The following is a 288358-nucleotide window of genomic DNA, read 5'->3' as shown; positions in this document are numbered from 1 at the left end:
AAAAAAAACAAAAAAAAAAAACCCTGTGCATAAATCAGCTTCATCTAAAAGAGAGAATACCCTTAAGAGACGGTGATGTGATTTCCTCTCCGCTCATGAATTTATAAACACACAGTGAAGGGAGACAAAAGGGGAAATGCTGACTGGTATAAATGAAGATTATCAGCAGATGTGATTAAAGTCCGAGCCCAGGTTGACTGTCCTTTTTTTAATGGAGGGGCTAACATAGTCTCGGACGCCATTGTATATCACAAAAGGCTTGTAAATTAAGATATGAATGATAGATAAGTGGATGAGAAGTGGGAGGAATAACAATATGAACGGGAGCGGTGCCCTGTTGCTTACTTTAGGGGGAGTTAAACTATTAAGACCACAGTGCTGCCTCCTCGTGTGGCAGACAAGCTGTCCGCTCAGTTACAATTACTATCTGGCCGTTTAGCTGATGCCGTTACCCAGAGTGACTCTGAGCAAAAGGGTGAGCAGGAAGCGGTTTAGTGTCCGGCTCAAGGACATGCAGCTGTTAACGGCCACGCTTGCCTGTCATGGGGATCGGACCTGTGTGACCTTTCGCCAATGTAGAAACCGCTGTCTCTAACAAGCTGTTAAATGTGTTGCAATAACATTTCAGTACCGGTTGGTATTTAATGGAAGGCTGCCATGTGTTTTATAACGACTGTCGAGGTGTAAAAAAAATGTTGTGGAAGGAAGAGCAACTTCACAATTTGCAAAGGGAGATATTATTCATCGCTCCTCTCAAAATGGTCAATAAATCCAGAGGAAGTAGTCAATAAGAAAGCAGCTCAGTCTCACTTGACTTCATTTTTCAGCCTCCATATGCCTCCATGATGAAGGCATGATAGAAGTCGTAAAACAGCCGCGATGGCCTCTGCCTGTCGGCTGATCCACAGCTGCTAAATCTGCGACCAAATCCATTCATGCCTGCGAAAATTTGCATGATTGCAATTATGTTTAGTCGTCATTACACAGTTGGGTGAAAAGTGCAGCCACACCGCTTAGAAAACCAATACTTTGACTCTTCAATAATGGCGATTCATGACATGAGCAGTAAATGGCTTCATACTGTAGCAGTGAAAGCCACGTGGTTCCTCTGAGGAAGGATTAGCGCTAATTGGCCCAGCTGGATAAACAAAACTGGTGGTGTTAGCACGCTTTCGAATGGCAGAGCAAACACGCCAACCTTTTCCTACCTTTATAAATTTCTGCATAAGTATTATCTCTCACAGCCCAGGCATTATTACATCTCGGAAGATAAAAATGTTCCCTTGACATTTAGTTCCACCCCGCACATCTCCTGCTCCTGTTTTTTTCTCTCCTCATCTTGTCACTCTGCCTCCTCATCTCATTTTTTTTTTCTTTTTTTGCGCTGTCCCTCCCTATCTCCCCCTTACCCCTCATCTCTTTTGGTCCCTGGCCCCATCTCAGGCTCCTGATTCACTGCTCTGTCAGTAGATCAATAGAAAGGCTCTCTGTCAGGAGGAGCCACTGTGTGCCTCACCCCCTCACACACCTCCCCCGCCCCCCCTCCATGTCTCCCAAGACTGCAGACACACAGCCTGCTGGGAAGCTGGCTTTCTACATCCCATACTGGAGAGCATCTTCTCCACTCCCCCCCTCCACCACCACCTTTTTCCTTGTTTCCGTATTGCTTTCCATCTCTGCACCTCGAACTCGATGGAGGGGAGGAACAAAAAAACCAAACAAAATAATGTACGGCACCCTAATGGGCCCCTCAAAGAAGAAGGAAACCAGGATATTTTTTTTTTCCTGGGAGCTAAAAAAGAAACAGCCAGAGAAAATAGGATATCAGCACAAGACACAATGTGAGAAGAAGAGAGGGATGTGAAGAGTTGGGGGGGGAAACAGGGTAAGGGAGAGAAGTTGTGCATTCAGCTAAGCTGCAAAAGGCTGGCTCGTCCTCCCTCCCTCCCTCCCTCACTCCCTGCCTTTCCCCACCCCCTGGAAAAGTCACTCTCTCTCTCTCTCTCTCTCTCTCTCTCTTCGTACCTCTTTTCTCTCTCCCTGGCTCTGCAGCTGTGGTCTGCTGAGCGTCACCTCCACACAGCAAGTGCCTTTACTTGAGCTGAAGAGGGAGAAGGGAGAGGAGGGTGTCTGCGAGAGAGAGAGAGAGAGAGAGAGAGAGAAGAAGAAGAAGAAATCTCAGGAGTGTCTGAACGCATCTCTCAGACTTTCACACAGAGGACTCAGAAGTGCACAGAGACAGACGAGCAGAGGCAAACGGCGTCGGAGTATCACAGCGCTGGTGGTGCTGGCAGGGCACGCTGAGTGGAGGCAGGGAAATCCACTGGCGTTGTTGATCCTGGTGTCCCTGGCAAAAAAAAAAAGCTGCTCGGGCAGGAGAGAGACAAAACGGCGCGACAGCCAGGATCTCGCCAGGGGGACAGCATTTCACAGCGACAACGAAGCGTGGAGACAGCTGAAAACTGCACACGCACACACGCACACAGCTGAGCGGGGAAGGACACTTAGTCGCACGTTGCATTTAAAAGATTCACTCCAGCCTTTTCTTCTCCTCCTGAAACTTACAAAGGAAGACAGATTGTAAATGTCACCTTTACTCGTCCATGGATGCCGGATGACCAAGAGGAAAACTTCCGGAGAGGAGATTCTTTTTTAAGCAGGACTTACTGCAGAGATTTTTTCCACTGAGAATAACTTTCTTTTTTTTGGGGGGGGGGGGGGAGTTGGGAGGTTTAAACCCTCTATCTAAGCACACCACAGAGAATAACCTCTATTCTTAGTTGCAGGAACTGAGAGCGTTCTTCGGGACCATTAAGATGCCTCCTCCAGATTCAGTCTGAGCAGTAAGTGGATTATCACGGCAATATTTTGGGATTTCTTTTTCGCCTGAGAAAAAAAAGAAGAAGAAGACGAAGAAGAGAGAAATATATCCATGACTGGTGGATTTACGTCTGTCAGAGAAGGAAAGGATCCCGTACGTTTTCTCCTCTCCCCCCTGTGGATTACAGATGGGCTTTGTGATCTCCCAGTGCAGTCTCATGGATGATCGCTCGCTGCCAGTCATTAGGATAAAGTACAAAGAGGGACACAAGTGAGTATTCAGCTGGATTTTTATCTCCCAAGGCTTAAGCTTGTATGAAAACAAGGGTGTCGGAAGTGAATCTGTGATGAGAACACATCGCCGCAGCTTTTTCTTTTTTCTCTCTTTTAGTAACAGTGAAAATGTAACTCACTGATTTTCCTGCTGTGTTTAATGAATGATCATCAGGGTGTGAACGTAAGACACGCATCCTGAGATTTTTCTAATTCTGGCAATAGTGAACCTGTATGTTTACAAACCATTTGCCAATGAACATAATTTACTAAATGAGGAGTACTGTCTACCCGGCAGGTGGCTTGGGCACGAGCGGAGATTGATTGAAGTGATCTGTGTGAATCCTATTAATGCATCTTGGATTCTGGCCAAGGCAAAAGCAATGGAGGGGAACACTGCTGTCTAGCAGCACTATCTGATCTGCCTCCTCACTGGACAAACTGAGCACCCTCTGCACTCCCTCTTCAACAACAGTCCTCCTCCTCCTCCTCCTCCTCCTCCTCCTCCTCTCGCCTAGGCAAGGATGGTACCTCCACCTCCCACCAACAAGCCCCACGTGTGCCTTTCCACCATCCTGATTATGAGCAGCATGGCGCTGATTGATGCCTACCTGGTGGAGCAGAACCATGGACCACGCAAGATCGGCATCTGCATCATGGTGATGGTGGGAGACATCTGCTTCCTGATAGTCTTGCGTTACGTTGCGGTGTGGGTGGGCGCCGAGGTACGCACAGCCAAGAGGGGCTACGCCATGATCCTCTGGTTCCTTTACATCTTTGTGCTGGAGATCAAGGTCTACTTTGTGTATCAAAACTACAAGGCGGACAGGAAGAGCTTGGACGCCCTGGCGAGGAAAGCATTGACGTTGCTGCTGTCCATTTGCATCCCAGTGCTGTTTGTGGTGCTGGTCGCGATCGATCACATGGAGTACGTTCGGGCCTTCAAGAAGCGCGAGGAGATCCGTAATCGTCTCTTCTGGGTGGTGGTGGACTTGCTGGACATACTGGACATCCAAGCCAACCTGTGGGAGCCCCAAAAGAAGGGGCTTCCGTTGTGGGCGGAGGGCCTGATGTTCTTTTACTGCTACATCCTGCTGCTGGTGCTGCCCTGCGTGTCCTTGAGCGAGATCAGCATGCAGGGCATCAACATCGTGCCCCACAAGATGCTCCTGTACCCCATCCTCAGCTTGGTCACTATCAACATCATCACGCTCTTCATCCGCGGGGGAAACATGATCCTGTACAGGGACGCCAGGGTATCGGGGATCCTGATAGGAAAGAACATCTTGGCTATCATCCTAAAGACCTGCAGCTTCGTGCAGTACAGGAGACAGTTGCAGAACGCCTCTCCTGCCTTCGGGGTCGAGCTGCAGAAAAACTCGGTGGCCCACGCTCGCCCCGCCCCCACCCCTCCTCAAGTGGTCATGCAGGACCAGACGCCCCTCCCTGAGGTGACCACGTGCGAGCACACATGACAGAATGGCGGGGTGAATCCTGGAGTTGTCCATGTGAATATACATGACCCTCAGGACGCTGGCAGGGCACAAAGAACACACCTGATCTCCACTGGCACATAAGACACTGCACACGCTTATAGCGAGCATAGAGCAGTGCTGTATCCAAAGCTGTCATGGTGCAAAGTACAGTCTCACTTGTGACTTTGGTAAAGCATTTCCTCCTCGATGAATTAAGTTTACTGTGTATTTTTTCTAATTGTACAAAAGAAAAAAAAAAAAAAAGGCTGTTACTGCAAGATTAGAGGATATATTTTTGAACTGTGTGTTGCATTCTAATCTTAAACTTAAGGGTCCGTGTGCTGTGGTGTGTATTTCTGTTGCTCGGATGTTTGTAGTAGTGGGGGGCTTTATCACGAGCAACCAGTGAGAGAATCCAAGTTAATGAGAATGAAAAATAAGAGTTAAAGCTTTCTCTTGAAAGAAGTGTGTTTTTATATGTGATTCTTTGATAAAGTATTGTGTACAAGATAAAGGCCTCCCTGCTCTTTCATAAAGTTCTTGGACCCTCTGAGTATGTTTCACATTTCAATTCAAATTCATCACGTGTTGTCTCATTGACCTGGGTTAAAAGGGAAAAGAAAAGAAAAGAAAAGCTCTGGTTCAATCTATAATTAGAGACTACTTAATTGCAGAAGTGGTGCCTTTGCAATGTCATTCATCTTGAGCGTGATCGTTAAAATCGAGGCCTCTTATTTTTTGGAGCAAGGAAATAAATTCTCTCTGCGGTTATGAGCAGTTTGATCACTGCAAAGCGGTGCCTACGGTGCCGTAGTCACAGGACAGAATACACAGCCAAAGGGCAACGCTGCGGATGGATAAATGATTCCCAAATAAGGAAAACCTGTTTAATATCCTCCTCAGGCGCTCGGTGCCTATCTGTGCTTGTGCTGAGAGGCAAATCTTTGTAAGCACTGTCATTTTGTTCTTCACACACAAAAGGACAAAATGGATACTCTGGTCCAGTGATGTGAATCCAAACAACAGCCAAGAAAACATCACGTCTTCTAATATGACAAATCTCTCCCTGTCTCGAGCAATCTTTTCCCTCTCTGTCACCACCAGTTGAGTCAGAGCCGGAGTTTCTTTTCTCTTTTGCTTTTCAGTAACAGACGTTTCAGTATCTACTGAAAAACTAAAAAACCAAACAAAAATTGAGAGTAAATGTCAAAAGCAGGAAAAAGGGCACTGAGAATTATGTTTGCTCGAAGGATGATTTTTGGGTGGGTCACTGGTAACACAGAGATGCAAAGACTGAACAATGAGGTCTCACAGTATGATTACCTGGCACAGTTTCCAAAACACAATTACTACATTTTTTACAATAGGTCCACTCTCTTGTACTCGGGTTACTTCCCTTTGCATAATGTCTCTCTCGCCACTGACTGCATAATGTAGGCCGATTGGCTGTCCAGGTTTGTTAAAACCCTGAGAGTGCAGAAGCTGGTCCAACATTTTCATCCGGCACAATTACAGGAAGGTGGCAACTTAGTGTGGCACAAACCTTCACACTGAGACTGCTGTAGCTAGCGTTATTTTTCAGTGCTGATGGCTTTTAAAGTTACACCATCAGCAATTTAGACACAGTTGGATTGTATTGTTTTTACAGAACAGTGGCAATAAAAAAGAACATCTGTCCCTTCAAGTTATACTGAATTCAGTTAATGTGATGAACAATGAGGGACACAATGTAAAAACTACTGTAAGCACAGCTTCGTTCTCATGCATTCTACCAACAGTCTTGACTCTGTTAATGGTGTGAAAGCATTAAGGCCATTCTCCTTTTACTTAAAAAAAAAAAAAGACTTCCCTTTAAGAAGAAGGGAGAGCATACAGTACAGGAGAGTAGACTGTATCGACTGGAGCTGTTGGTGAAGCAGAAAATGTGAGTATGAAAATTCAACCAGCAGCACTCTGTTTATAAGAGGAACACATCTGTTGCACTTATAGATACAAAGATTCCCTTCAGGGTCGAAAAAGGGCTCGCATACATCTGTCCCAGCATGCAATGCATGGAGGGCTGAGAAACCCCCTGAATAGGTCAGCGGGCAACTGCAGAGCTAACAAACAGAGAAGTACACTCTTTCTGATTGACTGATTAATTGATTTTGTTTTGGTGATTAAAAATAAATCGATGAAAGGAAGAAAGGAAGAAAGAAAGAAAGAAAGAAAGAAAGAAGAAAGAAAGCATGTTATAAATACATATACATGCATAACCAAATCTGATTTACATCTACTGCAAATATACATAATGTATGTCCTCATCCATAATGTCTATTACATATAGTGTACACAAATGCATAAACAAGTACAAAAGAACAAAGATGACTGAGGAGGTGTAAACTGAAGCTTACAGCTCAACGGTTATGACTCCTCACGACATCTGAGTGTCTGTCGTTCATGAGATCCATGTATTCTGACTGTGTGAGGAAAAAATAGCGTTCATGGGAAAACACAGTGGGGAGAACATTATGCACACCTATGTTCAGATTCAACCATAGGTCTCTGTTGCTACGTGACAACTGAGATATCCTGCAAATGCACATTCTCATCCATCCCAACTCTCGTGTGCACTTTAAAGAGAGACACAACAGGTGAAAACACCATTGTATCATGTACTTGTAAATTGTGAGATATGGGGCTGTATTCCTTCCATCACATGGCACCAGCAAAGTGTCTTAAAATATACATTTAGGTGTTCATCTAACATCAGATTTTTCTCCTGGAAATGTATGCAAATTAGCTACTTTTTAATTTGATAACGCATCATTTAGATATTCAAACCAAAAATTTCAGGAAACAAATAACTATCTTAAAGCAACATTATGAAGAAACTGGCATTTTGTGCAATTTGGTGTCCCCCATCTTCTGAGTGCAACACCACTGTCATGAGTACAAAGGTCCCAGGTCTGTAGCTATAATAGTATAGTAATAATATAATAATAGTAATGTAGGAGCTAACTATAAACAAAACACATTACATCATAACAGTGTTATGTGTTGAAAACCCCATTCACGCTGTTACAAGACACTGTGCCATCAACATGATTCTGAAGCTGTTATTTTATGGTTTAAAAAAAAGTTAAATATTGTTGCTTTAAGGTATAGGTGATCAATGTAGGAAGTGTCATGGTGATCTATATTAGCTGAAATGTCAAACCAATCCGCTGTCGTGTCCTTAAAGGTTAATTCCACCAATTTTAAACATTGATGTCTGTTTATTAGTCTTGACTAAGTTTGACTGCATATGTAGAAAGAGTAGTGTAACGCCTTTTGTGGCTCCAGAGGAAGCCGCATGTGATCAAGTGAATTGCATCCAGTGATGTCACTCATTTGCTAAGTTGCATCGTCTGTAATTTTTGTGCCAGGTTTTGAAAAGGACAAATAAAATGGAATAAAAGGCGCTGTGGTGATTTCGATCTTTTTGCAATTAGCCACTAAGTGGCATCACTGGAGACAATTTATCGGATTCCTCTGGAGCCACAAAAGGCTTTCTACTGCTTTTTTCACTCCCCAAGACCTGTAAAAATGTATGGAATTAACCTTTTAATGTTGGACATGTAACATGCGTGCATATGTTAATACAGACATAAACGAATGAACTCATTCTTGCTTCACTCACTGTGCAGTATGTAGGTTCTTTAGCCTGTTAAGTCAAACATGAGTAGAATATCAGTATACCTGTGTGTGTGTGTGTGTGTGTGTGTGTGTGTGTGTGTGTGTGTACCTGATGTTAAGATGTCTGGCAACATTTATAAATGTTGTCCCTGTTCATCAACATTTGTTTAAACAACATCTGTTTTTAGTATCTACACTGAATATGCACTGGTCATATCATTATGTTTCCATCATATACAAATGGGTTAAAGAACAAAGATCCACTCCTCTGGAAGCCACAAGTGTGCCTTCGGGCAGTCACCCAAACCAATCTACCACGCAGCCTCCCACCCCACCGCACATCACCCTTACCGCACTGCCAGATCCTGAATGAATGTTGCATTCATCCAGATGACCATGTTTTTATTTATTTATTTATTTATTTTTTGCTTTGCACTCTCAAAATGTTAATAAACTGGGGAGGCTGCTGGATGCACCTCCACACTTACCACATTAACACTGACAAAGCGATCGGTGCCAAGCGAGCAAGACGAACGGCTGCAGTAAATTCACAGCCCGACCTTCGGCAGTCTTGGATGGCAACAGAGCCGGGAAACAAATGTTTTTTTCATGGGAGGCATGTTGGAGCGTGAGGAGAAACAAACCAGTACGGAAAATTAATGCTCATCAAGTATTGATTGTCTTGTCTGGAGGGTAACTGATTTTAGAGGTAAAAAAAAGAGCCCTCTCTAAAAACAAACAGGGTTTTTTTCCTCTTTTTTAGAGGAAGCATCACAGAGAAGCATGCAGTGCTGCTGTACTGAGTGTAGTTAATGCCTCTCTGTGATGCTGTAAGTTAAAGCTCTGTGCATCTTTCAAACAGTGAAGCGGTCAGATCACATGCTAATGAATGCTTTAATCTAACATTTGGATGCTGTGCACATGGGCAAAGCACAAAAAGGTTGGAAAGTTATTCCGCAGAGTCTCAAACTTATCTAATTCTCTTAAACCTGCCATACACATTTTCCAAGCACGTGCACATTAGCTCTGGGCAACATTTAACATCCTTGAACAATTTTGCTGAACACTCACAATTATCTCTTCCCGAGTCCAAACACTTGCACTCAATCACCGAATTACAGCCAGTGTAATTACAACAACAGTCCCCTCACATATACCCTTAGACACGCGTGTTTGCACTTTACGAGAGGAGATCTGCATGCAGAGACGCTATTAGATCGAACAGGGATGGTCTCACTATCTCGCTCACGCACGGCTCGTTGAGGATTGGCAACAGCCGTAAAGTGGGAACTCGACGGAGGATCAAACATGTGACTCACAGCTACAGTATGATCTTCCTAATAATCAGGTCACTCAGCTGGACTGCCAGCTACTTTCCGTCGAGCCGACGGGGAGCCCAGGTGTAGGAGATGAGAGCCAGTCGCTCCGAGCGCTGTGAAGTGCTGAATGTAAATGTGAATTATGGAGAGGTGTTTCAATATTTAAACTTGCTGGCAGTTTCTGGAGATTTAGCATTTAAATCCGAGCAGTTCTGCAAGTTTTCGAACAGGCGTTGTTGACCTATAAAAGATTCAGATGGTTTACGAGTCTCTCGGTTGCTTACAGGGCTTTTTCTCAAGCACCCATTTATATGTAAAGGATTTTGTCAAGTCCCTAAAGACCTAAAAAAAACATTTGCTGTGTGTAATACCTATCGCTGGGGGAACATATTGATCACTACATGTCTGTGACTGTTTTCATTTATTTGGTGAAGCACTTGAATTCACTCAGCCTGCGAGCGAATGTAAAAAGACGATTAACAGAGAGGGTTTTTTTTCATTCCATGTTCACGTTGGGCCTTTGTTAAAGCTACCCGTTGAAATCATTTCACCTTGTGGCAGGAGGCGTACTGGTCGCCTGCAGTCGGTGAAGTGTGCTCTATAACACCTGTCACTCATTTTGACGAGCCCTTGTAACAGCATCTAACCCAAGGCTGAGGGAAGTGCCACTGAAAAAAGCCACCGTGGGCGTTAAAGAAACAGATGGTGTGTGCAGGCAGATTTTAAGAGAAACAGCAGTGATTTCTTACCGCTGTCCACTATTGTTGCCATGACCTGCCTGTGCTACATGCCCACAGAACAGCCCACGGCAAATGGACTCCAGCCCAAAGTGTCCAGGATTTCATTGAGAAACAAGTCCGTAATGCTATTTTTATATTGGCGTGGGCCAGAGTTAGAGTTACTGTCCAATTTTTCATTCTAATGAGCTAAATCTGGCATTGTAATTCTTCCACAGCATGCTGCTGGCGTGACGGTGGCTACAGCCAAATTATGACTGAACATTCATTGTTGGTTGGAGGTGGTTCTCAGCTGGGTTCTGAAAGATTAAATGGGGCCTCACAGAGGAGAAGGGGTATCCCACACAATGAGTACTGGAGCAACCCTGTGTAAAAGACACTGTGCTCTGAAATAGTTAGTATTTAGCTAAAAATGTGAATTGACTTTCATGTAGGGTGTCCAGTACAGTTGACAGATATTTGGAGACCATTTTGTAAACATGTTCCAATGATCAGGTGTTCGATCTCCAAGGCCCTGTCCACAGTTTCTGTTGATTTTTGTCTCTGTTTCTCGTTGTCATTGACATAGTGCACCATTAAAAATAAAGTTTAGGTCTCTTCAAATTTTTTAGTAAGTACCTGTTACAACGGTTTATTTCTGGGGGAGGTTTTCCTTACTTCGGGGGTTAGTGGTTTGAAGATGTTGTGCACTGTACAGATTGTAAAGCCTGCGGAAACTTTTATTCTCATAATAAGGGTGAGGGTTAGGGTTAAACCAAATGAGGTGTCAGAAAAAACATTATCCAGATTTTTAAATCCCTTATTTACACTTGAATAGTTTTGTTCAACAACAATATTAAACACTCTTTGGGTTTTGTCTAGAGTTTAGACCAAAGATCACAGAAAAAAAAGATGCTCAAGAAAAATATCCATGGTATCTAGTGAAAAGAATTTCATAAAAAAGATACTTTTTATTTGTGCAGTTTTCTGAGAATTAAAGGGATGAACAGTCCCTCCTGGATGGTATCCACTGGATTATGTACGTCCTTCAAAATAATGGGGATGAAAATCAACTATCTTTCTCCAAGATGTTACATGTTATTGCTTCAAGTAGAACGCAATATGAGATTGTCCATGCCAGATGCATTTTTTTGGAGACAGGCAATGAAACAGTAAATACACTGCGGCACAACTGAGTCTCTTGCTGTTCCTTTCATTGGCTGACACTTTTTACCGACAGACGTTCGCACATCTTGTCATCTTTCGCTGGCGTCTTCCCATAAATGACCCTTCTTCATCACCTTCGGATGTTTGTAGAAATGTCCTCAATCAGACATCACAGGGACTGTGTACAAGGGAGCTGGCAGGTAAGGTCCATTTAGTGTCTGCTCCAACTGAAAGTTGCATTTGTCCATATGATCTGTAGACTGAGCATGAATTTTAGCAGATGTCAAACATCTAAACTGTTCCGTCGAGACAGAAAAGAAAAAAACCTAATTACACATGTTAACCCACTGAATGAATGTGATAAACATGCTGTTGTTAACAAATGTCAGCAGATATTTTGCTGACGGGCATGTTTGTCATTCCAAATGCACGGTCTGTAACTGTGTCTCAATATGAGCGCGTTGTGCATTGGAATTTTATTGATGTCATTACTGATTCTCCAGAGAAATACCACCGGCCTTCTTAATAAGTTGTCTGATGACACTGTAAAAAGCCAAAAGATGCACTGACAAGAACGAGCAACACATTTCGCCACCGTATGCCTTTTCTTCACACATCAAAACATGCACACTAAGTTAATTCTCCAGTCGGTGAAGGCAAGGCACTGGCTCACATCTAGAGTTGGTCCCCTGGCAACTGCTCCCTCTGGATGGTTAAATGCAGAGGAAAAGTTTCACTATGTTGTGCTTTGTATGGCATGTGAGCAAATAAACTTTCTTCATTCTTCTTCACTCCTCTTCCTTCACTAACATTTTGCCAAGTCACAGCAGGGTAAGCGCAGGTGTAAATAATAAAATGAAGGACGCCTGAATTCCATTTCCTTGCTTCAGTTTTCGGGGTCATGGTATTGTGCATGCCGCCTCACAGAAATGTCTCACAGGGACATGCAGAACAGAGCCTTTGTTTGTTTGTTTAGCAACATCTGTGCTTTTTCATGCTATGATCTCTGCTGTACATAAAAACTTTTGTGTTATCTATGTAGTATCACCCAGAACATTCCCATTGAACGTGTCTCCAATATGTTCTCTGTCATTTTCTAATTAGTAAAAAAACAAAATCATTCATTTGAACAATCTCATGAAGCTAACGTTAGCTTTAGAAACGGAGGGCGTGACTTTGTCGGCCCCTGTTAAAGCGGAAATGTTCAACTTTTCAAATTTCCTCCATTTCCCTGTGTAAGGCAAAACACAACTGTAAGAGTCGCAATCTGAGCTTGAAAACCTAATCACAGTCCTATTAAAAGACAGAATAAAACACCCGGTTGTATTAAAAGGTAGGCAGGTTTTGCAACTTACTAATGCGGTAGCAAGAATGTAGTTTTTGAACTCTCTCTGGTCCCAGTGGTAAGGCTTGACAAACTTGGGCACAACACCGGAGCTCTCCATTGAGTGAACGCCCGTCCATTCACCCTCGTATTGCCTCGGTTTCTGTCCCTCTCCCTCTCACAATGCCTCTCACAATGCCTCTCATGATTTGGTCGAGAAATGACAGAGGTGTTTCCATTGTGCCGTAATGTCCTTCATTTTTCTGGAAAAAATTGAGACAGAATTAAATTAAGCCCCACCCACTTAATGTTTAAATCACGGATCACATCTCAGAGTACATATGCGGATACAGATTATGGTGTACTCTGGTGTACTCGTCCCCACTTCAAACCTCAAAATATACTTTTGCTTGCATCTTCATGTATCCTGCAAGTAAAGCGCGGGACCTTATGTGACTAGTATGAACAGCTGGCTTGATTCAAATTAAAATGCTGCTGAAACGCTGTATGGTGTTACACTACTGTGTAGTGACACGTTTTAATGATGACACGTGAAGATACACTATATTGCCAAAAGTATTCACTCGTCCATCCAAATAATTGAAATCAGGTTTTCCAATCACTTCCATGGCCACAGGTGTATGAGAGCAAGCACCTAGGCATGCAGACTGTTTCTACAAACATTTGTGAAAGAATGGGTCGCTCTCACGAGCTCAGTGAATTCCAGCGTGGTACTGTGATAGGATGCCTCCTGTGCAACAAGTCCAGTCGTGAAATTTCCTCGTTCCTAAATATTCCACAGTGAACTGTCAGTGGTATTATGACAAAGTGGAAGCGATTGGGAATGACAGCAACTCAGCCAGGAAGTGGTAGGCCACGTAAGATGACAGAGCGGGGTCAGCGGATGCTGAGGCACATAGTGTGCAGAGGTCACCAACTTTTTGCAGAGTCAATCGCTACAGACGTCCAAACTTCATGTGACCTTCAGATTAGCTCAAGAATAGTGTGTAGAGAGCTTTAATGGAATGGGATTCCACAGCCGAGCAGCTGCATCCAAGTCATACATCAGCAAGTGCAATGCAAAACGTTGGATGCAGTGGTGTAAAGCACGCCACCACTGGACTCTAGATCAGTGGAGACGCGTTCTCTGGAGTGACGAATCGTGCTTCTCCATCTGGCAATCTGATGGACGAGTCTGGGTTTGGCGAGAAAGCAGAACGGTACTTGTCTCTCTGCATTGTGCCAAGTGTAAAGTTTGGTGGAGGGGCGATTATGATATGGGGTTGTTTTTCAGGAGCTGGGCTTGGCCCCTTAGTTCCAGTGAAAGGAACTCTGAATGCTTCAGCATACCAAGAGATGTTGGACAATTTGATGCTCCCAACTTTGTGGGAACAGTTTGGGGATGGCCCCTTCCTGTTCCAACATGACTGTGCACCAGTGCACAAAGCAAGGTCCATAAAGACGTGGATGAGAGAGTTTGGTGTGGATGAACTTGACTGGCCTGCACAGGGTTCTGACCTCAACCCGATAGAACACCTATGGGATGAATTAGAGCGGAGACTGAGTGACAGGCCTTCCCATCCAACATCAGTGTGTGACCTCACAAATGCGCTTCTGGAAGAATGGTCAAAAATTCCCATAAACACACTCCTTAACCTTGTGGAAAGCCTTCCCAGAAGAGTTGAAGCTGTTATAGCTGCAAAAGGTGGACCAACGTCATATTAAACCCCATGGATTAAGTTTATATGCGAGTCAAGGCAGGTGAGCGAATACTTTAGGCAATATAGCGCATATGCTGCTCATGTTGCAGCACAGTTTTTGGACAATATCAGGTTGTTCCTTTCATTTTTTTTTGCCTCCACATAGACTCAATTATTGGATCTAATTAAACTCTACCAACTGTTTCCACAAACACGCAAAGCCAGCCACTTGGCAAGTGAAAAAAACAGCTGGAGCAAACTGTGAAGAAACTTGTGAAGAAAGTCCGCCATCTAAAGACCCAGATATTTTTCTCAGGGTGAAGACAAAAAAAAACATGTAAAAGGTCAGTGAATATTGGACTGCACCTCAGCCTCCTTGCCCTTAATTTCCACTGCACCATATGAACTATAAAAAGACCATTTCTCATTTTTAAAGTCTGCGGGATTTTTCTTTTACAATGGGTCGGTAAGCCACATGGAATTATGGAATTAGAAAGAATGAGAATGAGTCACAAGTCAATAGAGGGGCAGTTTGAGACTGGTGCTTCTGTTCAATCAATCATTGTTCAAAACTGAATCCAGACTCTCCAGGCTTCCCCACCAATTAATCCGCAATTATGTAGTGATGGTTGTTCCAGCCAGGAGCCTGTGATTTGTGGGGAGGTTTAAGAAATAAAAAGAGCAAATGAGAATGAGTGTATTGTTGGATTTTATTAAAGCCCCTGTGAGGGTTTGTGAACACTTCATCCTCAAATTAATTTTAATAGCATATAGTGGCCGTAGTATAACAAGAGGACAATCACTGTGAGAATTGGTTTACCCTTCTTGCTCTGAATGTGTTTATTCCCTCTGTCTGCGGGTAGAATCTGTTGTGAAATGTAAAGTTCTTACTTAAAGCTCAAAGACAGAACATCACCCAATCAAAGGATTGACTCACTCAGTGTGGTCCAGCTGTTCATCAGTCCTACAGCTGCTGCCTATTAACAAACAGGATAACCACGTCACTCTGCTGTCGTCTAAAAATTGATGGACCCAATCTGCCAGGCAGTATATGTCTTTCTGTGTTTCAGTGCACTGCATTCAAAGCTGGGAAAACTGCTGTGAAAGGATAAGTTGACCTCAAAATTAAAACCGAGTCATTATCTACTCACCCTCATGTCAAAACAGCTTTGCAGTATTCTCCTTAACAACTGAAGTATCCGGGACCTGTTTTAGAACATAGAAAAACAACAAAAAAATAAAAAGGCTCCATAAAGTTCATCTGTGGTATAAATGAAGTCTCCTGAATACCCGAGATCCCAAATTGATTTGAAAAGTTGATTTTTACAGTCTTTTTAAAGCCGAAATCTTTAATGTAGCTGACAAGCTAAAAGCTTTAACGCACCCTTTGAGGTTGATAGACAAGGGAGTAAACATTGCATATTTTCAAATAAATTTTGGAATCTCTGGGCTCCAGGAGACTTGGATTATGCTGGACAAGCTGTACGAGGCAATTTTTTGTTTTTTGCAACACCGTTTCGCCATGAAGCTCCAGAAATGTTTTGTGGCGTACAAAATTTCACCTGACTTTCCATCAGCATGAGGGTGAGTAGATAATGACTGAATATTCATTTTTGAGTGAACTTATCCTTCAAGTGTTAACACATTTCTGTACAAGCAGCTCAGTGCCAGAATTGCAAAAGATCAACATAATGTAGTTTTAAACTGTTGTCAGTGTCAGCAGGATGACTCGATATAGACTGAAATAATGACTGGATGGGCTGGGCCAATGAAGCTGATGCAGTGCAGGTTTGGAGGGAAGAACAGGCTTGTGGAGGACAACTGGAAAGCAAGAAGACAGGAAGGAAACAGAGCAAAAGATAACACAAAACTGAGAAAACATGTAAACCATAAATATAGGAGACAGAAATGACAGGACCAGGACAGAATGCATGGCATCGCGTTAGCTGGAATGTCATTGGTTCTCTGTTTGTCTCAGAGAGACTACTCGAAAAAGCCAAATGTCTTTTGCTAAGCAGGCTATCAACAGAGGAAAAGGGCACCAATAATGTCAGTTTGCTGGCTACCTGGTTAGTATCCAAGTGAGCAACGAACGTGTCAACGTCAGCCTTTTTCTTCACTAGCTCTGCTCACAAAACTTCTGTCTTTGACTTTTGAGCAACAGTTAAAGCAAAGTTTGTTTTCTTTGACTCAGCTCCCACACATGCCCTCTCAGAAACTTGAGAGAAAAGAATACGTGTTGCATGCCGGTACCCAGGTTGACTTTTCTTCACTCCAATATACAACAATATACAACAATATATTTCTGACAGCGAAAAGAGAAGACTGCATATGATTTGATTTCAGTTGGACTTTAGAAAAAGTGGAACTTGACAAAAACAGCAGAAATCACTCTGTTAACTAAAATATTTCCTGAAGCGTTCTCATCATGAAATATTACCCGCCGCCGGTGCAAAGCTTGGGGACACCGCATCACTCACTCTACCGGATGAAAGCCACGTTTGACGGATGAACTGACTGACCTTGGCTACTGATGAGTCTTGTAATGTGAAAAACTTGTTATTCATGCTACATTATTCAACTTTTATTATTGCTGTATCACACCTTGTCTTTCTTCTTTTTTTTGTCTTTTTCTTTTACTTCTTATCTGGTGTGTAAAAGTTAGTCTGGACCCAATTGCTTTGTACTATCTTTCGTTCATTGCAAAGTGTAGTCAGCAGTGTCTTTTTTTTTGGTTAAACAGATTGTATTTCATGTTTTCAAAATGTTTCTTTAAAAAAAATAAATAGCTGAAGACAGAACAGAACAGAATAAAAACACTTCAGGACAGGAACAAGGACCACTTACAGTGTTGGAGATCTCGATTTCTCTGAAGTGACCCTTGAAGCGAACTTCAATACAACAACTACACAGCACGTAATCTGAACTTGAAGTTGTTTACAATCGTGCAAACATCTGTAAACTTTCGGCAGACATGGAAGACGAGGCCTTCTGATGATGCAGACAGTTTTGGACCCTGATTAAAAGGATGTTTGGCTGCTGATCGTTGGAGCAACTTTATTAATGTGGAGAGAAAGGTCAGAGGTGTATCAGCTGGTTGTAAATGGCTATAATATATACTGCCAGACTGCCCGGGTGGTATAGATAAAGTGCCCTCTGGAGAGAGCTTCGAAAGCCTGGGGAGAGATAGATAAAGATGGAGCGGCCTGTGGCCCGGTGAGGGATGTGTGGAGGAGACGGAATAAAGGGGGTTGCTGATGTTCACAGAAGGCAGACCAAAGAATTTATATAGATGGAAGCAGTGAGCTGAGCTTTAAGTGTGGCCGCTGCGATGGCGGGAACAGAAGGAGGATGACTCACAAGCTCACCGAACAGGAATGACCCCGCTCTCAGAAATGTCTCCTGGGAAATTGTTTAGCCAAGATAGTGAAAGGGGGGCAGGAGCCATTTAGCTGCCGTCACCGAACCTGCCTCCGTATCGATGGTGGCTTTGTGACATTCTCTGACCTTCTATGTATCTGTGGACACAAGGGGGATTATTTATAAGCTTATTAAACCATAAATTCTGAAACAGTGTTGGACAATGAGTAGGAGGCATATATTAAGCTGCCAAGTTGCCGGGCTGATAAAATAGTGTAGATGAAAGGAGGCAATCATGCACCTCGTGCTTTGATGAGCAGTAGATATATTCCAGATCACAGCAGGGTGTGCGGGCGAAATCTAAACACTCAGTCTAATGTAAACTTTTTGCCCACATACCATTCACCTCCAGCTCTGACACCAACACGACCTTGTAGGATTTAATCGTTCCGTTTGACAGTTCCTCCATGAACCCGCACTCGTGTAACCTAATTAGCAAGGGGAAAGTAGGAAATCAAGATGGAGCAGGGTGGATGACGGGTGGGGAGGGGTGAATGTGACAGAGATAAGGTCAGAAACCAGAACCTCAGAGCTGATATGTAAAGCAGAAGAGACGCATGAGCACTGATAGTAAATTAGGAGATTTTATGCAGATGACTTCTGAATTTCCATTAATGATCTTTCTCATTCTGGCAGAGGAGTGTTTATTGGTTAATCTTGTGTTAAAATGTAATGTGATGTGATGTGAGGCAGCGCTCACATACTTATAATCAGGTTGGAGGTTATCAGACATGGTGTTTAAAGGGATAGTTAAACATTTTTAGTCTCCTGTTAGCTTAGCTTCACATAAAGACTGGAAGTGTCATCCATAGTACGCAACTCAGCGTACCAGCAGACCTACCATGTTGTTTGTGTCATCAGCACAAAAAATGATGCGTTAAACAAGCCACTTTGCCATTCATGTGCCAAATTATTCCTTTCTGGCTATAGTTTTATGTTTCACACTGGACATGAGAGTGATATCAGTTTCTCATTAGACTCTTTGTTGGAAGGCAAATGAACATAATGTTGAAATGTTCTTTGTTTGTAGTGAACAAGTTTAGATGCTGAAAAACATTATGTGTGTCCATATCCGTGGAATGGGTGGGACGAATCAGAAGGTATTAATTTTAGCCTGAAATTGATATAGGGTGATCATGATGTGCTTTATTAAGTCTGTCTTTTAATCTTGGGACAGGAAACTAGTGAGATCACATCACTGTCTTGTTCTCAAGAAAATTAATTTGTCAAAGGACACATTTGCATTTTCATTTTTTCCTTTCCTTCAGTGTGTTATATTTGTTCTAGTGTATGTAAAAGCTCTAGACATCTAAAATGGACGAAGTTGAGACCAACAGAAGCTCCTCTCCACCACAGAAAACACTGGTCCTGAAGCCCTCCTTGGTCCAGAAGTGAAAACACTACAGAATGCTAACGCAGGAATACAGTGCTGCAGCACATGACAGTGTGATAAAACTAATTTATTTGACATCTGGAGCATCCAGCGGGAAATGTAAGGTGCCTGAACATAAAACCTGCTTTGGACAAACAGCTTTTTCTGTTTGGAGGATCAACCAAAAAAATAATAATAATAAAAAAAAAAATCATAAATGACCAGGTGCTTCTTGGTTTATGGTGTTTTATTGTATTGTTTTACAGTCTGTGTCATATTTTTTGTCACATATATTTTTGCCATTATTTAAATAAGTATTTATTGCTGTTGGGTTTGTGTTTGTGTTCTCTTGAGTGTATTTGTTGCTGAAGGCCCATCCAGGGACGGGCATTGCAAATTAGCTTAGCCTATAAATGCTGTGATGTATTCTTGTCCCTATACAAATAAACATTAAATATGAATAAATATTTATGAGAAAACTATTTACAGAACTTCAGATCAATGGTTTTAATCATGAGAGAGAGAGAGAATTATTTCCAGAACAAAATGGATATTGACCCATTTTATTTGGATTACACTGAAAATCCATTATCTGTACTTGAGACCTGTTTCAGCCGGGTGCTTGCTCGGACTGAAACAGTAAAAATAGAAAGATATATTTAAAGAATCTTTCACCTGTATAACCCTGATGAGGATTTGCTCATAAATACCCTGAGTGTGAAATCTGCAGTACTCACGCAGCTACCTGACACTGTAAGAAAATCTATTAAGCTTTCTACTGTCACTCACCAGTGATACAGAATTATTGAGGAAACATATAGTAGCCTCGAGAAAAAGGGTTTTGCACTAATGAGATTAAGCAGAGAGTAGTCCCCAGGAGCAGCCTCAGTTCGGCTGCCAGCAGGTACTTCATGCCAACCGTGTCGCACATAAGGTAATAAGACACCATGACGCTAAGCCTGAATTAAAAAAAACGGTTGGCTGCAATGTTCCAGATATGAGAAATGAGCCTTGATGTGACAGATCATTGTCCAGATTGAGATTGGTGTCGACTATAATGTTTCAGTGCATGTCAAAGGGCAGAAATACTTTCGATAATCTACTGAATGTTTACGCCGACAGGAGGGAAGCAGCGCTATGTTTGGATGCAAATGTCGCCCCCAGCAGGGAACTTATTTCCCGCTTGGTGCACCGCGCTCAGCTGGTGATTATGCGTTTAACGTCAGCGGTGAGTGATCCCAATATGGTATCTGGTAAATAAGGGGCCCTTTTTTCACGACTGTGTAATGTCGAAGGCAGGGTTTGTTGTTACAGTGATGACGGCCTTGATGAGCAATGCTGGCACGAAAAACAAGCGTGTATTGCTGACGGGAATTTCAACGCGAGGTTGAGCTCCTTTTTCTGCCTGATTCTACCCTATGGATGACCTATTTCTCCGTGAGTTGCAATACTTGATCACACAACATGTTTTAATGATGAAATCAGGATTCAACATTCGAGAGGGGCAGAATGGTTAGACGTGCTGACAACAGCTATTTACATAAAACTAAAGTCAGATAGAGATACAAGTAAGACAAATTGTGTCGAAAGATAATTAAAGCAAAGTGATGACAGACTGAATTTATTAAGTGTAATTGAACAGCTGGAAAAGATGAATATTGAAATGTGTGATTATCGTTTTCCATTTTAAACACTTTCTGTTCCATTAAAAAAATGTGCAGCAGCAACGGCACGATGATTAAAGGACAATAATTGAACTGTTAAAAAAAAAAAAAACAGGCTACGTCGCACAGCACTCAGATTAAATACTGTGCAAATTCTGCTAATGCAACTTAACAATTTTGTAATGAAGACTTGATGATGATCGTGACTGTAATGGTCCATTTTATGTGCAACGGCCAAGAAAGTCGTTCACTCACTGCCACTCCTAAAACGGCGCTTCTGACGGCAAGATAAGTCCTGATGAACTCGATCTGAAAAAAAAAAATCTGAAACAGTCCCCACTTCTTCCTGCTGCATCCGGGCTCGAGAAAACCAGTTGTGAAGTAAGTGTTTTGGCATGAACATGTAACAGGTTTCCCCCAATTTGAATAATATACAAAATAATTAAAAAGCTAATCTTGTGTTATTTGGCGGTGTGCACAGTGGAATTAATGGGTCGTGCGCTCTATGCCAAATTGCAATTTAATGAGTTGAGTCACCCTGACTGTTTTGTGTATACAAGTCATTATCACTGACGTTGATGTGCTTGTTAACTACTCCGGCATTGTCTCACACAGAGTCCTGATTGTTTTAAGTGTCACTAAAGCCTCACGCTGGCGTCTCCAATGCTTCGTCCTGGCTTGGTGTGAACAACTTATAGAACAATCTGAATAAAATGAAAGATTCAACAATGCCCCCCCCCCCCCCTTCCAACAATTTTTTTAAAATGATTGTCTTCATAATTTTCTGTGAAAACCTGCCGTTTTTGAAGTTGTCTGCAGGGACCGTCTCCATCCTCCCTCCAAACAAACACATGCACACGCAGACACAAAGAGCAGGTTCATTCAAACAAATAATTGTTTTCTCACACTGAAAGAAAAGCATCCATATTCCTTGGAGGGACGACACTGCAGAGTCTTTGTGCTTTCAGTCATGGATATTCATCCAACCCACCACAAACAATGGCCACCTCTCCGTCAGGTCCTTCTGAACCTCTCTCTTTTCTGTGTCACCAATTCTCCCTCTCTTTCTGAGGTTTGGCCCGATATCCTCTCGAGCAATCCTGGGATTGAAATCATTTACTGGCAGTTGTTCCACAGCATCCGACATTGTCAACAGCAGGATGGGGCTGGGGCTGTGTGTTATAGCTGCCATAAGGTTCTGAATCTGGACCAGCTTCTGCATGGAGATAGATCTGTGTCTGAGGTGGGCTGGTGGGCAGCGCCAGCAGCCAGCTGTCTGTGTGATTTAACAGTGTGTGTAAATCAAGAGCGAGTCTCTGCTCGACCAGCCAGCCTCATTTCAATCTCTCTACAAATCACACCACGCAGGCGGTGCGAAGGGGGAAAGCTATAAAGGCGCCCCAAAATAATCATCCTCCGCAACTCTCTTTCTTATGCTTTCATTTATTAAGTAGATGAGCATAAATCTGACATCCATCATAAGAGACAGTGGTAATATGGTTTGGTCTAGCCAGATAACATTAAGGTTTCGCTTGGTTAGTCATCTGTGGTTTTGTTTATGCAGGGTGTCACACACTGTCCTTCACATCCAGCACAGGGAGGCAATATTTGAGGCAGATGTTGGCGAAATCTCACAAAACAGCAGCAAAGTATCCACGGACCCGGGCTTGGAAGAGGCTTTACTTATGATGTGTGAAAATGGGTATTGAATTAGCATATCTCTCGCCGTCAGCGTACCTATGTTGAACTAGGCAAGATATTTGAGTAAACTAATGCCAGAGAGCGGGCAACATGATGATTCACTACCAGCAGATTAATTCACTGCTCCAGTGAGGGAGCCACATAAACACCCAGGGGAGGAAACAGACTATGAAGGCCACATACACTTCTGACAGCTCTCACAGAGGTATAAAAGAGACTCACAAACAATTAACTCCACTAGAACCGCAACACAGCACTAGCACTGGTGGTCAATACCAACATTGTCAGCTTTAAAAAATAATGCTGGTAGTATTTTAAAAAGCTCCTCATGTCCCTCCTGTCTCACATCACTGGTTAATAAGTTCCACAACAATGAATGATGTTTCACCAAACAAAACAAGCACATGATTAAAGAAAAATAAGAGAAAGGTACATTTATAAGAGATGAATGCATTTTCAGCGAGCTGTTGGTGATAAATTCTAATAATTCTAACATAAAATCTAACTGTGGTATCAGTGACCATGGGCAAAGTCCAGACATTAAGTCAGAGTTCATCAGTATTCTTAAGGACGAGCCCCTGGCATTAATGAATTCAGGCAAGCATCCACTTTGTCAAATGGCTTTAATAGAGGGCTTCCCATTTTCATGAATGGTCTGTTATAGATTTATTCAGATGGGGTTGAGATGGAGTTACAACGGCACTGCAAATCATCTGCACTGAGATGCTAAGATTGCTCTCTGCTTGTCTTCCAAATTGTTTTTGGGGGGCACTTAAGCCGTGCCTGATGTGATGGTACTTCTCTGAGATCGTAGGATCATGTCCACCAATGGTATCATTCAACAGAACAAGTGTGTAAAGCAATTAAATCTATGTAGAAAATCAAATCCACTTCCCAAGTGGATTAAAGTGGTTCATCTCTTTAGCGAGACAATCGGAGTTGGAAGGCATCCTTTTTAAGTAGTGATCTGAATTTAGCTTTGACAAAGACTTGTGCAACATGACAGCTATTAACACCATGCAGAGCAGTCATTATCCACACAGGCGTGTCAAAGAATCAGTTACAAATTGAATTAACAATGCGTCTGTACAGTAGGTGCACTTTGAACAAAAACTGGGTGCTGAATCCTTTTAGACCCCAAGAGGTAAATCGAAGCCACAGCCGCTTGGAAATCATCCAAGGCCATTTTTCAATCAGTGGCACTCAAACATGCCCATACATGGCCAAACCCGAGTGCAATATACATTAGCTAAATCTGTGCCAATGACAAGGACAGTAAAATGCCCTTTGGGAAAACTGCTGAGTCGCTTCCCCTGTCTGACAACCTGATCATATAGCGACCATTCAGATGACTTCTAACACACACTTCTTGCAAATAACATAGCAAGAAATAGTTGATTAACACTGATTGTCAATGTCTATTGTTGACACATCATTATAAAGGAAAGTAAGAACTTGAGGGATTTTGAATAGAAAAAGTCTATAACATCAGTGATGCTGCCCTTTCCCCAACAAAAAGGACCTGAACAGAAATAATATTGCCAACTTTTAAGACAGGTATGTCAAAAATGTGAAATTATATTGTTTGAATACACTGATCAGCCCCAACTATAAAACCACCGACAGGTGATGTGTATAACATTGATCATCTCCTTGGGTCATTGGGTCCTTGGGATCTGGCATTCATGTAGATGCCACATGTCACAGACCACCAATCCAAACACCAAGGACTTCTGGACCATGTACAACCCCTCCTGGCAATGGCAATCTCCGATGTCAGTGTCCCCCCAACAGGGGCCATCAGCACCCTGATGCACCATAAAAACTGCTCAAGAGTGACCTTGGTGCACAACAAAGAGCCCAAGGTATTGACCTGGCCTCCAGATTCCCAAGATCCCAATCCAAACAAGCCCCATCCCCCAACATGCAGGACTCAAAGGATACACTACAAATGTTGCCTATGACCATGCCGTGATGGGTCAGAGCTGTTTTGGCTGCACAATATTAAGTAGGTGCTTTTAATGTTGTGGCTGAACATGTATGTCCTGAATAATATCTAGTTCTGGATGAAGAAGTGTGCTTTGAACCTATACTGAATCTAAAGAGGTTGCAGTTTACACTGAAACCAACCTAATACATACAAAACACAACGACCGCCTCTTTAAACATCTCTGACGTGCTTAACACAAATGCCACGACAAAGGGCCCATATAGCATTTTAGCTGGTTTGTGCTTTGGCATTATATTGTAAAGGAGTCCCTGTTGTTGTTTCCACCCACTTTATGCTGTATCAAACAAACCCTCTAAATACTGTGACACTGAGCCAAGATAAAACCTGCACTTACTGATTTTTTTTTTTGCCACTTTGAGGGGATGGAAACATCCAAAGATTGCCTTTTTAATCACCTTTGGAGTCAAGATGTTTAACTTGTTTAAACACTGAACAACCTACTCACTGCGAACATGTTTCGCCTTTGACTGTTTTGTTGGACTTTTCTGGCATGAGGGCAGAAAAAAAGCACAGTGAAGGTAACAATGTGCTATTGACATGCTGATTTTCACAGTCAAACTGGACTGTAATAGCCAATATTACATCCAATGGTTCCAGTGGAAACAGGAGAAATCTCCATTTCCCAGGAGCTCTGTCATAATTAATTTATTCGGTAACCCCAAACAACAGCATTAATTAGGAGAGAGCTGTGTGAAAAAAAAGAAGCACCATTTTAACTGCTATAATATCATGTTTTATTCATTTGCATACATACTAAAAAGACTAAGAAGAGGTGGCGACGGTAACACGGCCAGCTATGAGGAGAACATGATTACAGCCTCTTAGGAACAAACTCATCATTATAACACAGGAATTGTTATAATTGGCCAACTGGATTCCCTCTTCTCATCCTCTTTCTAAGGCAAAAGCTCACACGCTGCAAGGACGCAATTATTCTGCAAATTGAGATTCAAAGATAGTTCTCAGAGCTAATGCCAGAGTAGTGGTGTGGCTGAGTCCAGCATAAACACACTCTGAAGTGTTTGGATGCAGAAATTAAGCTTTGTCTGGCTCAGTGGCTCCGTCTTCTCCGGTTTTACAGATTGTCTTGACAAACTGCTATGTTGTGATGTCGCTGAAGTGGTAATGAAGAAGTAATGACTGAAGGCAAATCGACCTTCAGTGAGTAGTTTAACTTTCATACACAAGAGCACAGTTCATAATAGCATGGAGGGGACATGTCCGATATTAAAGATTTTCAAGTGTTTGGGGAGATAAACACATTATTGTTCATTGCATAACTAGTTATGTAACTGATACCCCCCCAACACACTTCTAATGTACAGGGTATTAAAAAGTAATAACCACGATACTTTCTTGATGCTGCCTCTGAGGCGTAGAGTTCCTTGAACAGTTCATTTTAATCTTGACGTGACTTCTACACAGTTGAATTAAGGTTAAATAAATAAAAAATAAAAAAAACACAGCACAATTGATTGTGATGAATGACGCAGCACCACCTGAGGTGTCGAGCCTGACACTAAGGAGTACATCAGCTTATGGCCTCCAGTTGATGTAAATCAGAAAATTTGCATGACACCAGAACATATTTTGCGGGTGAGAACAGTCGAATCCCTTCAAGCAACGCGCCAGTAACTGTTGCACACAAATCTGTCTGAAGGAGTTGAACTCTGGCTGACAAGTGACAGCCGTGTCATGAATAAAATATCATGTGCGAATAGAAAGAAATTCTGAGAAATCTGAGAGAACATATTATCTGCGTTGTGTGTGTGTGTGTGATGCAACATAAGGGAATTCTTGGTGGTGTCCTAATCTTCCTTTCCTAAATCCTCCAGCAACACTGTGGAAGACAAACAACTGCAAACCACAGCTGCCCTGCAGTGTCCACTGGTTTCTCGGCTCGGTGTAAAAAACATTGGCAGTAAAAAAAAATAATTCTCACTCCAGTATAGTTAATCCAGTGTGTGTGAAGTCAAAATCCACTAATTGGTCAGACATAGGAAGAGTCAACAGAGTCTAAGCCCTCCAGAGCTTTAAGCGAGGCTCTGTGATGTAAGGCAGCAGCTGACTGGAGGTAAATGAGCCTGTTCTCGCCCTGCTGACATGGCTGGATCCTCTCCAGATAGCACAGCCTTGCACACAACTCCCTCTAACCAAGCTCTGACAGAGACTAATGCCCCAACATTAAGAGCCCTGCACCACTTTACATTGGCCCAAAACCTTGCTATGTTTTCTCCCGTCAGTGATACGCTTTTTACATTACAGTGTGTCGTCGCAACGCCGGGAAAGAGGGATGGACACATCGCCTGCTTTTTTATTCATTGGCTGTAAATATTTTAGGAGTCGCACCAAAGTAAACAGTGGTCAATTCAACAGGGCACAGTCACACATTTGTCAGAGCTTCCTGTGTAATTATGGTAGAGGTTTTGCAGCCAAATTGAGCATTAAGGAAATGCATGGGGCTCGTTTTTTGGTAAGCAGAAGCAAAGTGTGTGTGCCAAACATAAAAAGCAAGTTTTCAAGTGTTTATTTAGCTTCTTTGTTGGATAATGTTAGCGGTGTGTGTCCATGCAGTGAATAGAAACCATTACTCAAAGTAAAAGTGTAATTTTAGTTGATATAATACAAAATAATGAAACGTTAAGTGGAAAAATGCATGGTGTAGCAGTCGTCACCCTTAAGTACAAAAACAGCAATAACATGCAGATGTTCAATAGCTCAATATCTGCTGCACTACAGTTTCAATAAGTATCAAGCAAGACCCAAAAAGCTTATACTTAAACTTAGTTTAGTAACAAATAGTGTTGAATACCAAACTTGGTTCTTTTAAGGGTACAGACTGACTGATCTGTGGCAAATGTCAGTGGCTGAGAGCATATCTTAGGGGAAACGTAGACAGAGACGTCACCCCTGCAGCACGTTCTAATGAGTCAGGGCAATATTTATATTGTAATGCGAAATACAAAGTCAACCAGGGTAACATGTATAGCCTGAGGAAACATCTTGTCAAATTTAAAGGCAGCCAGCCAGAGTTGAACCCTCCTACACCGACGACAAGGCAGCAACAACAACTTCATCGACGTCTCTTTGTAATTAATTATCTAGTTGGATAAGTTGTTCCAGCTGTAAATTCAAATGTTGTTGACATTGTTGTCTCATTGTCAAAACGTAAAGCTGCTGTGAGCATTATGTCTGTAACAAATAGCTATATACAGTACCTCTATATTCCATCAGTAATGACTGTTACAGAGTGTTTGGTCAGAAACCCATGATTCTCCTCCCCTCGCTCATGTATTCAAAGAGAAAACACAAGTTCTGGTATCCTTGACCAATTCATCCAATCAGGACAGAGGACTCCCTGAAGAGGTTTTCCTGTCTGGTGTGGTGAGATAGAGGAGGGAGGGGACTGCTAACTTCAAAACAGACAGGAAGTTCGTAAAAAAGAAACCGCTTGCAGTAGCTTCAAGCCCCCAGCTGCCTCTGAAATTATCAACAGGTTGTTTAGGTGTGTGAGGTTTTTCAGTCCGAACCCTTGGTATGAAACCAACAGTTTGTAAACTGCAGACTATTTATGGGGAAATATTACTGTATGCAAGCACTGCTTCAGTGACATCAATAATGTACTTGACAATGTGGCTGTTCCTCTTCTTCTTTGGAGTCCAATACTGTGCTGATATTCCATCAGTTTCTACATTTCAGTCCAGTTTTCCAGGCTGAGTGAAGTGCAAAGCTACTTCCAGGTCTTTGAACAGCTTCCTCCCAATGCTGGTGACTTATTTTTTTAGAACTGAAATGACTGTTATTGTTACTGTTATTGCACTGAGCAAAGTACCAAAAAAAGGTACTGTTGGGTACAGAAATCCATTCCAGTACCTGGGTAGCTGTACCCAACCCTGGTAACAAAATTCAGAAACAGAAATGACGCTGAAACATGAGACTGAAATGATGAATTGAAGGAACAAAACAACCACGGCTGCTCAAGAGTAAAAATAAAGTCTTATCTGTTGTTTCCTGAGGGAAATGAACTTATCAACAATTTAACAAGAAACATATCTCTCTGTTTTGTAACGACGTGTATAATTTTTGTGACTAATTCAATTTTGAGTAGTTGTGCTGTGGTGGAACACATCATGCCGATGATAAGTCTGCATTACAGACTGAAAAGAAGGAAAAAAACGGTGTCTGAGGCATGACAGGTCCTTTAAGGCTAGGCAATTTCACCACAGGAAACTTTTACAGTGTAAAAATAATCACATTATTGCTCAGTAGATTTTCACGTCAGTCAGGAACTTGTATTACCACAGCTTCATAATCACAGTTTCACTCAGAGCGTCGAGTTGGATTTGCTCCAAGGTTACCTTTAAAGACCTCGCTATTATTGGTCTAGACCGTCATCAGCCTGTGAGAGAGGAGAGCGAAAGAGGCAAACAGTTAACCACATTTTTAGTATCATATACGATCGAGAGTACCCTTTTTGCATATGGATTTGTTGCTAACTCTCATTTATACATATACACGGGTGTCTAGAAAACAGCGGATGGCAGTTCCGTTCCTTCTCCTGCTGTGGATGAGCTGGATTTTCTATGTTTTTGCATGGTGGCCAAATTAAGCTGACATTTGATAGTGTTCACTGGGTTAACGTAAGCATTTCCAAGGCCAGTATGGAAAAAAGCCTTAAGAGGGTTGTAGCCATCAGCTGTGGCTACAGTAGGTCATTAACGTCTGTGGCCTTTAAGGGTTCAGCTGACATTGGAAACCAGAAATGGGCACAGTAATCTATAAAGTACACAAGTGTAAATTCAAATGTATTCTTCCATTTCCAAGTTTGATTTGGCTCTTTCCAAGTAACACAGTCAAGGCTACAAGCTGATCTTTATTCAGAACCAAGCTCAGGGTTGTTCCATTGATTTACAGTCGTTCAAGAGGATTCAGGCTATCGCTGGGTTGAAAGAAAGGTCCTGTTTCTCCCTGTGGTCTTTTATCGGAAGAGATAAGAACAGGACAACTGCACTGTACTGTGTCTTCAGTAAAAAGAATTGTCTGGGACCACAATCGCTGCCTGTTTTTCCTCACCTACACTGTAATCAAACACAAAGGCATGTAAATGTTGTCACCTGCCCATGTCTGTATTGTTCAGTACCAACACACAACCCTAAATTTGGGTTGTACACACTTCAAGCACGCAGACTAGACACTTGTTTCATCAACTCTATACTGTAATCCCCATCCTTAGTTCTATTCTCATTAAGCTCTCTTGCATGCTTTGTCCGTCTTTCATTTCTTAACTTTTTCTTCTTCTTTCTTTTCAAAAGAGGAAATTGGTCATGATTTCTGGTTTAGCTATTCCCTGTCTTATTTTGAAATTCACTCCTCACATGTCATGTTTTGCTTTTCACTTCCTGTCTTTGTGCTTTTCCTGCCTTTTTTTCTTGCACACCTGCGTTTCATTTGTTAACTCACCCCTGTGTATTCAAGCCTGTGTTCTCTCCCGAAGTATTTATCGGTTTGCAGGATTCACCACATGACATCTTAAACCAAAGTACTGGGAGACATTTTTAATTTGTGAGGCAGCTGGATGACTGAGATCCCGTGATTATGTAATCTTGCAAGTCCATCTTTCCAGGTTTCAAGCCTGCATACAGGCATCAAACCAATCAGCATCCTATGAGGTACTACTGTGAGCAACAGGCGTGGTTTCGGTGTGACTACCATCGGAGGAAATGACTGTCTGCACAAGTTAGCCTGTGATAGATGTTGAAAGACAGATGATTCGTCCCATCACTTGCCAAGTATTCTTTGAAAGTGCCTTCCTCTTTCCAAACTGTTTCTAGCTGCACCTTCCCAGATGATTCTGTATAACAAATCATCTGGCACCTTAAGGTTGCAAAGTTATTATAAGTCGTTTTGAGGGGTACATCAATATAATTTCCTGACAAGCAATCCAGAGGTTGAGGTATTTCAATCTGGAACAAAACTGTGGACCAAGTGACTAACAGATGATTGCTGTCGATTACTGTTTGTGCCTCAAACATATTCACAAAATGTAACGCTTTGCTACAAAACAGTACAATATGAACAAAACTGTGAGCCACCTCTCGCCTTATCTACACACCCAAACACTAATCTGTCTTGTACAGTAATCCAGTGACAGATGCAGCAGCAGCTCCAATAAGAGTGAAAGGGGAGACTGACTTACTGGATTAAATGTTTCTTTTAGTTTTTTCCCCCCATCCAAATGCATTCAGCTACATAATGATAACAGCTCCGAAGTGAGACAACGTGTGGTTATCACCAGAAATTCACCCAAGGGATCGCCCTGGGCCTCTCATTATCTGCTGAAGAGCGACAGAAAGTGCCTTTTGAAGGTGTCGCAGACTGTCAGGTTTGGGCTCTATTGTCCAAGAGGACTGGTCATGTGGGTTCTGAGAGCCACTTTTTTACTCTGGAAAGGAAAGGAAAATCCAAAAAGGGGAAAAACTTTGTCTCAGTCACGAAAGGTCTGAAAAGACTGTGTAGGCACCCAGGTAATAGGTTGCTTTGGTCCTTTTCCTCCCACGTTTTACCCTCGTGTCTCTTCCAGCCAGTGTGGGTGCAGGGGTCAGTGTTCTGCTCTTTTTTTGATAACAGTTACCTTTTTCATTACATGATGTTATTGACCAATAAATAATTGAAAATGGTCTCCAGCTGTACCTTAACACTCCATTCCAGTTATTTATTGCCACATACACTGCAACTCTCCCTCGGTTACCTTTGAACTGATCCTCAGAAAGGAAGCCAAGCCTCGCATTCCAAAGGTGCTTGTCACGATCCACATGCAAGCTGGGCCCTGTGAGGTTACCTTGACAATTATGCATTTGTAGACATCCTCATAAATATTCATAACTAATGGCTGGACCCCAGTGTTGACATTGCAATCATGCAAATGGTGCCTGTTTCATGAATATCCATCAGATAGATGGATCATTTGCAGGCATTATTGGATGAATTTGCAGAAAATAAACACATTATTGAGCTTTAGTTTTAAATTAGAAGCAACAAGTATCCCTTAAAAAAGTGATCTATCATTTTCTTCCTGTTTTTAAGTCTGATTTATGAGTTGTCGACACGCTTTCATTACATACACTTATCAGCCACAAAGGAGAAACCAGTAAATGTTTCATGTCTTTAAAATTTGATAGAATTATCACATTTTCTCAATGGCACCTAATTTAGAAACACATTAAGATTATTTTACTCTCGTCTCCCTTCGAATCTCCTATGCAAACACATCGTATAAATGACAGGTGCATCTCAGGATATCAAACATGTCTGACTAATTCTGAATAATTTCCTGAGCTGGGTGACAAATTCTGCCTTCCACCTGCACTATGCATAGCCGGCGAGCGCAGGCACGCATACAAAGTAGGGTGGAGATTTAGCTTGGCTTGCCGTGGCGCGGCTCCCCACCTCCCTTCAAAACCGCCCCGTACTTCCCTCCCACTCAGGCTCCAGCTCTCTTTGACATAAAAGGGCACGTCCTCTGAGGTTTCTGTCTGCCCCTCAGTGTCTGTCAAGGCTACATGTCCCCGAAAGACACAGCAAGTAGAAAAAAAAAGTGTGTGCGTTGATATGGAAAAGGCAGCATGGGATTACTAATCCTCCCACATTTCTGTGGCGCATCCAAGTGGGCAAACTTTTCAACTTCCACAAAACACGGTCAGTTCGGAAAAGAAAATTGCGCTGCGTTGCTCACGGTCAAGGCAGAATAAGTAATAAGTTGTGTTGGTAGCTGCAGCAGAGTGCCTCGCTTCTTACTCATTACCCCACTTGGCCCTTTCTTGAATTCAGCTGCCAGAGAGAAAATCACAAGTCTTACCTGAATAATTGATTAAAAAAAAAAAAAAAAATCCGAGCTGGCAATCTGCAGCCTCTTATTGATAAGTTTGTGCACAGGTCTCATGCCAAGTTCTGAATCAGTGCTGCAGGCCAAACTGAGGCCATGACTCAACTCACACTGTTGTTCAGCACTCATTCTCTCTTCTCAAGGAGCTCAGAGCCCTCCAAAGAGCTGTAAGAATAACTTTTTAATGATGATGATAAGGTAATGTACTGTAAAGAAGTCATGAACTTAAGTTGCGCTGGGTTTACATCTGAAAGTTTGCACATATTCTACAGTAAGCAGGCAGTAAATGTTGAGTGGCGACCTTAGACTTACTATTTAAAATAAAAAGTTCTTACATATAGTGTAGCATTGAGGAAATGTGTTTGCCCTGTAGTTCTATTCAAATGAAACAGAAAAAATAATTACCATAGCGAGATGCCAAAATAAAATCCTTCACACTGGACCTTAAATTATGTGACTTTGTCACACTACATCACAAGACATGCCCAGCGGCTAGTTTGGAACCTAAGAATTGATTTAGCACAGCTGCTCTGATTTTGTTACCAGTGCTGGCTCCGGCTTGTGTGAGCTGGCCAATCAGAGCATACTGGTTGTTTTGAGGGGGCAGGGTCTTAAAGAGACAGGAGCTGAAACAGAGCATTTAAGACAGAGGGGGAATACAGAGCTGCTGCACTGGACAGAATGAGAACACTGATGTGTTATTTTGAGCACTAAGCTGAAACCTGAAAATGAGCATAAAACATCTCCTTTAATAAAGGATAAGAAGTTGCTTGCACTGGATTATGAGACAAAATGACAATGATTGTGTTGTGTGTGTGTGTGTGTGTGTGTGTGTGTGTGTGTGTGTGTGTGTGTGTGTGTGTGTGTGTGTGTGTGTGTGTGTGGCGGGAGGGGGGAGTTTTTGCTTTATTCATGTGCTCTTTGGTGCCTAATGGATGTCTTCTGGGGTGGTTTTGTGTTTGAGATGCGTCTCATGACTTTGCGCAGTACTTAGGCTTGTGTAAATTATTAACAGTGACTAACAACACGGCGACAAATACATTTCATAATGGATTCAGACATCATGCTAAAATGTTGTGAAATTCAGCCGTTTGCGCTTTCTGGAAAACATGAAACTCTGACACATTTGGTTGAATAATAACACATGAAGCAAATATATATATATATGTAGATGTGTGTGTATATATATATCTATATATATATATAGATATATATATACATATATAGTATATATATATATATATATATATATATATATATATATATATATATATATATATATATACATATAGTAAATGTATATATATATATATATATATATATATATATATATATATATATATATACATTTACTCCGGGATGCTGTGAAGTGTGAAGGGCTGCAAAAAAAACAACAGGAGCTCTCGGCTCAGGGAAAAACAAAGCGAGTCCTCAGCTGCCTTCAGTCCAACTAGTCAAAACTCTCTTTTCTCTGATCCTCTGTGTGTGAAGATACACAACAAATAGGATAAACTGTATGTGATGACAGGATTTGCTCATATCAAGACGATCATATGTGTGTTTTGAATACTGTAGGTTCAGATGTCTTAGGTCAAATTCTGCCTCAGGGCATGAAAAGAGTGTGAACAGCCACGTTTGAAAGCCTTCAGCATAACTAAATGAATGAAGGGCAAAACCACAAACTAAAATGATGCTCGTATTGATTTTTTTTTTCATGCGCTCTTTAGCATTGTGCACACCAGAGAACACATTCATCACATGTATCAAATGTCTTATAAATATATCTTCACAGTGCCAGACCTCTAACCTGGCAGGAGCAGGACAGGTTGCCGAAATCCGCTCCAACAAACAAGCTAAATGTGAATTTTGCCTTCTGGTGCTTGTTTTTGTTTTTTGCAACTGCGTAGTGTGAATCCCAAAAATCAGCAATAACATGACTTCCACCACCAACAACAGCAACAACAAAAAGGTGATTCATTGTACTTAAAGATGCAATTAAAACAAAGGATCTCATTGTTCTTGGACCTTTATACAAACAGCTTTTTCATTCTAGCCATTATTCAAAGAAATTACTGTGTTTAAGAAAAACAAAAACTTGTTAGATAGATATTCTGCTTTGTAATTATTTTCATGCTGTTAGAAATAGTGGATAAAACACGACACCGTAAGCACAATGAAAAGACAGACCACGTTTTTTATCCTTCATTATTCTTATTATTTGTTATAAATCCATTTCTTTCCTGCTTCATCATGAATACTAAACTCATTCATCCGTCACAAACCCCAGTACAGATCAACTGGTGGTTGTGCATGTTAAATGGCGTTTTGGATAATAAATAAATAGACTGGATGTTAAACACTGATGTAACATTCTCTCGATAGAAAAGATGCGTTAATGGTACCCAGCCTCCGTGTCTCTGAGTTCTGTGTGAGATCTCCTTTCAACACAAAGGCTCAGCACTTGGTTTGATCGACAGTGTGTAAGAATGAGAGAGTGTAATGGCTTCACTCCTGAGAAATACAGAAAAAACAGGCACCATGGGAAATGGAAGAAATATGAGATTCAGAGAGAAACGGAGGACAGTGATAGCGGGGAGAAACTGTGAGATGTATTTGACCCAAGTTGTGAAAGACTGAAGGAGATCGCATGCTGGCAATTCTACTCTGGGTCTGTTGTGAGCTACTGAGATCCATCAAACGCTCTGCCATGCTCTGGCTGCAGCAGACACTGAAGCTGTCTCAACATATTTCATCCAGCACTCCTCAGTTATCATTTGTTTTTCAAACTAAATAAATGTATGGTGTTCCAAGCAGTTCCCAGTCCAGCTGACACTGAAATTCATTTTTGCCACGAGATCAGTATGTAAACCTTGTTTGTGTTTGTTTTGACTTGTGCAGACTGTTTTCTCCGCACAAATTATGTACTTTTCCAACTGAATTTGTTTGATGCAATTCTTGTGTGGGTGATGGAATAGTCCACCATATCAGTTTAGTTCAAGCAGTGCAAAGATGATGGGCCGACTTTTGAGCACTGCCTACGTATCCCAGTCAACAGAATATTACATATTATTATGTTGGCATTTTAAATTTCTGTACACCTACGAAGCAAGAGACCACTGTTCAATGTGTTAGAGACAGTGTTTCAACATCTTTAAGAGCGTAACCACTGGATATTTGAAGTTGATGTCACGACAAGTTCCAGCCATGTTTGTAGCACCTGGTAAGCAAAACCAGGATCTTATCCCAAACTTAACCAAGTGGATTTTGTACTGAAACCTATGAACGAGCATTGTTGCACCCTAAAACTGAAAATTTTACCTAAAGAAACATAATATTGCGATATATCCTTGCTTTGCAGAAATGTCTATTATCAATATTTGTTCTGGCAGTTTGCCTGGCCTATGTTACTGGCATCCCGTCCACACGTAATAGTGTGTTTTGCCCTTTCGTACATGCATAAACAGCTTTTAAGGTCACTGAAACTGGAAATCTCCTTCCAAGGTGGAAATATTCAAAATCTCCACTTGCACTTGCACTTGCACAGGCAAAAACCTTTGGGAAACTATGATGGAGACAAGTATGTTCACGCAAAACCAGGCCTTATTAGTACATGTTACTGGGGGGATTCTGTGAAGAGCAGCCACATTTCCCGGCCTTGTTCACGGTATTTTCTGTAATCAAACCAACCAACCGCACCTTTCTGTTTACATCGGCACTCGCATGCACAACAGAGTTTATTTCTAAAACTGTGCTAAAACGTTGCATGGATGGACATTGTTTTTCTTGTAAAAGCCTGGTGAAAGGAATCACAGGAGTCTGGTCATCGCCCCAACTCGACCCATGAAAGAGTGCTCGCTCTCACCACTCCTTTCTATAATGCAGGACAAACACAACAGTGATCTTTTGCAGTACCAGCTGTCAGCTCACTGCCACTGCAAACACCCACCCAGTCTTTACAAGTATGTCAAAAAATAGTTGCATCCCATTTTGAAGCATGACAAAACATGACAAAAAAGTGTACAATAACTACATTTGTTCATTATAATATATTTCCTTACAAAAATGTGCAAAGAATTGTAGTTTCCCTGCAGCACTAATAGCTGAGTTGGAATAAGTCACTGCAGTGCAGAAGCATAATGTTCCCTTGGAAAAAAAGAACAAGTCTGTTTATATCTCCATTTCCCATTAAACCTCAGTCTGATGATCAAATGCATCATTTGGTGCACACACAAGAAAGAATTAGAAAACAGTTTTAACTACAATGCTAAAACGAGCTTGACTTTTTATCATTTCAAAGCAGGCTGTAGACATGAACTCATTCGAGAGTGAAAATAGAACATCTTAAATCTTAATTGATATTTAAACAAAGGCACGAGCAGACCGGAGAAACATGGGCAGTATGAAACCACTGTAACCATGGTAATGCACATTACCTGCCAAGGTTAGTTGTGTTTGACAGGGTGGTGGGTGTTGCATTATGCAGATGAGAGGTTTCAGCGTTCTGCTGACAGTCCTTAATGTTGAGGGCAGTGACAGGGATTGTGGCTTCACAGACCTCTTTATGAGAGACTGGTGTCTGTTGTACACACTGATGAGGCACATGTTTGCAGCATGTTACAGGTTTGTGAATGGCAATACATGCTGTGAAGAACAGTTAATAGGGTACATAAAGTGAAAAACATCTGTGTTATTAGAGCTGGTGAATTTATTGTCAAATTCAGGTCTGCTCCATATGTGGTTACAGTGGATCAGCAGTGCTGAAAGTCTAAAACAACTTTCCCTGGGGCCAGTAAATATCACATTGTATCAATGAGCTAACCACAAATTGAGTCAATAGTTTCAAATTGGAGCAGAGCCGCAGCACAATGAATAAAGTTTGTGATTCAATTTGGAAGACTGGGCACCTTTATGTAACTCTCTTAATCTACCAAGCTGGATCGTGACCGAGTCTAATTTTAAATGAGCATCTCTCTTATTTTCTGTGTTTCTTGCTGAAGTGTGCCGGCAGCTCTGAAAGTGTTCAAATGACAGATGCTCACTCACATAGTTTAATGGGGCACTAAAGGAGTTAACAGTAGAGATGGACATGATTAATTGATGTTTTGTGTAATAAAAATGGATGATTAACTTGTTTTAATGGGTTTGTCAAAGGAAGCAGGGAAAGCAGACAAAAACAACCAGCCTGAAGAGTCATTTGGGTTGGAGGGAGTGACATATTTTAGTGCTCTCATTAAATGAAGAACAATTTGGGGGATTTTTCACAGATAAGGTGGGTTAGATAGTAGATCAAGACAGGATGTGGATAGTAGAACACAACACATGAGGATATAATGTTGATGAAGGTTCTCAGTCATCCAGGTCACAGTACAAGTGCTGTATCGTTGGCAACTGTACGTGTTTCAGTTTCTTGAGGACATTTCACCTCTCATCCAGGAGGCTTCTTCATTTCTAATGAACTGGAGGGCAGTTTGCAGGCTTCACAAACTCTGTGTGGGAGTGTCCTTACAGAGTCGTTAAAGACACATGTGAGCTCTGAGTTTCAGCGTCACTGGGGCCATTTGTGGGTCGTTGACTTAACCGGCCTTCATGTGGGTTGCTAGGGCTAGATGAAGGGGAAAACAGCTACGGTACTGGTCTGTGGGTCATTTGGTACAGGGTCGCAGAGAAAGAAAAAATATGTTATTTTATTTCCTTTATATTGGCGATCATACTCGGAAAGTTGTTTTATTTTAAAAAACGGATTCTCTTTTAGCAACATCCGTCTGTTCCGGTTGCCGCGTTTGACACGTACCATTTTCAGTCATGGTATACCCTAAAAAATAAGCCCTCAAGCTAACTAAATTGAGTGTAAAACAAACGTTTTCGGAGAGCTACTTTGCAAAGAAAAAAGGAATTATGAGACGGAAGAAGAGGGAGATGAACAACTGTATTCAAGTTGGCTGATAAAGTAGCTGAACTGCAGTTGCGGGGAGTGGACAACTGCTGGAGACTGCATGTTACCTTAGTAAGTTACGGAGCAGAAAGGAACGAACTTTGGGTGTTTATGCACTTTGTTGTGTAATTTTATTCACACGCGCTTCACAGTTTCCTTTAAAGCTAAGGGATCTTTTTACAATATAAAGACCCTAAATATCTATTTATTAATGTCAACATACTGAACAACCTGCGAAAATGAAAACTTTTATTAGTAGTTGTTTTTATACAGGGCAGCAAGCCACCAATTCGGCCATCTTTTTTGCAGCTAGGTCCACGGATTTAGACATAAGGCTGTAAATTGGGGATCTGTTTTGGTCAGCCAATTTCGGAGGGTACACTTTTTTCCGCCTCGACTGCTATCTAAAACATGTGCCGGCAATTGCTTGAGATGGGCGGAGGTGTCGATGACCTGCATCTGCACCTGTTGTGCGACCCACAGCCGGGGAGTTTTAAAACTGGGAAACAGCTGATCTGTAGCTGTTTGGTTGTGTCCACTTTTTGTTGTAGCGGCAAACTACGAGCGGTCGCTACTTTCAAATTAAAAGCCCCCAGCTAAGATGTGAAGCTCTTATTTTGAAGACAAATTCGTTGTCACAGTTCACAGCCCAACTTTGTGCTTCACGTCACGTCACATGTTTACAACTACCTTAGAGGCGACTTTTGGAAAAGGAGGATTATAACGCCTCCCTTTTAGAAAGACAAGGCGGCACATTGCCGCCCTTACCTTGGAGCAAATGTGCCGCCTTTTCTATCTAAAAAGGACTATAATTTTAAATGATAAACGTACTGGACATTTCAATCTGATCTTTCAGAGAGAGAAAGAAATACTTAAACCCACCGATGTTATCCCCTCTCCTGCAGGGTAATCCGAACATCGAGATTGCATGTCAAAATGGCATCAGATGTCCGTGTTACAGATATTCTAAATCCAGACGACACATGCAATCTTGTAAACACACAAGGCCGCAGCCTGCAATATTGTACACCATGACTTATAGCTGTACGATAAACCATCCTTTAAAAAGAGGAATTTCAAGCAGACAGGCAGGGGATGTGTGATAGATTAGTTGTGTCAGGTTTTATATCAGCCATTTAAGTTGTCACCCTCCACCGCAAACAGCCTCGGAGGCAGACAAACCTCGGCAGATTTCTGCATGGTGAGCACTCTTCTTCCTCTTCTTCTTCTGACACGATGAAGCTGGCGAATATGATTGAGAGATTATAGATGTATGACAAAAGGAAAATCTAGAGAATGGACTGCTCGGTGTAGATGACACATCGTCAGCCTCTACAGACATCATGTCCATTCCAATGTGCTCTTACGTATTTGTCCTTTTCCCACCAGATATTCATCAATATCAGCCATTCATAATAAACCCATTCTGGATTTCTCATTGTCTCTCAATTGAAGCCTTCCCACCGGCAGCCCGCCCAGCTGCATCCCCCTGCCAGTCTAATGATATTTTCTCATATCAACCAGCTTATCAAATCCAAATACCAATGATGGATAAATCTGCCTCAGCTGATGCGCTGGAGTGCCTCCTGCTGCTATCAATCAACGTGTTGCCAGATGATTGTGTCCTGCTGGGATGTATGACATTATGAGGTCCATTTGGAGGCCCAGCTGAGTTACGATAGCTCCACTCTCTCAAAGTCAATTTTCGGCATTGGTCGCCTTTTCGTAATCTGTGCTCTCCTGGAAAAGCACAGTTTATCCCACCTCGAGTCTCTTATGTCTGCTGTTCCGTCCATGAAGTGGAGCCATTTTTGCCTCTTATCTCCTGGGGATGTACTGCCCAGGTTCCCGAGGCGGTCCTTTAAGTGACCGTATAATGCAGGGTTGTATGTTGAAACAGACGCACAGGTACATTTCAAGTGACTGTTGAAGAAAGGTGTATCTGATATTGCTTTCTTGGTGTTGTGCCTAGGACATTACAATTACCTCCACCTAGAAGGTTATGTTTGCGTTCCTGTGTCTGTTTGTTGTTTGTTTGTTTGGATTATCAGCAGGATTACACAGAACTGAATGGATTTCCAAGAAACCTGGATGGAGGATGGATCTGGGCCCAGAATAGACCTCATTAACTTTTGGTGTGGATCCAGACAGAGGGACAGATCCAGGAATACAGGAATGGGTTTCAGGTGGTTGAAATTTAAATAGGTCTTATCTGATATTGCGTCGGGCTTGACTGAATTAAAGGGAACTGTGGGACCATTCTAGTTAATATTGTTTCAGGACCATGATTGCAAGTGACTGATCATTTTGTGCACATTTCTAGCAAGATGTCATGACTGAAAAGGTAAAGTATACAGTGAGACTCTCACACAGGAGATTTTGGATTATATGTTGTATTATATGTCTGTTATTATATGGTTCACTTTTTATTGTTTTGCCCCAAGTTATTGTTCTTTTCGGTTTGTCGTCACTGTTTAGGCAACAGAAATACTTGGTAAGGTTTAGGAAAATATAGTTTTGGTTAAAATAGACCCTCTCACAAGGTTTGATGCATGTCACAATGATAACTTCCCCACCCGTTCTGTTTTTGTTCTCCGAGTCATAAACCTATGACATTACAAAAACGTGATTGGTCAGTTTCAATGACGGTCCTGGAGCAACATCAATTATGATGTTTCAGGAACAACACCAACACAGCAGATATCAGATTGTGCATTGAAGAAATGCAATCTGAATGACAATAACCTTGCATCGATGACTACCTGTGCTTGTTGCTCAAGGTGTCTGCCTCCAATGCAGATAGCATCTGATGGGAGCCTCAAGTTCACATCTGCAGCAGGAGATGGATGTGAAAACAGTTTTTTAATAAAACTAGCAAACTATCACACGCATGCAAGAACATTAATATTGGAGACACTGGAATATATTGTTAAGAAGCTGGAGCAATAACGTATTACGCCTTTAACCAAATAAGAACTGTTCTTTATAGCCCGAGGATGAAAAGCCAACAAGCTTTAGATAAATAAAATTCATTCAAGTCAACTGCTTCAGTGAGATACACCTTCACAGACCTCCAGTGTATTTCAGGAATCTAATCTTTTCACAAGGAAGCCTGTGACTGAGGGCGTCTGTTTGTTTTAAATGGCAATCTTGAACCGTTAGTAATGGCATTGCTTTTTCTCAAAACCCATTCGGCCGTTTAGAGTTTTGGTACCTGGCAAGAATCGTCAGGAGTTATTTTGCATCGTGAATTAGGGACACGAAATTGATATTTATTAATCGAATATTAAATCCGAGCTGGCAGGCAACATTCAATTACACAGCGAACCATTTATATAGCTCACATCACAGTCACATTTAAGATGCAATACACATTCATTATTGTTCCCCTTTTGCTCATCAGAATGTGGAAGCATTTTTAACAATTAAGTCGATTTTGTTTTAATTATTCAGTTTGGGACAATCGTATCATTTTGATGTTATTTCCCTTTAAACACATTGTTGGTAAAGCAGCACCTTGGAAGCTTATATTGATTACAAATTCTATTTATTTTGTCTGCTCTCCATAACATTCCTTAACACATTTAGAACATGGAGCAGTGCATGTCTAATCCAAGATTACAAAAAAACTAAGCGATCCATTTTTATTTCTTTCCCTCGTCTCTGTGCTAATATGTAAATCAGCATGCACTGGAAGGTCCATTAAACCGATTAAACACAGAGGATGCCGGCAAGTTGCAGAGACACTAGGTGATAGCTCAGACCCTGATTAACTTTGGAGTTAAATCCATGACTGAGAAACTCAAATTAAATTATTTGTGCTTAAACGATGCCGCTCCAAGACTAATGTGATTGATAATAGGGCCGCGTAGCACACAAGAATTCACATTTAATTGCATTTAGGCATTGACACCACAGGCACCAACCAACATCTCTCAGTCTGAAGTAATGTATGCAAAGTGAGGAGATCTCACCTGAATTTGTTCTCACAGTGTATTCCTGCCTTTACAGTGGATGAAACCTCTCTGAAATGACTCTCAAACTGACAGGGCATGGCTTAAAGGTCATAGCTGCATTTGCTCAGGCGCTGGCACTAAATAGTAACATTCAGGAATATAGACACAAAAGAAAATGGGTTATTTATGACCCCTGCTCCCAGCATAGTGAGCAGAGCACACACTGTAAGCCCATGAATATCTCGGGGCATATAAACTGCCACATTTTCACACATAACGTAATCACGCTGTCCTTTTGATTAAATTAAGGACCTTAAGTCGTGTGTGAGAGTCGCGCCTGAAGGAGATTCTGAGTCACACAATCGATTCCCTTTGGCGTCTAAGGTCTAGAAAATGAAGCTGTTTTGCCCACTGTGTGGAGCATGGGGAGAGGGATACTGAGGAGAGGGATGTAAATAAACACTGAGACAGAGGATGAAAGAGAGAGGTAGAGGGAGAGTGTCTGACTGTTTTCTCCAATGAGAAAGATAAGACTAAAGAGGTACTGAGAAATCGAGTCTAAGCTGTGTAAAACGAGTTCGACACGGTGTATCAAAAGCACATTGTACACTGTTGGGTTCACTGGTCTTCTAAATTGCTATTTATTATTGTAAAAACAAGGCTTTATTCTGTAAGTCTTTTTGTACATTTTACTTCTGCACTGCAAGCGGGGATGTGAACAAGAAGACATTTAATCACCTTTTAAATTGCAGAATCGACCTTTAGAATGTAATTGAATACACATTCAGGCAATTAACTACCTAGAGTAGTATTTAAACAAATTACAATGGGAGATAGATTTGCCAGTTTTCTTTTTTTTTTTTGCGCGATTGAGTGAAGAAGATTGATATCACTGTCTGGTTGTGTGTGAGCTAGAGCTGGGGCTGAGACATTAAACGTCAACCTAGTTAGCATCACAGCTGGAAGCAGGGCAGCGGCGAGACTGGCACTTTCCAAAGTTAAAAAATATGCCTACCAACAGCTATAAAGTACCCTTTCAGGGGCTCTACACAACATTTTGCAGCAATTTAAATGAATGAATCACTTTTGTATCGGCCATATGTGAGGGGATTGTTACGTCACATTGTAAATGAGACCTTCCTTATCTCTCTTGGTGGTCGGTTTAGTCTACTAACCCGCCCACTAACATAAACGAATGACCAGTTACCAGAACAACACAGAGGTTCCACAGAGGCCTTTTACACAATGTATCTTGTTTGTTTTTACATACTTAGAAACCAGTTCTTGAAGTGGGCCAATATTCATTGGACGTGAAGTACAGGCATTTTTACATTTTACTTTTTGACACAATGTGACTTTTTCTTCTTCCTCTTATTCACTTCTGAAAGCTGCCGGTCCTCTTTTCTGCCATCTCCACATCCCACCAAGGACACGCGAGAGCTGGAAGCACTCTGAAACCTTGCATGCTTCCTTTTCAACACCAAAGTCAGCAACTTTGGCTGTTTGTAGCCGTAATGTTCCTTGAGTAGGTGCATACTGCCTTCTGTGTGCCGATACGATTGGTCTTGTTTGATAGAAAGAATATAGTTAGTATATAGAAAATGGCGATATTTCTGGATAAAAGACATTAGTACCGTTGACTTTTTCAAATGCATTTTTTTGGTGCTTTAAGCGGCATCTAATTCCATTATGTTGGTGAGAGGACAGTCATCTCTACAGCTGATATAAAACGTAGCAACTCACACCAAAACAATCTAGATGCATGATTAGCACCACAGGTAAGAGGAGCAATGCATTTTTGATTTTGGGTTGAACTGTCCTTTCAACCATTAGCTTTGCCAACTTAAAGGCTGAAAGCAGAACAACCACTTGAGCAAGAGCTGTATGCTGAACTACAACTACTCTACGGTGATAAGACACATGGTGTTGATTTGTAAGCTTTAAAGCAGTTGTATGGCCAGTCTAGTTTCTATTGTTTATGCATATCTAACTGACTTATATGAGATGTCTTTTCTTTTCTTAGTAGATCACATCACTCCAGTTCTTAGATCTTTACACTGGCTTCCTGTCTATCAAAGAATCAATTTCAAAATCCTGTTGTTGGTCTATAAAGCATTGAATGGTTTCGGACCAAAATACATTTCTGATCTGCTGCTGCGTTATGAACCATCCAGACCTCTGAGATCGTCAGGTACCGGTATGCTTTCAGTCCCCAGAGTCAGAAGTAAACATGGAGAAGCAGCTTTCAGTTACTATGCGCCACATATTTGGAACAAATTCCCTGAAAATTGCAGGTCTGCTCCAACTCTCACCTCTTTTAAATCAAGACTTAAAACATTTCTTTTTGCCACTGCTTTTAACTGAAGCAATTCAAGTCTTTGAACTGCATTATGACTCTGACTCTACAGTCTTGTTTCTTTTAAAGCTTTTCTATTTTAGCCTACTTGTTTTGATGTTTGTTTCTTAATGTTTTTACTGGTTTATAATGCTATTTTTAATGTTTTTTAAAGCAATTTTTAATGTCTTTTAAATGAAATTTGTATGTCTTTTAATGTAATTTGTGTGTGCCTGTAAAGCACTTTGTTTGAATTGTGCTATACAAATAAACTTGCCTTGCCTTGCCTTGCCTTTGTTATTCAATCTCTAAATTTTCTTTAATTCAGTCATATTCTTGTATTTTGACGGTTTATTTCAAGCTGTTAATCACAGCAGATGAAAGCTGCGCAGCGTCAAATTTAAAATTCAATATAGAAGTTCATTCCAAAGGGAGTTTATCGCCTTCTGTTCTGTCCTCATTTGACTGAAATCCCTTGCCACGGTCTCTGCTTTGAGTCTGGAGCCCTGTACTATCACAAGAAGGCCTACTGGAGTGCAAATAATAGCTTCAACCATTGCAACCACTTGTTGTGTGAATCTTTTTGTTTGCCTCATTGAAGCTTTCACACGCTCTTACTCCAAAACAATCACTCACTTGATTTCATCGTTCGACCAAGGACGATGTTGTGAGTGTGAAAGCCTCAGGTGATAATCTTCCCAATTTCCAAAATCCATTTGTTCTTGTTCTTGTCCATGTGAGCCATTGAATTTTCAATTATTCTCCCCCTTTTCTGCAGTCGAGGTTAGTTGTAGGGACTTGCCAAGTCAATATTTGTTAAATGAACTTCTGCAAATTGGGGTCTCGCAATGAATGCAAAAGAAAATAAGTAAGAAGCAAGGCATCATGGCAGTTGTTATCTTTATTGTTAAACTACCATCATTGCTGATGAAGATCTTTGTGACAGACATGAAAAGGTAATTTAAGTTATGTTCAGTCATGTTGACCAACTTCCTTCCTCACACCCTAACTCTGTGCTGGAAGCTTTAGCAAGAGGCAGCCAAATGAGACACACTGTTACCTTGAGTAAAACACACATTTTCTCTGTGTTTGAACATTTTGATCTATCAGTGTAACGTATTTTAACTTTACAGGCTAATTTAGTTTTTATTAAACTTGGGTTTTATTGTGCTGGGTATTATCATTTTTGGGTAATAGGCAGTGTTGGACATTAACTGTTATGTAATGTGATCACAAATCAAAATTGACATTTAGGTGTACGAACCCATTCTGGAGCTAGGCACCTATGAATTCCACTATGCTCTGTACTGTGAATGATTGTATATGTGGGGCTTTAACGTTGATTTGAGTTGACTGGTCATCATCATCAGGTTTGTCATCTTTCTCTGAGTGTACCTGGTACTTAAGCTACCCATTGGTGGCCAGTAAACTGTTAAACAGTGGGCTGACTGCTTGAGCACAGGCTAATTTGTTGTTTCTTGTCAACCCCGAATAGACCCTAATAACTCTTTGTGAGGATCAAGATCAGATAAAGGAACAGATCCAGGACTTCTTCGGTCACCTTGCAGGATAGAGCGTTTTAGACATTTGTCGTTAATTTCTCAGGAAATTATCCATGGATTTTGATGATAAAAAGAAAAATCAAGCATATTTAGGTGAGTGAGTAGAAATTGTTGCTGTTGGGAAGAGGTTTGTGCTCCAATCAGGGGCGAAAATCCCATTTCATAGTTGGGGGGATAATAAACAATAAGAATAATTCCAGGGGGGACAAGGAATAAAAGTTGTAGCCTGTCTTTTATACAACATCTTTTACCGCAATTTGAATCTTTTAGTCTCTCTATCTCTCCAACAGGCAGGCAGAAGACCTTTCTTAGCACTGGCTGAGTCCACCTGCACATGTCTAGATTTAAAACAAAATGATTGAAATCAAATTAACATGTACACATGCAATGAATAAACTAATTATCAGGCAAACATCTAAGTTTGTTTATCAGATTTCTCATAATCAGGCTCCAATGAGTGTTCTGGTGCAGAACAAGTGGTCAGATAATCAGACAGATTGTAAATACATTTTCTAGTTTATCTATACCACTGTGTTCTGAGGAACAAGATAAAGTGAGCACATCTGAAATGCAAGTCTTAACTATAATCAGTGTCATTGGCAAAAGTGAAACCAGAAAGTCAGTATATAAATTATGACAGATGATTACAATTACAATACTTTGGAGTCAAAATGTAAGAGTTAACCCTTGTTTCTGCTGATCTGGGGCTTTATCTCAACCTGGCTGATCATGGTTCCTGCCCAGTCGGACTTCTTTTCATCAACGGGCTGCGTCCCCAGATCTCAACTATTAACTTGGTGAGTAAAATGCTTTCATAAATGATGGACAGAGAAGAGGAGAGAGGACTGCAGCTCTGTCTTATGCTTTTTTAAAGGAAGAGCGCTTTATTAATTCATCATCACTCCTCCTTAATCAAACACTTGTTCATTTATTCATTCATTCATTCATTCAACGAAGGGAGAAATCCTTTGAATGTTTCCATTAATGAGAAGGTTCTGGTAAGGTCGGTACAATCTTTGGGAACGGTAAGCTGAGCTTTGTAGACTTCTATTCTTCTTCTGTAAGAGGAAATGGCTCCGTAAAGACCTTATAAATCTTCAGTTACATCCATGTGTGTAGTGTGAGCAGTCCTGCTGCACGTCTACCCTACACTGACACTCTATACCCATGCTGCACCTAATCAGGCAAAGTTACTCATGTACTCAACCTGGCTGATATACCACCACTCATTACAGATTTCTTACTGCCTTCTACTTCTCGCTGCTCTCAGAACAGCTGGAACTTGCTGCATGCAGCTGTAGGTGATATGAGCAGGTGGGCAGAGTAATTGCTCTTGTCATTATTTAAGGTCTTCTTAGATTTGCTCCGCTTTTTTTTTTTTATTTCGTTAAAAATCACAAGGAATTATGACTCACATGTGCCAATCATTCTCCTCTTAATATGGCAGATCTGCCAACTCTCCTGATTTTCTCTCCCTGTGTTTAACCCCTTTTCTCTTGCTGTGTTCCTGATTAGTTATTCCTCCTGTTAATCTCCCGATTTTATAATAACACAAATTCATTTCCCTGTTTCTGTGTGGGATGCGTGTCGTGGTACTTGGCAACACAGTCCAGAGGGAAGAGGTGTGCAAACGACACTACCTGATGTGCGTCTCATCACTTCACGCCCTCCGCTCGCTGGAATGAATGAAACAGGTTGCAGGAAGAAGAAATGTGCTCCCAGGTTTCACTCAGAGCATCCTGTCTCACCTGCCTCCTTTTCCATCATGCTATATCTTCCATCTCCTTCTTGTTGAAGGTCAACGTCGAAATGATGGCTCCTCAACACACACACACGTGCAAATTTAGATGTTGACTTTGGATCGCTTTTTTTTGTACATTTTACATCTTTGTGATCTTTGTATTGGAGATAGATTAAAAAAAAAATTACAAAACATCTTTACTGTCACATTCTCATATTCCTTCTATTAATCCGTGGTGGGTGTTGAGGGTAGGCTGTTTGCTGATACCCCAGAAAATCTGCCTCTTACTCACAGCCTAATGTTGGCATGTAAGACATAGGTGAATCTGTTCAACTGCACACTGAATAATACTATTGCATCTGACATTAAAATATAATTGGCCAACATTTGTGAACGGCAGCATCATCCTCGTGTTGCAAAGCCGCTCAGATACAGCAGGCACTCCTGCTTCACAATCACTGAACATCCGCCAATGTTCACTGTAACTGTAACTGGATTAGGTTCACTTCTATTCCCCATGGCGTTTCCTGAGGCAAGCTGGGAGAGAAGATCACTGATTGGACTTAAATGGACGAGGCAGGATGAGGGAAAGTGGGTCCATTAAAAGAAGAAATGACAACACCTTATCACAGAATAACTACGGGGATGCACTGGAAGTTATAAGCTGATTATATGTTACATGTGGGGAGAGTTTACAGGCGAAGTGTGTCAGGCAGACAGAGGCCAGTAGAGGTGGTTTATACTTAGTACTGTTTTCATTTCTTCTTCCACAAGAAAGAGTCCACAACACCGGGGCGAAGCAGAACTTTACTTTCTGTTTATCAGACTGTTAGCTCAGTTTGTGTTCCAAGCACAAAGCGAGACAGGCAGTCTCGTGAAAACAGTAGCATGAAAACCTTGACTAATCTGTAGTGTTCCTTTCTTCAGTTTTACTCCGTTGTTTTTGTTCAGCAGAAGCAGACTAGTTGCCATTTGTTTAGCCCTGCGGAAGCATGGTGAGTGATCTAAATGTTTTTACCTTTTTGTTTCTGTACACTTCCTTTATTCAGCATTTGTTATACAGTATTTTCCCTTTGCTTGTAAAATATCTTGAAAGTTAAAAAGAACAAAAGTCCGCGCCAACGGGAGCTCTTCTCTACCACACAATAAAACAGAGCATTTCAGACAGAGGAGGAATACAGTGCTGCTGCACTGGAACGTAAGAGAAAACGGATGTGTTTTTTAAGCATGCAAACCTATTCTAGTAGTGACTCAAAATAAAATTATGAACCTGAAAATGTGCACTTTATGTCTCCTATAAATGTTTTCTCGTTATATTTTTGGTCTCAGGCTTACTCTACAACAATGATGACAACATCAGAAGTCGCAGTAATCCAATAATATTTCCATGAAGTACATTTTTTGACATATTTTTCCACAAACAAGGCTTGATAAATCTATCTTGAAAGAAGATATTTCAGATAAAAACCTAATCAAGAAGAATTATCAAAGGAAATGGCCCAGCTGTTGAAGATTCACGCCATCCCTCCCTGTTAACTGTTGAAACAAATCGTCAAAACAAATCGTTTGAAACAAATCGTCAAAACAAATCCTCTTGGTAGTTTTAATGATTTTCGCAGACTTTAGTGACTAAAATAATGTAGGCGTTGGATTTACTTATAGTGAACAAGATGGTAATAGTTTGCAAGGGCCTGTAACAGCGAAGCAGTAGCTGATCTGCAGGCGATGTCCTCTGCGCACGTCATCCATGATTCAAAATATATGACCACACATCTGATTAAAGCTGGTGATACATAATTGATATCTGAGATAATTTTAGATATGTTTTGATTCATTTTAAAGTGATGATGGTCACATTAATTCATCTCCCTCGAGCTAAATCAGGGATGAAAGAAAGTTTCTCTTTTGATTTGGAAATGATTTACTTTAATGACATGCATGTCAGATGTACAACGTGGGCTGAGGAGTGTCAAGCAAGACATTTCTAGCGTGATATAATTTTAACATGTGATGTTAATGTCTTACATTCTGACATATAGTACAATCATTTTTTAAAGTTTCACTTTGTTTGGTGGATACAAACCCGGAGAAACAGGTGCAGATGCCATATTGTGTACAAAGAGAAATTCATCAAACATATGCACTGGCTGAAATACATGGTTACATATAGAGGCTTAAAAGGTTTTTGTGAATCAGCACAGCTATGATTCTTCTAGCAGGGCAGATGTGCACATCAGGCCGGAGCAGTGCGCACACTGCGTAGTGATGCAGTGAAAGCTGAGAGCAGCTGCCTCCTGTCTTACTGTGACTGCGGCTGATATGTCAGGGAGCAATTATGTAGCCTCATGGCAGCTGGCACAAGTGACCATCTGAATTTCTTCTTTGGGACGAACCAAGAGGAAAGGGTACTACATCACTGCACCAACTCACTGTCGGAAGAAGCATCATGTAACAATAGCACAAGATCATGGCTAACCTGTTTTGGTTGCCACAAACACAGCTGGAAATTGTCCCAAGGTTACAATAAAACAAAAAACAAACAAAGACAGTTTACATTCAATCCCTTATCCTTATATATATATCAACATATGGTACAGCTAGATCACAGTGTACATGAAAAATCCTTTTTAAAACCCTAATCAGAACAGTAAATAAGTGGTGTTGCTGAATGTGACCTTTTCTGAACTATTTTACAATATTCCCATTGAAAACACATTATTGTGAGTTCAAGGCATCGCCAGAGCAAATGAAAAGAAAAACATTTTAGATTTTAGAAAACTCCTAAGAAGTGATTTAGATACTGACAAAGGAAGTGCTGATAATACAGGACTGGGCTGCGCTGGGTCAGATTTTGGCCGGCTGGGACAGCCCGTGCTCGTCCTTTGTGCTGCAGAATTTTTGTTTATGAAGACATTCGTAGGCTTGGATTTTATCACTGCAGTCTCTTTTATTCTTCTTACATTTTTTGTTTTTCCTGCAATTGTTGTTGATTTTGTTGTTGACCTTGTAATGCTGTGGAATAATACATGTGACAATTCAAATTTCAGTCTTTTTGATATGAGCTGCAGCTTCAGATATTACATTGTTTTAGCCTTTCATTTCTGAGAAGGGTTTGCTGACCCTTTAAAATGTTGAGACCCGCTGAATTTATGCCACCGAACCACTCCAATATGATCACCAATTATATGGACCCTCACTACAGCAAAATCCCTGGGATACAGCCATGAGGCGATGCACTCAAGTGTGAAACATCAGGTATTTCTGAGCCTTCCCCCCCCCCCCCCCCCCCCGTCATTACACACGGACGATGTCATTTCTTCAGATGAAAGACAGATTGCGGAGCTTTTCGAGTGTCTCTGTCCTTCTATCGAATGGATTTAGTTTTCTTTCTCTATAGCGAACATCAGAGTGAACCAGACTCTGGACATATCCTGTGGTTGTTCAACCTGTGGATGATTCTGATACTGGAGGAAATTGTTCACTCAGATTGAAGCAAGTTAGAAAACTTATCTGATTGATCTGATCTAAAGTAATGGTGGTCCTTCCCCGGCTCCTCCCGCCGGCATGTGAAAGTGTCCTTGGTGTGTGTGAATGGGTGAAAGAAAGGTAGTTTGTAAAGAGCTTTTTGAAATGGTACCAGAAAGGGGAAAAATTAGTTTGACACAGCCTCAGTCCTCTATCTTTCAAGCCCTTGAAGCGTGGCACGGCTTTAATACAACAAGCAATGAAGGTTCATTTCTGATGTTCGGTTTTGTTGTATTCTTTGATTGGATATCACTCTTAGCTGCCAGCTGTGGTCAAAAAGCATTTTCTCTGCCAAGTACACAGCTTTATAGGCTAACCTTGGTTTTGTTTCCTTTGTTTCCTGTATCATAATTTTATAGGTTTTCTTGAAAATTAGGTCACTCAATGTCACCTGCAGACAAAACCAGGCATCTCATCTCAAGGCCATCCTCAATGAATGCTCAAAACAAAATCATCACACCACATTCTGTTTTTAGGTAACTAATGCTATGTCTAGTTAGGGTTTCATATTCAATTCTTGAAGGATATGGTCACCCAGAAATGACACAGAAATGTGTAGTCCACAAAACATTCCTGGAGCTTCATCGCAAATTACTAGATTGGTAGTAATATGTCAAATATCAATGAGAAATATGACTCCACACAGCTTGGTAACCCCAATTTATTTGAAAAGACGTTATTTACACACATTTAAATTACGCACTCTTTAAAAAGTGGTTCCGTGATGTGACCTCCTCACACGGCCATTCCTTCATGAATACTGTACTTAAAACATACTTATCTTACTACATTATGTTTTCACTTAACCAGTGCTGTGTCCAATAACTGTTCCGTGTCCAGTTCTCAAAAGAGAACGTCACGTTCTGATGTGCACGCTACAGAAACACCTGGCGGGCAGCTGCGAGGAGGAGGAGGAAGAAGACAGCAGCTCATCTATAAAATCCTCGAAAAGCAGCAGGCAGCTGAGCTCTGCTGAACCCCCGCTCCTGTCTTTCTGCTCTGCCTCTCATCATCCATCTGTGGGAAATATCTTAACAGGAAGCGACTGAGAGAGAAGGAAGAGAGCTTCCTCACATCCAGGAAAAGGGTCAGAATGAAGCAGCAGCATCAGTCAACAAAGCTCTGAAAAACAAGTGCAATAGGTGAGACAGATGCAGAGAAAGTCATATCTACAGCAAAGAGGGCACAAAAGAAGAAGTCCAACTGTTGTCTATAAAACTGCATTTCTTACTCTACATCATAACTTTCTTCTCTGGAAAATAATCCCTGAACAGTGGACTTCCTTTTGTGTAGAAACCAACGTTGTACGTTTTGTTACACATTGTTTTGCTCACCAGTGGTATGAAAATCAAAAAAATCACAGATAATCACATATTTGATCCAGTTGCTGATATCAAAAACATGTCTGTTTAATATTACAAACAGACTGTACCGCGATCATTTTTTATTCTCGCACTAAAAATAATGATTCACTTCTCTGCAGCTCAGACAGTCAAAGCTATTGTGAGGCTGAAGACACGATGTAAACACGTGGGTTTTATGAGAAGAAAATGACATTGATGTTGTGGGCGAGGTACAATAAGCATATGCAACAACTTTGTATTGATTTTTGTCATTGCGTACAAAACTATACAATGGCTGGGGTTGGAGACAGCTATCTGTGCATCCATTGATTTTTAAGAGTCCAAAAAGTTATGTTTTACTGCAGTTTATTTCTGCAAAAAACTGAGCTTAACACATAGAGAACTGTGCTTTGTTTCCCACCTTTACTTTTCACTGGCAGTGTCAAAGGTCTGATGACAGCAGTGCTCTATATCATGACTCTGACACTGTGCTCTGGTAACAGGTCAACTCTCTGACAACCACCTTTTCTTTCCACAAGCAAAAAAACAAAAACAAAACTGACCCAATGAACATAATGATGGCCTCTCAACCGCGTGCTGGCACAATGAAGGTCAGGGGCAAAGGCGGCCTGTTGTGTGGGGCAATAAACAGAAACATTTCTCAGGAGCAACTCCTGAAGAGAACAGCAACAGTACTGTGGACTAAAGACCATTAGTATACCAGATAACCGAAAGGTTAAAAAAAATTTAGGGTTCTACCGGCATGTTAAAAGATGCTGCCATCTTGACGCATAAGATTTAACAGAAAGGTGTTGCCATGCAGTCAAATTATAACTTTGTAATTGTGTTTTGCTCTACTGAGTGTTGAGTAAATAAAAATGTCAGACATGTCTTTTGTTTTAAGTTCACTCTTGCAAAGTCACTGGAGGTCAGCCACCACTACTACACTCCTCAGTCGGCTCTATGGACACTCGTAGCCTGGCGGGCACTAATATGTGTGGAGGTGTGGATTCGTAGGCCGTTGACCAAACCACCAATGGTGTGGGTGAGGGTAATCTTTAAAAACACATTGTTTTGCAACTATAAATAGGACGAGTGTTTGCAATGCATGTTATGTTATTATCTTAAATTACATGTTGACATAATATGCTATAACTGAACCACTATTTAGGATCACCAGATGGAGGATCCACATCAAATTGTACTTTTTTCATCAAGAGCCAATTATTATTCACTGAGAAATTAACAACTATCAACGAAAGCATCTCACAGTTTTATGGAAAGTGAGAACAAATTCCTGGAAAAACGCCCCTTCAAAAGTTCATAGGGGCTTTTCCGAAACTTGGATGGGTGGGCCGAGATCCGTCAGTCCAAGTTTCATAGAAATAGGTTTTCCACTGTCCTTAGACGCCTCTGAACGTCCCTATTCAGCGTGTTATTTGGTTCGCAACCACCCTCTGTCATGCTTTATAATATTGTCAGCATTGACAGCTAAGAACACCCTCTCAGTTTTCTTTACGTGTCTGTATATACATGATGAGCTGAGGGAGGGCCAAGAAACATAAGTGTACATCAGGTAATTATAGAGCCACCATAAAGTTTCACTGCAAAACTTTTCTTCTGTGTTCTCCTCATTCCAACGGTTGCCTGAAGGCAGGTGAAATAAATCAGAGAGAGGAGAAGCAAATATCTGTCAGAGGTATTTTAACAGAAGGAGAGAGAGGTTTTACATTTTTTGGTGCTAAATGGTTTAAATAAGGGAAATTCTCATTAGCATTAAAATGACAGGCATCTTTCAGAGCCATGCGCCACAAGAAAAATCCCTTTTCTGAAAGATGGACTCACTAATTAAGTTTGCAGATAATCAAATCCACAGTTGATGTGAGATGCCCTTATAAATGCAAATGTAAACCATCTGAAAACAATCAAAGGAATTCAAAGAGATCCACCTGAGAGCTCTCAGACACGGTGAGGCAGCGTGAAGATTCTGCAGAGAGAAAATTGTGTTTTTCATGTCGGAGACCGAATTTGATTGGGTTATCTACTTCCCAGAGGGCATGACAACCTGGAAATCGATCGGAGTACATTGTGGACAATTTTGGTGAGTGACAGGGGCCAACAGACGACAGGTGGATGAGAATGGATCGTTTAATCACGGCTGGAGTTTTATATTACAACATAATGTCCGTCCTGTGTGCTACTCCTGTCTGAAAACGTCTACCAAGACGCCTCCGGCCCAAAAGATCGCAGAAGACTGTGTTCGTCAGACGAAACGAACATAAAGTACATTACTGATGACAGCTTTAGTCGGTGAAGCCAGTTTATTTAACCTCACAAACGGGAGACAAGAGAAGCATCCGGATGCAGACAAAGAGTACAAACTGTGCTCTTTCTCGTCCTTAACACCAATCTGTGCACCCGAGGCTAGAGGTATTGACTAGTGTCTAGTTCAATTCTATGAATCCTGACAGGGCTGATGGGTGCATGGGGTAACAGTTCACAGAAATCCAGCGTTGTTGCCTCAAACCCAACGGCCTCTGGGATCTGTATCTTATTACTGAAGTGTCTAAACTGGACAAAGGAAAGGCTAAGGGCAGCAAAACCCACGTTAACTCAACATGTTCTCTGAATACAGAATACAGTACAAGCTCGTCTGGTACTACTTCTAGTTGGTGCTTCTTAAAGTGCTCTAAGATACTAATTCCACATTCACGACACATAGGTAAATGGAAGCATTGAGAGAATGTCCATGTTTACGCTTGTGTCCATGTTAATTTGTCTTTTCAGGTCAGCCTCTACTGTTGAAGGGGAAGGCCAGTAGATTGTATTAACATGTTTGGTTGTATAAATGATTCATTTGTACCAAAGTTTTGAAATCGGTCTAGTTGATTGCTTCAGGTTGCAGCTGCAATGCAGTTCTAAGGGCTGCTTCGTAATCCAATGGGGCAACTACGACTTTGCCACCTAAAAGTGCTAGTCAGAGCTCGTGAGATTTCAGAGCGAGACTTACCCTTGAGCGGGACTTGTGTGCCTGGTTTCAAAGAGGGTGGTGTTATTTAACAAAAAGGTCTATCCCTTGAGGAATAATTTCCATATTGTTGTCAGACACTTCAGACACCGGATTTGCCTCAAAGGATTACATTGCAGCCACTGCAGCTGCCAGCTGACAGGATCTACTTGATCTACTCTCTCATATGAATCATCTCCACATAAAAACATAGAAATATTGGAACGACATTTAAAAATACCGGAATTCACCTTTGAGTGTGAAAGCAGATATAAAACTCTCAACGGGAAAGTGGAATTCCATGCGAAGTTTACCGCCCCTTTAATGTTTTACCTGAAATATTTACTGCATATTTGTCATTATAGGATGAATTATGTTCATCATGCCTTTTTTGATATTCTTTAATACCGCACACTTAGCAGCTCATGGTTTGTGTGCAGCACTAAACCAATTCTAGCCCTTTCTTTTTTTTTTACCTTTACCAAAATTAATTCACTTTCAGACAACAAACATTTTGACTCTTATATCGTGCAGGTATCGGGAAAATGTCTTTTGTTGACTTTTTTGTGCACAAAGCCTTTGCATTTCAAGACACTGAGCTCATTTCACTAAATTTCCGGAGACCGGGCTCAAAAGCCTTTGTGCTGCTTTCTCTGAACGTTCAACAAAAGCAAAAACAAAAGCTCAAGTTCACTCTGGTCCTAAAAAATCCTCAGTCATTTAGTCTGAACACTGAAACAATACATTATCCTCATCCTTTTTAACCCCTTCTTTCCTCAAAGGCTTCCTGTTACCGGCAGTTGCTATATGCTTGTGCATTTTATATATCACCGTTGAGGGTTCAGACATGGAGCTCCGCATCATGCATGCTGAATCAGGGATGAAGGAAAGCAATAGTAAAGCCTCGGGGAAGAAGAAATTGAACCAGTCACAACCAGTGTGAAGCAGCCGCTCAGATTTGTATCCATACTGACTGAAAAAAAAATCTGTTAAAACAAAATGCCAGTCTTGTAGGTCTTTAAGTCGTGACATGTTTCCAGTATTCAGGCTTGGAGTTACGGTGACAGAAAATCCACTTTAAAGCAGGTAATACAGGTCATTTATGTGCTCTGCGACACACTCCTGAACATAAAACACTTTCTCACAAAGCAGGAAACCAGCAAGGGAAAGTTCGATAAAGGTTTGGTTAATAACATGAGAGATCAGAGTGCCAGGTCTTTTGTTTCGACATGGCTGCTCTGTAACATAAATCTGAACTGAGCAGACAGAGACCGAAGAATAAATTACTTAATGTAGTCTCGCTTTTCGACTCAGGTCTGTTTTATTGTAGATTTTTACTGCAGGGTTTGGCTTCGTAAAGAGCTGCAAGCACTCGGAGCACCTCGGTCACTTCAGTTTCAGACATTCAGAGTGAAAACTAAGGGCTTGAATTGTCTGTTATTATTGCCCTTGTCTTAATTATCTTTTATGTTAATCTGCCCGTGGCAACCTATAAGCCTTTTCCAATTATATTTGGGAAGAAATGGACCATTAAGTCTTCCATAAGCCTGCACAATTCAGCAAAATCATTTCTTTTTTCAATCATAGATTCAAGTAATCTGGCGAAGTAATGTGTTGCAGTAATACCAGCGATGATCCACTAATGAAACAAACCATCTATTGTCTCACAGAGTGCAGTTCAGCTCCAGAAATGCAGTAAATACTGTATTATTTATCTTCTTATCTGGTCCATAGGCCATGTTACAATAATGTTGTTTACCTAATGACTGGGAAAATGCATCACTGTTGTGCCATGAGACAAGTGAAGACCTGAAGACGGCATTCCAAATATGTACTTTTTAAAATTTAAACAGTTGCGTTCCTTGTAAATTAATCATTTATAACTGTACATGGTGAATTTCAAGAAAGTCTCATCCTTTGCACAATCTGACAGTTTGGGCCTGAGCATTGCACATTTGACATTTGATGGTCCTGTTTGCACATCTGGGATTGAGTTTTTCTTTCCTGTCCTGGTGGGAACAGGTTTGACCCAAATTACACTCAATCACTTCATATGTCTCGTGACTGGATACCTATTTAGTAACAAAAAAAGGTAAATGCAAAGGCATCCAAGAAGCATTTGAAATTAATTCAAATCCAGGTGTTGTGACATGCCAGATGTCAAAAATGTGTAAATGCATCCATCTCTCCAAAGAGCCATTTGGCTGGCAGACCTCATTTGGCTTTGGCCAGTGCATTCGTCACTTGATGGTAACAAAACAAGTTTTTATTTTATTGAAGTCCCAATTTGTCACGCAATCCAAAACAACAAATCAAATCAATCACGGTCATAATTATGATTCAGAATAAATTGATAGAATAAAGCATTGTTAATGTATACTAACAACAGCGCTTTTCCAACTATAAGCCTAAATATGCTGTTGGCACTACCTACAGTGTACCTAAAAATGTTCTGTCTCGTCTAATAGCATGTCAGTCAAACACGCCATATATACACGGCAGTGCGATAAGAGAATGAGAAAGGATCTGATCTGCTTTTCTTATATTATTGTGAGTCGAATACTGAGAAACATCTTGCCACAAGCACTTCTGCTCTGACACATCCCTGCACGATGGGTTAGAACTCTGTTTAAATGTAATGTAGACATCAGCAGTCATGTTCATGCACTCTTGTCCTTCACCATTTGTACACCACAGTGTTCTGCTCTTCAGTCTGTGTTGCTGCCGCTGCTGCTGCTGCTGTGCTAATGTGACATCTCACATCTTCCAACAATATAAAGCAAATCAGAAGGTAAACAATCAACTTACCCTTAAAAAAAAATCAATTGTATTTAGTTACTATTTTAAAATCATTTTTGTTATTAGCCGCAACCTTGAGTGTCCTATAGAATTGCCGATGGACTCTTATTTTTGTTCTTACATGTCGAGCTCCAGCATATGATAATGAAGTTGTTGGTTTTACAGTGAAGGCTACAGCTGCCTGAGAGGTCTTAATGTTCCCTGACAGCTCTGGATAAATTATTCTTGACAGGACCAGCTTTGGGATTGTGTTGGGGACACTGGAAACCTGAAAAATGCAACGAGAAAGTACAGCTTGTGATACATCATAATGCAAACTACCTGGCCAGGCTATAGCGGTGCACTCGATTTCAGGTTTTCGGGCTTGTTATTCACAGCCAGCAGCACCAAAGAGTGTGAGGATGAGGGAGGATGTTCAACACAAGGCCTGAGGTGTTTCAGGGTGCAGCTACTCGCCTGTCGTGACTTGTTTAGTTCAGAGATTGCCATACTTGTCAACACTTCTGCTAGAACTGAGAACCTGCAGACGAGACATGTGGATCCACAGTCACCCATTACGTACTGTGTTTTCTGTTGCAGATTCAGCGGTGACCTGTATATGTACACTGACCTGGCACCTGTGAAGACTTCCCTCCAGGACTCAATCACACGTTCGTTCAGCTTATGGTCGGATAGATTCAGGCACCAGCTTGTGGTGTGGCACTGAATATCTAAGAGCTGCAGCAAATCCTCAGGAAGTGGTGTGAAATCTTGGGTAAGTCTGGTTGCCGGTTACATACTATCTATGCACAACAATTATCAGAGAGGATCAGTGTTCCCCTGCAAGCGGAAGCTGAGTGGAAGTGGAGCTGCCACACTACCAAAGGCAAAAAAAAAAAGGCTTCCCCTCTTTCTGAGTTAAACTGAGTCACTCAAACATGTGACTCAGCACAAGTTTGATGAGTCATCCACACACTAGTAAACACAGTGAAATAGCCTTTGAAATCATAATAATGTGAAAACACACATGCTGTTGCACTTCATACAAGTATGGTTCAGATTAGTTAATGATTTACAAAAGCCGGGGTGTACCGATACAGTTCAGTTTGACTGATATCTTACCCTAACCCTAACCCTATCTGACATGATAAAGAAAATACATTAAAGGAATAGTTTCACTCATGTATGTAGGATAGTATCCACCTTATTCCTAGCTCCGATGATACCTTGCATGACTTATGTGCGTGACTTCCGGCACTGCCTGTCACAGAACCAGCATTTTCAATTATAGTGTGACGCCAATCCTGGCTTCTCTCTTGGAGCGTCATTGATTCATGAGGAGGACATTAACGATTTAATACTAATAACACTATTACTATTGCTTAGCCCACTTAGCTCACGCTTCTGAAGCCTTAAAAAGTGCCATCGGTGTGTTAATTATTATGATAGGATTATAATAGCACCAGCAGAATCAGCCATAATCATTTCTGATCTGCCTGTAAAGTTTACAGTAAGTAAACAGGCTATCAATTAAGTTGTTTTTTACTTACAATATAGCCAAATTTCCCTCCGGATTTTCGCTTCCCATTCTCTTTTTGAAAAATTGGGAAGCGGTAGAACTACCCATTAGTGAACGTTAGCACTCAACCACTTCCTAACTAACTTAATCGCTTGACTACATCCTGTGCAGCTCACTTCCAGGCTTCAACAAATATGTTCAAAATGTGCGTTTATATTTTACAGTTAAATTGCACCTTTCCTATCAGATCGTGTGACACTATCAAGCAGTAATGTAAGCCAGAAAATGGTTGAATGTTAACGCTAACTGTTGCGTCAGAGGAAAATGGCTGGTGTGTAAATATGGTCTGTGAAGCTACTGCCAGCAGCCAGTTAACTTAGCAGAAAGCCTAGGGGAGAAAAAAAAAACGGACTAATTAACACCTGACATTTTGTTTTCTTAATCTTTACAAAATAGAAGTGTAAAAATAACCATGGGGATGTGTGCTGGACTGTTTCTTGCCCTGAATCAGTTGCCAGGCAACCTAGGGCTATCCTTCCCCCCTGCTTCCAGGTTCTGTGCTAAGCTAGGCTAACTCATATGCGATTACAGCAACATGAGAGTGGTGTTGAAATTATTAGCCACATAAAATCACTACGGTTGGAAAGCAATGTTTAACTTCTTCAAGCTCTCTCCTGCAGTGATGAGATTAAACAGCACCTTGCAGACACAATCGGGTGAGATTCTGCACTCTGCCGCCTTATTTCGACAATAGAATAAATTCAGTATATTTATCTTACGGTGACGCACAGAATATGTCTGGGAGCACAGAGAAGTCAGTGAAGCTCCTGTCAACACCTGCACTTCTCAAATGGTGTTGCAAATAATTGACTCATGTTGCTGATGCTTCATACATCAGAGAGTTTAAGTGCTGCTGTGACCGGAGCATCACTCACCCGCCCACACGCGCATTACAAACAGACACCTGAAGATCCTGCAGCGAAAAATACCTCCATGTGCAAAAAATAACGCAGCACTCAAAATGTTTGTTCCTGGTGAATGTTTTCGAGTTACTGAATGGTTCACTACATGTACTGTGGCTTGTATACGAGGCTGTGTGAGCTGCAGCTCAGTGGGTTTAATGTTTAAAAACAGGAAGAACAGTGGGGAAAACATTTTTTAATCCTATTTAAAATCAGAGTGATTATTCCAAAGGTAAATAAAACATAATAAACAAGTCAAATGTTATGCCTTGAACAACACTAAAGGCATTTGTAACGTTTTGGCCTTGGATGCTACTTCATAGCAGGATTTGCTTTAGCTTCCATTACTGCAAAGCATACCTCTTTAAGCTGAGTGCTCACAGGATTATGTTTGTTTTTTTATTGCTCGACTTATAAATGGATAAATGGAGCAGGAACCACTGTTTACATTCAAATTGTTCACCAGCCATTAGCCGTATAATGCAGCTCATTTCAATCAATTTATTATTTATGATCCGGCAAAATGGGAAGACCTTGCAAGCTAAGCAAGGTCTTGCTTGCTAATGCAGAAGTTTCCTGAGCGCTCCAACAGATCAAGATGACATGCACACCATTGCTGTCATACAGCAAGCCACCGGGCTGAGGCTGCGTCCTCCTCAGTCTGTGAATCATGGATAACTCGTGTGCAAAGGTCACATCACGAATGCATGGCGAAACAATGATTCAAAGGGTGACAACATTTCATCAGAGGGCAATATTTTATACAGCTTGTGACACGATATTTCACACAGCCCGTCAGCCTTTCCTGGGGAAGCTTCAAAGCTAGAATAAGCAAAGCTTCCCTTTGGAGTTATTGATGAAGAGCAACTTTAGAGAGATGGATTATCATAAATAAAATGAGTCTGTCGGCAACCCGCATGACCCTGATACATTCCACGCTGACTGGTTATTTCTCAATTGCAGTGTTGGGTCAGAAAGTGTCAGTGCCCACATTCAACACAGCTGTTTGATCTAATTACATACATCTATTTCTTATCTGCACAGGAGTTTATCTACGACTCACAGGACACTGACTTTGCAATGACTGGAAATTAAATAGGCACTCTTGAGTCTCTGAAGTGCATAAGAGACTCATTTCTGTGTATGAAGTCCAACTTGATGCCTGCTGCATTTTATTGATATCTCCACTGCACAGTGTTTGGTGCTGCAGGATACATACAGTATAATCCCCCAACAAAGTCAAATCATCTGCCTCATAATGGAGCTGCCAGAACATGTCAGCAGACAGTGACCCAATTTTATCTCAACATTGCCAGTGGATCATTAGCTTCTATCACTTTGCACAAACTCTGCTGAAGTTTGAGTGCAGTGTAAATGGCTGAAGGAATACTGTTGCATTTGCAACTTTCGCTGGCTCCCATCTCACTCTAGACTTTTGTCAGACTGAGGAAAAGGATTCTAATTTGTTTTTCACTGTCCTGAGAATGGCATTTCCAGTTGAAACCAGGGTGCACAGGGGAGGTAGAATCTCCACAGTATTTTTCCATCAAATCATACTGGTTGGTGAAGAAAAATATAAGGTATTGCACGGGTTGTTCGGCTTAGCAAAATTAGCGGTAGCATTAGCTGCTGTAATCAACTTTTTTTAGAAGCAACAGATCAGATGACTCCTTGTATGTGAAAGGGCCTCAGTGACGAACCAACAGGGCATTACTGTCTGACTACAGTTTCCTGTAGCTTTGTGTTGTTTAATCATCTTTTAATTCATTGTTTTGGTTGTCACTGACATAAATTGCAGACACAACAGCACATTATCGCTATGCAAGTTGCGTGCAGGCCCACAGATTACACAAGGGCCCCACCTCCCCTTCGTGTCAAAGCAGGGGTCAGTGTTTGCAACTTCCGTTAGCGGATGAAGCAGATGAAGCAGGTACATTTGTATTCTCTCCTCTCCAAGTTTGATGTCAGCAAATGAACATTAAGTCAACATCCTGGCAGTGCATCTCCCTGTAGCCTGTCCTGCTAACTTAGCTGCACATGAGTGCACATGATTTTAAAATAAAACAATGGTTATCTAGTCTCTTAATCTCAGTTGTAGTGGGCAATAAGGATCTCTGTGAATAATAACCATCAGGTATTCAGCCAAGCCATAATATAAATGGCCTTTTAGATATGAAAATGTGCAAAGGGAAATCTACGTGAGCTGGTTTTTGAATGTGCTGTTGTGGGTGCAATGCTGAAGTTTCACAGTAGAGGAAATACTGGGTCATTAGGGGGTACAAACACAGACTCAATTGATCCACACCACGTAACATAAAGCTGCAGCCAGAGCCTAAAGGCTTGTATTTACATTCTATAACCAAAGCTAACTCTATAATACCGTGAGCACTGGATTAATTACCAGGCAGCAGCAGAATGTTTAATTATTTTCTGAATTGAATATTTTCTACAGTTTCTTATTTATGCTAATGTCCAAGTTAAGATAGAAGATTCTATAGTAAATATTATGTTCAGTAAAGTTTGTTTATACCTCATTCTGTTCTGTGTAGTTCTACTTATCTTCTGAACCCGTAAACTGTTTTATAGGAGGGAGGATTGTCGTGGGAGCACCGGGGCATCAGGTGTGACTGTGTGGCAGTGGTTACTGGCTCACAGGTCAGGTATGAGGGCCCCTTAGCTGAATTTGGCTTTTTGGCTCCAGGGAGGCCAGGACTAGCTGCAAAACAGGCAGCTGGTTTCAGCAACTTAACAAGTTGCAGCTGAACATGGTGGAGCATTTAGTTGGAAAGACCTGACCATCAGGGGTTTGTGGAGGCCAGAATGGAGCTAAACAGGAGAGCGACTGTTGGGCTTGAACCTCGTCACACAGCTCCAGATGAATAATGTTTTTTGCTTTTATGGATAAGTGTTAGATTCTTGCTCCCAAATGACTGAAACCACTTAGTGCAGGTTTAACATTTAACCGTTCGCATGTGTTGTATTGTTTTTGTTGCAGTATGCTGGAGACATTTTAGAGACAGTGTTTCCAAGATAATTAGCTAATTAACTAATTTCACCACTGACAGCTGCTGCCATGGACTCTGTTTGTATATGTGTGTGTGTGTGTGTGTGTGTGTGTATTGTAGGAACACAAGCCGTTGTCTCTGCATCGTAAAGTGGTCTCATTTTGGCCATGATTACCTTTAACCCAAATCAACTCCTTTTTCCAGCATTTGGGACTGAAAGCCCCCATATCCTGGCCTGGCAAATTCCTCTCCTCTCCACAGAGTGGGAAGATGTTGTTTTTCTTGCAATAAACAGATCACCAGAGATCTTCTTTGTAATTTACAACGACTAAAGCACATCTGGTCTGTTCCTCTTCCTCCAAAGAAGATGAACCCCTGTTCCTCAGGTCAAACAAGGTCAAGCCTGATAGAGTTTTCTTTGGTCACACCAAAAGGAAGAAGGACTGGTTTCTAACATAGATGTGGTGATTTAAGATGTTTTTCTAATCTACGTGTCTCTTCCTCTGGAACATTCTCCAGTGGGGGAAGGCTTAATGGGAAGCCTAATCTGTGTGTTCTTCTCCTCACATGTACAACTGTTATTTACGACCGTTGTTGTTCCTGGGTCTGACATACCAGTCCCCCCTTTCAGTCTTCTGTTCTCACCCAAAAGTCCTAAATAACAAATAAACTACATCTCAATTTCTTAAATTTAACGGATCCCGAAATAGAGTTAAGAAGGTCATTCAACAAGATCTTTCTTATGTTATTGTGAAGCCCAAATGAAGTTTATTACTCAATAAGTTTGAGGTCAACAGAAACCCCCTCCCCTTTGTCGATGGAGGAGAGATTTGAAGATCACCATTCCTTGTGTAATACTTGTATTATTTACCAGTTAAATGTCTGATATGTTTTGTTAAAGATAGAACTACAAGGAATATGTATAAGTCCTTGGTTCTACTGTGTATTGTATACTTTATTGTCATATGTTGTATACTTAAGTGCTTCATGTTTTAATCAGGTTATAATTCTTTTGAATGACAAATGATCATTATCATGTTGCATCTTTTCACGAAGGCAAACATTCGACTTTTAAGATGGTGAAGTTTTGGGAAGGTTAAAACACGATTTCGAAATGTTAAATACAAATAGTATAGTTAGATTAACTTTTGGGAGCCTCAACTCAGATCACAGGAGGTGTGACACTGTCAGCCAGCCCCTGCTGCAGGCCATAAAAACAGACACTCTCCCCTGCTCTCATCCTCTCTCATTCCTACTTCTTCCTCTCTTCTTCTCCGGACACGCTCTCCCCCTGTCCTCTTCTCCCCCTGCTTCTTCTCCCTCTTCTTCTTTCTTCTCTTCTTTGTTTTTCATTTTTATTTTATTTTTATTTTTAAAGTAATCTTTACTTTTATTTTTGCAACAAGCTAAGACAAGCGAATTGAATCCCTACTTTAAGTATTCACTTTTATTCAAGTTTTTAATAGGACAAATTCTTTTCTTTTTGATTTTATACTGTTAAAGTATCACCGCCTGATCCAGAAGAAGTTGAATTAGTTTCAGAATCAGAACTTAACTACCACTATTTGAAACCACCAACAAAAGTCTTTTTCAAGACTGTAATCATCTGATGAAGAACGTTGCAGTCCATCGTCTGCCTCAGAAGCCGTGCAAGGAGTCTCCGTAAATAGAGCCTTTGTGTGCTCCCAGCCGAGATCAACTCTGCCCCCAGCGCTCCCAAGGCGGAAACCCGCTGGGCCTTCGGACCAAGAGTCCCTCAACAGAGTACCGGCCTTCCCTCTGGCTACTGGACCGACGCGCCGTGCCGTGGCCCAACCCAGAACTCTCAAAGAGACCAAGCTTCAGTGCCTCCTGACGCCCAGACAAAACAGGCTGAACGTCTTCATACAGCTGGATCCACACACGTGAGAATGAGTGGTGTCTAAAGTTCTGACTTCTGTCTAAAGCTCTGACTTCTGTCTCAGGTTCTGACTTCTGTCTAAAGTTCTAACCTCTATCCTATGAACTTAAGAAAGTTGAGGTAGGGTCTCGTTAGTATTAAAAGATTACTCCCGTAATATTTAATATATAAAAACACGACCCTTTAACTTTACCATCTGCCGACGGTCACACGACTTTATTACTTTCCTAATTACAGTCTTTACATTTTCTGTTATCTGTTGTTCGTCTAAAATTGTCATGTCTTTTATTTTACCCAAATTATTTAGTCAATAAACATATAATCGTTTGTCTTTGTCTGGAACTTAATTTTAATATGGAGAACCGATGGATACGTGCAAAGAATTCACTACTTCAGAATATTGAGACTGAATATTGATTGATATTGAATAAATTGATTTTGAATGGACTCTAACTGTCCAAGCCAACTGGTACAGTTAGGTGTTTGGAATAATGTCCTCCGGATTATTCCAATAACTAAACACGGAGGTGGTGCCCCCTTTAACGAGTGTAATATTAATTGCTAGTGATTAATAATCATATATATATATATCAAAGTAGTGTGTGAGCAGTGTCTCCTACATCATATATTTATGGTGCTGCCCATGTCAGGACCGCACACCATAGTATCCTACAGTATGCGCTTTCTTCGTAAGAGCACCCCAAACTAACACATTCAGGTCGTTAGGGAAATCGACAAAAAAGCATGAGCGTCAACAATAATCCTCCCATAATGATGCACGAGTGGATAATTCTTGCCTAACTGAAGCTTAAATATGCATTCATCCCATTAAAATCAAAACAGCAAATATACAAGGAGCCAAGCCTGAACAAGTGCAGCTTTACCATCTGTGACGTTTATCATTTGAGGTGAGATTAATTTTTCCGTATCCTGATCAAGAGGCCATTTCGCGGTTTGGTATTTACTTCAAAGGAAATATGTATCTTAATAAGAAGCGGCTGCAGCAACAAAGACGTGTTCCCCCAGTCGTGGATGTGGTCAAGAGCCAGAAAATTAACAAGCCGGCTCCTCACTGAAATTTATCATTGTTTTTTCGACAGCGCCAAAGCAGTCATTTTACATCATTCCACGCACACTTCCATTATCACAGCAATTTCGCTTTTGCCAAATGTGTAACCGCTCCATTCAGTAAGGCAAAATATCTTAGCCATATGCAGCGGAGTTTTCTCTCTCTGTGAGGCAGTTTGAGGGAAGGGGAAAAGCAACGGTGCTTAATAAGGGAGCTTTGGCAGCCTTATGAAACAGCATCTCAGATGCAGCGAGCTTACAGTATGTGACAGCCAGAGTTTATGTGGCAAGGAGCCACACATATAAATTGATTCTTTAGGTCTTCTCTAAAGTGTATTCATACCCCGTGCAGACTGCTGTTGTTCATGTATCACAGTATGTGTATGTGTTTTTAAACACTCAACATATTCATTACTGTTTCATGCTTCTTCTTCTTCTTCTTCTTCGCATTATGTGTCGAGTCACTCAATCAAGATGTGAGCAGGTCAGCAAATCAGACACATTATGTTAAGTTGAGAGCTTGATTGATGTTTATTTTGTGTGCGTTTTAGCGTTGCATTATTTATCGGCCTCCTCATTGTTGTTACTTTATTCATATGCAGAACTTAATTTCAGCACACTCTGCTGTATTTGATTCATTTATAAGTCATATTTTCACATATTTATTCATTCATTTATTTGCAGAATCTGGCCGTGTGCAGCACTTTTCTCTGCACTTTTAGTTTTTTTTTTTTTCCTTTTGGAATAATACAACAAATCTCAAAGTGGTGGCTACTCACGCTGTTTGCTGGGTCCATTTCAGTTTGTGGAAAAAGGCTGCCAGAGGGGGTCCAATTTGGGATGGCTGGAGCTACAAAATCAATATTCTGTATGACCTTAAAAGCCTCACAAAATAAATTTAAAAAATGCTTTTTCGTGTTTTAGTGATATTTAATGCAGCACAAAATGTTTTTGTCCGGAGGGTAAAACGCAGACAGTAAGGCTCTACAGCCGTTAAGCAGATTTAGAAGACATGATTAGCTGCCAGACGCAGTCAGACGGGGTATTAAAAGGTCTGTCAGTCAACTTGACAGCGAATTGCTCCCATATCAGAGAATTTGTCACGACGTTAGGATTGGCTTGAAGATTAAAATGGTCTCCACTAAGGGTTTTATTTATGGGGAAAGCAGCCAAACAAAAGACTTTTGTCATAACCACTGTGTCTCATTTGATCAAAGAACTTAAAGATGCAGTATGTAAAAATTGGTCACCTATTGAATTCTCGGGTGGGGGGAGTACGTGGTCTATTAGCTTCAAGAACAAGTTACAATAAAAGCATAAATATGCAGAAGCAAATGCCTTCTGTTTCAGCTCAACTTGAAAAAAAAAATAGGTCTTTAACTGCAACTGTTTTAGCATGTGGATGTACATCACTGGGAAAGCATCCTGCTCATTAGTGTCACGACATCAACAACGCCACGCCGTCTGAGATGAACTGATTAGAGACTTGGCTCCTGTGTTACCTTTATTGTCTGAACTGGCCAAGTTCAGTTTCGTCTCTGGCAAATTCAATTTGAACTTCAACTAAACAAAAAATCTGTCTCTCTTGTCGGAGAACGCAGCGTTTTAGAGCATCATGTGTCAGGGTCGGACGCCCCTGAAGCCCTGCAAAATTTAGGGTGAAGAATCCTTATTCAAATTTGTATCCTTGTCCTTGAGAGTCTGTGCACGCATGTCACCGGCAGTAACGCTTTATATTTGGAAAGGCTGACAGCACAGCGAAGGAGGGAGGAAGGGAGGGAGGGTCCTGTTTTGAGAATTGCACTGCAACATTTGTTTGTAGAGGGGATGATTGGATAAGACAGGGAATCCTCTAATGGTTTAAATGTCAACTGGTCAATAAAAGCTTGGCATCCTGTCACTTCTCATTTGTACTGAGACAGAGGATGCTATTAAAAATTGAAACTAAAATTACCACCCTGACATTTACCCATTTACTCACTGTTGTTTCTTGTGTCAATTCTCCACTCTGTCCTTGAGTAACCATGAATCGGCTCCCCTCAGATTTGCCTGTAAAATCTGACCTCGCCAATTACCGTATCATTTCCACCTGGAGCCCAGCATATGATTAAATTTTAAATGATACTGCATGTCAGACTGCACGTCTCCCGTAGCCTCATTGATCATGTGGCAAAGGGGCAGGAGCAACATATTTTGTATTCACGTGTTAACCCCTTACATTCCCACATGAAACCAAATCAGGTGAGTAGAAATGTGTTTTACATCTAAATCAGAGGTGTAAAGTGGACACCTGACCTACGATGGTTTGGGCTGGATAGACATTTGATATTTTTTAGATGTGCATGTATTATCTTTCTTGTTCAGGGGAACAAAGTGACAAGGCAGTGCCTGTAATAATCATAACAGGAGCAGAGGTGGAAGTTAGATTATGTGATTATTCAGGGACAACAACACAACACCGGAATTAAACATGAGAGGCAGCTTTTCATTTACCATTTCCAAATAGCAATCAGTGTTTTGTTTTTTCCCTAAAGCATGACCGTGATTGTTCCTAAACCTTAACCATGTATTGTAACCATTATTACAGTCGACTTATCTTAATGAAGAAGTCAATTTACCCCAAACAAGGATGTTTCCATTGACCTTACCAAGCTCTGTGCCTTGACCTAACCAAACCTTAGTGCTGTCACATCGATACAAGCGTCAGATTAGATAGAGATTTCTTGTAACTACTTTTAAATAGTATCGCATTTATTTGTCCATGAAGCAGCGTTCAGTTATTATGCCCCGCATATCTGGAACAAACTCCCTGAAAACTGCAGGTCTGCTCCAACTTTCACCTCTTTCAAATCATGAAACATTTCTGTTTGCCACTGCTTTTCACTGAACCAATTTTAAGGCTGTGAACCGCACTGGGACTTTTATTTTCTAGTCTTGTCTCTTTTGAATCCATTCTATGTTAGCCTACTTTCCTATTTCTTAACTTATTTTAATGTTTTGTTGCTTGATTGCTTCCTACTTGTTTTTAATGTATTCTAAATGCATTTTTTTTCTTTTTCTTTTTCTTTTTCTAATAATATTACTCCCCTGAAAAGCACTTTGATTTGCCTTGTGTCTGAATTGTGCCTTAAAAAATAAACTTGCCTTGCCCTAAGTCTATGTAATGCTTTATCACCAATATAGAAGGCAGATATTCTTAGCAGAGCCAGGCTATCAGTTTGCCACCACTGCCAGTCACTGTACAAAGTTAAGCTAAGATAAAGGTTTCGGAGAATAGGTCTTTAATATTACACTTGCTTGGGTTAGCATATAGACTTTGAACAGGAGCAGCCAGCCTCATTCTGTCTATAAGTGACAACCGGGAATTTTCATTTTCTAACTGACTCTGACTGTCATCTGACTCTGAAAAGTATACGTTTAAGATTCTTGCCTATCAGCGTCTCTAAATTCTATTATTGACAGTAACATATTGAATTGAATCTCATTTGTTAAATGTATGTTTGTTGTTATGGATAGTAGTACGTAAAATGTCAGGTGATGCAAAGCTAGGCTGATCTGGCTTCATATTTGGCTGACAGATATTTTGAGTGTTATCAAAACAACATGAAGATGTTTCATAAACGTATTAACCAAAATGTCAAACTGATCCTTTAAAGCAGTTCTCAGATGACGCTTGTAGGAAAGGTTGTGAGTGCTGCGTTTGCCGGCAGTAAAGGTCAAGATTTTTAGATTCATAGGATCATCAATCACTTGAAAGTTGGGACATGAGAAAAATAAAGTGTGAATTATTCAGTGGGAAATATTCAGTATCTGGCGGAAATGCTGCTGGAAAACTTCAATCATCAAATTTTTACTGTATGCTTATTTTAATTTACATTGCAGTTATATTTTTTGATCTGGGTTCATTCTGTAATAACCGTTCTGTATGCGGGTACACAGGAAATAAACCTGTTCCCATTTCTCAGGATAAAGGTGCTGTTCTAAATGAGATGTGATAGTTCAACATCAGGCTTTTCTCTGCAACAAAAAGAAAGCATGTATGCAGAATTCATAAAAATCTTATGGGAGTCCTCAATAGACGGCACGACACATGCAAGATTAAAACTGTCATTCATCTGATAAGAAGAGTGAGAAGTCTTTCATTCCCAGCCGTTCCTCCGAGGACTTTGGGTTTTTTCTTTAGTACGTCGCTCAAAATGGTAACAATGAAGATGTTTGAGAGTTCAAATGAGGGAAATAATCCAGGACATGAACATTCGTACAGGCCCTCTGCTATCTACTCTCAGAATGAAATCAATGAATACGAGTAAACAAACAGACAAACAAACAAACAAACCAGAGAGCCAAAATAAAGATTTCTGCTCCTGCAAGAAAGCAGCTTGTGTCTTCTGTTAATGAGCCAACCCAAGACAGGCTGCAGATATAACTGCTCTGCTGCCTGGTTACAGTCGACAGACCCAATTTCATCTCGAATTGAGAGACAATGGCTCTTTGTTATAAAAAAGAAAGAAAGAAAGAAATAAGACAGAAAAAATAGAAGTATTACCTCAAAATTGTATGCCAGCCAGTCTCACATAATATAGATGCCCCTTAGATTCTGAAGAAATGTATTAGTAGATATTAAGTGTATGGTTTTTCTGTCAAAATGGAAGTTCTTGGTATATTTACATGTATGATTCCAGTGTGAAACATACCGTCGCCCCCGTCGGCTGATCAATAGCTTTGTCATGTGGTGCAACATCAATCAACCAAATTGTGGATCAATACAAAGCTTGAGCTATGAATGTTGCTGCAAAGAAGCTGCAAATTCGAAAAGCTTTGATGCTTCACACACATGTTCAACCCGATGGCACAGAAGATCCATACGGCCCCCTATAGGCCTGCATGTCGTAGATGTTTCCCTGCTCCAACACACCTGATTCGAATGATAAGATCATCATCAAGCGCTGCAGAAGCCTGATAACGACACATTCATTTCATCAGAACAGACACCATCGAATACTTTCAACGAGACATACACCGTTATCTTATATCTTACACCCACAAAAAGATGTTTTTGACTTTATGTAAGGTCAATTCCCGGCCGTGTTGCATACTTGCTATTGAATACTTGCTTCATGTCACTGAATTTTTTGGGGGGGTAATTAGTAACTGTATCCCAATACGTTTATAAGAATAACTCTCCCATCCCTGCTGAAACTAAACATTTCTTCATGCTGCAACTTTACGTTTGTTTAGGTTTCACTTTCAGTTTTTATCTTGTGACAACACTGTACTTGTGCCCAGGTTAGGTTAAGGCATACAAAACATTTGGTTAGGGTTAGGAAAACATTCTGTTTTGCCTTATTAACCTGTTCTGGTTGCCACAAACACTTCTGGACATGCCCTGAGGTCTTCTTTAAAAAAATACAGTGGTTTCACACTTACACATGTTGAAACACTTGAACCGCGGTCACTGACTTTGCAACCTTCTAGTCTGTAACTCAGCTGCCATCCCCTGCGCTATGTGACAAAAAGTCAAATCATAAACATGTAAAGTGAACTTTTTATGATGAGCCTTGTAGAAATGTCAATATGGTATGTAGCCGATGATATCTATATATAAGAACGTATCAGTGGTTTGGAGGGACGTCAAATGCCAACATTGTATCCTGGTAACTGGGCTGTTTTGGGTGACATTACAGTGTCACACTGAAGTTGATCTTTGACATTAAACCCAAAGAATATAAATAGTCTAACTTTCACTCAGACTAGACACTTACTAAATTGTAACTTCCTGTCTAAAGATAATCTCTAAAAGGCTGCTCTTGAGCCTATTTCAATCCTGTCTGCTCTTTTAAAAAATACCTTTATACGTGTTGCTCGACAAATTCAGAGAAGATTAGAATATTAATTAAGTGGCAGAGGGCACCGATGATACTAATTGATCCTTCTCTCTCGCGAACTAATTACATTGATCTGTTCACTGACTGACCTGTTGCCAATTTTCTCATCTGTTCAGACTAATCTGAGTTGATGCCCTCTGAGTAGTGATGAAACATCTGCTCCTCACTCATCTGCTCACTAAACTGACTCTTCAAAGGTACATTTTCCTGTAGTGTTGGCTGTATTAGTTGTAATAATATCAATATGTACAAGCAGAAAGCCGGCAATAAGAGAGCAAGGCAAAGTTCGTTGTGGCTGTCAAACGTATCTGTTCTTGAAAAAATGTGTCCATGCATTAGCAATCCTTGCATATTTGGCATTACAGTAAGGAAAGAAGTAATGAAAGCAGAGCATGTTTTGCACAAATTATCTCTCGTGGCAATCTGTTAAACGACTGGGACTTCTCTTTTCAGCATTAATGATCATGTTAAGTTCAGCTGCAAAACTCTTAACCCTCGGTTTCCAGAAAAACCAAACTTTCCCAATTAGCCTCTGAATCGTGAAGCTACAACTCGCCTGGTTGATAGTTCACAGGATTTGGTTGTTTGGTCAAGTGTGACTTGTCAAAACACAGTGTCCAGGGGTACGCAGGGAGCCGCTGCTGGAGCTTAAACCAACTACATTGCAATGGTTAGTGGTTTCCCGACTGTCTGTCTCGCCTCTCTTTCATTACCCTCCGAGAGGATAAGGATTAGTCTGTCTTCATGCATATTTGGTGTAAAAAGGAAAAAATGTGTCAACTTTAAATTGGTGTGTAGGGTAGTCCTGTTTGAAGATTAAAGGCAAATTCCCAGGTGTGTTTGTCATGGCGACACCGCTGATAATGTCATAATGATCAGCATGGCACCGATGTTATTAAGAAGCTCCCAATAGCAGGCCCAAGTGGATCTACCGTTTTTTTTTTTTATTGAAAGTTTTCAGCGATGATGGGATTGTTTTATCTGATAATCAATATTCATTTAAGATGAGAAACTTGTCAGAGCAAAAATAATGAGTATAAATAAATAAATGTATACCTAATGTTATAAAGAAGAAGTTTTCTTCTTAGTCTCTGCCATGTCTTTTTAGACAAACTGGGATGTCTGTTTCCAGCCAAAAGTGATCATTTTGGATGATGTTGGTCTTCTTACCTACTCAGCTGCCAAGTCATGGACTGAGTTTTAACATTTATATCCAGAAAGACTTATGAAGACTTTGATTTTAATGGCATGTGCACAGTAAAGATGAGAAATGTGAATAGTCTCTGGCGATTAGACCTCATTTTGACGTAATCGTATTTTAAGGGGGTAATTGAGCCATGTGCAGTACAGGATACCTCCCAATTAAGATTGGTGGTGACTGGATGAAGAGAATGGCTGAGATATGGATGAATTCGAAGAAGAGCTGCCACTGAAATGACTACTGACAGCAGAACGATATGATTGGCTCAAGAAGATTGTGGCATAGCACGTTTTAGTGAAACAGTAAACTGCCATAGACAGCTGATTATGATGGAAGTGTGAAAAGAGGGAGAGAAAGAAATGTGAATGATGAGCATCAAAAAGGTCTTTTTCCTTACTTCGCTTACCCTAAGCTTTATTTGTAGCAGTGTAAAGCACTTTCATGGGACCTCAGAGCAAGTAAACATGATCTTTTCCTATCCCTGACCGAGTGTTTTTTGTGCCTAAACCTAAGAAGATCATAAGTAAACTGTGACAACATAAAACTGAAAACAGAACCAAAGAAAAATAAAGTTTCAAGATGTCAGTGGTTTGTTTATTCCTGACATTTATTCCAATATTTCTGTTAGAAAAACATTTTATTGACCCTTTCTTGCAGGTGTTGCAGAAACTCATTTTCAAGACGAATGCCAGCGTTTCAAATAAATATTTCAGAATAACTTTATAGTGACAGAAAAGGCAAACATGTTTGTTTCTTTCAGCCAGAGACTGATGCGGACCAAACTACCCCAGCTTGGCCTGAATACATTTGCCCACCTGTGCTTTCTCCCCCTAATATGATTCACTTTATTTTTCTTCTTGCAGGACAGTTTCCAGTGATGCAGACAGCGAAGAGGCCGTAAAAAATCATTAGATCGATTGATCATATGAGGCCATTTGATTGGTTCGTGGACTGATAATAGTAATACAATCAGTAATCATTCTTAGTCCCCTAGAATTACCCAGATCTGGGACGTGATGAGCAGCAGGTGGAAGAGTATTAGCATTTATTTTTTCTGGTCGGGGTTAATTAGTTGGTCTAGCAAATCCTGATCCCTATCAAGCGTGTATGTAAGTCTAATCGACAGATACATATGTTAGTCGTACAGGCCGCTTGTTATCAGTGAAATAAATGTAAGAAGTAAAACTGTTTTTATTCTCAATTAATCCTCATCTAAAAGACATCTAGTGTCAAGAATTCACTTTTTCTCGGCTGGTGTAGAACTTATTATTATTCGGTAAAAGCAAAGAAGAGTGAGGCGGAAAATGTTGACAAGATAGATCCCTCTTTCAAATCATCTGTACGTGTGGAATCTGTTCACTTTTGTCAAAGTTTTTCTTTTTTTTTAGCTACTTTAAGATTTGCATGTCCTTTGATTGTCAGCTGCAGAAGAGTGACAGCTTGCAGAGTCATATTTTATAACGAATGGCCTGTCACATCTAGCGAGCACACGCATAATGCAAAAAAATAACTGAGACGACTGTGAAAAGGTGGTTTTATGCACACACCCTCCTCTCTCTCTGTAACGGAGGGAATGTAAAATGACAGCAAAAATTGCTGGCAGTAATTCAATTGAGATGCAATCTCAGTGTTCGCTGCATTGGCTTAATCTGCCGGAGCATTCATTGTTTGCTATTAAAGTCCATGAAGCTGTCACTTCAGGCCGCGCACAGCAATAGACTTATTTTTATATCAGGGAAGGCGGTCGAATTCCCAGGCCTGCCTCTCCCTCCGGCCGGTGACCTTGACCGCGGCATGTGGTGATGAGCAATTAGGAGAGAGTCAGACGTGGTGAGCTGAACGGAGCACAATCAGGAGACCTCCACCTGCAAATCAACATCATCAGAGGGGCATGAACAGAGGAAGGAATTCACTCAACGCAAAAGCTCAGCGAGACAAGATTTGCGAGAAGTTCACGTAATGAGCAGCACTATTCTTCACGGGGAGAATTCTCTGTTGCCGCCGGGGTTTCTGACCCCAGACGGTCAAGTGATAGTCGAAATGTTTCACAGTCAGGAGAACAAAGCCCGTACAGTAACTGTCGAAAAACGAGCGCACTTAAGAAACTTCCTCAGCTCCATCTTTTATATCCCTGCTGTAACGGATTTGCATTTGAGGGAAATTAAAGGTTCATGTATTCAATTTTTAATAGATACTTTCTTTGTTGCGGTCGCTGTTATGCGGCGAGATGACTCAAAAACAAAAAGTGCAGCACATTCCTAATAGGCAGAACAAGACCGAGCGGTTTTCTGGGTTACATTGTGCCCCCTGTGTTCACGGCAAATGGAAACAGGGACTTTTGAACTCGGCATTGTGCTTTATTAATTGGAAATTCCTGCATTATGCTGTTTCATTAAAAATGTTGTGATTGAAGAAGCGAGCCGACGATTGAGAGACCGATTAGGACTCCAACGGGTTCGTGCTCTTTGTCGCTGGGACAAAAGGATTGCTGTGGAACTCCTCAATGACTTTGTAAAGTTCAAATCAAATGTTCTGTTAAATTAAAAACATGAGTGATAACTAATTACACGAGAGGAATAAAACTTCACCTCCTCACACATCTACATGCTCTCAGACGACACGACGCCCTGCATGTCTCCACGCGGTGATTGCAGCATGTTACACAACCCTCTCGAGCGTAATCCGTGATTTCATGAGTACCACAGTGACTCACACAGGCCAATTCAAAGCAGAGATCAGTGTGCTTCATGGCACAGCATATGCCAGGAGATTAGTATACCTGCACTCTGTATTTGGAAGCTTATGGAGCAGCCTTTGTATTAATTCCCCGCTGCAGTCATCATATTAGCTTCTATATTAATCCCACCAGGAAGCGCCGAGCAGCACACAGAGACTGTCCTCGGTGGAGGAGGGAGGCGTGGACGACATGAGAGGTATCATGGCTGCGGCGGGTTTGAGACATTCAGAGGCAGCAAAAGACTCATTTTCACACGCGTCCCGCTCTGTTCGAACATGTAGGCTTTTTAATTTCCTGAAGTTATTGTACCCACATTTGTGGCTCCTGTGCTGTGAAGTTGAGTTCGGGAAGCAACTGTGATGTGCTTTCCGCTGACTAGATGGAAAGAGAGGTGGCCGCCTAAGGAGGACTCGCTGCAATGCTGCTGAAATTAGCGGCGGTGTTAATTAATTCATGCGAATAAAAAAACCCTAAGACACACACAGCCTGTAAGAGTTCTCTTTCCTGGGCACGAAAAGAGTGAAAAATAATTTTTCCGGGCAGAAAGAGGTTAAATTAAAGTTCAGGGAGTTCATTTATGTGAGAGTTTCGGTCATAGTCTGCACAGAGGGTGAGAATTTTCACACGTATATATATATATATATATATATATATATATATATATATATATATTTCCACACAAGGTGCGGCAGAGCTGCAATAATATGAAAAATATAAATATATGTCGTGTAATGGTTATATTCCTCCTTGGAGCGGGGAAATGACCTTAAGTGAACGCTGCATATTTATATAAGTGCTGTTCTGCAGTCTTCTCACAATGTGAAGGGACATTACAGGGGGGGTAACACGATGAATATTGAAAGACGGACGGAAAAGAGAGGAAACATCTGAATGAAACATGGCCTGTCCATCTTAAACACTCCGGACGACATAACAGGATGGATGAGTGTGTCATGCAGGTATCGAGGTAGTCTGTGTCATGTGGTACAGCGCTAACACACTTACGCTAAAAGCCCCGGTTTGCTCCCTTCCGGCTGGAGCTGAAGCGCCACAGAGATGATTCCCTCACACTCTCCTGTGGTCAATTAGGAAAGCCATCAGGGTTTGTCTTCATCTCAGGTCGACGCTATAGTCCGTCTTACCTTGCAATTCCTGGGATGGGAATTTTATCTTCTGGCTGTTCTGCATATTTATAGTGCTTCTCAAATACAGGTAGCATAAAATTAATAGAGAGCAGGGGCTGGAAATGTGCACCTCGCTGCAGAGGTGATGACTGGGACACCTTCTCGCTGTCTCTTTCATCTGAATCCCTCTCTGCTCTCGCAGCCTCAGCCGCCTACCATTAACATGTTCATATATAAACCCTCTCGTGGCCCGCCCATTTTTAAAAGGCGCCACACAAACAATACACCACACGTCTCCAGAGACACCCCCATAAACAACACAACTCTGATCTGAAGATCCCCAAAAAAAAAGCGCTCCAGCAGAGGAAGGTATGAGCTTCACACACGATAATGATACAGCCTTGGTTGGGGGCTTATCATGGGGAGTTGCTCTTGACAGCCAGACTGACCCTCTCTACTAATTAAAAGTTGGGCTCAAAGTATAGGCCTTGTTAAATTTGATTTAGGCTTGATCTCCAAGGAGAGGAGGGAGACAATCCTTGGGAGACTTTTATCTGTAGAATTGTGGCCTGCTTGGCAAGAACAAAAAGACGGTTTACGGCGCATTTAACTGGCAACAAATCCTTCACTTTACATCACAGCAAATTAGCCTGCAGGAAAACCCTTCCGACCAATCATTAGGCGGACTGTTTGTCCGTTACAGCACAATCAAAACTACATGAGCTGTGCAATTTTACCACGATCACCTGTCTGAGAAACAGGATAACCACTAGCAATCATCGACCTGGCAACCCAGTGCACTGTTCACCCCTTTCGATTCAGCATCAAATGCTTGCTGAAAAAGTTGTAAGAATGGGGATGCGTGCTAATTTGCATATAATTGGTTTTGCTTGGAGCACCAACTCTCCGCTGAGGGAGTGAGCTGCAGTACAGAGAATCGTAACATTAGCGCTCAGCTTATTAGGACTTGTTTTCAGCTTTTTGTCGACGCCGATGACAGTGAGCATGAGTCTTCTAGCTACTCATGTACTCTAACATCTTCCATGTTCTGCAGATCTCTCTGTAACTGTCTGGATCATAAAGGAGTGTTGTGCTTCTCTGACACTTGAAACAATATCCAAGGCGTATAAACAGTTCTGACAAGCCTAGCTACAGCAGCAGGTGCTTAAGACTGGACAGTGTAATGATAGCTCTGTTCGCATTAACACTGTCCCGCAGAACTGATGTATAAATGGACTGTATTTTATGAAGAGGTGTTTCTGCTGTTTCCTCCACCATATTTAGAAAAATGTTATATTCTGTGTTTCCAATGTGTGGAACAGCAGATCTCTTGTCTAAGGTTGTGAATCTTACCTGTACCTCGGTCAAGGTCCCACGCGAGCTAATGCAAATCGTGCTCTCACAGTGTTTGGAGATCCCATAGTCTTATTGCCAATGGTTTCCATCAGATTACATACAGTATCTCTCATCCCATTATCTTCTTTTTCCTGGTTTATTTCACTGCAAATCAACGCACGAACAACTCGGTCTGGTCTCAAGCGTGTGATCTTATGATGTGTGACTCCCGCGTCACTGATTAGTCACGTAGTGTGAAAACCACTACTGTTAGACTCCCGACTACAAGATGGAAAGGTCAAGTTCAAGATGTTCTTCTGTTTGGTTTACCATCAAAGGATCTCAAAAGGAAATCATATCTCCTCCATTGTTCCTGTGTGTGTGTGGTGCATTTTGTATTGTATTGCATGATCTGATGATCAGTTAAAAGTAAATAATGCCGTATGCAATCAGGACAAACCGCCTTTGGGGGAAAGAAAAGTGCCTGGTATGAATAGCACGTTGAATCAATTGAGCCAAGGCATATCATGCAGTGGAAACATAGCTTTGTAGACACATATGAATATATACAGTCCACCACCACCAGTCATACATCATAATAAACATACGGTTTCAGTATACCCTCACTGACAGTGTCAAAACTGAACTAATCTAATCATTCTAATCATTCTACATGTAGAATTTGGGGCAAATATACTAGCTTAAGATTCTGTTCCAATTTATTTGTGTATCGAAATATTGTCCAGGGAGTTTGTTGAAGGACAAGAGAGCCGTTTTTGAGTTATTATAAAGTATTGTAATAACAACAATTTATTCATATGACACATATATCAATTTCAATCTTCATCAATTGATGCTTGACCCCAGACTCAGTCAAAGACCTCAGGGCTAAGCTCAAGGTCCTTACTGACTTTCGCACTGCCTCTCCCCGACCTTTCATCCAACACCATCATTCGGTCAGAACATTTTCCAATTCATTGATTTTTGTTGCTATCAAATAACTAATGCCAGCCCAGTCTGAAGCTAACTGGTGAATGTTAGCATGCTGACAGGCCGAACTCAGAGTGTGAACACAGCAAAAATAATCTCTTTTAATGTAAACATTACAACATCAGCCTGTTGTCACTGTGAGCGTGATGCCATGCTGGCGTTAGCTCGAGGGCACTGCTGTGTCTATGTGCAGCCCCGCAGAGCTGATGGCACGGCTGTGGACACTTAGTCCTGTTATTGTGTCTTCTCACTGTGAGCAATAAAAGGGAAATTTCATTTTGTGAAATTTGAGTGATGCATCTTTAATGAAATGATTTAATTTGAATTGTCAGCTGTAGCTTCCAGTACATGTGCTGGTTATACTGCATGAGCAATAACTGCATGGGGAATATAATTGCCTCTGGCTGCATTAGCGGAAAGTTTTGGAGGGTTTCAAGGGAAGTCTTTATGAGACTTGAACAAAAACATTTCTTTCTTCATCTTTTGTCTCTACAGTGTGTTGTGGCGTGTGTTAATTTGTGTTAACTCGTCGACAAGTGTTCCTCGAAACTTATGAGGGTATCAGTGTCTTCAGTCAAAAAACAAGAGGCGAGGAGTGCTGCGCGGCTGTGGAAAATGGTGTTCCCCTGGTGCTCATCGGTTTAGGGATCTTGTTCTTTCAGAATCACAGGAAAGGTCTGAGGCACTCAAAAGGCTAAAGAGTAAAATTATTGTAACAACAGTAAAAATATGCCTATGCATCTTTTTTTGCCATTAAGGCGTTCATCAGGGCAGTCCAAAATGGCCACCTTTGGGCTCTTACATTTATAGGTTATCAGACCTATCAGATCACATGATCAGTAGAGAGTAGGTGAGTAGAGAGATGATTGGCCTAGACAGTCACATGACAGACCATGCAGGTATGTCAGTTGTCATGAATAGTGTGAGCGGGTTGTCACAATCACATAATTTAAAAAGCATGTTTAGCAGAAAAAAACATACCAAACAATAAGCAAGACACTCAACTCAAAAAATTAAAAACATCTAAATAATTCAATACACTCAAATAGTCGTTTCTTAAATACTTACATGACTTTTTTCAGACTTTTGGATCTGTGTTAGATCAGAGTGTCGAGCACAGCTCGGCAAATGAAGTCAGCACCACATATTCATATCAAATGCTTCAAACACTTCTGTGGGTTTGCAGTTAAAAACCACACACTGCTTTTTGTTGCGTCTCACATTGTTGTTGCCATCAAGTGTAACACACAGACCAATGCATGTCATCAGAGAACAGCACTTTTGCCTTGGCCTTTGAGAGCTCTACAGCTGCTCCTCGTGTTTACTCAAGATGACCATGGCGGACACTGTGGACACATTCAATGATTTTATTTGTGCTGAAGTGGTTTGTGTCCAGTTTCCCAGTTATCTGGAACAGCCACTGAAAGGTTACAAAACCATCAGCGTGTCATACTATACTGTATATTTATAGCTGATTGTAACGAATGTGGCATGCTGGGAAAACACAGTGACAATATAAATCTGTGGCACCATAATTACAGCTAATTACACGCGCTAATGCTACAACACTGAATGAGTAAAGATTAAGAGACTATTGTCATCACGCACATGGGACTGTGGATGTGGAGTAAGTGGTGAATATTATGTAAATAAACGACTGAGACGAGACGGCAGACGAAGCCCAGACATCTGAGTCAAGCTGCGCCCACAGTGGAGGAATACATCATCAGCGCTCACCGCCGCCGTATCCTGCTGCAGCCGAGTCGGAGCGCGGGGGGTCGATTCACGCATGGGAAATCTACAGTGAATCTTAAATAGTTATTGACAGCCCTCCAGTTGGTAAACCTCTATCACAGCCCGGGAATTGATTGTAGGTCTTGTGCTGATGCAAATACCTTGCGCGGCTATGAATGTTTGATAAATGTTGGGTCAGCGCTGAATGCAGGGTGAGGAGTTCAGGGGCTTTAATTTGCAGCCAGGCTCTCCGGCGGCTCCCGTTTGATACGGCAGCGGCGACCAAAAAAGGTTTGTCTGTCTGCGCCTATCGATTGGCAACAACATACTAATGTGTTTATTGACGTGCCAAAGCAGGTTTAAAGATTGGATATAAGCAGATGATGAAATAGCTGCCGGTGATTAATCCCTTGCTCCCTTTTGATTGTAAAGAAGGAGACGCCACTACCTTTTCTTGCTCTTGAAAAAAACCTGTGCAGAGATGCCGCAACTAACACACCACCTTAATCTTTACATTTGCAATACGTTGTTCCCCTTCAACCTGATATATGATGTATATCCATCCTGCGCCTTCGCATTGGCAAGGCTTCAATGCCGGAGCAATCTGATCAAGGAGATGGCCTTTTTAATATTCAAAAAGAGCTTCTGCTACTATGACGGATTGAGAGTAGCCCTCCTAAATCCTTTACTGTCCAGCTCACTGCATGAAGATGAATGCTGTGTGCACGACGCTGTTGGGAGCTGAAGGGGGAAAGACAACTAACATCCACCCGGGGGGTTCGTGTTTAATTCCTAGGGCTGGAGGGGGAAGCGTCGGGTGGTGTAAGTGGCCTGTTGAGTGAGGCGGAGATTTTAACACAGAATCTGTCCTTAAACAAACTCTCCTATTAATCAGTGCGACTTGCTTTTTTTTCCCGCGGACGTTATTGGTGACGATGATAGCGGGGTGAGTCAGCCGAAGCGCAATCAACCTGTTTTAAAACCTGAAGACATGCAAATTACAAGGTTATATTCCCGCTCATTATTCACTTCAGAATCCATCGAAGCTCAATTTTCACACCGGTGTGGGGAGTGAAAGCGTTTATAAATGCAGTCATTAATTAACATTTCTACTGACTTTTACTCCACGTTCCTATGATCCCATGTGAAGGGGGAACGGAGGACGAGTTAAGAGCAGTCTCCAATCGTCAGTGCCTTTTACTGGTGGGAACCCGCGGAAAACATGCAACACGAGGCGCACTTTCACCCTTGCAGCTCATCCCGGGATGCCATGGAAATCAATTAGGGACACATCAGCGCCGTCTGAGCCACCGGAGGGAGCCAGTCGGAGCAAATTAGAATGCTCTTCCCTCTTCACACTTTCTTTCTCATGCAAAGAGGGCAAATTAAGAGCCAATCTATCAGCCGATCAATGGGTGAAATGTGCTGATTACACCAGAACAGACCATCATTATCTCTTTATCTACTTTTGGTGAATTCAGCACAGTCAAAGTGCCATATGAAAGATAGAGAATGAAACATCAAGCTGCACGCTGCCAGTTCCCTTTACTTAGTCCACCAGCTGTGTGCTACGGAGTAAAAGTAATTCCGCTCGTCTGGTGGTGTTAAGTAGGGAGTCGTGTTTGCTGTGGGATGAAACCCCTGAGGAGATTAGTGCCACATGAGAAACTTTGGAAAGAGATGATTGATATGGACACAGGAAGTCTGGGAGTGCCCCTGAGCTCACCCACAGACTGCTGCCACTCATTCTTCATGCTTGAAATTGGCATTAACACGAAGGGGGATTACCTGGAAGGAAATTACAAGTGTGATGCTGTTTTCAAGTGTTACCTCTCCCGTTCCTCCAGTGCTTTTTCACTCTTGTGCTTTGTTTGTATCCTTAGCACATGGAGGTCAGAGGCCAAGGCCACTGACCCTGCAGCAACTACAGCAACTATCTTTTACCAGAATTGCCTTCCCTACCTTTAACCAACATGACTTATCAGTTGTTCTTACTCCAAAAGAAGAAGAAGATTTTTACCGTAATATGCATTGACATGGTTCGTAGTAGCAAGACCTCTCTTCATTTTTGTCTTACTGATCGCTAAGGGGACTGATTGTGTTTCTACTTCGTCTCCTTCTTCTTTGAGGTCTATTGACGGATCACAAACAACCCATTTTGTTTCCAGCCTTGCACAATGTAGCCTCAGCCTTCTTCACCAACTCCGAAAGTCAGTCGTATAATTCGCATTGCATTTTTCTTCTTCTTCTTCTCATCATTTCGGCAAAATGTGCTTCAAATTTGCTTGCAAATTGGATGGATGAACAGCTGCTTTCTCCTGTAAGTGATCTGTATAGGCTTTTTTTACCGTAAGAAACGCCATTGTAGTTGGTTGGGGTGGATGGTGGGCGATCAGCGTGATTACAATTCATTCCTCTCCTACTGTGTACGACCGGTCCTGTACTTCAGTGTAGTAACACCTGGGGTTAGTTGCAGTTGCTGAAGAAGCGTCTGAAGTAATGATTCCCAGAAAAGAAGGCTGAGTAAGTTGACCTTATATTTAGAATATTTTCGAGAGATATGTGTCCCCGAGGCTGAGAATGAATCCCCATTCTCTGTAATTTTTCTATGGCAGACTTAACGTTCTTTAAGATATCACATTATTAAACGCTGACAAGAGGAATTTTACATTTTGTGTTTAATTTTTTATATTTATTAAAGAGGCACTGGAACACCCAACGCATACAGAAGATCCGATATAATGTTTTCCTCATCCTGGAATTTCCTGCATTGTAGCTTATTTCATTCTAAGTGTTACCAGGATGTACTGTGTTCATCTTTTTGTTTCTGTTTTGCTTCTTTTTCTGTTTGTATTCATGTTATGTCCTCAAGAATAATCACCATTATTTTTAAAAATGCTTTCCGTGACTTTGAAGATGTGAAAATGTTATGCCATTATGAAGGCTAAACAGATTTGCCGCCCTCTGACACAGTTTGTCTCAGCATGTCTCTGAAGTGGTGACCTGATTAGTTACCAATCAGTTCTGTTCTTAAATGGGTCTTATCAATGCTAATATTCTATGAGAGGAACAGTCTCGGTAGCACCAATTGGGGAAAAAATATAGCCGAATTGAGAGTTGCGAGCTTTTAAAGTGTTGTGTTTGAGCGTGCTGGTTGTTGTTTGAAAGGTCACTGATTCTAATGACATTTCTGAGAGGTTTTGTAATGGGGCCGACCGATGCATGGCGAGCACTCCAGCACACGCTTCAAAAACACAGCGACGCGCAGAGTGGAACATGTCTGCTAATTGATGCCAGCCCCCTTTCCATCTGTGTGGTACATCTGTGTGCTCTGTGTATGTGTGTGTGTGTGTTTGTTCTGTACCTCGCTCACTTTATTCTTGTCACACACCTCATTTCCCTAACATTTGACGCAGAATGTAAAAGAGACACTTACTGACACATCATCAGGCCTGAACAATGTGTTTTACTCCAGTTAATTACTATCCCTGCTCTTCACTGCTGTGCAGCCAAATTCAGTAAGATTGCAGTTTGCAGCTTTAATTACGTAATTGATTTGGTTTGCGTGTCGAGGATCTTCTGTGTTCAATATCGTAAGGTCATAGTTTGAGATAGTGTACTGTGTTCAGTTCTTCCTCATTTGTCATCTTCCATGACTTTAGTTGTATACATGATGTTCCGGTAGTACCATCTCTTCCTGTCATTGACTCCAGAATTATGGTAGATAGCAAGCTTGAGTTAATACACTTATAGGGTAACTCCACCAATTTTACATATTGAAGTGTATGTACAGGTCTCGGGGAGTGCTACTGCATATGTGTGGGAAAAAAGTTGTATGAAGCCATCTGTGGCTCCAGAGGAAGCTGCATGTAATCTGATAAATTGTCTCCATTGATGTCACTAAGTGGCTAAGTTGCATTGTGGGTAATGTAGGCACCAGGTTTTGAGAAGTGGTCAACTGGTCTAATATTGCACTTCTCCAACACCGTTGGACTCATGTGCTCATGATCAAAATGGATACAGTGGAAACAGAGATATGCCCTTTATTTTGCTCATTCTTCTTAACCTGGTGTCTACACTACCCACAATGCAACTTAACCACTGAGTTAAGTGTGTTAATTAATTCCAGGAGAATTTCCATTTCCAGCAGTTTTTTTGTTGCGACCAAAACCGTCTTTTTTCGTCGCGGGTAGTCAGACTCTCTCCAACTGTGATCATGCCTATCTAAAAGTTTATTTTAAGCCAAAACATTATGTTTTCCTTACTCTTACCAAGTTTTTTGTCTGCCTAAACCTAACCAGACAGTTGTGACAAGAGAGAAATAGAAAATCCAACCTAAACAGACCTAAAATTGCAACATTTCTGGTTTGGACAAAAAGCATAAATTTGACATGAAATAATTACATGGAAAGTACAAAATAAAAGAGAGATCTTTATAATAATGTAAGACCTAAAATCTTATCAGAAGGAATACCATGAAAACAACAGGATTTTTCTAAATGCATAATAGAGCCATAACCATAAGTTGCCATGTTTGCCGAGGAAAGGGATTTATGCTCCTGACGATGCATGTTGTCACAATTACAAAATCATCCCTGCAAAATCAATAAAGACATGAATAAAGATGACCCAACCCTGATGAGCCAGCAATGATCATTAAATGGTCGTTCTCATCAAGAGAGCTTCGCATTACAGCCACAAACGGGAATCCCCTGGTGGCTTTCTGATAAATAACAATTCTTTATGACCCGTGGCATTCAATTTCATGACTCGACACTTAAAGAAAACTCGGGATGGACTTTTGACATGTGCGTGTTCGACCACCACTTAAGGACGCAGAGGGCGTTCCACCCCGTGCATGAATGAACACATCATTATTATCCCATGAGCGGCTGAGCGATGCTCTCGTTGTCACCTCCCTGCTCCCTCACCTCGTTTGCATTCTGAGAGCAGGATTTTCCTATTAAGGAAAGTTAATAACTTGCTAATACTCTGAAATTTCAACCTCAGCAAAAGGCCACTCACATCTTAAACGCACCAACATGCCTTGAATGGGCGCTGGGAGTGCACTCGTCTAACGTCTGACCCTTTTCACATTCCTCTATAATCTGCAAAGTTTGATTAACTGTAATTAATACTTGATTCTCGCTGCCAAGCGAAGGGGACAAAGTAATTTCATCAACTTTAGTACGAGGCAGGGATAAAATGAACTCTGCATTTCATTCCTCAATGGAGCCATTCGCCTTTTATAAGTCACTGTTGGTGGGAATATGTGAGGGCGATTCAGAGTCCTCCTACTCAGTAAGGGGGCCTATAAAGCCCTGTAGTTGTATATCCAGAGCATTAGATGTCTCCCCACAGGCCTTTATGTATGTAAGCAGCCACTGGTGTCCTTCCACTGCGACGGTGGAGACATAAAAAAGAGCCTGTGACCTTTCATGTGGACGGACACGGTCTAATTGCCTGTGATCAATAGGAGGGGAAAAGACACGAGAGTGGTGGGGACTGATGCACTTCTTGCTCCGGGGGAACACACACACATCTTCACCACCCACTAAAGCTGTCAGTCACAGGCTGCACTCCTCCAGTAATGGCACTGTGACTGAAAGGCCACACACCGCAGGGGAGCACAGATTAGATACAGTATGTGACGTCTAAATTAGGATCACAGCCCCACCTAAAATGATGCGTACAGTAACGCTGAGAATGAAGCTGTTTTTTGTTTCAGCGTGGAAGCCTTAAGGAGCGTTTTTTCCAAGTTCAATACCTCTAAACACCTACTGATTACTACTTTATAACCTAACATGTATTATTAGGTAGCTGCTGGTCAGTATTTCATTTCGGTGGAAAAGTTTCCGAATAACTTTTCGCCTTTGGTGTTTGCTGTTCAAAGAGAGACCCGCAGAACAATTATTTCCCCTGTGCAGAATGACTAAAGAGGATATGAGAAGGAAATTATTCAAATGGCGCCGCGCATTGTTATTAGACTCGTAAATTTCAATTTACACACTCATTCTGACTTCACAAAGGGTTTTTTTTTTTTTTTCATAGCGGAGCTGCTTTATTACGAGGGCAGGATTTATTAGGAAGAAAGGAAGAATGAGACGGGGAGGGGGGAGAGGTCCACAAAAGGTTTGAATGATTAAACCTCAAGCTGCTTCTCTGTTTCTGACTGTTGCACGACACACAAATGAAAATGAGATCTATAAATATGTATGAAAGGTTTTTAATTAAAATATTGGTGCATTAAAAACATCAAATTAGCCTTTTACAGACTGGAATCCTAAGTACTCATTTTTGTCTCTTTAACTTTTGCTACATCACCGCATGCTTTTGTGCAGAAAGAGAGGTTGCATCAGTATTTATGTCTTAATATTTGGCATATAAAAGTGAAAAGCTCACTGGAGGGAAATATATACTTTATTCTGCAAAAAAAAGAGGGAAAAAGGCAGGCTTCTCTGACCAGAAAACATGGTGGAAAAAAAGTTGGCAGCGTAGAGGGTCTCTCCACCGCTGGTGAGGGAACAATATTGCATTTTACGTTCTTATTTCTCAGTCTGTCATGTCCGCAGCTCTCCGACTCCACTGAATTTAACTCAGACGCCGCAGTGTTTTCATTCTCCACTGCATGTATCAAATAAACTGCTTTCCCAAGCAAACAGTCCCATCCAGCTGTACCAAGTGCTTCATCACACTGCACATGAGCGTAGCATACATTTCTTACACAAAAAGGCAACCTGATACATTCACACGGACTGACAGCATTGCACTTTAAATGCACAGTATGTAATTTCTGCCACCATGGGTCCCTCAATCAAAACAAAGCAAAGGACATAAGACGGCGTGGGATCATGGGAGTTGTTGTATTGTTTGTGTAACAACCAACACTGCTGTGGAAAGTCTAACTACGTGACTCAGGCCCAAAAATGTTTTTGAAATGTTATGTTCAGTCAGGTCCACCGACTTCCCTTCTCACTCCCAAACTCGGACACTATAGCAGCAGGGGCGCTGTTAGGCCGAAGTGAATTTATGGATTTCTCTGGATCTGAACTCTGCTGGAAACGTTTGGGGGATAATATGAATACACAACACAGCAGGAAAAGTTCTCGTCGTTTTTATACATTTTAATGCAGAAATGTTACATATCAAATATTTAAAAGGAGTCTTTTAGAGTGGTCCCAGTCCTTTGGAGGCAGAATCCACAGTTAAAACTTTTGGACTCAACACCTGGACGAGAAGAATGTGTGTACGTGTTTCTACGCCCTGGTTGCTCGGGGGGGGGGGGGGGGGATTAACCATCATTTTTGCAAAGCTTTGGACAGAAACTTAAAAAATTGTTGGTTTAAAAGTTTCAGAGGTGAATTGTTTGTGTGAAGCCAAAAGGTATACACAAATGTTTGTCTAAGTAAATGCAAACGAAAAACCATACAGAAATAATAGAGAAAATAAAAGCATTTTCAAAATGAATATATAAATTGCTTAAACGAAAAATTTAATAAAAATATATGTCACATTTTAGAGATTACTAAATACATTTAATGCCTTATTGAATTATTTATTGAGCCATTTACTTATTTGTTTGTCTGTTTTTGATTTTGGCAGTTTTGATCCTGCACAGGTAGATGTTCCTACATTTAGATGGAAGTTAAATGTGATGGAACAGTATGTGATTTAGTGACATGTAGATGAAATGGGTCATCAAAACATATCATTTTGACGTTTTAGGCATTGGGGATAACTGAAACATGTCCCAGTCAGAACACCTCAAACGATCTAAGTCAGATCTGTTGTGGGGATGTTGTTCAGTCGCAACTGGATGTCTCAACAAACATGTCTGATAACTATCATGTGCCTTAGCAGATCAAACAGGGCGTCGATGCATGTGCAGGCTCCTGCGAGAAGCTGCGCACATGCTTGCAGCAGAGGATAAAACACCAGTATAACTGTGAGCTGAACGCTCTCGTGTCCTGTGGGTGCCTCATTAGCGGTGTGAGTCATCGTCGGCACAGAAATCGAGCGAATGCAAATGAGAGGTGATGGAAGGCATCTCCCCGGGTGGCACAGCCGCGTGCACACCTCCAGTGACTACTGTACTATAAATCATCCTTGTGTCAATGCCTCGGCGTTCATCATCAGGACTCCCATTAGACATCCGAACCTGTGCAGCCCGAGTCATAAACCTTGGATTGGAAAAGAGAACACAGGAGAGCGTCGTCTACGACAACAATGCACACAGTGACTCACAGAGAAGGTGAGAAGCGAGGGCAGTAGAAAGAAAATGTTTTGTCTGGTCTGTTTTTCTGGCTCTGGCTCTCTGAGTATTTTAGGGTACCCTTGAGGAACGCAAATCTATTCAATAAAATTGGGCTTGCTGAGAGGGCAGAGTGACTGCTCCAACACTGAGAAAGATTTATTCAATTTGTATCAAGCTTCTTCCTGTCCAAAATCCAAGGAGATCATGTTTGATTAGCGGTGTGAAATCATTATTGATTTTTGTTTTGTCGGAGCACAAAGCCATTTGTGTGCAAGGGCGCCGTATGTGGCTGCACGTGCTCTGGGAATGCACTGCAAAATCTGTGTACAGTAGCAGATCCGGGCTCATTTTACTTTCTAATTATGTCTTTATTTTCCATTTGGCAGTCAGCCTGAGCTACATTATCAGTCATTTTATTTTTTCCTCCACGTAGCCTAGATTCTTATTCAGTTGTTGGAGCAGTATGGTCTGTAGGAGGAGGTGTGCGTAACCTGAGCATGTGACGGTGGTCCCTGCAGACCGGAGGTCACCAGGATCACGAGCGGCACATCAATCTGAGTGTAAGATGAATAGATTAATGAGCGGGCGACGCCAAATTGTCACCCGGGCGGTGCTGTCCTCAATTATCATCATTAGCGAGTGTTGGAATGAGCTAGATGGTGATCAAGCAAAATGGATGGATCTTGTCCCCTCTTGGGTTCTACAAGTGAGATGATTGAGTTACAGTGTTACATAAAGGATGGATGTACGGAAAGCAAGCAAGGTTCACCAGTGGTGGACCCAGGATGTTTGAGGGGCATGGGTGGAAGAAAAAAGGGCACCAGTTGAAGGTGCAGGACGCAGTAAGGGTACTGTAAGGTCACCCTAGAGGTTTCTTTATCACATTTTCTCCACTGGAAGGGAACCAAAGAAGAAACTTACATGGACGTGTTTTATCTACCATCGGGGCATCTAAGAGGGCACCAGGCCAACAGTGAGTAACAGTGTTAGATAGAAGATGGATGATGGGTTCTCGAATCCGAGGAAATATCCCAGCCTCAAGGATATTTTACCGTGGCAGAAACCAGTGTGCACTGTGCATTTTAATAAAGATTGTTCCCATAATCACACCAGTTCCATGCTAATGAAAAGTCGAGACATAACCTTGATTGTGCAGAGGGGAGAACAAGCAGGGTTTTTTTTTTCGTTTTTTTTTTCTTTTATTCTTGGCAAGGTAGTTTTTTTGCATCGTATTATGTCGACCACAATGAGCACGCACCCATATGCATCTCAATTTGCTGATATGAATTATTATGTGGTTTGCTCAATAAACACATAATTTGTTTATGATGCCACAAATAATCTAGTATATGTGAATATTACCTAGGATGCCAAGGTTCAGACTATCTATTATTACTTATATTGGTCTGTGCAGTGTACTGTTACCATGGTAATATTCTTTGCGATTGAATGCAGAAGCACTTGTGACTGCAATATAAAGATGAAACACCTTATCACCGATACATCTCAATGATCTTCTTGTCCAGAACTCCTTGTGCATTCACAAGTGCACTCCCAGAAGTAGCCACCGGTACCCAGCATGTGCTTTCTGTCAACAAATGTATAGGATGTAAATGTAAATGGAGGCGCGCAGTGTTGCCTGGTAGTGGAGAGCGGTTCGACACGTTCCTCCGTTGTTTATATGCACAGGTCGAGTGATAAGGATGTCAGGGACGCTCCCTCGCTGCTTATCTTCCCCACATATTTCCTTTTATTCTTTCATCCTTCAAACAGCGCTCAGATCACCCACACGCTGACCCCCGCCGGGCTGAGTATATTTTCTGAGGCTGTGAAAACCACAAGAGTTTTGTGTCGTCCCCAGCATTGCCAAAAGTTTTCCTTGTGGTTGGTTTGAAGTAGCTCAGAGGGGGAGTCTCCGTCTGTAGTGGAAAGACTCCTGCTCCCGCTGCGTTAACTGTCATTCCACTCCGTCGGCACAGCTTGACATTATTCAGAAATATTAATATCTACACATCACGTATGTTAATCCCGAGAATTTCTGAGTATCCAGTTGAGAACGTATTATTCAGAAATGCAATGGAAATCTTCTTCTTCAACTTAAATCTGCCGAAGATGGACGTGGAGGACAAAAAGAGTATACGGTGATAGAAAAATCTGAGCGTTCCTGTGAATCAAGAAAGAAGATTAAAAAAGACTCTTCGGTAATGAGGGTCTGAACAATAACGCTTTAAAAAAAGCCTTTTTAAGATGAGAAGAATGGAATGAAACATTTGACTTGAAGATTGTATACGTTATGCATGAGCTGAGGCCCTGTGCCCTTTGAGTGCGTTGCACTGTCAGAATTATCAATGAAGGCTAAACCCAAGCTAACTGAGCATTGAAAGGGTCTGATGATTTGAGATGAATTTTAAAGAACCATCCGCTCTCCCACACATCCATACAGTCATACTGAAGAAGAAGAAAAAAAGGCTATTTAATTTTACACTCTTGTCGGTAAAGTCAGATCTCTCTCTACAAACACATATCTGGGTGTGAAAGCAGAACCTGGAGGAAAGGAACAAGACTTGGGTATTGGAAGTGTTCTGGTCTCCTGTTGTAGTCCGAGCAGTAACTCATCGGCTGTCGTCTGTCCATGATTTTGCTTTTTATTAGCGTGAGATGAGGATGTCTCGGCTGTCGCCGTGGGCTACACCAGAAAGCCCTGAAGTTTCAGCAGTTGTCTCCAGAGGCCAAATCATCCTCAGATAATAGCTTGTCTTATAATAGACTGAGTCAAATAATGTCCAGCAACAATGACTCATCCAATACCAAACAACGAAAGACAATGGTTCTATGAAATGTTACAACATTTACACAGTGGAGCAAATGTACCCACTGCATCACAACATGGGTGAAAACTCATTCAAGTTCTCTTGATAGAGATACAGCAACACTAGATTTTTTCTTCCCCTCTGCCTGCATGGATCTGTAGCATTAGTGCGATACTTTGCATTTAAACATGCAAATAACTGATTTTTCCGGCCACTCAGACGCCAGCAGATAGACGTTATGAGCGCAACATTAACATATCATCAAGTTTGTATGTTTGTCACAACAAACTAAGAGTTTCCAGTTATGGAACAACATTACTTACAAATTTAGTCCAATATTGGCTATATTAGCTCAGTTTTGGTCACTATCAACAACTCACAGCAATGAGAGTGAACCGAAACAGTGATGATGACATCTACATCATGGGCTGAAAAATTAAGAATAGAAATAAAAGTAAATGGACTGATTCAAATGGTATCTCCCTATAGGTATGTGAAAGCATTTAATTGTCCCAGTTGTTTTTTGTTCGTAATATACCAATTACAGCTGCTTCCAAAAGCGTGCTTAGGTGATCAATTAAAAGATAGCAATGGTAAGCAAGTCCTGCTAACTAGTTCAATATAGGCTTTAGGCTGCTGTAACTGAGCAAGAGTTAGCATGTCATTAGCATACAAGTTTTGTTAGTTTAGGCTAACATTAACAGCTTCAACCGTCGAATTGGGGGAGTTTAGCCAGTTTAGCGACCACTGCCGATGTTGGCTTTCCATTTCACGGCAGCCAAACACATTTGTTCTTTTGAATAAACAACATCAATTTTGAAAATATGAACAAGACAGTCAAGCAGGTTATTTTCAGACCGTTTACCCTTTTCATGGATAAAGGACTGGGACTACACTGCAGTACAAGGACAATGCTGTTTGCTCGTTCGTTCATGTCTTCCACACGGACCAGCCACTGGTGAGAATGCTAACTTGTTGCCTGGCACATGTCGCTTTTGCCATTGAATATGTACACTAAGACTACTTTTACAAGATTTTTATTCTTAATGAGTCAGCTGGAAACATAGCTAACATGGCAGGCACAGATTTCAGCCAATTTATTGAGCTAATGTTTGCCTAGCTAGTCAGCTGCAGCTGATAAACTCTGCTGGCAACAGCTGTCACCTCAACCATCAAAAACTGACTTCACTTGAACCAAGGAGCTGCTTTCTTCTACCTTCATCTGAAGTCAAGGATCCGTTCTATCAGTTGTTAATCCCTTGCTATTGTAAATTGTATATGTGTGAGAACAGAAAGCCTGACAGGCACGCAGCAACAGTCGCCTACAGGAAGTAACCGGGGCTCAGCGAATGGTTGATGTAATGAATTGGTCAGCGCCAGTTGAAAAAAATAATTCCATTTCACGGCTTGTAAAACGCACATGTTCTGTAAATTTAGCTGTTTATTTCCCCATTAAAAACTGGGTCGTCGATTTGATTCACACACTCCACCGTTTAATTAGCCATTAATACTAATTTCTGATTTAGCTATGCATCAATTATTTTGTCATTTATAAATCCTTTTTATGCGATTCTATTTCATGAACCCATTTGCTTGTTTTGAAGTCATAATTTCATATCACTTAATTAATTGCTTTCTGCCTATCTGAGCCCTCAGTGAGATGCAGTCCATGTTTGCCCCCTGGGATTCTGCAGAAGTGGAGAGATAAACATGTTTACGATGCACTGCCTGCTCCCCTATATGTGCCGGCGCCTGTGATGCACTTCTGGCTGTGCGACCACATGCGTGCAATCACCAGCGATCACATCCATTTTCGTCAATTACTTTAAATACCCACATTACTACATGAACAACATCGGCGCTGGGAAAATCAAACTGTATCTTATAGAAATCCTCAGTGTGCTGCTTCATATTGGAATTCCAGCAAAGGGCATTGATTTTTCTGAATGCTGGGGGGGATTGAGCTTATGCAGGGTAAATACACAATATACTGAGACTTTCTCTTCCTAAAACTAGAAGCATTGCCTCTGCAGAAAGAAAGGAATTTAGTGTAAACCCATGACAATCTGTTTGGGATTGCTGTAAAGCACAATACTACATTCAGGCGCATATTCAGGCACAAGTCCCTGTTGGAAATGTGTACATGAGAACATGTTTTTTTTTTTCAATACACGAGAATTTCCATCAACAATGGATAACATGTTTATCAAACCTCTCCACAGTGGGACGCTTATGTCTTTTCTGTGCAAAGGTGCTTTGCCTTAAGCAGCAAGCTCCTCTGTGAGAGAGAAGAGTAGAAAATAAATCAAGCATTCATATGCAAGTAGGCAGCGCTGTTAGGCTGCCATTTGTATTCTTCTCCCTGGTTGGCTGGCCTTTCTCTCGTGAATATGAACAGGATATGTTGACTCTGCATGCCTGGGATACAGTGCCGTGTAAGAGCCGTGGTTTCAGGCTTGGCAACAAGAGGAGCAGGAGGGTTCCTGAAGGAGCAGGCTGCAGTCTATTTTGGGTCTTTTTGTTTAACCCAATTACGGTGTCAGTGTGTGCTGACTGAGCCAGCACCAGTCAGGTGATGTGCCTCCTTTGAAAAGTGGGACAACATTCTTACAGACATTGGAAATGTGATGCAGCCAAAGCGACAGCGGTTTGTTTTATACGGTGAGACAGGGGGAAAATGAATTACACAGTGAGCAGGATCTCCTCGAGGAGTGTGCTGAATAAAAAAGGAGGTTCATGTTAACATGCAATAACAGCTCAGGTCTCCCTTGTGACAGGGTGCAACACTTTTGATGTGACCTTGGCGGGCTGCAGTCCGTGTCTCCGCTTCCGTCTGCCAGAGCAAAACAGACAAATCACATTCTTAGCCGGATTGCTTCTTGCACATCTTCATCTCTTTCAGAAAAAAAATGTATGCTCTGAGATAAGCTTTCAATGGAGCCCTCAAGGCTGCATGGTTGCAATGACAATAAAGGCATAAAGCCGGTAAATAAACGAAGACACAGCAGTGCCACCTGAGGCCCTGTTGTCGGAAATCAGGGAGAGTTTCAATTTTTGAGAGGTTTTTTTTGCAGGTAAATGAGGTAATCATTCGTGAGACGCCACCAGAGAGGCAGGGTATGAAAACCCCGGCTGCTTGTGGGAGGCGCAGCTTTGAAAAAGAATCCCATCCATGAGCTGCTCTGTTTAACTGCACCGATGCGCTTTTCCCTCAGCACCCGCCCTCCAGCCATCCACCTGAGAAAGCACTTTAGAAGCCACTGAAGTAGGGCAGATGACAGCTTTTGCCTGTGTTTTCTCTTTTGTCAGTTCTACTGTGTGGTATCGTCTTCAGCCCCGATGCTGCTCTCAGATCTCAGATACGAATCACGGCATCATCCTGAATGCATTTCATCATTCACTTCCGCTGGCAGACTCCCACACCACCTCGCCACTCCTGTGAGGCAGAGATTGTCTTAATTTAATCTCACAGCGTCTTAATTTAATATCAGGGAGATGGGAGGGCCGCCTGTGTAATTAAGTGATACATTAACCCACGTTATAGAGATAAACTTAGTGTGTATGTGTTTTCCATCTTTGTATGTACATGTAACGTCTTAGCTATACATAAAAATGTAATAATGTTCTTTAGTGGCTTCTAAGCTGAGAAATCAACACCAAACACCAACAATGCAACGCTGATCATATAATAATCACGTAACTGTAGCTACTGAAGCGCGCCAACTCTCTTTACTCTTGTGTTAGGACTCCTGAGACATGGGAATGTTTGGAGTATTTTATGTGTGTGTTGAAATGATTAGAAACGGTAGATTCTCACTGTCTGCCCGGTGTGGACAAACGCCTCGATGCCACGGGCCCCGTGTCGCTGTCCCTCCGGGATATCATTACCATCGCAGGTACCGCTGAGCAATGCAGGAAGGCTGGAGCACAGCAGATGTGGGGACTTGTTAGGGACTTTATTTGCCATTGTACCCTTCAACAGACATCACTCTTAATTAGGTCTCCATGGATAAGAAGAGGCATCTGGACTTTCTGCTCATGAGCGGACTGAATGGTGTCCTTTCGTGCTCTCGTCGCAACGAGCACCCGCACGCGCACACGCCCCTCCACTTGTTAAAGTTACATTACATCAAGATATCATGCAGATATCTGTGTCACTCAGGGCTGTTGGAGCTATCACTCCATCTAGTGGCTGCTCTGACTCTGATGAGAGAGACACGGAGGCTCTGCGTTGCTCACACGGCCCCAGCAGCATGACTGTAGTGCCCCCTGCGGCCCTTTTGCCTCCGGGAGCTACATCTCTGTTTATCCACGGCGATCCATCAGTCGCCTCAGTGCCCAGTCAATTCACTCCCTTTGTCTAACTATTCATTAATGCATCGACTCTGCACATCTGTCCCAACATGTCATTGATTCCTCTGTATACAGTTTACGTGCTCTCATTGGACTGACCACCCACAATATGTGAAAATCAATGGGGGCGCTGAAGAGCTCAGTAGACGTTGTGCTGCGGCCTGTTTATGTGCCGCCATCTCATCAGATACAAAGTGCACATAAAGAGCACATAAAAATGTGTTCTCACAAAAAGCTGCATTTTAAAATGTCTCTCAGTTACAACAAACGTGAAAGCCAAATAGATATTATCGCCGCAGCTAATGCTGTTTCAGTTCACTATCATCACACTCGTCATCATGATTCCAGACATGGTAGTTAGTTGTTTCCAACCAAAAGGGCTCTCATAAACCCGCTGTGCTCCACCTGCTCAGCACCACACAGCCGACACACGAAGCTACCAACTGGCTGGTGAACACAGAGGAGAATGTAGCCGATACAGAGTTGTTTCAGAGCAAAACAGAGCAAAAAAGGGAGAGTGAAAATTGAAGGGTACATTCATCAGGTGGACAGAAACATGACTCAGAATGGATGGTCAGATGTCATATTTGAAAAAAAACGAAAATGTATCATGTTAGAATATTATTTCAGTAAAAGCAAAAGTACAAATAGTACTTGAATAAAAGTCTGAAAGTATCTAATATTAAATGTAATTACGTATGCAAGTGAGTGTCGGAGTCAGTGTTTTTTCCTTTTTAACTGATCACTGATAAAATAAAGTAACAGTGCTCTACTTTGGTTCTGAAGCTTGCGGCATGCAATCTGTAAGTAACTAGTACCTAAAGTAATCAAATGAATGTAGTAGAGTAAAACAGTATCTGCCTCTAAAATGTGGTGGAGTGGAAGTATAAAGTTGCAGAAATTGGAAATACTCAAGTAAAGTACAAGTACCTCAAAATTGTACTGAGTAAATGTACTTAGTTACATTCCATCACTGCTCCAGATCTGCTGGATGTGCAATCATGCAACTGTTTTCTGGCATGTTTGCTATTTAGACCTTATAATTAGTGATGAGCGGATCAATACAGGGACGTCAAGGATTGATTTTCATATAAAAAAGATCAATGTCTCAACTTAGTAACTTGGGGTAAATGTGTATTCTATCATCAACAGGGACACAGCAGATTTCTAGTTTCTCCTTCCGTCTGTTACGATGCGGTGATGCAGCATTGGTCTGATGAAGACGAGAAGAAAGGGGCTTTGAATTTGAGGTATTATCAAGTTAAAGAGAGAGAGTGTGTAGCTGTTGGAAATTGACTGTGACAAGTTAATTATTAGCTGTCCAGGCTTCAGTTTGTGTGTTTTACTCATATCGTATTGATGTTGGCGATACCAGCCTGGGTTTTACTGAACATCGGATCGGGAAAATCAGTGGCATCGCACATCATCGTTTATAAGCATATATTTTAGTCGTGTGTTTACAACTTGTTGCACTGGAAACAAAAGAAAAACAAATCATTGAATACCAAAGTTTAAGTGTGGCAGAAAATATTGATTGGCCCTAATTGGGTAAGTTTAGCCACCTGAATGCAGTCAGGCATTATGGCGGTCGGCTAAACCCACCTTCTTGGCACTAATGGTGTAAAAATTCAAACATGGTATTGACTGTGCTTAAATGTGTAAGAGTGTAATAACGTGGTCACTGCACTGTGCCTTTTCATCATTATATCAACAAGAGCCAATGCATTTTAAATATTTATTTACATATCAAACATTTAAAGCAAAATGCGAGAATAAGATTGAACATTCAGACATAAACAGCACACGTACCGTGAAAAAAAAAGACATTTGGAATGAACATAAGTTTAAGATGCACATTGTGGCAATGTAAAACATTTTTACCACCGTTAAGTGAGAAAAAGAAGTTAGTGTGCTTAAAATAAATATAATTAACTAATGAGACTTGGAATGTGTTAAGATGTACCGTTGAGGTAGGTGTTTCTGTAACAATCATCAGTTTCTTGCTGACTATTATTCATAACAGCATGATTAATGTATTTATGGCACACTGAGAACAATGAGACACAGAGACCACAGCGGGAACTGATACGTCTTCCCTACATTTTCAAGGCACCTAAAAAACAAATGTTTACAAATGGCTCTTTGTTATAAGGAATGATTTTTTTGTGTTAAAGCTTATCTTAAATCTAGGTATTATTCCTTTAAATAAGCACACCTCATTTATAAAATTCTTGTGGCGATGACATTGATAAAGTGCTCAATAGTAAACTGTGGTCACTCAGCATTAGAAGAAAAATATACCTCCGTTGTCGGTCGGACACATTTTTTAAAAAGTACCCTTTTCATAAAATAGAAGACATCAGCGAAACAGAGGAGACGGTCGACAGCAGTGTTGAGAAATGAAGACAAAGCTGCGGTCTTATTCTACTTTACATTCTGTTCTACATTCAGAAATAAGTCATTTGGGGGAAACAGTGTCTGAGCGAAGATGTCCTTTAAATGTCGTTGCTCACATTCCTCTTTGAGTCCAGCGATGGAAGATTGCCCTGACAATATGTCATACAAGTGGTTGTACAGTAAGTCACAGACTTATTTCAGTACAGGTTTACTTCATCTGAAAGGAGACAGAAAACAATATTAATGACACGTAACTTCAGAACAGTGAACATATCACAGGAACATCAGTAGATCAGTGGCCGTGCTGGTTGGTAGATGTTACCTTGCTGAAGGCCACTCTGCACATAGTGGTTGAGTTGATGCAACCCAGTTATTTGGTCATGACGTCCTAACTGCAGACTGAAGGCATCCATGACCGGCAGCGTCTCGTCTGGGATGGTCAGCTCCTGCTCCAACTGCTGGGACCCACTCCTGCTGCCCAACAAGCCCTGCTGGTAGCTGCATGCTGCAGCACCGGGCTCGGACAAGATGCTTTTTCTTGTGACCATGTCCAGGTCTTTGAGGATGCTGTCGAACACACAGTCGTCGAGGTCCAGCTCACGCTTAAGAGGAGGAGGGTGACGGGGCCAGTCACAGGCCGGAGGAGTGGTGGTCCCTACCCCTAACCCAGGTTGTGTTGGGTTCAGGGTGTGATACATGGCAAAGTTGCTGGCCAGCGAAGAGATCTGCTGCGCCAGGATACTGATCTCGGCCTGTTCCCGCTCATTGTAATGGCCGGACTCTGTGGATGCGGGAGACTGGTTGGGTGTAAGAAGACTGGAGGGAACAGGCAACACGTGGTGGGGAACATGATGCGCTTGGACAAGGCCGCCCCCTTGTGGCTGCTCCAGAAGGCCGAAGTCGTCTTGATGCAGAGCACAGTCCACCGGGCCCTCACACATGTCGGACACAGACAGGCAGTCTGGAACTAATCGAGCATCGGATGTACAAGCTTGAAAATCATAGGTGGGTGAGGAGGATGAGAGTGAAGAGCGAGTGAGCGCGCCAAAGGCTGCCTGGTCAAAGGTTTGCTCAGCTGCGGCTGCAGGGAGGGAGTCAGAGGGAGACTGGTGACAGGTGAGCCCTGCCTCTGGGTAGGAGTAATAGGAGGGAGAGCCCTCAGGGGAGGACAGCAGCTGATCTGTGTATCCATGCACATCCATCAGGAGGTCATGGCTGAGCTCCTCCTGCTGCAGAGGTGAGCTGGAGGGGGAGGCCGGGCTGTAGGGAGGGGTGAAGAAAGCGTGGTTGTCACCCAGGGGAACAGGTGAGCCATCGCCTTGGGAGGAGGCATACGCCACATAGTATATATCTTGCTCGGAGTCCATCCTGGCTCTGGCAGCTGGCGACTCCTCGCTCTGGCTGTCAGACATCCTCTGCCCTTTAAAGCATTTACCGCTGCTGTAACTCTGACTGCGGGGCGCCTGTTGAGCTGCGAAATTGCAGGAATTTGTCCGAGATGATGGTCTGAAGGCATTGCTGCTGATTTTCTTCTGCAGGAATCTGGCCTCTGTCTCACTACAAGAACAAAGCAACGCGTTAAGTCGACACATCTCTCACGCTGTCAGCTCAGGTCTGCTGTAAAAAGACAAGTTGATCATACCTGATGATGAAGTTTGTGCAGCTCACGCCCTCGCACCCAGGGTTTTTGTTAGCTTGAGTGTAGATCCAGGCCCATGACAGATCCTTGCACTGGAGCCTCAGCACCATCTCTACCCGGAGGCCGTCATCTGCCTGCACTGGACGGGACAAGGAAGACAGATTCATGGTTATAATCACGCAAACTTAAAGTCCCCCTCAGGTCAAAAAATATGTTTTTGTACTTGTTCCCACTGTTAGATGTTTGACAATAAACTGCGCTTTTTTAACATTTATTGCTCTAAGTGTACATTTTCTCTGCAATTATTGAAAAATCTGATTTCAAGGGGTCAGGCCTACAAGCATGATGATGACATCACAAATAGTTTGTAAGCCTATCCTGGTTTATACATACAGTGAGAAAAGACTTTACAATAAAGCAGGAGACATCTCGTTTCCAAATTCTTGAATCCTAATCCTATTTTTTGAGGAAGGAGTAGGTGCAATTAGGGTGCTATGTTACAATTAGCCTTAACATGTGTGTGAAGGGAATCTTAAATGATTTGCACACAATAAAATGAGTGCTCAATCACTATATGTCTCACTGCCCCTCCTGACTCTTTTCTGTTCTCATGTCTTTTAGAGTGGTCTTCAGAACCTTCAGTTTTTTTTTATCCCTGCAGCAGACTGTTATTAAAGTATTCAACTGGTTTAAAAAGCATTGCACTGTGAACTTACTTAAACTTCTGTGAGAATCTGCGCTCAAAGAAAGATCCTCAGGGTGGACAAGACCGTACCACGATCTGCCAGTAATTTCTTCTGCTGGATACCCCAAAAAATATAAAACACTGAAGAAGAAACACATAAAAGAAGTTTGTCAGCAACCATCACAAGAACCTTTGAATACATCTGTCTAAAGCCGTGATTTTTTTCTCACATTACCTGTCTGAGGCCTGAGTAAAGGTCATATCAAGTCCGTGGACGCTGGTGAAGCTGCGGCAGAAGCTGGAGTCGGAGCTCGGCAGGCAGTTGACTGTGGGGGTGCAGAGGGCCACGAACAGAGGCTGGCTGGCGGGACGGAGCGAGGAGGAGAAGGGGCCGGGCCGAGGGAAAGCCTGGAAGCTCCCTCTGACCAGCATGGAACAGCAGCTGCCGTGCTGCAGCTTGAAGGCCTTGGAGGTTTGCATGCAGCATATAAAGCTCCTCTCTGATGAAAGAGAACATGAGATTGGTACAGCTTGTTCATTACATCTGAGATTGTGCATTATGGAAAATGCTACTTAAACCAAATTTTAAAGGGATATCAGAGTCTTTAAAGTTACCTGATGATGAGTTGTTTTCAGTGTCCAGGTTCGATTTAACGACAGCAACATCGGCGCTTTCCACCATGTCATAGAAAGTGTCCCCTTGAAGCACATCTATCTGAGGAAAAAAGTTGCACTGTTAGGTACCACAGATTAAAGCCGTAAAACTTCAGAGTAAAGCAGCAAAACATCTTCACACTGACAAGGTATTAAATCAACCCACTCACCATGGAAATTCCAAGATATTCGGACACGTTCTCGGACACATACACCAGCCTCCCCTGGGCGGTGGTGACCAGGATGAAGCCGTGCAGGGCTTGGAGAAAGGCCTCGTACGGCAGACAGCAGAGTAATCTCTCTCCAGCCGGGAGCCCTGCGAGAAGAGCGAGCGAGTTCAACTTTTAGTTACACTGTGCGCTTCTCAGTAGGTTGTCACAGCTTTTTATCTTTGATTTATTCCCAGCGGTACAGCCAACTTAGTCCCATTTTGTTTGACACTGATGCGAGCTGAATATAGATAAGATGTTCAAAGACATTTTTTCAAAAACTGAAGCGTGGAGACTTACCCTGGAAGACAACAGACTTCCTGATGTAGGTGCAGATGGCAGCCATGGAGTGCAGGTAGGAGAGGCGCTCCTGGTCCTCCTGGGTGACGGGCAAGAGAGCGCGCATGTTCCTGATCTCATGATTGATGTGGTCCCGCCGGGCTTTGGACGCTCCTTTGGTGGATCTGTGAGAGACCATGGTCACTGAGGTCAGAGGTTGGAAGAGGAGAGGAGGAAACTAAAGCCGGGGAGCTTTAGCAAGTTTTGTCTACTGCCACACTTGAAAAAATCTGTCTGTAGTCATCCTCTTCCAAAGTTGGAAAAAAGATCAATAAAGACAAAAAGAGTGGTTGGCCTGAACTGATGTGGCCTTTTTTTTTTTCAGAGTCGCTGGCCCACAAGGTGAAGCGGGCTATGAATATCAAGGGTTCCTATGGAAACTGCTGATATGAGAGGCTGTCGTGGCGGCAGCAGAAATGAGGGCTCTCGACAGATTTGTCTGTGCGATCAGTATCTGTCTGGGCCCATCCACAGAGAGTCTGGGGCTTTTATAGCTGCCAGGGCTTCGGCGTGGGCGTCGCACACAAAGGGGAGGCTGGGCTTCTGCTGCTCCCTTCATTGCCTTATAAAGTGGGTGTCCTCGGAGCGGGGAGCCCCACGTCACCAGGACACAGAAAGTGCCACAAAAGGAGAATTATACCAGTGTGCCTCCCAGTGTCTTAACAATAAAGACCCACTCAAATTAAATAAATGATGAGCCTGTGTTTGGGGGCTCTTTCGAGGACACATCTAAGTCTGTCTGTATATTGCATCACTTTAATTTCACATTACGTTTTATACCGTATGTAAATGATCGAGACTGGCTGCAACAAAGCGACCCAGCAGAGGCCCGTCCGTCCCAGCTTGACTTTTTTCTTTTTTTTTTTTTAGTGCAGCAACAGCATCATTGTGGCTGGATTAGTATGTATCATACAGTACAAGCCTGCAGACTGGTGAAAACTGGATTAAGTGCTCCCTGTGGTGCGTTCACTGCAGGCAGCAGAGATGGGGTCTAAATCTCCCCAACAGCCATGTGTTGATTCAGCCACTAGAGGACGTGGAGCAGAGAGGAGAGAGGACAGAGCAGAGAGGAGAGAGGAGGAGGAGGAGGAGGAGTGTCACTGACCTGTGCCTCCTGCAGAAGGAGCTGCGGTGATCCTCGGGCAGATGGTGAGAGGTGCACGGAGCAGTGACATGACATTTGCAGGAGTGGCACCAAATAGTCATTTTGAGGCTGATGAAGCCAACTGAGGAAAAAAAACAAACAAACACACACACGTGAGACATGACTCAGAAGAGATCCAATAAGTCTGAAAATAAATTCATAAATTAATAAATAAATAAATAAATAAATAGCAATTCAGTTTTATTAAAAAACCTGATCTGATCATCTTGAGCCAGGGGTGTCTACTGTAAACTAGTCCCCCCCTGTGAGGAGAGACCATGTCCTACCTCTGCAGGCTCCGGTCCGGATGGTGAGTGTCCAGTCCCGGTGTCCGTCCCTCCTTTATATAGCCTCAAACCCGACACCTCTCGTCCAACCCCGTAGGGAAGAGAGAGGGGAAAAAAAGAGGGATAATGTTACTTGTTGTGACGCGATGACAAACGATCGAGGCGGGTTATATTTAGTGAAGTGAGCCCTAAAAATAGCCCGCTAGATTAAACGCAACAACCGAATCGGCGCATTTAAGGGGCGAAGATGTGAAAATGTTATTAATGCAGAGGAAGTGTGATGATTCAGGAGTGTCATGAAGATCTCCACACTACACAGACACCCAGGTTCATTGAGACAGAGCTTTAAGCCTCGTCTGACTGTTGTTTAGTTATATATCATCTAATCTAATATATGTCTTCTGTCTTATAACACGAGGACACGAGGTCACGTGATCACACTGGAACATCTGCACGGGACACGATCGTTCACATTTACGCGAGCCCGTTGAACCCGCTGCTCTCCTTCCTCCTCTGTCTCATCCTCAACTCAATGTTTTATGTTCCACTCTGTTTATTCTGGTTTATTCTAACATGGTGTGTGTCAGTGTTCGGAGTCAAACTGTGGGATGGACTGAAATTCTGATGATTATAATTTATAATTTAAAGCATTTGAAGTATTGTTTATTTATGTTTATTTATTTTCTTCGGTATTTCAGGGTTTTCCTTTGGCTTACAAAGGACAGGCTGGGCTTATTGAGTTTATTCCTTTTCTAGTTGCTGACGTGGAGAATATTTGTGTGAAATAATCTCAAGATGCATGTAACCAAAATTCATTCATTCATTCATTCATTCATTCATTCATTTACATCTACCCATTGTTTCAGGGTAGGAAGTGCTTTAAGAAGCCAGCATCTTGAATGTTGGTCCCTGCTATCCATCTTCCTGGGTTTGTTGCCGAGGTAGAGAGACAAGTGAACACTGTCCGGCTATTGTTGATTTGATTCAGTCACTGATGGCCGACAAATGCATCCTGACACAGAAGGATTATTCCCCCATGTTAAAAATGGATCTTTTTTGTTTCATCACAGTCAGTTTTCCTCCCTTGTCTTTTGCTGACATTGGCTTTGGAGCCTTAAGGGCACAACTTCTGCACAGTAATGTGCAGCTGAGGAACTAGAACACAGAAATCCTCTCACTTGAAGAAGGACAAATACTAAACAATAAAATGACTCTCTTATGAAAAAAAGTTCTCCTAGCTTGTTAAATGTGCACTAAGTAGTTTTTGGGAAGAGAACAGCCTGTTTATTCAGCTTGTACTATCACCTCATTAATATTGTAAATATTCAAATTCTGCCCCACAACTGCATCGTTTTAAGTAAATGTACATTAGTAAGTTATCTGCTAAATGTGACTGCAAAAGCCAAAGTAAAGTAGGCTACTGCTTTCACAGAATGGCCCCTGTGACTCATTGTAATTATAAAAAGTGATGCATCAGCACTTTGAAGCTGTCCAAGTACAATAATTGACTAAATGTACTTGATTACATTCCACCACTCCTGCTGTGTGTGTTCTTCTTCTGAGATCATTACAACCAAATATGTGGAAAAGTATTGCAGTGGTAACTCGTCCCGTTGCCACACATTAAGCTTGCACGTTCAGTGAAGGCTACAAAATACAGTAACAGTCATAAAGCATTGTAAATACACCACATAAAGATGTTTTACGCTATATGCATACAAAGTAATATTGTTATTAAACTCGAAATTAGGAAAATATATATATTTTTCAAAGTGTTTATTACTTTTGTTTGGCAAAAAGTACATACTGTACATATCTTATCTTACAAAGTGACTTCAGAGTCAATATGTGCCCATAAGATATCTCATGAACACCTAACCATTTTTCAAATAGACTTATTTTGGATTTCAGAGGGTCGAAATCCAAATGCAGTGACAACATGTGCTGTCAACACCAATTACAGACATAGAGCATAATGAACTCCCACTATGTGAGCATGCGTTACAGCTGCAGCCTCTGAGGCCAAGAGATAGAAAGTGATGTGTCATTTTCTGTAACAGACTTCTGAAAGCAGTTCTCTGAACATTTGGAAAAAGTCATGGACTACCCAAAGAGAACATTAGGTTTGAAATGTCTGACCTCACCATCTGGATGAAAATCATTCTTGTCTCTACACTTCACTGCTCAGTTTTACAGATTCATACAGATGGAGAAAAAAGTGACGCGTGAAGAATTATCTCCCTTATTCTACTGCTGCCTAGCTGTAAAAAGTGATTTGTGACAAGATGAATTTAAATTGACACTGCAGGACTATTAACTTTTTTTCTCCAGATATTGGAGTTGGTTTCACAGTGAGATAAACTGTATCATGATGCAGCACCGAACCCTGCAGAACGGCTGTAAAAAGCACTGAGACAACAGCCTCGTCTCCCCTACACAACGCTGTAAGTTTCATTATCAATTCATCTGCCGATTAATGGATAATTGTCTAGTCTTTGTTTCCCAGCGCCAAAAGTAACAACTTCTAATTGTTTCTTTTGTCCAACCGGCAGTCCAAAGACTAACGAGCCTTCGTATACTGTCACGGATGACAAAGACGAGCAGCAGATCCTCACATTTAAGAAGCTGGAAGCGAACGTTCTAGCGTGAAAAATGACTGAAACGATCAGTCTTTTACCAAAACAGCTGGCAATTAATCTCATCTTGATCGGGCTGATCATTGCAGCTCTGCTATCAATGAGAACAATGCTTGACAACAGTAAAACGGAGAGAGAAAGAATATTAGACACTTGAACACAAGTGCCTGAACGCAGCTTCAGAGTTTAAGTGTCATCATCATTCAAGTCTCAGCAGGAAAGCAGCTTGATGCATCATTGTTTAATTTGTGAACAGACTTGCGAGGCAGTCAGCTATGGCAGTTTATCTTCAGAGGGCTTTGACTGTGTGTGTATTAGTCACTCAATTAAACCCCAGTTGGAAGGGAATTAAGCTACAGGTCTGCAAACATGACGCACTGAGGCTTGAGAGGCTCGGCCACTCGTACAGAATCACTTCCTATGGCAGATGAACAGATTAGGGGCTCCACAGAACATGACCAAGGCACACTGGGAAACCCTGCACTCGTCCTTGAGGAGCCTATTGGTGGAAAAGTAAAGTTTGTCTGTTTGTCCGTGCTGTGCATGGTGACTTGTTCCTTTTTTCTTCTGCATGAGCTGAAGTTAAACAGCCACAGCTTCTATCCTCTACGGGCTCGTGCCCCTTTAATACCTCTTCTCTCAAATCCCCAATTTGCCGGCCTCACGTCGCTGCGAGCCGAGACCTAGAACTTGAGTGAGGGTATTTGCACGGGGATAGGGGAGACAAGACAAAACAAATCACTCCAAACAAATCCTCAGTCTGATTCTCAAGGGCCGGTGGGATCATCTGAGTCCTGAAGGGAAATTAGAGAGTCATTTGGCTGAGTGTCTCCTTGCATTAGCGCCTGCGTTTGCCGTCCGAGGCGGGCTCCGGGGCCAGACAGAGGGACCCAGCGCGGACCTGCATCCTGTGTGCGGCGGGGGCCAGGCGGGACAGGGTGTCTCTGCTGCCGCACTTTAAGCTGACCCTCCGTCTGTGGCCTGCACTTAACACTGCAGATAACACTAGCTTTATAGCACGGGGCTGGTGACAGACAGGAACAAACTGCCAGGGCTGCTACTGGTAGCACAGGCAGAGATTGGAGCTGGGGTTCAGGGTGAGACAATTTCTAGTAATGGGGGGACCCCCCCGAAGCAGCCGCACGCGTCCCATTAGGTAGTCTGACAGGCAGTCGGGAGGGGGGTTGGGTGGCACCATGGCTTCATAGCACCCACTAAAGTAGACGGTGAGGGCTATCAGACAGGCTGGCTGGGGTAGATTCAGCAGGAAGCAGAAACTGGACTGTGGGGTTTAAAGACCTGCTGACTATTAAGTGCCTAATACAGTAGCTCCAAGAGCAGAGGAAGCCACACTCCAGATAAAGAGGTGGAAATCAGACTCATCAGATTTGTTTTTTTGTTTTTTTAACAAATTCATTGAGTTCTGAAATAAATGCAGCTTTTACAGTCTGGTTCAGAAATGACTGCAATTTGTGTCAAAATTATGTCATTATGTTTGTTCTTTTTACTCAAAAATGTATAATTTATCATATCCTGTGACAGCAGACACGTGTAGAACAGGTGTGTCATATTCATAGGTGTACTATGTAGTTTTAGGGAAGAAATTTAAATCAGAACAGAAGGATCTTGATTGATTTTTTCATTCCTACAAAAACTAAACAAAACAATCTCTTTGTTATCATGGTGGAATAAACTAACTGATCATCTTCTCCAAAACTACATAATGCCCCTTTAAATGACATTTTGTCACAGTTAACTTCAACTTGACTCAATCTACTTTTGGCTGACCAACTCATCTTTCAATCCCCTCTCCTTCATAAAAATGGACAAAGGAATTTTAAAAAACCCAAAACAATTGTACACCTAATTTTTTTTGTTAGATTTAAGTAGAAACATTTGTGTGTTGGATTTGTTGTGTCAGATCAGATTGCTGGTGGCCCTAGTAAGTGTTTATGTTGTGCATAGTTAAATGCAATATGCAAGTTGCCAAAAAATGAGCGATGAATTCAAAATCGCAGAATGCCTGTTGGGTTTAGGTCATGGTACCAAGATTTTTTGTAGATCTGTGTGAAAGACAGGTGTACCGAATTACATACATGTCCCAGTGGCTGGATCTAAATGTGGGACTAGGGAAAACTCCAAATGAAATAATGCTAATAATAATAGTGTTAGGATCCAAAGTTCTCTCACAGTATCTGCCCACCATGTTCGGATTATGAAACGTAATTAATGATAATTAGGGACCCTTATATAAATTAAGAGCATTTTACCTTGTCCAAAACTGCAAAAACAGTGATTTGATTTATAAATTTTAGATTTTTTGTAAAAACACAGATCAAAGCTTTGACCTTTGGGCAGCCCTGGTGTACAGAGTCTGATTGCATCAGTAAAGCAAGTGACAACAGCTTCAGAAATCGTCATCAAACTTAAAGCCGTTTTAGTCATTTTAGCCAAATTCCTGTCCGCTTGGCAGTTAGTCAACCTCTCCCTCCTCTCTACGTCGCCACGTGAACGTGTAGCCGTAATCGATAGGAGCAAGCAGGAGGACCCTGCTCTCTGCATGTTCACTGGCAGACAGGGCCGCCTCTTAATGGAAAACGTATTTTCTGTTCTGTCTCATTTAAAATGGATACAAATATAAACAACTCAAATGTTCTCAGATTTATTATTGATACAGTTATAAAGCATATTGCACAGGAAGTCCTGACCAACCTCAACAGATACAGAGTCCCCTCTGAAAAATGTGTAAAATATAAAAGAAAAAGAAAAACAGTGAGAATAGGGAGTCGGCACAGTTGCGTAATGATTCAAAAACACACTCAGTAATTTGTTCGGATTCTTTTCCAAGCATTGTTTGTTGTTTATTAATTATTCACCCATCTACTTTAAGCCCTAAAGACAGACAACGCTTCTTGGCATGAAATCAGTCTGGTCACGTACTTCTGCTTGGCAAATAATTCCTGCTCACCCTGAATAACTTCATCATGAGTGGGTGCTACAATCTAATGATGCGCTTTTCTTCACAGAAGCAGTTTTTTTCGAGGTTGGCAAATGCTTTTGGTAAAGATTCACAAAGTTAAATGAGAAATAATAGAGGCGCATCATCGCTGCCATTAAAAATGTAACGCTAATACATGTGGGCTAAATCACTACGACTTGTCATTAGTTGGAGGCAAGTGAGTGACCATCACTGAGGAAATCTGTTGTGCAGATGTGGTATTTTATTTCTGACTGTAGTGTCTACATTGTCATTTGCTCAATATTTACTTCATATACCTGAAAAGTTCTTGACTGAAAATACCATCACCCATAATCTTCACACGCAACAAGAGAAGGACCAAAATCCTGAAACAAAAACGACTTCCACACCAAACATTAGAAAAAAAAAAAAAGAGAAAACAATTATTATCAGTTTGCCGATGGCCATTTGGTGTCACATTAACAGTTTGATTTTGTTCACCAGTAGGTTTTGTTTTTCAGCTTCCCTGTGGTTTCACTGCACCAGCTGTTGCTTAGTCCAAGTTACTTGGGTACTGGGGAGATATCCAGTGTGATATGTCCGTGTGTGTGTGCAGTGTTAGACGGCACAAGACTGCGTCACATTGGCACCACCGGTCTGTAAATAAAATTCACACTTGGCTCGGGCAGGCAATCGTCTCAAAATCTGGAACTCTACTTAGGCAAAGAGCAGCACCGACATGTCTCCTCACTGTAAGGCCTGACATGCCGCGATTGGCTTTAGTGCAGTTATCTGGTGACTTTGACCTGCATTTAAGATTGTTTTACACTGCTTCACATGAAATACACAGATTTGTAAACATTTGGGATGTGGGTCAGTGTTGTCCAGTCCTGATGTTTGGGACCCAGAACCCTGCAGAGATCAAGTCTATCGAGTAATTCAGGGTAAAATATAGTTCTAGATGGAGTTCAACTATCAGGCAGGACAGAAAGCCGGAGCACACTTGGTCCCAAAGACCAGGGCTGAAAAGCATTGATGCAGCTCACAAGTTTGTGGTAACACAGTTCCTATTCACTATCAACATAATTAGGCAGTATACAGTAAATACAACTCTTCTGCCTGTATATTCATCCCCGCCAAGTTATTCATTTCTATGTCATGCCATATTTCTTATTATCAAGATTCAAATGAGAAGTCTGGTGATGTTCAGTGTTTTTCTTATTGTCAAAAATTCCCATAAAAAGGCCAAAACCAACAATTAATTGAAAAAAAACAAACAGATATTTATTGCATCCAAAACCTGATGCATCTTCTCCGTAGTCTTTCAGAGCCACAACGCTGGACCCAGCTCATTTAGCCACTTTAGTCTGATTTGAATCGATCTTAATTACGCCATGCTGCAGCTGTAAAGACTCGCTGCTCATGGACCAAATCCACCACTGCAAAAAACTCCCCACCATATGCACTAAATCCTCCTGTTAGAGAAAAGTTGGTCAAATGAAGTTGTCCAGCTGTTTTGGGAAATTAATGAACCATCTGTAGGTACCGCCCACTAGGAACAAATGGACACAAACATGGTGGCAAAGCGTACAGAGAGGAATAACACTGTAGGTTTTGGTGTTTTTTATGTGATTTGTTGTCAATATCCAAACTACAGAACATCCCAAAACTTATCCTTGATGGAGATAAATGGTTAAAAAAAGACCAACACAGCTTGTGTTTCTTTTTAAAGTTTGTTCTAAAATGTTGTTATTAGTATTAATAAAATCTCAACCACACACCCCAATTTGAGCTGTTCTGGGTATTCTTCAAGCTGCGTGGTGTCATCTAACAACAGCCCTTATGCATTTAAAACATCTGCTCAGGTGTAGCTTTGCTCATACACAAACACACACACCCACACTATTCTTGTTTTTTCACCTCTCTATGAATGAGCAGGTCATGAGGAGGAGTCTCTGAACGCTGTCGGATTGTCTATAAGAGGAACGACTACATTATGCATACTAGTGATGATCCCCCCCCACAACAACAGGCGAACTGAGGCAGGTGGGCTAGTATTACTCGTAGACGGGACAACGTGCTTCCACACATACACAGTATGCGTTTGCATCACGATTCCCTTCTACATTTGGCACTGAAAAACAAACCGCAGGGTAAGGGTGATGTGGCGGGGTGAGTCGCACTCTTCCTGTGACATTATAACATTTCTTGGAAGAATACAACAAATACAAACATCCCTGTGAAAAGGCCTTTTTTTCCGAGGGAAGTGTAGATCTAATGGGTCTAATGGGAAGTCTTATTAAAGACCCACACACTTTTTAGGGAGGTAGATGGACATGATTATTTTACAAGGCAGACAGGCAGCTTGCTATAGTTGCCTTGCAAATCACCTTTGAGACACTTAAGAGCAGAGGGGTGCTAGCCAAGTTATGATGAAGTAGGGAAAAAGTTTAGCATTGAAAGCCATTCAAACAGAACCTTTCACAAGCATAACGCCCCTAAAAAACGCAACACACCCTCTCCTTGCATTTAACACCCAAGTAATAAGTTAGCCTCGTCCACTCCGTATACTGTGTACATAACTTAATTTGCCGCAAATGGACATGATAGTTTTACATAGTTTAGTGACTAAGTAAGAGCTGCGAGATATACAAACTCATTAACTTTTCAGTCTCTTTGTATCAGGAACACAAGGATCACTTTTGTCCCTTAGTAGAGATCTGTTGAGTGTGACATCCTCAACAAAGAGGTTAGCTCTCAAGACCTTTGGCTGAAGTTCTTGTCGTCTCTTCCTGTGCTTAAGATTAGAAGTCTATGATTATCATAGGCTGATTGGATTTCTAGAGAGGCTAGAAAGAAGAGAAGAAGGTGTCAATAGTTTCTATCTCATATCACCGTTGTCTCAAGGGTTAAAATATCCTTCAAGGATGTCCTTCTGAGGAAGTCGCACTCAGGAAATTTTGGTCGGAGTTTTCACTTGAATCAAACAATTTCAGCTCCAGGCTCCTCAAAAACAGTCCATTGAAGTTTCAGTTGGTTAGAAAGATAAAAGCCTAGTGTCCTGAAACAGTGCGAGGAGTTCTGATTCTGCTTCGCCTTCAGCAGTGTCAGCCGTGGGAGGAGAAGATGGGCCTGCTGATGTTGCTGTTGGTGGTCATGGCGGCCAGCTCCCACCTGGAGGGAACAATGGGAAGAGTCAAAAGGCAAGAATCATAAGGGTTCCTTTCATGTTCGCAAATGACACATCGTTGTCTTTTAGTTCTGATCTGGTTTGCACTCACACTGGTCTTTTACAAACACACCACGTTGTGTACAAACACAGGCTCCAGTCAGTGACAGGGTGGAGGTTGCACCCATAATTCGCGCAAGATATCATGGAGGTTAGGAATAAGGTAGATTAAAGAACTGCTTTAATGGACGACCAGGAGTTAAAATGGGCACCAAATGATCTTTTATCAAATGATCATTTAGTAAGATTATCAGAAGCATGCAGACACTTTTATCATGTTCTTCTGATACAGAAACTTTTAATTGTTTGAAATATCCAAAATGCTACAAATCTACTGCGGCGACACTCAATCAACCAATTGTGTGCCATTCCCTTTCACCCTCTGCTCCCCTCTTGTCCGAGCGAAGGGCTACGATGTGGACAGGGATGAGGGAAGGCTCTGCTGTAACACGAGAGCCAGGAGCAGGGGCTGACAACAGGGTCTTGTGCTGACCTGCTGACAGGTCAGAGGTTGAGCTCCAGATTGTTATCACTGGCTCTGGTTTCACACTCACTCCCCTCTCAATTGCTTTATTCGTTTTTTCGTTGCGTGCGTGTGTGTTTAAGATGGGAGATTGGCATTGGAGCTGGACATGCCAGTGAGGGGCAAAGGGAGTTAACCAGAGTCTTGTGACCCCAGAGGAGAAAAACCCTCTGAGGGTTAAAGACACAACTGCAAACACTGAAGTGGGGAGCGTGCAAGGTGGCAGTGACAGTGTGAGAGGAATGAGAGGCTGAGAGGAGTAATTAGTTTCAAGTTGCATGGGGTCCACGGGAAAAAAAAAGTCACCTCAGTCAGACTCATACCTCTCCGTTTCAGATGCACTTGTCTAATGAGCTACATTAGCTTGAAAAGGTCTTTTCATTTAGGTGATGTGAGAAAGTTATATGCTTAAATTGGATGAACTGACTGTGAATATTACTGAATCAGAAGCTTAATATTACGCTCTTGATTACTGAGAAAAAGACAGATTTTAATTAATGGGACCCTGCCAATTTAAAACATACTCACTTTCACTTTTATATGCAGCTAATTAAAACAAGATGTTAAAGCACATAGAGGAAAAAAAGTACTTCAGCAGCAGCTACTGTCAGCCTTCTTTAACACGGTTATTACAACCTCCCCTACCCTGTGATTGCAATGTCACAACAACTCATAGTGCTCTCCAACTTTTGAGCTTTCAGCAAGTCTATTTGCAACAAGTTAAATGTCAAAATAATTTCTAACTTGTCAATGAGAGTAGAAAATTATGTATTATTACTCTAAAAAAGCAGAGATGTGCAAGTAAATAAAACCGAACGTGCTCATGTGCTAATCCTTCCTGACATATACTCATTTGAAAACAGTACAAAAACAAAATATTGAATGTTTAACCTTCATCAACTTCATTAATATGTGTAACTATAAGTTATTCTGTATTTCATGCCTGCAACACCATTAAGACAGGTTCTGACAGGGGCATCAAAAGACTGGGAGAGTTGTGGAGCTCCACAAACATCTGTTTGGAACACTCCACAGGTAAACAGGTTCACTGGTAACACGTGATAGCATCATGATTAGGTATGAAACGGGCATCCTCAAAAGACTCAAAAAGAATTGTTCAACATACAATACAATACCTTTTTTTAACATTACAAATGATACTAACAGTTTGATTGAATTCCTTGAAAAGTATACATGAATGTCAGAGTTCTTATATGGTTTGATCCCATTTTGCTTTCGTTTGCTTGGCTTTAATAACTGCGGGTATGGACTCCACAAGTGTGTGTAAAATCTGAAGACTCATGTTGTCCAAGCATCATTTGTATGCCACAAAGCTTCTTATGATTACACAAAATGCTTGCATTTCTCAGTCTTCCAAGTTCCCCCAAATGTTCAATGGAGTTGTGGAGTCCATGCCTGCTCAGGTGCATGCTCTCATTAAAGCAAAAAAGGGGGCTTAAAAAATACCAAGACATTCTGACATTCATGTAAATTTTTTAAAGTTTCCAATCAAATTGTTAAGCCCCTCTGTAATGAAGCGCATTGAAGCAAATGTAAAATAGAAGTATCACATCAGAGGATGCTTGTCCTCTCCAGACTACAGACTGAGAGCATCACAGACTTCATGATTGTTTTATCATGATCCAATTTTTCTATACACATCATTACTAAGGAAGAAACAGTGGCAGCGACAATGACAAGCCTAACACAAAGAGCATTAACAACAATATGTCAAATCTGTGACCAAATAGGATGCTCGTCTGACCTGATATCATGTGGGAGTCCTGACTGCTCCAGACTGTACTGAATAACAGCTATTTTGCATAACGTCTTCAAATTAGGGCCTGGAAAAGAAGAGAAAGTGTAATGAGTCATAGACAGATCATAGACACTAATCATACCAGGCTAAGAATATCCATTTCAGCTGTGGGAATTCAAAATGCAGCCAAGCAGGTTTGATCTGAGGATTTGCAGATGAAAGGCATTAGATTCCGTCTCTATAGTGTAAAAACCATCATGTTGTGTTAATCAAATACCCAAGAAAAACAGCACAAACAAACAACAGCATTCACATATAAGGACACACACAACATTGTGATGTTAGTATCTTATTTTAAAATTCCATTCTAATACTATTGACAAACTTTCTCTGAATTACTATCCCCGTCAAAGCTCTACCACCATATGTTCGCTAATAAACAGTGTGAAGACACATGTGACTGGCACGTGGAGGCGTGTGCCACAGGGGATGCCACTGGGTACTGCCAGTCCCATACGGTCTCTGTGTCAGCCCACCTACACAACCCCTAACTGTGGCTTGACCGCATTACAGGCAGGAAAAAGGCTTTATTTGGTAGTCCATGAGACGGAAGTACCCCACGTGATAATACAAAGCAGGGCCAATGCCAGGCATGCTCGGCCAGGTTGGAAGTGTAGCAGTGGTTTAAGGAGGGTATTGGTTCTTTGAAATGTATTAAGGTGAGCATTGGATATAAAAGAATCCACACTCTTAGTTACAAAGGCAACCGACAATTGAAAACGGACAATTATGCATCAGATCTGTCTTTTCCAGACTTCTTGGTATCCTTTTCAGACCACATTTGGCATCTGAGTAGTTTGTGTTTATTATATAAATAAATTGTTTTAAACCCAACAGCTAACACAAATGTTAAATTCTAACCATTTAAATAAAAAACAAAAAGTTCCAGCATTTATAGAGCCTTACTCATTCACTGCATCTGTGGAACACAGCCATAAAGGTATGGCTTCCTTACACCAAAAAAGAAAAGCAAGCCCTTGTACTTGTGCATTCAACAACACGTGATACTTCTTGCCTTGCTTTTGAGGATTCCAAGCTCACATTGGCCTGTTCTCTCTCACACAGTGGTAAACATTTTGCCTGCCCCAAACCCTATCAAAAACACAATTATGAATTTTACCCTTTTGAAAACACAATAGGGGAAACAGACTGGAAGCAAACATTTCACTATGCTCAACAGACCTGGAAATGACTAAAATCCAACAAAATGTGTACTTTTCCTTCCAAACTGCATATGAACTCTTTGCTTTGCTCTGCAAGATTAGACACATTCTTAAACTCACAGAAGAGACAGATAAGGATACTTACTGAAGTCTAAGATATACAGGTCTGAATGATCCATGAGGTTAAATTCATCACCCATTCCTTGCTCTGGACAGGGACTGTAAAACAAAAACATTTTTGTAAGATTAGAGCTGTCAACAAAAAAATATTGAATATGATCACTTAGCAGAATCAGAATCAGAATTCCTTTAATGTCCCCGCAGACGGGGAAATTTGTTTGTTGCAACAGCAGAATATTACAAGACAGAGAAACAGAAAAATAGACAACATTTTTTTTTTTAAATTAGCAGTAGTCAAAGCTTCAAACCTATTCAGGGGGACAAAAGAACTCCTTAAACCTCCTGTGTGTTTTACCAAGTTTGTACTTTCTGTACTTTGCATCCAATTATTCCCCTCATCATCCATCCTCTTACCATCTTTCTTTAACCACTAAAGTTCATAATCAGGGAGCCACAGATTATTCTCAGAAAAAGCAGGTCTGTTAACACAGTGCTCTGTTTGCCTTATCATGGGCTGGCATGATTTAAGCCCACAGGAAGTACAGCATTGCGGTGAGACGGCAGGCTGGCCCGTGCTGAGAGTCCCCCAGACCTGTGCAGCCGTTGATATCACTGCACATCTGTTTCCTGCCTCAGCTCAGCACCCACACACACCTGTGAGACACCTGGTGCACCACAATTTAAAAAGCCTGGACTTTCTTCAGTAACCACCTTCAAATCAATTAATCAATTAGTTGAAATGCAACATGGCTACTTGGAAGGACACTGTGCAGCTGAATAAAGTGCAACTGAAAACAACAGCTGCAGTCTGTGGGAGCTGAACTAACATTTTAAGGAAAATGTATTCTCTTGAGGCAGCAAGTATATTCCTGTAAATGTACTCGATGCACATCATTGCTTTACATCCGTAACAACAGTGCACCAAGAGACCTGTCCAGATTAGTGGATAAAAATGCACTCTACACTTTTACACTACCCAGAGGACAGCTTCAGACAAACAGGTGCATTTACCAGGCAGTTTAGTGTCTATAAATATCCATCATGGAGAATGACTGAGGGACTTTTAAGAATAGCTTTGCAAGAAGCTTTCTACTACACATGGACTGTCACAAGGCATGAGACACCATCAGACACCACCACTGTGAAGCAAATCTAGCAGAAACTACTGATTTTGAGTTGCTTTGACTTTTAGTTTTTATGTTTCAATTTTACTTCAATCTGTCTCCATTTTTCATTCTCTCCTCCACTGTCTCTTCACCCATCAATCTCTTTTCCCCTTTCCCGCTGTCCTCTCCATCGTGTCTCCCTTTGCTGCGTGTTCAGGATGTTGTAGGGGTTTTACGTTGCTAATCTTCACTAAACAAACATAGTAGTGGCTTAAAGCGGCCAGGAGGGGTGCAGAGCACGAGCACAGTCGTCCCAGGGGGCCAGCTGGGGAAGTCATTACGCTCCCTGCCCCCCAGGAGGTGATCCACCCGGGCTTACAGCATGGACCTTTATCAGAATACCCTAACCATCCGAGCCCCCCAGCTATCAATAGACTGTCTACTCCCAGACCTGCCGTTCAATGCTGATTGTAAAATTACTGTGGTGATTAAAATGGTGTTTTACATTTCGGGCTGATCACTTATAAAGACTTTATAATACGTTTTTAAAAAAGGCGCAGCTATAAAACTACTGCTGAAATTGATCGTCTGCTGCAAATGCAACTGTACCGCATATTATGAGAATAATTTGGTTTTAAATCTTGTATGCATACCAATTATTCACAACCTACGCTCAGTGTCCGATGACAAAAGCTGCTATGCCACAAGATTCAAACGTTTATTGGTTGCATTAAATACTGTATGTGTAAAAATGACAGTAGCATCAGCAGTCCATCTCCATAATAGAAGTAATGAAAAGTAGCATCTCTGTCTGCAGTAGCTGTCAACTACTGTGCAAATTCACATGGAGATGGTATGGGCCTTGGATGATGATGTGTGAAAAGGTGAAGATAAGAGGTTGATTAAACAAGAGCAACCCGGAGAGATTAAGATTGTATCCCTTGAGACGAGGCTTTCCCGCGTGTTCATTGGTAATGTCAGCCTGGGTGTGAAATTCAGCAGAACATTAAGTAACGATAATGCTTTATTGGTCATCGCAAAAAGAAAGAGGCGGAAGGGGATCATAGAGGCTGAGGAAGGAAAAAAGAGGCAACCGGCAATGGTTGGAAGCGGGAATGTCACAGTGTGTGACTTTATGTGGCATCCTGGGGTTTGATGGGTCACTTTGTTACTCGATCAGCAAAGTATCACTATGTGTGAAAGTGCTCCTCCCCCTACAGCAGCAGCGGTTCCCAGTCTGAATGAGGCCTGAGTGATGCCGCACCCCCACTAAAAAAACACGGGCTGCTATTTCAAACAACACTCAATGAGGGTGTCTAATCACCCAATTGCCAGTCCTTTCCAGCAATGCACTGCCTGCTCCACCTCATTATCTTTCAAACCTTGGTCTCAAAACGGTCGAAGAAGGAGCTGAACTGTACCCTTAAAACTAATGAGGAAACAACACAGAGTCTGGGAACACTCCAATTTGTCTTAAGTGTCCAGGAATGTAATTACCCACACATTTTGCAAATGACTTTCAGAAACAGTAACAATGCAAGTCAAGTGACGAGAACAGAGTATTGGAGCAAACTCCATCAGTAACACCTCTGCTTTCTAAACATACACACACTGGTGTTAAAAAAGTGGACGGACCCCAGCCTGCTGCAGGCATGTTTTCAGAGGCTTCATTGGCCGTATCCTCATTCTTGGGAGTGATATAATCTGCATCCTTTTCCTTTCTCAACTTCCTATTGAACTTTGGTCCTTCAGAACCATCTAGCTAACAGGAACTCATCACAAACTATAACTTCCTGCCAAGAACCTTATCAGAATGGCCAGACGTGCATCATGTTATTTCAGCACCACTTTTAAGTGAAAGAAATGAAAATGCTGTTAGTGGTAGTGATAGTACACAACCTGCAAACAAGCATATCAGACACTTAAAACAACATTATTTAAAAAATAACTAGGGCTATACTGAATAGTTATACCGAAGTTAAGCTTCCTAGCATCAATCATAAGCGCATCGCTTTTTTTTTTCCTGAATTAAAGGTGATTCTGGACCCAACTACCAACCCAAAGCGACCTGCTTACTCCAATTTTAACAGGGCAGTATAGCAGCAATCTAACACACCAAATATTACATCTATATAACCAGAGCAACAAAATAAATCTATTTAGGCGCGAACACTCTTATAGTAAATTACTTGCATCCTTAAGCCTTTACAAAAAAACATGATTGCGTATCTGCATCTGCTGATAAATTAGTTTATTCAAGTTGATCATTTGGTGCTCGAGGACTTTTTGGGGGAAGATTACATCAAAAAATATGACAAGAGATATTAAAATGTTAAGAAAAAATAAAAGAATATGATACAACCCTAAAAATAACAGTTTTAAAGAATAATGTAAGATTGTGGCTAGACTATGGCAAGACTGTAGTCTTGTAGTAGGTGGAGGATATTTATCCCTTCAAAGGATTAAAGCATTCGCCCTGCTTCTAAGACTTCAGCTGCATAAATAACAAAACATTGAGTCATTTACTGCAATTAGCCCCAATTTCTAGGCATTTTCAGTCATTATTTTACCTTCAATTTTTATACACACTTTGAAGCAATTACCAAATCTACAGATAGAATCTAGAAGGGGATTTGTGGACTGTTTAAAATCCAGCAAGAGCTGGCAACAGTTTCGGAGCTAAACTTTCTTACACAAATCCAACAGACTTGGTTATCACAGATCGATAGATTCCTGCCCGTTTCTTTTGCTTTAATCTCGACTGTCTCACCTCGTCTTACCGCGCTATCTGTGCCCCCTCCCGGGCAGTGGCTGGACAGTGGATTAAGACCTGTAGCTGCCCAAACCTAAGCCCCATGCAGAGGGTGAGACACAAACTACAGCTGGCTCCCAGAGACAGACGCCTGGCTTCAGATTAGACAGAGGAGATGCCAGCCACTAGTGAAGCATGCCTCTCAAATTGCAACCCCTGAGGACGAAATCTAGTTGGATGGTGATGTTATTGGGGAGAATTAAACAGGCCTTACAAATCTCTGGCAAATATAAATTTAGTCCCATTTATCAGGACAGGTTGTTATCAACCAAGCGTGCCTATAAAAATGAGGAAGAGGAAATAGTGCTTCAGGACCTTGAACACAGCTGGTTGATGTACAGGGGAAACTCTGAAGTACTTGTCAAATGCTCCTCTATAGTTGGAGGATTCATTTTGAAATATAAGTTACTTCCTTTATAGACACAATCTGAAGACTAGCTTCAAGGTCAAGAACCTAACAGGAGAAAGTTAGACTTTACTTTAAGTACATGTATGCTTATGATTCATGCCCTCAATCAGAAAAGCTTTCGAGTAAACTTCTTACTTTTCAAGTGATTATGTCTCCATATTCTGTGCTTTACTGACTGCTATAAGTATTCCCTCTCATGTAAGTTGGATCATTCTCTTTCATTACAAACAAAAGTCATGTAGTGTTTCAGAAAAGTCTATTTCACTGCCAAGCAGGCTTGTTTAAACATGACTCGCTGACTGAGAATAAACAGCACAACCTGTTAAATCAATAAGCTGGTGTGCTTTGCTCATCTTTTTTTACTTCGTCTACAGAGCATGGCATTGTTCCACAGAGGAGACCTAAAACCGCCAAGATGGGCTTTTGCTTGTGGTACCAGTAGTAAATCACAAGTCAAACTACTACTAGTTAGACACGTGAATTTATGTGGACAACAGCATCACAAAGCATCACCTATGCAGTCTGTTTATTTGAGCTGCTGTGTAACACTCAACCCTATGACACCTTCATGTATACAGCCTGTTAGTGGGTTAAAGAGGGTTAAGATGCAGATGAAATACTATCAGGAGCTTGTCTTTGAAGAGTAAATCACTGTGATGCTGTGCTGCCCAAAGGTCCTGTCCCGCCACGTGCGGGATGCCCTATATCCTGCTAGGGTCACCTCCACTGTTTGACAGGTTTTATCTCGGGCATACTAAACACACACACACACACACACACACACACACACACACACACACACACACACACACACACACACACACACACACACACACACACACACACACACACTATTAATAAAAGGAAACCTCTGCGGCCTACCCTTTGACACCCAAGGCCAAGCGACAACATGTGTGTGGCATCATAATCTATGGAGTGTTGATAGGCATGTTTCCGTGGAGCCAAGTTCCCTGTGGCAGACGTTATTATAGGGTGCAGCCATATTGATATTTAGATTCAGGTATTAATGAAAACAAAAAAAGGATTTTTTGTAAAATGGCTGGCAAGAAAATAGAGTATTATAGAGTTAGTTTTGGCTCAGTCCCATGTAATGTTTAGTCTAACATCTGAACTGTCAGGTTCAACAGTGATAACAAGCCACACTCTTACCAGCTGGATTATTGTAACAGCAGCCCTTTCAGCCATTGATAAGGTGCAAAATGGCCTTGTAGGTGATATCGAGGCACCAGGCTTTTGACCTTTCAGATTTACTAAACAGAATCACTGGATTCTGCAGAGGCTCTGCGGCTCAACATCTCAATGTTTTGAAATGACCAGCTAAATTCCTTGCAGATTAAATATCCTGGTGACATTCTGGTGGATTAAACAAGAGGTTTTGGGGCTGGGATGTTTTGGCTACCCGTGAGATTAACTGCTGTGCAGTCTCCCTCTTGCTCAGAGTATACAGCAGCTACACACTCTCCCACCAGAAAACTCAGTGGTGGTATACCGGCTCTTATATTTAGCATTTTCTATCCTTACTAAGTCAACATACTGAGTGACTGAAACATTAAAACAACCCAATAGCTGAAACATAAATGCTTTGGGATCTAATGTCAGGTCTGGTGTCAGCATGCTTACTATCGTCACTAAATCTACCAACTGTCAGTGAATATCATAGCTGGCAGAGCAAAGCAATCATGTGCACAACTCTGACGTCAGCTCAACAAGAGGAGCTGTGAATCAGCAAGTCATGACAATACATCCAGACACAAGAGAGAATGGTATAATGGGACAGAGAGTTCTTCTGGGTACTGAGCTGAAGCTAGTAGGGAATCTCAGCAGTGACCTACAGTGGCCTCTTTAATTTGACTGAGATTCAGAATCAGAGGAAGTGAATCATAGGCGCTAAGATTTAAAAATCCCACCATAGTTTGTCCTTTTATGCCAGAAACACAATGCACTGACACATACATAAAAATCATTCAGGGCCAGTCATTGTCATTATCATCAGGCAACTGTGGAGCCACAGAGCCAGCATTTCAAAAGTGGGTTTGCAAGCTTTTGGTTTTCCAGCATTAGAGATGTTTAAGAAAGGTTATCAAATGATAAATTCATTTACAGGATAAAAAAATTATTGTTGCCACAAGCTCAATGGTATTTCTTAATAAGCAGATGTTTGTGTTACATAGGATTATCAGTTTAAGTTTCTTTTTCTTTTCTCTTCATTTGGTTTTCCATTGGCAAAAGTTGTTAATACTAACTGAACGTGGTGCTTTTTGTTTGGTACGATCTTGGTCAAGGTTTCAAGCAATCCGAGTCTATACTTAATAGGAGTGGAAACACTGCAGAGCACTGATTGTTCAGAGAGAATTGTCACTTGTTTAACACGGACATCCTGCACAGACAGCAAATTGCAACTCCAATTTTTTTTTTTTATTTACTTGACCCAGATTTTTAAAATGGCAGCCCAAAAAACCATGCTGTGGTCAATACAAAGAGGAGATGTTCTTTACTTGAGTTGCGGATGAAAGCATCTCAAAAAGGGAAAGCATACCCTCCTTTGTTGTTTGTTTGTCAAGGCATCGCTATGATCAGCTAAGAATCCCGTCTAAATTAGAGCGGTACCAGCTGCAGTGATAAACAAAATCGAGAAAAGTAGCTGGTACCAAGAGTCCAGCAAAGTCAAGTTGTCATAGTCGTCAATGCTATGACTACTTGGCAGCGCACAGAAGCACGTTTAAAACTAGTCTAACCTACCTAGCTGCCCCTATGGAGAATCTGCAATCATTCACGCTACTAGCACTAACCTCATCATCCTGTGTCTCAGCTTGTATAAATTTAGATGATAACATAAGGGTCACAGACCAGACCTCGGCCTGTCTAAGCATAGTGATGACATCAAAGAGACACATCCATGGCTTAAGGCCACTTTGGCACTGCAAGACCTAAACTGACAGCCACTGGTCCTTGGTTCTCAAAGTGAAGGGCAATTAAAAACCACTTTCATCAGCAGCCCACATAAAGGTGCTGCAAGGCTCAAGGCATACCGTCTCTATTCTACAGAGAACTGGGATGGTTCAAAATTAACTTTTTTTTTAACTGATGAAAAAAAAATCACTAAAATCAGAGTAAAAATTTAACACAAAGAGATGATTTCAATCTGACAGGGTGGCATGAATACATGTCATGGTAAAAATAAATTCTCTGAATTTAATGAAGCAACGAATACACGTCGTAATGTCGCAAGGGCCAGTGCTAGATTCCCCTTCACAGATTCCAAGCTGTCTGCTCCCAGCATGCCAATCTGTCATGTCCTTGTTCACATCCTGCCCCTCATAGGATGCCCTGTTCCCAAGCTTAAAATGCTTCCCGATTTAGCCCAACCGAGGCTTGTCGTAGGCAATTATACACCGAGTGCCATGAATGCCAACAATGACAACATAACCTCAGCAGGAGATCCATAATCTTTGCGGTGCTGTCTTCATGTGCAAATCAACTTTAGCAGTGTTCAATTCCTCGGAAGGTGAGAGAAAAGTTACAAACACACAGGATTTGGCAAAGGATGCTGCCTGTTGCTTGTGTGCGTAGTTGAAGGTCAGTGCAGGTGGAGTTAGTCATGCACGGGTCGTCCTTCGTGGGGCAGTGAGCAGGTCCCAGTAAATGAGTGTAGCAGAGGTGCTGAGGGTATATCAAATTGCAGTCCGTGAGAAAGAATGCTCCCTCAGGTCATAAATCAGAGATGGGGCAGAATTTCGCGCCTCTCTGCAGATCAGCAGGCCTGTTTACACTGACGTAAGTGGCACACAATAGACTGCCACTAATGCCTAGCCACACACACACACACACACACACTGCTCATTTACCCTAAAAAAAGGGCACATGTTTACCTAGAAACAAGCACACAAACAAAGAATATCACACACTATTTAACAGCACCAAAACAGAGAAATCCAATGTAAATAACAAGGCCCATTCAATGTAAATCTCAAATGACTCTATAACAAGGGCTACATCATGCTGTTGGTGTTGTTTTTATACTTGTGTTTACTGTCAACACAGTTCAGTGTTATGTCCAGTCCAAAGCGTAACCCCTTTGAAAGCAGATCGCTCTTGCACTTAATAGTTTTATTGTCCTTCACTAAAGTAATAAATTATTCCTGAACAAATTCCTGCAGGTAAAATAAATATCATAAACTGGGGAAAGAATCAACTGAAGGGTTCTGTTTTGGATCAATATGAAAGGACAACTAACTCAGGAAAACAAGACGTAGACCATAAATTTGAACACAATTTCCTTTGGCAGGCCTACCAAAATGGAGGAGCCCCAGAAAAAACACAAGCAAGGTGTCCAGCGAGTAATTCATGATGACCTGCGCAAACATTTGTCAATTGCATTGAGACAGACACCAATAACTTTATGCCCTGTTAACCACTCTCATGTTGTTAGGTCAAGCACAAGTAAACACAGGAGACACAGCAATAGTGTTTACACTAAATTACAGATATATAATGTGAAAACACTTGCCCAGTCTGAACTTTATCAACCAAATGAACCTTAATAAGAATACAAAGAGAAAACAAACAAATAAGTGTGATACGAAGCTGTTTGGTGTTTGTTTGTGTATCTTAGTATGTGTGTGCACGTGCTTATGGGAGTTCCTGTGTGTAAGAGGCTTAAGTGTGCTTATGTAAACAACAAACGTGCAATGTTGAAGAACCTGTGTGGCCACCTTGTTTGGAGGATGCAAGGATCATGGTCTAATTTGTACAGTAACAGGAAACAACATCTTGGCAGACTTAAACCAAAATCCTCGACTTTATAAACAACACAAACAAACTAAAGTTCTCCACTTATAAAGACACTTGATGTGCATTCATGAATATATGTTAACAACTTCAGGCAGAAAAGTTGAATTGGCCAGAGTGAAAACAAAAAACAAACCTGCCCTGAACATTTTAAACAAGATGTTGGAGATAATGTGTGGTGTTTGATTTCTTCCTTTGCTCAGCCAGCACCCTCCATCATTCCAGCAGCCCCAACGACACTCCCTTTCTAGCCCCAGTACTATCTGCTCCCAACAGGAAATCATGACTCCTTAAAACCCATCCTGGCCTAATCCCAGCGAGAACCCAAACAATGCATAACAATCCTCAAATATAGGCATCACCTTAAACTCTTTCTCTGGACAATTATTTTCCTTTCCCTCATTATTAATAACTGACTTTACTGACATTTTACTGCTGCATTTAGAAGGAGCAGATTTTCTTTCTTTAAATTCTAATTACTAATTCAGAAATATGGTTCTGCTGGGACATGGTGGGAAAAGTTAATTAACATTTATGAACTACAAAAGCTTTGTCACATCGTTTTTGTTTTTTATGTCAATAAACATGCTAATTAGGGCTGCAAGATATGGTAAAAAAAAAAAAAATCACAATGCAATCATTTGGGCAGCTAGTACAACAGCCATATATTCAAGACTGATAATTGCATCACAATTTCAATTTCACTTCAAAATTATAATTATTAAAATTATCATGATGTGATACTTCTGGGATCAGTACCAAAAAAACATGAGACCATCATTGCAGCACCATAGTTCTTCATTGTATTACTATTTTCTCACCTTTTGACATGACCAAACTTTGTGATTTTCATCTTTTGCTTCATTGTTCAGCTCGATTAGTAGTATTATTTATTAATAATGACTTTAATGATGTTATAATGGATGAATTGATGACACGTGTATTAGGGTCTCTTGCTACCTGTGATTTGGAGGCCACTGGACCAGTTGAAAACTAATCCAGCAGCAGACAGAAGCCTTTAGGACTCGAGGGCCTGTAGACGTAGTGGGGCTGAGAGGACTCTTATCCACAGCCTCCCGTTCCTCCCTATCAGGTTAACCCAGTGGGGTTTGTCTGATAACACAGCATTGCTGATAACAGTAGCCCAGGTCCCAGACTACTCTGGACCATGCTAACACCGTTAGCTACCTAATTACTCCACTGGCTACTGGCCTATCACAACCCGTCACCAGCCCAGTGGCACCTTACCAGCTATGAAGCCCCAGCAATCACTACTGTCTTATGGCCAACAAGGGAATCATCACAGACTGCTGTCTACTAGAGCCAGACCCTCCATTTGGCATAAAGAGGCGAGAGGGAAGAATTTTGTTTTTCTCAAACAAACACAGTGAGCAGTTTGTATTGAGGGCCTGTGCTTCATCGAAATTATGATGACAAACGATGAAAAGAATTAAAAGAATTAAAAGTAGTAGACTTTCAGTGTAAATATAGAATAGGGTTGGTAACATTTCCCATTTCTAGACAGGCAACTTTTCAATTCTTACTGAAAACCAATATTTTATCCAAGAGTTTCCAGGTTTGGTCATATTTAATTTTTTATCTTTAACATAACGTTAATTCACAATCCAATATTCAATTCACTTTGTTCTTAAAGTAAAATCAACTGTGTAAATAATGACTTAATTCAGAAACTACAGTATCAACAAAATGTGAGTCTCCAATATAAAAACAACACAACAGTAACATTGACTTTACCTTATGTTTTTGTCTGATCAAAAGGTAAACGGCAGAATTAAGCATTATATTGAACAGATAAATACACTGTGTGTCACATTTTAGCAACAGCACATCTCAGCAGTAAATACTAACATTATCAGAGACAGTAGTAAAATAATGTCATGGCCAGAGGTGTTGTTACAAAGTATGTCATCATATAATTTTGCAGGTATAACTCCAGAAGGGTAGGCAAAAGTGATTTCAGATTTCAATGTTAAAGCATCACTGCTAACAGAAATATTGAGTCACCTTCACATGTAGTTGGATTCATTAGTTTTGCTGCAATAGTCATTCACTGCAGCTTCGCATAGTTAAAATGCTGATGAAAGTGTTGTTTTTCAAAAGGCAAACTGTGGCCGCCCTTAGACCTCATAGCTTGTAGACTCACAGATATTGATACATCTTTATAAATAAGTGCATACCATACTACTAGCCTATACCATACGATAATATATTACTATATTATTTTGTGCCATACTATAACACTGTGCTATGCTATACCATATCATAATAAATTATGCTATACAAAACTGTAATACAAAATCAACGATGACTTGATTAAGACCTGACTACTGGGTTACTGAAATTAATGAAAATCAGTGGTGTCTGAGGTGTATGACAAATGAAGTCACTCTAATCTTTTGATTTGTTGACTACGTTGAACATTTTCTACACAAGAACTGAGATAACACATAATAACTGGTGTCACCACATTCATCATTTAGCTGTGTGGCATCGCTTTGTTTATAAGAAAACAATAGCTCAGCTTGCACAATGGGGTTTTATCATCATGTGCTGTCAGCCTAAGCTTTTATCATATTCATATTCTGTAGTTGGAAAATATTCATAATTAACTGCGCATGTACAAAGATCTGATTAATAAATCCATAGAGAATAAAGTGGATAATCAAGAAATAAAATGTATTGCCACTAGAATAATCAAAAGGGGCAAGGGGCAACAATTGGGAGCAAAAACTGTAGAGAAAAATTACAGTTTAGGATACTGATATTTTGTGCCTCACCTGGTTCCTCCAAAGAGGATGATGCGATCTCCAACCATACAACAGCACTGACGTCTACGCGGACACGGGCCTTTCCCCTTCGGTTCTACCTTCATCCAGGCAAAGGCTTCTGTAGTGTTTACACATAAGACAAGAATAAAGTTGAGATAACAATATATTTTTTATTCAAAGTATTTTTTTTGGCCTTTTATGGCTTTATCGATAGGACAGCTCAGAGAGATGACAGGAAACAGGATGAGGGGGGGTGACATGCAGCAAAGGACCGCAGGTGGGATTCGAACTCCGGGACGCTGCAGCGAGGACAAGGCCTCTGCACATGGGACGCCTGCTCTTTCAACTGAGCGAATGGGCGCCCCACCCCGGCTGTCTTCTTTCAAGATGGAAGACTCTCAGTAAATTATACGTTATACAATTTTACATAATTTATTACATTCTTGCTTTAAACAGTTTGACAGAGGGATCTTTCACAAAGCAAAGTTTGATTTGTGTGGACTACATCATTACACCTAAACAAACTCTCAGTCACTTAAACTTACAACAAGATTCTAAGTGCTTCCCATGGTGCTTGCAGTTAATTCAGCTCCCTGCTATATTTAGACACAGGGCCCAGGGATACATGAATAAAGAGGAGTGATGAAAGCAAAAAGACGAAACTTAGCCTTCATTTGAACACAAAACTTTACATTTCAGAAATAGACATAAATCCTCTCCTCTCTTCAGCTGAAGTGCAGTATGAGTGACGATGTTGAAGCTCTCTCAGTTGTTCCATATAAGGATGAAGTGTGCAGTCTCACACTCTCAGAGCCAACAGCATCATTACATCTCTATAGCAACAGGCCATTCAGACTTTGTTGGATAATTAGGACTATAACTGAGGTGCTGCCATCTAGTGGAAGACAAAGCACAGGTTTAAATGGTTAACAGCAGATCTAAGGTTCACCCAGTGCAAACCTTTCCAGTTGGACACAGTGCCAGGTACTTCATCACTAATTACCCTGTGATGTGTGATAAACTTGAAAGGTTAGATACTGGTACTGCTAGGCTATCTGATATGTTGCACATTCTGTATAAGCGTACTTTTGTTACCATCCATACATCTCAGTATATCAATAAACAGGCAGGAACTGAGAGGAAACAGGACAGGTTTTTTTTTGTAATAACTAATGCACTGGACTTGTGTCAGGCACTGTATTTTTAAAAGATGGTCATCATAATACTAAAGAAACCAATGTACAGTGCCATTTCAACATCATATTGACAATGAATAATCCCCAGGTGTGTTGTTTCCTCTTTGTTTCAAACAAGCACACAAAGGTTTTTTTCTCAAAAACATTAAAAATATACTTGAGAATCGATCTGGCAACATTCGTAAGAGCAGATGAAGACTCTAAAGACTGAATTATTGTCAGTTTTCACCTGTACGGTTCTGGCAAAAAATAATGGCCATCTGTGTTTCAAACTCGGCATAGTGAACAGGGAGCAACCAGCCAATATCAGGAGACTGATAATGATGCAATCAGGGAGGAGAGGATTGTCTACATGGCTCCTTACAGAAGAATGAAAAGGAAAGTGGGTCAACAGGAGCTAGCACTGCCAGTTCTGCATTACCTCAACGGAGGTGAACAATCATCAGTGCAGGTATATTAAAAAAACAGAATTACTATGCACTAAGCAAAGGAAGGCTACCAGGAAAGAAACAATTCACAGCAGTGCTTTACAGCAACATTACATGTTTGCCCAATCTGATATGTATAATAAATAATGTATCACCTGGATTGAACTTCCAGAGATCGTTGAAGTGCCGGTCAAGACGGGCATTGTATCCTCCAAATATATACAGCTCACCGTTGTAGGAAACTACAACACCGAAAGGAAAAAAATGTTGAGGTCTATCATGCAGATCAATTAAATTTGCAGCACAGTCAACTGAACCCTGTGAACTGGTTCAATAGGATGGATTTGTTTAATCAGACAATGTGGGCGAAGAAATGCAATCTTGAATACAGAAAGAAAAGCACTGTTTATACTCCCTCCTCCTCAATAAAAAAAACAAACCATGAGAATGCAATGAAGAAAAGGTCACACTGGAAAACAACTGCGGTTTCTACACGAAAGAACTTATTATTTCAGACTATTCAAACTAAGAGAGCCATACAGTTTGTCTGTTTGTTTGTTTCCCCCAAACAAAACAATACAACTACTTATTGTTTACTCTCCATATGGTCTTATTGCAACAAAATTCTCAAATTGAGCTCATGAGTCTGAATGGATTATGGTTGGATCCTTATCTCTTTTAAGGCTACTTCAGAATAAAAAAAAATTTAAAAATAGGGAAAACAGGAAAATGTAGTCGAAAAATCAATGCATTTAAGGGAATTAGTCAGAAATCTGTTCATCGGATTGATTTAATGAACATATGTGTGTGTCTTACAAGCTGAATGGCTCCTGCGTCCCTCTGGCAAAGGCTGTGTTGAAGGTGTGCTCAGCCAGCAGTTGGTCTCTGTATCGAACACTTTGATCTTGTTGCAGTAGATCTCATTGTTGGAGTGGAAGGGACCAAAGCGGTCGGCTCGCCCTCCAAACACAAACATCTTTGTCCCGATGATGGTGGCTGAGTGGAAGTCCCTCCAGCGTGCTGGAGTGCCCTGCGAAGAGAAGACCAGCGAATGTTACTTTTACACTCCATAAACATTCAGTAGGGAAACGAACATAAAGCAGTCTACTCAGGACAGAAAGCAAGGAATATAACCTACATGCAATCTTGCATAACCTGATTTTGACCTCAAACCTTCAGCTTTTACCATAACCCTGGGTGTAAAGTCTCATTTCCATACTGGCAAAAAAAGAGGTTTCTTAACCAGCAACTTCAGCTAAACATCACCATCTAGTGGACCCAGTTGCCAACTACAAAAGGCACACAACAACCAAACGACTTTTTAAGCACCACAGCCTTTCAAATACATTGTACAGTAACAGTAAATGGACATTGTATAATATCAGGTGGGAATCAAACACAGAATAATAATGCAGCTGATACTGTGGTAACAATGTATAATAAACAAAAATACAGAACAATAATGGCATGTGATTCATTTCCACTGAATGAAACTGCACCTGACAAAGGCAAGCCTCTATCCCCTTTTGCATTTAGCTGGCCCATAGCCACAGAAAAAGCTCTCACGTGCCCTTCTTTCCAGAATGTGCTCCAATTGTTTTCCACAAATCTTATGCAGACAAACAGGCTTTTTGACTTGCATTACAAATACAGCAATGGGAGAAAAAAAATGAATCAACTAGAACTGCAACAAAAAAGCAAGACTCAAGAGAATACCAGACTAAACAGGTGCGACAACATTATTATAAAATAAGGTCATGTGTCAGAACAGCAGGTAGTTTTGTTTCCAACAGGAATGCAAGTCTGAGTACATACAGTCACATGAACAACTAAATCTGTAAACACGATTCTCTAATCTCCTTGATGACAAAATGTTATCAGTTAGGAACTAAAACTAGCGGCTGGTAGAGAAAGCCCCCGCTGCACCAATCCCTAGTTCGCCCTCAGGACTGGTGTCTATGTTTAAAATAAATTTTACAAGACTTTATCACATGAGCAGGTTGAAATGTACAAACACAAATGGCATTTCCCAAAAGGGGAGTATACATAATCCTCTGTGAGGCTTTTTGTACTTGGCCCCCTACCAGGGAGCAGCATTACATTGCAGTGCCTTTGTATCCAGCCAATCTGACCACTGAGTGCTTGTGTCGCACTACTGCCCACTACAGTAATAACCGATGGTTTGTGGATTTCCAACAGCGCTTTGAATGTAACTAAGCATGATGCCAGTCCATTCTATCTTTGTGTTTTGATGAGTGATTGCTTTGTGTCCTCTTTTATCTGGACTCAACACAAGACGATGTCTGAAGAGGAAGAAAATTTATATTTATGACGGATTAACAACTGGTATTTTTAACTCACTCTTGCATTTATTAATGACCAAACCATGGTGTTGGTGTCCAGCTTGTGGATGTCATTGGAGAAGCAGTCCGCCTTAAAAACAGCAGAGGAGACAAATAAATGATGTTTTAATGTTCGGAGAGTAAGTCCCACAGTGAAGAGTGATGAAGACTCACCAGCTGCTCATAGCCTCCAAATATATACATTGCCTTCATCAGGACGCAGGCCGAATGGCCATCCCTCGCCCCTGGGACAGTTCCTGAAATCTTGGGTGTGAACCATCTGTGGGTGTCTGTGAAGCAGGAAATGTTTATATGAACTCTAAGTACGTACTATTGCGAGGGACTCATCTTCTCATTTTACAATACTTTAACACTTGAGTCATGAGCAATAAAAAACTATCACACATACAAGCAGGTGTTACAGCTCCCTGACGTAAAAACAGTTTTCTCTTACTTCTGTTCTCACAACCTCAACATCAAACAGGTGCATCTTAAAAGGAAATATAGCCTGAAACTAACACTTAACAGCAGGAGCTAGATGCAGGTATACTTACTGATATCGAAGGCATAAAGCACATTGCAGGCCCCCTCTGTGTCATTACGCCCACCCCAGAGGTAGATAATGTCATCCAGCAGCACAGCTGTGTGGCCATAACGCATATATGGCACTTCACGGGCACGCTCGTGTCCTCCCGTCCTCACCGGAGGCAGCTTCATCCAGCGCAAAGACACTAAAGTACGAAACAGTCGAGAAAGGGATCAATTTAATACCTCAATCCCAAAGTAAATGGAACTATAATTAATAACATACTGCAGACAGTGGTAACCTAATTGTTAGATAGTTGAGGTTCAAGATATGTTTTAAAAAAAATAAAGGCAGCAATTACAATGAGTGAAACAGTTGGGGAATACATGTGCACGAGATTTAACTGTCAAACTAAAAATAAAGGGCAGTATTGACATTTCACCAGTCTCTTACAGCTGTTTGACATACCTGTTTGTTTTAATGAACAGAATAACAAGATGTCATGGAGTGAGAAACATCGGGATGAAATCCAAACTGCCTATTGCTGTTCATTTTTTTTTACTTATTTTGAAGGGTTAAAACCAGAAGTTAAAAAGTGTCTGAAAAGATAGAAGTAAAGAAAACAGAAAAAAACAAAGGGCTTTAAAGGACAGCAGACTCCGCTGTAAAAGAGGCATCAAAGAGAAGGAGCACAAAACAAGTGACAAGATGAAATACTGAAACAATGGCTAAGCAGGTCCCATTTCCATTTCAATCAGCCAAAGGTGTTATTATCAAGTTGGTTCCACAGATCTTTTCATGTCACAGAAACGGCAGGTAGGCTCGAGCTACTTTAAGAAGTTGTTAAACCCTAAAGCAGGTGGCTGACCACACAGGGGAAAAGAATATATAAAATGGGTTATGAGGAAGAAAAGGGAGCAGTTTTATAAAAGATAGAGCAGCGCATTTAGGGAAAACACCTGTTTGTGAGAAAAACAACTAACAGAACATGTCACGAACCGCAATGGAAAGCTTGGTTTTTGATAACCAGCTGTTATGAGTAACCGTTAAAACGGTTCAAATTCAATAAACTCTGAGGCACTCTCTCGTCCTCACTCCAGAAAAAACAAATATTTCCCTGCTTCATTATAGTTAAAAAACACAGGGCTTTTAAGGTAAAATTATTTTCACATACATAGAAAACAAATAATTTCAGTACAAACAGAAACCAAAAGTGGTTAAGATATTCATAAATAGATATACCGGGATTCTAGTCTGGCCCTAATGAATTATTCCAGCTCTTTTCACTGACAACTCAATGTGCTCTTGAGACCTGAAAATAAAATATATTTCTTGAATTCACTGATGTTGTTTATAAGGTCATAAAAGAGGAAGAGGGATCAACAAGCACTTTCCAATTAAAGCCGCACTCACAGTCAAGATGAACAGCAAAAAACAATACATTATTTCAAGAATTTATATGCCTGAATCCAAATACCCTAAAAGTGTTTTAGTAAGGTGTTGCTCCACCACATGCTGCCAACACAGCTTCGGTGTGCCTTGTACAAGTCTCTGAATTCTACTGAAGGAATTGGAACACCATTTTTCCAAAGGATATTTTCTCATTTAGTAGTTTTGTTTTGATGATGGTGGTGGACAACATTGTCTAAGACATCCCAAATTCCCCATAGTTGTTCAGTTGAATTGAGATCTTGTGTCTGCTAAGGCATCTGCTTATGATTCGTATCACTTTCATCCTCAGCAAACCATACATGCTCTATGGATGAGGGTGTTGTCATCCTGGAAGAAACTACTCTCAGCCGCATAGCAATGTTTCATCTTAAAATAAAGGTGATGACTTTGTATTGATTTGCAGTGATACTTCCCTTTAAGGGGGCAACTGGATTCAAACCATGGCGTCAGAATTCCTCCAGAGCAGTTTGTCATGTTTCTCCGCTCATTTATTCAGGTTTTTCCTTGTAATTTGTCTCATTAAACACCACCTACCTGTGTTGAAGACGTGCACGTCAATCTGACGGAGTGTCTCATAGTCCTCCCCGGAGCAGTAGCCTCCAAAGGAGTAAACCTTGTGGCCCACCGCCACAGCAGCATGGTTGACTCTCCGCGGCCCTCCTTCTAGGTGCACCGACCAGCGCAACATTCCACGCGCAAGCACCTCTGTGACTGCGAGTCCTAGACCATCACTTTGTTGCCCGCTTGGATTCCATCAAGTCAGCACCATTGAAACCTGTGATCACAACAACAACAAGAGTAACAATCTGCTTAGTAGCATGGCGGGGGGAAGTAGGAGTGGCAATCGAGGAGAACACAAAGGGCAACTGTTTGTCCTCCTGGGCTGAGAGTTGCTCAGCTTTGCTGCTGCTGACAGGCTCACAAGCCCCTGTTTTATCTAAGCTGGGAGAGTATTTTAAGAAGTGATTAGACCTACACCTACCACTCCTCTTTTTTCTGTTGACTCCCATCCCTGTGTCCTCCAGCTGCACTACAAAGGTACAGCCAATATAGAATTATAAAAATACATAAGCACAACTTTCAAGCAATACTCTAGCATGAAAATGCTACATCAATAACGTTACCCACTGCCCTTTTCACCATTTTCTGACATTTTATTGAACCAACTAATCGATTAGTCAAAAAGATAGTCAACAGATTATTCAACAATGCAAATAATCATCAATTGCAGCCCTTATACAGCAAGTATTCTTATCTGTTGAAAGGAGTGCAACAATGAACCAGTCATTTGTCTATTTTTGGCAGTTAAGTTTGCATGATAGGACAGCCATGCATATCAGAAATGTTTGCGAAAACAAAACACACCACAGGAAGCATCTTTAAAATCTGCAGTTCAATGGCAACCTTTAAGCGAGGACAGCGCTCAGCAAAACAAAGATGAAGCTGTCTGACGAGATTCAGTGAGTTTCAGTTGCTTCCATCACGTTGGCCTCATTACAGCGCGTGTAGAGTGCGCTGGGAGAAGGGGCTGCTGCTGATGGCTGATCACGTCCAAGTGTGACAATAAAATGCCAAAAGATAAATCTGTTTGGGAACCCTGACTTCAGAAATTCCCCCCGCACTGTGTGCCCCTTGCTTATTCTGTCTCGATGACTCACTTTCTTACTGACCTCTAACCTTTGTTTGCTATTAAAAATAAACCGCCAGCAGACCATTCACATAGACCTTTCTATTTCAAGACCATCCATCTCTGAGGAAGGGTCAGGCCAGATCTAGGCAACAGTCAAATGTGAGGCGTAACTCTACTAGAGTCTTTGTTATTGTAGTGACTGCTTTGGAGCTCACTGTAAGAGCAGCAATGCAAACTCGAGACCCCACCTGGGGTAAAGTGGCCCCTCATACTGCAAAATGCATTTACAACATTAAGGGACTATTGCATTATCTTTGCTGCAGCAAAAACCGGTTTACAGCAACTTTCCCAGTAAACAGCAAGTTTCACTATCACGTACATTTTGAAAGCAGGGACATCTTAGAGATAGGGTGGAAAGCAGTTTCTCCACCCTCCTGACCCACTGAGCAGGATATTGTTGATATCAGATGACCAAGTTAACCGTGTCACTGTCAGCCTAAGATGATCAGAGTGGCTTTGTGAACACTAAGACTTGTTTAACATATAGTGACATCAATGTAGACTAGCACAGGTCTCAGTTGGACGTGTAAACTGTGGATGCACAGCTCCTTGATTGATAAAGCTAATCTAGACCCGGTGACATTGAGCTATAACACCGTTACTACAGTCCAGTCAACGCCTCATACACAAGGTAACAGTTAGCTGGTGTTAGCTACCAGACCGGAATAGTACACGCCTGTGAGGGACTATCCACTGGGGTCGCTCGTCTGACAACATCAACCCCAAACAACAATAACAGCGTCCCTGCGCCCATCTGTTTGATAACCAACTGTGCAAGAGGAGAAGCTGTTGCTAGCTAAAGCTAAAGCTAATCTATGGAAGCTAACTGCCTCATTTAGCTGCTAGCTAGCTAACGTGAACTGCATATATCCAGCTGGTAAGAGTAAAATCACTTCGAGCCCTGGCAAAGTTATGCACTGCTTAGTTAGCAGACCTAAATATCAGCAGAGAAATAAAACGTAGCTACCTTCAGGTGCAGTCGCTCCTTATTAACTGGTGTTTAGACAGGCAGCGGTATCCACCGGGAGCCCCTACCGACCGACTCCCTCGTGACGTGTTGGGGAAGAACCGTCCGCTAGCACCCCCCACCGGCTGTTTGAGTCCTGGAGAAACCCTTATTCAGTCTCACACTATCAAAAGAAAAAGGGTGAATTTTCACCAGAATTACCCTTTGCAGCAATTTTACTCAATGTAAAATGTACCCAATGTGAGTATTTTTGTTTTCTCACATTTCCCATCTACGGATTATTCACATTACCTCATGTGTAGGTAACTTTTAGGCTACATGACTGAATTAACTTGTTTCTGGATGTAAATGCAGAAGTACCTGTTGCCTCACAGTTTCCATTAAATGGGGGACTATGTAATTTTGGAGAAGAAATTCAAACTCAGAATTTTAATATTTACAATCTGAATGATGTGATAACACAAATTTTTCCTCAATTGAATAAACAAGCTGCTCTCAGAGGAGAATAAGGTCCCCAGAATACTGCTTGAAGCTAGAAAGATGGCAGGGTCCTCCACATATGAACAGACAGTATGAAACTGTGTCGTCCTTTAAGGTCAGCATGTTTATTCAGTTTAGGGAGTTAGGAAAACATAGACAGTTTGTCTCTAACAATTTTAGGTCCTTTTTAAACCCACATCATTTTTACATATCAGTGGGGAAAGCTCAGGGCCCTATATTGTTCATGCTGACGCACTCCCTCTGTCATGACTTACTGTGACACTTGAAGTGAACAGAGTCGTTGTTGATATTGTTAGAAACACTTGTGCTTTTCCTGCTATTCCTGGGCTACCCGCTTATCAGTGAGATAAAGAATCAGTGGCCACTTTATTGGGTATAACATAAAATCTATTTTTAGGATGCTGTAGTTTTGCTTTTGTCTTGTTTTACAATGTCATAGGAGTTAATTAAATTAGAATTTTGCACCGGTTGTATTTGTTAAGGTTGCTGTAGAAAGGACCACTTTATAATGTTTCTAACACTTCTAAACCATGATCAGTTTTTTCCACTGTTAACAAACAATGAAATGTTGTATAAACTATTAAACAATTGTAAAGGTATATAAACATTAGTTCCAACTTCCTATCAAAACCATCAAAATAATAATAATGTTTATAGATGAACTACACAGTATTAATTTAACATTAACAAGTTACAGTGTTACATTAAACAAATATAATGAATTATTTATAAAAGCATCTCTAAAGCAACTACATATTTAAAATGTATTAATGATAGTTTTGTGATAGTGTTACCAAATTAGTAACACCTCTCAGTCCAATATAGTCGAGCACAACAACACCTTTAGCTGTGAACTCAGTGATAATCATGTTAGAGCTGACACATTTCTGACAATGTACCCAAAAACAGATGTTTACAAACTTTGTAAAAAATAGATGTTATGGCAAAGTTGAATTAAATTGAGTGTACCAAATAAAGTGGCCAATGTGTCTTAGAGTTCAACATAGTTTTTCCCATCCTGGGGGTCAATATACATATGAGGAGTCAGAGATGATTAAAGGGACGACAAAGAAGAATACAAATATCTGACACAAAGTTATTCTTATGTTTTCTCATGACTTTTCCGTGACTGATCTGAGAAGGTTGTCTTGCTTGTTGTGGCTGCTAATAACTCACATTCACATTAAGCCTCTAATTTAAGATGTGACATGTCACAAATCAAAAGGTCTGGCACCACTGTTTTACCAGACTATGTTACTGGAGGAAGATGATGGAGCAAACTGATGAAACCTCCATCCCCACTGTTAACAGTTGTTGTAACCCACGTGACTTATTTTTTCTCACACACAATTACACCATTGCAGCAGTAGATGGTGCTGCCACACAGCAGGCTATCACACACTCAAACCCACAGACTCCTGCCCTAAAAGTTTTCAAGAAAATAATCCCTACCGTTGTGTAATTGCTGAGGCAATGGGACCAGATTATCCAGTTGGACTGGTTGAGGTGCCCTTGGGCACTGAAACTCTGTGTTGGCTGCTGACATGACAGCCATTCATGAGGACTTGTGGTCAGTTACTAGGCAGCATCCCTGATCTCAGTGTTTTAGTGTCAGATTGTTTAAAAAACCTTCAGTGTGAAAGAAGGATAATGACACAGGCTGGAACCCGGCTTGTCTATATATAACCACTAAATAAGACCAACGACCTCAAATTATTTCCGTGCAAGATTGTGGTCAAACTGGGATGTTTCTAAGTATGAATATGTGTTTGATATAAAGAAACATCTTCCAGCTCTATGCTGTCAGTAAATAAGAATGTGCTCTCGGGCAGCGTGCCTTGCTTGGAGAACAAAATAACCTTCATCTGAGGTTCATATGTGCATGACTGACCTAATCCTGCTGTAAGTGAGGTCCAGGTGATGAAGCCAAGGATTGATGTGAACAACTCTAGTGGAACTTGTCATTTTGGAGTATGTCAAGTCTGTCCCATACAGAGATTTTTACTGGAACACCTTGCATCACACATCTTGACTCTAAGTGTGTCACATGATGCAACTTGATTTAGCAGCCTAATATAATTCAAAAGCATCAAATTACAAAGGGGCTGGGCTTTGTGTGTTCAACTTGGTTCCAAACGGTCAGGCTGAAGTGAAAGTAGAGCCTTGTAAAAGGATTATGGCTTGGAGGAGCCATGTTACAGCTGCCCGTATCAGTGCCCAGGTCTGGTCTACTTAGGAGGGGCTTTGATTGATTCATCGTGTATAGGCATTCCAACACCATGCCAGCTGCACGTCATGCACAATGGTGAGATTGTGCCTGGGGCTGCCCAAACGACAGCTGCCCATGGCTGCCCCTTGGAGCTCGGATAGGTGATTACAGACCACAGACGGACACACACTGGCAAAAAGGTTACAGCGTATTGTGGGTGCAGCATATTCTAAAATTATCTGAACCCAAAAAGTTAAATGATCTGGAGCTGTAGATGAAATGTTGTCCATCAAAACAAGTTTCAAGAAGTCTTGTGTGCATTATTTCAACATCTTTGAGGTAGATGAACGTTCTCAAATGAATTCTGACAGTCTGAGCTGTAGCCGTCTATTCAGCAGTCCTGTTACACAATGCAGCGTGATAATGTCATTGTCTGGAAGTGGACCCAGGAATTTCTGGAAAGGGCTCCGATATGTTTAGATAAATGATCACATGTCTGGGACACAGGATGTTGTTTGGGGTGATAGTTTCGTTTAAAGCTATAACGTGCACGACTACCACTGCACAATGATACGGTATATAATACAGGGATATCATACTGAGGCATGCATACCCTCTCTGATTAGATTTTGTCCCTGACCTCAATTTTTTCATATTGCACTGAGAAAAAGATTAACAAAAGTACAGGAAGTAAACAGTACTTTTAGCTCATTTAGCAATACAGCTAGTGATCAGGACTTGAGCTTGGAACAACAGGCGAGTCTTGGTGTTGTTTACCCTGCCTGCGAAGGAGCTTTGGAAAGCCAGGAAGACGAGAGGCTAGCTGGTTAGCATGCTAACTTCAGCAGAATGTTTATTCACATTCTATAGGTAATTTTACCTTTTTCTGTTAGTGCTTTAAACATTTTTTTTTCCATATTGCACTTTTAAAAACTTGCCCATCAAGACAAGGCAAATTACATTTACTTTAGGAATGAAGCAGATAATCCATTTATACTAAGATCAAGACCAACGATTTAAAATCTAAATACAGGATCATTATACTTGGACATTTGGAGATTTTCCCTTGCCTCACCTCTTTATAAAAAGGTGATATGTGTACGTAGTAGTAGCAAAACTGAGTTTCCCCTCACAAAGTCTCTGTAAGCTCTGTGCAGTTACGCCCCGTCTGTTCGCCCTGCTCTCCCACCTGTCAGCATTTGCGCACATTGCGTCACTCATGTGACCCTGCTGAGCCACTCTTTGACACATTTGCTTCGTGGTGTGTTTTACAAACTTTATAGGCAACACATGTGGTGTCTGTCTGTTGTTACGCCTCGACGGAGAGAACAGGAGTCGACCAACTGCAGCATAGCTCCGCGAGTCAACAACAACTGCTAAAACCAACTGTTGTTCGGTATTCTTGGGCAGGCCCGATGATGGAAGAGCTTTGCAATGCTTTGTGGCAGAGAAAAACACAGCCTCTACTTAGAAATGGCTCATTTGGTTACCCTTTTTCTTTACCATGGCTCATAAAAGTCCTAAGTGGGCTGTTATTATGAACAGTAAAACCAACTCCATGCAAAATAAACCAATAAATGAAAGGAAGGGTAGAGAAATGTTTGTTGATGTTGACGTGAAAAAACAAGTAGAGTTACAGTTTAGTAGGATTTTGAAGGTTCACCCAGTTTCATAGGCCCACAGTAAGCTGAAAATAGTGGTGCTGCTGAACACAGTCTTGGTGATATTGTGGCAATTACCTCAGAAAGGGTCATACTCCACTTTACAACCATAATCACAACCAAACACTACTACAAAAGCTGCATTTCCCAGTTAATATTGGTTTATTATGACATCCTGCAGATATATTCCCGGGATGTTTAACGTACTGATTTGACTTCCGCTACAGCAGGATTAGGTCAACAGCATTAGGCAGTCCAGGATGATGTCATAGAGCATGATCTAATTCTGTGGCCAGATGATTGAATCATACATTTTCCTTTAATTTGGGGGTTATTAAATGAACAGAGCTCCTCTCTGTGAGTTTTGAAAGAAGACGATTGGTATTCGCCTTAGGTCATTTTCTCGCTTATGGTTCATTTGAATTGCTCTGAGTGAGGAGTAAAATTAGTACTTTGTAGCAGCTTTTTATTGGTTAGCCAATGTTTCCAATTACCAATTAACCAACACGTCATACTTTATAAGCTAAGTCATGTGGCTGTGCAGGGAGGCCAGTTGTTGGATAAAGCTTAAAATCCTGAACAGATGAGTGGTTTATGAGAGTATTATCATTTCCACTCTGGTCATAAAAACATGCAAAAATGCCTTGGCTGCAGTGAGGATTGGTGAGAGCAGGTTTTCTAGTTCACTTGCTTGTTGAGGGGCAAGTTATGAAAACATGATACAAGATTTAATGCCACAGTTAATATATCGCCATTATAATCTTATTTTATGTCAGTGATTGAATATGCATGTAATGTAGTGTATCCTCTGAGAATTATGGCGAGTTCAGTTTGGTGCAAAGTGTTGTTGGTGTTCGCTAGGCTTCATTAAAACTGCTGTTCTGCGGCGTGTTCTCGCCTATGGAAGCTGTCAAGAATGCTCCCATTAGAAGGACCTGGGAGCAGGTTTTTTTTAGTGTTTGTGGTGAGTTTGTAAGTTTGTGGCTCTTTCACCTCTACAAATAAATGCAAATTAAGAGCAGGAAATGCTCCTGGTTTCAATTTAACTGTGCAACACAGGGCAGGTGTGAAAGTGCACTCTGTGTCTCTGTAATCTCATGTGGAGGCACCGAACGGTTGTTTCCCCGCATGTTTCCCATCTGCAAACACTCCATTCTCCCACAAAAATTCACTCCACTTGACTTTTGTGAAATTGTGTTACTAACTACCACTACAACAAACAAATTACTCTCATTATTGAGTTACCATCTGATTATTTTCGCAATAAATCGATAGTAGGTGCAATATGATAAAAATCTAAAGTTAAAACATTGAAAAATTGACTAACACTATCAACAGAACAGCAGTAAATTACAATTTTGACGTATTGTCAAAGACATCTATGTATTGTATTGAACACATATATCTATACTGATGTTAGCATGCTAGTGGGGCAAACACCAACATGCCCCATATAGTCCGGCTAGCTGCATGGCTAATTGAGATAACAGCACAGCAATACAGCAGTTAGCAACAGTTAGCCGTTACACTGGTGATATGCTGTCCAATTTGTTGGGAGTATGAATTCAAGGTGGCCAATTCTTACATGCAGTGCACCTTTAATCACTTCTGGTCTATTAAGTGAATTTCCCAAGGATGTCTTTAGATTGCATATTGTCTCCAAAACCAACAGTCCAAAACCTAAAGACGCCTACTTTTTGCTTGAAAAATGACTTAAATGATTAATTATCAAAATAGTTGCATGTACAGAGGGAAATAATAACTGCCATTCCACAGGGTCTTTCAGATTGACTGTAACAGATGACACAACCGGCTGCGAGAAGTATTTTCATCTGAACCCCTTTAATTATGTGGCTCACTTTCTATTTTTTGCCCTAAGAGAGCCCCACCGCAGCCCTCCCTCCCCCACACAGTTGGGACAGTTGTTTGGTGGCTTGCACAGCACCTGTTTTAAAACCCAATTGTTATCCCACGCCCTCTCTGAAGACACTCGCACCTGCTCCTCTCATCCCCACACGATGCTTGGATAAAGTCTGATGCTCTGTGTGTCCCTCTTGTCGTCAATGAATGTATCTCCAACCTGGAATTTGCTTAGCTTTATTTAGTCACATGCTGTCCCATGTGCTTTGTATGTTCCAGAGTGTGCACCAGTCCATGTCAAAAGAGACAGCAGTCTGGGTTATTCTACTACTGAATGACAATGGCAACAATTTCTGCTTTGTCACTACAGTGAAGTAAAGGTTATTTGAAAGTAAAATGTAAATCAGTTTTTTTTTAATGAAAGCGAGCCTCCAAGTATAGTCTGTTTGATGACACCGCAGGTATTCATGCTCGCAAATAGTGACTGAACTCCAGAATTATGTAATGCCTGCTTATTAAAATTCCACTTTTGTGTGTCATTTCCACCCTAGCAACCAAATAATATTCTGTCACTTGTTTCTATTTGTAAAACTATACCACTCTTGTTCGGCTGTTTGTCATAGCATCATCTGAATCTTAGCATCAGCAAGCCACGCATAGCTCAGACTGGTGTCAGCAATGAGCTCATCCATTCCACTAACAGGAGGTGACATGAGCGAGGCAAACAATAACGCAGAGCTTTCAGGTAGGTCCAGCTTGTTATGTAAAGCCCTCGAGGCCACCGTGTATGTCAAAAAAGCAGACAAAAAACAAGCTCACATTGGCCTGCCCTGTATTGAATCCAGACTCTTTGAGGTGAAGTGTAATGATGTCTTTGTAGCGAGATAAAATGAGTGTCGACCCCGCTGTGTTTCAAAAAGGTTACAGAACATCTGTGAAGGTTTTTACTGTGTATTTATTGGTATTTTCTTATTTACCTCCAATTAGAAAATGACAGAGAAGAATGACCTCAACCAAAACATCCAACTAATCTGTAACGCAATAGTGTTCAAAAGTGACTCAAGATGTACTTTGGCTTAACTTTATTTTTCCATTTGCCTGAAGCACTCACATGAAACAGTTTCTTCGCCTTCTGCTGTTTCTCTTTTGAGGTTTTGCAGTACATCATGATTACAGAGCAGATCCATCAAATGTCTGGACGTGTAAATGTTTAAATGTAAATGTGTAGTTTCGCCGCTTTCTTGATTCTGTGTGTTTCTGCATTCAGAGTGTTTAACAAGCCTCTCCACTTGGCAACACACGGCCATTCAGATGTCAAGCAGACGGGCGAGCAATATACTCCAGGCAGGCTGCATCACATGATTAAAGTTCCTGTATGTGATTAATAAATCACACCACCAAGTCAACAAGGCCTCCGAATAAAGGCTCGAAGGCACCTGACCTGCCGCTGGAATGACATCAGAGGTCAAATGTTAAGCCTCCCTCTCACAGTGATTGATACTTTTGGCGAGAGTAAAAATAAGGTACAGCTTTTTTCTGTTATTCAACCTTTGATATGGGGGAAATTGTTTCCTGCTGCTGGAGCACATATGCTATGTAAGCACAATGATGTCACATGATGGCGTGACCTCATCCCTTCATCCACCCAAGCTGGACTGCCACCTGAGGGTGGCTTCAAATTGAACTCAGAGAAAAGCACAATGAAGGCCTTATGGTGCAGTGTTAGTCTGCTTCCACACTGAAGCATTGACTGTTTTCTGTAGAGCTTTGTTTAATAATAGAATTATTTAATTTTAAATAGCTGAGATTTTAGCCTAATGTTATCAGAGTGCTTCTATGCTCACAACAACAGTGCCAGCATGCTGAGCAAGTATCATGTTGACCATCTTAGTTTAGTGTGTATTTAGCATATTTGGTCCCAAAGCAAAGTATTGAAATTACTACCCTGACTCCATAAAATTTAGGATGCTGTGTGAAACCATAAATAGAAACAGAATGCAGTCATTTGAAAACAAACTGGTTCATAGGCCCATATTCAGTCATGTGTCGCACAAAGTAGTGAATTTTGCCAAATCCTTGCTTGTTAACGACTTAGCCTTTCCAGGAAGCCCGTTTCGTACACAGTTATACTTTTTTATTATGATTCTATCACCTGTTACCAATCAACCTGTTAACCTGTGGAATCTTCCGCACAGGTGTTAGTGTGGAGCGTCCCACAACTCTCCCAGTCTTTTGTTGCTCCTGTCCCAACTTGTTTGAAACCTGTTGCTGGCATCAAATTGAGAATAAACATATGTTTACAAAAACGATTAATCTAATGAGGTGAAGCATTAAATATATTACCTTTGCATTGTTTTCAATTGCATGTGTTATCGAACAACATATCATGATACATAGATGACTGAATTGGTTGACTGCCAGTCAGTCCCAAAAAAATATATTAACCGTTCCCAAAACAACATGACCATTGCAGACTGTTGGCTGAGGTACAAAAGCCCACAGGCAAGCCATCTAAGGGGAGGTCATTGTCAAGATCAACAGATAGGCATTTATTAAAATGTATGACTTCACAGTTTCATTGGCACTACGCCTACACTCCCTTGTAGTTTTGGTTTCATGTCATTCACAACTTCACAACATTCACAACAAAGTTATAAAAGAGGGTAGCTGAATTAGTATACATATGCTCAGGTGGCTGGCTGGTTTAAAGTAGGGTTTTGAGACAAATGACAACATTGTGGTGGTGATCTAGGCTTGACATCTGACATTAACTGAATTCAAGCACCTACAAGGAGCTTACATCGTTTGTTGATTCTGGCGGCCCATGTGGTCCAAAGCTGCATGAGCATTAACCACCATCAGTACCCACTTGCCCTCAGAACAGTTACAAGGGGTAATGGTTGAAAACCCTCATGTCCTCTGTAGTTCTCGATTGCGTTTAAGTTAACAGATGGGACTGGACATTTCCACGTTGCCATATTGGTGCTGTGGTGATTTCTCTTATGTTCATGTGGCAGTCGTGGATTTATCACAATTCCCACTCCAATTATCTGATGTAGATAGAAAATCATAGACATGGTGGTGATTCGTGCACCATCATGTAAACTATTGAGCCTTTCAAGGATGCTGGTTTTCATACTCAATCATGCATCACTGAACTAAATTTTATGACAATCAATCCAATAGTTGTTGAGACATTTCACTTTATACTGATACGTGTGGTACGTTAAGGAAAAGTCAGCGGATCACCAAATTTGATATACAGTAGGATACATCCACTGGGGACCATGAATGTCTGTAGAAAATTTCACAACACTCCGTCCAATAGTAATCGAGGTATTTCAATCTGGACCAGAGGTGGACTGACAGACCTACAGACAAGCTGACATTGCCATTCCTAGAGGATAGCTTGGCTTAACGTTACATGTATTCTTTCAATTTCAAAACTTTTCTATTACAGCCAAGAAAAATCAATCCATTACCAGTGATCCTTGTACTTGTCAAGAACAAATGATCCATTGGATGCCAATCTGTCATTAACCGGCCTCCACTTGAGAAGAACAAACACAAACTAACCGTGAAGTGGATACATTTAAGCAACTACAAATTTCCTTTCTGTCTGACTTGACAAAATGCCTGAATGTTGACTCTGAATTATCAGCTTTTTTGAAAGCCAGAATCTTTTCATAACATCAAAATGACTGTTTTCCAACTTCTCTGCCTCATGTATTTTTCTAATGTCATGGCCAATTGTTACGTCAGGACAAGATCGCTATTAGGAGTTCCGAGTCAAAACAAAGGCTGTTTAGTCTTAAACCTGGTCTGACTCCTGCCTTTATAATTTAACTCTTAATGACACAGATTTTCTAGTCACAGTTTCTATTCATGATACTTTGCAGCCAAAGTTGGAAGCCGAATAGAACAAACATTACAGGTTGCACGTTTGCATGGAGGAATGCTGCATGAGGTTGCCAGGGACTTTTTCAGTTATTAATGTCAGTATAGCAGTTACCTTTCAACAAAACACGACAACTAACATGATGTATAATATCCAAGATATCTAGGAAAGGGAAACATATTGTTTTTTGGAACAATGCTGCTACATTGTTATAGATTAAAAATAAATGCGTCATGGCAGACGGTTGAGTTTCATTGCCCCTGCTTGCCTCTTCCTGCTGTGTGACAAACTTGGCACTCAGTCTCTCAAAACAATGAGTACTGACTGACTAAGATGGCATTTTATTGCATGTGATGTCATCCAGTGCTCGGGCATGCTTGGGCTCTTTATGGCTGTGATAAGAGTGGACATGTTTAGAGGAAACGTGAGAAACAGGACTCCCAGGATGAAGTGCCACAGGTGTGTGTGAACGTCAGCTGATAAGCATGCAGTCTCATTAGGTCAAACAGAGCCTCGGGTTAGTGTCAAAACTAGGTGTCAAAACCATCTCAGTGTTAAATCAATGATTAAAGGGTTTGGTAATTTAGCTGACAAGTTGTAATGTTTTTTTATGAGAATCTGATTGAAGTTATGTCATAAACTATGTTGTAACTCGTTCAATAGCCTGGCTGGATACATTTTGGTGAAATCGCAAGAAACCCATGTGGACATGATGCTGAAAATGTCTTTCGTAATGTGTTTATATTTCCCTTTGTTGATAAAACTTCAGCTGTCATGTTTTTCTGTTCAAGCTCAAATCATTTCATTGCTGAGGCTGTGTATTAGCTCAAGTGGCTGAGGTACAAAAGCCCACAGGCAAGCCATCTGAGAGAGGGTAGGTCATTGTCAAGATGTGGGCTCAGACTTGTGAGCTACGAACAAAGGAATTTAGAGCTATTTAGATCAACAGATAAGCATTAATACAAATGTATGACTTCACAGCTCCATTGGCAATATGCCTCCATTGCCTTGTAGTTTGGGTTTCATTGTCAGTCAGAACTTTAACTTGGTCCTCATTCTGTTTGTTTCTACTTGAACAGTAACACCTCATGTTCACGCTCATGTCACTTTAAAATGTTGCCAGAAACGTTAGGTTTTGAGATAGTGTGTATTCTCTGTCTGTCCAGCAGCTTATAACAACTTAAAAATGACATTTTTGGAGAAATGATTGAAAGAAATGAGAAATGAATTTTGGTGATGATTAAGTCTTGGCATCCGACATGAAACAATACAGTGTTAGCAATAACATTAAAACCAATGAACAGAGATTTGTTTCAAATGACTTAAAGCAGCTATAAGGAACTTTCATGTTGTTCCGATTCTGATACCAATATCAGAAATGCCAAAACTGCTGAAAATACAGGTATCGGTATAAGCTAGTATATAAGTGTCTGCATCAATCCAATACCATGTAATTTAAATACAGGACCTAGCTACTTCCCAGTTAGCTCTTCTAAATGTTACACAATGGAAATCAATTCTTCTTCGCTGCTCTAAATGCCAATACAGGAAGTTGCACTGTGCTGCCCATGGCAACAACTTTTTTCAGAGTGGGAGGAGCTTTAAACTCAGCTATTTGAAGAGTACATGGCAGTGAGGCACTGTATCTTTTTGTGACAATGATAGATTAATGACTGTAACGGGTGGATGGTGAAACAAGTTAAACTTTGTTTTATTGCCGGATTGTACCACCCGACTACAGAGCAGCTTCTGTCCTTAGGCAGTGAAACCCCTCAGTTCAACCTCAGCAGTCCTCCAAAAACTGTTTAATTCTAGTCAGACCCGGATGAGTCAAAATTTAACCCTGTGACAGGAATTAAAAGTAACTATAATGATTATGTAGAAACAACCAATCTTCTCGCTGATGATCTTGTTTACTTTTATATGTCAGTATTCATCAGTATCAAATGAAGACTGTTTCATAACCTGTTAGAAACTCTGTGTATTACGCTTAAATTCCATTGATTGATATTCAGTGTAATGATAAGGTGAAGAAGCATCCAGCGTTGGGGTCAAAGCTCTCTCTGTGCCATCTACTTATCAAAGAGCTCCGGCCAAGCATGCCTGACATAACACACGTCAAATAAGTATTTTCATCTTCCTATTCCTTTCATATCAGCCGTTTTTTAAAAACTTGACATCCTTCCCCTTTTGATCATGATCCAGAGCAAAAACTCAAACTTATCTGCAGTGAAACTTGACCAGCAGGCCAATCATGCCTTTGGGATGACATAGACCAAGTGGAAAAGTACAGACCCCCTCTGGCTCCCATGCATATTCTGTCTCCTCCGCCGCAGCTATCACTCTCCTTTCATGCGGGCAGCCTCGGTGACATCATCCCTTCAACGAGTCTTCAAAGTCGTTTTCACTGACTCCAATAAAATGGAAGATATCTAACAAGGGTGATCACCAACAAGGGCCTGTGGTTAGAAAGCATCAGGACTTTATTATCATCTTGGGAGGCAATGATATCAGCCATTGGGCCAGAACCAGCCTGTCTTTAACAGCCACAATCAAAGGTGCATATAAAGGAAGATGGCACAAATAAAAAAGCTTTCAGATCAAGGCTGAGGTCTAGATTATTCGTTACGGATGTGGGCACGAAAGTTCAGCGTTACGCACAAGATGTGAATTAGAGCTGTGGGGAGAGAGGACTTCCAGGGTAAACAACATAAGGAAGGTGTTACAGTAGCCTAATCTGAGTTGGTTGGCAGAGGTGGGACACCTGGTTCAAATCTAATCTGACAGTGAGCAAACAGCTTTCCATCCTTTATAAATGTTTACTGGCCAAGTGGAAAACAGGGACCATACTAAAGACTAAAAGACTTCAGGAGTTTCCAGACATTTTGGTACAGTTCTTGCACTTGGACCATCACTCTTGAGATTAAGAAAATATTACTCCAAGTGTACCTGTCAACCTTTGGCAGATTACCTGATGCTATGCAACATGTCTGGATGTGTTTTTCTATTTCTTTTTAAGACAGTTAAAAGAAATAGGTTGACTATTTAGGGAATATGTAAGTAGCTTTCCTGCTGAGAGTTCAATGAGACCATAGTGATAACCCTCTCATGTATCTGCTTGAGCTTGAGTAAAGAAGCACTTAGCTTAGCAATAAGACTCATTCAAAAAAAAGTTTCAAATAAGACTACCAGCCCCTGTAAAACTCAAACAATGTGTTAACTAGTGAGTCAGGCTGGCTCTTTTCCTGCTTCCAATCGTTATGCTATGCGAGGCAAATCGCCACCTGGCTCCAGTGCTTAGCCTACTCCAATGTGTATTTCTCAAAAATGTCAAATGACTCCTTTAACAATACTGGTTATACCAAAATGAAAAGTAATTAGCCAAAATTTGGTGTAGTGTGTTGTGTAATGTTTGTGTTCAAATGTGCGTACTGTTGAATTTTATGTTCTGTGTAGCTATAACCAATGATTGCCATCCAAGTTTATTACACTGCACTTAACTCAAAACAAAAAGTAGGTGTTAGAAAACCTTTTAGTTAACTGAAATCAAAATAAAAAATAGAATTTAGTAAAAAAAAATAAAAAAACAAGCTGTATAAAATAAATATATACATTTTTTGTTGGAGAGTCAATTTGGTCAAATTTGTCAACACAACAAGCATGAAGAGGCAGTGGTGCATTTATTTAGACTGGGATGTCTACATGACTGTTGCTCAATTGCCCCATCAAAGTATTGCATTTGTATTGTAATACCTATACTGTACTTTTCAAATCTTGTACCTGACAAATTAAGTATAATAAACAATATGAGAAATATTACTGAAACAGATAAAAAAACTAAATAAAAACACTTGTAAGCCATAACAACTAAAAACAAAACTTTAATAACTATGTGTCTACCTATTGTATGATTTAATTTCATTTAAATTATGAAGTCATTTGTCAAATAGAATATCTTTCATCTGTATACATTTGAATGTTTTGCACATTATATAAAAAATAAAATTGGTAATGTGAATAAATGTGTTAGACTAAAAAAACCCAATTATAATTCCTCTTGACCGTGTTAATTGTAGGGGAGCTCAACATGGCTGCAAACAGTACAGACCTCAAGCCTTATGCATGTTTTTACAAGTTCTGTATCAGTGTGTTGATGGAAATGCTAAAATACAAAAGTTACTTTTGGATTTCTTTTATTGATATACTTGATTTAAGTTGTATTCTACATCATGCTCTAGGCTACACACTCTCAGGAGGTTGGTTAAGTTCACGCAGCGTGACTTGCAAAAACATGTGTGTTTATATTTCCTTTCTGACTAATATCCTAAATTAAAAATAGCCCATATTTCCAAATGTCTTAGTTGAGCACAACCGACATTTTGGCTTATGGTGGTGTCGAGGTAGCACAGTGTACCCACTACACACATAAATTGTGCATTCTTACGGCCACTCACACAGCAATATGAGGAAATGGCATTTTAAAGTCAGCCAAACCCCTTGAACTCCACCCACCCAGCCTTCTGTGAACACCAACCAGCCTTCGCAGAATTTATCTCTGATTTCAAGCTGCAACACATTAAATCTCTTCCTTAGATGACTTCATCATGAAACCAGAGCTCTTTGAAAAGCGTCATTAACCATGTAGACTCCGGGGCCACTTCTGTCACATGATGCCCTGGCTGCTGTCCCTATGCCTACTGCTGGCAACATTATGGCACATTTATTGTTTCTAAATGTTGTGTAATTTTACTGCACTGGGTGATATTTTAGCACAAATTCAAAAAGTGCTGTGTTGTAAAATGAAGCATGCAGTTACTTCAGTTTGCTCACATCGACTGGAGTTTGTCTTATGTGGCCAAACTGCCTCCGAGAGCCTTCGGACCAGGTGCTGGGGTCGAGTCAGAGGGCAGCAGAGGGAAGAGTGAGAGTTCCTTTTTTGGGAAAGCTTTCACCGGTGGAAGCAGATTCTCCTCTACGCCTTGCAAATATTTTCTCTGCTGTCTGCTCTCCTCAGTAATCCTTGCTCCCCCGACATACGCACGCCACCCCTGCCATTCCAATCAGTCAGCCAAACATGTGCTCTGTTGAACCCCTGCCATCATCAAGAAGTGGTAGGGGTCATCATCTGCTTGACTGTAATTTGCCCCCTCACACTTGTCGTGCCAGCAGCTCTGAGGTTTAAGGAGCATAGCCACAGGGCTGCTCTGTCCCATTCAGCTGAAACCTGTGTGACAACTGCTTCAGGGAAAGAGGAGGCTCGGAGCTGAGGAGAACACTTTCACTCCTGGACAGACAGCGCTCACATGAGCCTCTGAAGCTTGTTCTCTCTTTTCAGACCTTACCCTGGATTTTGTTTTTACAAACCTGCTGCCTTTGAAAGACATTTTTTGTCTTGGATTTTTTTGCAGAACACCTCAGGGCTGAATCTGTTCCCCTGCACCTCAGAGTTGAGGTAAGGTAGAGTCATAGTGGGTGTGTGTGTGTGAGTTTGTTTCAGCTGAGGATATTACCTCATAGAGGATAAGCTGTGATTGAAGAGGTCTGACAGAGGTCTCTCCCTTTGACTCCATTACTCCTCGCCTCTTATCTGAGCAGATTTTCTGTTCGGGTTCAGAGGGGAAGTTTTGACAGCCAGGCTTTACAGCCCCCTCTTCGCTCTGTCTCCCCTGACAGAGAGAGAGAGAGAGAGTGAGAGAGAGAGAGAGAGAGAGAGAGTCGAGAGGTGGTGACTTCATCCCCTCTCGTAACCAACCCTCCTCTTTTCCCCTCCTTTTTCGAGCGTTCCTTTTTTTTTTTTTTTTTTGCGCTGCACAGTCAGGCAGCATGCCAGCAGTTTTCATCTTGCTGCGGTCCCTGGTTATCAGGCTCCTCAGTAGCAGACTGGCAGGCTCAGTGGCACAGTTCCTCAGGAGAAGCCTCTCTACAGGCGCTGCCCACCTTGGCACGGCACTGCGCCACGTCTGGGACCGCATTCGATCCCAGGAGTCCAAGGAAGCCGTCCTGGGCTGTGTGCTGTGCATTCTCAACATGCACAAGAAGGTGGAGAACTGAGCTCTCCCTCCACTTTCTGCTCAACCCTCCACTTGCCTGATCAACAGAGACAAACAGCACTGGTGAGTGAGGAGAGCGGATAAAGGAATGTGACAGACTTTTCTTAAAGCCCATTTGGACCTTTTTTGTTTCCTATCTGGACAATGTCTGAAAGTATTGTGAGGAAGGTGCAGCCCTTTACCATTGGGACAAGGCTGTCAGTCCCGGCTGTGCCAAAATGCCAGGAGTTTACACAGAGTTATCTACAGAGCCAGAGTCTGGACAACTGCACTCTTCAGCACAACCTGAACTCGCTCTACCTCAGTCGATCGCAGGTCTGTGCACATGGCCCCTGTCTCGTCTCGCCCATCGTCAAGCAAGTAGCCCCCGTCACACACAAACACGAGGACATGGCAGCCGAGGACCAGCTGAACCAGAACGTTGCCTCTCCCTCTGCCGTGTCCAGATCCATCAAGAAGATCACAATCTCTGGGAGTAAGGACAGATCAGAGATGTCAGTGGGACCAGCGCAGCTGTCAATCACGGGCTCCACATCTGAAAACAACAACAACAACAACAACATCACCACCAGCACATCAGATCCACATCTGCCCAAGATTGTTGGTGTGAGCTGTGAGAACAAACCCAATTCTCACTTCAAGGTAAAGAAACCACATTACTCATGCCAGTATACAAATAATCATAGAGGGGCTACTTGTGATAAGAGGCACTTTCTTGATTAACAAAATATAACTTTCAAAACGTGTAAAATTATGTTTTAGTTGCACAATGGTTAGGCTATGTGATAAATCCTTTACTTTTAAACGGTTTTAACAAAAATGCTTAGTTGTACAAGCAAATAAACTAAAATGAAGCCTCATTATGGGAAGAAGACAATGTGCACAATGTTTCAACATACAGTGGAGATATTAGCAGTAACTTATAGGCTAACATTACATACCTGAACAACCCAAATCAGTTTTTTCACAGCTTTACTCATTACCTAAAATATTTTGGATTCCTGAGGTCATTAAGCAATCTGTATAACATATTGACTGGCAAATGTATTCGCACAAACTGTAAAGTCTTGTGATTTTCATCGAAAATTCATCGTCATGCTTGTTTTTGAGAGGTCTAGCTAGCTTAAATGTTGAAATGTTTCAAATGCTTTTACCTGCCACAGTTGTCGTCGTCCTGTCCGTCTTGCTCCACTCACTCACGGCGTGGTTTTCAGCACTTTGACGGCTTATTTCATGTGAATGTTTTAGGTTTTGCTCAGAAAAGACAGCAGTGATGAATTTCCGTCAACGCAGGGACAATTCAAGGTGAAACTGAACGGAGAGAAATCCGTCCAACAGGTAAGATGCTAACTTAAATGCTATGTTAAAAATGTAAAATAGCTAATAGCTTTAAATAGCTTCAAATAGCTAACTAGCTTCAGGGTGGAAAATGACTTTCTGTGTTTCTATTTCAGTGAATTAACATTTATATATTAAAGAGTCTTTGAATATCACACTCGGCTTAAATCATTTTTTTGACATTGAGTGTCTTGTTGAGAATGATGCCTTTTTTCCATCTTTATTCAGTCTGTAGGAAAACATTTGTTTTGTTATGAGGCAGTGGGGTCTTTATAGGCAGCTGTGGAGTTGATGGATCTCTTGGTGTTTAGGGAGTGAAGTCATGTGTTGCCGTGTTCAGCCAAACTTAAACAGTTTATTATATTATACATGTGGACGAAAGTTACACTGAGGTGGAAAACGAGTTGTGGGAGCGACGTGTCCTTGAACGCCACACAGATAGCGGTTGTTTTCCTATTGTTTGGCTCTAAATGTATTTTCAAGAAGCAGCGGACAGAAGAAAAACAGTCAAAGTATATTGTAGGATATTGTTTAAAGTCTATGGGCTGTTGGATTTGGCCTGTCTCTTGTTGAAGTCATCAGTGTGTGTTGTGGATGAAGTGCTGTGTTACAGCAGAGCCTGCTGAGGCAGGGCTCACTGGAAAACATGAGGTCAGGGAAGATGTTAACAAAAGAAAAGGCTCGCTCAAGTCCTCATGGAGGCTGGTTAGAATAACACACTGACACAGCAGTGGCCTCATTTCCTCTTTTTAGGACAAAAAAACTACTGCTCACCTATATCGCCTCTTATTCTTTAACCCAAACCGCACCTCCTGTCATATGTTATCCACGCAAATGTCCAAAAAAATGGTTATAATTACATGTGCAAAGGCAGTGGTGCCTTCAGGTGTTGGAGCGTGAACATGATCTACCACAGTCCTTTAAAGGTGGTGTGTTTACATGTAAGGCTGACAGTCAAAAACGTCAGACATCCAGAGATCTGTCCGCTCCTGCTTCCTTCATGTGCCCAGATGTTTCCTGATTGGAGAGCAGCGGGAACACTCGTCTATTAGTGAAGTTATGCCAGTCGAGTTCATTTCATCTTACGTAGTGCTGACAGTAGGTTTTTGTTAAGAGGGACCTTGGGGCCAGTCTGAAACAAGTTGTATAATGTCTCTTGATGGAAAAAAAGATGTTATTATTATGAATGGACACATCCCCACATAGTACAGGGACTGCTGTACCCGGAGCTCTTCTAAGTTTTTTTTTTTTTGAGAGGCATCAGCTGTTGTTGAGGTTTTATTTAATTTAAAAGGCTAATGTTGCAGTCAAATTGGCATCATGTTTTAAACCCCTGCGCTATCTGTGTTTTATGTTCACCCAGATTTCAGTGCCTGAATCACAGAAGAAAGAAAGTCATGAAGCATCTGCAGCTGTTACGTCCCAGAGTGACTGTTTCACTCAGCGCAACTCCCTCTTCAACAAGGAAGTGCTGCAGGTAAGATGTAGTAAGCAACGATATCTATATGAAGAGCTTTTCACAGTCAGTCAGGAAAAGCTGCACCTTCGTCCTACTTTACTCTGTTCCTTCATCTGTTTGGAAACTTATAAAATGTTTGAGGAGGGTGTGCTTTTTTTCCACTCCGCTTTTCAGAATACATGCAGTCAAAGATGTTTTGAATCATTTTAAAATGAAGCCCAGTGTAAGTTACTAATCAGAATCTGTCATCTCCTCTGACGTAAAGATGTGAAATGAAAAGACGCTGGAGTGGAGCTTTATCTCCAAAGTTATGTTGTTAAGACGATATCAGAGTGGAAGCTGCCTGTTGCATGACCCTCAGAGGAAGGACAAAATATGTACTGGTTCTTATTTTGTCTCGAGAACTGTATGAGCTGTGTTCGGCTGAGGGAAGAGAGGGAGGGGAAACCGCCACAAGTGAAGCAATTATTTAGGGATGAGATCATTGTTTGGCTCCATCTCTTCACGCCTATGGCCCAGAGAGGCTCAGCCAAGCAGCACAACTGCTTGTGTTATCTCATCGCTGCGTCCACCCCGTCGCACAAGGACATTTTTCAGCGGGTTCGGCTGAGGGACATTTTGTCCAGCAGTTGGCTTTTGTCATCAGACCGCTCAACCATCCCAGTGATAGGCTGCTTACTTCCAGTAATGAGAAATTCATTTTGAATGTGTCAGCTGAAGGAAACACATGATGTATGTATGTGTTGAAAACAGCTCCATAGCACGTCGTTAATGTTAACAAGCTTAGCAGCCCCTTTGCTCTTAAGTGGAGCTTGCGTATCTGTTGCTTTTGGAGGAAACAGCTTTTTGTATCATAACTTTACTTGAGAATGGACTTTAAATAGCCAGAGGTTTTAATGCCTGGGGACCTGCTTGTTTTACAGGGATTTGGTTGACTGCTATCGCTGATGAAAATGTGTTATTACTGTATTACATCGCTGTAGAAGTGGAAGTGAGCTTTCCAGAGAGAGACTTTTAATGGCCCCCAATGTTCCGAACGAGGGGAGCAAAGCAGGTCACCACATGGAGAAGCAAAGCTTCGCTGAGGGCCATCTGTCTCCGAGGCTGCTCTGCAAAACATCTCGCCTTTCACCATCTCATTTCCATGATAGAGAAATTGAAGAAACATCCACTCCCCCAGTCTTTTTGGGGCCAAGTTGCATTTCTCGTGAGGCGAAAAATTTGGCTTATTGGTAAATACTATAAATGTATTAAGACATGTGAACTCTGTACTCATTTTTCAGTTCAAAATGTGTTTCTTTGAAGTATGTAGAAATCAAAAGCAGGCTGAAAAATATTTCTGCTCACAGATTACGATCACCAAACATGGCGTTTATTGTGAAGTGTGTTCTGTGCTGACTGTGGTGTTGTATTCCTGTGTGGCCACGGATTTTTCAGAAGAAATCCAGAGGCCATGATACAATCTGAGCTGCAGTCATGAGCTTTCTATTCTTCGCTGCTAAAAGGCCCCACTGTACATTTTGATAAACACACAATTGTTGTGGAGAGCAGACAGGAAGAAACAAGGGAATCATAGACTTCCTGTATGAGGTCATTATAATGCCATGGGAGCCAGTGTGAGGAGATAGGGGCCGGCCTGTTTTGTCAAGCTCTTTTCCTTCTGTTCAACCCAGAAATACCTCCGCTGCACCGGGGGCCTCGTAAAGTTAATGACCTGCTGCTCTGAGGAGAAGTGACATCACATTTTAATCTCGAGTGAAGAGTTGTTTAGAGGCTGTGTCATGTGCGGCTTGATGTTTTTATTGATTCGAAAGAGGGGGTTGCAGTCTATTATTCATTGTCAGTCATGCTAAATTCCTTGGAAAATGATCCTTGGATGTAACGTTGTAATGACTCATTTGTGTGCTTAGCTGTTATTTGACATCTTGCGGAGTACACAAAGCAACAGCGTGAAAAATAGCATCAGCTGTATGACTCATTGAACCTGAGTTGATTCGCAAGTCCGTTCCATTATTGTGACATGGGCGGGTCACTGACTTCCACAACGGGTTTCTTGCAGAAAACAAACATGTACTCTCCAGCACTTCCTGACTTTGACCACCTGGTCCATACAAATGTTGCCAGAACAGGCAGCTCTGCAAGACAAAGCCTCGTGCAGGCTTTGGAGTCCAAGAACTTGCCAAGAGAAACTTCTGCTCTGCATAACATGACATCGGAGAACAAAGGGCTGTACTTGATGTGTCTGAAGCGCCGACATATTACTCGGGAATCGGGGAGAAAATGTCCTGGCCTGTTTGCCCTCCAGATCAACAGGAATAAGACTGTGACTAGCACTTTGTTGCATGTACTCACACAGCTGATATGCCAGAACCAGCACGCCTCAGGTGTGAAAATGTTAACTGTAAGCTTAATTAAAAAAACTGCAAAAGATATCTGACTTTGATCCAAGCAAATATCAAGCACACCACAGTTGTTTAAGACCAAAAGCAGCTTCGACCAAACATGCAAAATTCAATTAGGGACAAATCAGTTCCTGCACATCTTATGACTACATTAAAAATGTAAAGAATTGATATTTCCTCAGGCTGATTCATACATGCTCACTTTAAAATAAAATCAAAGCTCAAACAAATGGTCCACTATGATGTGCACAGTGTTAAGCATATCTTCAACATTTTTGTTGTCTGTTTGTGATGTAGGCCGAGGCCTGGATCAAAGGAAAGCTGCAGGACTTGAAGGATGGATGCAATATTCAGCGCTGCCCCCTGCAGGACTGGGAGGAAGCATCGCAGACGCTCCAGAGAGACCTCAAAGACTTCGAGAACACCCTGATTCAACTCACCCAGGTAACAAATCAGTGCACCTAAAATATCACTGAGGTGCCAGAGCAAAGACCTGAGAGCAGCCCACATCCAAATTAAAACGTTTATGTAACCATTTGAACAGGTAATTGAGATCTGAATGTAACTATTAATCACTGTCTGTGGTGCTTAAAGAGACTGTCTGATCACATAACACATAACATAATGGCCTCGTCGGCATTTCCAGTCGAGCAGAGAGCAGACAGCAGACCCTCAGTGTTCCAGACGGCTCTGTCAAGCCAGTTTATACTTTCTCCCTCAGGAGAACATGTTTGGAAATGGTACATTGCTGATAATTAACCTCCGCTGACACTCAGACAGCTCAGGAAGGGCAGAAGCAGAACCAGGAGATTTTTCAAAGCTGAATCAAAGAAATTATTGGCATTTTTCCAGCATTCGTGAAGTCGGCTGGCACATAATCAATTACAAACCTGAGGTGTCAAATGTACTCAGCCACTGTACTGTGTCAGTCTGGCCGTCCATCTGTGCTATATCTAAAATGAGCAAGGACTTCATGTTTCTTCCTTCTTCAAAAGATGGGTGAGCAGTTGATCTGCAAGCTGAACCCCACCTCCGATCTTGTGAAGAAGCAGCTCAGCCAGCTCAGGGACCAGTGGCAGACTCTGAAGCAGACGGCTGCAAATCAGACGAGGGCGCTGGGTGGAGCCAAGAACCTGCAGGAGTTCAACAAGAAGGTGGACAAGCTGGAGGCGTGGATTAAAGAAAAGGTAATAAAAACGTTCCTCTCCATTTCTTTCACCCGGTGCAGAGGAAGAGCCAATTTCATTGAACTATTTAAGTAAAACCATTGCATTTAATAGTAATATTGATTGTTTTTCAGCAGTTTGTCTAGTTTTTTTTAGCAGTTAACCGGTGTTGTTAACATTGGTAGCAGATGCTTGCTTTTTAGCAAGACATGACATTTCGGTGCATATTATGATGATACGTAGTTTAAATGTGGACACTGACAAAATAGTAACAATGACAAAATAGATTATTTTTGCTGCTAGTGTTTAACGACAAGATGCACACATCACTAGTTCTCATCTCCCCAAAGTTCTTCCCCTCCGTAATGTTGCTGTCCCCAACAATTAACACTGAAAACATTTGGCCCAGAGGCAACCATGAGCGGACAGACAACTCTAATCAACAGTTGACAAGATAATTGGCACAAAACACAGCACTTGCTAATACAGGAAATTAGCTCAGTATCCTGAAGACATCTCTTGTTTGTGTATAGTCAGCGGTGTAAAACATCTGCCTGTCATTATCAAAAAAGCATGTTTACCTCATGTTCATGTCCATGTCTGGCACAGTGGAACTGGTGATTGATAATGGACATGTGGAAATGTAACGGAGGATGCTTATAAAACAGCCATCCCCAGAGGAGACTGTATTCTCCATTTACTTCCACTCATCCTTCCTCTTTGCATTAGCACTATGTTCAAAGTTCCTCTTTTATGCTGGAGGCTCTTTCTGTTCAGCATCTCTCTCGGTAGGGTAGAGTAGTAGTGAATGTAGTTTAATCCTGCTGCCACTTAAAAGAAATAATGGTTGGGTTCTTCACAAATGGGGGCCATAAACACTTTTATGTGTGCCAGCAGGAAGAGGAGCAGGCTCTGGTGAATGTCTTGGAGGAAAATGTTGACAAAATGCAGCTGACCAGGAGGATTTTAGATCTGAAACAGGTAGGATTAAAAACATTACAGACCCTGAACAACATTCAAGAGGTAAAAGTATACACATTCCCATCTGTTTTTGGTTTATATTACAATTTTGTAGAGGTTTCACAGTCATTAATCTATGACTGACTGTAATTTGTCTCCCACGGTGTATGGTAAAGAAAGCTGAAGTCATACTTGGACTGTGTTCCCCTGTTTCACTGCAGGATGAGCAGCTCTACCGAAACCTCCATGAGGAGATCAACCACTTGGCCCTAAAACTGGAGAAACAGGGGAAGACAGATGGCAAAAGCATCTCCAGCAGGCGGAAACACATCAATAAAATGTACTTTGTCCCTTAGGTTAAACTGGTGCATGAAACGTCATCTATCTGGAGATAAATTGAAGCCTAACCTTGTTTGCACTGTCATCTGCTATGTGTAGGTGGCTGAAGGTCCAGGCTCATCTGAAAAATTACCATGAAAATCTTCAGCTGGCACTGGAGGTGTCCTCGTTCTACCAGCAGGCGGATAATACGTTGTTTGCTATCAACAACATGGTACAATTCTTTGTGCGGATTAACTGTTGATTTTCTACTAGATACTTCACTAACACACATTTTCTCTTTCAGAGGAAAAGCATATCTGTGTCCAGAGAGTTGGACAGCTTTGGAGATAGAGAAATACGTGACATCGCCAGCCAAATCATGGTAGGAAACATCTTTTCTCTTAAAGGATGGGTTCACAACTTTTTAAGCCTGTCTTAAAACAATAGTCAGTTGCAAAAAAATGAAAAATGTTTTACTTCCATATCATTCTTTAATTAGGCAATGTTAATGTTAAAGATGGGAGGTATTATATTCTAAAGTTAGAGCTTTTTTAGCACAAATGTCCTTCTTTGTGTTAGTGTCCCTTCACCACAGCTGAGCAAGGAAACGTTGTCCAGGGACATTGTGTGCAGAACTAGGTGTAGGCATTTGGAAGCGATCTCTTACCAGCCAGTAACAGCAGGAACAGTTTCAGCAAGCCAAACCTGTTACAATGTTGTAATTGATACCTGACTACTGTTATAATACAGACTTGGTAAAAATTGTGAACTTACCCTTTAAAGTAGCACTGCTCAGACAGATCCTGAAAGTGTGCTGCAGAAGCCTTCTCTACCTAACCTACAGGCCTGTGTGTGGTAGATGCTAGATGTGAGCGTGTCGCAGCTGTCTAACCTCCATCCTGCCCTGGCTGCCGGCGTCACACAGAAGCAGAGCGAGGTGAAGGACTGCTGGGCGCTTCTTCAGAAGGTTTTCAGGTGAGACAGCGGGCCAAGGATAGCACTGACAGCTCCGGTGGTGGCCCTGTGAATACATGCGCCATTTCACCTCGTAATTGGTCCTTCGCAGGTTTCCACTGAGCTGGAACTGAATTTTTTCTTGTTCCCTACATTAAAAGTCTGCACTGGCAAAACCTAAAGGACATTTTCCAAATGAAAATGAACTTTGTATAAAGATTTTTTTGCTCTCTCTTGATTAGCCTTGTTTAATTTGGGTTTGAATCCATGAAAAATTATAAGCAAAGTGAAGGACGGCCCATAACTACCACACAGAGCATCACTCACCACCCACTTCTTGGTTTATAACATTACGTTTTCTGCACTGCTCTGGAATCTGACCATGTGTTTGATTACTGTGCAGGGTGAATAATGTCTTGGCTTCCTGAGTCAATTTGGCAACACGCTCGGTTCTCCTCTAACTCTTAAAATCCTGCCGTCACCTTGAATAGTCTGCTGAATCCAAGATGAAACATGTTTACAAGAATATTTTTGATTATTTTTATGGCATTTGTAAAACAAATTTATTGTTACTTTAATAGCCAGCAGTAAGAAACCAGAGTGTTACGTCATTAGACTTTTTTAGACCGTCAGAAGCAATATCTGCTTAATGAGTACAGCTACATTTTAATGCAGTGGTAAAATGGGAACCAACTGCAAAAAGTTATGCAGTGATCGAGAACTGTGATGAATTATTGACATTGGTTATAGCCGTACAGAATGTGTAGTGAAACATGTTCTTTTACTTAATGTCCAAAATGTAAAAGGTGATCTTCTGGGAAACATTTACAGCCATTGAATTTCTTGATGTTTCTTGTGTAAAAGTGGAAACATCTCACAATGTTAACAAAAGTGATTGGTTCCTTTATCCAGCAAAAAAAATATATGTAAATATATATAAAATAATGATAATTTATCCAACCTGCCAGCGGACACACTGGTGAAAACACAACTTCCTTTGCAAAGATAATAAATTCTCTGAAGTATATGCAAGACTCCATATATAGTAATGAAAAAATATACAACGAATTTATCACTATTGGTTTGTACTCCAGTAATAGACTTGAGTTAGAATAAAGATCATCAACATTTTGTGACTTTGTTTGACAAAGCACTGTATGAAGTTTTTAATTATTTTTAAAATCATTATCCATCAATTCTCTAGGGACCACAGATACTCATCAATTGATCTGATTTCAATTTGGCCAGTAGTACATGTCATCTTAGTGTTGGACAGGCTAATGGAAAACATTGTAATCCTTATTCTCTACCTGGTCAAAAACAGATTGAACACTTTCCAGTTTTAAAATAATAAAAACAGTTAGGAATAACTCAAGTCCACAGTTCTGACATCCATCTTAAACATCTCGTGCTTTCCAAATATTTCTCAGGCTGAGAGCCTCTCATGTCAGCTGGCTATCTTTAGATCCAAATATTACATCATCTCGGCTGTCTTATCAGCTGCAGTTCAACTATGTAAACCAAATAACACAAACACTGGTGGAAAACTGCAGAGCCATAATTGGAGTTCATCGCAGGCCGCTTTCAGCACCACTGTAACCTCCTGCTCTGCTCGCCCTGCAGGAGTGACAGGCCCACGCTGTCTCCCACTGGCTCCACTTTCACCAGGGAAGACGCTGACCCCCTGACCCCAGCCCGAGAACCCCAGTGCAACGTGGGAACGGAGACACAAAGGATCATGGGAAAGGAGGTGAAGGAGGAGCAGAATCGTCTGAAAGGCTGCGTGGTAAGTTGCCTCTGCATTTGGTTCTATTACTGGAGAAACCGCACTGTGGCTCTCGGCTGGGAGAGAACAGCGCCGTCAGTGCTGGCAAATGATGAGCTCAGCCTCATCCAGTCCTACGACTTCTGTGGCTGCACAAAGTGACGCACTTGGTCCTTTGGTTTGGAAAATGCCTGATTTACAATTTAAGCAGGTTTTTCCTAAATAACAACTGCTGCTGTAGAGAAGTGGCTTCTAGTCTTGGCGCTGAACATACTGCTGGTTTTCCTACCAGCTAGATAGTTGCCCTAATAGCAATTAATTACCCAGTTGTAATGAGATCCTTGATAAGGTGGTCAGGATGAATGGCAGCTTGGCTCTGTAACTCAAACGGCAGCACTTTAGAGGATAGATCAATATGTAACCCTCCTGACAAGAACCCCAGTCTGCTAATGTCGTGAATATTGCCCTGTAAGAGTCACAGGGAGAGCTTTTAGAGGTGTTATTTACCCTGGCACAAGAATTCCATAAGTTTCCATGAAAAATGTCAAGCCGTGACTGTACAACATGGCTGAACGATGGGCCAGAGCAAATAAGCCTTTCCCTCTGACCCAAAATTTCACTTTATGGTACAATGATATCTTGGCTTTCAGCTGCGTTAAGAACAGTACACAGTCGTTGGATTAATACTACATTACTAGATGGTGTGTGGGTCAGTCGAGGGTGAGTGAATAATCTGCGGAGCACGTGGATTCCTCAGTCACGACATTCCTCATCATGGAGGCCTAGCAGCCCTTTATTGAGCATGTGGGTGCTCCTATAGTAGTCCGACTGCTCATAAAGCTACGAGCAACCACTGTTAGCGTCTTTTGGAAGAGGACGCATCCAGAAATGTAAGTGCGTGGTATGTTAAAACCAGTAATTATGTGTATATTTAGTCTTTTAAGTTAGCACATTAAACCTCTTCACAATCTGTAATTGAATGCACAGTGGCTATTTGTGTTCAGCCCAGAGCTATCCCACAATGCAATGCTCCTCTCCTCCCGTTGACCCTGAGTCCTTGTTAAGTCCCCCTGGCCTCGTTTTGCCCAGAGTAAAAATGCCCAGATGCTCAAGGAGAGAATATTTCACTCTTTCCATTCCGGTTCAGTTTATTTCCACTCTTATGTTGTCGGGCTCTTAGGCCCTGTGGCCCCGCCACCTGCGACAGGAGCCCATCAGGCCAGCGAGCCTGACTGCTCAGTTGTTTCTCTCAATATGCGCTGAGCTTGCTGGCACGGCCGTCCTGAGCCCTTTGCCTTGCAGTCCATTGCCTTTATTGTTCCTGGAGCTGGGTGTTACCTAGGTGCACTGTCTATGGGAGCCGCACTCGTTACTCTTTATGGAAGGATTAATAAGACGCTCCAAACAAAACCCTGGAGCCCAAAGGCCAAAGTCAGCGCCGGGCTCAACCACCAGCTGAACAGTAAAAGGTAATTTGTCACATACTTTCGCAGGTTTTTAGCTCCAGCTCCCGTGTGTGCTGAATTGATTACATTATTTGTAAGGGTGTGAGGTGCAGCTGCACAGGTCTGTGGGCTGATATTAACTTTAAGGCATTTGCATTTTAGCACTTTCGGTGTATCTGCGGTCACTATCTTTCTCAGACTCCCTCATTGCTGCAATTTGACTCACTTGATTAAAGGTAACTGTAAAGGTTTTAGTGTCTGTCTGTGTATGAGTACATGCATTATAAGGTATATGTCCATGTCTGTGTAAGCAGTGGTATGGCCTCTTGTTGCTGGAGGTAAACATGGCTATCGTCTGTTTCTCTGGCTAATTGTAGCCAGATGCTGGGGCTGCGGACCAGATGGGCCCGGTGCTAAGTGATAGTTCTTGGCTGACATCACTTCATAGCACACTGCCGAAAGAAAGACACAGAGGGGAAGAGGAGACCGGCAGAAAACAGATAAGAATCAACAGTACCCAGATAGGGAGAAATCTGCGGAAAGGGTAGATGACTGGATGAATACCATCGGATATGACATAACGAATCATTAAATGGCCGACATAATTCTTTTTTTATATGGCAGAGAGGGATGTGGAGTGCACCGCAGGAGTTGTTTACAGTGGAAGCCACTGTGAAGGATGAAGGACAGAAGCAAATATCTGAGGAGGAGAAATCAATGATGGTTATCAACCCTGTCAAATGAATCAGAGCAGTTTGTTAGTTCTGCAGCCCTAACACATAAATGGGCTGATAATGTGCCTCTATGAAACTTATAAAATGACTGGCATGTTAGTAAATGATGTTAGACTCCTTCAATTTACTACATCTCTCGCATAATTTTGGAGGCGACATTTTTCTCAGGCTCTCTGACTCACTTCTTCTACAAGCCTGGTCAGAAAATAACGTGGTTAAATTAAAGCTTCTCCATAAAACACTGTTATTAATGGCTGTTCTGCGCTTTCTGGCTGTCGTGTAAATTCAGCATTTCTGATCATTTAACGTGAGAGCACTGACAGATGCATGTTTGTCTTGCTGATTGTTGTGGAGACCTCACTCGTGTCAGCACTGTTTTTACTGGCATATGTAAAAGACATTATGTTATATAGAACAATGAACATAGTGTGGTCTGCACCCATACAGTTAGGCAGAGAAATGTCCGCATAGAACAATTTATAACTTAATTCACAGTTAATTTTATTATATTTCATATATATGGCAACCAGTTTTGGTAAGCAAGGCAATAAAACTATATTTACTAAGAACTTTTTAAAACCTTGGTTTGCGCCTTACAGTTTTAATTATGCACATTTGAAAACAACGTAAGTGAGTACCAAAAAAGCAATGACACAACCAAAAGAAAATAAGCTTTTGAAAACAATATTTGACAAAAAATACTGGTCCAAGTATTATGCACTTTTGGATTGGTTTTGTTGGATCTGTGCCTCTTGCAGTGGACATGAGTAAAAACACCAACTATGAGGATATCCCACTGTGTTCTCTGTAATAGTCCTGATAAACGGAGCTCTCATTGGAAACCCTGCTGCAGAGCCCTTTGGCCAACCTTTAAAGCACTCAGATGGTTGTAAAAGAGGCCTAAAGGCTGTTGACGTCTTTAATATATTTCTGCACATAGTCAAGGTCTACAGCTCTGGCATTGACCTCGCTAAAAACTGCACAGTTACAAACAGAGTCGCAGTGGACGGCCTTGGAATTCAGTATCTCAGGCTGAAAAAACACTGCTGCTCTTAAATGAGAAAAAAAGGGTAATATTTCCAACTGCAATGGCTCTTTTTTAGTCATCAGAGTGGTATAGCACATGTTGGCAACCTTGTTCGACTTAATGTGTTCATAAAGAAATTCTAATTTATTTAAACTATTATTTTTTTTTGTGAACTTTCATGCCGTCAAACAGAAATAGCTTGTATTTTTATCCCGCTCTGGCTTATTTCACTGCGAATAGTCGACCTTTGTAAGAAAGTATGCTTTGTGAGGCTTTACACTGGGCAGCTGTCCATGTTGTCCAGCCACATTGTAACATTCACATTAGCAGTGAGCCACAGCAACGCCTCATTGTCTAGTAGTGGCTGCTCAGTGCATAAAATCCTCCATTTGAGAAGTTTATGCACCCAGTCAACATTTGTTCAGTGGACGGCCGACAGAAAAAGCAAAACATTACTCACATGTCATGTTGCTGATCCTCTGGATTTTCCTACCGAGGCTTTTTACTCTTGTCCACAGGGTACTGTTGAGGTTGGTAGGAGAGCACCAGGCGAGCAAAGCCAGGAGCACCAATCAGTGAACCACACCTCTTCACCCACAGGAGACAGCCCTGCCTGTGCAAATGATGTCATCATCAGACATCAATTGAAGGCTGAAAGGTGACATTTCATTTCAGCCTGATCCCAGCCCCCCTCTCTCCCTTTTACTTACATAATGAGAGGTCTTTATGTAAGTCATAATTGGAGTCACATGTCTGTTTTCTTTGCTGCAGGAAGCCCAGAGCAGAGCCCAAGCTTGCTGCTGCCGCCGCCACCCCGCAAGGCCACCCACAGCTTCACGTACAGCTCCAGAAGTTCACCGTGTCTGCTGACAAGGTGACATGACCTCTGCGGGACACCCTAGACATCGCTTTTCAAAACTGTCTTGTACGCTCGGTAGAACATCAACAAAAATGGTTCATCTTGGGTAAAAAAAAAAAATCCCATTGCTAAGAATTGTCAAGTCAGCAGTGCAGTTTTTTGCACTATTACACCCTTTTCTTGTTACCAGCCACAGACATTATGTCACATTTTTTAAATGAGACACAGTTGTCATGCATTCAAGTGTGACTCTCTACTGTGCAGTACTGTTTTCTCATGTCTAGTGATTGCCTTGATTTCATGTGTGGGTTCAAAAGTCAGTGTGGATCAGGCCACCCGGATCCTGGTGATTGTGCTTCCTGCGGCCCGTGGTATCTAAATGTTATTTCTCTTGTTCTGCGCTCAGTTAATCCGCTTTTAAACTTTAATCCTTTCTCTGTGTGCTCTCCTTACGTACTCAGACTTTGTCCTGGCTGAAGGACAACGTGTCCATGGCCACACAGGTGTGTTCTGTAGCCAGCGTTGAGGGGCTAGAGGCAGCCAGAAGGTGTCAACACGCTCTGGAACAAGAAATCCTCACCAACAGGGCCAGGATAGAGGTGGTCAAAAGAGTAAGCCAAGACACACTGTCATATTCGCAGTTTCTTTAAAAACATAAGCACCGGATGAATGAAAATATCCTTGACATTTTGCAAACTGGGTGCCTTGACAGGCCTGGTTTGTGTATTAATCAAATAACGAGCAGACATGTCGTCTGAGAAAACTTCAGATTAGGTCTATATTTCGCAACAGAAATAGTGCACAATCATCACATGCACTCATCAGTTTAACGCTCCGTCCTCAGGAGGGCCGCGGGCTGGTCCGTGCACAGCACCCGGGCAGCACCAAGATCGAGGAGTTCCTAGGCCAGCTCGAAGTCCTGTGGGAAGAGCTGTGGAGGAGGCACCAGAGGAACGCTGTGTTTCTGAAGGCCTCAGAGGAGCTGGGTTTTAGGGTAAGATTCATAAAATATCTCACAGCAGGCACTCCTCTTGAGTCATATGGAGGCAAGTTACCTCTGAAGTTATAAGGGAAATTTACGGTTATGACGGATGATTCTGGATCAGTTCTCCCGTTGTGCGAAGCTTGATTCTGGCCCCGAGCCTGGGCTTTTCACATACACTCATGGTTAGAGGCTCATTTACTTTCATCTTTACCACCTTAATTGGCGGAGTCTGAAAGGTATATCCCAAAAATTTATGAAGCCTAATCCAAGGGAAATAAATTGCGTTGCCATATAATTTGATTATGGGATGGAAAGAGGCTGCAAATCCACCCAGATTGATGACTTAGTTGGAAAGCGTGAGTCTTTTATTACAAAAGATGTAGGTCAGAGTATGGTCTGCTTCCATGAGGTAAACCTATTATTGTCTTCTTTATACAGTACATCTCCTCCAGTTGTTTTCACTGTGCACTAAATCACTTGCAAATCGCAGCAGCACAACCGCAACATCATTAGCCTCTCTGCTTCTCTACTGTATAGGTTGTAAAAGTGCTCCAGGCCCTGGGCAGCCTGGATGCCTGGCTGGAGTCCGTCGAGCTTTCCATGAAGGAATCTGCTCTTGCCGGTGACCCCGAAACAATGAGCGTGGCTGAGAGGGAGAGCTGTCTGCTGGAGAAAGAAGTGGCAGCACGCAGCCTGGAGCTCAGCGCTCTGAGGCAGGAGGTGGACAGCCTCCGCGGCCACAGTCACCCCCACACACGAGGCCTTCTGGCGCGCATGGAGGAGGTGGAAAGAAAGTGAGTTTTTCAGAGATTTGGGGTATCCCCATGACGTTTATCATCATGGAAGACTCGTGTTATGAATGTGAACAATCATACCCTGGTGGTTTCATTCGTCACTGTGGTCAGGAAATAAAGTAAGAATTTTGTCAGTGTTTCCAGGAGGTCACAGGTTTGGGCTCGCCATGTCTGCAGTCCTACATGGAAGAGTTTATTCATGAAATCCCCTGTTCTTATTTAAGACAAACAATTCCACCCCATAAACCACGAAAATATATATCCATGAATCCCATAAGTTTTTCTCAAAGTTGGCAAAAAACATTCTCCATGTGCTCATTCACTGCAAGGCCCGAGTTTATTCATTTGTGATTCATGCAGCACTTTGCGAGGTCTACCCCACAGTCCTGACATGCACTTCACCCACAACTTGTCAGAGTGTGTCAGAGTCACCCGTTCCATGTTTGCAGGATGACGCCTCTCAAGTTGGTTGGACCTCAAAAGACAGGTTGCTGCCACAGACTCTCAGTAAAACCTAATGGTGTTGGCCGGTTCACTGGACGTACCTATGTCTACAAACACATGCTCAGACTCTGTAAGAACACTGAGTTGACCAAAGAAAATAAAGAAACGGAAAGGGCTCTGTTTAAGTGTTTCCAGGGTGCGGGTGTTAGATGGGGGCAGGGATGGACACTTGTGCAGTCTGAGGAACCATTGATGCAGGTAGAGGCTTGCACCCAGCAGCTGTAAGACAGTTGGGATGATGTCATTATTTAACGCTACGTACAAGCAACTTAAGGCTCATTTATTCTGGAAAAAATACCCTTTGAAATTGCTCCCTTTACCATCTCAAATATAAACTTTGCACAGGCAGGGTGCCTTCATGCCCTGAAGTGCAGGAAATGTTTATGTGACACATGATATATGATTACATCAACAGCACGGTGACATGATGGCGGTCTCTGTAATGTGGTTCTGCTGTAGGATGCAGGCTTGTATAAGCGGATGTGGATTAAAGTTAAGGTGCAGCTGCTTAGTATTCATGCTGGTATATGTGTGTGTGTGTGTGTGTGTGTGTGTGTGTGTGTGTGTGTGTGTGTGTGTGTGCGTGTGTGTGTGTGTGTGTGTCCCAGGTACCACCGTGTCCAAAGTGCCCTTACCCAGCAGAACTCAGAGCTGCAGGACACACGGATGCTGACTGAGTTTCTGGAGCGCGTGGAGCTCGAGGAGAGCCAGGAGCTCAGAGGTACTCAGTTCGGCCTGGGCCAGGTGAGAAGCTGAGCATATCCTCCAGTTAACATATGTAAACATATATATGTTCTCCTTTAAACGAAAGGTTTTGCTTTGAGATATCTGTCTGTGAGATTTCTGCCGCCAACCCAACACAATGACAGTGAGAAACTGCTCAAAATTATAAAAGTGTTTTTAATACAAAGCAGCAGTGCCGTGTCTTAGCATCAGAATAAGTGAGAAGATGTGAAAATATTATTCGACCAGTCTGATAACAACTCTTTTTCAGCCTCTTCACAGTGAGATGGCCTCAGCTCCTACATTGCTGGGACTCCAGAGCAGTGGCAGTAGCGAGCCCCTGATCGAAAGCATGGGAGACCCTGTGGAGGAGCTACGCGAGGCTGTAGAGATGCTGAACGACACTGTTCGGGAAAGAGGCCGTTCGCAGAGCCATGACCAGGCCATCCAGGAGCTGCTGAGCAAGGTAAGGAGATGGAGTCTGTTTATACCAAACGCTCTCTGGACAACAGCTGTGCATAAGTGCTCTAGCTTTAGTTCATTAGGTTTTTTCTACAATGTTTGTTAAGTTATAATGATCTTAGATGATGCTGAATGGTTTTTAAACCTCCCCACTTTTGGACAAAACAGCTGCACAAACCAACCAAGCCACATCTGGTTTCCTTTTGTCTGTGGCTGTGTACTTTAATGGGCCCCAAACGAGCCTCCACTCCTCCTCGCATGAGTGTTTTTGTGTTAATTTGATTTATTCTTGGTAAAAAAAAATATAGCACATGTCAAAATAGCACACACACACACACACACAGCCGGAGGGGACTCCATGACACCATTTTTAAAACACTAATTTGCAATGTGGCTCTCATTGGAAAACAAATAATACACAGTGAAGTATAATGACTTAATGACATCCTACGAGTGCTCATGATGACTTTCTGCCTGGCCAGCATGCCAGCCTGGCGGTGCGCGTGGAGGAGTGCCTGTGCTGCAGCAAGGAGCTGAGCCTGGACATCCTGGAGAAGGAGACAGACATGGCTGTCCAGTGCGAGCCAGACCGCTGTGGCCTCGAGGCTCTGCAGGAGAAGCAGGACCACCTGGAGGTGAGACGAAGATCCCGGCACATGTTGAGATTCTGGTGTAAACATGTAAAATGATCCAGTAATCCGTCCCATTGAATCTGGATTATAGACCTTTGCTCGGTGTAATGAAAAAGGGGAAGCCCCCCTCTCTTTCCCGCACTCGCCTCCAACACATTGTTCCACAGTCTGTTTCCTGTTGTGCCAGATTTTCTCACATCTAAAAACGGGCCGGCCCACCGCACTTTGTGCTGTGTTTAATTTATTATATAAACTGCACCGTGCAATCACACACACACACGCACTTAGAGCGTGCAAAAGTTTATTATTCACACAGGATATTTATTTATGCTTGTGTGAGTCATTGTTCTGTTGGCTCTCAAAGCTTGTGCGTGTGTGTGTGTGTGAGGGAATCTGGTGGGGCATGTGTATGCGCCCGGGGTCATGGGGTTGGAGATGTGAAGTTGGGGATGGTAAAGCTCTATGTGAGTCACTTTTGGGCAGTGTTATGTTTATCACACACACACACACACACACACAAAGACACACACAGACACACACACACAGCTGTCTGGACTTGATACCACTGAAGAGCAGAAATGACCTAATCTCACAAACTGAAATAAGTGTGCCGTCAGCAGACAGGCATCCACAACTCCGTGTTCTCTAGGCCCTGCGTAGCTGAGAAACATTATGAAGCATTACTCCCGGAGAACTCCTCAATGCTATTAATTACTGCCTTGTCAAAAGGAGAAAAAAGTGGTCAGGATTGCTCGCTTGCTATAGCGTGGCAGCCCATATGTAGACCATATGGGTCTCTATCGCTGAATAATATGCGTAAAGCTTTGGGGATGAAGTCATAGTTGTACAGAGATACAATTGGTACAGGCTGTCTGACTGATACCGAGGATGATGGGAGATGATAGATTTTTGTTGTGATTCTCCACAGATCGACTATGAAGTCATCAGGGAGGAAGTACAGGAGATGGAGAAGCAGGCTTCTCGGTTGGAGGAGCTGTGCCCGGAGAGAGTGCGCGTACTCAAGGTTAAGATCCAGGCCATGCTGCAGGGCTGGGCAGAGCTGGGGAAGAGTGTGACGGAGAACAAGTCACGTCTGCGAGAGTTTGTGCAGCTCCAGGACTTCTTCAGGAGCTACCTCGCCATGATGTAAGCGGGGGGACGGTGTGACCTCTTCCAGACGTTCTTTCGTAATCCTCCTTGTGAGAACATCAGCCCATTACAATATCTCTTCAAGGAAAGAACAGGATGTTCTCATTGTCAAACACAGGTCCCTGGTGAAATGTATAATTTAAGATGTGCTGAGGGGGTCAGCGTGAGTTTCCTGGGCCTAGTGTGACAGCGCGATGAATGTGTGTCCTGTCAGGGGGAGTCTGGTCATTCTCATATTTGTTCTAATGTACGGCTTTTCTCACAGCCCTGGTCCTTGTCTCCTCTTCCACCCCCTCCTCTTACCCCCACCACTACCCCTTCAAATAGCTCTTGGACAGAAGACACCAGGTCGTGCATTTTCTCAGATACCGCCTTGCATCTTGGAAAAGATGGCCAGAAGCCACTGGCTGCAGAGCTGGACATGCAGATTGAGCTAAAGTTTGAGGAGTTTGACGAGCTGGTGGCCACGGGGAGGAACATTTTAGACAAAGAGCACCACCTCACGCAGATGGTGAGCAGGGCAACATGCTAATGACTCACTGCCATCCTTACTTTATTTTCATTTATTGATTTATTTGTTTATTTGATAGTGACAGAGCATGTAAATGAACATCAGTATAAAGATGTTAATATGCCAGACAGTTGTCCCTTCTGAGGTAACAAAAAGGGTAACATCACAAGTAACAGATACATGTTTACAATACACAAGTAATAAACAAACTAGATACATAATGCAGTATTTCTGTCTTGCCTTGAGCTGTTGTTTGAGATGAGTCCTAACAGTAGGATACTCCCTCGTGGCAAGTGTTAGGCCATGCATGGTGATTGCTTCCCTTCACTGACGACAAAATTGGCTTTAGACGAAGAGTTTATTTTTTGGCTGTATTGTTGTCATTTTTTATAAACCCCAAGTAATGTCTTGCAGGTAAGAGAGCGCATGGAGGAACTGAGGAGCATGCTTGGGTGGATCTTGGTGCACTGGAGGGCTCAGAAACAACAGTGGCTTCACAAGAAGAGCAGACAGGAACTTTCACAAGATAACATTTACTCTGAGGCCACAATGTGCTCTCCAGTCACAGAGGTAAACGCAGAGAGAGGCATTTATTGTGGGCACAGAGTTGAGTCAATGGAGGAAAACTGAGGCCCTCGACAATTTAAAAAATGATCCTTTTTTGTACGTCAGATTTGACACATATGTACAGTGATCAAGCAGCAGAGACAGAAACATAAATTATCAATCAAATAATAATTATCAGAAATCAAAAAACCTTCCTAACCGTTGACTGAACTGGGTTTAGATAGAACTTGGGGTGAAACGAAGCTGGTACCATGCCTAACATATGATTTCTGCTCGTGGGAATAAATTTAAGACGAACATTAGTGGTAAAATGGGAGCGTAGCATTTGTTCATTTTTTCTTTCTGTGGCTTCCTACATAGAGTTCGGCTCCTGAACTTGAGCCCTACCAAGCCCATCAGTCCCCAGTCTTCAGCTCCGATGAAGACAAATCAAAGGCAGCAGGAGACCGACGATCCCTGTCGCTGTCGCCCAGACAGACCGAGCAGCAGCAGGAGGAGAAGCAGTTAGAGGATGGGTATGAGGTCATGAACAGCATCCCACCACGGGGCGGTGAGGCCGCCTCCTCAGAGTCCCCCAAACCCTCTATTGTGGTCCTCAAAGAGCCCGGCAGCCCTGCTTTAGGGGGCACAGTCAACCTGATACTTAGCTTTGGTAACACAGGGGACAGCCAGGTTCAGGTGCTCGACCCACCTGCTAGGACGGATGAGGTGGAGGAGGAGACCTCTGAGCCTGTCCACAGGGTGAGACACACACTCATCACCTCACACTATAAGTCACCAAACACCATTGCAGGATGCCACTATTGAATGAGTCAGTGCAGTAACATTCATTCTCTGTAATGACACTGCATGGGATCTCCCTCCTTGACTTCCTGCTGCTGTTCATTCCTCCCTCTCCTCCGGCCTTCATATCTTCCTTTTTCTCCCTCAGCCCACTGAGCCTCAATCTTCTGCCTGTAAAAACTTTTGGAGGCGCTGCCAGGGGCTTTTGGAAAATACTTTGGGTAGTTTAAAGCGAAAGAGAAAGATTTATCGGCAGAGTGCAAACGAGGTAAATTGCGCGGTGTGAATTGGCATCGCATGCTGCGTCTCCAAAGTGTCCTGGTGCTGCATGCTGTGTGGAGTTGTTTTCTGGGGGCAGCATGCTCTACTAACCCCCTGTTACAAGGTATGTGCCATGTCTGTAAGCCCGGTGTTGAAGGAAACAAGTCATGCCAAAGTGCTATCATGTATGCACTCACGCCAGCCCTGTGACTTTCAATGTGGCTGGAAAATTCACGATTAATGTGAGAAAAGTGAGAAAAGACAACAAACCATTTTACTGTCAGAACTCACAATTTCCCTCTTAACCGCAGTCATAAAAGCATTATCCAAATCCAAATGAATTCTATATTTTAGTAAAGTACAGTCTGTCATGATATTTAATGAGATGGAAGAGAGGGGTGCTCTATTTCCAAGCCATTTGTTAAAATATAAATGAATAAAATGTAGCAACACATCTGACCTCTCATTTGGGAACAATCTGTTTTGAAATGTAGTGTCTTTATCTAAATCTTTTCAGTTTGTTACAAGTTACTATAATGTATACAATGGACCAAATATAGAGCCCCAAAAGTTATTAAGGTGCTCATAAAATTGATTAATGTTCTGCAAATGAAAATGGGTTCATGACCTCAATTAATAGTTGTATTTTATGAATTTTATTTAAAAATACTGAAAATAATCTATTTATATGTAAAGGAGTCATGTAACCTGTGTAAGTAAGCTCGAAGCACTAAAAGCAAATGTGTATATTTGTACAAGAGTGAATGTGAATCCATCTCTGCAGTAGTCTGTCAGCAGGCATTTTGCCCTTTCAGCTTTTCTTTTGTAAAATCAGATAAATGATGAAATTCCCAACAGAAAATCAGTCAGTGAATCAGTATGTTAACAATCTAACTTTCCTCCAACATTAAAACTTTTCTTTGGATCTGGACTTGTTCATTGAGCCGGGGTTTAAAGCTGGAAGGCACTGATGACAAAGACAGAATGAGGGTGATGAGTAAGAAAAGCACACATAGTCTCCTCCCTGCTGTGAATGTTGACAGAAGCTCTCTCTTCTCCTTCTGTCATGTCACCACAAGCCTGAAGTAAACCTCCTTTTGTTCAGCCTCTCAGTGACTGCGCCGAAACTGTGTAAAATTAGTGACCTCACCCACGCTTCCTATGAAACCTGTGCTCCAAAAATGGCTCCCAGCAGGAGTGTGTCCCAGACGCTGACATAGGTGCAGCCATTAGACAGAGAACTGGTGTTGAACTTTCACGAAAGGCCCCCAGACTGCACACTGTGATTTATAGTCTGGGGCTTCCACAGAAACAAGAGATTAGTCACAGAGTTGAGAGGTCAAGCCATTACAGCTGCATATGACGGCATGTGTAGCCACATATGATTCTGATTAAAGACCTGCAAGTGTGCATTTTGTAATCATGTCCATGTTCTTTTGTCCTTTCATCTCATTCTTTGTCTTTTTTCACATGTTTGCATCACTGCGTGAGGCTTGTACATTTTTGAACCCATTGTTTTCTCTGGTGTGTGGGATGTAGGGGGAGAGACGCTGATGTTTGTCTCTAAAAAGTAGCTGATCGTCTCAGTCAGTTTTCATGTCGTCATTCATCTGTAACACATAAACCAGCTCTTGTTCTGACAGATGGCTGCAGGGGCTCAAACCTGCAGCAAGCATGAGTCTTTAACCATTTGCAATAAAGTCTGAATGATATGAGAGTTCAAACATGCCTAATATCCTTTTCTTTTTATAGGTAAGTACCTACTTGCATGTCAAGGATAACAACTTGGCTGTGTCCCCTGTGTATGAGAGTATCACCCTGCCCCGCCAAAAGAGCCGCTCCGCAGCCTCAGCCTCCCCGACTTTCTCGCTGTCCTCCTCCGTCTCGCCTTCTTCCTCAGCGCCTGCACCTCAGATGGCTAATGTAACCTTCCACCCTTTGGCGGGGAGTGGCAGCAGCTCCATCTTCAGCAGCCTCAAGAGAATGGGCAAGAAGAGGAAGAGGAAGAGAGACGCTCGCAGACACACTATCCAGAAAATCATGGGAGTGGAGGAGCAGACAGACGGGATGCCTCACTATGCCTGCGAAATGATCACATATGACACACATACGTGGCCGCTGAAGGAAGGCAGACGGAAGAAGAGTACACCAAAGAGTGCAGAAGCGATGGCCTATATGAAGAATCCCCTGCTGAGGGACATTGATACAGAATGTTCAGGAGAATACAGCACTATTCCATATGCTGTATCAGAGGAGCCAACTGCAAACCACGTGAGGAGCCACTGCAGATTCCTCTCTTTGGGCTCTGTGCTGAGCTTCGAAATACCTAAGGACATGACCCTCATCCCCAGCATTCAGGACATCATTACAATCGCCCCTCCGGAGTCCCAAAAAGGAGCTGGGACTGATCCAGACCCGCTTTCCCAGAGACACACAGCCCTGAGCTCTTTCAAACAGACTCGACCCACTCCTGCCATCAGATCAGCAGATATAAACTTTTTGGAAACTTCGCCAGTTGTGGTGAAAGATCTGCCTGACGTGGACAACAGCTTCCAAACACCACACCATCCTTCCCCAGAAGAGGACCAGACTGTGCCGTGTAATGACCTATCTCAAACCCGGATCAGTCTTCATGAGGACACAGAGCAGGAGTGGGACAAATTGTCATCAGAGGTTAAAACCAGTGCAGCTGAAAGGACCGTCCAGTCTTCCCAGCTTCCTATTTATGTGAACCAGGCCCAAAGTACAGCTGAACATAAACACAAGTGCCCCAGTGTTCACACGCTCATTCGAGACCTAAACGGACACCAGTACCATAAATGTCCAAGATCCCACAGTATGCATGAAGAGAGTCCTGGACTTCAGTCTCTGAGCCAGGCCTCTCATATGGTGGTGAATCTGAAGTCGACAGTGAGCGTAAGTGTTCGTCAGGACTCAGTCGACTCTGGAATCTCCACCTCCAGCAGTATCAAGCTTTCCTCTGACGCTCCATGTACAGATAACCCGCAGCCCAAGGGAGTGGTGGGGAGGCTTATGTCCTTTGAGGTGGGAGGGATAGACTGCACTAAAACAAGGGAGAATGCTGTAACACCGCCGGGTCCATCGGCAGACTCGGCAGAGCTCGAAGCAGAGCGTGTTCACCTCGACCACCAGCAGTTTGAGGAGGAAGAAGAAGAACTTGAGGACATCTGGAACCAGACTACTAACTACAGACAGAGCATCTGCTCAGACATCATGTACCAGCCCAACCAGGAAGAGTCTGAACCATCAAACCATTCCAGAGAGCCCCTTGTCCAGTCACCGTCACCGAAGCCCCCAGCTGTACTCTACAGGAACCTGGCCACAGCCTCAGCACCCAACCTCCTTGTGGCTGAGTTCAAACTGCCCCCCTACGTTCAGAGCTTGCTGGGTTACGACAAGGAGCCCAAAGGTCACCACCCTCCAATGGCCATAGGAGACAGGAGATCGTGGGCAGCCTTCCCTAACAGGGAACCTGCCAGCAAGACCTCGGTGACATTGAACGAGACGGCGTCTGATCCAGTGAAGCTGCCAGACGTGGGGGACAATCAGAGATACATTTATCAATACAGAGAGGACGAGGAAGAGGAAGAGGGGGTGGAGGAGGCAAAGGCGGGGGAGGAGGTGGATGAGCACAGAGGTGGTTCGAAGGTGAGGTCTGCGTTTGTACTGTGATGTCAGAACCTATGAAAATGGATATCAGTTCACCCAAATTACCCAAAATAATGACAATCTCACCTGTTCCTGCTGGTATGTTGGTGAGGGGATAGGTTCGGTTTTATTTGAGATAACTGTAATTTTCATTCAATTTATTTATACAAGAGTAATCAGTGAGGGGCGACCCTAATTTCTAACGACATTGAGTCTGTCGCAAATACAAAAAAAAAAGGCAATACCACAATTTATCTGAAGATAATTTAATAGATAAGTTAAAGGTCCAGTGTGTTGGATTTAGTGGCATCTAGTGGTGTAGTTGAAAATTGCAAGAAACAAAATATCCCCTTGTCTCACCCTCCTCTAGACTGGCTGCTAAAAACACAGGGAACTTGAAATGCTTCTTTAGAGACAGAGTTACATTTGTCCATTTTGGGCTACCGTGAAAACAGTGTGGTGTAAAAGTCTCATTCTTAGGTATCAACACACTACAATTATTAATGTCGGGTGATTATAATTCATGAAAACTGGGAAAGAAAATACAGTAAGCTCCAAGGTGGCACAAGTCTTCTTCGCAAGTACTTGATACCTGAGCAAATAAAAGCAAAACTGTCAGCATGTCTAGACAGCACCAGGGGTAAGCTAGAAAACAGTTAGCGATCAAGTGTTTTTACGTAATTTGGGTGAACTGAATCTTTAACCCACCCTGATTTATTTATTTATTAGAATTCTAGGTGATGCAATAGTAATAAATTGTTAATACAATATGAGCAAATATTTCAGTTACCATGTATACATCGCCAATGCAAACTGTATTACTATACTTAAATCTGTAATTGGGGCCTGAAGCTTTTTTCTTTTTAGTGTAGATGTTAAAGGAACACAACTGCTTGAGCAGCTGGTATTCTGTCATCAGTGATGACTGTGGAATCTTCTCTTTCTGAACAGGACCAGTCCATGAGTCTGCTGTCAGTTCACATGGGTTTGGATGGCGTCTGTCAGCAAATACAAGCCTCTCAAAGTCTGGACAACATGGAGAAGCAGGAAGGATCAATGACCACAGGAGGGCGCTGTAGCACCCTGGTAAGAGCGACTCAAATCAGCTCATTGCCTCGTAGACATGAGGATTTTATGATTCAATTCAAATAGAGAGTTCCTCTTTTTTTCTAACGCGCTGGTGTTAATTTAAACTTTCTCAGGGTGGAAACCCTGAGCTGCAGTCTATGGAGGGACCGCTGGAGAGGAAGCACAAGCTGCAGTTGGGAGGAAAGAAAGTAAGAAAAGCCGCATTCAATGTTGAAGCCAGCACGGTCAGCAAATGTAAAGCCCACAGTCAGCAGCACACACTCTTATCTTATTTTCACAGGCAGCCTCCCGAGGGTGGAACTCCTACCACGTTGTCCTATATAGACACACCTTGTGCTTCTACCAGGATAGGAAGGATACACTGAGGGTAAGCAGAGAAAATACAACAAAAATAGCCCCAAAGAACTGAACTGAAACATTGAAACATAACTGGATGTTGAAGTCAGGGATAATCAATGTGTTCTGTGCTGCAGAGCTCTGCATGTGGCCTCCCGCTGAACCTGACGGGAGCCTTGTGTTCACCTGCACCAGAGTACACCAAAAAACCAAACTGCTTCCGGCTACAGTAAGACTTACGAGCCACAAATTGGATTTTAGATAATGATAGATCAATTCTGACATCTGGACGTTGTAACAGTTGTCTCTTTTTGTCCGTCAGGCTCCGCGATGGTTCCGAATATCTGCTCAATGCCCCGTCACGCTTTATGATGAAGAAATGGATGATGAAAATACAGGCAAATACAGGTAGACATTTTTATTTCAAAGCTTGTGTACGATAATATTGAGCCCATGTATTATCTTATGTATTCATTTATTTAATGTTTGTTTTCTTCAAAGGTCAAAGTGAGTCTGTGTCTTTGTTATCAGGCGTCCCAGTTGATCAAGACTTCCCCATTTCCTTGTAAGATATGACAGTTTAACCACCTCCAGCTCTTGATTGTCCGTCATCTAAATGCTTCCGAGCCTTCTAATAATATACTCATGTTTCCTCCCTCCAGAGAGCCCTCTCTCTGCTCCCGTTGCCTCGGTCTTGCCAAATGCTACTGCTCCTCCCGACATGATGTCACTTCCACGTTCCCCAGGCGCAAACCACAGGGCGCCGCCCAAACCAAAGAGATTGTTGTCCTCACCAGAGAGTTCACCCACATGCCACAGAGTCACTTAAGGAGCGTGGACGAGCAGTCAACCATGTCATCCTCATGCTGTGGTGAGGCCCCTCTGCTGTGAAGACAAAAGCTAGATTTACCTGCGGAGAATTAACTGAATGTGGATTTGCTTAACAGAAGCAGCAGAAGGCTCCGCCCTCCATTGTTGGCTACTGAATACCCCAACTGAGCCACTGGTGGTTAGAGGCTGCACTCCTCTGTAGCAGTTATTGATTGAATAAGGATTATTATTCCCTTTCCCAGCAATGATTTTATCAACCAGGCTGCCTTCGTTTCTGTCCCTCAGGCTTTCATTGAGCTTTGTAGTGTTTCAGATTGCCATAAGCGCTTCAACCACAGAGGAAAATAATGAATGGCTGTTGCAGGTGTTGCCTGCAACCACTAGGGGGAGCTAATGTATCACCTTACTACATTTTCAACAAGTAAAACTTGATAAGATTGCACAGGGACAGCTCACATCTGCTACCAGTAAATGTTTCAATTATTCTCCTCATCATTTCTGCTTTTTAATGATTTCTGTCCCTCTCTAGATGATGAGGATGAACACAATTCAAAGCAGACAGTGACTCACAGACTGTCAGCTGCATCCAGAGACGATACCTCCTCCTCTCCTCACTCCCCTGTATCCAGCGGTGACGACTGGCTCAGCAACAAGCGTCGCTCCCACTCCTTCACATCAGGTTCTTGACCTAAGTCATCCATAATGTGTCTGTTGTGAATCATAAACATCTGTTTCTTGGTCTCATAATGTTTTCCTCACTGCTTTCTCGCAGCAACCTTTCAGAAGATCAAACCTGTGTCGCACATCCCCGGAGGCAGAGGCCTGGAGAAAGGCTCCAACTACTGTGTGACTCTCGTAGTTGGAGACAAGTCATCAGACAGTTCATGCGCAAGCAGGAGCTCTGAGCCCCCACTGCTAGCCTTAGCTGGTTGGCAGCAAGACACCTGTCAAGACTCTGCTCTGAGGAGCTACGCCAGCCTGCCGCGACCGCGCAACAAGTCCGTCTTTAAAAAGTTCTTTGGGAAAAGAGACCTTTGAGTTGTTATTTTTTAACTAATAAAGTGTTTAACAAATAGTTTCTAATGTGCAGTGCACATATTTGTTGAAAAGACAAAAAAAACGCTACTACTGACTGTATTTATGATTGGAAGAGCTACCACAGTTTTATTTTTGATGTGTTTTATACAAATCACTTCATGGGCTGAAAAGTCCTTACAGCGAGTCCGTTTTGTGTTTACTTTTTCCTTCTCTTGTCAAGTGAAAGGAACAATACTGTGTGAGTGTGCACTGTGTAATTGTAGATTTGATTAACTGCAAACACATTTTTTTCATTATTCTTTTTTTTTTTTCATATTTCCTTTTGTATTTTTTTGGAATGTTGTGTTATCGGGTTGACAGTCTGTGTATAAAGGAAACCTTCCTGTTCAGTGGAGAATCACTATAGAAACCAAATTTTAGAGAATAGTCGCAGTGATGACTCAGCCATGACTAAGTATTAACAATATCTTGAACTCATGATGGATCGTTACAGCCCCTCTGCTTCAGTGTGGTGCACCAAAACATCTTCTTTCTTCCACTAAAATCAGCAGTTTGATACTGCTCCAGCTTGTCAGATATTAACACTTTTTGAGTACTAATTATAGCGAAGACTGTTCAAAATAAAACATTAAAACCAGTGATTTGCTCCGGCTGTGATTTATGGATGAAGATATTTATTTTTAATACATTTTGTGGTGAAAATGTCTGTTGTTCAAGCTTTGTTGTCATCTCTGGAGGCTTTGAAGAGAAAAAGGGGATTACCAGTAGATGAATAGAGAGAGATTAAAGGCCAGGCCAGGCTTGGAACATCTTCACATCATTAGCCTGATTTTTGCATATTCACAGCCGGCCGCCCTTCAAAGACGCGATTCAGACAAATCCATAATCGACATTGTATATATGCTAAGGAAGCTGTCATTCTCTGCAGACGCTATAGCTGCATAATGAGTCACATGTTTGCAAAATGCTGTTTAGAATTACAAAATATTAAGTGATTCCCTACAAGATCTCTGAGGGACAGATACGCTACCACAGAGAGGGAGAGAAATAGGTCACTTTGTGTAACTGAATTTTCTTTTGGAAGATTCAAGGTAAGTAGACAACACTAAGAATCGTAACATACAACATGTCATTTCTGTCACCAGTGGTGTCTCAATCACAAGAAAACAAAAGATGCAAGTAGCATAGGTAAATGGGAGTATTTTTCTACCTTTATAAAGCATTGAACATCTATCCGGCACAATTATTGCCGACAAGGCAAATTTTGTTCAAGTTCCATTTTTTTCAGGTTTGCCTACTTCCTCCCTCTCTGAATCTGTGCTGAAGTAACATCATCGGTGACAAAACAAAAAACAACGTTATCTTGAACAGAAGGATTGTCTTCTCTGGTTTTTACCATAGTTGGAAACATCAGCTCAACAAAATATACAACGGAGGCCAAGTTGTTTATAGGCATTTAAATGCTGAAACATTTCAAGGAGTGTCTTTAAAGCTGTTGAAGGGTAAAGTGGTGTCAGGGATTACAATAAGTTTATTTAAAAAAAAAGTTTAAATCAGGTGGTTTAATCAAGGCAGCAGCTAATATTGATCTTCATTATCGACCAATCTGCAGATTGTTTCCTTGTGTATGTATACATGTGTACAGATTAGTCGTTTAGTGTATAAAATGGCAAAAATATGTGAAAATGCTCAGTTTCCTAGAGCGCAAAGATTTCATATTGCTTAATTTGTCTTACCAACAGCCCCAAACCCCAAACATTTATTGTCATAAATGCCGAAGAAAAGCACTAAATCCATTCATTTTACAGTACATTTACATTACAAGTGAAAGGTCTTGAAAGTTAAAAAAGGTTGTAGTCCGCGCCAACAGAAGGGACTCTTAACATTTTTCATTTCAAGTTCAAGCCTTGTACGCAGTTGACATGTCGGCTTGTACACAATCTCTGAAAGTAGTTGAACCGTCATTTGAAGTATCATGAAAGCTGTTGAATTGTTGGTTGAACTGTGAAAGGTGAAAGCAATTGAAATCCCAGTTGAAGCGCCAGAGCTGGTTGAATAATTTGCACCTTCAATAGCTCAAGTGTAAGCCGGTGTATCATCAGTGGAAGCGGTTGAAAAAGTCTGTTAGTGGATGGAATAATGGAATAATAACGCGTAGAGTGCAACGCATCTTCGGATCACACTTTATTCATGCTGATCTGCACTATTCTCAGTGCAATGTACACCTCATAAACACACTTTAGAGTAGCACTATCACAGATGTAAAATATAAAATAACCCCAAACAAAACAAAGACAGATGAAGCACTGAGTTTTGGCACAGCTCCCTTCACCACCTTTCAGTGCATACAGCCCTGCCAGTAGTCACAGTGTGGTCTTGGCATGTATATGCGCATACACACATGCACAGAGCAGCTACAGCAGTGTATGGAATGGAAACATCTCGCACAACTCTGCGTTTGTGGTGAAAAATTTGTCAAAAGCATCCAGCGGAGGCATTAATCATGGCAGGTCAGCAATCTGTGAATCATTATTGGGACGCTATAGAGCTGAATGCTGCATGACTCAACCACAGCTCTCAGAAATGTAAAATATACCCCACATTTGTTCGGTTTATCTAAAAGGTCCCCCACATGAGTCACGTCCGGCGCCACAGCAATAATCAATATGTTATTAACGCACTCTACAGACAAGTTAATAATCTACACTGACATCCAGGATTTAATTGGTAAATCACATAGTTGCTGCTCGCACATGTGGCGGCTATTTACTTGATATGCATGGAGCACAAACATTTAGGGTTTCCCCTCCACAATAAAGACAGCTCTTATGTCGTTTTCCTCTCTGTCAAGTTTGGAATGACAGCCGCATCCTTTGCGGCCCCGAGGGACGCAGCAACAGCCGATCGATTGACTGCTGCGACCCTGATCTTTGTGTCCTCTCTGCGCCCTTTGACCCCCATATCATCTGCTGACAGCTCCTACTGCTTCCTTCACAGCTCTGGGGGGTTCAACCCCTCCCTGCATAGATGGTGATACACTCACTCTGTGTGTGTGTGTGTGTGTGTGTGTGTCACCACAATCTGAAAGCTTCCTGCTGGATTATGTGGCAGGGCGATGGAGATGCGTACCACAAAACATAACACCCACGCATTTCTCCACACTTTGGTCGTTGCAGTTCCCCTGTCTAACCCACAATAACAGCCAGCGTGAATTATCCTCCCAAGGTGAGGTAAAGTCAGGGTTTTGTTATCCAGCCGAGTGAGAGGAGTGAGTCACAGGGGTGACCGCAGTCATTCAAAGGGACCCGGAGATCACAAGAAGTCATTGGGATAGTGTAACAGGATAGGGATGTCCTCAGGCCTCCACCCCGCCCCTTCTGCTGATGGGAAATGGTCCTCATGTCACTGGAAGGATGCATCACTTTATTACACATCCCAGATTTCAACAGATGTTAGCGGCCGCTCGGTTGTTTATAGCCAAGCCATGAGATCAAAACCAGGACGATATTTGGAAATTAATAATGTCTGTTAATACAGGAAGACATTTATTGAGATAAAACAAAGATTTGTCCTTCTTTACTTTCATTTTCATGCGTCTTTTATTCTTTCTCGAAAGGTGGGCTTGGGGAGGGGTGTGCCAGTGTCCCGGACCCAGGCTTTGAAACCCAACACTGTCTGCCTCCAGCGGCCCGGGGAACCGATGAGGGTGATGTAATGGGGAGAGTGGTTTAGGAATCATCGGTGGTGGGCAGGTGGATGGAATAGTGGTTAGGAACCCGGATCAAATGGCTTCATTTCCACAGCCCTCGGATCCCGTTTGACATTAACTGCCTACCTGTCATGACCAGCGGACCTTGGTCATCTCCATTAGCACAATGAGGAGAATTAAAGCTCAATTACAGCTTTCAGGGAACATATCCGAAATCACGATGCCTGTGGGCCACGCAGAGCCTTGTAGAAGAAACTGAGAACTCACTGCTACAAGATGAGAAATACTTTGATTTAAGGGGGTATTGCTAAGTACTTACCATGCACAGGCTTTGGCACTGAGAAATCTGACATCACAGATGCTAAGAAGCTTAAGCGCCACATCTTTCAATAAATCATACAGTCATCCTGGGAAATAAACAGTGAAATCTGAAGTCTGGCTTTGGGAAAGATGGAGCAGGCTTTTGTGTATCTCCCACATGGCCTCTGAACAATATGTCAGATTTTCATCAGCTGTGTTTGGCATTTTGGCCAAGGGCTTATCGGACAATACATCATAATATGTCCACCCTCTGCAGCTGTCATTGTGCCTCCTGGGCTGGTACCACAAAGTGCAATAACTGGAGAGAAATTTCCTCATCTAAGCTCCAGCTCCCCACCAGCCCTGCACCACCCTTCTCCCCAGCAGCAAGCTCCCTTTTGTCCTGGATTGCTGGTAAGCTCCTTGCATTTCTGTGTCCTGCATGTGTGGAGGGATAAAGGGTACAGGGTGCCGCGTAGACATCTGTCCCACAGATACGGTGCGAATGCATCGCTGTGATATGGATATTAATTCACTTCATATTCATTCAAGCTTGTCTATATGGATGTTCACGCAACGCCCCTCCTTCTTAGGACGCATCAATACATTCAAGTCCCCTGACGGTGTATCCAATTGTTACAGTTGCACAATGGTTATGTATATTAACAAACCCACGATGTTTACAATGTAAGAGAGCAAGCTGGAGAACATTACCATAAAAAGAGTAATGGAGGGAGTTTCTATCAATGGCTTTGAATTCTTTGTCACTGTATCAAATATTGTTGTTATGATGATATGCAACATTTCATACACATCATGATACTGAGATTTGGCCATTACTAGTAGCCATATTGTAGCAATCTATCCATTAGCTTAATGTTTTAGCCAGTTGGCTGTTAATTTAAGCTATGTTTTAGCTATTAGGCATTTATCTTAGCTGTGCTTTAGCAACATATCCATCACTTTCATATTTAACCATTTATTTTATTTTTTCCGTTTGTAGCCATTTATCTATTTCTTTTAGCTAACTTTCAGCCATTTCTCATTTTAGTATTTAGTCATATAACTTTTAGCTGTTATTGACATTTATCTTTACTTGTAGCTATCTATTTTTGCTGTTTATTCATTTATTTTGGTAACATTACCATCAACGTTAGCCACATAGCCATTACTTTTAGCTGTTTTATCCATTTATCAATTTGCACTATTTAAACTCTTTATCCTTTTTTTTGCCATTTCACTATGATGTAAACTTTTAGCTGTCAATGTATCCAATACTTTTAGATATTTCAACAATTTATTTGTGACCCGTAGCTATATTTTACCATTAATGCATGTTTTCACATGCTCTCAACAAGTGGTGTTCTAATGCCAACTCAGTATGAGGGTACTTATTTGAATATAAGAAACCAAGTGTCTGATTTTATATTTTTTCCTATAATATCTGAGCTACTCCACAATCTTTCCACACACACCCGGGCAACTGTAGAAGTAAGCCTACCCCTGCGTGGGAATTACAACAGTAAACGTTATCCCCCTAATATTACAATATGAACAGTATGTTTAATTACATCATATCAAATGCAACCATGCACACACGCGCACACACACACACACTTTACTGAAATTGGCAAGGTCTTTGTCACTGTTACATAACCCATCTGCTTCCCTGCTGCAGGGTGCTGACGATCACCTTCCAATCAGCTGAGCCAGCCCCTTCAGCAGCTTGGCTTGTCCCACCATGAACCAAACCATCAACTGTAATTGCCGGTTTAGTCTGTGCCTACAATAACAATCCAACGTCACATTTCCATGTTAGCTCAAAAATACGACCGTCGCAATGTTGACTTTGAAGCCATTTCAGCGACTGTCAGGGCCAGTTGATCCAGAGGTACGTTGGTGGTGGCCACCGAACAGATGCTGGCGCAGCAGCATGTCTGACGCAGATCACAGCTGGCAGCTCTCTCTGCAGCCAACCTGACAGGTTACATCAGTTATACAAGCAGTACGAAAAAACAAGCCAAAAAATCCTTCCATGGATGTTCACTTTGAAATGACCTGAAGACGCTTTGGTGTTGAAACAAATATCTTTGCCAGAGGGTTTCTATTAAAAACCTTGATACAACTGCCAGACTTCGGAGCTCACGCAGAGTCTGTGAAATTCCACTTGGAGCAGGTTTGATCTCAACTATCAAACAAACTCATAAACCTTGAATGTTCTTGAGCTACTTTACTCTCTCAAGACCTACTTCACCTATTCCTAATAAACTTAAATTATTAAGAATACAACCATTTTGTCTACAATAAATGCAAATAAGGCTAAAAGAATGAAGGGACATATTTAATTCACTTTTTGTTTGACATGTCAGAGACTCTTGAGCTCCCACTGCAACAAATCCTTCATAAATACACTCTGACCCCTTAAAAATCCTATGCGAAGCAATCTGTCCTCCAGTGTAATCTGACTGCACACAGATAGGCAATTCCATCACCTCCCAGGATTGTTCATGAAATTCCTGTAACTACGGTGAAGAATATTTATTTGCGCTTGTGAATTTGAGAGCGTGTTTGAATCTTATCAATCAGCATGAAAACGTTTGTAACTCCTCAACAAATGGACAGTTTCAATCTTTAAAATAAGAAATGAATACCAGAGGAAAACAATCGCCTCGCTGAAAGGCTGTTTATTTTTCTATTTATCTGTTCATTCAGGTGGATGAATAAACCATGAAAGCATTGGACATGGCTGCACTGTTAAATATTGATTGATTTTCAATGAGCGCATCCTCAGGTTGACAAGACAAGCCCAAGGGAGGCTCAGATAGCAACCTACCAAAGGAATATACAGAGGCACTACCTTGTTTGCCCCTTTATAAAAGAAGATACCACAACTTAACCTCAAGAACAAATTAATGAAATGAGGAGTTTTTTAGTTTCTAAAATCTAAAACCAGCAGCTCAATAAAAAACATAAAAGAGCTGTTTCAGACTAGCAGCATTTGACTCTGAGAGCGCGCGGTATTGACACACTAACTGAACAATTCCCCCGCTCTGTTCCATCTCACAATCAATTATTCAGCATGCAATCCATTTTAAGGCTGTATGTGAAGAAAAAAAATGAATAGTGTATATAAATACATGCATGTGACACACTAACTCTTCCAGCGGCTCAGCTTGCCCTTCAGGTTAGGTCACAACCTTGATACGTAGCGTGCGTGGATCCACTCAACAGTCTGGCTGTGTGTGCTGTATATGCACTGACACAAATAAAACCTGCTGTCAGCACTAAAACACACACGAACTGCAGGTTTTCTCCATTTTAGTGGCTCTGAATCTCCATGTTAGGTTGTTTGCTTCAGACAATTTTGCAGTGCCGCTATAATGTCTTGTAGGAGAATATTTCGGTTTTCCTTTGACACCTAAGTGGGAGAAGAAATAAAAAAATATTATTGACTATTTACTATCATTGTCTGCAGATAAATAAAAAACGATGAATGGCATGGTGGTTAAAGTCCTGTCAGTCCGGATCAATGGGTTTAGCCTCAAAGAATACCAGTGTCCACTTCGAGATTATCCAACCACATGTTGTAAACACCTAATCTCTGACCGACTGTCTCATGAGCGAAAAACAACAAATCATATGTTGACGAAAATGTTTGTACTGCATCATAACCCTACTAATAACTACTCCAGCTATTTTGAATGACAATATCCATAACTGAGTCTTCCGTGATAAATTATTTTGACATTTGAGACCACCCTTTGTTGTTGAATCAGTCACGAATGATTTAGAGTTAATCCTGCTATAGGAGAGGGATAATGCAGGGCATGCCACTTCTGCGTTAGTGAGCAGAATGACTGACCTCCTAAGACCAAGTGGATATTGTGTTAACACTGTCCTAAAGCTATTGTTGGTTTTGAACTGACCTAAATATCAATTTTGTCCACCTCAGAGACTGTGCTGGTGCTTGGATTGCTACTCACCATGAAGACCTTGACATCTCTCCTGCCTCGCACCTCTTCCACGAGACCCAGCGGTTTACCCTTTGGGATGGGGATGGTGCCCAGTATGGTGCAGGAAGAGCTGTCTAATGTCTGTCTCACCGACCTGATGAACGACTGGCTGAAGAGCTCCATTTTGCCAATCTCGTCAATTACAAACACCTTCCTGCCTCCCCCATCTGCTGACCCTACCTGGAGAAGATGTTAGAGCTGCAACTATTAGTCTGTTATTCATTCATTTTGTTACTTGTTCATTTTGTTACTTGTTCATTATACAAGCAAGAATGTCAAGCATTTGTTAGTTCTAGCTCCTTAAATGCAAGGAACTGCTATTTTTCTCTGTCACCTACGATTGTAAATGAAAAGTCATTGGGTTTTGTCTGTTGGTTGGTAAAAAAATAAAAATACATTTTAAAAAGGTGCAAAAAAAAGGTTAAAAATGTAAAAATGTAAAAAAAAAAAATTAAAAGGTACATTATGTAGTTTTGGGGAAGAAATATTAATCAGAAAAAGGGACGAAACAAAAAAACTCTGTAAACAAACAGACATTTAAGGACAACACAATTTAATTCTGTCTGTCTGTGTACATTTGGTGCATTGGTGCCACCTCTCTAGCATCAGCCAGTGTTTTACGGCCCTCATGTTCCTCTGAGAACAGCTTTCATAATTCATTCATGGGAAAAATACATATTTCTGAGTGTCTCCAAGACCTTTAAAGATATCACTTTGAGTTTTTTTTTATTTACATTCTATTCACTAAATATGAATCAATTCATCTCAAAAATGACTGGTAGATCTGAAATAATCATAGTTGCAGCCGTATGGTGCATAAGCATTGAGTAAAAGTGCTGTAAATGCCTACACACAAGTCTGCTTTATGATAATTACAATTTAGAAAAAAAAACAGGGAAACCAGCTCATCATGTTAATGTCTCGTGTGTTTAAATCTCATGCCTGTGACAGGGCATGCATGAAAAACGCAACGGGTGATCAGCAGTGATTACAGAGATGCTTTAAGCGAGATGAAAGTGGAATATGTGCCGCCAAGGCACAGACACCTTCCTTTACAGCGCATGTGTAGGCGTCACTCCAGGCTCACTTTACATGCCGGATTAATCACGGTCAGTGACAGCCAGACGGCACCACAAACACTAAAAATGTCACTCTGGAATTTATGCGTTTGCAAGCTTCCAATTATTCCATCAATTCTGAGAAAATCAAAGGTTTGATGATTTGTAAAGTAAGGGGAAGAAGAGGGAGTGTTTTGCTCACTGTGATCTATTGATGATTTTAGAAAGCTTGTGCTGTCTTACGTTTCTGAAGAGAGGGAGAGCCAGGTTTTCAAACGAAGGCAAGTCAACCACATACTGCCCGACTGTGTATTCACGTCTGCCGTGAGACGACCCGGCAACATCTCTGCGGGTTAAAATAAGGTGATGGTTACTAAAAACAGAATGACACAAGTGAGGACGTAGTTTGATTTGTATAGGATGACACCCCTGCTACCTGATTCTGGACAGGTGGCCCCGCTCTCCTGTCACTGTGACTACATCAAAGCCGACTCTCCGGCCTCCCTCCCTGACCTCCTCTGTGTAAAAACCTTCCACTCCCACCCCTGATGATACTAAAGCTTCACAGGCCTTCTGGACCAGGGTGGTTTTCCCCACACCTGTAGGCGAAAATAAGACATTATAAAACACTTGCAGTATCCGAATGTTAAATTAGGTTTCGGTAATGTTAAAACTGTTACATGTTGGGACATGTTTCATTCATGTATTCGTGATGTTGCCATCCTTACTTCTTCATCAGTGCTCCCATTCTACTATAAAGTTACAAAAATATATCATTGGACATTCATTGTGTGATAGTGGCTACAAATCTTTGTATAAAACATTTAAAATGAAACTGTTTGTATGGACGTCTCGTTAATCTTTGTAAGGAGTTGAAGGATTAGCATTCAAACCATGTTAGTATAAAACATTCACAGCAATTCGATATTATACAGGACAACAATAACTAAAACAAGCTAACTTTTACCAGAGTCGAAGCTTTCGACTGACTGGGTCTCTGGGCTAACATAACGTTAGCTGACTGACTGCACTCGATTCGCAGCTACTTGGCCTTCAAAAGCACCGCCATACATTTGGTGTTGTGTGTTACCTGGAGGTCCTGTCAGAAAAACGTGCTTTAACATTTCACTTTCCACTAGCTCAGCCGTTCAACACGCTGCTGCGGCTCTTCCGTACACAGCGAGTCGACGCATGCGCGGTAGGCATCAGACTTCACAGCACGATTTTTGTAAAAGACAGCATATTTTAGGTAATTTCGCTATTGTTTATTTAACGAGCAAATTCGACATAGATTTGAAGACATCGTCTGAACAAGTTTTGATTTATATCCTTAAAATATTTAGGTAAAGCAGCAGTCATTGTTGTATGATGGAAAAACAACTCCTACTTTTCAAATGAGTCAAAGTGAAAGGAGCACAACCACTGTACAAACACTAAAACTCCTGCATTTAAAAATATATCATGAAGAAATGTATATAATGAAACTGAAATACTCATAGCTCAAGTTCCTTAGAACACTACTTGGAGGGCCACTATGTCGTATTGTAGAAGAATTTTAATATATACAATATTAATGAGGTAAAAATAAAACATCAGAAATATGAGTCAATATCCTTTAATGTCAGTTTGTCTATTCAGTCATGAACAGAGACAGAGTTTTTTGTCTTTTCTCTTCTGATTAAAATATCTTCCCCAAAACTCCATAGTGCACCTTTAACCAGAGGACTTATAATAATAATAATAATAATAATAATAATAATAATAATAATAATAATAAGAATGATAATAATCTTCTACGACTGCAAATGAGTGGTTCAGTTGTTCCACCTAAAGCCAAAAACTGCTAAGTGAACCCTCAGCACTGCTCATGCAGTGACTAAAATAACTGCCGCTGTTTTGCCTATCAAATAATCCAACCAGGGCAAATGCAAAGTAGCAGGCGGTATTTAAAGGAAATGCACTGAAATCAGGAGCTGCCCTCTGATCTCTGGGAGATTTTCAGCTCGTGACAACTCTGCTGGAAACAAGAGCTTAAAAAATGTAATGATTTGCATAACTGATGCACGCTGAGCGATTTTACATCCTCTAATGTGTTACTAAAAGAGTCGTGGACCAACACTTTATGCAAATGTACAGTGACCTAGTATTAGGTGAGTAAAATGATCACATGATTTCCACAGAAAGCTTGACTTTATTCATTACTGAAAGGAATGCTTTTGCAATTACATTACAATATATGCATTTGCTCCATATGTACAGTATAATACTACTAATCATCCATTTCACTCTGTTAAGGGAAATAGTGTAGAATTGATGTTGCCACAGTGTTAGTCAATATTCTACATAGTGTAACCAGGGAGCTTGTTGGCCACCAGCTTGGAGATATGCTGATACTCCTTTCTGAAATCCAAAGGTCTGAGCTCATCCTCCAGTTCCTCTGCCTCCTGCGGTTCAAAGGACGATATCGAATCTGCAGAAAATCCTCGAACTGGGAAGCTGTTCCTGGTCGACTCGCTCCTTTGACCTCTGGATGATATAAAGCTGTCAGCACCAGAGCTCCTTTCCACTCCACCACTCTCCGTCATCTGTTTTCTGGAGCATGTAGTTTGCGAGGAAGCTGCATCATCGGAGGAAAAGCTGAGGGCTGAGGCGCGGGTCTGAGGTCTGATGATGTGCGTGCCCCTCAGAGCACGCTGAGGAGAACTGGGGGCCTTGACGGGCACAGGGAGGACGCCTCTCCTCTGGAACTGACTTTGGAAGCCAGATTCAGAGTTGCACAAGTCGAGGCGGACGGGAGACCTAGGAGTCTTGGCTCTGGAGGTCTTGGGGCTACTTGCGGGGTCAGGAGAGTAGGCATCGCTGGCTTCGAGACTGTTAAAGTCATCAGCGTAGTCTGCCTCCTCATTTTCTTCCCCACTGGAGTCTGAAAAGTATGATCTGGGGCTGCTGTGTCTGCTGCTTCTTGAAAATTCAATTTTGTCTGTGTGCCTGTCAGATTCAGACTGTGATTGACTTGATTCACTGTGATGCTTGCTCTCGTCTTTGTTTGGGGGGACATCCACACAGGGGATGTGAACACACTTCAAGCTTCTTTCAGAAAGGGAAGATTTCTCTGACATTCTTGAGGAGTGTCTGTCTTGTTTACCATAAATCCTCCCATGCAGGGTTTTCTGTTTTAGTGTGATTGTTTCTTGTAGTGCAGACTCCACTGTGATGCCTTGGATCATTGTCTCAACATTTTCATTTAGACTGGAGCTCTGGTTTAATGCCGTTTTTCTTTTGCTGGACTTTGTGATCTTACCACTTGCCTTTGTCCTTTCTTTGGCTATACTTGATTGTGTTTCATTGTCTATTAAATCCACGCACTCTCGTCGTTTCACTCTAAGTGGAGATACTTGCTTCAGCCTCAGATTAAATGTTTTAGTTGTTCCATATACAAGCTTCTTCCTCACAGAAGTACTGGAGCTTCTACTCGTCTCTTCTTGTTTGCCTTTCACTTTTGCAGATGCAGGCCTAATTACTGGTGTCGAACAGTTTCTAGGCGGATGTAAATGGTTAGTCCCCTGTCTGGTTTTCTGCAATGATTTGGTTTGTGCCTTTTGTGCTAAATGCTCAGTGGAAGCAGGCCTGTAAATCCAAGCTAGGTTGGGATGAACAGACAACGGCTGTTGTGGGTTCTGGTGATTCAACTGTGACAGCTCAACAAGAAGAGCATTCAGTAGAGGCAACTGTTGCAAAGCTTCCCCGAGGACATTTGGATTCTGCCGACTTGCTTCTAAGTTTCTTGGCGTGTTCAAATCATGTCTTACTCTCTGGTGGATCGTTGGAGAACTTGTATCTTCCGTTTTGTTTTCAAACTCCTCCTCTGAGTATGTGTCTTCAAATGTAAAATGAGCCTCAGAGTCTAGATTTAGTAATTTGCACTCCCCTCCTTCATCTTTGCGTCTTTCTTCAGCAGAATTACTGTAGAAGAGGTGTGGCGGACAAAATGTAGTTACATCTTCTTCAAAACTGTTTTCAGCTTCTTTGAGTAGCTGATGTCTTCGGCTTGTTGGCTTCTGTACAGCCTGCAAGTCGACACAAACACCATTTTCCGGTTCATCCTCATTTATCAAGGTATCCTCATTCGATGGTTTGTCGTTTTGGATGCCAAGATCAGACTTGTCCAGTGTGGGTGGACAGACATCCCCACAGCGAAGAGATGACAACTCTGTAATTATGTTTTCTTGTGCATGCTGTTCTACGTGTACACCGGTGCCTTTAAGACCTCTGCTGTCTGTGATATGTGGTAGTAAATTTACTCCCAGACTCAGCAGCTTATAACTCAGGGAAATGGATCCAATTCTGTCCCCCATGAGGTTGCTCATAACAACGAGCCCTCTTTCACCATGAGACGAGGAAGTAGAAGCACCACGCTCAGTCACATCCTGCCTGATCCTGTCCATCACTGCAGCCAGGGACACGAGTGAAGTCCCAACTAATTTGGGAATTTCCTCTTTCACATCCAGCACCATGGCGTAGAGAGGGCTGTTAGATAGCTGGGTGTGCAGTGAGCTCAGGTTCATTTTGAAGAAACAGGACTTGCCCCTGTTAAAGGTGTATTCCCCCTGCTGATTCCTCCCATCTGGTCCTTGTTGGTTGGTGCCTTCACTGCCCTGCTGAGGCTGATAAATGAGCAGCGTTGGAAAATCCAGCAGCCGCACACCGACAGCCAGCTCGTCGGAGACTTTACTTTCTTTCTCGATTCTAATACACTCCACCAAGAGCTCAAATGAAAACAGAGTCTCGAGGTTATCGCCATTTTCTCGTCCCGACATCGTGCAAGCTGCGAAATCACAAAAGATACCAGCTAACTAGCTGTTAGCTAATCCGCACGCTCGAGTTTTTAGCTTCTGTAGGCTCCATGGAAACAAACAACTGTCGCGAGCATTAAACGTCAGATATAGCTCCGGGATACATGGGAAATGTAGTTTCAGAGGTCGTTTTTTGCAACATTGATTTAAAATTGAATTCAATTTAGATAACACTGCTTTCTTTTTGTCTAGTTTTAACAAAAAGGGTGAGATGCCTTTCGCATGTGTAAATGATTGTTATTGTGAAGGTTTACACATCCAAATGAAGGAATTTAGACGAAGAAAAATAAAAAATGCCTGAAGAATAATAATCTTACATGCGACTACATGAAAACACGACACATTACAAGCACAGGTCTGATGGAGACAACGATGATAATTTATTCAGGTACAGTCTGAATGAATAACTTTTCTCCAGTTCACCAGATGGTGCCACTGTAGGGCTTACTGGGCGTATACACTAACATAGTCCGGTGGTGAATGGCAAAGACGACTTTCCTGATTTATTTATATAGCATGCTACATTAATTTACCTTTATTCTGTCGGCGGAATATATCTGTTAGACTCTGTTAGATGTGTGATAATAATGTGTCAGGGTGAACAGGAGTGAAAAGCAGAGAGTTTTCTCGGAGCGTCGGGTGGGCGGAGTCTGTCTCCCTGCGTGTTGTCATCACTGAGATAGGTGCTGGATGGATATCGCTATGGTCTGCGCTCCTTCAGTCTGGAGGCTGAGACTGACAGAGCGAGATGTGAGACGGACCACCGCAGCTACTGGCTTTTACCCTCTTCTTTTTTTTCAAGGATAACTGAAAGCATTAACAGCCTTCGCAAAAAAAAAAAAAAAAAAACGGGACAGGACACCGCTCACATTTAAAGGTAGGACCCGCGCGTTGCTTTTCTTTTCTCCCTCCGAGCCGACTAACAAAGTAAAAAGTAGGGCTGAGAGAAGTGAGGAGCTGCTTCACACAGTGAGAGTGAGCGAAAGGCGTACACGCTCGGCGACAGTGAACACAATGGGTAAAGTTAGTTTGTGAGTCGAGAGGTCAAGCACAGGCGAGCTGGAGGATATGATGTTTCAGCAGCGGAGCTATCTATAGCCCCGTACTTGTGTCTGCTCATGAAGTGCAGCGAGCGACGCTTCTGCTGGCTCGTACTTGAATCACGTTGTTTGTTTATGAACTGAGGAGCGTGTTGGCCTCTCACATGCACCAAACTCAATGTAAAATCTACTCAATTTTACATCCTCATTCATTAGACGGACCACATTTTATTACTTTATTGAAAAAAACAAAAACAAACATCTAATGATATTACACCTTGACGTCATGTTTTCGGGGATGTTGGTGGCGGTGTGTGTGTGTGTGTGTGTGTGTGTGTGCTTGGTGGTGGTTATTGGACTGGATTTGCATAAAGAATATTTTTGAATGAAATTGTTCAGTGGAGTGCTTTCATGAAAACGGTGGGGGGCGATAAAGGCATCATTGTCTAACTGGTCATGGGTAATAATAAAGCCCTCACATGTCTACTGTGGGTAAAGCCCACAGCTATCATCTTAAAGGCCATGTTCAGATGATTAATAATTCTAGTATGCTAAAAAAAAAAAAAGGTTTTGTTTTTAATTTATGTAAGTAATGTTGAAAGGAAATCACTCAAGTCTGCTGTGCTGTGCTGTGCTGGTTCATTATCTGCTTATTTGAGGTTTACAGCAGTAGAGAGCCTCTTAGACAAAAGAACTACTTCCCCTAACATGAGAGTTGTTTAGATTCTCCGTAAATAATGGCAGACAGTCTGCTTGTGCACAGCATGTGCAATCTTGCTTTGCTCCTGTGGCCTATTCAACATACTGTGTACTGTATACCCCTCTGGGAGCGTAAACAAGTGAAATGTTGTTTGTCTTCCAGCACCATATCCTTTGCTGTCTTCCTGCAGGAAGTTAAGCCTCCACAATAACTAACGTCCCAATAAAAGGGAAAACAAATGGTCCTCTGCTGGTGGCTCACTGCAGACACAACAACTAGGTGCTCTTGAGTGTGAATAAAATGTTCCATTGTTTAATTTCCAGGGCTGTGGATTTATATCCTCCTGGCTTCGCAGCTCCCATCTGAATAGAGCAAGCATAAAGACTTTTCTGCTTCTGGAGCATTAAAATCAATAAGACACCATTATTTTTCACAGGGTTTTATGTCTGGGAAAGATTAGTTTTCCACGGGGCTGATCTGAACAAAGTAGGCACGGGAGTGTTTTAGCATTGCTCCAGTATGTTGATGGCCCCGGTATTAACATTTAACATATTTTCCTTTTAATGACAAAAAATGCTTGGCTGAACTCCAGCTGTCATAGCTCTGCACATCAGGCAGGCAATTTTACAAGTGACCACTCTCCTGAATGGACATAAAGATGTCTGCAGTGATGGGTGAATAAGTTGCTATTATTGTGCACAAAAGCGAATAACAACCCCATTAATCTGCTCATTCTCTCTGTCATCCTGCAAGTATTTCTATTAGTCAACCTGTTTTACAATCGATTTTGGATCCATTCCTTTCCTCATTATGCAGCTGCCGTCAATACATAACCGCTGTCATCTTTAATTTAGTTTTTCATTTGATTCCTACATTGTTGAGTTGTCTATTGGAAACCATGATGTTTATATTGCACTAAAGAAAGGAAGGCAGATAGATGAAAGATGAAGACAAGATCTTAATGTTGATGAAAATGAGGCTGTCTAGGTACCACATCTCACCCACTGCCAACAGGGCTCTCCTAGATGGAGACCTATTCAGCAACCATGATAATGACAGTAACAGGGGGAAGTCTTTGAATCTTAGTTTTAATAGAGATCTGTTGCGTTCTGCCATCAATGGGGCAAAGAGAGAGCCCTGAAGAAGAAGTATGCTCTCATCTATTTCTATCCGCGTCTTCTGCATGGCTAACCAGACAATGGGTAATTGAGCTCGATAGATGTCTTTCAGAATAAAGTTATGTGCACAATGTGTGCTCAGCTGAACAATAAGGCACCTGTCAGGATTGGCAGAGGATCAGCTTCCTGTGACATGCCCACAGGCCACATCCAGTTGTTATCATTTCCGAGCTGGCTAGGATGTCTTATGGCCTAGTTGGTTTGGAGACGCCCCACTAGAGTTACAGCTCTTATGTTGTGTTTGTGAAACAGAAATTGGCTGTGAAGATATTACCGTAACACACACTGTTTGGGGGCATTCTGTAGGTTTGGGAAATTACTTAACAGCAGCAGCTGATTCCAGTCTTGTTACACCACTTCCCCAGTGCGCCTGACACTGTGTCCTGTTCTTTCCCCTTGTTTTTGCCTGTTCCCACGGCTCTCTACTGCTGGTGTGCTGACTAGTCACGATTTAGAGAACAGAAGAAGGAACAAAAACTACCGAAGGGCCTACATTCTGACCACATTTGTTAGAGGTGATGCATTTCTCCCTATTGTATCGCAGAAGCATGGCAAACCATGTGGCACCCCCCTCTCCAACAGATCCCAGACCCCATGCATGTGATGAGGATCAGAAAATCTGGTCTGGTTTGTGCAGGCTGGCTGGCTGGCTGGCTGGCTGGCTGGCCAGGAGTCACAATAGGCCTCCCAACCAAATCCTGTTGCTTTAGAACCAACCAACCAGCAGACAGGGGATCACATGCTGCCTGCTCCTGTTGTGAGGGCCAGATTTTCTCTCCTTCTCTTTGTCAGCCTTTGTTTTGATTGCAGTCTGGATTTATGGAAGGATTTGAGCCCACTCATCACTGTCAGGGAAAGTACAGATGCTGTCATTAGGTTGATGTTTTTTTTATAAATTGATCCTGTGTTCCACCACAAGTCTGTTTGTGATAGATCTGGGTGCCTTACTGGAACCGTAAACCTGAGCAAGGTTCATACTGTGTACAGTACGGACAAGGACTTGAGGACATCAGGAGGGCTTCAACTAACAATTCATTTCAGTACAGATTGATCTGCCGATTATTTTCGCAATCAGTTGTGAAAATGATCGACGATCATTTAGTCCATAAAATGTCACAAAACCTTGAAAAAGTAGAGTAGTTATTCGTGGCTTTGTAAGATTAACACCTTTTTAATATGATGATGTTGAAACAAAGAAAACTTTGTTTTGGTGTCATACCAACAGACTACACAGCAGCTTGTTTCCTCAGGCTGTGAGACCCCTCAGTACATCCTCAGCAGTCCACGTTTTAATTTTGTGATTTATCTAACCCAGATAAGTCAGAATCAGACCCGGTTTGCTCGATAGGTTGCCCGTCAGGCATTAAGTTTAACTATAATAACTTCATAGAAATAGCCAGTCCTCTCGCTGATGGTGTTGTTTGCTTATGTAGGTCATAAAGAGGCATGAATATTAAATTGAGACTGTTTCATAACCAGTCAAAGTACCCTGTAGTATGTTAAATTGCTCTAAGGCCATCATGTTGCCTTCTTTTAGGGTCATTCATTGCTTTTGTCTGCACTGCACATTGTTCGACTACTCATGTGTAATCAGCGTAATAGCATTAAGACGGCTTGTTGAACAGCTTGTTCGGGCGCTGGCGTGTGTCAGCATCCATTCCAGGGAAACACAAGGAGAAGATGCCAGCAGCCTTTCACAGCACAATATTATGTGAAATGCACAAATGAGATGTTGTGGCCCGTGGCGTATTTCTGAGAACATATGTGGATTTGTGCCCTCGTGTGCCACTTTGCTTGTTTATTTATTTGTGTCTAGAAGATGTATGTTAATCTGACTGTACTGATGTGGTTAAGCTCTGTAGTAGATACAGTAGATTAGAAGCAGAGTGATGCTGTGCCTTCAGATGTAATGCTTGTCATTTAGAGGCATTTTACGAAGAGGATTTGCATTATACCACTGGGAAATTGATCTGCGAAACATGTTCATGGCTATCTTGTGTCAGAAGTACAGTAGCTGCTGCTCCATGCAGCCCTTCCTATGGGTCTTGTACCTGTTGTATCTGCTCTGATCTGTAACTTTCACCCTTGTGCCACTCATCCCTGGTTTTTTATGGTGCCAGGCACATTTGAGTGAAAAAAGCTGCGTGATGGCTTGAGGGGAAGCTGCTGCATGAAGCAGATGGTATAGTGACAGAAGTCAAATGCTGATCGTGACACGGCTGGTGAAGACCCCGTCAACCGCTGGTGACACACAGCCGAGAGATGCTGAAGGACTGAGGAGGAAGTCAGATGTGGAGAAATATAGGTTTGATGACCAACTCTGCTGTCACTGCTCGCTCATGCATAACTAGAACAATCATGGGAAAGATGAAGGATCAGAAAACTTCAGCCAGAGCCACAGATGATGTACACTACACATCCTTATAACCGCATTCGCATTACAGCTATTTTAAAGCCCTTTTGTGGCAGTGCATTAGATGTAACTACTGTGTCACTGGTCATTACAATAGAATGATATGACTTGCTTAGAGCCTGGACCTTTTTAACGATGACCTTTTGAAACCCCACATGGTTTTCTATATAAGCTGTGTCTAGCACACAGGACTTACGGACAAAGCTACGTATGATCTTATCTGTATGGCAGTAGCTTACAGATGTAGCCTCCACACACACAACATAGATGCAACTGTGAGATTTTTTTCTTTTACAGATGAAAGAAAATCATTAATCCTCTAGATAATCTCTTTGATTTTCAGACACACAATGGTGAAATGTGGGTCATCTCGGTGTATAAAGGAGGACTGTCATTGTCATATTACCAATGATTTTCCCATTTAGTCACCTTTGGTCTTTGCTTGATCAAGTTTAATAATAAAACCTTCAGGCTTTGCAGTAAATCCATTAGTCATCGTCCTGGTAGGGCTGCAACTAATAATTATTTTCATTATTGATCAATCTGCCAATTTCTTTCACAATTAATGTAGACCATAAAATGACAAGAAATTGTGTAAAATGAATTTCCCACAGCCTAAAATGTCATGTTCAAGTTGCTTATTTTGTCCAAAAACTGTCAAAATCCAAAGACTCGTCATTTCCCATCATACATGACAAAGTAAACCAGCAAATCCTTACATTTAATTCAAATGTTTGACATTTTTACTTGGAAAAATGAATAATCCAGTTCCTGGTGTGGACGCACAATAGTTTTATTTAGCCATTTGTTCTCCTGTCATGACAAAGTGCAAATACCACAGGATCAGTCTTTGTTTCACCAAGTCATTTAACAGTGTCACTTCAAAATACCATCATGTTCATGCATTATGGATTTTCTATAGTCAAGCATATAGGAAAATGTGTCTTGCTAAGATGAATTATGTCTTCACCCAGTGTTCCCTCGGGGACTCATTAGTGTCCATATCAGGAATGTTGGGGAAAAGGCCATCGAAAGTTGCTGACCCCCCTTACATGTTTTGTCTACGTGTCTGTCACTGGGCTACAATGGAGAGAATGAGCGCTGGCCAGTCATTAACCCGATTGCCACTGAGTCCAAGGACCAGTCCTGACCCATGGGGTTAACTCGGTCTGTGTTCTCCTGAGCGGGCCCAGACAATCAGGACAGCTGACCTATGCGGTCTCAGCCAGCCTCCAATGGGAGATAAGAAGGGATTTGGTTTAGTGCTGGTGTGCATACCTCCTTCCTACTGTAGCGAAAAAGAAAGGGCCTGTCTGAAGCGGCAGACATGACTGGGTGTGGGTGATCCAGCCAGTCCAGACTGCATGCCATTACAGCCTCTGTGGACTCTGTCTTTCAGTGAACACCACTTTGGGAATAGTGTCCAGTATGGATATTTAAAATGACCAGTATTGGATACATATATAATGCAGTTGCTTGCCAATAATGCTGCACTAGTTGGAGCTAGAAAAGAAGTCAGACCAGAGTTGACCACATTCCAGTTGAGCAGGTCGGAGATCCAAGATGCACACCTCTAGGAAGACATAGTTGTGCTTGCTATGTAGGTATAAACAAAACATTTCATCTTTTTTTTTATTTTGGCACCGATGTTATTGTGGCAACATATCTATAGAAAGTGGTTGGTGTGTACAACTGATTTAATGAGACGCAAAACAGACAGAAGTGCTAATGTACTCTAAATTCAACGGCTTCTGTTTACTGTTACTGCATGGAGCAGCTGCCCTGGATTTTGAGGTCAGGGTTGGTGAGGTTCTGAAGACTTTTCCAAGTCAGAAATCTAACTTCAGGGCACTTTCATGTTGAATATCGGAACTCAGACATTTCGACTTCGACTAATAGAGTTGAGTTTGATGGTTGGACAGGGTGGAAATATTTTCCTGGATTATTTATTTTTGTAATATATCAATGAAATATTAGCCTCAAAGTTACACTATATGGGAACTGTAGTCATCAAATATAGGCCAACACTACATGAAGCCCCCCCTGCATACATCTGCGCCCTTGACTGTCAAATTGACCCTGAGTAAGCCAAGGAGCAAATAGCCATCGGATGAGTTGTTTTGAAGCGTAAAAGTGCGCTGACTTGTTTCTGATAGAGGTTGATTATAATTAACAAGTCAAATGGAGCAGAGCCATGACAGATGTGCCATAAAGTGCTCAGCTTCAGTGTGTGTGTGTGTGTGTGTGTGTGTGTGTGTGTGTGTGTGTGTGTGTGTGTGTGTCATTGAGGTACTGCTGCTGGAGCCAGTATCCTTCACTTAACCTCACCAGCGCTCTGCAGTACCTCCACACTGCTGTCAAGCATGGGGTTGTATCGAAATTCTATTTAAGCTTAATGACCAGCAGGATCCCTTTAATAGATATTACACTGTAATATGTAAGGCAGTTTCCTTAAGGAGTATGTACGTAAGATGTAAGTGATATAGTAATGAAACAACTGAATTGACTCGTCTGTGCTTGTTGTTGTGCATTGCGTGTTGTTCTGTACAGTACTGACCGGAATGTACAAGTTTCTATCAGTCTTTTTACAGGAAGGAACCTTCTCTTAAACAACCCTTTTTATCAATTGTGAGAAAGTGTCTGTTTCGTGTTGGCTCCTTTTGTGTTGTCAGCTGTCTGAAATGAGACAAATGAGACAGTCTAGTCATGGTCTGTGGTTTGTCATTGTGTTTTTAAAAGCGCTGACGAAACTTATCGGGAAGTTATTCTTGTTTGTGTTCCCGCTGACTCATTAATCAGATGATAATGCGTTAAGTGAACTGAATATATGTGGTTTATACTGGGAATCCCAGAACTACAATAACAAACCTTTGGCCGTTCTCAGCTTTGTTTTTGGTGTGTATCTCAAAGTGGTGTCATTCAATGTATTATTCCGATTGTGTTATTCTTTTGTTTGACGGCACCGCTAAGTGTCTGAGAAAAATCTGAAGCGTTACTGATTTTTTTCCCAAGAAGATTTTCACAGTTTCTTAAGCTTCATCTGGTTAAATTAAACATTAAACTTCCTTTCGATATCCATAAAATATAAATATTTGTCTCTTGTAGTTCAGTTCAGATTGTAATATGCACGTCTTTGTATCCACTTACTGAAGCACAAAAATGTCTGTTCATGATGTTGCCTTTGGCCTGTTCCTCTGACTCGCTGTTAGCAATGACACAGTAGTCTGTGACTAATTTAGACAACCCTGAGATACTGGATTTACTGGTGTGTATGGGAAACCCTTTAACACAAAGTGGAAAAGGAGGCTAAAGCGGAGAGGAGCTGAACGGTGCAGGGCTGGCAGTAGGCCTGGCCTTTTCTTGTACTTGGGGCTGCTGCAGCAGTGGTATGATGTGTTTAAGGAGCACCGGCTCAGCCAAGCAGAGCTAATTCCAAGCTAGAGTAGTATATTCCATCTCGCTTGTTTTTGCTTTTCCTCTTTCTTTGCGACATCATTTTGACTATCCTTCCTTTTATGTGATTTGTAAAGGCTGTTGACAGAGGATAATGATCAGGAGTGACAGTGGCCTGATTTTTTTTTTTTTTCTCTTGCTCCTGTAATCGCACTGTCAATGTGAAGGAGATCAACTGCTCCCCTCCTCCCCTCCGCTCAAGTGTATTGAAAGCTTCTGTGGACGTTTGGAGTGTAGCCACAGGGGGTGGGACGCTGTGGGATCCAGAGCTGGAGGGGCAGCTCATTTGACACTGAATGCTCGCCTTTATATGGGTTTACTGCCTTAAAAGAAGAAGGAGCGAGAGGAAAGAAGATTACATAACACAGGCAGGCAAACAGTGTCCCAGACACTATGTTAGGATCCCAACAAGAGGTCTCTGTGCAATTAATTTTTACGATGCCTAGCAGCAACACTGTGTGTTCATTCAGTGCTTACCTTTCCTCAGGCGGTGTTTACTGGAAGCCCTCGGAACCTCTCCGAAATGTAAACAGGCCTGTAGGGCCACATACAGTTCAGCACTGAGCTGTGTGGGCTCAAGCCAAAACACAACCAACACACAACTGCTGGATACACAGCCAGGTGCTGTATATCTAACCACAGGAGCAGCTGTATAATTACACTGTTCCCGTCTGTCACAAGATAATCTGTGTTTAGGTGGAGCACACAAACACAAAAGGTCAGGGGTCAAAGTTAACTTGCTGATGGATTTGCTTTATAATATAATAACGTATAATACACTTGCTGAAAGTTAAAAGTTTAGTTCTTTCTGTAGAGGAAATCCTGCTGAACTGACCAGATTTTCCTAGCCCCCCCTTCCCTTGGAGGAAACAATTTCTCTGACTCTAAATTAATCAGGTTAAAGCAGAAAGCCGACAATAATCAGGTTAGTTAAGTGCATGTAAACACACACAGATTCTCATCAGGTCACACACGAAGATCCTCTCTCTCAGGTGGTGACATTTGACTTCTTCTGGGGGAGTGTAAATAGACAAATGAGTCTAGGTTAATTGTTTCCTGTCATTTTGTTTCATTTTCGCTGAAAGGCAGTCCGGGCTCCCCGAGGAGATATCTTGCATTTCCCTTTGCTCAAACAGAGCCAGTTCCCTGGTTAGTCCCAGCTCCTCTGTTTGTTGACTTCATGGATTGCTGCTGCACCATTCATTGCTTTGTCACCTCAGTGTTTTTTTGTTGCACTGCAGAATCAACAAAACATGCCCATGGCTAGGTTTAAAATGTGGAATATTATGGGTTTGCAAACATTGTCTCGCCATAGATTTTGAAAAAGACACACTGAGCCTCTGGTTCATAGGATTTTGCCCCAGGGAGTCCCATACAGGAGGTCTGTGGTTGTTATTGATTTAGTATTGAATAGCATGACTGTCTGAGCTTTCTCTTCTAGGAAGATGGTGAGAATTCAAATATTTCATATTTCTGAAGTGGCATTTCAAGGTCAGATGCACACGTTACCCAACAATCTCAACAAACTGCTGAAGGACTCTTTGTCTGTCTTATTAACCAGGCAGATTGACTAAGATCTTAATTATAGCAACAGCCAGTAGGAGTCATCCACCTTACCAAACCCTGCTGGATATAACACTGTGTCTGTAATCTACCTCAGACTTCACAGGTGAAAATTGTAAAAAAAAAAAAAAAAAAAAATTAATGAAAACATGATAAGGCGGTCTGCACACTGTAGCTCCCTTTAGCACAGTTTATTGATGTTTCGAGCTAATGCTCTTATTCAGACTTTACTCTGCAAAAACTAATACATTAAATTTGATTTTTGCCATGTTTCTAAGAATAAAATGCTGTACAAGTTAGGGTAGGAATGATACATGAGCAAATTTATCAATAAACACTTTCAGAATATAGACAGGAATAAAAGTAGAACGTTTGGTGTATGTAAGTGCTACTGAAGTGGAGATTCCTGGCTTGTACATACGTTTTAAGGCTAAAAAAATTTAATGCATGTGAAAACGGTAAAATAGATATTGAAAGTTCCCCAGTTGATTACCATCATTAAATGTACCATATAGAAGATTTGGCCACCTGGCAAAATTATACTCAAAAACAAATAGCAGTTACTCTAGTGATACCCTTACTACTGCTTATAGTAGCTGACATAGCTAGCTAATTTGCTCAGTTAGCAGTGCAGCTAGCAGTTCAAACTGGGACCTCAGAGAGTATTATTGTTGACGGTGCTAGCAGGAGCTTTGGACCGAAGGGGGGTATATTTACTTCGGTAAATATTTCTGCAACATAAAGCATAGACATAATATCACAAGAATCTGAATGAAAATGAACACCTAAACTTGTAGTTCAGACTTTTTTCTTCCGACCAGTCTGAAAGAAGACAAGGAAGCAGTATAGCCCCAAATCTCTAAATAGACCGATGCAATGAAAACAATGTTCTGATCTGCTGTTTTGGCTCTTAAAGCATCACTTTTCTCTTGATTCTGCTGGTTGGTGACCCAGAGTGCATGTTGTACAGCTGCCAGTGCCTGGTGATTTCCCTAAATGCTGCCATCTTGGTGACATACTTCAGAGCCAGCTGCAGTTTAGAGATAAGGAAGTGAGGAATACGGAAATCTGTGCTTAGTTGGTATTCGGTTGTAAAGTCTGGCCGATTCTGTGATTAAGGACAGACACCTTCCTGCGCACATTATTCATCTTGTGCCTGATCTCTGCTTGACTGAGGCAAAAGTGCATTCAGAGATCTAACTCCAGCTCTTTCTGTGTCATGCTGAATTGCATAAATATTAATGCCAATGGACTGAGGTTCCTGAGGAAATGCTGCAATATGCAATACAACAATACTCCTTATGACTGTTGGGATGTTTTACTCACCCAGCCCCCTCTTTGTGCACGGTCCCTTCCCCCCCTTTCATAAGAGCACCTCATCAGATCATTGGCCTCGATCAGTTCTGAAGGTCAAAGTTCACTTGATCACTGGGGGCCCTCATGCCAGGTCGGATCAGTGCACTTGGCTCCTGGTGGAAGGAATGAATTCATCCGCATTCATCTCCCTGGACACTTTTCCCCATTTAGCATTCAGGAAGGGGGATGGTACGAGGGTGGTTTGAAGAGGTGGGAACAAGACAAGAGTGGAGATGTGGAGGCAAAAAGGAGAGCATTCATATCCATTTGTCCTCTCTACACACTTTTTAATGGTTCATGAACAGTGTGTGCGCGTGCCTCCGCAGATATTTAGCAGGGGATGATGATGGCCAGCTGACTGGAGGAATGGGATGCTTGTGCTGTCTGTGTGTTTTTTTGGTTTTTGTTTTTTTTTTCCCTTCAAGCCAGCTGACTCCTCTCTAAATCAGTGAGATCAAGGAAGTGCTGCTGAGTGGCAGCAGAGAGGGAAGCAAAATTTCGATGCGCAGAATTTCCCCCGATGCTTCGGTATGTCATTAACATCATTAATCTTTACACAGAGACAGAAGCAGACTGTGTGATTGTGAACATGTGGGTGTAACCCTGTGCGCATTTTGTTGTGTGTTTATGCGTAGGTGCTCGCGTGTGTGGGTGGCTCTCAGTGGGAGGTTAGACTTTGACACCCTTTTAGTCGCCACACCTCCCTTAAACACACCCACCACATGCCATGCCAGCTGCAGCTGTTGTGCCTCAATACAAGAGATGTAGAAAATTCCTCTTGCACTGCAATTAGAGCTGCAGATTGCTGAATAGCGCACATTGCGATGTCCTAAAATTGCACTTGGTCCCCATTCTACTCGCAAGAACACTGAGTAAATAGAAACTGATGAGGGCAAATCGTGAATAAACCAGCCCCCGTCTGCCTCCGAGTTGACAGATTGTGTTTTGTGCAGGCTGCTCCTTGTGATGTGCTGTTACCCTGGTTAAAGAAACCAAGGGGTGGAAAAAGGCCTCATTGATGGGGTGGGTTTCTCACGCCTGACTGAGAATGTTCGCTTTCCATCGAGTCAAGTGGTGCATTGTGATTCAACCAAAGAAATGCAAATATATAGAACAGATGTACTATTTCTTTTTTCATCCGTTCGTCGGCAAGAGTAATCCCTCATTCAGGTGGAGATTGTGCCGGGTGCACTCTGGGTGCAAGTCTAAAGTGTTAACAAGGGAAAAGCCATGTCACTCTGGCACACGTGATGGCTGCCTGCCTTTCAGAGCCTTCTCTCAATAAGGTTAGATGCTCAGGATAGATAAATGGAGGCTTTTGTGGCCTTTGCCAGAGGGAGAGCCGCACAATGAAGGACACACACAGAGCAAGGTCTTTTCCAGAGAAAATAGCTAAAAGCAGCATTTCTCCAGTCCCTCCTCCTTCTTCTCTCCCTCACTCCCTCCTTCACTTTTCTCTCACTCTTCCTTCCCAAATCTTTTCCTTCTCCGTGAGAACCGAACCTTGCTCCCATAATGTTTCCATAAACGGGCTGAGGGAATGGAAATAACTCGGACCATTTCCCATCGCCTCCCTCCATCCACTCTCACCCCACCAGCAGTCTCTTTACAGGGCTGTGGACACTACTTACACACACTTCCCTTAATGATGCACAGTGTTTTACACTGCTCAGAGCACTGTCAGAGTGCACATTTAAGGCATCTTTGGATGCAGCAGCCTTAAAATACAGTAGCTGTGCTGCTGCTACTTCAGCAGGCATTACCAGGGATACTTCTAACAGGATGGAGGTCAAATTGGTCTTGTGCCTGGGATTTAAAGTACCACTGCACATCCTTCCGTATGGCCTGGACATTCACTTAGAAGTACTGGTCGTTGCACTCCTCCTCGTCCACTATAACGTGTTTTTATCAGGGTTTTCTCCCTCCTTTCATTCTTCTGAGCCATGTTTACCTTTCAGTACAGCCTTTTCATTCTCTATTTGTCTTTTCCTCCCTCTCTGCTCTCCACTTTGTGACTTAAGTTGTTGTCTCAACTGTCACTATGCGGCTGTCTGGGGTTTAACATGTACTTTTGCATGTTGCCTACATCTGAAGGCCATCCTGCCAGGCCAGGACTGGGCGATCTCTCATGTGGGTGGCTGCCCTGGGAACAGATGTTTTTGATGCCACTTGTAGGGGGAAAAACTTTGAAAGTGACTCCATAAAAAGAGATGCCAGCTGCATGACAAACCAGGGCCGCCTAGTTCTCAGGAATTCTGCTGGAGCCATTTCTCTCCGAGCCCTGAAAACAAGGCCTGTTGAGAATAAGAAAACTTTTCACTTAATCAGACTGTTCCCTTTGGAGGACTTCATTAATTACAGGAGGAAGTAGCTGCACTGGAACATATGCTCCAGATGGCCTGCACTTCACTACTTGTTGTTGTTGTTATTTTGGTATCTAGATCCTGTACAATGATCTGAATACATCCTTTCTTTTTTTTTTTTTGTTGTGTATCAGACTTTCACCAGCCTCACCTACAGTATGCCAACCAGTTCATTCATCTGTGAATGTAACCATTGTCGGACTAGTTGTTTGTTTGTAGCCTTGTTTTCCACTTCTCTAGCCAGCCGTGGTGCAAGCATCTGGCATCCTACTCGGTCATCTGAAAGCACTGGCAGCTTTGCCCATACTGCTGTTAACAATATGGTTTCCAGTGTCAACTTTCCTTTGCTTCCTGACTGCCCGCTCCATCTGCACACATCCGTAGAGCGGCACCCCTGACCTGGCATTCAGCAGCACGCTCTTCCCTGCCAAACTTCCAATGAAAAGCAGCACTCCGGCCAGTGATTATTATTCACTTGCTAATTTTAGCCCCTGCGATCATCAGAAACCCTCATTACGTGCCCTATGGATGAAGCGCGTCATCTGCGCCATTCACAAAACGTGCTGAGCCGGAACTATTGGTGTCTGCCAACTTTTGCCAAAGTATAGTTTGTAGGTTTTGGTGGTAAAAGCTGGTGCTCTGCCCCAGGAGTTCCTTACAGATCCTAATCATATGTTCGTGGGTAATGAAAGAGCAAGCGCAATACTGCAAAATATAAACACGAGTCGGATAAGCACTTAATTACTGAAGACATCCTTCAGTGTGCCGGTGGCAATGTTGTAAGTGTTCAAAAAATAATCAAGTGGTTTGTTCTGCAGTGTGACAGCAACAGAAATGAGGTTTTCTTTATCTGGTGTGAACAGAAAGAAAGTTGTCTGCACCAGAGACGGAACATTTTCAAAAGCACCATGTACTGAAACTCCCTCTTTTATGCTTGTCAACCTTGAACGTTGCATTACTCACTGTCACCAGTTGCATCAAGCTTTTGATAGCGGAGGTCTTTACTGTTTAATCCCTGAGATCCCAGACAGGTACTGTAGGGTTGCAATGGTGTGAAATTTTCACAGCACAATAACTATTTAAAACCAAATCACAGTTTCACTCTATTATTAATGTCAACAGTTATAATGGCCTTTAATAGGATGAAAACAAAAGAGCTTTTTTGGCTCTATTATAATTTTCACTAGATATTATGTCCTTTTAACTGACATGTAAATATTTTTTGTAATAACAACAAAATACTGTAGAATTCAATTCCATTGATGGGCAAAGCCAACCAATCAGTTCCAGGTTGTTCCCCGGATCTGTTTAGCATTATGTATAATACCCAAGTGGATCCGACAAGACTCAGCCGTGATCATTCAAGTCAACTTTTGAAGTGAACTAACTAGTGCATTGCCCATAGGAAGCATGTTTTCCTAAAGAAAAGTGGGAGGTTAAGTAGCTTTTTCATGGATGGCCAACTGAGGCTGTGTTTGAAGGTGGGACGTCAGGGATATAATTGGCTGTTTTTGACTACTTTTGATTATACCATTATATTTCACCTTAAAAACTATTTACCTTGCCTTACTTGGTGTAATTATTTTTAGCACAACCTCACATGTGTGACTGAACAGTTATTTTTTCATTTTAAGGTACTATATTAACACTATGGACCTAAAATCACAAAATAACATAAAATCAGAGTAGAAAAAGTTTGTTTTTTTACTGTGAAAACCACAAATATGTTTAATGAACCAATTGCATTAGCTATAATGCAAATATAAATTGTTGTTTACTAAATTGGTGCATAAGTTTTTGAAATTTACAAAGTTATGTGTAACTATTTACATTTAAATGCAGGCAATGCCTCAGGCTCCTCAGCTCATTCCTGCCTGTTCCACATTCAGCCGTCTCCTCCTTGGTTTGCCTCACAACACGACTCCACTACACACTGAACACACCACACCAAATATTACATAACACACTAACTATACACTCCAAACACGCTATATGTCACAAATCTCTCAACTCTCAAATCTCGCTATATCTGTCGCCGTCTCCAACACATCACTGCTGCTGTCAATCATCCGCCGATGTCCCTCCCACATCTTCCTGTTCCTCAACAACCAAACTTGCTGCTTGAACACTTTAGTGACAAAAGCACATTTTTACTGTTTCTTCTTGCACCAGACATAAAGCAAACGTAACGGCAATGTTAGCGAAAAAGCGTGTTGGACATTATTTACCCTAAATCCAGTTTTGGACGTGCCAGTGCATCTGCTCCGTCAACTCGGTAGGTAGGCCGTGTGGGTCGGTTAGCGGCTAGCAGCTAGCTACACACGAACATCCACAGATTCCGATCCCACTTTGTTGACCGCGCGTCTCCGGATCTCCTCAGACCCGAACAGACTCGGTCTGGACTTGTTTAATCTCATTACAATCCACAACAGTCAGTTTAGATGAACAGAACAGAATGGGACCGAACCGCCTGCAAAATCCCGGTCCAGCTCGCGCCGCTGCAGGTATAAATCCACTTGTGACAAAAGCACATTTTTACTGTTTCTTCCTGCACCAGACACAAAGCAAACGTAACGGCAATGTTCGCGAAAAAGCGTGTTGGACATTATTTACCCTAAATCCAGTTTTGGACGTGCCAGTGCGTCTGCTCTGTCGACTCGGGCGGTGGGCCGAACATCCACAGCGCGTCTCCGGATCTCCTCAGACCCAAACAGACTTGGACTTGATTCATCTCATTAATCCACAACAGTCAGTCTAGATGCACAGAACGGAACCAAACCGCCGGCAAAATCCTGGTCGAGCTCGCACCGCTGCAGGTATAAATCCGCTTGTTTCTTCAGGTATGTCGTGGGCTTGAGCTCTGCAGTGATTGGCTCTGGTGCGCGCGTGGCCACTGTGTGCAGTGATTGGCTCTGGTGCGCACGTGACTGTAGTGGCTCCGGTGGACAATGCTCATGGAATTTGTAAAGCATTTATGAAATAATGTATTAACGGTATCATTGCAGTCCAAGCAAATGCTAAATTGCACGCCACTGAACCACACAGCAGCCATGTTGAAAGTCTCAGGTCAGTCTGATCCTAATCCGCAGAGATATTTGACACACACACACACACACACACAGACAGACAGACAGACAGACAGACAGACAGACAGAGATTCCGTGTATTATAGATAGATGAGTGTATTAGCTATGGTTTTTCAACCAGCAAGAGAAGCAAAACAAACAAACGTAATTTACATTTGACCTTGTTTGGCAAAGAGGGTGGATTGTATATGTCCATATGCTTTATCAGGCACACTAGAGACGGCTAATAACTAGTAGAAATCAGTGCAGACCAGGTTTTCTCCCATCTGGGGTTGTGTCTAGCATTTCTCACTTCTTCATTGGTGATAGACTGGTCCAGTTCAGTTCTGGCTAGTATATTGCTTGGGTCTTTCGAGTTTGGGCAGAAAGTTTTGGACCCATAAAGACCTCCAAAGGCCTGAGAGTAGTCTCCTTGGCCTAATTGAACAGTTTTTAGAGGCCATGAAGGGTAAAATTATCAAGTAATTTGAAAAGAAAACAGCAAAAATTAGAAGCACACATTTCTGTTCATCATCTCATGACCCCTCATGTTTATCTTGCGACCCCTCAGTGTGTTCTGACCCCTAAATTGGGAACTGCTCTCCTTAGCCTGCCTCACCCTTTTTCTAGACTATTGTGGTTTTGTTCAAATGTTTAATAATGTTGCTTTGTGCTGCTCGAAACCCGACGACAATGTGCCTGTCCCGTATTCAGTAGATCACCACTCATCTGTGTGCTGCTCTCTGCTCCTCTCCTCTCCCTCCCTCTTTGTTCTGAAGGGAGGTCTGCTGTCACTCAAGGCTGTCATATGCAGAAAAAAGTTGCCTGGCAACAACATGGAGGGATGCGAAAGCCACTGTTTACTCTCCACCCCCTCACCTCATGTGCCCACGACCCCCTTCTTTCTCTCTCTTCCTGATGGAGTGGCATGGGAGGCATAGTGGTGGCAGTTCAGACTCCAGCTCTCTGATGAATTTAGACAACAGATACCGAACAAACTGAGAGGAGGAGAGAATTTGGAGAGAGATAAAAAAGGAAGGGGGTGGATAGGGGAGAATTGACATTCGGAGATGCTGTGTTTGCCTGTTGGCTGCCAGCTGCTGCTCCCCCCTTCCTCTCTGCGGGAGGAACAGGCCATTTCCCTAAACAACTTCTCTGCCACTCTGCATAACTAAGGAAGAACTTGTCTTACCAAAGCATGCTGTTATCAGCAGGACTAAAGCCTGAAACACACCAGGCCAACCGTTGGCCATCTGAAGCGGTTGGGGAGACTCGGTCGAGTTCGGGAACAAATCTGTTTGGTGTGTTCAGCTGTGTTGGAAGCTTTTGGAACCGCGTAGAGAGCGCCTGCTCCGATTCAACTTGCAAAGTCTGAGAACGTAGGCTGCTGGCCGTCTGAGCCATTGGATACTCTGATTGGTTGTGTGCTAGCGAATCAGCGTGGAGTGTGGGAGGGGCGGAATTCTGTGTGCGCCGCTGCACTCTTTGGTGTGCGCTTTGTTTTTCTATGCACTCCGTTCTGTCATTTCCCATTTTCATGTTTTGGATTCCTGGCACAAGACTAGTGCCACCCGATGTTAAGGAGACTTATTGCATCTCGTGCAAGCGCAGAACGTACACGCTACTGTGTAATTGGCAGCTGTCGAGGCGGTGTGTTTCAGTGCAACTTTTCTGCCGAACGGGCCAAAGAGAGGCAACGGAGTGGTCGGATGAAGGCAGTTGGCCGTTGGTTTGAGTCTGGGCTGTGTGTGGGGGGCCTTAAAGATACTGGATGGCAAATGGATCACAAATGGATCCTGGCTATCATCACACCCTCATGAAAGGGAGCTTGATCTGAGCGGATACAGGTGCCTTTGGTTCTTGGTGATTATGAAATGTCCCCTGGTGGAATCAATCGGGCTGCTTCGACTTGTTCAGTGCTGTAATTATGAAGCAAGCCTCAATTTCTTCCACACCACCATGCTGAGTTGGGTTGACTTATCAGGTTGACCGTTGAATGACAAATGTTGGGTTGTTTTCAGAAGGAATTGGTTGCACTGCACAGAAAATATAATATATATTTTTCAATGATGTTGAGTGTACACTTATTGTGATCAGGCTTCGCACAGGTAATGGATTACAGTGCATTCTTGACAGTTTGTCCCATGAAAGATTGGCACCACAGTCAAGCATCTCCAAAAGAAAGTCCTGTACAATGCTAATGCTCTTGTTTTACGCAAAATGCAGTACGTTTCATACACGTCTGTGTATGCTGCTGTTGAGGAATATATTCATTGCCCGTTGCCAGGCGTCACACATGCATTTCGTTTGGCCAGAGTGAGAATGAGAGAGGGTGTCAAGGTACCAGTCTGGATGAGTTGAGTCATCCACCAGCATGCACTCACAGCCATGTACCTAATGGCCGAAGCCATCACCAAACAAGACAGCGCTTAGGAGTCCTGTGGGGAAAGGCTGGAGGTTGATGGAAGAAGTAATGGAACCAGTGATGTATGAAAAGGCATAAGAAGCGTAAGATCCAACACATCTTTACTGCAAGGACAAACAATGCAGCCAACAGAAGAAAAGGGCAAGCCACATTGTACGGTGAAGTTAATAGTCCAAAACCTACTTTTGTGACAAGATAAGTCTTTGGTACATTTAAATTAAGGAGAGCCAGACTGTTTTAATGTACTATTTGATTTAAAAAGTGGATACTTAATTTCCTGTTCAATTTCCATCCACAATTCATGTGTGTGTTTTTATACGACTTTTACTTTCCACATCCGTGATTGCGTGAGGGTCCTTGAGACATAGATTTACTCATCATGGGTGCATACATAGGCTCCGTACAGTCATCCATCTCCCTCCAATTTGCTGTGACAGCGACCACTACAATACAACAGTGTACAGAACACGTCAGCATGTGTGGGACATGTCCTCCAAGCTCCATGATGTCCACAGCTGTCCATGTTTGCATCTTTTTTGGAGTATATTCAGGAATTCAATGTAGAATTTTGAAACATGGACAAAGGTTTTTATTAAATTGTTGCTTCATTGTATGCAATACATGTCTGTTAACATCCAGTCTAAATTTGGTAATGAAATTTTGTGATTATTGTTTCCAGAGACACATGTGATAAAGCAGATGCTGTCCCTGTTTTCAGTTTTGGGGAGGATCCAAACATCAACCACATAAACTCACTGCAGTAAAATATTTAACTTGACTATCCATTATTTAAAAAAAACAGGCATATTTAATTTATGAAAAAACATGGTCGTGCTCTGTTTTACCATGTGTAGGGGTGTCTGACGTTAGCTTAGCTTAGCATAGAAACAGGAAACTGGGAAAAGGTCAGTATATTTCTTTAAATGAGTCCAAACTCTCCACAGCATTTGAAAGATGAGCTGTGAAAGAACATTTTGAAGTGTTTGTGAATGTAGGTCATTTTGCATGTGTATCCGTTTGTGTAATGACTACCCTTGGTATGTAAATTACCCGTCAGACCCGGCCGTCCATGTGCAAACGAGCGGTGTTTGTGGGATTGTGTGTTTCTCCACAGGCCCTGCTGCACATGTGTGTAGGTCGATGAATAGTTTGTCTGTTTGCTGGGATGCAGTGACAAGAACTGCTAAGTGTTACCTCCTGGGGCTTCCCACTCTTCAAATAAAACTCTTTTCCTTCCCCTCAACTCCAATCAAAGCTGAGAACCTGCCTGCAGAGGCTAGATCAAAGCCGACTGTGGCATACAGACCTGTACTTGGTGCCATTCATTCGGCTAGATTAAAGTCTGTCATTTCCTGCTATTAACATGCTCCTACCTCCAACTAGAAACAGGGAGAGCAAAGCAGTCGTCAGGAAGTGGTTACAATGTCACTGTTTAGTGTTTTCCCAATTAAGACCCCTGGAACTCAGTTATGTTGCACTATACAGGAGGAGAGATATGTCATCACAACTCAATTACCTCGCAGAGTTGTTCTATATTTAGCCTTTATGTGTCCAAGGAAGGTTGACTTTCTCAGAAATAACCGGTTTCACAGCTCAGTCAGTGCACTTATGAAAGATGGTGATAATGCAGCTCTTCTGCAGTAGTTACAAGTGCCTGGTTTAGAGGTGTCTCAGTGGTTGTTAAGAATGGTTTTATAGGTCTCCACACCCAAAGATTTGAACCACAATCCCTAACACTAACTCCATGTCAGGGCCAAGACACACCAAACTGAATTTAAACAACTGGCATCAGCAAACGGCAACTGATTCAACGTGTAATGACAGCTGACACAGCTCAATGATGCCTGACATCTTCAGTTAAAAGATGAACACCTCAAAGTAGTATTGTCATGTGACTGGAGTTTCTAACTTGAATACCTGGAGAAATGTCAACTTTAGATACCATAGGGAGTAACAATAATTATATTAAGGCCTTAACATGTTGGATTTTTTATTAAAAGACTGGTTTAATAAGGCGTGTGTACTGTGTGTTAAGTACCTCAGCATCCAAGTACATTACTTCTGACCATAGTATGTCTGCTGTCTGAGATTCCTCAGGCCTGATAGCTCTGAGGGGGATTACTTTTAGCTTTGAGAATTACAGATGGCTGTTGGGCCAACAACAGCACAACACACTTGTCAACAGCAGTTTACTGTGCCATCATCATCTTAAATACTTCAGTGGGCACTGCAGTGGTGTTTGTGTCAACATTGCTGTCAGAAAAGAGAGCGAGAAAGCGCAGCTGCTATGGCTGTATCGTACACTGAGTATTGAAATGGTTAAAAAATACCCAGTGTTGTAGTAAACGTGACCACGGAGACAACAGCTGACCTGTGTTTGTATAAGAGGAAATAACTTCTCATAAGTAAAAAATTGATGTAACCAAAGAAAGTTTCAATGAATGTTCTATAACTAGTAACCCCTGCACACGTATCCTCTCCAGGATATTTAACTAAATGTTTAAAGAATGCATACAAGAATGCTAAAATGTTGAAAGCGGCACCACTCACTGTCTGAAAGTTGTTGTTTTCACCGGATATCTTTTTTTTTCTTTTGCTTTACCACACCAGCACAAAGCAAAAGCAAGCAAACCTTTACAGTTTCAACTTTTAAATAGCCTCACTTACTTACTTACTTCCTGCCATTCAGATGCAGATTGTGCATGAATGTTAGTGGTCAGCTTGCTGTCAGCTGCAGCCTTTGATGCATTGCCTCACATCTCGTGATAAAAGCTTCACTTAAACAAACTGCAGTGAGGCTTTGGTGGCACTAGCTCTCTGGCTTACAGTGTGTCGGCCCTTAAACCCACAGCTGTTTGCAGTGAAGCACCGGAGAGTAGCGCCCTGCAGAGATGAGGACCTTTTGTCATACATTTTTTTCCCTCCTTGCTCTCAGGACCATCACAGCCTCTCCCAGCCCTCCTGTCTGCCGAAGGTAAAAAATATGCCGTTTCAGCATATGGCGTGTGGCTCGAGGGATTATCAGTTTTGAAAGAAGGGCAATTCTCTTCTCGGGCTCTGTCTTTCTCCTCTTATCTCCGTGTGTTTAAGGTGGTCATGGTTGCTGCTGGCTGTGTTTGTTGGACAGACCTTTGTACCTGGCTGCAGTTCATAGGATGGAGAACGGATAAGTGGATCCCTCCATCTCCTGCCGATCCAAATGTCAGCCATTGCAAGAAACTTAAGGTCACAGGCTTGACCTGGGCATCTTTTCCCGGGAACAATAGCTTTTCCCCCTCTTTTTACCCGTCCTTCCTGTCAGCCAGAGAAGTTCTGAATGTCACGGTCCACCCCCTCCCCCCTGCCACCAACTCCCAGCAGTCTTTCTCCCCCCGCCCAGCACAGCCACCTACTTTCCCTTACATATGCTAATGCCGCGGTCCCATTCATTCTGTTGGTGGCTTTGTCACAGGGGGAGGGAGAAGGCCGCGTGCATTAAGCGGCAGCTGTATGCATTTCCCCCAAATTGACTCCCCGATGGCCGCTAGACTCAACCTTATTTTATTCTCTCCTTCTTTTTCTTCCACCTCTCTTAATTTTCTCCCCAAACTAGTTATTGGATAAAGAAACCAAGGGAATAAGGAGGAAGAGCTGTTTGTTTTCTGGGCTTTCTTGCTGTGAAGTGTGGCAGCTTTCTCTCAACAAGTGGCTGATGGATTTAATGCACTTGGATAGCATTTCCATAGTGAGCTCATTACCACAGTGGCTCACGGGGCTTTGTGTCCTGTGCTCTCAGGATTTATGGCTCTGATGAAATAGGACTCTCTTAATCAGGTGAGCAATGGCAACTGTTGATCTTTGGTGTTGGTTGTCATGTAATGGCATCATGGAAAAAAAATTAAATGTTAAATAATTAATGTTGACCTTACATATGTGCAGAATAAGTCTTTTTTTGTGTTTGAGGAGTGGTCTAGCCTGTGGTGTATACCGAGGGGGAATTGGTGACTGTGTGTCTATGGCAGACACAGCACAGAAAGTTCTTGCGAGGTGCATATAAGAGTGATTCATCCGTGTATCTGTGCTTACTCCTGTCCTCCCTCAAGTTATGTTCCCCACACATCCCCCCCAGTTGACTAAACCTTACTCTGTGTCAGCTGTGGAGCTCCCAGCTGCTGCCAAGAAGTCCAAATTGTCACTCTAAGGCAAATCTCTGAGATTTCTGTGTGAGAAACAAACTTTGAAAACAAACTGAGCACTACCAAAGTGAATAAGAGGACACTGACACATTCTGAAGTCGTCCTGCTGGTCAGCATGTGTACATGCTGCTTCCTGAATGATGCGTGATGTGTGTTCCTTAGTGTTTAGGTTCTCAGTCTTTACCTACTTCCCTACTCTGCAGCGATAATGTGACAATGTGCACTCCCGCTGACCTCAGCAGAGAAGCGCGAGCACGGATGTTCTCAAAGCGTTCTCTCTAAACTCCTCAAGTCTCTGTTAACAGCTTCGCTTTTGCGAGATGAGAGCGTGCTTCTCACCATTTCTCTCCCCCCGTTCTCTTTCTCTCCTCTCCCTGAGAGAGTGTGCTCCGCTGACAGGCTGTCATTGGTATGGAGGTAGCAGGGCAAGCAGCGTGCTGCTGGGAAGCAGCAGAGGGGGGATGTGTGCTGATGGAAATAGGTGGTGGTTTATTCTAGAGGCCTGCTGGGCCACATCAACCCTGCACGTCCCTTTTTTTCTGTCTCACCATAGCAGCGAAGGCCTGGTGTGGCTAGGCCAAGTTCGGGGGACAGATGGTCCCTTTTGGAGAAGGGCCACAGCACAGTGCTCTCTGCTCGTGGGGCTTCACTGGAGCAGCCAAGAACAAACACAGTCTCCTTCTGTTGGGAACATACAGGAGCTTCAGTCTGTGAGACCTCTATAGATGTCTAGAACTATGCATGCGTATTATGGGTGTGATATTAACGCTGGTTGTTACATAATATCAACTGACACACGTGTTAGAACTTCCTGTGGCACTGCCAGTCACATTTCTAGTAACGCTGCGTTCCATAAGTCAGTATTCATTAATTTTGTGTTAGAAATGGGACACTGCGTTAGCCTGGTTTAAAACATCGCTTAAATAATTTAACTCAGTGCATTCTGGGTGAGTGTTTACCACAGTGGCTGTTCTTTATTCTGTGTGTATAAACAGGGAAAATCTGTTGTCCTGTCTATTTTAATTCTCAGATCACCCTGAAACAACTAAAGGACAATGGCAGTGTGCTGCCTGGCAGGCGTTGGGCAGACGGCCAGTTGGCGGGGCATCAGGGTAGGAGACTCCCATTTTCATTGGAGCCAGGAGGAGGCCTGCCGCTCCCCTGCACTACCACTGTTGTGCTGTCTTATACAAGGCTCAGTCCAGATCCAGAACAGGGGTTCTTTTCTTTTCATAACTTTGCGGCTCTACACCTCGTCACTGTGATTATTTGGAGCTACCATCAGCCGTTACTGCGGTTAAGCTCCCGCTTGATGGATTGCTGTAGGTAATTATGTTAATCTTGGCACGTAAAGGTCGTCATTCCAGAGTTGCAGTGGTAATTTTATTTTATCGACGGCTGTCATCTTAATGCATTATCAGCCATCTGAATTTGGAAAACAGCAGATCTTAAGTGCAAGGTGTGCATTTCATGTTTGCACTCGAAATACGGAGACAAATGACTTGATGAACAGACTCAGTCGTCACCAAGTGATAAGAGTCGTGTCTTAAATCACTTTCAGAACATCTGTTGTGGATATTTAATGTCAAAACACTACTCGGCGCAGAAGTATTTGAACTTTATACATGTGAAGCATCACAACATGCTGAGCTGCTTCACAATGCAATCAATTACTTTCAAAGACTCAACTGATGTTCCCAGAGAAACGGAGATGAAAGATATGTGCACATACACATAATAAGATTAGCTCTGTCTCTGCCTTCTCCCAGTTCCCTGCCTCTATACACAGTCATGATGTTTCAAACCACTCTTCTGGCAGACCCCCGTTTCTCCGTCTGTAACACAACATATGGTATATATTAGGAGAATTGAATGTGCGCAGGAAATGAAAAGAATTCAGCATTTGCAGTTTCTGTTGGGCAAATACTTACTGTTCCCCGAAACACGCAAAGCGGAGTCGGATCTCGGGGTGACCCCCGAGCTTTTAGGTATTCCAGATGGAGCTACTGCTAGCTAACACAAAGCAGCAGAGCAGAGTCCGGGGGTGCGTCAGGTGTAGGAAAACAGACTCATGTCCATGTAAGCTGTCTCCACGATAAGACAACAGTTGGAAATAACCACCAGTCCAAAAACCACAAAGTCCACGGCAAAGCAAACGGCTATCTTTTGTTTAATTTTACACGTGAGAGCGCAGCTGTTGACAGATGAGGTGTGGCGAGATGACTGTTTGAGGGCAGTGACCTCCGGTAAGCTCTGTAACCACAGGAACAGATATCAGACAGTGCAACTCAGCACAAAGCTATATCTGTCTGTGGCCTCCTTTATTCCAGATGTTGTCTGTCTTATATCTGTGCAGGAACGCTGTTCAGTTTTCCTCAACTGCTATAGAAGTATTGAAGTCTTATTCAGGTATGAATGCACTTCCTTTTTGCAGAGATTCTTGTCTGCTCCTCTCCGTCTAGAAGTGAAACAGCTGAAAGGACTTTTGCTTGAGTTTTATATAGATCAAAACGCAGACGGAGTAAAAAAGAGTCTCTTTTGAAGCCGCACTCATGCCAGAGGTTGGACTACATTGCTTGTTTGATAGAGACTGTGTTCTCCATAAGTCTGTGCACCTGGGGCACTGACCGGGCATTAGTGAATGTGGGCATTTCCCACAGTGCATTGTGAGGCCCGGAGCCAGGGGAATGATGAGACGGCGTGTTTACTCTGTGCTGTCTGACCTCCTTTTTTATCTCTTCTGATTGTTCTTCTGCTGTAGGGTCAACTTTGGTCTGTGTGCTTTGAGATGTAAACACAAAGTCTTTAATCGTCTCTTGCTCTTGCAGAAACTGCCTCTGTTCAGCCCCTTGCTCTTTACGCATGCACACACTCTCCTGTCCTTTGTAGTATTCTCTGTTTTCCCTTGGTCTCCTCTGTTATGCCCATGGTCATGTTGCTATGAGCTCATCGCGTTTGTTTGTGTGATTGTGGGCAATGCCATGTAAATTGGATCATGTCAATACGGTCTGTGGTGATGACAGGACACTCTTTTGTTTTCCCAGCCAGAGTTTAGCCCGAAAATGACAGTGCATATTTGTGGGCAGTCAAAGAGAAATGAGATCACACATGAGTAGTAAAACATGTGGGGACTTTAGACATTGAAAAACAGAATTACCATGTTCAAGACAATATGGCAGGTTTGTGACAAATAAAAAGCCTCCACTGGGCTTACACAGGATTTCACAAAAAGACCTGAAAAGATTTCCTCGACACTTGAATGAAGAAATGGGCCTCGGCCCAGAATAGACCCCATTAACTTTCAGTGCACATCCAGATAAAAGGACTGGACAAGCAATTTTTTACTCACTTTCTTTAGGATTGCGAGATAGGACATCATTTTTCAACACTTAAATGGTAAATTTATCAGGGAAGTAGAATGGCACTAAGTAGAGCACACAATCCACCAAGGCCCTGCAGTTTCCTATTGTATTAAGCCACCCAAAGTCAAGATTCATGTATTATTTCATGAGAAATTAACAAAAATGTCTTAAACACCCCCTCTCGCAATGTTAAATAAAAAGTGAACACAATTCTGCTCAGTAGTTTTTTGTGTAATCCTGCTGACAATCCAACAAACCAGCAAATAAATGGACGATAAAAAACAAGCTCCTTGGCAGAGGCAAAAATGTTAATGGTTTCCTGATGAAAAACAATCTGGCATATTCACGTGGATGGTATCTATGAATGAGTACAAAAGAGGACTGTTGGACCATGGTGGAGGTATGCGCACTTCTGAGTGCTATTGTAGTTTTACCACAAAAGCAGGTGGTCCTTGGCTGTTGCTATGCCCCTAATGATACCTATATCAGACAAGCAGTACTTGTAATATAACTCAGCTGAGCATTTACAGAAACCTTTAAAAAAACATATCGACACACTTCTAATGTAATTAAAGAACTAAATCACATTAAGTTTATGACTTGGAGTGATAGCTGGGGTCACTGTTTTGGCACATCATAAAAGCGGCTGGCACACTCTTCCTCCTCATTGGTACTGCTCCTCTGTTGTTAGAAAAGAGTAAGCTCTCCACTCAGTCTTCCTCTTTAGTTTAGGGAACAAACATGCTGTCTGCTTTTTGTTGTTGCAGAGCAGCACAGAGACCGGTTCTAAATCATCTTGTCCCTCTTGTAACATAAGCTGCGACTCTAAGCTGCAGATGGAACTGGTGCGTCTATTCATCTCAACTTTCAGCATCAGGAGTTCTGGCTCTGTGTTTCTGAGATTTCTCTGCATATTCCATCGTTTTTAGCACGGAGGGACTGACCTCCAGTCACATACAGAGCTGTATTCAACAGCCCCGAAGGGTTGTGCTAAAGTTTATTTCAAATTGAGTATACTGGAGCTCATATTGATAGAAGTAGAGTGACGTGAAGGAGATTGGATACAGGTGGTCAAATGGTGGATAGATGTGACTGTCGGCCCCTGTATCCTCTCTAAGGGATGGTGCTGTCACATCGCTACCCATCACTAGTGAAGCATTATTTTTAATTCTGTTGCTCTTTACGTATGCAACCTCACTAAATCTTGTTAAATTCTCATCCATGTGAGTATTTTTAAAGGAAAAGTAGGCTGGATGTGGTTTGCTGTCAGTTTCCCTTCATACATACACATCAGACGCGATAAGGCCGCTGGCTGGAACTCATTTTATTGGTTTCCTTACCTCCCACTGAGGGTGTGACCCTCCTTTCACACTGGCCATTAAAATCTCAGCGTTACTCCCTGCAGGCAATATTGGCACATCGGGGCGTTCGGTTGGTGGTCTGACCACAATAAGAGAGGGTGGAGTTAGATGATTGGGTTCTTACCGGCTCAGATGGAGTGAGTTATCGCTGTGTTGAGGACGGGCTGGGCTTGGACATTGATGGCAGGGCTTTAGCATCAGTGCTAATTTGAGTGTCAGTTGGTGGGAGATTCCTCCCTGTTGTGAGGTTGAATTGTTGGAGCAGCAGATGAAAGAGGAAATAGTTGAATGGTGCATTTGGTTTTCTTTGGTCCATACTTTCATAGTCACACACACACAGTGTCCTTTCTGGTTTTGGAGGCTCTTGGGGAAGATGGTATGCCAGTTTTCCCAGGCCCCGGTAATGAACTCTCAAGGATAACATCACCCAATTAATTGGTTGTATGGTTTAATTGCACAAATCTCTTTGAGCAAGGTTTGGCAAAACTCCCATTTGTTTTTTTTCTTCCTTCTCCACCACTTTCCCTTCTCTTCTTAACCACACAATCTCCTCTGCTTTAACCCAGTTAAGGTAAAGAATCGCTTCAGTGAAGCGGAAACAGGAATGTTTTCATCAGATTGGAGATGCCCGTGTCTGGTTGCAGTCATACACCCCCTCATGCTTTGGCTGCAAGTGTGATGAATTTAATATCTATCCTGCCCAAAACCATTGCATGCACCCCTCCCAATCCCACTGCAAGGTTGGAACAGCTGCTCACAATAGAGGATTGAAAACAGAGCTCCCACGTTGTTTTAAATCAACTCCTCAGAGGGCGAAACACTAACACAGTGTGCAGCGCAAATTTGATCGCCTTTGAGTGTGATGTGACATGGAATGTGATTCATTGTTTTTATTGTGAGTTTATTGAGGAATCAAATGGCGGGCAGCGAAGCATAAGCAAACGTGCCTTCAGGTTTGTTTGCTTTCCGCTCAGATTTTTTTCTTTCCCGTGCGTTAATGATGAACAACAGTCAGTGTGAGGCATCCAAATCTCTGACTGGCTGCAGAGCTGCCAGAGAGGGCAGGTAGCAAGGAACTGAAATAAAAGGGATTGTGGATGCACAGAGAGGGGCTTCACATAGTAATGCTGCCTGACTCACTATATGATGAAGTCCATGAGCTGGAAAATTGGTGTAATCATCTTGGCCTCTAACCCACATTGCACCCTAATTTGGCTGCGGGAGGAGAGGATGACTGCATCACGGCTTGGCCTCAGCTCTGGAGGTCGATGCGTCTTGGGGACGCGGCCAGCTACTATTTCCTGCTTGCTGAGAACAGAGGAGCGTTAATGCGGCTCAATTACACCAGGGTTTATTAAAGATAATTGTCTATAATCACAGGTCTGTGGTGACCCCAGGGCTCAGAGTGGCCCTGCAGCTTGGTGGGGGTTAAATAAACATGTTTGACCTGGGATGGATAACGTGGAGGATGGCACATTTTAGAGGAATGTGAGGATTCAATGAAGTGAAAAGCTTGCATACAATTGCTTCATCTTTTACCTACTAGATGCTCTTGCCTCAGCCTTGCCAGTGTACTGAATAGTATAATAACAGGTTGCTCTGTTATTATAGTATTCTGTAATCATGCAGAACGGGTGCATCGTGCACTGGCAGAAACATACAGCTAAATTGTGCCTGTAACGGCCAAACACATGCAAATCTTGATATTTTGCCTCCATAATTGCGACTTCTAAGTGAGTTTCTGCAATTTCAACACACAATTTACTCAACCTTTGCAACTCCTCTAGTTCAGGCTTTCACAATACGATATTTTGAAAGGTAACCTTATGTCTAAATCAGGTGTGCAAATGATTTGGCATTCCTCTCAGAGTAGTTTTTAAAGGATTTATGACATGGCCCTGCTTTTTGAGCAGCATACAGTGTGCTCCTAATTTCTTGAAGTGCTGTCGTCTCTCGGTGGAGTAATCTCAATGCTGTTGTGCACAGAACGTGTTTGCAACTGGCGTCGAATAGAGCCTAAGTGTTAATATATGCAGCGCTGTTTTGTAGAACATCCTTGTGTTGTGATTTAATTTCCATAAATCTCTTCTTCAAATTAAAACGCCATTTCACTCTTAGCTCAAGTAGCTGAGGAGCAAAGTATCTGAATGTACCCACTTTAATCTACCTGACACTGTAAACATTTGGGTAATTCGGAGAACTGCAAAGGAGCTGCCACAAAAGGCGCTCCAGAGCTTTGTTCGGGGGGTCCGTGATCGCAGCGACAGTCGTATGGGAGTCGTAGAAGTGAGAAGTGAGACTGTCAGAGATGGCCGACATCTCGCCATGTGTCCTGCTCTGGTGAGACGGCTTATCAGTGATACTATTAATCCCAGGATGGTGGACGGAACGTGCTCACTTTCCTGACAGCGTATTAATATCTGCTGGGCCTTTAATCAGGCCACAATGTCAGGATTATTTTAAGACCTGCGAGAAAAGCTAGGCCACTCCTCTCTAGATGAACCGGGATGAAAGACAGACCATCGAACATCAGAGACAGAAAATGGGTTCATTACTGTAATTAGGCCTGTCTTACTCTCCCATCTCTCCTTCTCCGTCCCTTCCCCCCTGATCACCAGGCCTTGTGTCTTAAACACCCATAATGGCGATGCATTACTCCAGTAATAAAGGGCTGTTAGACAAGCAGACCGCCCACCCTCCATCTGCTGCCTCCCATGTACACACAGCCTGAAAGGAGAGGACAGAAAACAGCCTCCTTCAGGTATAGATAGATTCTGCTGACCAAGTAGCTCGGGGCACTTTCTGTTGGTTGGGGGATAGATGTGGACTGAAACAACTGAGTTCATTAATCACTGTCGCAGGGAAAGTAACTAATAGCAGACAGGAAAGGGAAACACAGACCACCATGTCCTCTGGTTTATCCTGTCCTGTCCAAGATGTGAAATAAAGGCCAGTTCACCCTTTCCTGACCCCCTGTAGCAACATAAACAAGGAGAGGCTGGACAGTATGAACATAAACATAGCGATCTACTGCTTCTGTGTGTTTTCAACTTCGCCAAGGAGGTTATGTTATCATCTCTGTACGTCTGTTGTTGTGTTGTTTTTGTTGGTTTGTGAGCAGCAATCAAGGTGCCGATCCGGATAAACATATTTAACATTGTAAGACATGGCGTTTTTCAACAGTTTTGGTGGATTTTCTCAGGCAATAATGTTTGTTGATGGAAAAAAATCATGATGGAATCATGCATGTAATCTGATAAAATGCCTCCAGTGATTTCACTCAGTGACTGTTGCATACACAATGCAGTTTACTGCTTTTTAAAAACCTTGTGCCTACATTGCCCACAATGCAACACTGGAGGGAATTTATCAAGTTACATGCAGCTTTGTCTGAAACCACAAAGGGGCTTTATACTATTTGTTTTTACATACGCAGAAGTACTCCCCAAGTCGTGTAAATACACTTTAATGTGAAATGGTGGAGTTACCCTTTAATGATGCCATCCAAATTAAGAATTACACTTGTGCTACACTAATATTATTAGTCTTAGACAGTTTGCAGAATTAGATTCCAGTTGTGGCTGAGTAGGATTGTTTCCGAATGATGTGATCCAAGGATTTCCAGTAACCAAAGAGACCAAAAGTCACGACTTAGTGAAAAATACATTTTTATCGGATGATGGCCCAATAAAATGTGATGAGAGACATTTGAAGCGTCTTTGAAAACCTCTATAGAAGTTTTCAATGGCAGTTGTTACAGCTCTATCTTTTGTTCTCTTTATATCTTAATGTTTGTCCATTTAGTCATCTTTGACGCGATGACATAATGCTAATAATTTCTCCCGACGCTGCCGCATTGACAGCATTACACCCCTCCATCTTTTTTAGCCACTCCACACAGACTACTGTGAAAAGTCATTCATGCTGCGTTGTTGTCACGCTTTGAGATTACAGTATGTCAGTTCCTTTGTTCTCCCGGTTCTCAGTCATCCGTTAAAGCCTCTGTTGGAGTGTCACCATTGATAAAGCTGTTTGCACAGGTGGCACATTTTGCTGTCACTTGCTCTAATTGTTCAGTCAATAGGCGACATTTGGGTGTCGGTCAGCAGGCTGCCATATAGTCACCTCTGCTCCCTGTCATCATGGCTGGGAAACAGACCCCGAGGCGGATTTTGGTTGACTGGAGAAACATAAAGGAAATGTCCAAGAGATAGATGATAGGGGAAAAAAATGTGTCATTTACAGTAAATTTAAGAAACTTTGTTGTGGTGACGGGATAACTTAAATGGTGTTTTCGGGTGCTGGATATTTAGTACTCTCTTTTTACCTTTGTCAAGTCATCAATTGCAATTACCAAACAATTCAGAGACAAAGTTATCCATCTTTAAGTACAACCATATTTACACATTTATTTCGCCTGTTACTGAGTACGGTGTACCAGAATCCGTTCTTATACTTCAGAGCTCATTGATTTATTCATCAAAAGCAACTTCATACTCAATTTTACCACTTTGGCCTTTTCAGATATAGATGCTGTCATTGTTCACTACGCTGCAGCACACCAAATATTCCATTATTCATCATTCGCCTACTGCAACCGACAAACATATTTTCCAGAACGGGTCTTGTCACTACGTTATACATTCACATGACACAACACAATGTCTTTCTGTCCTCTCTCCGCCTTGTGTTAAATACAGAGTCACTGCAGTTTACTGCTTGTGAATGAAGTTGTGTTCATAACCAGACAAGCCCATAATGGGCGAGAGAGGTATTGTGGGTAGTTTGGCAGCACACGTAACTGAGAAAGTATCATTTTCAGTCTATTCCTACACATTTGGGTCATGCATGCATTAACCTGTATTTGGCCCTAGCAGAGGTGCATACTTTATTAGTACGACGTTTCCGACTGTGTTTGGTCTAGTGTGGCTTGTAGCTAATCTTGATGTGGCCGACATTTCCCTCCCAAAATAGTTCATCCTCCTCCTTAACAGCAAAAGAGAAATGTAAACAGTTGTCTGGAAACAGAAGCTATCATAAGGCCAGTGGACAGAGCTGGAGCACAGCTTGGGACGCTGTGCCTAAACTTCATCTATCATTTTCACAGTGAAACCTTCCAAAGACGAAAGCTCTAACAGGACTTATCATCTTCACTGAAGCAAACAGCCAGAGCTTCGGAGCCTTGTTCTCTGTGATGTGCAGGGTTTATTTGATAACTCGTGGGGTTTTCACATGATTGCTGTACTAGGAGAAATGAGGCACAAAGCCACAGAACAAGAAAAACGCATTTAGGTCAATGTAGAAAGATTTGCAGCAGTCCCGGGGCAGATCTGCAGGCATCTGCCACCCCTGAAAAATGCCTCAACACCCTGGCTGCCATCCCATTTTTTGACAATCTAATACAAAAATGTCTTTATGAAAAGTTGTCACTGTTAGAAATTTAAAAGAGCAACACGCTGATGTCTGAAGTAAATGCAACAAGAGATAAAGCTCTCCATAGACTCCGAGGTTCTGCCCCACTATACCCAGGTTCTGCTAGCTGCCCCTGCAGCGGGCGGCATTTCAATTTTCTCCCAGCAGCTGATGGCTTTTTAACCCTGCTCTATGTGTGCAAACTTCCTTCAATGGAAGTACAGAATGGGGAGTGGCAGGGTTGTATTATTGAAGATATGTGCATAGGTCAGACCAGTAATGCAACTTCAACATACAACACCAACTAGTTCACTAGTTGCTTTTTCAATAAGAAGTGCTGTGCAAGTCTTTTGTATCCTTACACATAATACTAGCAACATCCAATTTGATATTGATGATAATAATATTCAAGATAAAGGAGCTCTGGTGAGCTCTGGTATGCATTTCAGTATCTGCAGAATCCAAATGCAGGAATCAACCGGTGTAAAAAAGGTGGATTAAAAATAGACATTTATTTAAAAAAAAAATGGAAATGAAACAATTTAATGTTCCACAATAATGTAATGTTTTTTTGTTAAAAAAGATCTTTCTTTTTATCTTTTTGTCAGCTTTTCCAAGAGAAATATTGATATATAAGACAGACTAAATTACATACATACAGTATATTTCTTGCACCCTAAAGTCTTCATGCCACCCTCTATTTCTCTATATCCGTCCCTGTCACATTCTCGACTGGCGCACGGTGTTGTGTGATCTTTTATGCAGAAGTCAGTGTTTGAGGAAATGAATCCAGTGTAACACCTCAGTCCCTTCTCCCACTGGACTCACAGCACACCCAATAACATTGGTTGAGATCGATGAGAGAAGAATCTACTTATGTTTCCTCAATTTGCTCACTTCCTCTTGGAGCTTTGCCTTCAGCGTCAGTAAACAGTACAGTCTTTGTTTGTCAGTTTCTTAGTTGCATTGTCCGTGTTAAATCGTTTTCCGCAGTAGATGGAGGCGCATGGCCAATGTGGCGCCTATTCCATAAATTTGTACACATGGTTGATTTACAGGGATGTAACTTACAGATAAAAATGGAAACCATGTGAGTGTGCAGCCTGTGTATATCTGACATCTAAAATACCCAGGAGGAAATGAAACTCTTTTTCAAGGACAAGCCGAGCAATGTTTTCACTCTTTCTCCCTGTCCTCAGATGTTCAGGTTAATGAATAAAACTGCTGATATCAGCCTTTTGTCTGTGTATTTTCCCCCAGCAGAGCAAAACTGAACAAGGGGAAAGACTAAACTTGGAAACTTTGACTCTGTAACAGTATTGGACCGGACTTCCCCCCATAGCCAGTTTACCTCATTGTGTCCTTGTTCTTTTTCCTCCTAACCAACTACATCAGATAAAAATGCAAAATGGCATTGGCGTTGAATATGCAGAACTATCCTTCCTGTATAATTTGCAGGCTTGATGATGCTGCGAGCAGTTGGATCAGATATTGGTACATGCGAACATTTAGCTGAACATCTGCCTCTTGTTGCTGTAATTTGCTTCACCACCATCTGTTAGGCATTGGCTTGAAGCACCAAGATATACATCTATCTTGTTATAAACCCATAATGGCATCAGCTCCTCTCGAATTCACTAATTTTCTGTATTCAGTGATATGCTCTACATAGTTCCAAAAGTAATACAGCCCTGCATACACCTTGGTGGGAGTTTATCACGAGATAACAGAAGATTTAGGTCAGCAGGATGATGATTTTTATAGCTGAACTGGATGTGCTGTGTTTTCGGGTCATTTGGTGCAATGCAAAATGCTTTCCCCTGTTTTAAATGTTTTAAAGTGCTCTAACCCACTTCAGTGCACTAACATTTTCTTCTGTGTTTTTGTTTCTGTGTCACAGATCCAAATCTTCCAGCTGTCGTTCTGCATCGGTGGCACGCTGTGAGAAAAGACTCCACTCCGCTGTGCCTCAGCGCTCCTCAGACACTTGTCCTTGACATCCAAATGCTGCGTGTCGATCGTTGTGCCAGCCGCCTTCTGTGAGTTATGACGACGGCTGCCTCATTGACTCAGGAAAGAGGCTCCTCCTCCACTCACCACTGAGCAAATCACATGATGTAATGAAGACGGGTCCTGAAAGTGTGCTCTTCAAGGAGTCTGCCAGCAGGATATGAGTATTTTGAGCCCTGTGACGGATAACAAATCAAACCTTGTGGGAAGTGTGGGAGGCCCAGAAGAATACTTCAGAGCCATGCAGACAGAGGAGCTATTTGGCAGGAAACTCAAAGCCTTGAATAGTAGCATGGGACCACCAGCCTCCAACATGCAGGGGAAACCTGAAGGCGCAGGCAAAACAAATGGTACCCCAGCCATGCCTAAAATGGGCGTCAGGGCCCGGGTGACCGAATGGCCACCAAGGAAAGATGGATGGGACGGACGGCCTTCCCCCAACTATCAGAGTGTGATACCGGTATTTCAGAACGGCCAACAGGAACACGCAGTGGAAATCCTGGAGCAAGGCGAAGCAGTCTGTGTGGAGGTGGACTACTCCGACAAATACTCGCTGAGTGACCTTCTCAGCCACTCCCCGCTGAAGGGTCTCCATCCAATCCGTCAACGGAGCAACAGCGATGTTACCATTAGTGACATTGACTCTGAGGACATAATGGACCAGAATGCTGTCAATCCAAACACTGGGGCCTCGCTGCACCGTGAATACGGCAGCACATCCTCCATTGACCGCCAAGGCTTGAGTGGAGATGGCTTCTTCACCATGCTTCGGGGCTACCGGGTGGACACCCTGGACCACCGTAGCATTCCGCCTCTGGGTTTCCCTGAGTTGTTGCGCTGCGATGCCTCTCTCTCCCCCAGCCTGCAGACTGCAGCCCAGATTGCCAGGGGTGAGATAGTCCACATTCCAGGCTACGACTACATAGACAGCTCTCTTCTCTATAGCCGGGAGCGGGAGAAGTCGTTCATGAGGCGTCTTAAATCAGAATCATCTGAGACGTTTCTCTTCAGGAAACTGCGGACCATCAAAAGCGAGAGCGACGCCTTGAGGCTCTCAATAGAGGATGACCGGCGTCCGCTCAGCTTCCAGAAATGCTTTGCGCACTATGATGTCCAGAGCGTTCTTTTTAACATCAGTGAGGCGGTGGCGAGCAGAGCTAACCTGAGCCAGAGGAAGAACACCACTACGGGGGCTTCAGCCGCATCAGCTGGAATAGGGCCTGGAGCTGCTGGAGTGATTGGAGTTGGACCTGGAGCTGGACCTGGAGCTGGACCTGGAATAGGGAATGATGGCGGAGCAGCAGGATGTAGCAATGTGAATGCCCCCTTGTTTGAGTCACCACTGGGCAGCAGGGAGGACTTGAACCCTAAGGAGAACTTGGATGTTGACGAGGGAGACGGGAAGGGCAACAACTTAGTGCTGAGCTGTCCACACTTTCGCAATGAAATCGGCGGTGAGGGCGAGAGGAGGATCTCCCTCTCCAGAGCCAACAGTGCCAACTACAGTGGTGTGTCAGAGAGCTGCTCTTTTGAATCATCTTTAAGCTCCCACTGCACCAATGCAGGAGTCTCTGTGCTAGAGGTGCCTCGAGAAAACCAGCCTATCCACAGGGAGAAGGTCAAACGCTACATCATTGAGCACATCGACCTTGGAGCATACTACTACCACAAGTACTTCTATGGGAGAGGTAAGGAATGCTCATGATGACTGTGTAATTTTTGGGGTTTGCAGAGATTTAAAATGATGATTCAGGAAGAATTAAATTGCCTCTATGTTGAGGATGATTAAACTTTCCAGGCCAAACCTTCTTGAAACAAGACTATGCACAATACCGTGTGAGAGTTCCCTTATGGACCAGCCTCCGCTCATTGGGTCAGATATCTTGGCGGCCCAGTTATTTTTGTAGGACCAGATGAAATAGGGGCCAGAACAATAGCAGGCCTGTGTTGGGTGCGAGGGTGTGTGTTTCACTTCCCCGGGAGAAGAACGGTCGTGTCCTCTCTGTGATATTGCCCTGAACCCTGCAGAGAAGCTGTGATTAGTCATGTGAGAAGAGAGAGGTGAGCGAGAGGGAGTGTTGCAGCTGTTCCCCGTTGGGGCCGCTGAGGCGTGAGGACCCCCCCTATGAAACTTTGGGGTCAGCGAAACTATTCCAAGGCCCCAGGTCCCCTCATTAAAACACCTATGTGACTGACGCTGGAAATACCATGCCAACCCCAACCCATCACCGCATTATACATATCTGTTTTTCTCACTGTCTGCGTGTCTGTGTTCGCTGCAGTCAGCAGATTGAGTTACCCATTCTTAAGCCTCCGCAGAAAACAGCTGCTTCACCTTTCACACTGAGAAATGCCTGACCTTCTTCAAAAAGATACTGCCCGTTAGAATATTCTTCAGTTGAGGTTTGATATCTTCCGTCAAGGTTAATTAGAACATTATGGATCTGGGGCCTCATTACAGAAACTTCTTATCTCAGTTCAGGATGACATTTAGTATTTTTGGTATTACTGAATCATGTCTCCTAATTATATTTAAGATAAGAATTTAGCCTTTTACAGAAGTGTTCTAACTGAAGAGTATGGAACCTAATAAGGCAGTGCATGCCAAACACAGATACAGGCATGACAGCGAGGATGAGTGCCGGTTAAAGAGGAACTGAGTTTACAGTTTAAGTTTCTTAAGTTAACATATGTCTGACAGGACACAGTCATGAGTTGCTTCTGTAAAGTAAGATTGTTTGTTTTCTATTTTTGAAACTTAAGTTGAAATAGGACAAGCAGCCTGGACATTTTTCTGTAATGAGGCCCCGGCTCTTCTTACAGTGTGTTTAAATGTAAAATTGAGCTTTCTCCCGTAATCATTTAGTCTGAAATGTTGTCTCAGTTTCTACCCATCCCAGAGCTGGTGTAGTTGTTTATCCATTTAACCTCATTCTGTGGCAACGAGGTCAAATGTATAATTGAAGGGCCTCGTGTAGCTGTCTGTTTCATTTTGATGTTGTTGGTTTTACGGAAGATGCCTTTTTCACAGCATGTGGATGTAGCCCTTGCCCTTCGTTCGTGAGGTGTTTTATTGGAGCGACAAGCCTGTCGTCACCTTTCTTCACCGCAAAAAACCACACGCACATACAAACAAGCACATACTCGCACACACACTCACACAAACATGACCGCATTACACCACTTTAGGGCAGGCTTTTATCAACCTGGACTGAACATTGATCAGATTGATTGCCTTAAGCCCTCCTTCCCTTAGCAACAGGAGTGTTTCTCCCCAGGCTGCCCTAATGGACACGATGTTTCATCCACACTCACACCAAGCATGGTTACACAGAGGTCCTGGTTACACACTGTACTTGGTAGGCTATTTAGATACAATAGAGGGTGATGTAAACCAAGGGTTATCAACATATTCTAACTCTGCACATTCATCTACCTAATAGATGAGATTGTCTAATATGTGTCGGACATGGATTTTATAGAAATGAAATGGAATTTCATCATAGACATCCTTAAAATGGCACCCATTCCTTCTATTTCTCTTCATAAGTAAGCTGGTTCCTCTACAAGCTCACTGATTCTGTAACTTTACATCTGTCATGATCAGAGAGAGCGTCAGGAAGCGCTGCGGTGATGGCGTGCAGGAGAGAGGGAGCGCACATGTACAGTTTTGACAGAGGGAGAGAAGTGTGAAACTGAAGTTTATTAGATGCCATGACGGATATCACTCACCGCGCAATGAGAAATTTGCACATATACACTATTTATCATGGTGGAAATGACCTACATCAGGGTTGAGGGTGTCGTTTATGCTGTTCCATCCAGTCCATTTTGGATGGACAGATGATTGGTACTTGTCAGATTATATCTTTGTGGCCCAGTAGCCAAAGCTGATAGACGGATAGCGAGTCTCGGCCCAGTCACTGAGAATGTAGATGATGCCTTATATGGAGATAGGGTGAAATAGAGGCTGAAATAGAATTGACCCTTTAGCCTTTTGTCAACACCTATTGTTGTTGACCAGTAACTTGTTCATATAAATGTGCTGACAAAAAGCTTTCCGCTATAGTCAACTCTGCTCCCGTCACTTTGCCATTGGTATTTGGATCGCTATAGGCCTGATATGCATAGGCATCCCTCATCCTGCCACCATTTGACCTTATGCCTCACAGAGCATTTCCCCTCAGTCGACTGTCCCTGACAAGCCATGCATTCTTCAGACAGCTGAACTCGTAGTGCCTACATACAGTTAATTCATTATTCATGCTGATAAGCACATTGCCCCAGTGTTAACAGCACAGTGACAAGTATAAGCGTTTTCACTCGGCATAGATGCAAAGTCGAAACTTCTGCAGGAATCACTTTGCGAATGTCAGTGCTTTGAGGTTTTTTCTTTTGTTGTCTGCAAGATCCAGGTCTTTCTCCCCGGCTTTAGCCTGGATTAGGGAGTGTTTGCTCAAGGCAGCGCTTATTGTGCGCAGAGCTTTGCTCCTGTCCATCTCCTAAACAGACACACAGAGACACATACCTTATACACACACACACACACACACACACACACACAAACATACGTATACTCTGATGTTTGTTAAAGTACAGAATGTGTTTTTAAGGACACCTTTTTTGAGTGTCTTATTTAGGCAATATATAATGATTTTCAAATCTGAAATCTCTTATGTCTAATAATAAAACTAAAAGTGGTGACTCTTGGTGATAGGAGGTGACTCCCCTAGTGTCCATCATATTTTTCATCATACCCCACTATATAAACATGCTGGGAGGAACAAACAACATATTAGCAACCCTGCAATTCCTGAAGTCTTACCAGAAATGAGGCTAAAATGTTATATAACCAGGAGCATGATAATAATCTGACCATTTCATGGCAATCTATTATTTTATTCTTACTATTATTCATTGCTCAAATTATCATCTGGACAAAAGAGGAAAACTCAGTGAGTGTCCACAAATGAAAAAATATGCATCCTGATGAGTAAATATAATGAGAAATTGACTTCCCATTAGAGTTAGTCATTTTCCTGTACACTGGAGAGGAGGCAGGGTTAGAAAGACATTAAGAGACTATTGTCTGAGCGCAGTGAATGGATGTCCTGACCAACTGAACATCAACATCCACAGGCCCTGTCGCTAAAACTCTGATTCTCAAATTATATAAATCTTTTGTTTGTTTGTTTGTTTTGACCAGCAGCTCATATAAAGTCCATAAATTGGTTTGTCAGTCCCAGCGATGTCACACACTGTTCTTTTTTATGTTCCACTACAGGACACAAATACTCTAAGCCTGGTCAGAGAGGACATCCTGGTGGTGGCCTCGTGGTTTAGAGTGCATACCGTGTAACCACTTTGTCCTGGGTTTAAATGTAGCTTTGTCCATCTCTTCGCTATTCTTCCACCCTGCACTGTCAATTATCCAATGAAGCAGTATGCCATTAAAACAAAGCAGAGAGAAATTGGCTTGAGTGAACTTTTAGCTTGGTTTGTAATGCCTAGGTTTAATACAGTAGCAGGAACAGACTTTCTATCTGTAGTGACATGACTCCAGATACAAAAAGCTCCCCGAACACTGGATCTGCATTATAAAGGTATGCGTGTGGTCGGATCATAAATTCATCGCTCCGGAATGAAGAATGCAAAGGATGATTATTACTTTTGAATCAGAGTCCCAAATCCATCTTTAAAACTGAACCCTGCCAAATAAAAAAGTGTCTGACAGCTGCAATACTTTGTTCATTTGTGTGTGGAAGTACAGCGCTGTGTGAAGTATTTTGGCCGGTGATGGGTCAGAGTGGGTCAAACTTTCCAAGGCTGTATTTATATTTATTTACTTTTTTAATCCCAGTGTTGCCCCGACAAACCAGGTTCTAATCCCCAAGCCAATCATTTTCAAATCTCCATTGGACCCCTGCTGCTTTCTGTAATCACTGCCCCAGCTTGCCAAAGACCAGAGAATTTCAGCATGAGAGATGAATATATGGCCTCAATCATTCAAATCAGTATTCTGTTCAAGCAAAAGCAGTGATTTGATACAGATTTGAACAAGGTTAAAGGACAAGTTCCATCAAAAAGAAAAAAAATCCTTCATGATCTGAAACGTGACCCAACTTTCAATCTCCAAGAGGGCGGCTTGCAGAGGGAAAGTGAGGTCAAGTGTCCAAGTCCACAAAACATTTCAGGAGCTTCTCAGCAAAACAGCATCACGGCATTCTCCTCAACCAAGCACAAGCAGCAGCAGATCTGGACTTGTTTTAAAACCTAAGAAACATCTGAAAACAAAATCATAAAATGACTCTAAGCAGCTCCTCGAAGTAATCCAACTCACCTGAGACCCCAAGATCCCAAATTGATTTGAAAGACTCTATGTACACCTGGTGCGTGCGGTTGAAGTCGTGCGCTCACTTCAGACAGGGTGTGCACGCTAACACTTTTAGATGTGCGCTATGAAACTTCATCCTACTTTATCTACCCTGGGGTCAAGTAGATAATGTAGGAATTTTAATTTTTACGTGGACGTATCCTTAAATAACAATTTTCACAACTATGCAAGTTTGTCTATTCATTGAAGTTAATGTGAACTCCGAGCACTTCATGTGACGCTTCAACAGGCAATGGACCACTTTTCTGCTTTTTTGAAATCTGTGTTTAATTAAGATCTTTTTTACTCGTCCTCCAGAACATCAGAACTATTTCGGGTTCGATGACAATCTTGGACCTGTGGCCGTCAGCATCCGCAGGGAGAGGCTGGACGATGGGAAGGAGAAAGAAGGGATGCAGTTCAACCACAGAGTCACCTTCAGAACCAGCCAGGTAACTTTAATACACCGTTGTGCACTTTTTCATCTCAGCTTGTTGACTCAAATCAGCGTAGAACTATGCATGAAAGGAGGAACCCGTGTGAAATCAGCGCCCTATTAAAGAATTGACTACAAGCCAAAACAAGCTTTTAAAGTGTGTTTCTCATATGTTGCATTCGGCAAGACATGTTAAGGTCACTCAGCTCAGCGCTCATTCAAGCAGCATAAGAGTGGAGGTAACGCTTCAGTACCTCCGAAAAACAAGAGGAGGCTTCTCACGGCTCCTAAATCTGCTCCCACCACCCTAACGTGTCCAGTGACGCCGTGCCAGTTATGACTCAGTTGGCCAATCATGCAAACACTGATGCAGTCTATCGGAGTCGGTGTGATCGCCCTGGCTTGCTTACACTTTTGCACACCCACGCGCTTGCACACAGAAGCTGATTAATCCACAAACTGAGATGCACAGTCTCTCTGTCCCTGGTGGTACAGAACCCCTCTCCTTGACTGATGCTGGGTGGTCTCATCCACTGAATAATTCAGGTGCAACAGATGTGTCAGGCAGGGAAATGTCACTGATATCCAGTGCCATTCTTGGTTTAAAGCACCACTCCCATGATAAAACAATGTATCTGGGTCATGGTAGCCCTGCAAGTAGCACGCAGAAAATGTTTTAACTCCCCATCCACTGGAGCGTCTATTTGCATGTACTCCTATCATTTAGCCTGAGCTCTCTGCCTCACTGCCCCACTCTCACTCTCCCTTCCTCTACGAGTCTATCAAGTAATCTGCTTTTCAGAAAGCCTCTCTGTCGGCCAGCCTTTGACTGCTGACATTAACGTCCACAAGCTGTGTTGATGCAAATGGGATTTATGAGCTTAAATGTGCCTGTGATGTTCCAAACAACAACAGAGGGTTACAGAGTGGGTGTTCTGAAGCTGTTTGGGTTAACGTTTACTGGCACATTAATGATCTTAACAGTAAAATACCACTTAACATCTACTGCGCAGTCAGCTTATGTTAATTATTTAGAATTTGAGTTCCTAATGCCCTCCAATGGAGCCGTAATGGAGCCACTGCTCTAATTAATATGGCATAACATAAAGGGATGAAGCCTGGTTTTCATTTCCAGCATTTTGAAATGAAATGTAATCACTCAAGTGCAGTGCGGGCAAAGAGATCCAAATGAATAAAGCCACTGATTCACAGACATATTGACCTCCATGGAAATAATGCCACACAGACCTAGCCAAAACACATTGTACAAGGCGACACAATGAATCGTCACCATCTGTCTTTTCTGTCAGCTGACCACGCTCCGCGGAGCCATCCTGGAGGATGCCATTCCATCCACTGCACGACACGGGACAGCCCGAGGCCTACCGCTGAAAGAAGTGCTCGAGTACGTCATCCCTGAGCTTAATATCCAGTGTCTGAGGCTGGCCCTCAACTCCCCAAAGGTCCCGGAGCAGCTACTCAAGTTGGATGAGCAGGGGGTGAGTACATGGAGATGCCTTAAGTGTTTTGCGTACCACCTCAGACTGCTGTTGATGTTAGGGAACAAGAGCTATTAAAAGAAAAATCTGCAACATTTTGGGTAATCTCTATCTATTTTCTCTATACATCTACCTTAATCGTAGCCATCCATGTTACCTTACGCTAGTTATGTGCTCCACTTCTGGTGCATCTGGTCACTCAACCGGAATGAGCGTTTTCAGTGGTAACAGAGTGCTAATCTTCTCTCTTAGAGCGACTGGTGCAGTGTATCATTCATTCATGAAGACCTTGGTTTGTAACTTTATTGAGTAAATACTACTACATCAATACGGGGTTGCCAGGAAACCAACCATGACTCCAGGAATTCACTGCATCCAGACCGCTTTACAGAAGCCCTGTAAAACCACAACGTTTTGACAGACATATTGACATGTGCACATTTAGTTGTGTGTTTAATGTTGTGGTGTTGGGAGGTCAGTTTTGTTACCTTCAGACAGGGCCAGGCTAGCTGTTTCCACCGTTTATGCAAAGCTAAGCTAACCTATAAACCTATTGGGAAATAAGCATATTTGCTAAAATGTCGAATGTATTTTATTGCGCTTTTACTGCAAAATATCAGTACTATGAATAATGTGATGATATTATGATATAGATGTTTAATTTGAATTATCCCTCTCTGTATCTGACATTTATGTTAGCTATTGAAGGAAACGGGAGGGATTCACTTCAAATAGCAAGACCTTTTGTCCCATACGTGGGTTGCTTAATATAGATGAACACAGGCTCTCAGGTGGAGGCATAAGACAGCCAATATCACACTTTAAAAGAATCAATATGAATGCAGCTCTCTCTTAAGCCAGCATCGACTACTTTGACACACATTTTCTGCAGATAGGACGCTCAAGTAACTCACTTTTGACAGCTTACTTATCTGAGAGCAGGTGATTTGATATTCTGTTGAGATGGCGGGGGATGTCATCTTGCATTATCTCTGTTTGAATAAAATGGCTATTAGTGATATTGGGCTCTGTCTTCGCAGGTGTCAGAGATGGATTCATTGTGTGATCTTAAGGCCTTTATTTTCTCATCTAATAAAACTGCAGGATGGATAGGAGCGTGGGGGGATTAGCGAGTGCTCTATTGCGTATCTTTCTATCACAGAATGGGCTGCTTATTAGTGTAATTACATTCATTAGCATGAACCCATCCTTCCAACTGACAGGGGAAAGACTCATATAATAGAAAGTGTCAGCCGTGTCCCTCTTGTATATTAAGACTGCGCTACACGCTTAAATAAGAGCTGTGTAGTGTCCTCCTGAAGCAAGTTAAATGCACTTCAGATGATGACAGACTTTGTGTATCCAATTATACCAAAGTAACTTTGTAAATAAGTGCTCCAGGATGTTGTTCCGGCCGGATTTCAAGTAGCTGATACTTGAGTTTGTTTACCTGCCATACAACACTCCATGACTTCGCTATGAGAGACTGTCTGCAGATACAGACTTTGGATATACGAGCGAAACTGACACATAGGGAGGATAAAAAAGCAACAAAATAATCTAAGAAACTACGGAGAGCCCAGACTAAGTGGGGCTTGAAGCTCTTCCAACTGGCAGTCCTCCACACAGACCTCAACCAAACGCCCAGTGGAGGCCAGTTTTTTATATTTGGTCATCAGTATTTTTGTACGCTCTGTTTTAATCATTAATATGATGCTTGCCGTGCATGTGTTTAATAGTCGAGCACCCCGTAATCTTCATTTTAAGCAAGCTGGACTTTCACCGCCCTGTTAATGTGTTTATGTGCGGAAGCTAATATTGGACAGGAAGCACTGCGGCTCAGAAATGGAGTGGTCGACCAGGCTTGTTTTTGTTTGTTTCGCTGCGTTATTTTCTTCCACCGCATGTAGAAAGCTTTATTTGAGGACGTTTTGTGTGTGTACACGCCGCTAAGGAGATGTTAGTCCGCTGTTTTTTGTGTTTTGTGAGTGTGTGTATGTGTGTGAAAAGGCTTCTTTTTTATTTATTTTTTGCTGCGAACAGAACAGAAAGGACGCCTGGTGAGTGAGAGTGTCCTGGAGCAAGACAGCCTTCATAATAGCCTCGTGATCAGCTCTGCAGAAAGAATATCCCCAAAAGCAGTGATGTAGACTGTGCTGTAATTGCCTGGCTGTAAGAAGAGAACAGGGCATATGTGAATGTATTTTAGATCACGTTGTAGATCACACTGAGCCCGGCTGTGTGCAGATGGGCTGGGAAAAGCATTAAGCAGATTTCGAAATGTGATTTTAGGTGATAGAAATCACAAATGATACATTTTTCTAAGAAAGCCGTCGCTGTCAGATGTGTATCTGCTGTTGCCATCTGACGACTTAAATCTGGAAAATGAAATGGAAATGAAAATTGTTTAATAGAGTTTATCAGCGCTCAGAATTCAAAAACGTAATTTCAAGCTTTAATTTGTAATTGACGATAACAAAAGCAGGGATCTGAAAAAGATAAAAGTCGAGCCTGCAGGTATCTGCGCAGCTGCACAGGAAACATAACTACACATAATAGTGTTTGGCGATAGTGAAGACAACATCAGAGAGGTCAGAGAGGGGCTGCTTATCTTCCCCTCTCAGAAATGCTGAACAAATTACCTTCCTCCTAATCTAGGAAACCATTTTCACTGCATAGCTCCGTCTCATAAAGCGAACAAAGAATGAATGCATGACACAATTGCCAGAGCTGCCAATCAAGTGTCGCAGAGGTCTTACAGTAGTCAACAGGTAAAGCCTTTTGCAGGACCATGAATCACATCCGATGCCAACAGTGACCGCTCGACTCTGAAATATAATTCAGGCTTAAGTGAGATTTGTTCCACAAGTTCAAGAGACTAATCTACCACCTACTGAGGCTGGTATTGCAGTGCCAGAAAAATCACCTCGGCCTTATGTAAATCAATCCCCTTTCATGACTTTGAAACTCGGGGATTAACTTTGTGACATGAAGTGACCAGAATTTCCCCCCGTCATTTCCCTTCACATTTACATCCCATGTTCCCTTTTTTACTTCCACCAAGGAGGCTACATTTTCTCCTGTGTCTTTTTGTTGGTTGGTTGGTGGGTTTGTCAGCAGGATTACACGGAAAACCAATAAACAGATATCCACAGAACTTGGACGGAGGATGAGACTTAACCCAGAATAGATGTTTAATGTGTAAATAAACTTTGGCGCAGATCAGGATAAAAGGGCCGATCAAGACATTGTATCTGACATTGTGAGATAGGGTGTCAATTAATTTATTTCTCTATAAATAGTGCATGAAAGTTGATGAAAACAATCGGGTGTATGATGGGGTGGAAGTAACTGATTACCACTCCTCAAATTACTTTAATTGAGTAAATTTGGGATGTACCTTGAGTATCTTCCGCCCAAGAGCTGGTAATACTACTTAAGTTTGCATCATGCCATGTAATCAGTTCATTTTAAAATCATGATGAGTACAATTTCAATTAATATCTAAACCCTTCATCTGAGGGGCGGCTGTGGCTCAGTGGGTAGAGCTGAGGACTAGTGACCGGAAGGTCACTGGTTCAAATCCCTGGCTCCCCTGGGCGGGACTGAGCTACAAGCCGAAGCATCCTTGAGCAAGATGCTGAACCCCAACACTGCTCCTGATGTGCAGTTGGCACCTTCGTGGCAGCCACTGCCATCAGTAAGGGCCCTGCGATGAGCTGGCGTCTCATCCAGGGAGTACCCTGGCCTTCGCCCATAGAGCCACTGGATTTGGCCCCAGTATTCCCGCTCCACCTTGAAAAGGGTGGTATAAAAGCGGTAACATCACCCGCGACCCGCATGGATAAAGCGGAAGAAAACGAACGAACGAACCTTTCATCTGCTTTTTTGTAGCCACTTAGATTATCAGATCACAAACGGGCCAATGAAAATCCTGCTGCTATTTAGACTGAAAATACTCTGATTGGTGTTACGAATACTTTGTACATTTACTTAAGTATCATTTCAATACCAGTAGTTGTACTTATAATTGAGTAATTATATAATAAATCGTTCTTGAGGTCATCTTCCCACCACTGGTGCCTGATATCAAGTGATACTTTTACTCCACTAACTATAGTTACTTGTTACTTAGCAGATTACCTGCTGCATCAGAGCCAAAGCAAAACATTTTTGAATAAATGTATTTGATCAGCCACTGGATTAAAGTAATACTGTATGATTGAAATGTGTTTATTGTGTTTAAGAGAGGCAAGTTTTTTTTTGTTCATTCTAGTTTACATTTTGTTGTAGAACTTGAACACTTCTGCCCCCAAAACTGCAATAGATGTTTGTGTAATGGTGTGTGGTGATTGTAACCAGGTTTTGGCAGTCATGTTTTGAGACTTTTTGGTGCAGCGGGACACTGCAGTGCAGACAGATGTCACAGTGTTGTGTTAGGACACTGCTGTATCCCTCAGGTACGTCTCACGGCTCTCAAAGGAGAACACTGTCCTCATTTCTTTCTCCGCTCATTAAGTATCCTCCATCTTTGCAGGAGAAGGAGAGGGGAGAACAGTGTTCAGCACCCTGCAGCTCTGGTCAGACAGAGGGAGAGGAGCATTGCGGGAAAAGATCTATAAAGAGGGGACACATTTCTAGCATTTCTAGCAACGTACGCTCAGATCTTTTAGCAAGGGGAATATTTTAACTAATCACAGATCCCTTAAATGGGATCTCCCTTTTTTTATGGCTGCTGACGCCACCAGAAAAAAAAAAACACATCAAAGACGGTTACACAATGAGCCTTACCTCCGGAGCATTACTCATCTGTATGTGTCCTGATGTGTTTGGACCTTTCAGGCTGCGCCAAATTTGCACCAAAGGGCCAATGTGATTGTCCTCGCTATAGGCCAGTCTGTTAAGAGGAGCAGGAGGTTAAGTGTACCCATATAACGCAGGATAAAAAATAGAGGGCCACATCATGCCACTTCCACTGGGCTTGATGGTATAATAGCTTTCCGCCACCGCAGGAGCTTTAGTGCAGAGCCGACTGCCTGATGGAGGGAGTCATCACGGGGACACTGTCAGGAGCACACCAGGAACTGATAACCTGTGACGGGGGAAAAAGACAATTCCAATTTGTTTCAGTGTATAGATCATTTGTCAGCGTTCACATCCGGAGAAACCTTTTCATCTTGCCGCATTGACACATTTACCCCGGGTCAAGAACGCCCTGTCCTCAGCTGTGAATATTGAGCAACAGGTGCCAAATGCAGGAGGCTGTTTTTTCATCTATTTTTTCCTCTTACTTGGCGAGCTTCAGAGAGCTATGAGCCATGAAAGATTCATGTCTGTGAAGAGGGCTTTCTCTCTCTCTCTCTCTCTCTCTCTCTCTCTCTCTCTCTCACCGTGCAAGAAGAATCACTCCGGATGTTTTATTTCTTCCTGTCTCTTTGTGAGAGAAGTTCATATCAGACCTGTCACTTCTGGGTAAAATAAATGCTTGCAGTCAAACCTGTGAGATTTGGCTGGCTTGTCTGTGTCTATGAATACACGTCTTTGTGAATAAGACATTTATCTTTTTTTATGGCACTCTTTGCTGAACATTGAGTTTTATTGGTGGGGTTGTTTGAAAGATCAATGCTCTTGCCATTCAATGCCTGTTACTTGTGTTCCACTGCTACAGTGAGGACTTTACCAAACAAAAGTACTGCTTAAGGAAGTGTTTTTTGAAAGGATTAAAATGCTATTGCTGGCAGCTTATAGAGTTTTCTGCCATAAACCAAAGCTATCCTGTTATATGTCTCCCTCGTTGCTCCACAGCTGCTCTTAAGTAGCAGCTATTAGCTGGGCTTGATTTATGCTCCGCTCAGAGCTCCTGAGAGTTCACAGCCCGGCTTCACAAAAGGGGATTTCAGCTCTCTCCTAGAAGGGTTATGAAGGCCTTCACATTAGCTGTGACATGATGGAAAGTGGGCACTTGCATGCTTTGAGTGCATAATGTACAGTATGTGTGTGAGTGGTGGTGTGTGATGCGTATCAGCGACAGGAAAGGATACTTACTTTGCTGAGTGTCTGTGTTTTCCCTTGTTGCAGCTAAGCTTCCAGCACAAGGTGGGAGTGCTTTACTGCAAGGCTGGCCAGAGCACAGAAGAGGAGATGTACAACAACGAGAGCGCCGGGCCAGCACTCGAGGAGTTCTTGGATCTGCTCGGCCAGAGGGTGCGGCTCAAAGGCTTCACCAAGTACAGAGCTCAGCTGGATAACAAGAGTAAGATAAAACACACGTCAGACTTAATGTTCACAAAGTGCAAGCCCAAGTAATCCTGCCGAGTGCAGATGTTCTGTAGTGTTTTTTTTAAGCTTGTATATCTTTAATCTTGATTTCTGTCCAATTACATCATCAGCTTACATAAAACTGTTGCCTTTTGTATTGAGGCCTGAGACCTTGACGCCCTGTCCTGTCCTGTCCTGTGTTACAGCTGACTCCACAGGCACACACTCTCTCTACACCACCTACAAGGACTATGAGCTGATGTTTCATGTGTCCACCATGCTGCCCTACACACCCAACAACAGACAGCAGGTCAGTAAACTCTTCATGTTTTCTCTGTCTGTACCGTCCAGCAGACCACTGTGTGCTTTACTGTGTGGTCTAATGGCGGTAATGGTGGTCCCTGAGCAGCCTCCTTTAAGGATATTTTCAATCCCGGCCCCTTTCAATCTTCCCCAGAGGCTCATTTTGCCACAGTAATGACCTATCAGTTGGAAAGCATGAGCATTGCCATGGTAACGGTGCCCCATAGTAGGATTTAATCAATGCGCCCCTAGGGGCTGAACTTGACGTGGTATGGGTTACTGTGTCTGTCTGCGCTAACAAGTGGAATTAAGTGGATGTAACGGTGGACTGGCGAGCGACGGCCCAATAAAGCCATCTTAGTCTCTGTACTCCTCGTATGGAAGTACTTTTTGAACGAAAACAAAACGAAACAACCCGGCAGAGATATTAACAGTGAGATAATGAAGGAGGTGGGAAGTGAGCAAAGGGCAGCAGATCTACAGAGAAACACTGCCGACACCTAATCTATCATGTGTATCTAAGGCGTCTGATTGGCTGGATTTGGGCCTGGATTTCTTTCCACGTCCTCCAATTGTAGTTCATGGACATTTCAATTTAATCCCTGCTGGTAATCTTTCAGCAGACCCGAGCAAAGCGTGCCCCGCTCATCCCTTCATCCTTTCCAATTCACCTCTGTACCCTCTAATCCTGCTTGTTTCAACCTCTTGCTGGCCGGCACTGACAACTGCATTTCAGCCAAGAGAATAAGGTTAACCATCCACACAATCCAACAATACAAGCGGTCTAAATTGGGTTTGGGTGTGAGTGTGTCTACTTAGCCCGAAAAAAGGCTAAATTGTGTCAGTGGAATATGTCGCCCTCGTTCATAAAGCCCTTTATTTTGTTTTAGGACACTAAAGGGGCTCAATGTGGTTTTGGAGACTAAGTTCAAACTCAGAATTTTTATATTTGCAGTATTAATGAGTTAATACTAAAAAGATATTCTGAAACTGAGCAATCAAGCTGTTCTCAGAGGAAAGTAAGAAAACTGGTCCCTAGAAAACCGTTTAAGCTAGAAAAGGTGGCAGGCTCCAGTTGAATACAAACAAAGTAAAACAGTATGAAATTGTGTCATTCTTCAAGCTCAGTTTGTTCATCCAGTCATGTAAAGTTGAGAGTTTGTTTAATTAGTTTGTTCAGGCATGAAAAATCAAGTTAATTCCTCTTAGGATTTGAAAATGTCTTCTCCAAAACCACATGGTGCACCTCTAAATCATTAAAAGCAGAAAATGGTTTGTGTTGATCTCATAGTGCTGGTTTGGACGTAGCATCCAATTTCTCACCTGACTGTGAAATGTTAGTGGGATTTCTTGATTTGTCCACTCTAATGCTTTCAAACAAGATGGAATAGACCTATAAATAGATCTAAACCTGTGTCCTCTTGATCTCTCGTACTATATTTACTCTTTGTATGGTGCCTTTTTTTTTACCTGCATCTGACTCCTTTTCTCCCTTTCCTGTCCTAGTTATTAAGGAAGAGGCACATTGGCAACGATATCGTCACCATAGTATTCCAGGAGCCCGGGGCCCTTCCTTTCACTCCAAAACACATCCGCTCCCATTTCCAACATGTGTTTGTCATTGTCAAAGTCCACAACCCCTGCACTGATAACGTCTGCTACAGGTAAATAGAAGAAGCATGCACCACGCCTGCGAGGCTCTCACACAAATATTTCACTCCTAATATCCTAAAGACCCAAACTAATATCCTCCAGACAATTCAGAGAAATGTGTTTATCTTTTGATGTGCGTTCCATAAATGCCTTCATGCCAAATGACTCTACATGAACTTTTAAGAGCACTTAATTTGAAAGAATAATAATAATAGCCTTCTGAGTGCTTTCTATGGTTTCTCTCAAGGCTTCATCGTAATGTGCAGGAATCACAAGGCTCTTTTGATCTGCTCAGTGATGATACAGTTATTATCTTTAGAGACACCTTGAAATTATGTCTTGCGACTCTTTCCTTGAGTGTTTCTGAAGTCAAGACGACTCATGTTAATAACATAGCATTTGTTGAACCGACCGAGATTAGTCTGAGTTCCTCTCTGTCTTCCCACCAGAAATGATTTCCCTCAAAGCCATATATATTTTTTTCAACACTATTCAAATGGCTGCTCATTAAACGTACAGTTCAGTACTCCATTTCTCTTAGTTCCTCCTCACTGTCACCAATTGATCTCATCCTGTTTTTTTTCCAGCGTGGCTGTGTCCAGATCTAAAGACGTGCCTCCATTTGGCCCCCCTATTCCCAAGTCTGTGACTTTCCCAAAGTCAGCCGTTTTCAGGGACTTCCTGCTTGCCAAGGTCATCAATGGAGAAAATGCCGCACACAAGTCAGAAAAGTTCAGAGCCATGGCGACTCGCACGCGGCAGGAGTACCTGAAGGACCTGGCTGAGAACTTTGTCAGCACAACTACTATTGACAATGCTGTCAAATTCAGCTTCATCACCCTGGGAGCCAAGAAGAAGGAGAAGGTGAAACCGAGGAAGGACGCACATCTGTTCAGCGTGGGAGCCATCACGTGGAGTGTCCGCGCCAGGGACTTTGGCCAGTCGATGGACGTGGACTGCTTGCTCGGCATTTCTAATGAGTTTATTGTGCTCATCGAGGAAGAATCCAAAAATGTGGTCTTCAACTGCTCTTGTCGTGACGTCATCGGATGGACCTCAGGGATTATGAGCATTAAGATCTTCTATGAACGTGGGGAGTGTATCATGCTGTCTGCCCACGACAACTGCGGAGAGGACATCAGGGAGATGGTGCAACGACTGGAGGTAAGAAACGTAAAGACTCAACTGCAATAATCTGTCATTTAGAGGCTTTTATCTGCCAGAGGTCTGATCTGCTGGATAAGACCTAAGGCAGAATAGCTGATCATGATTGTGCCCATCTCTTTAGTGTCAGTCTGAAATTTCACAATACAAAGAGATTTCACAGAAAAACAAAGATAATCAGTTTTTTCAAACAACAGCCTCACAGAGGGAGAGCAATTCATTCTCTGTTTGATTTCTCTGTTGCTAATTGAGAGTTCTCGTCCTAGTGGGACATCCAGTTTATTTTTGCTAAAACGAGCGTATTACAGTAAAAACAATTAAGTCCTCACACGGGTGGTGTGTCAGAAACTGTTGTAATGAATTGGCCAAGGTGCAGCCTGGGTTGGCACTAATACGCTAACATGCGCTGACAGATTAAAAAAAGTGAACTTTCGAAACCATCGAAATTAGCCAAATATTGATGGCCTCCTTGCCAGGTCAGCCGTAGGGCAGGAAAGCAAAAGAAAGAGACAGCTCCAAAGTTTATTAACTTTGAAAGATTTATTTATTTTTTTGGCCCTTTGCCTTTTTTGGCGTGTGCTGCTAGAGACAGACAGGAAAGGATGGAGGGAGGGGGGATGGCATGCAGCAGAGGGCCCCTGGTAACACACCTGGGCCTCTGCAGTAATGACGCAGCTTCAGCCTCTTTTGGAAACATTTGTGTCAATCTTCTCCTCGTTCTACACAGTTGTCGGATTGAAGGTCTTATCTCTTTAGTGGACAGCAGCCAACTGCTGGTGGGGGGACGGCATCATGTCTTTTGCCTTTTCTCCTGCTAGTCATGACCATATACCCCCATACTTCCCTTTATTATACGTGAGAGGCATTATCTAACAGGCCTGTAGCACCCAGTGATGGAATGTAACAAAGTACATTTACTCAAGTATTGTTCAATTTTGAGGTATTACTACTTTACTCAAGTAGTATTTCCCTTATGTTTTACTTTATACTTCCTCTCCAGTACATTTTCGAAGTACATGTACTTTCTACTCCACTACATTTATTTGATTTAGATATTTAAGTTAGTTTATCAGTACTTTTAGATTGTATGCTACATCAGAGCCAAAGTTACACATTTTCATATCAATTATTTTATTGGCAATCACATGTAAAAAGCAAAGACTGATTCCATAAATACACAAATACTGGATCATGGATCTGATAATCGGCCAGGCCAATAATTGGTCGACCCATGATATACTGTATCTACATACATGTAAATATGTATAGTTTAAGAGTTGAAGACTTTTGCTCAAGTACTATATTTAATTAGGAGAATTTCAATTTCAATTTTAGTCACAACATCCAATAATGTTTTGAAAAGGAGTTCACTAGTATATCCCACCTAAAACTTCACCTATAAGTAACTCCCATAAACATGGAGTTGTCGTCTGTCATCAGAATTGCCATGTAAATCTATGATGACTGGGTCTCACACATGAGCTGCTGGCACGCGAAGGAAAATGGCCCCCTTTCCTTTAAATGGTGCAGTGAGGCATTTTACTTAGGATGGTTGTGGTCTCCCTGTGGTGAAACAATGCGTTCTGCAAATATTGGTCTTGCCATTGTAGCTTTTACTACTTACCACAAGCCGTGTTATTTTATTTTCATCATAATGTCAGCAGAACCGCTTGTTTAACCTATATCTATCCTGTCAAGTCTTATGTGTTGCAACAGTACACGCTCCGACTGAGCTTCCAGTATTTTATTTTCCTTCCTTGTGTTTCTTTGGTTGCCTCTTACAGTGTTAACCCAGCACATTTGTTTTCCCTACTCCCCCATACTCTGTCTACCTGGACTTGTTTGGGTTGCACAGAGATGTGCGTGTCACTTGAATGTGAAACTGTAAAGTGAAGTCAATAGAGTCCTGAGAGGATTACGGACCTCCTGTCGATAGCTGTTTTTTTTGGCTCATCGCGCAGAATCAGCAGAGGTGTACAGTTCTTAGGGTCACTAAAGTGCAGATGTTGTCCAGCTCTCGATCAGGATAAAACATTAAAAAACTACAAAGCCAAAGCCACACCCTGCGGCAGTCGGTTAATTTAATGGAGTAAAGATTAGCCGTGATGTAATTGTGGCCCAGTCTTGATTATGAGGATGTCTGGGTGCAGGTACAGGACGAGGCAGCTTAAACAGGACACCAACCCAGTTTTGGAAGGGATGAGAGAAAACACAGACACGTTTTTTGGGTCTGATGGACTAAGAATAGAGGACTCTTGGCCTCAGACTACTTCACTCCTATGGAGAGCTACCCACTTAGTTCTCTCATCCCCATTTTGTATTTCTGTCTCAGCCATCTGTACAACTCTATGACCCTGGGTGCATTGTATGATTTTTGGGGTCAGGTGGGTTTAGGTACGTTTCAAGTTTAGAAAAAATAGGTCCAAACACCTGGTTCCTCAGCCTGGAATCTGGCATCCGATGCCTTTCTTCCGCTCCTTATGTTGCTGCACAGGCTTGCTTTTCCCATTCTAGTTTCCATTGTTTGTTTACTGAACCTCTAATCAGGCAACCCTTTGTTTCCTCCAAATAACATCGAGTTTGAATCCCAAAATCCAAACCTGAGCCGCGCATGACCTTATTTCTGACTGCCTGTCTGCATACTCTCCTCCATTTATCCCTTTGGCAACCTCATGAGCAGTTTGGAAATCTCTAAGAAACCCTCGTCAGCGTATCATTGGTTCAGCCAACAACACGAAAGTAGCAATCGATTTCCTACTAAAAACAAGGACAAGACCCTCATTCTCCTGAGGATTAGGGTACGATTTATCAAAGGGTTCTTAGAAAATCTTGAAAGTTTTGAAAATGCACAATTTCTACCGTTACCATTTTCAAGAGTAGAGAATATACTTGAATTCCTATAGTCCTTGAAAAAATGCACTAACTGTGTTTTTCATCTACACAGTAATTTTATGTTTACCCCAAATTTTGCCTGAATACGTAATATTTGAAATGAAATTTGCAAAGAAATTCTTTATAGGCAATAAAAAGGAATTGACAATATACCTTGATATAGGTATGACATAAAGGCATGGTGAAAAATACATTCTGCAATTGCATTTGTAAGGGCTAAAAGTGCATTTGAATTTCACTCTTAAAAAGCTACAAAAAACCCTGTAATTACACCTTTTTTATTATTACCTTTTGCAATGACCTGTTAGAAATGAGATTGAGTAAAATTATGAAAAATGAATGTGAACACGTGCACAAAGAAGCTCAACAGCCTCAAAAACCATGAGATCCTGAAGAAGTATTTACCATAATTAATCTTAAAAGGACATGGGTGTCATTCAGCGTTTCTTCAACTCATCAAAAGAAAGGACAGTGCAGGATATATTAGCATTTGTGATTAGCCAAAGGACCTCTCTTCCTCATTCACTATGCTAATATCCCTTCACATTTACTGTCCACTCACCCACGGGATTTGCAAGGGGATATTTCACAGTGAAAAGCTGAGAAGAAGTATTAATAAATGGGTGTCTATTTGTGTTAGTCAGACAGACAGTGGAGCAGCAGCTCATTTGGGCATGAGCTGACTGAGCATACTTTGTCCCAAAGGTGTCTGTAATGTCCCAGAGGTGGACTTGAATCGTGTTTCATTGGAAGGCTTTACAGGCTACCAGACCTGTGATGTAATGCTAAGCAGAGTGAACAGATTGCCCACTGTAACACACAGAGGAGCCCCAGTGTGAAAGCACAACTTAAAGCTTCAGTGATAACGTCCCGCTCGCTCCAGGGTGTTGCTGAGCTGGGTGGCCGCGTGTTTCGGCTTTAATGAGAGAAGTCAACTGGATTTTGGTGCTGATTTTCTTTTGTTTTCCTGAATAAAACACCGGCAGTCTCCCACATTATGTATTTGTTAATTTTGTAGTGTACACATCAGCAGGACTACAAATTAAAGCACATGACCGAATCTGGTATAGACTTGAATGACAGAGGAAAGCAAAGTAACAAAATTAAATAAGGTCAACTCAACCTGGAGCTGGGGGGGCGGAGGAATTGAACCAGGGACCTTGTAGACCCCACTCTACTTCCTGAGAAACAGCCGTCTAATTGATCATTTTAAAAAAACTTGTATTTTGAAGTAAACATGTATGTAATGCTGTAATCCAACCCTCTCACTGAAGTTACATAGTGCAGAAACAAGTGACGGGGGCGGAGTGGCTGAGACAGAGACACCATTCACCCTATAATGCTGCTTGTTTTGTCCACACAGACAGCAGTCTAACATGAAAGACAATTCAAGTTATCATCTTTCAAAGAGGAAAGCAAAAAATCTTAGATGAGATAGATCACCAATCCAAACTTCAGCTGATTGAGGATCACTGGGATGACAAGGTTTTGTCATGTTTGTGAAACACACTACCAGAGACGGTGTCATCAGTGTCAAAGCTGCTTCAGACTGTCAGACCTCTCACTGTGGATCAACGCCAGTAACACCACTTGACAACAGATTTGAGGCAGATACTGTTTGGTTCCCCAGGGCAGCGTTGTTCTATGTTGTTCGAGCTCGTCATTCGGCTCTATGTGGAAACACTTTGGTCAGCAGGGCACACACGTTTCAGGCACACGTCCACGCTGCCACACTTCTTGTCTCCATTAATTTTCAGGATGGACTGAATAAAGGGCCTTGATGACGGCATTTAGAAAGCTATTATTTAGGCCTAATGAATTTCTGACAAAGGGCAGTTTGATTCATGATCCCTAACACCCGGCCGATGTCTTCCTCATATATAGACCATATACTTCTACACTTTTGCGCCCTGAAAATGTTTGGACTTTTATTTGCCCTTGATCTTTTATGCAGAGTGATTGTTTTTAAGCTGAATCTTTGATACTGTTTAGAAAAAAAAAAATTGAGACTGTGTCTTAACCAACCTCACGAACAGGATGAGTCCTTTCCTCAGCTAATAAAGTTTTAGGGTTGTGTCTCACCATGGTTGTCTAGGGTCCCCTCCCTCACAGTTGGATAGGATTTCTGCAAGTGTGAGAATCCGGTGGAGTGTTGACAGGCCATAGTCTGAGTTAATGTGTCCCTGAAGCCAGCTGCCACTCTGAGGCAAATGGAGGCTGTCACCCACAACTGAACCAAGACTAATCTGATGCCTGATTAAAGCTCATTTGATGCAGTGGGAGTTTTTATTTTTTTTTTGCAGTGGTGTCACAAGAAAACTTGGAGGAAAATGTCCAGTCTTCTGTGCACCTACACTTACAGTATAACTTCATAGTTAGGTTACAGTTGCATGTTTTCAGCTCTGCTTAGTGTGGTCATTGCGTGGTTTACTAATTTACTGCTGCGGATGCAAGAGATCCGCCTGAACCTCATTTGAACCGGACTTGCACTAAAGCAGAGGCTTAGGCCAGGCCATCGCTGAGCAAAGTGAGCAACGTCATTTGCATGCAAGTACATGATTGGACAAGAACCAACTGTAAGTTTCGTCCAACTGGACAAGCAGCGACTGTCCACCGAGTATCCATGGCTGCAGTCTCCAGATTGAGAAAAAGGGGCAGGCGAAGAGAACATTCTTTCAATCCGGATGTGGACAAAGTGTGTTCATCAGCTGCCAGTTGATGGATATTATGTGTTAGTGTTTAAATGTTGTTCTCCAAAGTCCCTTTTTAGAAATTAACTCTGGTTAATAGACTTAGTTCTTTGAACAAGCATCTCATGGGCAGACTTGATCTTAATTCCCCACCCACAGAGCTGCTGTAGTTAGAGTGTCCACAGAGACAGGCGTGTATTTGTGTGTGCAGTGTGCATGTGTGTGTTGAAGCTGTCTCTGTGCAGCACTGACACTAAAGTAGTTAGCTCAGTGATGTACCCTCTTATTAACTTCCATTTTGAGAGGTTCTTTGAATTAGCCAAACAAACACGCTCATGCACTTTTGCCTAAGGACAGGATTTTCACTCTGCTCTAATAGTACTATTCTTTGGTGTTCTTTTGTGTGTTACTTGTGTAATAAAACCCACGCACATCTGTTAGAAAAGAGGCAAATTGTACACTGTTGACGGCTACTGTTGGAATACACTGTCTTAGCTCAGAAAGCTGTTACTAAGTGATATTAGGATCACTCAGCATCCAATCTTTCTCTGTTTATCTCAGTGTCATTGGGTACAGTCCAGTTATGTCTCTGGATCAGTGCATTAAAAACAATATTGATGTCCCTGTATGGAAGATAATGAACAAATTGATCCTGATTCTGGTTCCAGATCACCACCAGAGGCTGCGAGACGTCAGAGATGACTTTGCGTCGCAACGGCCTTGGCCAGCTCGGTTTCCACGTCAACTTTGAAGGCATCGTGGCCGATGTGGAGCCCTTCGGCTTCGCCTGGAAGGCTGGGCTGAGGCAGGGCAGCCGACTGGTGGAGATCTGCAAGGTGGCTGTGGCTACTCTCACCCACGAGCAGATGATCGACCTGTTGCGCACATCTGTCAGTGTGAAAGTGGTGATAATCCAGCCTCATGAAGACGGCACCCCCAGAAGGTAACACCTCACCCTTGTTTCTTATTTTTACACTGTAAACTTTTTAAGAAATCTTCGAGACAAAGATGCTTACAAAACAGCCGCAGATTTCCTATTTGCTTGGTGTTGTGGTTTGTGAGACAGAGAAGCAGGTGCTCCTCAAAAATGTATGAGGACATAACAGAAGAGCAGTTCCTTTTTCTCATTTGTCATTGCAGCTGGAGTAAATTAGCTTGACATTTGCTCTCCTGTTTGAGATGATTAGCATGAAGAAATGCTTACATACTGTTTTTGTCGCACATGAGTTGATGTTGTTCTCCGATGATTTCTCTGGAGCAGGACTCTGTTTTGTATTGATGCGGCTTTGTTGTGAGAGAAAGCTCCAGCAGGGCTGTAGAGTCACGCGGACACGGACAGTCAGCGTTTCTCACTAATGATAATGAGAGGAGCATTTTGATTAATGGCTCATCTCTCACTGCCATTGTCTGACAGCTCACATATTCAGATTGGTTTTCTCTAACCTCACCCAATCTTCTGTTCAGCAATTAGGATGGGAGTGTTTGGCTTTTTAGAGGCACACACCCATGGGGAGAGTCCACTCCACCCGTGATATAAAGAGAGGGGCATATTTCAAATGATCTTTTGTGATGGGGAGAGATGAAGGTCTGTGCAAAATGCTTGTTCTGCAAGCACATCTGCTTGTTTTGTCTGTGAGAGACAGACAGCCCTGTGAAATCATATCCATCAGTCTTTCACACTCACATTTTCGACATCTTTGTTTTGGTTGTGCTTCAGGCTGACAGATTTGTGTACCAGCAAATGCTGCTCCCACTTCGTCACAGAATGACTTCTGTGTGCAGAGAGAATGCCTCCATTTAATCCAGTTTTCTGTTTGTGATGTTGCAGGTCATGCTAACGTTGGTAGCTAATAATTCAAATTAAAAACCTGTTGATGGCTATGCATTTACAAGTGCTGATCACTGAAATGTGCTATATTTCTGTAACATTATTTTAATGGCTGCCTCGCTACAAGTTCTGTATGATTATGATTTTGAACATCTTTATATGTATGCCATTATGTCAAATGACTGTATAGTAGGTGTGCATTTGACAGTTTTTCAACTTTGCGTTCTGGTCTGGCAACCGAGGAGTAACATATTTGCTCCCCCAGATGGCGGGTTAACATGCCTCGTCTGGGAATCCAACACAGCAGCCACTCTGGCAGAACCGACATCTAATCCTCTTACCATGATCTATGATGATACATGGTGATACAATTGTAATCGCAGTTCAGGGAAGCAGAAAGTAGACAAAACAAACATCTTCCAAAAAACTGGTTCTGCGTCGATGTACGCCTGTCCAGCTCCCTGGAGATGTGGTTACAGGATGGAGCGCTCTGTAAAGGAGGCTTTGGACACAGTGTTTATGCCAGTGGAGGACATCTGGTTTGGTTTCCCTGACACCACTGAAGCCTGTGAATGTACTTTTGACAGCCAATAAAAGATGGTTTTAAAAATAAACATGCTACATAGCACTGTGTGCCCAAGAGTATGCATTATATCATGCTATGCATCCATAATGTGTGGTGTGATGCATAATGCACATAATGCTTGACCCGTATATGGTGTTGCTAACAGATGCGTGTGGCAGATTAGTAGGCATTACAGGCAAAGACTATACTGGTCCGAGCGGTTGAGCTCTACTGGGAGACTTATCTGTGTTACTGAAACACACTTTCTCATCATCATCATTATCCCATGAGAACCAAAAGTCTCCTTCTTGGGTCCTGTGAATTTTCTCCCAAGGCTCCAACAAATCAGGAGGTGAGAGGTCAGGTGAAGAATCTCGAGGGCCCTCAACTCCTTTCGCCTCCGCGTCTTTGAGTTGCCAAAGTGTTGCAGTTGTGTTCAACAATACGTGCTCCAGTTTCTCCACTATTATCTCAAAGGAAAGGAATTCAGCAGGGGCCCGACGGCCTCAGTCTGTCCCCTGTGGCCAGAGAGATGGGGGTTAGTCTAACAACAATGGACAAGAGTCTCATGACCTCCAGACAATGTACTCTGGCTCCATACTGCTACCATGACAAGGAAAAATGTTTTCATAAGCATGTTGGAGCTAGAAGGAGAATGTGTCCTCTTTACTGTTTTCAAATTGTCCGAATATTTACTCTTCTGTATTTTGTGATTCCTTCAGAATCAAAGAAGACTAATGGGGTCATATGGTTGCAAAGATAACATTTTGAAGAAAAAAAGCAACATGTCGACATGTAACAGCAAACCCCCTAAAGCTGTTTATACCCTAAATGGTTTTACCCTGCTCAGCCTTAAGCCAATGGAGATATGCCTCTAATATTAGCCTTACCTAGTGCCGTATTTATTTACACTGGAGGAAGGATGTGGTTTCAGCCCAGTGCAATACCACAGGCTTTTTCATCATCACTCTGAAAAGCTTTAAACAAGTTCAACATGTTGGCCTTGGATCAAACTAATGAGAGAAAGATGAAATAGATTAGCCCGTTCGAAGAAGAATGCAATGTACAGAACATGGCAGCGATTGTATGTTTTGGTGTACGGTCATCGGAGATGTCGGAGTAAACAGAAGGATTAGTACAATATAGATGATCACTGCAGGACGGAAACAAAAAAGCATCCATATTGTAAGAGAATCATCTAACATATGGTACATTTTAGATCTTAAGCTCAAAAATATTAAAATTGTCTGTAAACTATCTGATAACCCAAATTTAAGTAGGCTGAACCTGCAGTAGCCCCCCTGCTGATAATGAGGATTGCCTGTAACACTCAGATGGCCACTTGTGACCTTTCCTTTGAAGTGTCATCAGACTTGTCATCACAGATTTTCATCTGGACCAAAGTTAAGCCGGATTTCTCACTTCTCATGCTGACACCCTGTGAAAAAGAGCACAGCTGAACCAAAACTCAGAGAACCTGCATCACAAATTGCTCGCCTTAATCCCCTCGCATTCTTCGCAGGAACCGTTCTTTTTTTTTTTTTTTTTTTTTAATCAGTTGGCAAGAAATCGCTGAAAAAGTTTTTTTTTCTCTCTCTCTTTTTTTCAGCACACCTTATTTAATGAGCCTCTTGACAATGGTCTAGTGGAGGTCACCACCTCTGTGGCTCTTTGCTGTGACATGGACTCTGACTGTGGGAATGGATTAGCATGTTCCTCAGTCGCTGGCCATGTCATCAGAGTGACAGCACTCTGACTTGAGGTCTAAGGTCCTGTTGTCACACTGATCCATTGAAATTCTCTAAGAGCCTAACGCTAAAAGAGCTGATTGTCGGCCACAGACTGAGCTGAGCTCCAGATTATAACTGAGCAACGATGTTATTCCAGCAATTGTGTTGTCAAATGATTTCCTCCAATAAGTCAGACATACAGTAGCTGTAATTTTAGTTGACCGGATGTTGGTTTTCAGTTGTGGATGTCCTCCTCTACAAGCGTATGTAGGCCATTGTGGTATAATTTGTAGCCCCTCACGTTTAACTGGAAGAGTGGAGCAGCACTTCTTGTTGGAATCAAGAGGAAGCAGACAGTATTATTTCTCACCAGTTCTTGGCTCCCTCCTCTCCTTATGGCAGGCTGGATGTGTCAAACAGCCTCTCCTCCACCGCCAGCCTCCAGCTCAGGTTTAACTGTTGACCAAACACCCGTTTCCTGCTGTGTCTCTGTGATTTATACACAGCGAGCCCGAGTCCCCTATATATTACAAACAAGAGGCGCATTCCACATACATCAGGCCAGCAGGATGAGAATTTCAAACCTCCAGCTAGGCTTGTAAGGGTGCTGATGGAGGACATTAGCATCATAAGATAAAAATGAAGCTTGTCAGCTCTTGGTCATTATGGTGCAAAAAGCAGAGAAAGAGACAGCGGCTGAGACTTTTCCCGTTGACAAGCTGTTAGGCTTGATTTAGCCTTTTCAGAGAGTAATGAAGTGTGACAACCTGGCATGACCACACAAACAGAGTTAATCAACGTAATGAGTGGGTTAGCAGCCCTGTTGACCAACAGTCTAGAGGATTTAACACTCTTGTTAGCACAGTTTTCTTTTGACATGAACAAAAAGTGACTGAAAGACCTCATGTAACACGATGAAAGTAAGCAGGACAATGATTTTATCCGTTAAATAACCAGTGTTTGGACCCCTCATATATGTGCAGTAGATTTGTGAGCTTCAACCATTAAGATGCATCTGTGATCTTCTGACGCTGTAATGTCACTCATTACTCTCACTGTCCCATATCTCAAACCAGTGATGCATGCTTCATACATATAGTGAATGAATAATGTAAACTACATAGGATGTAGAGCTCACCATTGACAGTCTGTCATGTATCAGGCCAGCCTGCCGAGGACATTGACCAGATGTGAGAGACAGGCGACCCGGTGGCGGAGGAGGAGGAGGAGGAGGAAGCAGCAAAGGATGATCTTCTAGTTAGATCTTATAACACCCACAGCTGCACTGGGAGACTGGCTGTAAACAGCCCAGCCACCCGTGGCCCAGTTTGATGAAAAGGTCTCTCTGAGAGGGATTACTCACCCCTCCACCACAGTCTTTGCAATCAGCCAGCGCACCCTTCTCAAGCTCCGCTGTGTGTACATGTATGACCACAGCAAAGTATACACAGCTCCCCCCTCCAGTGGATTCTAGAAAATGGACTTTGGTGGGGGAGGGCAGTGTAATCATTAGGGTCATGCCTGAGATGCTTTTGGAGGGCTAGCAGAGCACCCAGGCTGTTTAACCCCAGCCCACCACCTTGTAAACTCCCCATCCTTCTGAACATACACACCAAGCCTCTGCCCAGCCCCAAAGATTAATGTTGCATGAAATGGCATCACAGGCCATGTCCATCCCAGAGATCCTCAGCGTTGTTAGCAGTAATGGGGTAGAGATGGAGGGAGGAAAAGCCTCCTGTGTAGAGCTACTCAGGGGAGACCCATATCTGATTAAGTGGCAAGCTGAGGTTTTTGGCTCTATTAAAATGGGCAAAGTGTTTTCCACTGTTTTCGAAGTGTCTCCGATGTGCCTGTAAGCCCTCGGCGTGCACATGCAACTGTGTGTGTGTGTGTGTGTGTGTGTGTGTGTGTGTGTGTGTGTGTGTGTGTGTGTGTGTGTGTGTGTATTGTTGACACACTTTATCTAGATGTCCGCCTCAGGCTAAATATTCCTGACAGCATCAGTGTGTTTTGGTGTAGTCATGGTAATACAAGCAATAAATCTTTCCCCTCACCCCAGTTTTAACGTCAGTGTCAGCTGTGTTGTACGGTATGAAGCACCAGCTTAAAATCCTGAACTCTTCCGAACAGCAACATTTTGTTAAATCTTTTAATGGGAAACTTATCAAAACATGTAATATAATGTTCTCACATTACTGATAATCATTCTCCTATTGTCATGTGGATTTATTGACTGATGCAATAATCATAACAATTAATAGTTGGAATCATGTGATACAGTAAAATAATGGAAATTGGTCCCAGATTAATCTACTGTGTTCTCCATGGAGCTGTTCAGCAAATTGTAAGATTTTCATCAGATGAAACCTGCAATAATCTTTTTATTTTTTGTCCCATTAATGGAAAAATGACGGTGAAGTAACTCACAGTGACAAATTCACAGAGGATTTCTCAATCAGTCAATGAATAGATAATTTGATTTGTCCCCAGTGGGGCAATTGGTTGTTGGTTATCACCAGACTCTGCTCGTCCCCTTCCCTGATTCTCTTAGCTCATTGGTTATGGTCACTCTCCCACTCTCACTCTCACTCTACTCTCTCAAGCAGCAACATGCAGCTTTTCTCAGCGACCAAGCTTAGATGAACCCACTGTGCACTACCTGCTCAGCAGCACCCGATCTAATACTGACGAGCTAGCATCTCACTGGCGAACAAAGCAGAGCTCAGAAGAGTTGATATTTTAGGTGCTATCTTAAGAAAAGGCAACCTGCAACACATGACTGTTATGATTGTCTTCATCCCGACCTCTTGACTGACCTGTAACAGTTTTTTCCATCCACGTCCCCGCCCTCCCTCCCTCCCTCTCAGGGGCTGCTCCGAGCTCTACCGCATTCCCATGGTGGAGTACAAAGTCGACAGCGAGGGTACACCCTGCGAGTACAAGACACCTTTCAGGAGAAACACCACTTGGCATCGGGTGCCCACAGCTGCAGGAGCACAGCTATCCCGAGGCTCACCCACACAGGGCCCTGACCGCCTGCAGTGCCAGCAGATTCTCCAGCAGCACCAAGCAGCTATCCCACGGAGCACCTCCTTTGATCGAAAGCTGCCAGATGGGTCCAGGTAAACCGGCATCAGCTCCCACTCCATTTCTTGCCTCATCACTCAAAGTGATCAGATGACAAACACAATAATGCTAGCAATAGCAGACAATGAATACTCACATATTGATCCAGACACGACGAAGAACCACTACTTGGCTGTAACCAGATTTCCATTAGCTGCCTGTGAAAGAACAAAATACTTTTGGGTCTGTACATGTTCAGTTTTTATGAGTGTAATAATATTTATGTGGTTTTCAGCACTAGCTAATAACCTCAACTCGAAAGTCACATCTATATTAGTATGTACAACAAGAGCTACTGAAAATGTTCACCTTCACAGCAACATTATTTGCAGTGGTGTGAAAAAGAGAGTGAATGCAATAGCCCAAGAGAACAAATGATGCTGTAAGACATTTTTAGAAGTCAAGCTATCTCCTCTCCTTTTCAGAAAGCTGCGCAGAGCAACGCTTGCTATCAAACATTATGACGCTCGAAAGATCCAATCCTTTGAGATAAAATCTTTGAACTGTCAGCCTCTCTCATTTAGAAAAGAACCACAGTAACACTTTGAGGTGCTGTTATTGTGTTCAATTATTTGCATACATATAAATAGAGCATTTTAGCCCAATGAATTCACGGCTCTGCTTTCATCTCCCTTTAGATGATAAGGCCACACTCAGACTTTGTTCCTCTCCTAGACCGTGTCGCTTTTGGACATCTCCATTGAGCCATGTAAAGCAGTGATTTGTTCATTCTAATGAAACCCCTACAGTCATGATAACCTTTCCAGTGTGTCACACTGACCCCCCCTGGTGTTGCCTTTTCTGACTATACTGGGATAATGGCCGCCTTCTCTGCCTAATCAGAGTTGCTGGCGGTGGGAGCACTCCATTCTCCCTCGCTCCTTTCTTTCCCTCTCCGTATCCCTCCCCTCCCTCTTCCTGCACCCTGCCGAGGAGGAGGTGATGGGGACACTGACACAGCTCAGCTCATCTCATCCAATTACTGCAGAAACAAAGAGAGAGCTCTTCCCCGGACCACGATATGTAGCACCCCAGAGGGAGTGGGAGTACAGGAGGGGGACGGAGGAGGCATAGACTGAAGAGGGAGGGAGAGAGACAGGAGGGGAATATTCTACGGTGACATATTCTATTTTTTTTTTTTTCATGTATTTTTCATGTTGTGTGGACATGCAGGAGAGAAATCAAACATGTACCTATAGTAACAATGAACCAGGAGTACGTGCAGAGATTGCAGAGTAGCTGGACTAACGACCGAGATGGAAAAGAAAGAAAAGTCATACCTACCATGAATAGCAAGCTAGCTGCTATTCATGGTAGCATGAAATTGAAAGCATTAAAATTGAGTGAGAACTATTCAGCAAACACGCAAGGAAGTCTTAACAGTTAACATTAGCTAAATGTAATGAATAAAAAGTTAAAACAGCTAAAAGTGTTGTGACTAAGGACTAATTGGTTGAAATGTGCTAAAAGTACGATAATAAACACTTAAAATGTCCGCTTTGTCCACTCTAAGTAGACGACACGTGACTGAAACAATATCCACTTCTATACAATCACTAGTGTTAAATAACATCCAGTGTGAATTCAGATGAACAGCTTTAAAAACATGACAGGTGGTATCAATAAAAGGGCACTTGAGTTAATCTGATAGTGCTGTGGAGAGATGTCTGACAAAGGGAGGGTTGGGTACCGCTGGTCTATAGGACATATGTGAAGCTTGATACCTTAGATAAAGCATCATCCCATCCACACATACAGCTGAATCCAGACTTGGCACTATAAAATATGACACCTATACTGCAGCCAACTGAGACAGCCGCTAATCTCCGTAGCCTCGCATGTTATTGCAGCGCAGACAGGAAAAATGATGTTCAATATCTCGAACTTTACATTATGTTTAGGGCGGAAGAGAAGGAGAACAAAAAGCAGCTGCTGCTGGTTCACATTAATGCGCCTGGACCCGACTGGGGAGACTAACGCTTCAGCCGGGGAGGAAATGTAGCGATCTGGCCAAAGGGCTCAATGATGTGTGCTGCGACTGAGTTACTGACAGTTTAGTGAGTTTCCCATGGAGGTCCAGACAAAGGAAACCTGATGACGAAGGAAAAAGGGTTCATGCTGAGAATTTGGCACCTTCCACAAAGACATTTATATGTGATTTTTTCATTATGTAGTTCTACTTGATTTTTATTTTATGAAATCTACCTGCCTGTTTCTGATCTTTCCGACTGTTCCTTCATGCTTGTAATTCTTTGGATTTTTAAATTTTTAAAAAAGGAGAACACACCTGGGATGTGAGCTTAATTCAAATCTATTACTGAACTCGTCTTAAAACAAAATACAGAAGAAAAAGGGACACATAGAAGAAAGTGGTATAGAGTGTATAGAGAAAGAAGAGCGTTCAGCTAGCCTTGGCTTGAGACTTAATGTGAAAGCCATCCTGCCTGTGTTGTTGCACTCTTATTTCCGTCCGGTCATCTAACCTACTTTGGTGTGTGTGTGTGTTAAAAGGAAGGCCTCCAGGCAGCAGACAAAACTCAAATCCAGTGTTTATTTTCCCCCTCGACTGTAGTTCCCAAAGTCCTCTGACCAGGCAAAAGCAAGCAAAGAAACCTCTTGTCATGTCAGGTCAGGCCAGGGCTTATTGCAAGCCAGTAACGTACATTGTGGATGGTTTGGGGTGAGTTAACATCCTTTAACAGGTCACAGCAGAGTTGAGTTTATGTTTCAAAGTAGGAATCTGAAGCACCCTCTCACATTTGGAAGCTACTTCTTCTTCACTCTTCACACAAACAGGACTCCACCATCTGGATTACTCACTGAGGCTTATTAGCAGAACTAATCTCTGTTTCTGTTTGTCTTTGGAGAACAAGACACCTTCTCCCTCACTGACAGTTCTCACATTCTAAGACATAATCCACGGTGCTCACGTGCAAGAGACAGTTTACTGGAGTTTCACCCAATAGTATAGTCATTAATGTGGGTAATAGTGAGGGAAAGACATGCTCCCAGGTTTGTTGTGAAATTTCGGCTTCTCAAGTCAAAAATCTAATGTAAATATTTAACATAAAGAGGTTTCAAATAATAATCCGTACTGAAAGAGTAGTGCGGAAACCATTGATATAGCATTCACTTGATAACCTGGCCTCTGTGAAGTTACGATGCTCATTTTTCTTTGTGTGTCTTTTGCCCTTTTGTTTTTGCAGGACAATGCAGGATATGGAGAACCCACAGGTCACCTCATGTAACAAGGGAGACCAGCACTACCGCAGCTCCCCCAGTAACCAGTCCTCCTCCAGTGATCCAGGACCGTGCGGCAGCGGCACCTGGTCCCAGCAGCCTGGATATGACGGGTACGGGACCACAGCAGCTTTACTTTTTTCTTTTTAAAATAGCCTCTACCCCTACGTAGTTCCTTCAGGAACATGAGGCTTAGCAGTAATGAATGCAGCTACAATCAGCCCCAGCATTACTTCTGAGAACTTGCAATTTTGCAAAATGACAGCAATTTTTCCCCATGAAATGACCAAATCATCAGTGCACTTTTGGCCAGTCATTACTCTTTTCTTTTCTTTTTTCTTTCTTTCTTTTTTTGTGCAGGAAGTGATCTAACAAAACAATGAAATTATGCCTGGCATAGTTTAATACCACATCCAGAGCATAAAAGAGGGAAGATGATGAGTTTCATGTATGAGATTTTTTTTTTCCATTTAATGTCCGTTATTATAGTTTCCATTCAGTTATCCCGAGCCTTGGTTTCAGGATTTCATTCAGATGAACATAAAGGCTACCTCAAACATAAATGGGAACTTTGAAAATCAAACCATTTTGGTTTTATAGCCATTCAAATCCAAGCAAAGTACAGTATTTTGCATTGTTGTAACTCTTGAGAACATCTTCCTTCCTATGTTCTGGATATTTAAAAACGGTGAGCAATTACGTGTGATAGGAAGTGATTATAAAGAAGACTTTCTTGTCCTTCACCATTTCCTATTGCGACTTAAGTGCCACTTTAGCAAACTACGCTGTAATTTGGGAGAAAGCCTTTTGAAAAGAATGTTTTTGGCCATATCGAACACAAGGAAAGTAAAATCCTGGTGAGAACACGAGAAGGCGACTTCAGAGGAGACCTTTTAGCTTCTGTCAACATGATTATAGCCACCACAATTTCTCTCTGCCATTATAATTTTCCAGTTCAAGTGTTTTGTACATATCAATATAGATCTCTTTTCAATATTCTCATTTGGTGGTTTGCAGGGCAGCATGGCTTCAGACTGCACAGGCATTACATCTGTCAGTCTGAGTCTTGTACATGAGCAGAACCCATCAGAGACCAATGTCTGTCTGCAAGTGGTTGCCGACCATGACAAGAGGCTTAGCTCCACGCTGCTGCCTTTCTGTCAGAGGCCTCTAAAGTGCACTGAACTCTCAGGGATCACTGTGCCCTGTCAGAGCCGCCACGCTGCACAACAGCGGAGACATTGACTGGCCGATTGATCTCCAGTCAGAGTCTTTGCTGAAAATCATGAAGCGACGCGGCCTCTGTTCATCTGCTGTAACCTTTAGAAGCTCGTCAAGGTTTAATTAAGACCCGCGTTGAAACATTTGCTGCTCTCTCCCTTTTGTCAGGAGCAAGAAGCGAGCACCAAGTCAAATGAAAGGAGGTCTCTTGTCAGCGTTGTCTGGCAGCTTCTTTATTCTATTATAAGCTCAAGTGATTCGACCTTAAATGATCTTGAGCTAATTGCTGTACATCTGTGGTAAATCTATTCAAGCCTTTATTGCTGACTAGAATACAGCGTTTGCACAATGAAGAGAAAAATTATTTACAGCCCATTTTCCTCCTCTTTCTTTCTGTCTCCAGGTGTCCCTCCCCTATCCTCCATGAGCGTGCGGGGGACATGCAGGGGGGAGACGGAGAGATGCACAGGGAGAGGGAGCCCACCCTGGAGAGGACCAGGTCTGCGGGTGAGTCTGACGATCTTTCATCTTCTATGATTCACGATTACCTTATTTAAGATCAACTATATTCACATGCATGAAATATTTCAGGTTTTGCCCTTATTTTGGAAAAGCTGTTTACATGGCAGATGAAAAGGCATATACCACTCGTATTACAGTTTGCATGCAGCAACAACTTTATCTCTTTTTCAGCCTGCAGTCATGTTGCTCTTAAGCTGTTCCCTCGTTGTCATCTCTCCGCAATTTTTGCTAAACTGTAGATTCAAAGAGATGTTTGTATTATCTGTGATGCAATATAGATATTTGAAATTTGATTACAAATTGGAAACTAAATGTAAGGTAAAGATATTTCAGAATGTCTTTAGTGCAATTTAATATTATATTTGTTGATTATCGGAATAATATTGTGAAATGCAGTTATTTTTGGTCAGGATAATCATGACATGGAAGTTTTATAAAGTCCTTGCCTAATCTAGGTGCATATTAAAGCAACAATATGCAGAAATTGGCATTTTGTGCAATTTGGTGCCCCTTACAGATTTTGAGTGCAACGCCACTGTCGTAAATACAGATCTCAGGTCTGGAATAATTTGTTAGAAACTTGTATGTTAAAGTAAACATGTACGTAACACTGTGATCCTACCCTTTCATTGAAGTTACATTGTGCAGAAACAAGAGATAAGGGCCACAGTGGCTGAGACGGAGACACTATTCACCCTGTTACAAGACACTGTGGCATCAAAATGATTTGGAAGCTGTTAATTTAAGGTTTAAAAAGGTTACATCTTGTTGGTTTAGTGCTAGAAATGAAATGTTTGTCTCGTCAGCAATTCGTGCCGTCCATTCATAACTGGCTCTTAACTACACTCCTATCTGCTTTTTCTTCTCGGTCCACAGAGGCCAAATGGCACATCCCCTCCACCAAGATCCTGAACCCTCTGAAGCAGAGAGAAGGAGGAAAAGACTCACCCAACAAGCTGTCCAGGGTAAATGCCTGACCCACTTTCATTTTACTTTGATTCAAGCTGCCCACACTGCGTTTATTGAAAGTGTTCAGAAGTTGACTGTCGACGTGTTTTGAAGGGCACAGAAGCTCTTAATGCAGTTTAATGCAGCCCGTGTGTGTGCTGTGTTTGGAGCCCAACTCTGCTCTGTCAAAGCTGCTTTAGCCGACATCAGTGTTTAAGTCAGGGTGAGGTCAAATTGGACTTGTATATGGGCTTTGCAGCAAGCAGCGGCTCAATTTGGGGTATTCAACCTCGTGTCGTCCCCTCTAGCCGCTCGTTGCACTTATCACTTTCCCTTCATTGGCATGCTAACAGGGCGTCTCATCTCATCACAGTTTCTGGTTGTCTCACACTTTTTCTAGGACACATTTTCCTAGAAGGTTGAATATATTAAGTGCTCGAGCCTCTCATTTCCCCCTTTCTCTATATTCCCCTCTCACTTATCTTTTTTTTTTTTTTTTTTTGGCCCATGCACAGTCTCTCCTTCTGTCTTTTATTTCTCCTTTGATGCTGGAGGCTGCCGCACACAGCTAACAACATCTTCCCGTGCTTTTAGCCAGTGTTGCATTAACCCGAGCCAGTGGATAGAAATTTGGACCACTCCCTCTCTCTTCCCTAACACACAGAGCTTGTTTTTCTTTTTTGTTGTTTCTGTGTTTTAGCTGTGTGAAGCATAACATAATGAAGAAAACATGACAGGCCAGAATCCTGAAGTCTGCTTTAATGAAGCATTGCTGTTAACTTTCACTCGAGGCCTGTTTTTGAGTCAACAAAATGAGTTATAAGACTTCTGTTCTACATTAAAAATTTATTTACTTTGGGTTTTTTTTTAGCTTACCTCTGACTTTTTGATCAGAACTGAGAAAAAAAGTTGATGCGAATATTATACACCTATATAGAGGGCGAGATCATGCACATCTCTCACATAAGTACCTGGAATTTGAATGTAAGTGTTTGACATTCTGCATATTCAGTTCATCTTCCTCCCTGTCGCTGTCAACCAGCCTAACAATAGCCTTGAAAAAACAAGCTGTCACCCCCGTCAGGGACACATGAACATGTGATGTAGCCTGATGGGTAAACCTATCACTAAGCATGTTAAAAACTACCGTTGAGAATAATTTGCACCTGCTGCTTAACCTTGTCTGATCCGCTGTATTTTTGTCTCCTTCACCCCCTTCTCCCCTCTCATCCGACCAGACGGGCGATAAAAACTCGAGCCACTCAAGTAGCAACACTCTCTCGAGCAACGCCTCCAGCAACAGCGACGATAAGCACTTTGGCTCTGGAGACTTGATGGACCCGGAGATGCTGGGCCTCACATACATCAAAGGGGCGTCCACAGACAGCGGCATAGACACTAATCCCTGCGTGGCCCCCGGGGCCCGGGTGTTGATGCAGGGCAGGGTGGGGGAGCAGGGGCACCCTTGGGTATCGGAGCACCACGAGGACGGGGCGTCGGAGGAGGAGCATGGGAAGCTTTACCTGCCGCAGGGCTACGCCTCCGCCATAATGTCGAGTCATGTGACGGAGGGAAGCATCGGCGACCTGAGTGAGATTTCATCCCACTCAAGGTATAGTCCAGACACAGGATGTGTGTTTTATTCAAGTTTTTCCCCTTAAAAACAGTTCAGATGTTGTTTCCTATTCTTTTTGATGTATACAGTACATCTGAAGCTACAAGTGTGTCACTGAATGGTGTAAAAAATTATGTGAATCATATGTTTTTGAAAACCAATGGTAGACAGTGACATGTTGGAAAGCCATTATCGCAACACCAAAAGAGGGAATATCTATAGGAGGAACGTTCACTCTTCCAGCAGACTTCCAGTGACTTGTTGTATCTTTGCCAAGGAGCATTCAAGCTGCTCTGCAGGCCTAGTGCTCAACTCGGAGACTTAATGCTTTTTTAACAATCCCTACATTATGCTCCAGCTAATTTGCGTGATGACTCTCATGTTCTTTCCTCTCAATGGGTAATTACTTGATTCTGGTGTGTTAGGTCATTGATTTGCCCTCTGAGAAAAATCACACCCTTTTCATGGAATGACTGGAAGCATTATCCGCTGTGTTCAAACATGTGGATGTACTTCACACATACCCCACCACCACCCCCGCACACTTTAGCCCATTATCTTTTCCATTAAAACACACACACACACGCACACGGACAAACACATGCGCAAAAGGATAGCTGCTAGCTGTTAGTTGACCTTTTCACCCAGCCGTGCTCCCTCACTTCTGACCCGCACAACTTGACTCATCCAGCTGTGCTGAAAGCCTTGTGGGTGGAGCCGCTGTCAGGCTAGAGCATCATGGGGGGTTTTATCACACCGTCGTCCAAGTCCTCCTCACCAGACCGGGGCCCATCTGGGGAAGAGGAGAGGTGTCACAGAGGGTTGGCCCTGCAGCCACTCACAGTCTGTCTGTATGAAATAGAATGGGTATCTATTTGTTTACGCCATAAAGGATTATGTTACCACAATCTGTTCAGATCATTGACCGGTTTGGGAGCCATCAGAACTGTCCGCTCCAGGATGTCATTCAGAAATGATTAAAGAGCCCACGCCATCACCTTGACTACTCCGATGCTTCCCACCTTTTATGTAATGGTCTTTGACACCAGAGTGTCATCTGAGCAAACAGTGAAGCAGCAGGAGCACATTTTGCAGGGTGTGGCCCAGATGGTCATGAATATGGAAGCGGAGTGTGTAGTGCCTCCAGCTAAAGCCAACTCGTATGTCTCAGGGTGGTTTAGGAGAATATTTTGTGTTTGCTGAAAGTTCTCCAGCAAACTGCAAGATGATGCTTGATTGATGGATCCTAACCAGGTCGCTGACACCAAACACAAACTGTCCACCCTCATATGTTGTACTGTAAGTGAAAAAGGAGCAAAAACGGGCAGAGTGCTTCTCATTTTCACATCGCTGTTTCAAATGTGGTACATTCATCCTGCATTAATCTGTTATTAGGTGAATGATTAGATAGTATAAGGATATTGAGGGATTCTAATTATTTTCACAAGCAGCAACACTAGTCAAGGAAATGGCACTTAACGGCATTTAAACAGCATTCAAACGGCATGAAATTTTTTCTCAGGAAATAAACCTTTTTGACCATTTCATCAAGATGTTTTTTTTTTTTAATAAATCAGCAGAAGACACAGTGGAGGATTTCTCAAAGCCTCTGCAGATAAAACTGTCTAAATACCACTGGTAGAAAGTGGTGAAATACACTACTTGTGATCTGAGTGCAGTGACCCTTTAATCCAGTTTGTCAGTTGATATTTGACTAAATATTGAAAGGGCAAAGTTCAGCAGGAATAAGCACATGATAGACTGCATGTGAGTCATCTCCAAATGTAGGTCAGAGGTGAACTTGCGTGACTACACTCTGCGTAGAGGAAATCATTTCATCCTGTCTGAGTCAACAGCCGGGCTGAGCTTTAGTAATACTTTCTCATTCTTTCATTGTATTTTTTATGCTTTCATGTTTTTTCTCTGTTTTAAAGACGCAATATGTAAGAATTTTAGTCGAAACATTTACTAAAACTGTCAACAGAATGTGAAGAAATAGTAGTTTTGACCATGTACAAAGCTGTTGTGCTAGTGGTGTAAACATCAACACTACCCTAGTCCCTGAGCTCCTAGTCTCAAATTACTAGTTGCAGGTCTAACTGAGCTAACAGCAGCCACAATTAGCAGCAGTAAGCGGTTACTCTGGTGGCATATGCTGCCCCCTATTTGTTTGGAGCGTGGGGGCCAATTCTTACATATTGCACCTTTTTAAATTCACTCATTTTGGTCACTTTTGAGTTACATTATGCTTTATTTTTTGCTATCATGTCAGTGGCTCACACCACTCTGGCAGTCCTCTGGCCCGCGGTGCCAGATACTGTATGTCAGCTGACTCCTCCAAGGTGTACACCATCCCCCAGACCAGCAGCTCACTCACAGGGCCAGAGCCAGGGCCAGGGCCCAGCTCAGAGGCCTGCGGACAGGCACGGCCGCAGGCTGGTTGCACTCTCCCAGTGGGCATGAAGACGACCGAGGATGATGATGATGATGCCCACAGCACTGAGGGACCTCCCAGCATTTCAGAGTGTGGGTGAGTGTGTGTGTGAACGAGGAAGCAAGAGAGAGCGTGACTGAAAACATTAGAAAATATTTAGCTCATACACCACAAAGTTAGTACAGTTTGGTTCCAGTTACACTAGCTATCGTGCAAAGCTAGATGACGCACCTTTTAATCACGCTAACTAGCCTCGTCAGCACTGTTTCTCTCACTGTTTCCCTCCAGACTTGGAGTCGCACGAAGTCCATTCCAATACAAGTGTCCCCCCTCCATCGGCCCACCCAGTGTGCATAAACTGGCCTTGATTGAAGCCGACAGCCACAAAATAAATAAGCTCAATGAAGCCGTGGACATAATACACTTGGCACATGTCACTTGTGGTTATTGATCGCTCCTGTGAAGCCTGGGTCCCCATGGACTGCCAGGCTGAGACTCTACCAGATCAGCATCTCTGCTGGGAGCCAAACAACGATCCACACACAAACAACACACTCCTGTCGCACATGCAGCCCGAGGACACCTGCCGCAGAATAGCCTCTAGAAATATTCACAAAGGGAGAGGAATGCATGCAGTCGCTAAGCCAGGTTGAGACTTTATATGAGCAGTGACGACTGACTGTATCTGTCTGGTGATTAAATGGATGCTGCTGAGAACAGAGAGCCATTGACGGTGAAATTGAAACACAGCTTTGATGGTGTGAGTGTAGATGTGTGTGTGTGTGCTTGTTCGAAGGTGTTTGCGTGACCTGCTTGGGGCATATTTTGGAGGAGAGAATGTGAGCTCTGCCCTGGAAGAAACCCCCTGCTCTAGCTCCCAAGTAATTTCATTTAGACTGTGAAATTTGCCACTTAAGGGCGCCATGATTGATCGCTTGCACTGAAGTCATCTTCTGCCGACTTATGAAAAAGCTCTGTAATTCAGTTACCCTCCCCATTGTTTGTTTATATATTCCTGCAGTTTTATTTCATCTTACATAACAGTGCCTCATGATGAATGGGCTAATATTACTCACAGATATTGTTCTAACATAATGAAGTTTCTCTTCCCCCTTTTCTAAGAAGTTTTTCTCATTTGCTGTAGCACTGTATGTAATGCAGGATGTGTAACAATGCTCCTAACCCTGGGTTCTGTCTCTTTTGCTTCTGCTTCTTGTTCCAGAGGAGCAGAGAGCTTGTTAGCCTTCCTTCTCACAATGCTGTCTGAACGCTCAAGGTATACAGTTAGTCAAAGTCAACCCCGTGGCCCCAATCTGACCCAGCCTGCCCCCCCCACATACCCACCACCCCTCTTTGTCCCCGACCACCGCCCTACTAGTCTGTCCTAGTAGGTCTAAATGTCCTTACGTGGACAGTCCTAACGTGTGGCACATGCTGAGAATAGATGCCAACCAGCTGCGCATCAGTGGCTGTGACATTTGTGCTGTATCTCCTACAGAATCCCACTGTCCTCCTGTTAGACCCCCAGCCAACACACTCTGTAAATTCCTGCACTTTTGTTTCTGAGCAAATTTGATGTGAATTTCAGACATAAGTAAATGTGTATCAGTCCACGTTTCAGTGAGTTACCTTCAGGCCATTTTATTCAAGACCATCACATATGTAATCAAGCATAAGTCATTCTGATATATCATGCTATTTCATGCTGCTTCCCACCTAAGATGAAGGAATTTGTCTCATCTGAAACACGTGTACCCTGTGGCGTTTTAATCAGCCACCCTTGTAATAGAGAGTGGAGATGACAAGCAGCCCAGTCCTGGCCCAAACCAGCGATGTTGCGGTTATAACAACCCCACTCATTTTATTCTTTTGAAAGATTCTTTATTCTTCTTTGGAGTCTCCTTCTATGTATTTGGAACAGGTGGATGAAAACATACTGTCTTTTTTCACACCCATACTTAAGACCTGCTGTGCAAGAGAACATTTATTGCATGCTGTAGGCATTAAACAGATTTAATTGCAAAGGTCAGGGCTTTAGCACGGTTCCAATCTTCCTCTAATCATGGATCGATCATATATATAACAGCAAATTTGACAAGAGCTGATCAGGATACAGAAGGAGAGGAGGGGGTTTGTCCTAACAGTTTCTTCACCTGAGCACCAGTATATACAGCTCAATTTAATGCCCCTTTCCTTCCTGGATGCAGCCTTGAGAAGAGAGCTTTCGAATCAGAGATGTCTTGTGTCAGTCAGGATGCATCCAGCAATCTCAAATGGATGAAAACACCCATCTATGTATTTAGGCCTTGGTTGCCATGGTGCTGGGGCATCTCTCAGCATTAGTGTCTCTAAGGTAACCAACTCAGTCAGGCTGTCCCAACATCCTGCTATCAAGCGTATCGTAACCCCCCTGCGGCTTTATAACACCCTGCCAACAGCACACACACTTAAAGCAGAGGTCTCACAGCCACACAGCTTCACCAGCCAGGTCACTTCCCACTCTAAACACTCAGCAAGCACTCTCAATATAATGTTAATCTTCTCCTGAAATACCTCACTGACAACCACCGCCACCAAAACAAAACTTGTCACCACTTGGCTTGGCTCCTTCTCCAACCCTGTTTAACAGCTCTCGTGTCTTCCTCTGTTGTTGTCTGAACACTCCCCCAGAGTCCCTGGTTTGCACTTGTCTTCAGATGTAATTTCTGTCCAAAACCCTCTTTTTTTCCTTCCTTCCTTTCCACCTCTCAACATGCTTGGCTGCATTCTTCACAGTCTCTTTAATCATGGGTTGGCAGGGTAAGACTGGAAATAAATTCTTACCCTTGCTGTTTTCTCCATCCCCCTTTTACCCCACGATCACCTGACACGCATGGAGCAGGGACGCACCTGATGTTGGCATGCTAAGATGGATCCACCTGAACACTTTGCGTGAAACTGACAATATTTTCTAAACAGCTGGACCCGAGCTGTGATGGCCCAAAGCCTCCCATTGCATGTTGTGTCTTCCATGGCCCTTCTGATTAGCCCTGCTCTTCTGTGCCCTCTGTATCGTCCACAGGCAGCTGTATGCACAGGAGGCTGCCTGCCGGCTCCAGGCTGAGCGGGATGGGAAATCACTGCAGAGACTTTCGAAAGAAGAATACCTAAAAATGATGCAGCCCGACAGCCCTCCAGGAGAAGACAGGATTCGGAAGGTGAGGTTACATCAAGGGCATATGATTGGTCTCAACACTGTAGAGACACATCAACCCACCACCTATATAAAACTAAATGCATTGATTTGAGTTCTGCATTAATGGATAAGATACATACAAACATGTTGTTAAACTCATTTTTTTTCTTTTAATTATTATACAAAAAATAAATTCATGACCAAATATGTTGACTTTAGGTCAAGGTTTACGGATGTATTTGCTGAACATCCTAACACTAACTTTAATGCTGTTGCCTTCCTAAAATTACAATCTATAATTCATTCAAAGATGCACCTGTTTAAGTATCGGCCTGCTCTACTTTAGAGCCCCCTGATGTGTTTCCTGCACACAAAATAATTCATTGATTTCTATACTCAGATTCATTTCGATGTATTCCTTTTGACATTAACTCCTGCTTATTAGCTAACTGCTAACCTACAGATGACAGACACAGGTTTATCTTTTAGTTATTATGTCACCTATAGAATATATTTTTTGATATCGACAAAACTACGCTGTGTGTGATGAGCAATGCAGGCAACAGTGGAAAGGGATCAAGTCATGTGAAAGACTACATTTTTGCACATTCTTGAGTTATGCACTGACAGCCCCCATCTTTTCAGCCAATCAGATGATGGCATTGAAATGCCTAAATTGGTTGTCTTGGAGACGTAGGCTCTTGGAGGATATATGGATATTATCTTGTATGACCTCACCACAAAGATAATGCTGACGACTTCACTCAGATATCGGAAGGGACATGTCCCGACCATCTAGGTGTAAACCTACGTCCTTGAATAACATGCTAATTGAACGGATGAAATGGTGAGGTAATGTTGGCAGCATAATCACATTCCAAAGATCTTCCACAAACCCCGAATGCTATTTTATCATGCTGACTAACAGGCATGCTACATAAAGCCAGAATCAGTCAGATAACCTCTTGCTGGGAGGCGAGCACAAGCGGGACAAACATCTGCTGCCCATCAGCTGGCGCTGCTGCTGAGCACCACAGCTGATAGGGCTTGTCTTTCCTGACACAAGACCCTTTCAGTCCCCTCTGACTGGAACGGAGTGTTTGGTTAATTTGATTTAAAACAGGGGGCCTGTGTTTGCTCAGTCGGGATGTCATGGATTAAAGGCAGGGAGTTGCAGAGAGTGCATCGATGTTTGATGTTCCTGCGTCCTGCAGACTCTATTAATTGCATCTTCAGTCCCCCCTGTGCCATCCCCCCACCCCTCCATCCATTATCTACAAGTAAGAGACCCTGGAGACATACAAATGGGTTATTTTTGGATGCTGCTCAATTCTAATATAAATGCACTCCAGCCCTACAGATGACAGGCATGTCCTCTGGCACAAGCAGGCCTCGACCCTCACTTGAAGTATCCCAGTGCAGTGGTTTGCTCGTCTCGCTGTTGTATGCTGCACTTCCACTACGCTCACGGGAGAATGGGCTGTCTAAAGCAGGTGTATCAGGCCTGCGCTGTGATTTCCCTTCATTTGATGCCGTTTTGTTTCCCACAGAGAAGGAATGCGCAGTAACCATTACAAAGGTGCACGGCGCTGCTTGTTGGATTCAAAGAGAAGTCTTTGTTGCAGTCTCACTCCACAGTCTGATTCAGTTTGATAATACAGTGTGTGGAAAAGCAATCTGGGGGAGAGATGCATGAGGGAGGGCGCAGAGCCAGATAGTCCAACCATATTCTGTACACATCTGATCCCAATGAACACATACTACTCTTTTCTGGGAGAAGCCGCACTGGGACTGCATGTTTTCAATCATCTGCTGGCACTTAAAAGAATCAGACTGCAGTAATGACAACGTTGGAAACATCAGTGGTGTATTTTTAATTTAATACAGTCTGAGTTGTTTAATCTCATAAGTGATTAAACGGAGTCTTGGGCAAAGGTTAATTTGTGTGTCACTTCCGGTAGTCACCCGATGCCATTGTGTGGGTGAGCAGGTGCAGAGAGATTTTCCCTGCCAGCCGCCCGGTCCGCTGGGACGCCCCTTCACAGACAGGCAGGCTATTGTGTGGCTGACGTAAAGGAAAGGCCGTTCACAGCTTATTCTCCCACAACGTTCCTCCTTTGAACCTCCTGTGGGAAAGAAAAAAGCATCTGAATAGGTGGTTGTCCGACACATCCTCTCAAGTGGCACGTCAAAGGGTTCCAACGCTGGTTGTTGTCTTTGTTCAGTGCGGGCAGCGAGGTAAAAAAAGAAAAAAAAAAGTCCAGGAAATCAGGGGAAAAAATGTTGGATGTGTCAGTGCTGCCTCGACTGATAAGAACGAAAGAATTCAAAGGCATTGCAGCCTGAATCAGGGCGCGGACCACTGCCAGCCGAGGTGGATTTAGACACACCGAAATAGTCCTTAATCTTGCAGGTTTGATTAATACGATATATTCTGCCTAATGTGCTCAGCGGGTTCAATCAGGCGGTGCCAGGATGTGTTCAGAGAGCCCGGTTTGATGCTGTAGATGTAATAAATAGATGGCTTCTGAAAAAACATTAAGCCCTATTGCAAATGGTTTCATCTGCCGTGACTCCGTTTACTGCACATCTAAATCTGTGCTATTTTTGCTTTATAGGAGAGAGCATCAAATCCTGTTTTAAGTTGTTTTGATGAGCGAGAACCTTATGGGGTCTAATCTTGTAAAGCTGGGTGGGAAAACTCGCAATAAGGGACAACCTTGTTAAGTTAAACCCTCAGAGATGTCGTATGTATGTATGCTGCTTTGAATGCCAGTATATATCTCATTTAAAAAGACGTACTAGATGTTTGTTAAATTCTCACGGTGGGATTTGTGGGGAATCGGTCTTTGAAATGGAGATGGCTGGGTGTTGGCTTGTGGGGATATCAGTGTAGTTTTGGTTACAGCTGGGAAGCCAAAGGCAGACATTTATCCATCTGGCCTACTGCCCCGCATATCATTTGTGGCTACTTTTGATGTCACTCCTGCAATATTTATGTAGGCTGAAAGGGACAATGATGGATTGGATTGGCCTCTGCGGTTTTGTGTGTTTAAACAGGAGATCCTCCATCAAAAGTCTGGCCACAGTCACGAAACTCGAGTATCCCTGCAGTGGTGTGTCTCACTCTTCTCTGTGCACTGCAGCATCACCCTCCTCAGGATGATGCTGCCTTTCAAACCCTCACAGCCTTTGGGATTGTTCATCCTGACCTTGTGTCGCCGTTCGAGCCCTGCCCTGCCTAACATCCTCTCAATTCTTCAGATTCTTCCTAGTATGAGTACTATTCTAGAGTGTACACGCAAGGAAGCACACACACTTTATTTAAGTACATTACACGGGCCGCTTCACGGAGCTGTGTCGACTGGGCCTTTGTCTGGTTTGCAAAGAAGTGCATAGAAGAAGATGTGTTCTGGGCTCATTTAATATGATGAGTTTTTAATAGAGCGCTGAGTTAAATTGACTTATACAGGAGCGCCCCTGTGTTCTATTTATCTGTATCAACAATCCCTGGATAATCGCTCTTGCTGGAGTTTGATTAAAGGAATATGATGGTGTTTTTCAACACGGATTATTTACCATAAAGGCCGCCATTGTGATTATGGATGCACTCATTTTGCACCCGCGGCTACTGTTGGAGAGATTCAAGGAAACAGGGACTCGTGACGAACAATGTTTGTGGAGGACATCGACATCAAACTCACATAAATAACGGTCGTCTCTGAGACTGACCTACAGTACGCACAGAACTTAGCCCCCTGAATTAGCCATTATCTAACTGCATAGGGATCTACATCTGGGTCAACTTGCTCGCTGAATTATCTACAATATCTGCACCAGTGTTGTACTAAATACAATACTGAAAGGAATACAAAGTCTTATTGTTTGTCGACACACTCTGATGTGACCTGGTTGTAAATCTCCATGAAGTTAGCCTTAATGGCTATTCTACTGTAGCAGGCTTGTGTTTACTTTAAGTCAGATGCAGAGAAAAGCGTGCACCTTCCCCCCGATATACATTGTTTAGGTGAGTGCAAAGCTGCTATGACCAATACATTCACAATGGCTATATCTTTTTTCTCCATCACATTAAGCTCAGTGACTATTGGCCGCCTCAGCACAGTGACCTCTGTCACCACCTCCACAGGCCCTGTCCCCGCTTTCTCCCACTTGCCAGACATTCTCCAGCTGTGCTCAGTCCATCTGCATTTTCCTGAGAGCAAAGACTGTAATTGATTCCTGACACCGCTCCCCGATGTTCCCTCCTCACCCACCCAGCTGCTCGCTCGTGTACACCTGCTGTGCTGTATAAGGGCAAAGCATAGGGAAGGTTTGCAGAGAGGGGGCCATCGCTGGGGGTGTAGAGGTCATTCAGCTCTGTCGTCTGCGTCGTTGTGACCATCGCTTGACCGATTTTTCCGCTTCTCCCTCTTTCAGGTGTCGGCAGTGGGCAGTTTGTCACCAAGACGCTCCACACTGTACCGGACGCTGTCAGACGAGAGTGTGTGTAGTAACCGCAAGGGTTCGTCCTACGCCAGCTCCCACAGCTCCATGCTGGACCAAGCCATGCCTAACGACATCCTCTTCAGCACCACCCCACCTTACCACAGCACGCTGCCTCCTCGCATGATCCACAACCAGGCGGCGTCCAACCTAAGGAGTAAGTACAGGCGGTGAAACTCTCACTCGGCTAGCTGCTGCAAAAGAAAACACAAACAATTTGTGCAATTCTTCACTGGGAGATTAAGGATGCACCAATGGGCCTATTGGTAAAGTAGGATGAATGTCACCAATAGCAGTTGTGGTGCATTGAATTTTGCCCGGGGAAATTCATGTACTACTGACTCATGACATTCCACCCATTAGTGTGTAGGGCTATGTAAGCACTGAAAACTCTTTTACAATGAGAAGGTAGTTGGGTATAGCAAACTGAAAGAGGCTTTTGAAGCTTTTTACTTCACAACAAAATAATCTTTTGTATGTAAAAGAACTTTATATAAATGTATGATACAACCTTTAATACAATCTTACAAGATAATTTAATGAAGGGCTGAATTACTTTATTTTTTATAATGAAGATTTCTTTCATTTCTTCCTTTTCCAAAAGAGGAACTAAAAAACAATGAAAACATAAAAAAACCATCAAAACAACAACTAACGTTAGTGTTGGTATCAGCCCATAATTTCACAATCAGTGTCCTCCTACCAAGGATGCTGCAGAGAAGCTGCTTCAAGAGAAACAAACAGAGGTATTTTAATAAGGCAGAGCACAGATCTGAGACAGGAAGACTGATGTAGACTTTCTCTGCATGTTGCTTTTGGATTATCATTCCAATTCTCTGGCCCCAGATAAGAGCTAGGATACAGCTCCTTGTTTGAAGAGCCACTTGCATCCTACCGATATCATTAGCACGACTGGTACACACTCCAGCAACTAATTGGAACTGGGTGAGGCGGCACGCGACTTGCAAAGAGACCTGCCGCTCCGTCTGCATTAAGCAGACACCTGTCACTGCTGGCTAGTGTTCCCCCTCTCTACTGTTGGCCCAGCATCCTCTGAATATGTATCAGCAATGAGAGGTGTGATGTGTCCTGCCTGCGCCGCTGCAGGTCCTTAAGATCTGCGACATGAACATGCCTATTTTCCCATCAGGAGTGTCACAGTGTCTGTCATACATTATATTTCATTCACTCATGAGTCCCTGCCTGCCTTCCCTCTCTGTCCCTCCTGTCTCATTTCCATACTGCTTCTCATCCGTCTCCGGCTGCCGTCGCTAGATGGAAAATGGCTTTTGGAAAGATGTTTCTCTCTTAAGCCTCTTCTGGCTGTCAACCTGATGGATCCCGATTGTTTTGAAGGATAGTCGAGAACACGGGCTCCCTCTTTCCCTTACTGAAACAGTCCAATTTGGTAAACAGCGGCTCACTCGAGCGCCGTGACGCTCCGGTAAATTGAAAGGAGAGCGTCTGCATCACCTCGAGCTCTCGTCGTCTCTTCTCTGCTACTCCACTCATGCTTTTCTAAATGCCTCTCTGCAGAATGGGAGCTTGTTTATTGCGTTCCAAGTCTTTCAGGGCTAACAGGGAGGGAGGGTGGTAGAGACAGAGGGGGAGGGAAAGGAGATATTGATTGAAACATGAAGACATTCACTTAGACAAGTCGTTTATCGCCCCACAGACAGCGCCTTGCGAGTACTATGCAGAGACGCTGGTGTGCCGTCACAGAAATCAAAACTTTTCTTTTCAAAGTTAAATTGTTTGCGACCTTTAAGAGGATTTATTATTCCGGTGCGTCCAGATTAGAAGCGGACTCAAGGTGTTTTGATGAGCAGTGACTGGCCCTTTTATTCAGCGATGACTAGTTGGAATAAAACCCCTGCCTCCCTCCCTCCTCTACGCCCCTCCATCCCTCTCCCAACCCTTCTTGTCTGCTCTGATGCAAACTGATGAGCGACTCAGAGATTAGCTCTAAACTCAGGCCGGGCCTAGACACTGATCTGAGTGCCTGCCTGTCTCTACAGATGAGTTTTGGTTCTCTGATGGCTCCTTGGCGGACAGGTCCAAGTTCAGCGACCCGGGCCTCATGCCCCTCCCAGACACTGCCTCGGGCCTGGACTGGTCCCACCTGGTTGACGCAGCACGAGCCTTCGAAGGTAACCAGCCTGGTTGAAGCTGCTGGCACCTCGTGTAACCCCCTCCCCCTTATTGCTGCTTAGTGTGTGTGTGTGTGTTCTGTGTGTGTGCGTCTTTAATCTGCAAGTGCTAGCTGGCTTGATTGTGCAGGTTTGTGTGCGCTTTGTTTATGTGTGTCCTCTAGCGTCTCCTAAGTGCTCTACGAGGCGACTTGTGGGAATCCTTTTGCTTTTTGCGCCTCCGCTCTGAGCCCAATCGTGATTCCCATCAAGCACCCTAAACTTGGAAAGATGAGCCATCATTTGTCAGCACGGACATGGAGCCAATTTCTAAGTCGTCACTTCAGGGAGAGTTCTTCTTTTTTACTGTTAAGCTCCGAGGTTGATAGTTTGGGGATAATCGCAGCTCTTCTGCTGGCCTTTTCTCCATTAAGTCTGAATTTGGTCCACTCGAAGAATTTTTCTGCTAGAACAAGATGAGTCATCTGACTGAAAGTGGCAGATTCTCTCCTTAGAAACAGCAATCATCGTATGTAAGGCGGACCTTGTAAATGGCTGCTTTAGAGTGTTTGTGGTCTTTGACGAGTCATTTAGGAATCGAGTAGGACTGAAATCTGTCTGCTCACTCAGTCACGGCATGTTTTCAGTTTATAAGCATTTGAATGTCTCCACTTCATGGTCAGCATCATCACTTCTGCTCATTTCTTCAAGTTTAAGTACTTTTTCGATCGCGCTCATGCCACTGTGTTCCCCATTTGTCACGGAAAACGCGAACATGCCACGAGCTTCGTTTCCACTTGAACTACATCTGACCCTGAGACCACTGAAGAGGCAACATAGCATGTGACTATTCATTTGTCATAATTAATGTATCCTCTGTAGAGTTCCCTTCTTTGATGCATTTCCTGCTGCATAGCCCGCAGTGTATCATTTAAGGAGAGTGGAATCAGTGGAGATGATGCAGAGTCTGACTGGCAGCAAGAAGGGGTTTGTCACGGTAGCCCGGCTGGCCCAGAAAAACACTATGTAAACTGGAGGTTTGTTGCTGAGCAGAAAGTCGCTCCAGGCTGCCATTGTGGTCCATATATGTTCAACCAGCTCTGGTTCAAGCCGGGGAAGAAAGTTTGCCAGAGATGTAAAGCATTTATAGCATTCATAACCTTGCGGATCCTACCAGGCTGCTCCAATTCATATTGCAGAGAGACGGTTTGGATTGCAGCATCCGTAAACACATCCTGGCCTCCTGACTTGTGGAGTTGAAGCAGATGGAATTAAAATAGGATTTAGAGAATTTCACCAACAAAAGGCTTTTGGTGCAATCACTGAAAGCTGTCTTTGTCAACTATGTAATGTGTTTTTTATTATTCCATCACCAATAAATACGCCGCTGTTTGTTTACTCCTGGATTGTCATGTTTTCAGTTCAGCGTAATCTCTTTGATTTTCAACCATTTGTCCGCTAAATCTGGACACGGGGTCACGTAAAAATGACAAGCCGCTTTTCCACGCCTGTCACTGCTTTCCTAGAAGTCTTTAATCTTTCTGATGCAGCCATCGAAATACGAGGAAAATGTTCATTCATATGTAAATTAAGAGCTCGGTCTCCCTTTCCTGCCTCGTCTGAACAACCAACTCCAGGCTCCATCAGCTTTTGTCTTGGAGTGGATTAGCTTTCATTTGGGGGTCTAAATTAATGGAAGGGTTTCCTTAATCTCTTCTATGAATATGCAGATCCCTCTATCTTTAGTCTCAGACCAAGGGCTTGAGAGAGACAGAGTGGCTTCTAAAGAAGAAGAGCATTACGCCTCAAAACTAAGCAGTCCCCAAGTGTAACATGCCAAGTTTGGGTTTTCCATGGGGCTTTGAGCAAGCTTAAGGGCCTGATATGGTAAAACAAGCATGACTGGAGCCTTACAGCTCTGTGGGATCCAGCCCATTATGTGGCAAACAGCTGTCAGAGGAAGCTCAGAGGGGCGAGGGCACTCGAGCAACGCCCAAGGGACTCACTCTATCTGTGATAGTCTAGAAATGCTCTGTTTACCACCTCGTTCCTTATTGTCCAGATATAGATCTCTCCGTACAGCAGGACCTCATTTGGTGGCTTTGCAACAGCACTTACACTAGAATCACTCATTCATCCAGAGCATGAATGAATCGCCTCATCCCGTCAGGAGTGTGTGCATGCGAATGTGTTGTTCTGCTCTATTTTTCGTTGCATGCTGACACCAAGAAATGCGTTGCTGAACTCATTTCCTGTTTTTGGATGTTAAGGCCAGCTTATGACCTGTTACGTGACCTGTTCTGTCTCCAGACCAGCGCGTGGCATCATTCTGCACCATGACAGACATGCAGCGGGCAGAGGCTCTGCAGATCTCCAGAGAGCTGACCAGACGAGTGGTGGAGGCAGAGGGAGCAGCGCTGGAAGCAGAGTACGCCTAACCGACACACACACAAGCACAATGCTCCCGTAGCCAGTGAATTATTGAGCGCTAGCTTGAATCCGGCTCGGAGCAGTGATTGTCCGATCATAGCTTAGCAACCATAACTAGGCACAGCAGGCCTGTCAAGCTTTGGATTTTTTCACATGATGAAGCGATGTGCAAGAGGCTGTAATAAGACCAACACTCAGTATCTCAAGAGTTTGTAGTGTGGTTATCTTTTTATAACCTCTGCAAAAACCCAAAACTCAAGAGTGAAAATATAATTGCTTTGATTTGTGTTTATCTGCTTTAAAGCAACATGATCGTTGACGAGCACCAACAGTAACAGAGTGTTTTTTTCAAAGACAAGGGTCATATTATTAGCCAACGACTGTATATATTTTTTTCGGGTTACAGGGACTGCTAACAAATGTGTCCCCGACTGAAACATCCACTGATAGATAGCCAATGTTTTTAGTTTTAAGTAACGGTGGCGTCTCTATTATGCCCTTTATGTGGTTTGTAAAAGTTTACACATAACATTCCACCCCGCCCTGTGTTAGATAGTGTTACATTTGCCAGATTCATCAGTTGTTTCTGAGCTTTTTTCTCTGATAACATTGAAACATGTTGTTTGAAAGTACGAACATTGAAGCATAAATTTAACCACTGTGTTGCTTGTCCAAAAATTAGGCCAAGGGCTATTTAGTTCTACACCGCAATACACAAACAAGGCTGTTCCTATATTTGTACCTCCCCTTGGATGAATAGAGGAGCTGCAGCAATGGACAGCATGAAAAAAACATGTTTTTTGAGCATTAGACCATGTAAACATTTTCCTGTAGACACCAAAAATAAAAATACGGGACCTTTAAACCCATTTCACAGGCTTGTCAATTTAAAACATACCAAATTATATCATAAAAAGTCAGCTGGATACTTAGATTTCCACTTATTGACGTTAGCAAGTTAGCATTAGCTCACGCTAGCTAGCTACTTAGTTGGCTAGCTGAGGACAATAAAAATGTGATAAACGAGTCTTTCTTGAGTTGTAACAACATTGTATTCTGTGTCCCCCAACAGCAGCGCCCCCTCCACCCTGACTGGCAAAGTCAACCAGTTGGAGGTGATCCTCAGGCAGCTGCAGCATGACCTCAGAAAGGTGAGTCCACATTTATCAAACCAACGTCTTGATTAACATTTCGTCACCTTTCCGCTTTCTTTTTTACATGTCAGCAAACAGTCTGTGCCACTCAACCGGGGAGGATAGACATTGAGTAATGTGTGCCCCCGAGGTCTGTGTAATACAAACTCGTCCACTTAATTCAATATCCTGCTTCCTTTTCCGTATTGTTTCACAGCCCAACATTTCCACCACGACCGCTAATGTGCTTAAAATGGAGAGAGGAAATGCACTTTTATCAGCAGAGGAAAAAAAGCTTAATGCCTCCCATTTACACAGTGCTGACGAAAGACGGATGTTCTTGTAATAGCGGGGCTTTTATCAACCTCTTTTGCATCCATTTATTTTTGCCTCATGTCCTGGTGTTGATTGTGTGTGTGCGTGTGTGTGTGTTTGTGTGCGCAGGAGAAAGAGGATAAGGCGATGCTGCAGGAGGAGGTGCAGCACCTGAGACAGGACAACATGCGACTGCAGGAGGAGAGCCAGACGGCAGCGGCTCAGCTCAGGAAGTTTACAGAGTGGTTCTTTCACACCATTGACAAGAAACCCTGAGAGAGAGGCCGAGAGACCTGCAGGAAGAGAGAGCGAGAAAGCGCAAGATGGCCTTCACTCCTCCTGGGCACCCACTCAACTCCTACTTAAGACTCCCAGATGATCCACAGGCAAACAAACTTTCAAACAAACCATTACCGGCCCCCAGTGTAATCAAGACTCTTTAAAAAGCCCCTGCTTAGGAGACTGTAGTGCAGCCCTGTGTGGAATTAAAACCCCAATCTGGACCTTATTCTTGGGAACCTCTTCTGTCTGAAGTGCTGGGCTGTTTCTGACGTTAACGTTCTCTCCATCCCGGCGAACGAGCCTCTTGGGAAACTTCCTCATCTCCGGTGTTGGAGAGGAATCAAGAAAGGCACCCCCCTGGGGGGCCCCGCCAGAGTCCCTGGGATCTTCTTACAGTAGTGGAATGTAAAGCTCATTTACTGTAGTCAGCATATAATCTACCTACGTATGTCCCGTCAGTCTACTGTACTGTATACTCAGCTTTACTGTATCATACTGCGCACACTGTCACACAGCTGTTTCTGTGCCGGCCTTCATGGACACAGGAGAGAGGAGAGGAGGGTGAGGGTGAGGGTGAGGCCGGGAGGGGAGGGGAGGGGAGGGGAGGGGAGGGGAGGGGTGGGGAGCAGAGGAATGTACTGGACATAATGAAGTGGTACTTACTGTCTGCTTGCACCAAGAGGAATCCACATGTGGTGGTCTTGAAACGTAACAGAGGAGAGGGGAAAATGAATGTAGCTCAACTGAGACCCTTTTATTTCGGGATTCCCAAAGCCACAAAAGGTTTCAAAGTTTGATGTTTCTGGGCCATTTTTCTTTGATTTTCTTTTTCAACGAATTCCACTTTTTTTTTTTTTTGGTTTCCTCAGTGTTGTAACGTAGGGTCACATGGCAGTAATTTTGATGTTTTAAAGGTGCTTTCCCTACACACGTTTGTCAGTAGTTTCCATTCACTGTCACAATGTCCTAGCAATAACAAAGTGGTAGTTACGAAACTGTGTTTAAAAAGTGAAGAAAAAAAACCCCAACAAAAAACAAAAAAAGTTAGCACAAACGTGAAGAGTTCCTGTCGAGAAGCAGTCGTACTTGACATGTATTTATAAAACAGGAAGAGACTGTGCCTAAAACTCTCGGTTGTAAATGGATTGTTTCTCTTTGCTTTTAATTCTCTTTTATAAACACATGCCTTGTCTGTGGCTCACTGATATGAAATTGTGTGTATGAATGTGTGTGCGTGGGTGTGTGTAGTTTATCAC

The 288358-nt window shown here is 42.4% G+C and overlaps 7 protein-coding genes and 2 long non-coding RNA genes across 21 annotated transcripts; 3 read left to right on the top strand and 6 right to left on the bottom strand.

The window, feature by feature from the left end:
* Positions 1-1984: 1984 nt before the first annotated feature.
* Positions 1985-8010, top strand: LOC115596120 (transmembrane protein 121). Its single transcript, XM_030440924.1, has 2 exons — positions 1985-3091; positions 3392-8010. Exon 2 carries the CDS (start codon positions 3618-3620, stop codon positions 4566-4568), a length of 951 nt encoding a protein of 316 aa, XP_030296784.1. The 5' UTR covers positions 1985-3091; positions 3392-3617; the 3' UTR covers positions 4569-8010.
* A 3271-nt stretch (positions 8011-11281) lies between these two features.
* On the bottom strand, positions 11282-33000 carry LOC115597152 (uncharacterized). Of its 2 annotated transcripts, XR_003987033.1 has the most exons (5): positions 32907-33000; positions 15603-15657; positions 15389-15428; positions 12783-13014; positions 11282-11687 (listed from the first exon to the last, which is right to left on the bottom strand). It is a non-coding gene; the product is annotated as an uncharacterized LOC115597152 (long non-coding RNA). The 2 variants fall into 2 exon arrangements; XR_003987034.1 differs by lacking the exon at positions 15389-15428.
* Positions 33001-99278: 66278 nt separating this feature from the next.
* npas4l (neuronal PAS domain protein 4 like) lies at positions 99279-105004 on the bottom strand. Of its 2 annotated transcripts, none has more exons than XM_030440992.1 (10): positions 104912-105004; positions 104586-104706; positions 103442-103605; positions 103103-103248; positions 102894-102993; positions 102514-102778; positions 102310-102419; positions 101597-101732; positions 100277-101511; positions 99279-100171 (listed from the first exon to the last, which is right to left on the bottom strand). In XM_030440992.1, the coding sequence occupies exons 2-10, from the start codon at positions 104684-104686 to the stop codon at positions 100152-100154; spliced, it is 2277 nt and encodes a 758-aa protein (XP_030296852.1). In that variant the 5' UTR covers positions 104687-104706; positions 104912-105004; the 3' UTR covers positions 99279-100151. The 2 variants fall into 2 exon arrangements, with proteins under 2 accessions (XP_030296852.1, XP_030296851.1); XM_030440991.1 differs by lacking the exon at positions 104912-105004 and adding an exon at positions 104838-104865.
* A 5189-nt stretch (positions 105005-110193) lies between these two features.
* Positions 110194-137996, bottom strand: klhdc3 (kelch domain containing 3). The gene is made up of 11 exons (XM_030441989.1): positions 137887-137996; positions 135764-136004; positions 133806-133982; positions 133426-133541; positions 133271-133342; positions 131726-131939; positions 131065-131151; positions 129295-129403; positions 117386-117459; positions 116024-116102; positions 110194-113680 (listed from the first exon to the last, which is right to left on the bottom strand). Exons 2-11 carry the CDS (start codon positions 135915-135917, stop codon positions 113614-113616), a joined length of 1149 nt encoding a protein of 382 aa, XP_030297849.1. The 5' UTR covers positions 135918-136004; positions 137887-137996; the 3' UTR covers positions 110194-113613.
* A 16011-nt stretch (positions 137997-154007) lies between these two features.
* Positions 154008-155346, bottom strand: LOC115596862 (uncharacterized). The gene is made up of 3 exons (XR_003986968.1): positions 155220-155346; positions 154248-154600; positions 154008-154102 (listed from the first exon to the last, which is right to left on the bottom strand). It is a non-coding gene; the product is annotated as an uncharacterized LOC115596862 (long non-coding RNA).
* mymx (myomixer) lies at positions 154096-183467 on the top strand. 3 transcript variants are annotated; one of them, XM_030442288.1, is made up of 34 exons: positions 154096-154707; positions 155314-155403; positions 156767-156880; positions 159562-159708; positions 160260-160451; positions 161328-161411; positions 161612-161730; positions 161829-161943; positions 162016-162093; positions 162571-162686; positions 164289-164451; positions 168155-168294; positions 168408-168510; positions 168957-169106; positions 169340-169489; positions 170018-170274; positions 171387-171522; positions 171773-171967; positions 172446-172598; positions 173524-173741; positions 174072-174255; positions 174670-174825; positions 175183-175563; positions 175754-175873; positions 177619-179535; positions 180487-180621; positions 180738-180812; positions 180905-180991; positions 181098-181189; positions 181283-181368; positions 181462-181525; positions 181623-181831; positions 182321-182470; positions 182564-183467. In XM_030442288.1, the coding sequence occupies exons 1-34, from the start codon at positions 154210-154212 to the stop codon at positions 182827-182829; spliced, it is 7140 nt and encodes a 2379-aa protein (XP_030298148.1). In that variant the 5' UTR covers positions 154096-154209; the 3' UTR covers positions 182830-183467. The 3 variants fall into 3 exon arrangements, with proteins under 3 accessions (XP_030298148.1, XP_030298147.1, XP_030298149.1); XM_030442287.1 differs by having other exon boundaries at positions 161325-161411; XM_030442289.1 differs by lacking the exon at positions 175754-175873 and having other exon boundaries at positions 161325-161411.
* A 5458-nt stretch (positions 183468-188925) lies between these two features.
* Positions 188926-193110, bottom strand: ntpcr (nucleoside-triphosphatase, cancer-related). Its single transcript, XM_030440989.1, has 5 exons — positions 193000-193110; positions 192346-192508; positions 192153-192255; positions 190822-191031; positions 188926-190256 (listed from the first exon to the last, which is right to left on the bottom strand). Exons 1-5 carry the CDS (start codon positions 193031-193033, stop codon positions 190179-190181), a joined length of 588 nt encoding a protein of 195 aa, XP_030296849.1. The 5' UTR covers positions 193034-193110; the 3' UTR covers positions 188926-190178.
* Positions 193111-193859: 749 nt separating this feature from the next.
* map10 (microtubule associated protein 10) lies at positions 193860-196827 on the bottom strand. The gene has a single exon (XM_030441053.1). It carries the CDS (start codon positions 196724-196726, stop codon positions 194249-194251), a length of 2478 nt encoding a protein of 825 aa, XP_030296913.1. The 5' UTR covers positions 196727-196827; the 3' UTR covers positions 193860-194248.
* Positions 196828-197433: 606 nt separating this feature from the next.
* Positions 197434-287680, top strand: LOC115596462 (signal-induced proliferation-associated 1-like protein 2). 9 transcript variants are annotated; one of them, XM_030441594.1, is made up of 23 exons: positions 197436-197639; positions 221524-221605; positions 232529-234326; positions 239330-239463; positions 240758-240946; positions 247025-247199; positions 247411-247514; positions 249014-249171; positions 249748-250324; positions 256575-256849; positions 262855-263151; positions 266362-266508; positions 268020-268123; positions 269015-269103; positions 270325-270698; positions 272974-273231; positions 274358-274411; positions 276197-276332; positions 280748-280970; positions 282832-282963; positions 285253-285370; positions 286445-286523; positions 286950-287680. In XM_030441594.1, exons 3-23 carry the CDS (start codon positions 232799-232801, stop codon positions 287094-287096), a joined length of 5298 nt encoding a protein of 1765 aa, XP_030297454.1. In that variant the 5' UTR covers positions 197436-197639; positions 221524-221605; positions 232529-232798; the 3' UTR covers positions 287097-287680. The 9 variants fall into 9 exon arrangements, 8 of the variants coding, with proteins under 8 accessions (XP_030297454.1, XP_030297457.1, XP_030297453.1 ...); XM_030441597.1 differs by lacking the exon at positions 221524-221605 and having other exon boundaries at positions 262897-263151; XM_030441593.1 differs by lacking the exon at positions 221524-221605.
* Positions 287681-288358: the final 678 nt, after the last annotated feature.

Source organism: Sparus aurata, chromosome 15 (assembly GCF_900880675.1).
Source record: "Sparus aurata chromosome 15, fSpaAur1.1, whole genome shotgun sequence".
NCBI lineage: Eukaryota > Metazoa > Chordata > Actinopteri > Spariformes > Sparidae > Sparus > Sparus aurata.
Note: the sequence above shows the minus strand (reverse complement) of the source record. Positions and strands in the feature narration are given on the sequence as shown.

Bases quoted from the DNA above. Each gene is read 5' to 3' on its own strand.
- LOC115596462 (XM_030441593.1), top strand. From the start codon at position 232,799: ATGAGTATTTTGAGCCCTGTGACGGATAACAAATCAAACCTTGTGGGA. The intron at 273,232-274,357 runs GTGAGTGTGTGT...TTCTTGTTCCAG, and splicing joins CCCAGCATTTCAGAGTGTGG to AGGAGCAGAGAGCTTGTTAG. The intron at 285,371-286,444 runs GTACGCCTAACC...GTCCCCCAACAG, and splicing joins GGAGCAGCGCTGGAAGCAGA to CAGCGCCCCCTCCACCCTGA.
- klhdc3 (XM_030441989.1), bottom strand. From the start codon at position 135,917: ATGTTGCGCTGGTCGGTGCACCTAGAAGGAGGGCCGCGGAGAGTCAAC. The intron at 133,983-135,763 runs GTAGGTGGTGTT...TTCGTACTTTAG, and splicing joins CGTGCACGTCTTCAACACAG to TGTCTTTGCGCTGGATGAAG. The intron at 129,404-131,064 runs GTGATACATTAT...TAAACACTACAG, and splicing joins TCTCTGGAAGTTCAATCCAG to AAGCCTTTGCCTGGATGAAG.
- npas4l (XM_030440991.1), bottom strand. The intron at 103,249-103,441 runs GTAAGTCTCCAC...CTCTTCTCGCAG, and splicing joins GAAGTCTGTTGTCTTCCAGG to GGCTCCCGGCTGGAGAGAGA. The intron at 101,512-101,596 runs GTATGATCAACT...TTGTTCTTGTAG, and splicing joins TGCACAAACTTCATCATCAG to TGAGACAGAGGCCAGATTCC.
- mymx (XM_030442287.1), top strand. From the start codon at position 154,210: ATGTCTGAAAGTATTGTGAGGAAGGTGCAGCCCTTTACCATTGGGACA. The intron at 156,881-159,561 runs GTAAGATGTAGT...TTTGTGATGTAG, and splicing joins TCAACAAGGAAGTGCTGCAG to GCCGAGGCCTGGATCAAAGG. The intron at 181,832-182,320 runs GTGAGGCCCCTC...GTCCCTCTCTAG, and splicing joins CATGTCATCCTCATGCTGTG to ATGATGAGGATGAACACAAT.
- map10 (XM_030441053.1), bottom strand. From the start codon at position 196,726: ATGTCGGGACGAGAAAATGGCGATAACCTCGAGACTCTGTTTTCATTT.
- ntpcr (XM_030440989.1), bottom strand. From the start codon at position 193,033: ATGTTAAAGCACGTTTTTCTGACAGGACCTCCAG. The intron at 192,509-192,999 runs GTAACACACAAC...TTTCGCCTACAG, and splicing joins TTTTCTGACAGGACCTCCAG to GTGTGGGGAAAACCACCCTG. The intron at 191,032-192,152 runs GTAAGACAGCAC...CATCTTCTCCAG, and splicing joins CTCTCCCTCTCTTCAGAAAC to GTAGGGTCAGCAGATGGGGG.
- LOC115596120 (XM_030440924.1), top strand. From the start codon at position 3,618: ATGGTACCTCCACCTCCCACCAACAAGCCCCACGTGTGCCTTTCCACC.